Source organism: Zeugodacus cucurbitae, chromosome 3, assembly GCF_028554725.1.
Source record: "Zeugodacus cucurbitae isolate PBARC_wt_2022May chromosome 3, idZeuCucr1.2, whole genome shotgun sequence".
NCBI lineage: Eukaryota > Metazoa > Arthropoda > Insecta > Diptera > Tephritidae > Zeugodacus > Zeugodacus cucurbitae.
Genome location: NC_071668.1, coordinates 20,875,412 through 21,123,584, shown reverse-complemented (window position 1 = coordinate 21,123,584; position 248,173 = coordinate 20,875,412). Strand labels below are relative to the sequence as shown.

At 34.2% G+C, this 248,173-nt stretch overlaps 2 protein-coding genes across 11 annotated transcripts; one reads left to right on the top strand and one right to left on the bottom strand.

Annotated features, from left to right (window-relative positions):
• Nucleotides 1-7,677: 7,677 nt before the first annotated feature.
• Nucleotides 7,678-55,425, top strand: LOC105216544 (uncharacterized abhydrolase domain-containing protein DDB_G0269086). Its single transcript, XM_054226548.1, has 6 exons — nucleotides 7,678-7,836; nucleotides 8,036-8,170; nucleotides 37,020-37,217; nucleotides 41,538-41,635; nucleotides 41,693-41,965; nucleotides 52,236-55,425. Exons 2-6 carry the CDS (start codon nucleotides 8,107-8,109, stop codon nucleotides 53,328-53,330), a joined length of 1,728 nt encoding a protein of 575 aa, XP_054082523.1. The 5' UTR covers nucleotides 7,678-7,836; nucleotides 8,036-8,106; the 3' UTR covers nucleotides 53,331-55,425.
• A 20,440-nt stretch (nucleotides 55,426-75,865) lies between these two features.
• On the bottom strand, nucleotides 75,866-246,341 carry LOC105216538 (CUGBP Elav-like family member 2). 10 transcript variants are annotated; one of them, XM_029043062.2, is made up of 10 exons: nucleotides 246,174-246,341; nucleotides 210,952-212,255; nucleotides 193,396-193,745; nucleotides 190,721-190,803; nucleotides 178,763-178,811; nucleotides 98,266-98,444; nucleotides 90,372-90,879; nucleotides 81,218-81,682; nucleotides 78,184-78,330; nucleotides 76,498-78,096 (listed from the first exon to the last, which is right to left on the bottom strand). In XM_029043062.2, exons 2-10 carry the CDS (start codon nucleotides 211,629-211,631, stop codon nucleotides 77,825-77,827), a joined length of 2,733 nt encoding a protein of 910 aa, XP_028898895.2. In that variant the 5' UTR covers nucleotides 211,632-212,255; nucleotides 246,174-246,341; the 3' UTR covers nucleotides 76,498-77,824. The 10 variants fall into 10 exon arrangements, with proteins under 10 accessions (XP_054084016.1, XP_011189384.3, XP_054084018.1 ...); XM_054228039.1 differs by lacking the exon at nucleotides 246,174-246,341 and adding an exon at nucleotides 227,768-227,877; XM_011191079.3 differs by lacking the exon at nucleotides 246,174-246,341 and adding an exon at nucleotides 227,582-227,853.
• Between the last annotated feature and the right edge of the window lie 1,832 nt (nucleotides 246,342-248,173).

Below are 248,173 nucleotides of genomic sequence, written 5' to 3'. Positions count from 1 at the left end.
CTTTGTTTTTAATATGATTCTTCAATTGATTGCTTGGAAGATCAGTATTCAGTTTTCTAAACTGAGCTATCGTACTACAATAAGGTGAATATTAACAGATGTTTCACTTGTTCAGTCGGTTCACAACTTCGACTATTTTGATGGGTCTGGATCGGGTATGAAAAATAAACGAAGAAGAAAAATCCGAGAGAGTGTGACTTCGGATTCCTAACAGGGGCTATAATAACTTTGGCGTAGCTTAATGCTTCCTTCACTTAAGGGGGTACATTTGACTCAATGCACTTGAATCAGCGATGTTCCAATTTCCTTAACCTGTCTAAACATACGTTTCCTGCGTTGCGGGTATTCAAATTTCTGCTCGGAATTCAAATACGACATAGTCCACCAGGTCTTTTTCCATCATTCAGCTTTCAATCGGGACAATAATTTGGCATAGTAGAGGCTCGTTGACTCCCACGTCACTGTCAATTGAAACCGTAGGTAATTTCGTCTATCATGGAATCAGTATTAACAGCAATAACAAAGTCAGCCCAGAAATCCAATGCCGAATCACTGTTGCCAACAGGTGCTACTTTCGACTGTGTAGGCAATTGAAAAGTAAATTCTTCTCTCGACGAACAAAAACCAAATTCTACAAGTGCCTCATCATTACCGTCCTACTTTAAGGTGCAGAAGCGTGGACGAAGTCAATATCCGAGGAGTTTTCGAGAGAAGGGTTTTGCGGAAGATTTATGGTTCTCAGAACATTAGCAACGGCGAATGTTATACGACGACATCGACATAGTTCAGGGAATAAAAAGACAGTGGCTACGCTGGCTAGGTCATGTTGTTTGAAAGAACGAAAGCTTTTGATTGTGTTCGATGCAATAGCCGCTGGTGGTACCCGAGGAAGAGGAAGAACTCCATTCGTTTGGAAAGACTAGGTGGAGAAGGACCTCACAGCACTTGCGATTTCCAATTGGCGCCAAACTGTCAAAAGTAGGAACGAATTGCGCGCTGTTGTAAACTCGGCTATAACCGCTAAAGCGGTCCTGACGCCAACTAAGAAGAAGAAGAGGCCATTAACCTTTCCGTCAATAGAAAAGCCATAATATTTTATATTTTATATTGGATTTCGAATGCCTACTGTCTTAGCGGTCTCAAGCACCTTTTATCGGTATACGAGATTGTGGACTATTGCCACTTTATTCTTCTTGGTAGCGATTTTGGAACACCTGGGCATGGTTAATATAAAATTGACGCGCGTCATATAAATATAAATAATTAATCATCAAATTTTGATAATCGCCTTAGCAGGAAAAAATTTACCGTCCTTGATTTCAGTGCGGGGTTCCCTATGTCGATTGATTATGGAGTGGTAAATCAAAATGTCGCGAATCCTTTGGAGAGTCCTGAAATGACGATATTATTTGAATAATGTTATTAAGATATATAATTTGAATAGTCCTGATAGATTAACTTCTTAAGTTCATTCACTTTTTCTAAATGGTAGGGGTATTGCTTGTAGTTTTGCTTATTCAGTGTACTTACCTGTTAGGCTACTGTAGATGATTTGACTTTTAAAATATAAAAATAACTTTATTGGTTAGAACACGAGTTTTGAAAACAGCTGCCACGATTTCTAAACGTGTTCTCGTCTGAGCTTCTTGCATTTTTTTTTTTAATTTATTTGTTTTGGTAGCATATTGTACAGATTTCTCTCTAAAAAACTTCAACTGAAGCACCAAACTTGTTTAAGCTTTTCTTTTCTTATTGTCACATTATTGAGAACAAAAGAAATCATCCGATGTTAAAAGTGAGCCTCATTTACATATATTATGTAAACGATTCACGTATTTGAATATATTACAGAAAGTTGACAACCATCACGAAATCAGTGGCAAATAAAAAATACTGCCTAACCCTTTAGTATTTCCCGCATTAGCTGAAGGTGTGATTAAGTGCTAACTTAATTAGTAAGCATTTAGTATTTTGCATTTGCTCGAGCATTTATCACATTGTGCCTAACAATTAAAATGAAGCTTTGATAAGCGCCGCAAACAATCTGAACAAAATCCGGTGATAACTTTCAATATCAATCTGCTTCAGTATAGTAAGCCCGCTATAGTTATAATTCTATCTTTATTTGTATTCTAAAAGTTCTTTTCCTTTCTTTCGTCTATACCTTTCTATATCAAATAAGTTCCATAATGTAGCTTATTCAATTAAACTAACAAAATTATTTCCTTACTATATTATTTTAATGAATCAACTCGTCAATAAATTAATTTTTGCATTTGTATACTTATACCTCTACTAAAGTAGCATCCGCTCTTATGTAATCTGCACCAAGGCAATCAATTACATTAAACTTAGCAAACTTAGCTAACTCATCAAAAGTGCCTTTCAAGTCTCACGATTAGTTACGAACATATAGTATGTTGTATACAAACAAGAATTATTGGTTTCTTTGAATCGCCGTGATGTATAAGTAATTAATTCGTTTTACGTATTAACCGTAAATAATCAAACACTAAACAAGAACAAAAACACAATTTATATTGAAGATGTTTTTCGCAAAAACTTAAGTTCATGCATTTTGACGCAACTGAATCGTGTGAAACGTTACTAGCACTACCCTCAATCCGGCTTTGAGGTAATAATGATGCTCTTCTTACTTTGTTATGTTTATTGTATAAATATGTATATATATATATTTAATGTTTATTAAAATTTATATATTCTTAGTATAGACCTATCAAGGTAGCTGTAGGTGCCTGTAAACAAAGATACATCGCATTATAGAGTTTGTGATATATTTTCATAGTAAGAATAGACAGAGGTCAAAACAATATAATATTGCAAATTAGTCGTAAAATTTTGGCCGCTAAAGGGTTTTTCAATAAGAGCAATACAAATACAATACAAGTTTTTTTATGTTACTATGTATGGAACTCGATTGCTTTTGCAAGGCTACCATGGGCACGCTTGCGGAAGTCCAGTCTCTGAACTCAATTTTCGACGGTTTTCAAGCATAAATCGACCGATACTGCTGTAATTTCACGTTCCATATTCGAATGAACTTCATCAAATGCCGCTGGCTTGTTGGCATAGACCATAGACTTGACGTAGCCTCACAGGAACTAGTATAGAATAGAAATTTTAGAGGAAAGCACTACGACCTGTGGTCTTTTGTACCCTCCCAAAGTCGACAACAATGCCACCAGTCCCAGCACTCTTACAAATTCAAGAATGGAGCTTGAGGTGAGGGACTCGATGCGATCCTCGGTTGGGTTGCTGAGACCCAATAATCGACTCCTACTTCTGTAAAGTGCTACACAATCAAAGAGCAGGAAGATGAGACCATGCCCAGGTTGTGTAGGTGGTACCTAAGCTTACAGTGGCCTGTGTATAGTCCCACCAAGACTCTTAGTTTATTTCTGGGGAGGTTTATTACACATCTAAATCTTTTAGTGTTATACCCTCCAAACGCTTTGCTTAGCGTAGACCCGTAGCCTGCCGCCAGTACCTTTCCCTGTCTTTTCTCAGTTCATTCCGGAACGCCTCCCTAATTGTGTGTGGTCCCACTGCTATAAAGGGTCACTGGCCACTGGGCCAAGCAGCTTAGTTGAGGCTGCCGATCGCGCTAGTTCATCAGCTGCTTCGTGCCCTGCTATCCCTTTGTATCCCGGCACCCAGATTAGGTGAACGCTGTTTTGCAAATATAGAATATTAAGCCTATCAATGCGCTCTTTGATCAAGCGGGACTTTGTCTCATAAGAAGAGATAGCTGTAAGTGCCGCTTGGCTGTCACTCACAAAAGCAATGCGTTCATTCCGATATCTGCGCTCGATGTTGGCCTCGGCGCATCGGTATATAGCATAGACTTCCGCTTGGAATATGCTAGGGAACATGCCCATTGGCATGCGTGTACTAGTGTAGAGAGCAGCCTTTGAGTAACGTTTCAATTGCCAGACTGTCCGAGTTACCTATACTGCCTAATGTGACTTTAAACCTCCTGAAAAAAGTTGTCCTCTGGTGATATCATCCCCAGGTAGGAGAGCTAGAGGAAGCCTCGTACTGATCTCCATCATATTTTTGGTTGAATTCCAAACTAGTATAACGGCGTCAAATCTCACGACCCAAGCGGGCATTTCCTGAGATAACACGTTCACCAAAATTGTTGTTCAATAATTCGATTGTGACATTGACACACATTGTCCAAATCCATATCATCCAATTCGGGCTAAAACAATTCGGTTATCATTGAACAGTAGCGATTCCCATTCACAGTAACGTGCCGGTCTTGATCATCAAGGAAGAAGTACGGCCCAATGGCGCCGCCGGCCCATAAACCGCACCAAACCGTAATTTTTTCGCGATGCAATGGTGACTCATGAAGTGCGTGTGGCTTGGTACCTGACCAATAATATTTTGCTTATTGACGAAGCCATTCAGCCAGAAATGAGCCTCATCGCTGAAGATAGTTTTTCAATGAAAATCCGAATCATTTTCAAATTTTTGCTCAGCCCAATTCACGAACATACGATGATTCTGGTGGTCAAGCGGCGGCAAGGTTGACGGCAGCAATATTCTCGACTCTATGGGCACTTCTTTGTCTCACTATAACGAGAACATTTTGTACAGTGCCGGTGGATTCAAATTTTCCACTGACGCTCAATTGTTGATCTGACAGAACTATTATGACGACCATAAATTGCACGTAGCGCTCTTAAAGTTGAGGCCTCTGTTCCGAAAATCGATAGTAAATTTTAATAATTTCGACTCGTTGTTGGATCGTATATCTTTCCATAATGAAATGGCAAGCCTTACCGAAGAGAAATGTCAAAAGAGAGAGAAAAAATTTGGTTCGTTTGCTGTCCCTATCGGTCTACTTTTGTAGCTACCCTATAGAAAACCCCTTTACATCTTTACTCTATTTGATTATACCAGTACATTTCTTTTAAATTAATGCTCTGTTAGACTCGCTGCTCCACAAGTTGCATCGATTCGAAAGTTTGTCAGTGGATTTCATTTATACCGGTTATTTATTGATTATGACAGTATTTTTTTAATTTATACCAGTTTTTTAACTTATTTGTCATTTGTTGAATTCATCTACTAGATTTAGCAAGTATTTTTAATTTATACCAGTTACAAATGAAGTAATTTGTTGTTTCTTCGAATCTTCTCGCTAAACAAAATATCTGTGATTATGTCAATATTTTTCATTTATACCAGTTATTTATTTTTTATTTATTGTATTTACGTTTCTTTAATTTAGACAAAATCTATTCCATTACGCTAGTAGTTTTCATTTATACCAGTAATCCATTTTATTTTCGATACTTTATTCGATTCGCCTCTCCAGCCAACGTCTTTTTAATTATGGTAGTCTTTATCATTTATACCAGTTTTTAAATTTATTTGTTGCTTGTTCGCCTCCCTAATCAAAATATGTGTGATTTTTCATTTATACCAGTTATTCATTAATACCAGTATTTGATTTGTTATTTGTGTTCAATTCACCATTCTAGACAACAACTATTTGATTATACCAGTTCTTTTTATTTATACCAGTTATTTATTTTATTTGTTTTTTTTACTCGATTCACATCCATAAGCAAAGTATCTATGATTATGCCAGATTTTTTCCTTTATACCAGTTACTAAGTTTTATTTATACCAGTTATTTGTTTTGTAATTATGTCTGTATTTTAATTTATACCAGTTATTTATTATAATTGTTTCGTTCCTAAACTCAAAATTTAATTGATTATGCCAATTTTTTTCATTTATACCAGTTGGTGTTTCGATACATCACTTTCAATTTATTTATCCGATTTCAAATTTGTGCCGTCGGAGGTAGCTAATGAGAATATCCAGTTAATTTGTGTACAAAAAAACTTTGAAATTATTATTAAATATTCAAACAGACCGTATATTTCACAATCCGACCACCGAACATGATGATCTCGGAGACCTTGCTGGCCGTCAATCCCGGCATGGCCACTGTTTGTGACGATTCGCTGACCTTCGACCACGACCGTTTTCGCTTGATATTGTCGAATATGATCAATTTTTCATCGCCAGTCACCATCCGCTTCAAAAATGGGTAGAGATCGTTCCGTTTCAGCAGCATATCACAGGCGTTGATTCGGTCCAGAAGGTTTTTTTGTGTCAAATCATGCGGCACTCAAACATCAAACTTTTTTGTGTATCCAGCCCTCTGCAGATGGTATAAAATGGTTTGCTGACTAAATCCCATTTCCTGGGCGATGTCACGAGCCGGTCTAACTCAATGTTTTCCATGATTTCATCGGTATTCGTCGTCACAGGTTTTCCGACGACTGGCTTATCCATGGTGTCGTTTTCACCCATTCCTCCGCAGTTTGAATTGATAGTGTACCATCCCCCAAAACACCATTAATCTCATGGACCGTTTCTCTAGCGGATTTGCCTTTAGCGAAGGAAAACTTTAAAATAGCGCGAATTTCGGCGTTAGTGAACTCCATGTTTACACGTCTATAACTGTTGAACGCAATATCCAAACTAATCATGCCTACCGTCGTTTTGTAGGTTATGTCAAGACCTTTCAAAGATGCATAGTATTACCAGATACGAGTTCTGTAGCGCTTTATTCAAAAGACAAAAAGGTGGAAGGAAGATATTATTATTAAAAGTAGTTCAAATTTTATTTTTCTAAAATGCTCAATGCTTATTCTTAAAATCAAGTTTGTCTACTTATGCCATTTTAATATTAAGTACGTACTTGTGCAGACATATGTATGTATATATGCTTGTCTAGGTCGCAAAAACTAACTGTAGTTTTGATTTTGATTAGTCTGCGTTTTATCCCTTTGATCAATAGGGGAGTTACAACAAACTAATTTGCCTTGATAAACATATTTAGTTGTAGGGATGTAGTATACTTTCATACGCATATTAGCTGTCTACTTAAATATAATACTCATGTCTATAACCACGCTTAAATGTTTGTATGTATATGTGATAATACAATTGTTATTAATTTGCCGGTGTTCCACACAATGAGTAGCTTTAAGCTACAACAATTGTATGGATGTTTGTATGTCTCACTGTATAGCTATGCATATGTCACTAAATTAGTCAGCGCCAAATGTTTTGTTCCTACATGCATACATACAAACAACCATTTATTTGTGTAGATTTGAGCAAACGACGACTGCATTGAAAGAGAGTGATGAATTAAAATCACTGTTTGTATTGTCATACATTTGTATGTATGTATGACGTCGACGTCTGCGCTGACTGTGACAGTGAATGTGCCGGCGTACAATTCTCTGTTTTTTTTCTTTTTTTTACTAAAAGTTAATTTTTTTTTGTTTATACTTTGTTTATTATTTAGCGTTTCTGTTTGTGTGCTTGTGTGCCATACGTTCTGCTTTATTCAATAAACGCGTAATAATAAAACAGAATTGTGAAAAAGAAAGCCTCAGCAAAGCCAGAAAGGTGGGGAGGAAGTGCACAATAATGAAAAGTGCAAAACGCAGTGCAGTGTGGTGGGTGTAAAGCGATGTAACTAATGTTTATATATAATATAGGAAATATATATACATATATTTACACATACGTACATATATGTATAAGTGTCAGGCAGCCGCGTCGCAGCTAAGCCGCTGTTTATATATACATTTGTATATGTGTGACACCAGCGCCACCAGCGCTTGCCGCTTTAACTACACGCTGCGTTGTCAGGTTCTCGCCATATCGCCATAGACATCAAACGGGTATAGACGAACAAAAAGCTTTCGAGCAGTGCAAACGGTTCAGCTCAATTCTCAAACTAATAACACAAGACTAACTGCATTCAAACAGGTAGTGAATTTGGTTGTAAAAAAATATTCTTGGAAATTTAAATTGTTTAGTAGGCGGTTGCAATAAATATTGTCTGATAAATGCTATGAATATTGTGTTGTTAAATTGAAAATCAGTAAAAAAAATTAAAATTTTATATTTTTCAATTGTGTTTAAATTTTTTTTTTAATAATTTTATTTTCACATTCTTCTACAAAAGTTCATAAAAATTAAACGACAGTTGTGTGGCTGTGCTTTAAAAGTGTTGTCTACAAAAGAAATCACAAAACCATGAAGTTCCTCATCGGATTACTTGTTGCATCTTTGGCTGTGGGCGGTGTGCTTTGCGTACCGGGTGAGTAAGAATTTTACAGTAATTAATATTTATATAAAAAAGAATTTATAAAAAAAATAAAAATAGTTAAACTGTTATTCCCTCTAACCAGTGCTTATATAAGTAACTGCGTAGCAATATTTTCCTGCTGTTTAATTACTGTAATATCACAGTTTTTAATTAAAAGTTGGCTTAAGTTGAGTGTGGAAATACATATACGAGTACATTACATGAGTAGTATATGGCGAATTGCCTTTGGTTTTTGTTATTAGTAATTATTTTCCATATAAAGACTCTAGGGAAGTATATAACTGAGTTCTTCAAAATACATATATTCGGACTATATTTTGTACTATTAAAATAATAATAAATATTAATATTAATTCTATAATAATATTGGATAATCTACGGGGAGCAGTATAGTAATTTTTTTGGAACGGTATGAAGTGATCGTACAATTATTGTATAATATAAATATATGGGTGTAGATAATTAGTGATAATTGGCATAAGTATGATAATAAGGTTATAGGTAAAAAGTTGTAATGAGTGGTGAATAGGCATACAGGTAGCAATGAGTGATTTCTCTTGAATATAACAAATTTATTAGAAAACAAAAAATAGCAAATTTAAAAAAAAATTTTGTTAACCCTTTCATGCCCAATGTTGCCTATTATGTAGACTCATGTGTTGTGCAACCTACAGTTACTTTTTCTGATATGATCTGTGCACGTATTCATTCAGTAGTCGTTCCCCGCAGAGTGGAATTGTCAAAATCGGTTTCGCGAAAAAAGTGGTTATATAAAATATGTTCAAAAACATAAAAAAATTATTTTATTTAAAACAAAAATGAATTATATAAATAAGTAAAGATAAGAGAGTTCTTTAAAAAATAAATTTCAGAATTTCAGAGAAAAGTGTTTAGTTTATTTGTAATAATTTAATTTGTGCCTAAAAGCAACATCCTGTAACTAATGAACCAGGATACATAGGACTTTGAAATTTATATCACTTCATATTTGAGTTAAGACTAATATATATCTGTCCTAAAAAAATGTTAGATCTGCCCATTTTAATTCGGGCATGAGAGGGTTAATAATATTAAATTATAATCATACTTTCCCGAACTTTTCACGTTCTGAACTAATTTTGGTAATTTTTTCGTTTTTTACATTTTACAATAGGTGGCAACACTATGCCAAAAAGCAGTTAAATTCAAAATTTTTATTATATATATGATATTCTACTCCGCTTCCTTAAACGTGATACTTTTTCCATAATTTTTTTTGAATATTTTCACATTTTCGTTTTGCAAAAAGTGGCAACTCTTTTGTGCGAAATGCGTACTTTTAATTCCTCTCAAACAATGTTAAAATCCACAGAAATCGTGTATTTCTCGGAAAACGATCGAGGTCTAGAAATAGATATTAAATATATACCTTCCTCTAAAAGATATTTTTTACCCTTTAAATTTTTTTTTTTGTACAAAGTTTAACCTTGGTCCTGTGGTCCTTGCCTATTTTCTTCGATTGTATGAGATGGCTTGACGATTACTTCGAAGAGATTAAAATCAGGGATTACAAGGTTTCAGAATTACGTATCTTGCAAGCCATTTGGATATTTTATTCGAGGAAAGATTTGTAATGAATAAACTGAAAAACTACTGTGCCAATTTCAAAAATTCTTTCACCATTGGAAAGCTACATTCACCCCTAGTAACATAGGCTATATTGCTAGAATCTCAACTTTCTGGAAATAGTTCCCAGATGAGGGTATCGAAAAGACTCCGTGATGGAGAATCTTAATCTGAAACTGAAAATCGTCTTGCAAGTCATTCTCTTCGCATCGCAATCACATGTCGAGTAACGCGCGCTCGCAGCTGCTTGCTGAACAAAATTTCAAAACCTCCCAAGTACGAGCTTGAGGGTCGAGTATGGAGCGTGTGCAGTGTCTTGAAAAACAAAATATTAGAAATATACAAGCTCGCACTAGAGCGTCGAGCTCTGAGCGTTCCCAATGCCTTCATAATCAGAGAGAAAGACAACTTTCTTTTTTTGAAATGTATGCGTAAACCCGTGCGAAGCCGGAGCGGTCTGCTAGTATGGTATAAAGCTCAGTATATAAATTCTGATAGAGAAGCCAGTTTATCGGATTAACTACATTGCTCAATAAAGGAAATAGTTGATCCTTAGCAGATACATAATTACAATATACACAATCGGGACTCATACCTTTATTAGATCATTGTTGTTGTTGTACCCGAAGAAAAAAAATATTGCTGAAACTACTGAGTTAAGATTCAATGGCCGAATAAAGATCTGGTACCTTTCCGGTTATGTAGACCCGGCTGTTGTGCGTAAGGACCTTTACCAGTTATTGGTCCGAGCTTCATCTGAACTTATGACGACGGTATTGTTGTTATTTGATATTTTAAAAATAGAGCTTTTATCTATTGACATTTTGGGAAAGCTTTGAAAAAAAAAAAATACATTAATTCGTGACGTCATAAGCGGAAAAAGGAGAGTTTTCCTTACAAGTCTTTACATTTACCCTGATTTCACATCATACTTCTCGTTATCCGACAAATTAAGGGCCAACACAAATAATGAATCACCTCTGATCAGCTGACGGATGCTGTGCGAGGCTTTGTCATGTCAGAACCCTCGTGTAACCTCCTCAGAATTTTTTTTATAATTCCGGCGCCGACCTGCTCCTTGCTTGAGCTTTTCGGTTTTTATTCAATACACTCAGCGATCGTCCCTTAATTGTTTCACCTTGTTCAAATTGGTATTTAGTGGATTGAAATTAAAGTGCTTTAAAACAATATTTCGTACCTTATATGTCTTCCTAAAAAGGCATGTAATTTAAAACCGCAACACTGCAACTTCTGACATACTTAAATTACAACAATTTTTTTAAATACCTTTTAAGCAACAAAATATTACACAACTTCACTTGTAATATTAAAATCAGCTTACTATGGAAGTTTATATATTTTTTGCTTACATAAAATTTAATACTTTCTGGCAAATTGCAGAAAATATTAAATAAAAAATGTTAAACCGTAGTTAAAATCAATAAGTTGAAAAAATATTTTCATATTATCGTGTACATCAGCAAAAACATAAACAATAAAATAATGCCACGAGTACCTATGTAATAGCCTGCAAAAATAAATAAAACAAAACAACAATAATACGACAGCAACAACCTCAACAATCCAACAAATTCAACATTGCCATCGATATTCGCATTTCCATTTGCATTCACACGCGCATTCGTATTCATATTCGCGTTTTTCATTTGCATTTACAGCTCATCTTTTCCCCCACCAGCTCATCGTTCCCCTTGGAAAAAGTCGGCGTTGGTGCTTTGATGCGTTGACTGATGCAGCGATTTACGGTGAATAAATGAACGAGAAATCACCGGAAATTTCAAGTGTGCAATTTCGTATTTCATATATACATATATATAGTATATTCCCTTTTTTCGTTGGTTTATTTTTTGCAGTTTTTGCATATAACTGTAGTAGTAGTGGCAGTACTTACCCGGTACTTATCAGTATTTTCGTACTGTATAGCACTTGTAATGAAGTATCTCATTTGCAGTGCTCTACAATATTTGGATTACAATGATGGCAAACTACTCTACTCTGTGCAAATCATTTCCACTAGATAGAATTTTTAAATTCACAATGCAGTTGTTGTTCGTTTTTGTTGTTGGTTTTTTCTATTGCATTCAATCATTGATTTTTTTATTCGTACAATGCTCGCCAGAGATTAAACTTTGATGCACTCGTAGATTTATGTATATATGTAGGGATGTATTGAAGTATAATCGTGTCACTCATGCGTTGCTTCCGTGTTTTATATTCATATTTATTTAAATATTTATATTCATATGCTTTTAATAAACAAATTTTGTTTATTCTTTTTTAATAGAAATAAGATTATTAAGTTCTCGGGTTAGTCTTACATAATTTCTTGGGAAAGATAAGGTTTTCAGTATACTAGCTGGATAAGAAGAGTTTGAGTAGTTTGAAAGAAAACTTTTTTTAAATAAATTTTTACTTTATTTTTCAAGATGATTGTCATCGAGATCGATAAACCGATTATAGCGATCTTCTGGATACCATTTTAGTTATAATTTCGAGAAGACTCTTTCAAAATGTACATCGATCTCGACGATAACCTCTTTATTGTTCCAAAATTTCTTTCCAGCAAGCATTATCTTGCGACTTGAGAGCAAAGAGGAAAGCGTTACACGAGTTCCAGAGAATATGGAGGATGTGGTTTAAAATAGTTTGAATTCGATCGAATGAAGTTTGGAAGTACGTTGGAATAAGTGCCGATTTTCTTTGGAGAGAAAATATGGAATCAATTTCGATTCCTTGTCACGTATCTGATCGGAAAATGGGGTCTCAAGTAAGATTTTGTAGACTTTTGAATGTTCAATTCATCAAATTTAGTAGTCAAATAGCCTATACGGAGTTTAAAAGAAGTTTTGAAGGTTAGGTCTAATATCAAAACGTCTGGATTAGATACTTGTACCGTCTATTAATAGAAACGATGCCTTTCAGACTGCATGGTCAACGCCTAGTCAGGCATTAAAGGTTATACTGCCTATAAACTTATTTTGTAAACAAGAGGGAGCAAATTCGGCACTTAGACCGAGGGAATCCTGCGTACTAGTTACCTATAATTAGGGACATTCTTGTACACTTAGTAAGTTCCCTTTTATAACTGATAATACGGATTTTTGTCATCCATTGGAATTAAATCTCAATTCAGCTCTCAATATTGCCTTGTCCTTCAGAGAAAAGTGGAATAGAGGCGAGGTGGATAAAGATACAGTGATAAGCATCTCTACAGACTGAACCAAGCTGGATAAACGAGTGGGAGGAGATGTCTTTTCAGCAAAGCTAGATACGAGAAGCGCCGTCCGTCTACCAGTTTATTGTAGTGCATTTCAAGCGGGGGTTACTGCAATTAAAGATGGTCCTTTTGTTCTGACAGGGAAGGTGCTTACAACAAGAAACATATTTATATCCACAGTCGGCCAAGCGGCTTTAAAATCACTAAAGTCCCTAAGGGTTTCTTTGAAGTTGGTGCTGGAATGATTTGAGCTGTTAATAGAACTAGCTTCCTAATTTACGATAAATCTACAATGGGTTCGAGGACACACTGATATTCCAGGTAAATGTGAAGCATGAGCTTGCCAGATTAGGCACAACTTCACAATTGGAATCCGATAAAGAGGAAGTTAACATGCCTTTGGCCACATGTAAACACCTATACGACAAATATATCATAGAGTTTTTTAAGTCTGAGTCTCAATGGAAGCAATCGCTGACTTGCTCAACAAGCAGACAAGCAGACAAACGTGACCTGAATGGAATATGATCGGCCGCATTTTAAAATTTAAAAGGGGCGATATATATGAATTCTTGTAGGAGTTCTAACGGGACACTGTTTGATAGGTTGGGGATACCATACAATGAAATAGAAGAAGAAGAAATTGAACTGAAGAATATATAGGAAAAGAATGGCAACTATCGATCACGGTTTCCTCGAGGATATCTCGGAAGTTGCACAGTTACAACTTTTTGAACGAATTAATTTCATCATGACCACTGAGTAGTATAATGTGGGCATGGTTGTGTGAGGGTATTTCAGTCCCGGTGGTATCAGAATGGGCCTCCTATGTCCTGGGTGCGTCGATCGACATCGACTCTTTATTGAGTTTAAATACATGCCACAACTCAAGAAGATTTCGACCTTGATCTGAACTGTTTGGATCTTATAGAGTTTAGTAAATCTTTGATAAATGTTAGTAGATATCTCTCTAGATCGGTAACAGAAATTCTGGTCTATATACCCTGGAACACAGTTTTCAGAATTTCACAGTTGATGTATAGGATATTTTCATAGAGTTAGGGCCTATATATATGTATCGGATTTTAACTGTATATACTATCGCTCAGCATCTCTTTAAGATATGAGAAGAGTTTTTTCTCAGTGAACGATAATCGTTTTGTTGCCTCTTTGACCCTCAATACTCATATGTATATATTGTCCATGTATATATACCACACAACCCTTTACGTACTTATTCATAAATAATCCAAGTGAATATTTATTTGTATGTCTGCACCGCTAACCAATTAATTAAATTAAATTAATTCTTGTATTACACGCAAGCTTATTTACATACAGATGTCTGAGTCTGAGTATTTTGAAGAAGTCTCTTCCGCTGCTGGCGTTGGCATTCATATTTGCCCTTTTTTGTTGGTAATTTATGATGCGTTAATCAGTGCGATAATAAAGTGCACAATTTTCGTGAAATGCTTGTCACAATAAAATCCTATAAGCATAAATATCGTCACAGCAGCATTTCCATGGAAGCCAAAGAACCGTGGTATCGGTGACTTTTCGACTGCGGCGTGCATGAACAATGCATGGCATGTATTTATATATGAATATATATACTATATTTACATGGATTTGTGTGTGGTTATGTGTTGTTGTACTTGTTGGTGACTTTAATTCTTTTGCTGCAGCAGCAGCAATTGCTCTCACTCGCCGTCTGTCCATTGCTGCTGTTGCTGGTTCTTTTTTCAACAAATTGCTGTTGCTGTTGTTGTTGTTGTTCGTCATTGCATTTATTTGCAGATGCCCCGTTTCGGCATAGTTAACTGCGGATTTCGCATAACGAATGTACTCGATCTGTACTTGGTTGTGTGTTTGTATGTGTGTGTGTGTATTCTGATACTTGCGCCTGCAGTTGACAACGAAAGCGACAGGCAAATTAACTTTTTAAAATTTATTTCGCAGTTCTTATTGTAGCTTTTCTTTCTTTTTTTGCTTTGTTTGTGTTATGCACGGTATTTCGTTGCACGTAAGCTATTGTTGTTGGCGGTGGCTTGCTGTTGTTTGTAATCTTTTTTTCACCGCGCTAGCAGTGTCGCATCAGATTTTTGATTTCAAGCTTAAAAATATACACACATGAATTTGTAATTTTTTTTTTATTAAAAAGTGTGATTTCTGTTCTCACTTACATAATTCTTGCTTATTCTTTCGGTGACCGACTAACGGTGCTAATTATAGGCTTGTGCATTTAGCTGTAGTACTGCAGTGGATTATATGGTGTTAAAAGTAATTATAAATTTTGTGTACAGAACTATATATTAGGCGCAAGGCAGTCTTTATGACTTTTAATTTTGTTTGAAAACATGATTAGTAGGTTGTTAAATATCACCCTTCCGCTTTTTTGCTCTTTATCCAATGCTTTATATGTAAAAAGTGTTATAGTGATCGGATTTAGTTAAAGTATGCGACGTTTCGTTCGATAATCTGTTTGCATCTAGACGGCAACTTCATAATACCCCCCTCGTAGAACCCCCCCTTCCTTATTTGCGAAGAACTCGGAGAGCCACTTTTCACAAGCCTCTTTTGAGTTCAACTTTACACCACCAAGGGCGTTCGCCATTGACAGGAACAGGTGGTAATCACTTGGCTCTATATCCGGGCTAAATGGTGGTTGCAATGAAACCTCCCGTCCGAGCTCCCGCAGCTACTGACGAGTCATCAACGAAGTATGTGGTCTGGCGTTGTCCTGGTGGAATACTACACCTTTCCAGTTGGATAATTCTGGACGCTTGTTGTTGATCGCCTGCTTAAAGTGGTCCAGTTGTTCGCAGTATATGGTAGAATTAGGATAAGTGCCATATGGGAGCAGCTCATAATGGATGATTCCCTGCCAATCCCACAAAATACACAGCAAAACCTTCCTGGTCGTCAAACCCGGCTTGGCCACTGTTTGGGACGATTCACCGACCTTCGATCACGACCGTTTTCGCTTGATATTGTCGTATGTGATCCTCGCCAGTCACCATCCGTTTCAAAAATGGGTCGAGTTCGTTCCGTTTCAGCAGCATATCGCAGGCGTTGATTCGGTCCAGAAGGTTTTCTTGCGTCAAATCATGCGGCACTCAAAAATCAAACTTTTTTGTGTATCCAGCCTTCTGCAGATCGTTTGAAATGATTTGGTGACTAACTCCCATCTCCTGGGCGGTGTAACTCGATGTTTTCCATGATTTGATCGGTATTCGTCGTCACAGGTCTTCCGCCGGCTGGCTTATCCATGGTGTCGTTTTCACCCGCACTGAGTCGTCGAAACCTTTCCTCCGCAGTTTGAAGTGATAGTGTACCATCCCCCAAAACACCATTAATCTCACGAATTTGCCTTTAACGAAGGAAAACTTTAAAATAGCGCGATTTTCGGCGTTAGTGAACTCCATGTTTACACGTCTATAAATGTTGAACGCAATATCCCAACTAATCATGCATAGCGTAGTTTTGTGGGTTATGTCAAGACCTTTCAAAGATCTATAGTGTTGCCAGATACGAGTTCTGTAGCGCTTTATATATAACCGCGAAATTCAAAAGACAAAAGGGAAAAGGAAAACCTAATATATAGTCATAGAGCGTGATATTTTATATCTGATCTGAATTTTCTCCAATATATTACAGAGTTTACTAGCAAATAAATCATCGGATAAGATCTACCATATATAGTCTTGTGAAAGTGGCGCCATCTGGCGATAAGCCCAAGTACTTAACGAATCACGCTCGTATATACTATTAAAGGTAGAAGCTATATAGTAGTTATGGATATTAAATTTCCCACAATTTAAAATCACAAAAAATACTGAACTATATAATTAAAGTAATGATGATTGCGTGCTGATTTAACAAAGCCTATTCAGAGAAAATGTCTCGTGATGCTTGATATCTAATTTAGAGGAGTAGAAATACACATGTATATATAGAAAAAGCTAGTTATACAGATAAAAGCGCATTACTGGAAAATGATTGCAGTGACTCAATTAGGAAATATGTAATTAAGAATTATTTTAAATTAACTATAATACTTGAGAGTATGAGTCAATAGTCACACTTTAATATTTTTTTACAGCAAAATTTACATTAACAGCAAAGCTTTAAAGCCACGTAATCCACACTAGTTTTTAACCGTTAAGTAATAATTATTTTTACAAATAATTTTTCAACTAATTTATATGTGTAAGAAAATCACAATTCAGTTGCTAATTTTCGCTGAGCGCACTTGCATATTTTCAACATTAGTAAATTCTAGAAACCAGCTGTCTTCAAATTATCATGCGCCTATTAAAGTCACCGAGTGTTAATTGCTTCGTTAATGTTATCGCAAGTCATGTAATGCAAAAAACAAATGTGGAAAAAATTCAGCGATGAATCACCTCAACACAACTAATTAGTGAATGCATTCATTAAACGATTTGCATACAAATGTATGTGTCTATGTATCTATGAATTGTAAGTGTCTTTGCATGTTCGTTTGAGCGTAACTACCGGTTTAAATTGAATATAATGAGTTATAATTCAGTGCTAATCATAACTAAAATCTACAGAAATTAATTTACAGAATTATTGAAATTGTTTTTTATAATATCTACATATATAGATTTGCATGAAATCAAAGCGTTAGATATAAGATACTACTTTTACATTTTAGATGTTTTTGCGTTTTGCAGTGTCGATTTAAACGTGATTTATTATAGATAAGAGACATAATTTTCCATTTTTTTTAATTTTCCCAAATAAATAATTGTATATAGTGTTTTAAAGAATCTTCTACGTTTCTAACACAAAAAAATATCTGAGTTGAGCGATTGTCTCGATTTACAATTGTTGATTAGCTGTAGTGCCTGACTAGCCCTTAAAAATATTAAATTTTTATTCTAATTAAACTCTCGAATATTCAGTAAAAGTGTAGCTAGGTGACACTCCTTCGCTGGAATTAATGTCGGTTACATAAATTAACTGAGCTATTGATGTAGTTGAGAATAAAATATTGAAAGTATAATATAATAAATAGTGAATAATATATGGATTGTCTAATATCACTTTGAATTTCGCGCCTATATATAAAGCACTACATAGCTCGTATCTGGCAGTACTATACATCTTTGAAAGGTCTTGACATAACCTACAAAACGACGCTATGCATGATTAGTTTGGATATGGAATTCACTAACGCCGTAATTCGCGCTATTTTCAAGTTTTATTTTGCTAGAGAAACGTTCCGTGAGATAAATGGTGTTCTGGGGGATAGTGCCCTATCACTTGGAATGATTTCTACAATTCAGAGCGGTTGAAAACGACACCATGGATAAGCCAGCCGGCGGAAGACCTGTGACGACGAATACCGATCAAATCATGGAAAACATCGAGTTAGACCAGGAGATGGGAGTTAGTCACCAAACCATTTTAAATCATCTGCAGAAGGCTGGATACACAAAAAAAAATCGATGTTTGGGTGCCGCATGAAACCGCAAAAAACTTTCTGGACCGAATCAACGCCTGCGATATGCTGCTGAAACGGTACGAACTCGGCCCATTTTTGAAACGGATGGTGACTGGCGAGGATCACATACGACAATATCAAGCGAAAACGGTCGTGATCGAAGGTCGGTGAATCGTCCCAAACAGTGGCCAAGCCGAGATTGACGGCCAGGAAGGTTTTGCTGTGTGTTTGGTGGAATTTGAAGGAAATCATAAACTATAAACTGCTCCCATATGGCCAGACGCTTAATTTTACCATCTACTGTGAACAACTGGACCGCTTGAAGCAGACGATCAACCAGAAGCGTCCAGAATTGGCCAACAGGAAGAGTGTAGTGTTTCATCAGGACAACGCTAGACCACACACTTCGTTGATGACTCGTCAGAAACTACGCGAGCTCAGATGGGCTAGATGTCGTTTGTTGTTTGTTTTAGAAACATGGGAAGAAGGGAGGTACAAATATGATTCGAAAACTTTTGAAAAAAACTTTTTAAACTTGTCAACTATTATCAGCCCTTAAACTGTAGAACTAGAACTAGAGCTATATCAAACAAACTTGGTAAAAGAGTTTCGTTTCCTCATCCACATTGTAAAAAATAGATAAAATCGGTCAAGAACCACACCAATCTCTTATAAAACCGTTTCTCAGAACTATTTCAAGAGCATTCACATCAAATAACGGAAAACCCGAAATTTAGGGGTATATAATGACAGATTAGAGTTCAAAGTGTGTTATTAAAAATATTTAAGTAAATAAATTTACGGTACCAATATTGGTTCTTTCTTATTGTGGAAACGACAGTTCAAGAAACCAGCTCTTTCGTAGAGGTCTAAGTGCGAACAGAGTTATATTTGATGAAGACGTTTGAATTAGCATTTCAAGAGGTGATTGTTGTCACGTGGGAACTCGCTGCAAGGAGAGTATATTTTGGTATAATTGAGTTAAATCTCGATATATAGAAGTTTGATCTGCTACAATATTCAGGATGTAATCGTGTTCATCTCGACAAGCAATTTGAACTTTTGTTCTAGATGAGATGCTACTTTGGTAACCAGAAAGTTATTCACTGCGGAGGTACTGATAATTTCTCTTTGGATCTCTCTAAATGTCCATCTGAAGGAAATCTCGTCCGTTGCGTGTTATATGAAGTTTCAGGCTGTGTTAGTATTATTGAGAAACTTTCTGTAGATATTGCTGGAAATTGGCTTTGGGTCGAAGTAGTATCTGCTTGAAAGTTTTCGACCAAAACAGAAGGAAGCTATATATGCCGTGTTATGTAGGGGGTGTTTCAAGAATCATGCTGTCACTTTCCGAATAGGATAGACGTATAGTGTTCAGCTCCTGAGCTCTATAATACCATTTATAACTGTTGTCCGCCTTTTACTCCTTCAAAAACTCTGAATTAATTGTTCTACCCATAATAGTTGTGCATACCGTTATTTTTTGCAACCATTTTGACACTTACATACACATTCCAACAACATCATTGACAAACGAACATATCTGGGGCACATATATACAACAGCACTCCAGTATGTGTGTGGTTGAGGATGAGCCCACATGCGTTCCCAGCTGAGCATTCGAATATTTGGTTGAAAACCGCAAATTGCTATTAACGAAAATCTAATCATAACCGGAAATTAATTTGACAGAAATCTCATTAAATTTACAACGACCACAAGCGTAGTAACCTCGGCGGCTATGCTAGTTGACTGACGACGCAAGTGAGCGAGCGTGCGCTGACGACGGTGACAAATGCCTGGAGAGGGTCAACGCAGCGGGTGGTCGCCTACAGCTGGTGCACGGATTGTGCTGGATTGACCAAACCAAGTGCACTAACTCGCAACTAAATATTGCCAACTTTTGCAAGTGTTGCGCAATGCAACGGTGCATTGGATCGATATGCGGATGTGCTGAGGCTTATGTTTGTATGTATGTGTGTTGATGGAATCTAGATTTATTAACACATGTATGTAGATGGAACCAGATGTGTATATATGTATATGAGAACCTACATACATATCTATCTCCGTGTCTAAATGCATAAAGCCTCAATTACAAATCTACAAACGAGCTTTGAAATGCATCTATGACGTACTTACTACATATACATATATGTTTATTGGTTGCACGTTGTGCGTGTTGCACGAGTTATTATCAGTGATAGCGGTCATCAACATCAAATGCGGTTGCACCATTGCCTACCGCACATGGAACTCTCTTCGTCGTTTGTTGGGGATTTTGTTTGTATTATTGTTGCTGACAATGTTGTTAATGGTAGTGGTAATGGTGGTAATCGAACCAGATACGGTGAATGGCTTTGCATTGATAACGTGTCTCCATTAGGCAGCTGAGCCCAGCCGAGCCTTTGTAGGCTTGTTAGACTACCGTGTGTAGTTGCGACTTTAAAAAGGCGCTCAAAAGAAGCTAGCAGCCACTAATTAAGTGATGTAGTTAATTGATTTACATTGATTTAATGTTCCTGGAAACAATTTAAATTAAAACTACAACTTTGCTTCCGCCGTTTTTTTTTGAAATTTAAGGCTTTATTGTATAAAGACGCTTTCAAAAATGTTATTCAAAATTTTGGCCGTCGCTAGCTACTACTTTTGACCATCTTTCTGGCAGCATGCGTATTCCGTGACGAAAGCACTCCACATCTTTCGAGTCGATCCAAGTATCAATCCAATTTTTGACTTCTTCATAAGAACTGAAGTGCTCATTAGCTAGACCGTGTGCCATCGATTGGAATCGATTGGTCAGATGGAGCAACGTCTGGAGAATACGGCGGGTGGTGTAAGATCTCCCATTTCCCTTTTCTCCAAATATTTTTTGACCACCTTTGCGACGTGAGGCCGATCATTGTCATGCTGGAGAATGACTTTATCGTGTCTTTCCTCGTACTGTGGCCGTTTTTCTTTTAGTGCTCGGCTGAAACGCATCAATTGCGTTCGGAATCGATCTCCTGTGATGGTTTCACTTAGCTTTAGCAGCTCATAATATATCACCCCCAGCTGGTCCCACCAAATGCAGAGCACGACCTTGGCTTCATAATCACCATTCCTAAAACCTTGAAACCATTCGCGACATGTTCTTTCACTTAGGACAGCCGTACGTATCCGAAAGCATTCGATAAGCCTCAGCCGTACTTTTTTTGTAATTAAAAAAGAAAATCAAAATTTCCCGCAAATGTCGAGAATTCGGCTCAAAAAGTGACATTTTCAGTTGAGAATAAGTTTGGAATGCAAACAGATCTCTACAAATATTTTGTTGGGTTAATGTTGACACAAATGTCCAAGATCGATATAAAGCGATTTAATCGATTTAATCGACCAGTGCTTGACCGTAGAGACATCTATTTGAAAACGGCGGAAGCAAAGTTGTAGACCTAATACTTTTCTTTGATTTCAAAATACTTTCGTTGAAACTTTACGAATAACTGAAATGAAACTCGGTAACTACTCGACTGATTTCAATGAAAATCGGTACATAATATTTCTTGACACCCCCAGACATTGATGGAAAGTGGGCGAAATCCGTTCACAACCATGTGTACTTCCCATATAACTCAATTTTGAATTCCATCTGATTCCTTCGCTTTATAATATATTCAAAAGAAACCTATGCACAAATACTGTATATCATCTGCGACTTGACTTGGACTTCAGAGGGATTTTTTTCCTTCTAATAGTGTTTCTCTGTACCAAAAATTGTTAAAATTGGGCCATAACTTCCCCTAGCTCCCCTATATTCAGATTATCAAACATCCGGTGACCTTTATTCCGCAAATATCGATTAATATGTGAGATATCTTAATAAATTTAAGTGAGCCTATATTCTTGGATATAGTGTACCTTGGTGGTGAAAATGAGTGAAATCTGTTAAGGAATTACCTCAGCCCTCATATACTATATATGATGATTTTCGTGTTATCTTTATAAAATTATATCAATAAATTGGGAGAATTTAAAATGCTCAATTCCACCCGAACTTAGCTTTTTCTTATTGTCGAAAAATTAAGAAAAAAAAGTAATTAAGAAAATATATTTTCCAGAGAGTTGCCACCTTTAAATTAAAGAAAATTTAAGTGAAATATTTCTTTCTTTACAAATCAGAAACAGTTTTGAAGGGTTTACGTCAGAAAAGTTTTAGAACAGTGTTGCCAACTATTTTAAAAATTAAAATAAGAAAATTATATATAATTCTATAAAACGTATACTACCGTTGGTATTAAAATAATTACTTGAATTCATTAACAATGGCCCAATTTTTGGGCACTCTTAAAAAGTTGCAGCTTTCAATAATGTTTTCCTAATAGAGTTTGTTATGGCTTTACTAATTGAATTTTATTAGTTTATATAATCTTTAATCAATATCGTCTTGTTTGCTCGTCATATACATTTTATACTAATTGAATCTATATGTTTTATACCAGTTGTGTTTCAATTCACTACTATTCAATGTTTTTAGATTTGATTAAAGATACCTTGACCTCATTTGATCGAGCTGAGTTTGACACATTCGAGTTTTTTTTTTAATTTATACCAGTTCGATTCGGTGTTCGATTCGCGTCTCTCTAATGTTTTGGAAATTACAGCTACTATAACCTTGTTTTGCCAAAATAACTCAGACGCATTTTTGTCATTTTGTTATGATTTATACCAGTTGTATGTCCTATTAGACACTCTCATAGGTTTAGGGAGTGCATTACAACTACTATTTCCTTGTTTGGTCGAAATATTTCTGACACATTCTCATTTCATTATGATTTATACCAGTTTTTTTCTCGAACAGACACTCTCAAATGTTTGGAGAAGTGATTTCAGCTAAAATTACTTTGTGTGAGAAAAGACTGGAACATTTTTAATTTGTTATGATTTATACCAGTTGTGTGTTCGATTCACTACTCTCTAATGTTTTGAGAAAGGATTACAATTACTATTTCTTTGTATGGTTGATATATCTGTGACATATTCTCATTTTGTTATGTTTTATACCAGTTGTGTGTTCGATTCGTCACTCTCAAAGGCTTGGGGAATGGATTACAATTACTATAACCTTGTTTGTGCGAGTTAAGAATGGCAATATTTCATTTTGTTTATGATTTCACTCATGTTGATCTAATAGGTATATACGGGAGAAATTCATCCACCGGGGTGAATGCCAGGACTCTGCGACGGAGTCTCTCTCCCACCACAAATCCAACACCAAATTTGCGCTCCTTTATATGGCCGCTGTAGTAGATGTCACAAGGACCCACCTTCTTCCGTCCTTGTCCCGTCCATCGCACTTCTTGGATGGCGGTGATGTCAGCCTTAAGTCGTATGAGGACATCAACCAGCTGGGCAGAGGCACCTTCCCAATTAAGGGTCCGGACATTCCAGGTGCATGCCCTTATATCATTATCCTTAAAACGTTTGCAGGGGTCGTCATCAAAAGGGGGGTGTCTCATCCGAGGCTTTCGTAGATTTTTCATTGGGGGGTGTTTTTATGTGGTGGGTCCCAAACCCTACGCACAACCGCATAAGCGGGCTTCGCCTTCTCACTTTAGCTCGCCTTCAAACGGATGTCTGTTGGCTACCCAGAGGATACTTGGTCTAAAACCGGAAGTCGTGAGCTGCTTGAACCATGTGGAGAAGAATCGTTTCTGGCCACTCCCAAGTGAGTGACAATCAAAAACTTTCCTCACTTGCGTGAACTTCTACACATGATCCCATCCTCCACGGGAGAAATATATGCCTCAGATAAATTTCGACCAATTAGAGTACAAAACTTCATTTTTATTAAATTTCTTTAAAATATCTGGTATATTCCTCGATAGATATAATTTGAAGTCAACTTGCGAGATCTGAGTTCTTTATTCGTCCCATAAACGCTAACAGATTTCCACTTGCTTGCCATAGAGTTGCCACATATATTACATATAAAAACCAAAATAGTGTTTTAACAGCACAGTTAATGCCAGTGAAAGCAAATCATTTCTTCTATGCTAACGGCACGTCAATAATATTGTGCAACAAGCTGTTTGCAACGTTTATTAAAATTTGATTGCAAAACCGAAAATGAAATAAACATTTGAAATATTCGATTGTCAATAACCATAAATACAGACGATTTGAATTTTATTAACTTGTGCAGTCACACATACGATGCGCCAATGGATTAATACATACATACATATGGAATATATGGAAAATATAGAATATATATGTATATACGTACATATGTATGTATGTGTGTGCGTGTGTAATAGTTTTACGTGCCAATAATCGTGTAGATTATGAAAACAATAACCTCTTTGGCGTTTAATATGAATAATAGTTATTGTTGTTGTTGGTCGTGTTGCTTGTTTTTGCATATCATATTGTAGATGATTTGCCGCTGCCATGTCAGCGAAATAAAATCGTGCAAAATTGTTTACTCATGATTGCATTTGATGCGATTATATTGTAAGCCACAGCGGCAACACCACGAAAAACTCCAAACGACCCATCCAATCAACCAAACACCCACCCACCCATTCAACAGCGGGTAAATAAGCCAACGCGTCATCCTTTCTCGCTGCTGCCGTGAGCTGAGCGCTGCAGCTACATATGCTCAATGGCCTATATCTCGCTGAGGATAGCCACAATCGAGTGAAATGTACGCTGCGGCCGCTCAACTAAACTCATAACAGTATCTAAATGGTTATCAATGTGTGCGTCTGTGTGTGTGTGTGTATTTACTCACATATGTTTACTTGTGTCTGTGCGTGTGTGTTTGCAAAGTTCTCTATACAACATTGCTTGTAGCCGCAATATTGTTGCTGCTGTTGTTGTTGTTGTTGTTGTTGTTGTTGTTGCATATTTTGCGGTTCTAATTGCATATCTACAAAGTCAGACTTCCACATCAATGCGTTGCGAACTAATTATTTTGATGGCATATTGAAATACTTTTAAGTACGGGCGTGGCGGTGATGCGGTGGTGTGGTTGTATTGATAGCTGGTTACGTGTGTAAACATATTGCTTACACCATTTACCGCTACTTATTTGCACGGTAGGTGCTTATGTAATCATTGAGCTTGTGTATTTTCGTATAGATGTACATTTATATTTAAACTTATATGTACTGAGAGTATATAATATATCCATGTAAGTACATTCATATAGAAATATATACAATTTGGTGCAGTCAACGAAATATATGTATGTTCATTTAAAATTCCTTAGACATCAAACATTGAATGAAGATATTGAAAAAATAATTTTTCAATTTAAAAGGCTCGAAGAGACCTTAATTTTCCCCGTATAATTGAATATACATTTCTTAGACCCACATAACTTAAACACCCTTAAAATATGTCTCTTGCATCCGCAATGTATCGAATTCTTAAGCGCTGTCTCTCGCTGACGGGAGTACCGAGTCGACTAGAGAGCATAAACGAATAAGACTGAGTATGTAATACAGTACAGTGGGAGTTCCTTGACATTATATACTCTTTCAGAAGAATAAAGAAATATAAATTGCGTCAGTATCGCCTTGTTACCCTTCTTTGTATATGGGATTGACAGATCTATGATTAGAACATTTTTTGTATGGACTTGACAGATCTATTCTTAGAACATTTTTTGTATGGACTTGACAGATCTCTCCTTAAAACATCTTTTGTATTTACTTGACAGATCTATTCTTAGAACACTTTTTGTATGGGCTTGACAGATCTATTCTTAGAACATTTTTTGTATGGACTTGACAGATCTATTCTTAGAACATTTTTTGTATGGACTTGACAGATCTCTCCTTAAAACATTTTTTGTATTTACTTGACAGATCTATTCTTAGAACACTTTTTGTATGGGCTTGACAGATCTATTCTTAGAACATTTTTTGTATGGACTTGACAGATCTATTCTTAGAACATTTTTTGTATGGACTTGACAGATCTCTCCTTAAAACATTTTTTGTATTTACTTGACAGATCTATTCTTAAAACATTTTTTGTATGGGCTTGACAGATCTATGCTTAGAACATTTTTTGTATGGACTTGACAGATCTATTCTTAGAACATTTTTTGTAAGGGTTTAACGGATCTATTCTTAGAACTTGACGTCATAGGAGAACTTTTGTTTTATTATTGACAGTTTTGTTGTCCATGACTATCGTCGTCTTTGACATATTTATGTATATAGTTCTTGGGCCTCTACTCAAAAAAAATTATTTTACGACATCTCGAAAACCCCTATACGTTTATATAAGATAATCATATTTATGTATTCAGTATATAAATCTCTTAAAGAATAACAATTCTACAACGAAAACGTCTGTAGAACCATATAGTAGATCTTACTACACTTCCGTGAGGAAGTTCAGCAATGAGTTCCCAAAGATCTTTGGAAACATAACTGAAAATTTATAACATTTCTTTGATCCCAAATATGTATTTTTATTATTTCGTGCGAGATTTGTTAGTGAAATTAGAATAAAGGATAGATCCAGCAAATATTATAGCGAATGATCAAGAAAGTGATTAGCCTCTCATTTCGAAGAAATCTGTCGAAAAACTATTATATATTTGCATTTTATAGATTTCCTTAGCAAGAAGTATAAAACGGTGTCTTACTCTTTCAATTTAATTAAAATAGAAAGTCAACCGTGAAAATAATGATAATTTCCCATATAACCACCAAAGCGGAACCTTCTAAACGATAACTCTATATAATCGCACTACAGAATATGTACTTCACGTGACATCTTGAATTCCACACATAACGAATGGGTTACCTTAATATGAATAGCGTATGAAGTAGCGTAGAAAAACTGTATATCTGATTTATTAGCACGCAAGTGTCATGCACGGGTATGTATTTCTTTACTTACAAACAGCCTATAAGTATGGTCTTGTTGGTATACAACTGCTTTGCACTCGTACCGTTTTCGCCACTGTTTGCCATATAGAGATAAGAACCCAGTTTGTGCAAAGGTGACATCAATAATATTACAAATAATTTAAATATTTTTGTGTTGAGTTTCAGTTTCAAGTCACCTGTTGGCTAACCTGCAAACCCAGTTAATAAACACTGTGCACTTATTTGTCACTCGCATACTTAATTTAACAAATTGAAAGTAGAACTATTGTTTATGAAATGTGGCACTGGCTCAGTACTCAGTACAGAAAACTTAGAAAAAACGTGTGAGGTTGAGGTAATTCTATAGCCATTGTTGAAATGCTCTCTTATCGCTAAACTTTGTAACCAATTATATTTAGAAGTTAATGCTAATTGCGTTGTTTTTTAAACTTGTATTTATGGATTTTCCAGAACTATTCTAGTTTCTACTCTTACATAGATTAGGAAGGAAAGTATGGTTTTAGTAGAATATTTTTTTGATGATTTACTATATTTTTCAATATTTTTACACTCTCGCAACAAATGTTTCTAAAGAGAGTATTATAGTTTTGTTCACATAACGGTTGTTTGTAACACCCAAAACTAAACGAGTTAGATATAGGGTTATATATACCAAAGTGATCAGGGTGAAGAGTGGAGTTCAAATCCGAATGTCTGTCTGTCCGTCCGTCCGTCTGTGTAAGCTGTAACTTGAGTAAAAATTAAGATATCTTGATGAAACTTGGCACACTTAGGACTTGGCACCATAGGAAGGTTGCTTTCGAAAATGAGCAAAATCGGACCACTGCCACGCCCACAAAATGGCGAAAACCGAAAACAAATAAAGTGCCATAACTAAGCCATAAATAAAGCTATTGAAATAAAATTTGGTATGAAGGATCGCACTATGAAGGGGCCCGCCCCCTACTAAGTTTTTTGTACATATTTCGCAAACCAATAGAGCTATATAAACCAAACTTTCTGCAGTCGTTTTTTTTGCCACTTCCTAATGCAGTCCAAAAATGAAAGAAATCGGATCATAACCACGCCCACCTCCCATACAAAAGTTAGGTTGAAAATTATTAAAAGCGGGTTAACTCACTAACGAAAAACGTCAGAAACACTAAATTTCACATAAGAAATGGCAGGTGGAAACTGCACTCACTTTTTTACAAAATGGAAAATGGGCGTGGCGTCGCCCACTTATGGGTCAAAAACCATACCTCAGGAACTACTCGACCGATTTCAATGAAACTTGGTTTGTAATAGTTTCCTTACATCCCAATGATATGTTGTGAAAATAGGCCAAATAGCTTCACAACCACGCCTACTTCCTATATACCAGAACTTTGAAGACGATCTGAATCGTTTACTTTACAATATATAAAGTAAGTACTAGTGAAGATATCGGTGCAGAATTTTGCACAAATACTATGTTAATAGTGTGGCAGCCCCATTCTAAAAATCGCCGAAATCGGACCATAGGTTTTTAAGGCCCCATATATCGAACACGAGGACCTCGGTGCTTCTAACCTAATATTATGGTTTCCAATTTCAATGGACTTTATACAATATATATGACGAATATGTGGGTCAAATTGTGTATTATATAATATAAATAAAGTTAAATAAATAAATTGCGAGAGTATAAAATGTTCGGTTACACCCGAACTTAGCCCTTCATTACTTGTTTTATATGCTTTTATTTGAAATACTATTCCCAAGTCCGAGTACTCACTCTTAAAGCTAAAATGTTTCCTTGAATTTATTCGTATTCTCATTATTAAACATTCTCAATAGAATCGGTAACTTGTCTTTCATGAAGTTAATATCTATATTTTGAATGACCCTTTTAGAACTGAATTTTTATATCAAGCCATTTCTTGATAACTTTGGTTGGGTATTTCGGGTCCTCTATAAGTTGAAATATGACAATATCCTCACTTTGAGGTCATCTAGATACCAAATCTGAACAAGTTTACTTAAAAAGGGCAAGCCTGAGGATATACCTTAGATTCTTTGTGTTGTTCTATTCGACCTATTCTGAATGGTTACCTCAGGGATATTACCGTTAGTTACTTATGGATACACTGTCTTCATATTATCATAATTTACAAAGAAGATACAAGAGTTCAAACAACAACCGATATAAGTTTGGAACATTGAATCTCCTCTTATTATTAATATAGATTCCCGAAATGAATCAAATGGCAATGTAAATGCAGTTACAGCGGGTTGTATTTTCTTGCAAAAAGAGTATTGTTTACCTCAAAATTTTGCATAAATATTGAAAATACAGTAAATGGGAAAATAAGATCGATTTGACTACAGCGCCACCTAGCGGAAACCGATTTTTTGCAGTCTCAAAAATAAAAATAAATCGAATATATCGCTTATAGTGACATCTACCGAGGAAAATATGAAATTTAAATAGTGGAGGCATATTCTCAATTATGCATTTGTAGTACCAACAAGGTTTTTTCCTAGAATAGTGGAGTCGTTGAGTGAAAACTCTGTGACAAGCAAATATTTTAATATTCTAGATATTTACATTCAAATTGCTTTAATAAATTATTTTTAGCATTCTAGATTTGCCTAAAGCAAAAATTGAAACCACGTTTATACTAAATGTAACGGTGATTATCGTTTATCCCTTTCTTTAGCGTTTTTAGCCAATAAATGCAAATTAGGACACATCAATCAAGGGTGGAGTATGGAATAACTGTTTTCCGATTTTATTCAAAATCATTCTTCACTTAACCTACTTTGAGGCATACATACGTATCTACTTATATTCATACTGTTCTAGATTCTTAAAACAGTAGAAATTCACGCCCAATAAATCCGTATAGACATCTTCCAATCGAACAAGCTTACCAATATACATATATAGAATTATATAGTGTCATATAACTGCACATTCCTTACAATATGAATGCTCATTTCATTTAACAGTTTCTTATGCGGATCAAAAGTGGGGCGCGGCGCCCGCAAACGTGTTGACAGATGACGGTGAGTTGGTGGCTACAGTGGTGTGTGTGTGTCGGCGTGTCGCTGCTGTACGTGAACGTGACACTTGCAGGAGCTTACATTGGCATTTATGTGTCAACTGCACTTTTAAGCCGATTTAACCAAAAAAACAAAAAAAAAAAAAACAAAAAAAAAGACAAGAAAATCTCTTTTGCGATGCCAAGTGTTCGCATTTTAACTGTTCAGTGATAAATTAAAGTAAAGTATGAAAAATGTGGGCCATACGCTGACACACATGAGAACACACATCTATATATATAGATCCACCATTTATTGTGTGTGCTCGTGGTGCACCTTGCACACCGTGTTGACTGCAAATATTTACTACTTATAAATAAAGTGAAAAAATGGCTCGCAATATTTTAACGCTGGTGTATAAAAAGTTTTCGCCCGAATTACCACTTCAGACATTCGTCGGGATAAAGCGCGCTAGAAGAATTACTTAAGGTGTGTCTGTATGTATGTACGAGTATACTATATATTATATTGCCTGGATTTACATACACATGTGCTTGAGTGTGTGCAAATATATGAGCATTTTTATTGAAACGGTGCATCAATATTTTTTGTGCTTGGTTGCACGTGGGTGTGATAAATGTTGCTGTGGTTGGAGAGCTTTCAAATATTTTTTTTTTTATTTGAAATGGGATTATAAAATCAAGTATTTCATTCAATAAATCTGAAAATATTCAATGCATAGTACATTACATTTTTTATTTTTAAATAAAAACTTAAAATTTACTACAAATGTTTTCAATTTCGATTGATATATACCCATCTCTAGTTTTAGCAAATATTTGAGGTTTTCTTAAGTTCCAAAATACCTTCGAAATGCCTCTAACCATATAAAATACTTCGAATACAACATGCCTGTACATATTAGAATTCGGTAATAAAGAAAGAAAATTCGAAATTTTTAAATTTTTTTAACTAAAAAATATTAATTTTTTAATAAAACGGATGGAAATAGTTCAGCAACAACCTGACTTCTAAAACATTATCCATTTAATTGACTCTGAGCCTACTCTAGAATAATTTGCTGGTTAGAAAAAGCATTTTGAGAATAGATCACCTAGTTCTATCTGCTGAAGAATCATAATCCGGATTTAAAAAAAAAAAAAAATTTTTAAATTAAGCTTAGAAACACTAGAGGAGAGTTTCTATATCTTCAAAATGGATCAATATCATATTAAATGATTCGGTTTCGTTCTAAATGCAACACTAATTCGTTTATTAGGTTAGGTTAGGTTAAACTGGTAGGCCAGAAAGCCACACATAGACCAGTTTTGGGTCTTTGTGATACCAGATGGAGTGCTGTCACGTCATTAACTACGGAGTAACCTTCTTTTAGTATGCCTGCGCTTGACGCGAATTTCAAAAGGTTTTATGGCTTCACTATCGAAATCTCTTCCATTATTGATCCATTGTTTCTCTGGTACCTTGCTCTTTACTCTAGTGAGTATGTCGACCATATTCCTACATTTCCTTCTGTCGAGCGTCAGCAGAAATCTCGTGTGCTTATGATTTACCGCTGCGGTTTTGCACCCCGGTAGATTCTTCCAGCGCGCTTTGAAATTTATTCAATATTTTCTGTCTAGATCATCATCTAGTCATGCTTTCAGATGACAGTTTTTTACCTCTTTTGGCAGTTTCGTCTACTACCTCATTACCCTCTATGCCCTTATGGCCAGGCACCCAGTAGGATTGAAGTAGCCTATTTCTGGCGACATCCTCCACTGCTGTCCTTCCGCACGTTGATTAAGTTTATATTCGTTTATTAAGTTCACTAAATATTTTCTCAATTTTGATGAGTTTCCTTGATTTTATATACAAAGTTCCTCAAATTTGAATTGGTGAGAACTTAACTGCCAAAGAAGTTTTTATTACAAATTTTCATAAAGCTATTCTCTTCTTCTGACACCTTAAAATGTTTTTTGATCTCCAACTGGTTCTCTTTGATAAGACATCAAGATAAAGCGGTAAAATAATAGTCGGTTAGAAGACGATTATTATTACCATAGTAGGTGGCCATTTTGTGTTTGAATTTTGCATTTGGTGATTCTTTTTAATGTAGTGGGTCCCAAGCCCTACGCACAATCACGGGGTGGGTGCACCTTCTTATTTTCGCTCGCCTCCAAACGGATGTCTGTTGGCTACCCAGACGATACTTGGTCTAAAACCACAAGTTGCTGGCTACTCCCAAGTAAAAGGCAGTCAAAAACTTTCCTCACTTGCGAGAATTTTTAGACATGACCTCACCCTCCACATATGTATATAAGTGACTGTTTTCAATTCGAACTTTCTAATTCAGTTTATGAGCTGCTGTTAAATATATTGCTTAAAAATAGGATTGGCTTTAATAGCTCTAATAGATCTAATACTCATCTATTATTGTCCATAAATATACTGTTGATACTTTTTCTCGAAATCCAAATGCATTATGATTCTGTGACCATATTTTGATCCACATGATCACATATAAAATAACAATACCATACCTTATTAGTAAAATATGTAAAACATTTTCGCCGAATTGCATTGACTCATTTCGAACGCTGTAAAATGCGTTGACTTTAATGAAAAGTGTCAATATTTATCATACAAACAGAGAGCATTTAAAAATAGATATCTGCATATATAGAAAACATTGATACTCCATAAGGTTGAAATATTATATTTACATGAGTATTTAGTTAGGTAAATATACCGCGAATGTGTGGGTATGCCCAGTAGGGTAACTAATGCTATATAAATATGATTATTAGATTCAACCTTTTAAGAATCTCTACTTGATTTTCCAAAACTTGGAGACTGGTAAAACGAAGAAATAACTGGTATAAATCATATAATATGGTATAAAAAAAGAATCAAAAAAGAAAAGCAATATTTCCCGCAAATGTCGAGAATTCGTCTCAAAAAGTGACATTTTCAGTCGAGAATAAGTTTGGGATGCAAACAGATCTCTACAAAATTTTGTTGGGTTAATGTTGACACAAATGTCCAAGATCGATATAAAACGATTTAATCGATTTAATCGACCAGTGCTTGACCCTAGAGACATCTATTGGAAAACGGCGGAAGCAATGTTGGAGTTGTATAATGAACTCCACTTTAGTATTGCAAAAAATTGGTGTAAATTTTTCCTTACCGGGCCTTTATTTACAATAAACTCATAAATAATCACCTGTTTAACTTCGACATTTTCTATTGTTTGGCGTGGAGGTTTTTGTGCGTTGCGTTGTTTCATGTTTTGATTTTCGTTGTCAGGGCGATTAAATTTGAAACTACTATGTATTATATTTTGGCGTAAACAAAGTCTATTAAACACAACATTTCGTCAACACATTAATACTGCTGCATATGTGTGTGTGTGTGTGGAAACGTGTGACAACTCGCGTATTTAATTAATTTATTATTTGTAGTGTATTGTGTGCGAAATTCATAATTTGTGCAATAATGTTTGTTTTCAGGTTTAAATTGTATGCATAAATACTTAAAAGCTATCTGTGTGGCACAATGCCTTTTTAATTGGGTGCTTAGCTTGATATAATGCACACATTTGTGACAATATTTAACTAACATAATATCTACACATACAATGCAAGCGATGCAGATTTTCGTTTTAATTATATATAAATACATGTGATTTTAGTTAGTTGTAGAGCATATTTTTGATTTTGTATGTGGGTAAATTTGAGATTTTGTTGTTGCTAAAATGTGAAAATACTTTTGTTTTTTGATTTCGTTCAATTAATCTGAACCTTTTAAATAGTATTAAGTGAGAGAATACTTTAAAACAGGTTGCAATTTCATTAAAGCTATGTCCGATTCGGCAAACTGTGGATAGTTGTGTATCAAATTAACTATGCCAGCTGTAGAGAGTAGCATTTACAGATAGCGATCAGATATAATTTATTAGAACTTCTTGAAAGCCCTATCCTCGCATAGTGATATGATACTATAAATGTGGAAATAAATAATCTCTAAAACTGCCTGATTCTTTACTCTAGTGGGTCCCTTAAAAGAGCTCCGATTTTGGTATATGTCACCTCATTTCAAAAATGGAAAGCAAAACTTTTATAGATTTATAACAGACGAAAAAACATTGAAGAGTCGAAAGAACCTTATTTGGAATTTATTTTTTAAAGATTATCTTTTCCAAACGTTTACCGCGGCTAGGTCTCAGATGATCCATCCGTTGAGTACAATTTTCGTTGACTCGTTCGAGCATTTGAAGCGGGATTGTCCGAATAGACTTTAGACTTTAAATATCTCACGATCTTGGTGGCTCAAAACGAGATATTATCTACTCACCGAAGTGTTCTTTTACTAAATCTATTGATTGATACGATGTGTGGGAAATGGCGCCTTCTTGTTGAAACCAAATGTCACCGAGATCACGAGCTTCAATTTCAGGCATCAAATAGTCGGTTATCATGGCGTGATAACAGTCGAATTATCTGCGAACGGTGCCGAGTCGACTCTCTACGGTCTTCCTGAACGCTCTCAGCTACGGCGACTATATTTTCTTCACTCCGTGCGTTCGTCTATTTGGTCGAATAGTATCCAATAACGAATAACGAATGCTCGATTATGTTGACCATAAGTTGAGCGAAGCCCCTAGATACATTCTTTACAGAACGTAAATTTTCATAATAAAGTTAAGCAATTTGTAAAAGTTGTTCAGACGTAAGTCTTTCTATGATGAAATGTCAAACAATACATAACAAAAATGAGAAAAAAGCTCGACACGACTCATCCGTGTTCTGTCACAAAAAATACCTCTACTAGGATCACCCATTATAATACTTGTAATCTGGAGCATTATCATTCTTTATTATCATTTATCAATCCTCTAGTATTATAAATAATATAGACAGTTCTTCTTGAAGTTCATCATTCAAAGTGGTCACATATAAATGTTTTCAGATTTTTTATATTTTTTGAAGGCATACATTCGTATGAACATTACCGAATAGATTTTATAGCACAATTTATAACCCATTTTGTACATAGATATATGGACTCCTAAGATTTTTCTCAATAAATAGGGTTCAGCTTTACATTGCGTATCTTTTCAGTACCTTAAGAACTAATTAGGTTTCAAGAGGAAACTATCTGTAACAAATATAGTTCATACGAACTTATGTACTGAGTTGTCTGATCATTTAAAAGAATCTAGAAGCTCAAATCACAGTTATATATGCCGAACAGATCTGAAAAAAAATCAGTAACTCTTTCTGATTTCAATCGGTTATCTGAGAGTCTTATGGTTCCAAGCTCGTTACGGAGACCCAACTGTCGTGTCGCCCTGATGACACTGGTGGAATATGGGCGAAATCGGTTCACAACTACGCCTACTTCCCATATAACTCAATTTTGAATCCTTCTGATTCGTTCACTTTATAATGTATACATAAGGAACCGATAAAATAGCGAAATAAAACTTTACACAAATAATGTATTAGAGCTGTGACATCTCTTGTGGAAAAATTGTCAAAATCGAACCATGACTTTTCAAGGCCCCTGATATCAAACATGAAGAACTCAGTGCCTAAGGGTAATTTTTCAGCGAAAATATAGGTAAATCTCTAAATAAATTGCGAGAGTATAAAATGTTCGGTTGCACCCGAATTGACCCTTTCCTTACTTGTTTTATATAATTTCTAAAACAATTGTTTCGTTAATTTATGACTTTGATACTTAAATGATTGTATATCTAACGCCTCCATGACGAGAAATGAGATAAAAACACGTCGCGACAATAAAAATCTGAAAGCATGCGTGTACTGGAACTAATCGCATTACATTTCAACATAACTGTTTTTATTAGACGACAGAAGAAGACATAAGATTAATGAATCCGCATTACGACTCGTACAGCAAGTTAGCTGCCGCGAAAGCCTTTCGAATATACTAAAGCATTCACGTAAGAACCGCGGTTTCGTCATGTGTGGCTGTTGAGGGGAGGAATATTATTATTCCAGCAAACGCCTTTGATTCCCATTCGTAATTATGCGCAATTTTTGGTTTTGTTAAATACCCATGCATTATATAAAACAGGCGGTAATGAAGAGCTGAGGTCGCCACAAAATAATTGAGAGAAATGATGATGCGGAAAAGCCAGTGATTAGCGGGCGGTGTGGGTGCGGGTGGCGAAACAAAAATCGCGCACATTTAATAGTAACGGTAAAATATAGCGTATAAACCGCTGACGTAACAATTCGAAAACCGGCGGCTGTTTGCGAAGGTTTGCCTAACTTTTGTGGCGTCAAAATTTTGCCTGAAGCGCGTCGGAGCTACATAATTTGTTAACAGCACATCCCCGGGGGAAATGTAGTGCCTGTTCGGCGGGTGATTTGATAAATTTTGCTAAATAATTTTTAAATACGCTGACATGTGGCAAATTAAATGCGGCGCATTTGTGCTGAATATTAATTTGGTAATAAAGCACAGACAGTAGCACATAGACTCGCTTCATGTATAGTATATACCACTGTTACAGTTAATTAGCCATGTTGTGTTAGACTGATTTGCATTTTCATAGGCGCTAATTGATTTTACTGTTTTTTCCCTCTCTCTTTACAGCCGGCTCTCCACGAGACGATGCCGAGGTGATTGATGTGCCACGTCGCCACAGTTATGCCAATTCGGATGAAAGTTCAGCCGGTGAACCTGACTTCAAAGATTTCAAGGGTGTCATCGATACTGGTGTGGGCTATCCATTCCTGCAGCCGCATCCATTGCCGTTCTCATTCAATTTGGGATTCTTCGATGCCTTTGAAGGTATGTAAGAGTTTCAATTTATAAGTGAGGAAGCTTTCACAGTTTATTTAAAGCTTGGTTTTGATATTTGACATATATTTAGTTTATTTAATTGTCTGGTTAGGAACAAAATATGTGGAGGTTTAGTTTTTAGGGAAATCACTTTCCACTAAGGGAAAGTTCGTTTTATATCGATCTTGGACATTTGTGTCAACATTAACCCAACACAATTTTGTAGCGATCTGTTTGCATCCCAAACTTTTTCTCAACTGAAAATGTCACTTTTTGAGCCGAATTCCCGACATTTGAGGGAAATTTTGCTTTTCTTTTTTAATTCCAAGAAAAGTGCGGCTGAGGCTCATCGAATGCTTTCGGATATATAAAAGCGTTAAATTTACAAAAAACGGCGGAAGCAAAGTTGTAGACTAGAACTTCTAGATCATACTAAGAAATTTATGAGGTTCCAATCTACCTCCATATATTTTTTTTGGAGTATATGATCTGTCGAATTAATAAAAAAGAGATAAGTTGGGATCGATTTTTGAATGATATAGTTATTCCATAAGATTTGTCTTTGTGGTAGTGGCAGTATATAACCTTGGAACGTAATGTTTAGGGATCATTGGTAGGATATAGAACTAGTTCTCGACCCGACTCTCTCCGGTAATTGACATTGCAATTTTAGAGAGACAACTAACAGAACTAAGAGTTGAGTTCTTGCTTTTAACTCGAAAGTAAGCGACTACAAGAGTGAAATCTCGTAGTAGATATACAGAGGTATTATATTTATAAGCAATATGGGACTTGAAATAGTTAATTTTTTTTTGAAGTTAAGTGATGTCTAATACTATTTTCATTACCTCTTTTCGAAATAAATTGGATTTCACACTCTCGCAGTCTTCTTCCAACTGCATGCAGTTGTTATTGTAAATAAATATTCAATATGTTTGCACTAGAGCTCTCGGTATTCGACTAATCGACTAACCGAATTTACCGAATATGGCATTATTCGAATAATAATATTCGGTTTGCACTATTCGTATAATCGTCAGTCATCGACGATTCGATTAACCGCCCATTTTCGACTATTCGGTTAACGGTTCGTTGTCGACTATTCGAATAGTGAAAGTTCATTCAATTTCTATGTTTATTGAAAAATATGAAACTCACGAAAAATACGAATAATTGACATTTTCACAAATAAAAACAAACAAAAATCAAAGGCTGCTTGGATTTCAAACAATTTTCATTTATTCAAATGCTTCCAGCGGAGCAACTATTCGAATAGTCACAGCAGAACAACTATTCGAATAACCGTAGTAGAACGATTATTCGAATAGTCCGTAGTAGAACGATTATTCGAGTTCAGGGTTTACATATTGTTAAATACCTATTACATATACAAGATATACTATAGGTTACAATTACATAATTGTAAAATGAAACGGTTAATTTATTTAAGAACACGTATATAAATCAGACAAATGTATACTCATTATACTCGTACATATATTAACATACCAAACTATAAGTACTCATATACAAGTCACCTAAGTGAAGCCCTGAAACATCTAAATGCCATAGAAAATTAGCCTAAATAGGTTTTTTCATACGGTGTCGTGCACAATCAATTGTGTTTTGTAAGACGTCTACTGAAAGCAAAAAATACATAAAAAACTGCAAAGAATACAAAACCAGAGCCCACGTAACCTTTAAGAATACGGTAGACTATTAGGAACAAGGCTAAGAATAGAAACTTGGAAATAGCGAGACAACAAATAATCACGCAATGGAAATAAAAAATTCAACAAAACAGCTTGTAAATGTGCATGCAAAGTCCATTTCCTAACAAATGCACATAACCTTACTTTTATAAATGTAAAATAATACGCAATATAGGGTGTGCGATTTTTGTGATACAGAATTTTTTACTTGTCAATTGCTGTTGTCTAGCTGCTTCAGGCAAAATAAATAGCGGTATTCAATTTTAAATTTTTTTGGAGTGGTGAATCGAACAGAACGTGTATAAACTGGTATAAAAATATGAATTGAATAGTAAACGATTATACTACTTTACTGAAGTATCATTATAATATTCTGTGTAAGAGAGTAAAGTTTAAAAGTGACAAGAAGAGTACCGAAATGAATTGAAATATCGGCTATTTATTAGTTCAATATGACATTGAAGAAATTCTAGTACGCATATGATCAAGGCAACAAAACAATTTGTAGCTCCGAGTTCACTATTTCATTACAATAAGTACTGAGGCGAGGCGATAAGATACACCGTCGCATTTATTATTTAAATTAAGGTCAAAGAAGCTTCTTCACATTTGCATTTGTATACACCATCTATATAGAATGTGTTTATTTTGCCTCTTGACACATTAAATTCATTCAATTCATGACAATCCCACTGTTCCACATCCGGCAACAATCAAATTGGGGGAATACATTTCAAAGCTAACAAAGAAAGCATTATTCAAGAAGAAAACAAAACTTGACAATAAATGAAAAGAGGGATTATATACGAGAAGTGCAACTCTCTTAACGCTACAAAGTCGAGTTTAGAGAGCATATGTCTGAATAGGAGAATAATACGAGTTTATATGAGCGACATCATGCTTGAGAGGTACGATTGAGAGCAAAGCGAGTTCTTAAAAAAAAAATCATTTCATTAAGATAAATAAAGAAGTTAATAAAAAATGGGTTTTCTGCATATAATAAATATGAATGAAATGGAATTTTGGATTAGTCAACTGTTGTGATTCCAGCTTAAGTATTTGTACTTTTTCGAGAGATTCTTAGATTTTTTGAAAAAAAAAATTGATTTGTTGATTTATCATTTTATTATTCACAAAAGAAATTAAAAATTGATTAATAATTAATTAGTATTCGATAAAAAAATTATACTTAATCTGTTTGTCCAAAAAAACAATCAACCGCTAGGTGGCGTTGATGTCAAGGTATTATTTTCTTTATAAAAAGTGTTACAGGGATCGCATTTAGTTCAAATAGGCGCCTTTTCGTTCGATAATCTGTTTCCATCTAGACGACAACTTCATAATACCCCCTCGTAGAAGTCCGCCTCCTTATTCGCGAAGAACTCGGACAGCCACTTTTCACAAGTCTCTTTTGAGTTTAACTTTACACCACAAAGGGCGTTCGCCATGGCCAGGGACAGATGGTAATCACTTGGCTCTATGTCCGGGCTATATGGAGGATGCGATAAAACCTATCACCCGAGCTCCCGTAGCTTCTGACGAGTCATCAGCGAAGTCCGTGGTCTGGCGTTGTGCTGGGGAACACTACACCCTTCCTGTTGGCCAATTGTGGACGATTCTGTTCGATCGCCTGCTTCAAGCGGTCGAGTTGTTCGTAGTATATGGTAGAATTAAGCGTCTGGCCATATGGGAGCAGCTCATAGTGGATTCCTTTCCAATCCCACGAAACACATAGTAAAACCTTCCTGGCAGTCAATCCCGGCTTGGCCACTGTTTGGGACAATTCACCGGCCTTCGACCACGACCGTTTTCGCTTGATATTGTCGTGTGTGATACATTTTTCGTGGTCAGTCACCATCCGCTTCAAAAAAGGGTCGAGTTCGTTCCATTTCAGCAGCATATTGCAGGCGTTGATTCAGTCCAGAAGGTTTTTTTGCGTCAATTCATGCGACACTCAAATATGTAATGTATCCAGTCTTCGGCAGATGGTTTAAAATGATTTGGTGACTAACTCTCATCTCATGGGCGATGTCAGGAGATGCCACATGTCGGTCTAATACGATGTTTTCTATGATTTGATCAGTATTCGTCGTCACAGGTCTTCCGCCGGTTGGCTTATACATGGTGTCGTTTTCACCCGCTCTGAATCGTCGAAACCGTTTCTCCGCAATGGGAAGTGATAGAGTACCTTCCCCCAAAATACCATTAATCTCACGGAACGTTTCTGTAGCGGATTTGCCTTTAACGAAGGAAAACTTTAAAATAGCGCGAATTTCGGCGTTAGTGAACTCTAACACGTCTATAACTGTTGAACGCAATATCCGAACTAATCATGCATAGAATCGTTTTGTAGGTTATGTCAAGATCTTTTACAGATAAATCATATTTCACAGATAAAAAATAAATGTAATTTTTATTTTATATTGTAAATCGATCTTAATCAGCGTTTTAATCGAGCAGAGGCCGGTTAATTGAGTTTGAGTTTATACAAACTACCCGTTTGCTAAGTTATACTGCATTTTGTGAGGTTATTTTGGAATTTCTTAATATAAGTTGTATATAAAAATTCCGTCGATTTCCAAATAAATAATTTATTCTACCAATTTTTTTCTCGTAGATATTTTCCGTCGCCTACGTAGTCAGCTGTGGTCCTCAACCGAAGACGGTTTGGGCTCTTTCGATAGCTCCAAAGGCAATACAACCTCAACTGTTAAGGTACCATTACTTACAAAACATATTAATTCACCACTAACCACATTACCTCAATTTTAGGTTGTTGATGGTCACAAGATTGAGGTGAACGAGACCGTATACGGTGATGCTGACAATCTCTTCAAGGTGCGTTTGGTCAACATTCGTCCGCTCGAGTCGGGCGAAGAAGTTGACGAAACACCGGATGCCAAGACACCAAATGGAAATCCAGTTACATCAGCACCGAATAAAAATGCTGAAGAGAGCGAATCGGATGAGCGTCGTGAGCCGTTGGAGAAGAATTCCTATGAGAATGAGATCAAGCATAACATCGACGATCCCGAGGTAAAATATTAAGCGCTGGAGCAACGCAATTCACTTTTATCAATAACAACAACAATAACAATAACATTGTAAAGTTTTGTATATTTTCATTACTTTTTTGTATACTATTTTGAAACAATTAATCATTTCGCCAATTGTAGAAATTCTGAAACTAATTTGATTCTCTTCGCTGCTTTGTACTATATAAATTTCAATATTTTTTTTGTGCGATATATATTTGAAACATATCTACATTTACATTACTTCTATTATATTTTTGCTTATGCTTATGTGAAAGAATATGAGTTTATATACATATGTGTACTTATATACTACATATATACATATACATATATCGAATATCGAATATGAGCAAATCTCAAAAAAGGCATTTACGAAAACTACAATATTTTTTTAAATGCATTATTTAGTGGCTTTTATGGTTTTTTTCGATGAAGCAAATAAATAAAATAAACAATTACTAACCTGTATGCTTGTATTGCGTTCTACAAAGTTTTGCTGCAACTAATATTTGTATTATATATTCTAAAATATATATAGCTACTTAATAAACAAAAATATATAACTTTGTATAGTTTCATATAAAAAAACGAAAACGATTTTATTTTCAAATAAATAAAGTTGTTTATTTTCGAAGTAACTTTCGTACTTGTAAATATGCTTTTGTTGGAAAACAGTTAAATTAAGGCATACTCGTGGGTGTATTTCGAATACATATGTACATATTTACATACTTACATACATATATAAGATACATATCTATATGAAAAAAATATATATATATTATTACTAAACTGTACATATATGCGATTGTGCCGTTAATAAATTTAATAAAATTGGTTTGGGCTTAATACGGTAAAGGTAAGCTGTATATATACGCATAACTGTAAATATTTTTGAAATTTAATAAAAATGCATTTTTTAGAAAATAAATAAAATAAAGTGGTGAGTATTGCTTTGAACTAATCAAATATCTACTAATATATTCAATGAATTCCGTGCATTCCTCAATTAAGCTGGTTTAGTCAAAAGTGTAATTTTTATTATTAACTGTAAAAATAGCGTTGTTGTTGTTGTAGGAGCGGCATAAAACATTTCTCAAATAATTTTGAGGAATGCTGCCGATTTGACAGTCCTTGGCCGGATAAAATTCCGGGTCCGTTCCGGTTACATAGAACCGACTGTCGTGAACTAAATATAGCGTCGTTGGCTGCTGCGTGAATACCTTTTTTCATTCCAAACCAGCAATATTTAACTTTAGACGCGTCTTCACACAAACAGTCATGGTGGAGTAAAGGTTTGTTAGTTTTCAAACGATCGTAAGGTTCTAAAAACAGGTGATTTAAATCTGTTTCCATAAATTTCTTTAGTTTTCTTGCAGCCAAGTATCCAACATGTTTGTAAATATATATATATATAGTACAATAGCTTCGCGGGGGAGCAATGCCCACAATGAGATTTCTTCATCTTGTACTAGCCTCTTGATTTTACTGCAATTTTTTTGGATCTTAGATATTTCGATGTCAAAATTCATTATCCAGGTTAGAGCGGGCCTTTTCTCTGGCTACCTTGTGGATTCCTGTCGATAGCATTCCGCGTATTTGTATCTGGATCTCGTCTCAGAACATGTCTGATCCAGCTCCATTTTCTTTCGAGCATTGCGGCTAATAGAGGTGTTTGGCTTGTGCGTTACCATAAGTCCCTGATAGTAACGGTGACAGGTCAGAAAATGTAATGATTTGAAAAAAGTTGTAGCTTTTAGATGATGCCATGTTTCGCAACCATATTGAAGGGTTTAGAATGTTTAAAATAGGAAATTGTTGACTGAAATTCATTTAGTCAAAAAAATATTAGGCTTATACTAATTATAGTACGAATTTCTACGGAGCTAAGCAATTTAAAATTGGTAAGGGGACCATATAGATAAAACCATCTAACTGCCTTTAGCTGATTTAAGTAATGGAAAAATTATAATTGTATCAGAACAGAAAGGGGTAAATAGTATCATTGCATTTTTTCGGATTAAACTATAAATATTTATGAATTTATTTGGTGTTTTTGCCATGTAAAAGACCGCTTAAATTATCCTTTTTTGGTTTGTGTACTCTTGCACTATTTAAACAATTTCCGAAAATGATTGGAAATAGAGAATTTTCCAACATTGGAATTTCCATATGAAAAGTTGTTCTTCTTCTTATGGAGTCCATATCTAATCAGTTTTTATTCTGCAATTAATTTCGAATAATCTTATGAAGATAGACGTTGACCACTGAGATAGTATGAGAAAAAAAATAACTAAATTTTGCCTCTCAATGCAAATAATAATGCAAAATTATCAAATATATAGTTTAAAAAAGTTTCACATGATCATTAAAAAAGGAAATTAGTCCATGTTCACTTTAAGAGTATTTTTATTGAATAAAATCCTCATGTTAGCAACATAGGCTTCAAATTCTGTATAATTTTTTATAAAAAAATGAAAAAAAAGTTAGGCATAGTTTGAAAGTCACTTTGTGCTTTGAATTTTCTTAAATTGTACGTGTCGTATAAGTAACATGGGAGAATTGTACTGGGCCATATGGTGAGGCACGACGTATAAGTAACATTAATAAACTGTATTAGGGTATTTGATATACCATGTCGTATGAGTAGCACTACTACTGATAAAAATGTAAATGAAAGGTTAGGTAAATCTGACGTATATTTTATGGAATATCAAGTTTAAAAATATATATATAAATATCAATCGAATCAGATGTCAGATTTAGAAATAAATTGAATTTTAGAAATACAAAGAATAAAAGGTCGCCTTATAATCAGAGGCTTTATTAGCTTTTGGAAGATGAAAGAAATACCTTCTGGGAGCTTATATATGAAAAATTTTTAAAGTAACATAATAATAGTACTTGAAGACATGAATATTCATTCAGTTGTGTTTTATTAACCTCATCTATAGCAAGATCGAATTCAAAGCTGATATGAGTATGTTAATTTTTTATGAGTTGGGTGAAGCAACATGAAATATTTCCACACATTTTCTTCCGGTACAATTTTTTTTCATCATATACATGTCAGGATATATACATATATATATGTAACTCAATAGATAGTAATGAAAATGATTATTAGACTATCTTATAAAATTTTACATTGGTGAGAGAATTTCTTTTTCAGATTATTTTGTAATTTGACAGATAATAATTGAATCAGTTTTGTTTCCAATTTTATTTTTCCAATAGGAGACCGTATCATAAATCTCACTGAATATGTTGGAGAATTATACGATTTTAGATATAGAAAAATTCCAAACTGTGAAACGTACATATGTATATTACTGTACGACGAACTTGGTATTCATAAAACCACTCGAGCAATGCTGTTTATTGATCTGTAGATATAGTTTGACAGTAAACGAAATTGTACCACACCTACTTTCCAAATATTACGAATTTGAATACTATTAACTTAATGGATCTTGAAATAGGCATTTCTTCCTTTACAGCCCTTATAAAGGGGTTTTCAATAAGAGCGCTAAGTTTAAATAAAACAAAAACGGTTTGGGATATCAATTAAATTCTTTATTCCTGTGAAAGTACATTCGATGTCATTATGTACAGAGCTCGATTTCTTTTGCATGACCACCATGGGCACGCTTGCAGAAGCCCAGACGCTGATCCCAATTTTCGTCAGATAACACGTTCACCAAACTTGGTTTTTGTCCAAGTCCATATCATCCAATTCAGGCGAAAAATATTCAGTTACCATTGAGCGGACAGGCAGGACTATTATAATGACCATAAATTGGACATAGCGCTCTCAAAGTTGAGACCACTGACTCCGAATTTCAATAGTAAATAGTACATCTTTCAATGATGGAAAGGCAAACCTTACTGAAAAGAAATGTCAAAAGAGCGGTGAAATATATGGCGTCGTTTGCTGTCCCTATAGGTCTATTTCTTTAGCGTGCTTTTTTAAAACCTTTTACAGCCACATTTGACTCTGATATATTTTAGATGCATTTATTTTAGTAGGTCTCATTGGAGTGGTTACTAGAGAGACGATACCGGTCCATAACTCCATCATGCGGTTATTTTATTATTTTTAAGCCGATAAAAAAACCTTCCGAGTTCCATCAAATTACTGTTTTAGTATCGCTTCTATGACCGTTTTCTTTTGATAACTTCAGTTTGATTAGGGCACTTGCTATCCAACCTTAGTTAACCACACACAAACGCATTGAATCTAATATCTACTAAAAGCAAATTAAAAATCTGAAGTTGTCCTTTTCACTTTTTTATGACATGCATATGCTACTAAAGTCTGATTGCTTTTGAAGGTGCACATTTGTCAATACTTTTCTTTTTAATTTGTTCGAAATAAATACGTAATAAAACAATGGGTGAATGAGCAAGCGCCATTTGAGCGCTTTATTTCATGTGCCTACTTACGTATTTATATCTGTATGCGCAAATATCGATATTTATGTAGTAAATATATAGATCTAGGTGTATCGTTATTGCTGGAATGCATCGTTTGGCAGCCGTTATAAAAAATCAGATCAAATTTATGAATCCCCTAATGACAGCATATTTGTAACTGAAATTGAAAACATAGCTCTAGGTGTAACGCTAACTGCCACTGCTTGGCTGCCAACGAACAAATACACGTAGGTACGTGGTTTTGAACGCAGCGGATATTCACAAATGCGCACAAATGCAGGCGAGCGCTCCTGAATGCCTATGAGACGTGGCTTCAGTGAGTAAGGGAAGGGTTTGATTGCTATATATATGTATATCGACATACACACCTACCTCGCTATGTATTGGCAATTTATTACCGTTAGCTGCGGCAAAAGAATCAAACAATGTTACAATATGACGGCTGTTGGCGCAAAATATCTTGTTTGTTATTTTCTGTACAGTTAATATTTATGACTATAAATATGAAATGTCCAGTTCGCACAGCGACAAGTACAAACATAAACATAAATTCGCTTGTAGATATATATGTGTGTGTGCATGTGTGTATTGCTCATAACAGCGGCTAGGTAGCAAATCTATGCGCAGATAGCTGTAAAATAAAAATGTATGTAGGTGTTGCATGCCACAGACAGCGTAAAACATAAAAATGATTTGGTGAGCATGCATAAAAATCCTTTAAATGCTGGCAAAAGGTCGGCGAAAATATTTTTTGGAAATTTTAATTTTTTTTATTAAAATTTTTTTTTTTAATATTTTTTTTAAGTTTTTAATATTTTTTTTATTTTTGTAATGTAACCAAAGGGTATGAAATTTCATTTATGCCGTGATTTCAATTGAAGTATTCGTTGCGTTGTGATTTCATATATTAAATTTTGTTAATTTCGACAGTGATTTGTTCATGCAAATGAGCAAATGCACACACAGAAGGGTAGAAAATATAAAAAAATTTAATTTTGAAAAAAAAACTTTTTAAATAAAAAATTTGAAAAAAAATTTAAAAATTTAAAAGGAAATTTAAAAAATTTAATAAAAACTTTGAAAAGAAAATTATAAAAAAAATTAAAAAAATGTAGAAAAAAAATTTAAAATATTTAACAAAATCTTTGAAAAAATTTGAACAAAATTTGAAAAAGTTAACAGAAACTTTGAACAAACAAATTTCACAAAAAATGTAAATAATCAAATCTGTTCAAATCTCAACTGTGAGAGCGCGTGTGTCATTTCATGTCATTAAAACCACCGTTAGTTTGCAAAAAAATATACATTAAAAATAAATTCTATATTATTTTGCTACATTAACGGTTAATATTAAATTAATGTGAAATTTGTATTATGCATGGACAACAACAAAAAGTAGCGTTAGCACATATTTACCTGCTGATTGGATTAAATGCGCTCGCATACCGCTTTGAGCAAATATAATATAAATATATATATATATATATATACACATATATAATATAAATATGAGCCTGTGCTTAAATAAGTTGTCACAAAACCAAATGAAAGAATTCTAAAATATTTGTATAATTAACAATTCTGGCCGCAGTAATTTGTAATATGCGGTGAAAAATTTAGAATTTCATTATAGTATCTACTTTATTTTATTACGGTATTTCTGTTGTTGTTTTTTTCTATTTTTTTTTGCCATCACATTTACATTTGGTTACAAATTAATTTCGTTTTAATGAGTGTCATTCATGCCTCGCGCGTTAATTGCGCATTTACTTAGCATATATACCTACATACATATATATTTTCATTTGTTAATTTAATAATTCATCGAATGGCGTCGAATTTTTACCATTAATTTTTGACCATTTAATTGCCGGCCATATACCACTCATGCCATTATTTGCATAGAAAAAATCGTAATTAATTTTTAATACGTCATTTGTAATTGCATTAATAATTAAAGCGTTTCATTGTAATATTTTTATTATTGTGGCTTTTTGTATGTCACTGCTGTAAATCATTAATCTACGTGGTTGCGAAAAAAATTAATAATATTTTGTTATATACAGGGTTTATCAAAATGGACGCTTAGTAGAGAATAAACGGTGCAGAAATTTTTATTTGAAAGATTTAGTAAATCATTTTCCATGGAAGATATAGTGTCGAACATCTTCCCATCTTAAATCCTCTTAAACTCTCGTATATAAATCAACTTGAACCTGAGACTAACGTGATAGGAAGGTAGGATAGAAAGGTAGAACCATCGTTATTAAATCATTATACCTCATTATCTAAGTTCTATCGACCCGAACTCTTTTTGAAGTATTTTTATTGCAGCATTTAGTCTCAGAAAGTGTACAACTTCCATATGCTGAACGCAGAAATTACTGGTGTTAGATGAGCTAGCTTTGAACTAAGATAACTCGTGTAATCGCGAACATGTTCGATGTTAGATGTCGTTGCAATGGGGTCCCTTGTTTTTTTCGGTATTCATAATGCTCGACAGCAATATAAAATCAAGTCCCTCAAGACGTTATGCACATATCAGCATAAGGTGAAGTAGTGTTCCAGATTTGCTAAGATATCTCACGTATTACCCGATATATACGGTATAAAGTTCACCGGATGTTTTAAACCGTATATGAGGTACATATGACCTAGAGAAAGAATTTACCTTATTTTGCCTATTTCTGGCACAGAGGCACACTATTTTAAGAAACACACTGAGAGATTTATCGATATTTTCAACTAAAAATTAGACACAAGCTCAGAGGTCGCCGAATTCGATATCTGGGGTCTTGAAAAGTTATCGGCAATTTTACGAATTTAGGGGTTATGGCTCACTCGAAATTTAATATGGTGCAAAATCTTATAACGGCACCTTTACTGGTGCTTAATTTAAATACTGTAAAGTGAACGAATAAGATGGACTTCAAAATTGTAGTATAAGAAAAGTAGGCGTGGTTGTGAAACGACTGCTTGGTTGTGCCCATCTGTGAATTAGCTATGAAGTTGACAGTTTCTTCTTCCAAATTCAAACTAGTATGTAAGAATGTCTCAATAAGCTTAGACGCGGGAGAAAGTAAAGATGATAAAAATCACAAAGTTAGGCGATGTGTGGTTCAAAGACCACAAAGTGCAACGACACTGAGATGATTTGACTTCCGTAATGTTACATTAGAAAATTCGGATATCAAATCACTATATGTAGACACCGATGGTGGTCCGATTAACTACAGTATTGATGAGCCTATCTTACAAAGGCATAATTGGAAACAATTCTTGTAGAAGTCCGTTAATTCTAAATAGTTTTAAAATTCCTTTTCAAATTTTCAAAAGACGTGTCTTCATATAGATGCGCTTTCTTCATAATATATTTCTTTTTGTAGCTCCAGCATCAATTCTTTATTTTGGCATAAATTCGCGATAGATTTTGCACATCTTTCACAAAAGCGACAAGTCATCAATATTTGTTTCCCTGCGATGCTTAAGTTCAAAAAATACCGGTGATTAATTAAAAAAAAACGCTATTTTTATAATTCCACGAAAATATAACGAAGAAATGTGTGAACAGGCAGCTAAAATTAAAATTGCTCTCAGCTACGCTTGTAAACATGTTAGTATTACACCTACATCTAGATGATTGTACGTATATATTTACTCAAGAACATTGTTGTTTATATACAATCCCGTATGAATTACGCATACCTACCCAGTAGGAAATTTCTTGTTAGCTTGGTAACCGAATTTTGGGTTCGATATATACATATATTCGAATCGGTTTTTTTCATATTCCTCCACTCTTCATGATCATATGTTTCCATTTCAACTAAAAAGTATACTTCGTTCTATTCAATTTCATATATTAGGTTATCAAATATTCCGCTTTTTTGCTCTTTATTCAATGCTTTTTAAAAACTGTTTCAGTGATCGGATTTAGTTAAAATTTGCGTCGTTTAGTTAGATAATCTGTTTCCATCTAGACGACAACTTCATAATACCCCCTCGTAGAAACCCTGCTCCCTATTTGCGAAGAACTCGGACAGCCACTTTTCACAAGCCTCTTTTGAGTTCAACTTTACACCACCAAGGGCGTTTGTCATGGACAGAAACAGGTGATGCGATAAAACCTCCCATCCGAGCTCCCGTAGCTTCTGACGAGTCATCAACGAAGTATGTGGTCTGGCGTTGTCCTGGTGGAACACTACACACTTCCTGTTGGACAATTCTGGACGTTTCTGGTCAATCGGCTGCTTCAAGCGCTCCAGTTGTTCGCAGTAGATGGTAGAATTATGCGTCTGGCCATATGGGAGCAGCTCATAGTGAATGCATCCCTTCCATTCCCACCAAACAGACAAAAAAACCTTCCTGATCATCAATCCCGGCTTGGCCACTGTTTGAGACGATTCACCGACCTTCGAACAAGACCGTTTTCGATTAATATTGCCGTATGTGATCCATTTTTCGTCGCCAGTAACCATCCATGGGTCGAATTCGTTCCGTTTCAGCAGCATATCGCAAGCGATGAATTGGTCCAGAAGGTTTTTTTTTGCGTCAAATCATGCGGCACCCAAACATCAAGCTTTTCTGTGTATCCAACCGTCTGCAGGTGGTTTAAAATGGTTTGGTGACTAACTGCCATCTCCATGAGATGCCACATGCCGGTCTAACTCGGTGTTTTTCATGATTTGAACGCTATTCGTCGTCACAGGTGTCGTTTTCACCCGCGCTGAATCGTCGAAACCATTCCTCTGCAGTTGGCAGATATTTGCCAACCTAATATAAGCCTTCTGAAAAGCTTTGCCAAATTCATTAAGTATATCTTTCATGCAGAATTTGAATAAAATAAATAACCAACCTCTCACATTTCCTACTGGGTACATAATAATAGCGATAAAGCAGTTGCAAAGTGATCTGTCACATGAAACGTCATACTAAGGTGGCAGCTACCAGTCAGCGGCATAAGTTACTACTCTGCGACGCGACTGTGGTTAGCACTTGACGCGTAGGATTTTTGAAATTCTTGACTGTTCAGGAAATATGGTAATTCGGCGTCGTTGAAGGTGACTCACGGCAACGCAGCGGAATCTTAATGAGTAATGCCAAGAGTATAAAGTGCGCTACAAAAAAAAAAATTGTGTGAAACGCAAAAAATATTTAATAATAGAGAGCGCGTATATTGGCTACAAATGTAGTCTACAACAATAAGAAAACAATGCAGAGTACAACATTGTAGCGTAGTATCATGACTCAAACCTGCTAAGAGCGGTTTTGTGCAGTCGATGCGGGGCTATAATTACACATGTGGTTTGTGAGAGCGACACTGCTGGCGTCTTGAGCTTGAGCGTAAATCAATATTTTTAAAGAGCGTAGGTTTTTTGTTTATCAATAGTAGATTCGCGGTTTTCTTGCCCATATATAAAGCGCGGTCGACTGGTTTTAGCAATCATTTAAGTATTATAGCATAAACAGCAAGTTAACTAGTTTTAGTCTCGATTTCGATTTCGAATTTATTGCGTGAGTATTACTAATAAACCAACTAATTTTCTCAAGCACTACATATACACATTCATTGTTGAAAGAAGAGTGATCCGCACAATAACTTACCACAAACTAATTGAATTTCCTAAATCTTCTCTTATCTTTTCATACACACACACACACATCCACTGCAAACGAAATTCCAACTATAACTCCAACTTTAATCCCACATTTTGGCACATCAACCGTTTTCTTGAATCCGCATTGTCACCACCTATCAACGCGCTGAACACTTGGCTCTACACCCGCACTATCTACCCACAAATACCATCCGCTACACAACACTCACATCCGCACTGCAGCATACTGATCCCCAGCCACTAGCGCATCAACTCATACACGAAGACACAATGTTGCCAATAACAAATGAGGACAATGCCGCCAACTTAAATGCTGCATTTGTTACAGACAATAGTCTTGAAGTGGCAGACGGCAACGGCAAAGGAAACGCTGAACAGAGTTCGGAAGAAGAAATCGCCGAGGTAGTTGAAATAGACGGAAATATCGAAGCGGAAACCAATAAGTCTGTTAACAACAGCGAGATAAAAGCAACCGGAATGGAAAACCTCGAAAATACTACAGCTGAAGTTGAGGAGCTGACAACAGCACAAGCAACAGCACAGGATGATGTTGAGAACAACGAGGATGGCGAGCTTACAATTGAAAATAATGAGGAAACGGTAGCGAATAACAGCCGAAATGAGTCATCAAATAGTGATGCCGTAGCAGCAGCAGAAGCTGGAGATGAGGAAGCTGAGGCCGAAGCAGCGACTGATGATTATGCAACTAACGTTGAAGAGGCCGCCGCCGCCGTCGCCGCTGATGAGGCAACCACTGAGGCTGAAGATGATTTGCGCGCTGAATTGGATGCGGAAAATATTAACGAAACAGCTAGTGATGAAGCAGCAGCAGCCGGAATCGATGAAGTAACTGAGCCAGTGAAATCAACTGTTGATGAAACGGCTGAATGGTTGGGTGAAGATGCAGATGCTGTTCCTGGCATTGACGAGGTTGACAACGACGAACCAAATGAGAAACGTTACGCAAATTATGCAAACAACAAGAATCGTGAAGATCTCTCATCGTCCGATGACGAGGCGGAGGGTGAGGAAGTGGAGATGAATCCTGGTTTCGACTCCGAGTGGGGTGATTTAAAGGAAGATCTGGCGCGTGCCTCCAATGAACAAAATGATTTGAGTAATGACATTGATGCCTTCGAGGCGGTGCCGGTGGATTTGTCCAATGACATTGCCGTCAATGATATAGCAGCGGCAAATCCCGATTTTCCCACAAATCCCGATGCGGAAGTGTTTGATGCGAATGCTTTGAAAAATCCCGGCGCTGTGCCGATGTTCGAAAAGCTGACCATTTCGGAAAACGCTGAGCCTGCCAAATAGGAAGTGTGTGTTGAGTAGCTACCTACCTTTTAGACTTATTCATAACTAGTGCCAAACGCTCTCAGCTGTAGTATTTAAGTTGAGTGTTGCGAAAATTTGCGAGATTTTTAGTTTAAGTTAAAGCTAGTAGTGAACTATTTACGAATTTTGTAAGACTTACAATGCTCTGTGTGGTTCACCGCAGCGCTCGGGTAATATGAGTCATACTCCAAGATTTCTACGCAGCGCTAAGTTTATAGTATTTCATTGATGTTTAATTAAGTAAAATTGAGCGTAAATGCAAGCGAAGCTTTATCAGTATATTTGTAATTATTATTTAGTTTTCCGCGTAATTACCTTTATGCCACTTAATTAAATTTTGTATTTTTGAGTCTAAAAAATCGCTTTAATATAATACTCATCACCCGTTGCATATGCTATATATTTTATTACAGTTACTTATACATATCACAGCGCATTTAAATTTTAATAATTTACACTTGTTTTAACCGAAAAGACTAAAGCGAAATTTCATACACATTGTGTTTTTAGATTTTACACCTATTTATATACATATACTATATGAAATAATAATAAATTATAATAAACTATAACTCTGTATATTTGAATTTGGTATTTGTATATATTTTTTCAGTACTAAACCCATTGGACTCAGTTAACTACAAAAGGTGTATACCCTACATATTATTTAGACTTAAAATTGTTTATTTTCCACAGAGATAGATCTCATATTCGACTAGAACGATTAGGCTGCATATGTTCTGAAACCTTATCATATGATATTCTGTAGCGACAGAAAGTATCCCTAAATAAATGGTAAGGCGGTATTGGGACGATAGTCTACAGTCGACTATAAATTCGGTTCATATCGGTTAGATAGACCCTATTGTGGAATGTAGGGAAAATATAATAATGCATCCGTGTCTGTAATCCTCATTCCTTAGAGCAACTATGTTCCAAGATATCACCTATAAATTTTAATCTCCAATGGCAATGGTTTAATTACACCGGAAAATAAAAGCTCAACAGATTAAAGCTCAATTTTTGCATTCATGGTCAAAATTTGATACCCTTATGCCTAATGTTCAATTAGATAAGTTTATATTATATAATTTTCTTCAAAACTGGTAAACCCTGTGAACCCTAGGTTAAAATAGACTTAAAGTGGTTACACAATTCTAGAATATCGGAAAATCATCTTCCGAACAATACAGAAGAAATGGGAACTCTATTAAAGGGGTTTTATTTACTATATTAATTATACATTTATAAAATCCTGAATCCTTTTTTCCTAGATTCAGTAAATAATTAAGTAAGCTTTTAGTTGATGGTCCAGTAATTTTATAAATCTGAGCACGTAACATGTGACTCTGATCGAGTGCAGACCTTCGTACCTTAGCAAGACTAATTTAATTCACTTATCAATTCTACTAAATCGGTCTGATTGAGAGTTAAACAAATTGAGACGATTTAAGTATAAAAAAAAAATTCAAGTCTCAGAAAAAATTTTAACTTAATAATATTTCTTAATTGAACTCAATTAATAAGTTGTTTATAATAAGTACATTGTACAGGATAAAATCCTTAATTGACTAAGCTACTTCTTATTATTTCGAACCTTATAATCCAAAGACATTTGTTACATAAAGACAATTTCCCAATTGCAATAAAGATTTCTGGTTAAATTATCCAATTAACAAATTGCCTACATTAGGTAATTGTAATTAAGGGGGGGGGGGCAAGGTTTGACAAATTTTGTTTTTTAATTTTTTTTCTGAACCATCAATATCTCAAGAATATTGTGTTAAAATTTTAGGCCATTCGGAGAAAAACTAACGAAGTTACAGGAGGTTGAATAACGATACCTCCAGCTATCTGCGCTGGGTGTACAAAACTTTGAATCGATTTTCCCAAATATGTCATTTTTAAAGTCGGTGACCAGCCTACAGAAAAAACTACTGCATCGATCGTTTTGAAATTTTGAACAAATATTCTACATATATATAGCTCTCGAATGACGTCGAGTTTTTCCAAAAATTTTAATTACTAACAATTTTACAATAACAAATAGGTCGATTTTTTCGTCTAAAATCGTCATTTTGGCTTGAGAATGGTACCAAAAATTGAAAAATTTAAAAATTAAAAAAAACTCGACGTCAATTGAAAGATAAACTAATAAACTAAAGAGAGCATTTTGATTTTTTGGTTTCGGATGATCCAGTGATGCTGTAGGCTGGTCACCGCACAACAACTTTTTTTCGAGGTGCCTGCAGAGATCGCCGATAAATCCGTTATTCCTCGCTATTTTTCGATAAAACTTTTTTTAAGTATCCTTCAAATGTTGCACTTTCATATAATAATAAGTAAAATAAACCTACAACAATAATTTTTTCTAAAAAAATTCATGAAAAATGGTCTTTTTTCGACGAAACAAACCTTACCCCCCCTTAAATTAATTAGCGGTTGCTTGTCTGGAGCTAATTGTATTATACCAGAGGCATTGACTATTTATGCAGCAACAACAACGTACTAAGTGACATCTGCTGCAGCGATACTCTCTGAGCAATTATGATTTGAGAGAATCAAGAGAATTAAACATAATCAGTATCCTCTATCATCAATAGGCGTTTGAATTGAATTCATAATTACAATCATTTCTGGTTAAAAGAACAAAAATACCTTAAATATCTTTTTAAAGAGAGCTACATTAGAAGATGATTGGGCGATGTCTTCTTGCCTTTTACTACTGGTCTCACGTAAACTTACCAAGCTGTGGCTAATTACTTATACTTAAGCAATTGCATGGACAGAGATAAATTGTAAGATGTCTATTGAACTCTTCGTACTCAGTAAGGTATAGCTCTCCCTGGTTGTACAGATTTTAACTGATCGTTGTCCACAAGGTAAGATTAGAAATTGTTGTCGAAGTTGCTTGAAGGAAACAAACCTTACGTGACTGCGAGATTACGATTAAGGGCCACCGATCTTATGTCTTTAGGCTCAACCCACACCGGATTAGTCAAAAACTTCTTCGACTAATAAGACACAGAAACATATTTTGTTCTAACCCACATCAAGCGAACATGCGTTTTTGTCTCAGACAAGAAAATACGTCTTGACTAAACCTGTGTGGGTCGAGCCCTATGTACATTAGAACTCACTATAGGAGCTTATTTTCTTCTGGGTAGGGTTATCCTAACTTTTGGCAGCCAATATCGTCACTTCTATGAGTAAAATTTTATTGTAATGTTCGAGTATCCCAAATATGTAATGCCGAGTTCGCACTTAATTTAATAACTTTTCACCAGGTAGGTACTTGACATTATTAGCACCACTAACGCATCCAAAACCATTTAAATACACTATCTATATACACCATTATATCTGTTTAACTATTTGCAGACCTGTTTTAGAGTACATTTCCATTTCCCTTAGTATTGTGTCTCTCATTTCGGCCAGCTATTTCCGGTGGAGCAAAGTATAATAACGTCATTGTTGCGCCAAACAACGAAAAGTGTCAACTGCAAAGACATTGTAACACTTAATCCGGGTAAGAAATTTAATGCATAAGTCTCCAATTAAATCATTTGCATGTTAAGTAGTTTCGTAATCTCAACAAACGTCGCAAAAATGAAATACAGCGGGTCGGGGAATGGACCAAACGACCGTTGCGACGAGTCAGCACAAAAACCGCTCAACTTAAATATGAAGTCAACTGTGTACAAGCCCCCGCCGCACAGCCGAAGCGCCGACATTCAATGCAGATAAGCAGTTGAAGCTTCTCACCAATGCGTCGGGCCGATGCTTAAGAACGACAACGTCAACAAGAAAAACATGAACTCATCAAAAGTGCAAAAGTAACTTAACAATGGCAATCTGACGACGAAAAATACTGACACGGAGAGGATGCGTTGTCGGCCTGTTATCCTTTATCTCCTGCATCTATGATCCATTCAGGGACTGTGGTGGGAGGGGAACAACTAGAGCTGCTAAGCAGAAGAACAATGTAAATTTTGGGTGCGTGCGGGGGTAGATAAGGCCTGAGCAAGGAGTTTCTATGTATTTGGCAATGTTTTTCTTTGATAAAGTTCATGGCACTATCACCACTATTACGTCTAGTACAAAAGTACATTTGTAGTTGTTTGTGTATAATGTAAGGCACTTTCTTGTGGAAGGCACGAATGTCCATACTGAATTATTCAATCTCTTGCTTATCGTCAACAACATTGGTACATAGCACTTGATTCCAGCAGGATTTTCCTTAGCTAGCGCCATAAGGGCGGGGTTGGTGAAGCTGGTAGTACAGGAATTAATTTTGTCTAGCGCATATTTTACTGTAGGTGTCGGTGTTGTGTAATCAAAATTTTAAGTTTTGTTGCTTAATCCGCTTTTAATGTCTCAGCTACAATTTTGACACAAGAGTTGGGTTCAACGAGTTGCGGAGTAAAGTTTGCCAACCGCCGATAAAAAATCTGTGTAATTTAAGGCTTAATTAGGCACTTTGGTGTTTGTGGATATGAGAGATAATAGTTTATAAGCTGTTTGAATTGAGTTTTATTATAGATTTGCTTGAAAATTTTATACATAAAGTGATATAGAACTATGGAAGCCCATAGAAGATCATTGTTTCTGGATTCTACTAGAAAAATTGTTGTTTTTCATTGATATAGACTGATATTATGAATGAATTATTGTTCAAAATTCATTCATTAAATATAGTTAAAATCTAAAAAAAGTTAATTTTGGCATAATTTAACCCTTTGATATCCACTCAGGATTGCTAGGGTCTCCTTGTTTTCTTAAGAGGGAGATGAATGACAAAAATCATCAATTGATAGATATACTTGCGGAAACTACTGGTATTATTTTTGAAAGATCAATACTTTACGTATAGTATAGTTCCCATCTTATCAACTTTTTTCGGGTTTTAAAGCCTATTTTGAAGTATTTATATAATACGTTTAAAAATGTAATGTAAAAGTATCTGTAGTTATAGAAGTTATCAGTAATATTGACAAAAAAATATTTGGTATATTTTAACCGTCTGAAGTCGATGTACGGGCCATTGTGACTCGTTTATTCCAATGACTCCCAAAAGGGGTTTGTTAAGAGAAATGAATACTTAAAACAATCTGTGAGACTGATCTTGAGACAATCTTACTCAGGATTTTTAAAAATCACGCTCTTGCTTGCTTAAGTCGTAAAGGGCACACTCTAGTTCATATCATATCAAATTTCTCTGACTTTTGAAGGACCATATTGAAAAATAAATGCATTTAAAAATCGATTTTGATTTTTGCTTTGTTGATAGAATACCTTTTCAGAAACACCTTAACCCTTAGATGCCAGGTCATTGTGGTACAACTCTCAAAAGTAATCTTGAAAGAGAGTCTAATGGTTCAAAAATGTGTGAGAATAAATTTCGTAAGAACCTCTCTCTGGGTTTTTTGAAAGTTGATGCCCTTATTTAGAAAGTGGTTTCAAATAAGAGGCTGTAGTTCTTGTTTTCTCAAAATTATTAAATATTACAGAGCCCGCATGGAATAAAATTTGAATCAAGTACGGATTTTCAATAACGGAAAACTTGCTGAGATATTTTAACCCTTTGATGAATATGAAATAAGGTCACTTTGACCTTGACCTCTCTATTCACATAGTAAATCCTAAAAAGCATTCTAGGAGAGATATTAAATGTTGAAACTCAAGAAATTTTCCTTCAGAATTTTCGGACTGATTATAACATAAACCTCAGGTTGTATTCGAAAAGCTGAATGCAGGCCTCCATTTTATGTAACTTCAACTTCTTTAAGAGTCAGTGTAACCCAGTATTAAAATAGTATTAAAGTTGAAGGTTTTTCCTATACAATGACCTAAGATTTTTGAAAAATATCAGAAATTAACAAACTGGTGTAGTTCTGAAAAAGTGTCGTTTTTTTAGATAAAAAAATTCTTGCAAAATGTCGATTCGTGAAAAACGCGTTTAAAGTTTCAGAGGTTCATATCTGCAAGCGGTCGCTCTTTAAAACGCTGCCATTCAACAACTATTCAAGATACCATCTTGCCGATTTCACAGGATATCCTTGGAGGTTAAACTATCGAATAAGTAAAAAATAAAAAAAATCTATTTTTGAAAATGTCACACTGGCATAGCCCCTTAAATTGAGATATTTGAGTACACATCCCTTAAAATAAAACTCTCACAATTTTTAAGAGATTTTTTTTTTTATTTAAAAACCCTTTCTTATTTTTATTTATAAAACAAGCAGACCCGGCCACAGTGGCTAAGGTATACTATACATTAAATTAGTAAATCTTTCAATGCAGAGAAGAAATTCTTACGCATAAAGACGAAAACATTATAGCGTAAATCATCATAATTTGTAAAACTTAAATTTTTTAAATGGTATATTGGAGAAAGTAACAAATGACCAAATTTCATAGTTGGCTTTATCTTGGTTTTGGTGACGATATTATTTACCTTCTTCACAGCCAGTATTGTTTTTTTGCAAAGTTTGATGTTGTCTTTTAATTGCAAGTGAGTGGGGATAGTACAGCAATTTAAAATAGTCTGTGGGATAATTGAATACGTCATCCTGGTTTGTAGCTGTGTCAACTCTCCTTTAACGAAATTCTAAATTGTCGCATTAAGATCAAAGAGATCATTGTTTTTTACCACCAATATAGGTTATTCAATCAGCCATTTATCTTTATTATATTATGGTTTCATGTCTGGAAAAACACGATGAATAAGCTCCTCTTTCGAGGCCATGAAGTGACAGAAACCCGTTAAAAATGTTATTAATCCATCGAGGTGTCGCTACCATTTTCAACTATTTCTACAATCGCAGTATGATATTGTTGGAAAAACACTCGTATGCTATTTGTTAATTGGCGATTCTTTATGTGTCGCCACAAATTAGATGATTTTAGGAATGTGATAGTTCGTCAGCAACAGTTGATCCAGGAATAGTCTGGCGAAAATCACCTGCCAACAGAATCATGGCTTCACCAAAAATATTTTCATTGTCGCGTAAATATTTTAAAGTCCTGTGCAGTACCTCCAGCGACTTGAATATCTGGAAAATCTTCTTTATAGCTCTTTTTTTTGGCGATTTTGCAGACTGGTGTTTCGTTGATTTGCAATTTAGGAGTAATTTCCAGGCCGAATTTCCGTTTGTCTGCCTACTAACAGGTGCTATTCCCATCATAACTGGGCGTTGAAAATGAGTGAAATCGGTTCAGGAATTACCGCAACCCTCATGTACTATATATGCTGATTTTCGTTATTCTATTGGACTTTATTTCAAATTGTGTGTAATAAAATTACATCAATAAATTGCGAGAGTATGAAATGTTCGGTTGCCTTTCCCTACTTGTTACAAATTGTTTTGCTATTGACACAGCCTTATACAATTGAACAATGATAAAAATATTTTAACAAAGCAACAATGACAACTTTCAAAATATTATTATTTTTTGTTTTTTTTTTTTTATAATTTTGTTGTCAATTCAAATAAAATCATATTCTTGTTATATTACTCACAATTTTTCGAAATATACTTACTTTCTAATCCTTCCCTGGCCTTCCATAAATATTTCAAAACTAAAATTAGCCAGATTGGTTTGGCCCTTCTCGACTTTTTTCGAGACTAACGACACAAATTGTTTGTTTGGGTGATTAGAAAATTGTGGATTTAAGACTTTTTCAGGCAATTTTTCTAATTTTTCTCTCCGTAAGAACCATCCCGGTACCTCTAAAAACATTCTAAACAAAGAATTTGCGAAATCGGTTCAGCGGTTCTCGAGTTATGCGCTTAGCAACACATTTTGCGATTCATTTTTATATTATAGAAGATATTGTCTGAGAAAGAAATTTTTTAACTTTGAAAAAATTTGTCATCAACTTCCCAACTTAATCCCCTCACACCATAACACCCACTTACTCGTTATCAGTTAAAATCTCGCTTTACAGTAGCATTTTTCCATAAAACAACAACAACACACATATAACAAAAACAAAAAAGAGTAGTACACAGCTCTTTATGTCTATCATTTTCATTGTAATCTGTCGGGGCATGCAACATATTACACAAAAAAAAAATTGCTGACTTTCGGAAAAAACCTGAAATATTTAAAAATTGTTCTGTCAATTTGATGCGCTTTCAGGTTGACTTTGCAACGTTGATGTTGTTGTGCTTATAGGTGGATGCATGTTCATATGACTATATTCCATTTATGATTTTATTTCATGCCTGCAACATGAAGTTTCAAGTTCTCTACGGAACTATGCTTGTGTATGTGCAACATAAGTGCTTCCACGCCAGTGCTGTGTGTGTGTGTGGCTCGCGAAAAACACGCAACTCCCGCGAGTTTCAAATTGGCATTTTGTGACAAATAAATTGTGTTTTATTAACGAAACTCATGAAAAACTCACTCATATCCGGCTGTACATGGGGGGCTTAGTGGACATTTATTTTATTTGCTGTGTAATAGGTTGACGATGTTTTTGCTTGTTGACTAGTTTCTGAATTTTTTTTGGGATACATACCAGCATGTTGTTGTAATATGCAAACTATGAGAAATGTGTACCCTGTATCAGTATGATATTGTGCTGCAGTGAAATGGACTAGCTACTTTGCGACCAGTTTATACTGTAATTTCAAGTAGTCAGTTATATTAGGTCTGCAATATCTCTCTTCCGCTTTTTTGCTCTTCATCGGATCGGATTTAGTTCGATAATCTGTTTCCATCTAGACGGCCACTTCATAATACCCCTCCTCGCAGAAGCCACCCCTCCTTATTTGCGAAGAACTCGGACAGCCACTTTCCACAAGCCTCTTTTGAGGTCAACTTTACACCACCAAGGGCGTTCGCCATGGCCAGGAACAGGTGGTAATCACTTGGCGCTATGTCTGGGCTATATGGTGGATTCGATAAAATATCCCATCCGAGCTCCTGTAGCTTCTGACGAGTCGTCAACGAAGTGTGTGGTCTGGCGTTATCTTGGTGGAACAGTACACCCTTCCTGTTGGCCAATTCTGAACGCTTCTGGTCGATCGCCTGGTTCAAGCGGTCCAGTTTTCCGCTGTAGATGGTAGAATTAAATTGGATAAGAAAGGCCAGTTCAAATCAGACTATTTCCGATTTGGCTCATCGAAATCTCTCTCATTCTAGTACTAGTTTAGTTTCTTTCGAAGTAGTTCATTTCCGCTCCGAAAAATACTAGTTCTGTACGAAACTATCATCTATAAAGGTTTTCACTGCGTGGCACATATCTACATATACCCCAACAAATGCATAAAATAAAATCGCGCATAGCACTCCCAAAAAATACACATCCACAGAGTTAGCTATTTTCCAAAAGTTTTCATAAACCCATAAACTTATATCCCCACACAATCGCCTTAGCGGGCTCGCGCATCCATCATGTCCGCGGATATATTCGTTTATGTTCTGCAAAGTTTTATGTGTTTTTCTAATAAAATATTTAAATGGTTTTCCATCAATTCACAATCCGAAAAAAGTTGCTTGTGGCATAAAAAAATAATTGCCATTAAAGTGTTGAAAAATTTTTCAGAGTTGATATTTTATTTGGGTGAATATGTAGCTGTCAAATGATAATAATGAATTTTATTAAAAACCACATATAATGCTCGTTTCCGGATAGCACATAATATTTATTAAAATTTTGGTTTAGACCTTGTTTTATGCCTTAATCCGAATCGTCTTCAGTTTCAATTTGTTTTATTGACCTCAATCGTCTTTCGACGGCATCTCCGTATTAAATATTAGGAATAAGGAAACAGAAAAAGGGCTCATGGGACTTAATCTGGACCAATAATTGATTGAACGTTCATTTTTGATTGTTCCGGCTCAATTAGACCAAGTATTTCCCACATACGGCTCAGAATATCCAACCTATGTATATTCTTGACAGACTTTTTTTCAATCTCGATGAATTTTTAATATATCAAGCACTAGATTGCTGTTAATTTTATATAAATATAAACCCAAGTCTTATCACCTGTAATGATACTCAGAGTGTCTTTAGCGATCTCGTCTCTTTGCAACTAATAGGCTTGTCGAAACTTTGAACTGATAACGAAAGGTCTTTCGAGCTTCACATCAGGTCTTTCGAGCTTGTCCAAGTCTTATCACCTGTAATGTTATTCAGAGTGTCTTTAGCGATCTCGTCTCTGTGCTATCTCTGCAAATAATAGGTTTGTCGGAACTTTGAGTGATTTCTATGAACTGGTAAGGGATTCTCTGAAGTGACTGTGTAAGTTTCGGGATAATAGCGTTTTTAGATAGGTTCTAACTGATAAATTAACCGGCCTTTGCTCGATTAAAACGGTTATTAAGATAGATTTTCCTTACAAAATAAAATCTCTATTTATTTATAATTGAATTTTAATCGACTTGAAAATCAAATGCAACTCTGCGACAAAGACGTACGATATACGTTCTTTGTCTGCGATTGGCTGATTTTTTTGATAAGAAAAAGCTACGGTAGATGTCGCTGCTAAAAATATCTATCAGCTGATGAAACTTACAAACTTCCTATGAAAAGCAAAAACAAAAATGTATAATGTATCGATCGAATAGCCTGCAGTGCGAAGGTCAGAGACTGGTTTCTCAATATAAATTTTAATTGATCAATTAATTTGGCTGTCTGGAAACGCTATAATGTTTCTCTACTTTCGTTTTACTGTTAACGAGAGGTCTTTTGAGCTCTAGACTTTCACCTTTTTGATGTTATTACTCGTTTTTTACGAAAATGGATCCATAAAATTTATTGTTTTTAATTATAAAATTTAATGCCTTTATTAATTACTCAATTAGTAAAAATTGTACTCATATTGATCTTATTTTTCATTTCATATTTTTGCTTTGTCTTTAATAAATAATAAATTTGTATGCCTCCCACCATTTGTTTATTATTTTACTTTTAATTATTACTTTAAAAAATGTGAAAATTAAATTCCATGCACACTTTAACTAGCACAATAGGACACCAATATATTAACTAAATGATAATTAGTTATATTACAACTCATTCCGGTCGGTTGAAAATGCGACAAAAACGTATTTATTTATTACTTATTCGGTATTAATTATGGTCAACTTCCTGTCAAGTTAATTATGTACAAAATATTTGAGCTTATGGATATATTAATAAGGGAAAATAATAAACAGGTAAATTTTAAATACAGTTGTGGTGTATTAGTTGATTGGGTTCCATACCTATATATATATTTACTCGAGGGCTGTTTTTCTGAGACCAAAGGTCTATGGTGTTTAATAGAAAAAAAAATGCGAGGGTTCGTCTTATATGAAACTTTTCTCTATAGATATCCAATAGATTTTCGAAGATGTTCCATCATCTATTAGTTGGATAATTTGTATTCAAACTGAAGTTACCATCCTTGTACTGTAAAAAAACTTTATGTAACCCAACTTTATGTTAGGAACTATTTCTTATTCTTCCAACTTATTAAAAATATATTTCCTAATTTAATATCCCAAGGACGATTTTTTTTCTCAACACTGTTTGGCTCTGGTAGGTATTCCCGGAATTCGTTTGCATATTTTTTAATTAAATAAAATTTGTATCTGTTGAAAAAGTATTTGTGTGTCCTCATGCTAAATACACACACATTTTCATTTTAAAGTCAATGATTTATTTAGTTAAAGTGTTATTAAATTTATCGCATAAATTACATATATGTATTTGATTGAAGCCATTGAATTTCATAATTTTAATTGGACACATAATGCCAAATTTAAATGCAGCTGTAAATATTGTATTTAAAGAACAGTTTATGTGCAAACGCTCATAACGCCAATTAAAATTTGTTGAATTAGAATGATATAAAATCAAATAAAGTGTTTAGATATATATAGGGTGTGTCATCTTTTGCTGTATTTCGAGTGAAATAGTTATGATTTCGACACGAATGTTGTGATTAGCTATGGTCCGAAGATTACGGAAATACATTTTATTTTCAATGGATCTTACAAAAAGAAGTCGGGGAAAGTCAAATCTTGAGAACTGAGTTGTCAGTCGGGGTCTCATATTTTTAGGATCCGTCGTTTAGAGTGTTCTTCTTGCAGAAATTGTATAGGTAGATTCGGAGTGTGAAACTGACCACCATTTTGTTGAAGCCTGTAACAATTTAGAACTGGCGGACCAACATCCATTGATCTGGATTCTAGACTAGACTCTTTCAGATAATGTAAGCTCATTAGAAGAATCTTGAATAAATATTTGAATAATAATATACTGTATGACATGTAACAATTTAGATCTGGTAGACCAACATCCGTGGATCTTGATTCTCATCGAATATTTCGTTCCGTCTGTAAGTAGACTCATTTGACGGATCTTTAATGAATATTAGATTGATTAGATATTAAATAGGAATACATTTTATTTTCAATGGATCTTATAAAAAGAATATCCAAGTAGGGGAAAGTCAAATCTTGAGAACTGAGTTGTCAGTCGGGGTCTCATAGTCTCATATTTAAGATTTAAGATCTTTTTAGCAGAAACTGTATAGTGTGATCCGGAATTGAAGACTGCACCGTTTAGTTGAAGCCTATAACAATTTAGAACTGGTGGACCCACATCCCTTGATCTTGATTCTCATCGGATATTTCATTCCGTTTGTAACATGACTCTTTTAGATAATGCAAGTACATTGCGCGGATCTCTAATGAATATTAGATGGATTAGGTATTAAATGGAAATTGGAAAGATATATGGGAATGGGTTCCACCACTTATCAAAATTTGTTTCCAAACTCGATTATTGTATACAATGTGAAGCATGATTGAAGACTTCTGAATCGGTTGGTAAAAGTTATGCCACACCCTGTATTCATATGAGTAGACAATTCTGCTAAAGAATTTCCAAGGTAAATTTCAAATTCGCACTACACCTTTCCATGTAAATAAATACGTTAATTAAAACTTTACTTAGAAAAGCAAGAGGATTTAAGTCAAGAAGTTTACGAAATAAGCTTACCATTTAGATATGAAAATAAAGAAAAAACTAAAATGTTCATGTAAAAAGTACTCGAGTTAACAAGTATGAATCACAAATACGCATTCATAAAATAATAATTTTGAATTGAAATTTTGCTGTATTTAGAAATGTTCAACAAAAATTTGGATATGAACTGACAGACATACATACAAATGTATAGTTAAATATATACATCTGCATAAAAATACATATTTACATTTATGTATTTAACAACTCACACCGTTATGCCTTAGAAATTCAGTTTTTTTTTTGTTTGCCTCTTCTCACATATTCGCTTTTCAATTTCCAAATTCCATTGTGTTTCGACATTATTCAGCCTGTTGCCATTGTTAGTTGGAAAGGAGCTTTCTTTTTTTTTTTTGAAAAATTTACCCTTTCATTATTGAAACTTAAACTTTGTTGTTACTGTAAAATAGTTGGCCAGATTAAAAATCTGTCCGTCGGTGGTATGTAGGGAACACACTCCCACGCCACTAACTTGAAGTGGCAAGGTACGAGTATTCATTGTGTGCAGGATATGAGCGGATATATACACATACATATATGTAGTGAGTGAGTGGTGAGTGGTAGTGAGTTGGTTATTGTATTCGCACATATTCGTTGTTATTAAATTCTACATTCATTCTACAGTAGGTGTGTGCTTTCATTTATATTTAGTTTTCCAGTTCGGTAATTAAGTAAAATGTAATAAGTAAGGATCTGGGAGTGGTAGAATAATCCACATATACATATGCATCTGGCACACATATTATATACATATTCGTGTAGCTGATAATTATTATTTGAAAACTTTTCAGTGGATTTAATAATTTTTCTAGTAATTTTGAAACTCGGCCAAAATTCATTTTGGAATTCATACTGATTAAGAGTTACATAACTTTTTTAAATTTGAAATTTCTGGTTAACATTTGTTCCATTTTTATGATGAACCTTCTTGCAAAAAACATTATGTAATATTTAATAAAGCAAAGCGGGTTGCAAAACCACAAAGTTCATTAGAAATATACAATTTTCTTATTAGCACTCTATAGAAAGGTCTGTAGGACCATGAGTGGCATATGTATTTTTTACTGGTCACAGCCTAGTAGCGGCACATGCCTATAAGATGGGGTTGTCAGATCGGGAGGAATGCAGGAAATGTCAAAAGAAAAGGACAAAGGAAACAGTAGAGCATTTGGAGCGTTTGCTCTCGTTAGCAAGACAACGCTTCAGGAATCTAGGGGCCCCACAGTATGATAAGTTTTAAGAGATATCGTTAGTGAGGCTCGTAGTCTATTAAAATTCGCGTCAAGCGCGGGCATCCTAACCGATAACTACTATTTAGGGAATACTTGACGGGACTCAATCTGGTATCGCTAAAGACCATAACTTTTCTATGCGGGGACTGCTGGACCACCAGACAAACCTATCCTAACCTAATAAAGTAATAACAAAAACTGAGAGATTTAATGCCAGTTCAGAAACCTATTAAAAATTGTTTTGAATAAGGCCTGAAATTTTTCCTGAACGTTGGAAAATAAGTTCGAATGAATCGTACATACATAAAAAGAACTCCATCTAATGGGTGACCCAGGAATATGGTTGTTTCGAAGGGGTCGGACCAAAGAAAAAGGGGTGTTAGATGAGTGCGGTTAAAATTGTTTGTGTCTCGCGGGAATTCTTTGCAAGTTGTGTAAGTCGGGGTCCAGTCTCGATAAGTAGGAGTTTAGACTGCTATAGTTTCCTAATCAGAACTTAGTTCTGCAAAGGTCACATTTTTTTGCGAGAAAACTTGACCTAAAAAACGATTTCTACGACAGCCGGTTCACGGGTACCGGATTTTATTCGGCCAAGAGCTGTCCTTTCGGCGATTAACCCTGTTTGGATTGGTAAGTTTTGGCTAATTTCTAAACTAGTTGATCATATTTCCCTTCAGCTATCTGATTGCCCATATTTCTCCATCTTCCTTACTTACTTTTTTGAGCAGACATTCATTAACTTGTCCATATGAATTGTGCGCAATTCCGGGACGTAATATGATAAGTGCTTATGGTTTGAAAATTGTTTGATAATGCTAAGCCTCTGGGATGTTCACCTTAGCATGAGCGGTAGGCGGTTTCGGCTAAGAACGGTATTTAGTTCGTTGTTGTTGTTGTAGAGGTATAAAACATCCTCCAAATAATTTTGAGGAATGCGGCCGATTTGACAGTCCTTGGCTGGATAAAATTCCGGGTCCGTTCTGGTTACGTAGCATCGACTGTCGATTGAACGGCGTTATCCAATCCCGGGAAATTAAATGAGGTTCGACAAGAGATGACCTCCCCTTTACATACTTAGTCTGAATTCTTAATGATTGGTAACGCAGTAGCCGATAAAAATTCGCTCTCGTAGCTTCTGACGAGTCATCAACGAAGTGTGTGGTCTGGCGTTGTCCTGGTGGAGCACTACACCCTTCCTGTTGGCCAGTTCTGGACGCTTCTGGTCGCCATTTCAAGCGGTCCAGTTGTTCGCAGTATATGGTTGAATAAAGCGTCTGGTCATATGGGAGCAGCTCATCGTGGATGATTCCCTTCCAATCCCATCAAACACACAGCAAGACCTACCTAGCCGTCAATCTCGGCTTGGCCACTGTTGGGATTCATCGACCTTCGATCACGACCGTTTTCGCTTGATATTGTCGTATGTGATCCATTTTTCGTCGCCAGTCACCATCCGCTTCAAAAATGGGAGGAGTTCGTTCAGTTTCAGCAGCATATCGCAGGCGTTGATTCTAACAGACCCAAAACTATGCATATCTAAAATATTTATGAAATTAATATATAAACCGTTGCATTTAAAAAATACCACAACTAAATAAACACACAACTAATATGCACCGTCATAAAAAAGCGTGTGTTTTCCAACGCCGCACATATAAAACACCGTTACTTGATGCTTTCTGTAAATTTGATTTACTAATAATATCAACTGCAACGAAATGTCTGTGCGGCATCCGCGAAATCAGTTTACTCACAGGATACACAGGATATATATATCTATTTTTTATATCTTTTTGTTGCTACAATTTTTCTCCACTGCAGCGTTACGCCTTCGCTTGCTGCTCTGCCACCTGCGACGCATGGCACTTTGCACCGCTCACCGTTTTGAGGAGAGGGCAACTTTCGTTTGCCATGTTCATCCGTTACAATGTTGACGTTACAGCTGTGCAGATCATGAATGCTTGCCGTTATCCTTAAAGTCATAAATCAGGCAACGGTTGTCCGTCTGCTACGGTGCAACAAGAACACCAATAATAACAACAAGTAATGGCGCGCTGCGGCAGTAGGCCGCGTCAATGTTTGCTATCAACACATGAAATATTTAAACAGCAAAGCTTGGCGGTACCTCAATCCCCCCTTCCCCTTGCCCTCGCCTTTTAGTACGTTCGTCCTGTTACCGTTCTCAATCCCCTACCGCCTGCCAATTTCAGCGTTTGCCAGCAATTTTACTGCCTTTTTTCTCGCGCTTCTTTCAGTTTGAGGTGTCAAAGGTGTGTTATTGTTGCCGAAACTGCTGAAATAGTTGCAAATATTGTTGCAGCATTTTGTTGCTGTTGCTGTTGTTGTTGTTTTTATGTTGGATTTTCGGTTTCAATAGCCATGTTGTTGGCTTTGTATGTATGCTCTACGAATATGTATTTCTTATTTTATTTGCTTCGATTTGTTGCAACAGCCGCTGTGCGCCGTGTCTGTAGCTGGCCCAGCCAACGAAGCCAAACGCTGTGGCGCGGCTCGCGTTGTTGCCAGTGCCGCGGGTGACTTCGGTGTTGTCGGTGTGAAAACATAAATTGGCAAGTAATTTCTTTTCACTGCTTCTCTTATTTGTTTTCACTTTTATAGCCTGCAACTGTATTCTTTGGTTTTTTACTGTTTGAAGGCACAGTAGGACAAAACATAACAAAGAAGTGGGGAATATTTGGTGACTTGGAAATCAAGGTTGAGAACATAGAAAATATAATATTTATTTATATAACTCTTGAGCTACTGTTACTGCTACTGATCGATTGGAATGCTCTGTTCCAGTTCTATAAAAATTTTATGGGTTTTTTTTTTCAGGTTTACAAAAATCAAATATGTCGAAAATATATTAAATTTTAATAAAAGATAAAAAAACAAGCAAGGAAAGGCGAACTTCGGGTGCAACCGAACATTTTATACTCTCGCAATTTATTAAAGAAATTTTATTTACATAATCCACAAATTTACCCATAAATTCGACATAAAGTTTAATACAATAACGAAAATCAGCATATATAGATATGAGGGCTGAGGTAATTCCTGAACCGATTTCATTCATTTTCGCCAGCAAGGTACACAATACCCAAATCTATACGCTCACTTAATTTTGCTAAGATATCTCACATATTAACTAATACATATATGCGGAATAAAGCTCACCGTATTTTTAAAAAACTTATAACCTATAAGGAAGCTAGGAGATGATATTTTTGAAAAACCTATAATTAGGTATATGGGAGCTAAGAGATGTTATGACCCGCTTTTAATAATTTTTGGAAAAGAGACACACTATTAGAAGAAAACGATTTCCTCTGAATTACATTAAATTATCTGAGAGATTTACCCATATTTTCGTTTAAAATTTTCCTTTAGGCGCTGAGTTCAACATGTTCGATATCTGGGGCCTTGAAAAGTTATAGTCCGTTTTCGACAATTTTTTCACAAGTGAAGCCAGAGATGATATGAACTATTTGTGTAAAGTTTTATTCCGCTGTCTTCATTGGTTCCTTATGTTTGCATTATAAAGTGAAGGAATAAGATGGAATTAAAAATTGAGTTATAAGGAAAGTAGTCGTGGTTGTGAACTGATTTCGCCCATTTTCTTTCGTGAAAAATATTATACACCGATTTACATTAGTTGTTGCTGAGATATGGTTTTTGACCCATAAGTGCGTAAGAGAACCGACTGCAGGAAGTTTGGTTTATATAGCTTTATTGGTTTGCGAGATATATACAAATAACCAATTTGGGGGCGGGACCACGCCCACTTATCAAAAAAAAAAAAAACAAAAAACCAAATATGCCCCTTCCTAGTGCGATCCTTTATTCTAAATTTTGCTTTGATAACTTTATTAATGGCTTAGTTATGACACTTTATAGGTTTTTGGTTTTCGGCATTTTGTGGGCGTGGCAGTGGGTAGATTTTGCCATCTTCTAAAACAACCTCCTCAGGGTGCCAAGAAATACGTGTTCCAAGTTTCGTTAAGATATCTCATTTTTTACTCAAGTTATCCCTTGCACGGACAGACGGGCAGACAGATATCCGGATATTGACTCGCCTTTGATATATATAACTCTATAGTTTAGTTTTACGACTTACAAACAACCGTTATGTGAACAACACTATAATAATCTCTTAGCAACTTTTGTTGAGAGAGTATAAAAATACTGTGTGTATTACTTTTTCATCATTTATGTCACACAGTGCATCGCTTCCAATTTTGTTTGCATTTAGTGTTTGTTTGTTGCACTAACAAAAATTTAAACAATGTACATCGCGTTACGAACGGTAACTCTTTTGTTACCTTTTGTTAATTTTTCTTTTTTCTTTTAATCTATATGTACGTTTATAGTTAGTTGCAATATTTCATTTTCGTTTAACTATGTTTATTTTTCATTAGCGAAGACTGCTCTAAAGTGTACTATATCATTTTAAAGTTTTTACCGTAATTTCCGGTTTTGTTGCATAGTTTTAGGCTGCATTGCATTTGAACTTTGATCTTAACTGCCGATCGATAGTCATGGAACATGTGTTAAATTCTGATTCTTCGATTTCGCTAAACTTCCTGAATTGCGAATCGAACAAACAACTGGTATAAGTCTAATAGACTGGTATAATGAAAAAGCAAGTGGTAATAACTTTTACTAGATGGGAAAAACCCATTTTTCGGGTGAAATTTGGCTTCAAAATAATCTATATATAGAGTAATGCAACCAATAAAACCGGTCCTCCAACATTTCGAAAGCATTTTAATAGTATGGAACTTCAATGGCTTAAATATAAGTGAGTGCCACTCAAAATGGCTCACCTCTGAAAAGTTTACAAAAAGTGTTTCTAGAGAAATTGCAGAAAAACTAGGACCAGTGGCAATGATAGCTAATAGAATCTACTTGGTCTCCCGAAGCATTTGGATTTCTGTACAAAAATTATGTATTTTCCAAAACTCAAAATTTGTTATTTGGTAGTTGTGAGCTTATTCTAAATGAATTTTCTTGTTTTTCTCACTAAGAAATGGTTTCTCCGGGCAATTTTTCCATGTAAACAAGTTTTGTTAAGAATCCTTCTGATGGTTGTCGCACTGCATTTGGATTAAATTGTTCTGCTAACATATCTCGAAGATTTGGAATATTCAGACTTGGCTGTAACTTTACTTCTTTTTTTAGAACCCTCTGCACTTTCAATTTTGAGTGGCACTCACTGTAGGTATTTGCTTCCAGCTTGATCTCTTCATTTGAGTGAAACATTTTTGAAGGGAGCCACTTTTTGAGTCTAGGAAAGGAGAAAATATTCCCTGAGGCCACAACTGGCGAATCAGGTATTATTTAATTAAAACCTAATCTAATATTTCTTCGTTTCGAATGTGGTCTATGCTAACATCATGGTAAATTATTATATGTTTTTAAATTCATTTATGTATAAGATCTCTTTGACAGTAGTTCGATAATAAGAAATAGACGTTTCAACGAGACTTTCCTTCGGATCATAAATGGAGAACCCGTGCATTTTCCAATCAACTAACCTACGGTAGTTTTTAATCAAATTATTTATAGACCGTGATGCAGCAATCCTGCAATAACTTCGTTTAATATATCGCCCAAAACTATTTTGGGTAACGTGTTGGACGTGGAGCATGTCACCAGGAACACGCGACTTCACCTCTACTGCGTGCCAGTCACAAAAGCTTCGAGGGTAATGAGATAGTAGATGAGATTGTTGAGAGTTGTGTACAGCTGTCATCCGAAGCGTGGCCGACTTGGGAACCTATGCATTGTATATACAACGATTTGGGAATGAGCACGGCAAGTAAGATAAAAGAGCTTTGAAAGGATCTACCAAGGTTAAGGAGTTAGTCAACGAGATTATTAAGAGTCAGGAGTTAAGCAGTCGTCAGGAAGCGTGACCGACTTTGAGAACGCATGTATTGTCAATACGTTCATCTGGTAAGGAGCATGGCGAGGAAGATCAAAGAGCGTTGGAGGATCTACCGGGATGTAAAATCGCAAATAATGCTATGTAAAGTGATAGATCAGAAATACACATAATTCCAAATGGCGGTAAATAGAGGGAAATATAAGAAACTGGAAGAGATATCGTTAGTGAGCCCAGATAAAATTTACAAATTCGCGTCAAGCACTGGTATCGTAAAGGACTCCATCTGGTAGGACCAAGACTGGTCTACATGTAGATTATTGCCTTACAGATTAACCGGTTAGACTAGGTTATAGTCTGTGAATGATTTTATTGGCTGTGGTGTTACAGAAGTTTGAAGACGCTAAAGGTATTGCTATATATGGAATGCGGTACACAATATCAGAAACCTGTGGGTCCTCTGTAAAACTTTTAGTTTTTAGACCTCTGTATTTGGCGACAAGGGAGGTCACTGGTAAACCAACTGAGCTTGGATAAGTGTCGATATGATTTTCGTATATCCTTAAAAATTAATAAAAAAAAAATATACTTACAGTAGGGGCACCTTGTGAATAATATATTATAATTAGAAGAACTGTATGTAAATAAAATAAAAATTTCCACATTTAGTATATTCCCATTAATGCATTTACTAGTTTCTTTATTTCATTAAATAATAATTCAATAATACATTTATTAATATTTAATATTATGCGCTAAAAATAAGTTTTCCGTTTTACAGATTTCCACAGAAAAGAAAAAAAAAATTATACTACAAAATTGTAGCATAGTGTATGTATGTATGTATATATAATTATATATTAATATATGCATTCATATTAAAGGCGCTATGAAGCTGTCTGTAGGTAAACCATTAAATTTACCGCTATTTAAATAGTAAGTACACTTTTGTTAGCAGACACATGTTTATGTATATGTCTGTTTGTATGCCTACAATATAAAATTACTACTTGCAACAAATTGTTGCACATTTACATTTAAATTTAACGGAAATTAATTAAAAACTCTACTAATTTACTACGAATGTTTGGCTTAAGTCTAAGACACATAACTATGTGTAATTTTCATTAAAAATTTGTAAATTTGATTTATGTTTTGTTATGTGTGTTAAAACAAAGCGTGGCATATACGGAGATGTTTTTTATAACATATGTATGTATGTATGTATTTGACTCTTTGTAATTACTATGACTCAATTTGTGACCAACAAATTTTTCTTTGATTTTTTTTGCAAACTTTATTTGGTGCGAAAGTTTCATATGACTAAGTAGTGTTTGCATTAAGAGCTTGACTTAAACTTATTGTGGGTTTAACAAAAACAAAAAAATTATGCAAATGTAACTGTTTAAATTGTGTAGCTATGTGTGTTACAGTTAACATTTGTGATAATGATTACATTGGGTCCACATAGAAATGCACGCTTCATGACGGCATGGCTGCGTAGAAGGTTGGGGTTTAGTGTTGCAGTGTTATAATAAGTACCGTTATCTTTTAAGAGAGTACCAAAAGAACACGCGTTCAAAATATAAGAATGTGCTTAAAAAAGAATAACATCGACTTCACTCCGGTTTCAACGGATTTTTTTGGGGGTGGGTAGGAATTAAACGACTAAAAATACAGTAGTTCAAAAAAATAAAATAAAAAACAAAAAAAAATAATAAAATTTAATAATAAATTAAAATTAATAAGAAATAAAAAATAAAAAACATTAAAAATTAATAAAAGATTAAAATTAATAATAAATAAAAAAATATTAAAAAATAATAAAAATTAATAATAAATTAAAAATAAAAAATTGAAAAATAGCAAAAATTATTAATAAATTAAAATTAATAATAAATAAAAAATTATTAAAAAATAATATAAAATTAAAATTAATAATAAATAAAAAATAATAAAAATTAATAATAAATAAAAAAATAAAACAAATTTAAAATTAATAATAATTGAAATTAATAATAAATAAAAATTAAAAAAAAATAAAAAAATAATAAAAATTAATAATAAATTAAAATAAAAACTAGAACAATATTAAAAAAAAATAAAAATAAATTAATTAATTTAAATTAATAAAAAAAAAAATTAAATAAATAATAAAAATAATAATTTAAAATTAATAATAAATAAAAGATAAAAAAAATTAAAAAATAATAACAAAAATAATAAATTAATAATAAATAAAAAATAAAAAAATAAAAAATTAATAATAAATTTAAATAAAAACTAGAACAATATTAAAAAAAAATAAAAATAAATTAATTAATTTAAATTAATAATAAATAAAAAATTAGGGATCTTCAAAATCACTGTAAATATTTTTAAATATTTTTTTAAATACCAACAAAAATAGAGCACTTGTTTGACTTCTGAAATAATACTAATTTCTTTTGTGGAAATTTTAAGCGAGTTGTTTGTTCTTTTGCTACTCGCTTACGATCAACAGTATGCTTTAGTTTATGCTTTTCTTTATGTAGATTATATATTCTCTATTATAGTACATGTGCAATGACGGCTTAGTAAATTTAAGATCTAATTGTGGTAACTAAGGTCTCGAACTAGAGAGAAATGCTCTCATTATACTTAATCACTTTTTTATGAAGTTTAATTGCAATGTTTGGTATGCTAAAAGTCGAGGTTTTAATAAAATATTTAAGTTTAATAAAAATATTAACAAAGCGGTGACTCTTCAAGCTGCCATGTAGGGTAAATTAAGAGACTACCGTAAGTGTAATAAGGAACTTATTATAGATAATGATTTAGGGTTGAATTAATTGGTGCAACTGACTTCCAAAATAATATTAAAATTTTTCAATTTATTTTTAACTTTTCCTATTTATACCATAACAAAATAATAAGATTTACATTTATACCAGTTTTGTTAAAAGTGAGGTTATGGGTAAAAAAAATATTCTGTATGAGAACTGAGAATGCTAAAGTTAACGAAAATGCTTCTTGATTCTTCTTCTTTTACTAATATGCCATAAATATGAATTACATTTATACCAGTTTTGTTAAAAGTGAGGTTATGAAAAGTTAAAAAATATTCTGTATGGGAACTGACAAGAATCTTTCAAAATTTGACAGTTTAGGCTCAACAAACTGGTATAAAATTACAGTTTAGTGGATTGCTAATTCTTTTTATTCCATAATAGATTTAAAAATCTTAAAAAGTGGTATAAATCATGTATACCATTCTACTATGAATATAACTTTTCTTAGCTGATGTGAATCACTCTCAATTTTTTATTTTATTTCTAAAAAATGTCTGCTGATCCTAAAAAAAAGCTCTCACTATAGCTGCCAGCAATTCGTCAAACTTAAGAGAGTGGCGAATCGAACAAAGAACTGGTATAAATCGCATAAACTGGTTTAAAGACGATTTGTGTTGGAGAAATCATATATGGAAAAGTTTCTAAATTAAATAATATTATATTTTTGATAATGATTAATAACTTTAGTATATTTTGGAAGTCAGTCAACTATAAAAAACTGAAAAAACTTAAAGAAAAGTGTGCTGTGGTAACAGAAGGCGCTTAAACTTCCTTCAAGCCTTACTTTAAATGTGTTATACGTCTTAGATTAGGTGCAGTTAGGAAATGTTTACTTCAAGGCATTGTGAAATTGTAGATCGCTTTATGTGATAGCTCTGATTTATAGATTTTTATATAATAAATTTTTGTAGTATATAACACATCGTACTCAAATGAACTGTAATTGTTGTACCTTTCATTACAAAAACAATTTTGTTTTTTCTTGTAAATATGGACTTTTCAAATTTTTACTATATACTAAGTATAACAATTGTTGCTGAAAATATTTATGTATAGCTACAGTTTACAACATTTTAGTTTGCCTTTTATTTTGCTTTAACATTTATAACTAATCAATTCAGCAAATTTGATTTAATGTAATCATGCTGCAGGAAAGCTCTGTCCCTAAAAATTTTTCTCTTTCTTTTAGTTTAAGCTCTTGCTTTCCTAACAATTATTTTCTTTCTTTGTTTTTCTTTTTTGTTTTTAGTTTAAGCTCTTTCTTTGGTCTTCTATATATATAGATATATATTTGTATATGCAATTAAATATATATATATATGCATGTATGTTTGTGTGCTTGTAAGCACTTTGACTTGAACTTGTATTTTCACTATGAAAATTTGGGTCCTTTGGTTTATTTGTCGCTGCAGGCTATTCTATTTTACTACATTTTCTGCTTCCACTTCATCATCTCATTTATCAGCTGCCTTGCACGTTAGTTAGCTGCTTCAATATGGCTTAGCTGCATCCTTGGAGCGCTTCAGTTGTACCTTCAAACGTTTGGTGCCGATTTGGAAACCATGCATCGCCTGTATGGCGGCGCTCGCCGACAACGGATTATCGTAGGATACAAAACCGAAACATTTGGACAGATTAGTTTGTTTGTCGATGAACACTTTGGCGGACAGCACACTGCCGAATGGTAGAAATGTGGATGCGAGATCAGTGTCGGTGAATTCCTGAGGTAGATGGTAAATGAAAAGATTACTGCCGTCCGGTCCTAAGGAGAGCAAATATTTGTGTGAGTGAAATTATGCTTTAAAATTTCTTTCAAATGAATTTTTAAAATTTATGATACTCCACTTACCTTCGACTTGTTTCCCAGCGACACCAGCTGCGGCGGCTTGTAGTGCTGCGGCGGTGAGCGGTGAAGTTGTGGTTGCAAAGGCGCCACCATTAGTTAAGGGACTTAGTGTCTGTGCATAGGGTGAGGAAAGGCTTTCTCCACCAGGCCCTAAACGGAATGTAATAAAATATTATTTAAATATATTGCATTGCCAAATAGAAATATGCTCATAACACTTTTGGTTGTTCAGTTTGTTGTGGCTCACTTGGTTGCTTCAAAATGTCAGCCACAAATGTCTGTGTAATAAATATCACAATCACACAAATGCACGGGACATACGAACATACATTGATATGGGTAAATACATTGACATTCATTGGCATACATATATGTATGTACATACACGAGTTTACTGCAACAACCTACTCAATAAAAGGACGTTGACATGCATAAAGGAGGGCGCTTATAAACCTTGCTGGTCCACCTGCTTATGCAACTAAATACTAATATTGAAAATAATACTTTTTTTTGGCATTCTTTGTGAAATAATAGGCTGCTGTCTTGTTTGTGTAGGCGTGTCTCTCTATGAGTTGACAGCAACAGGATCAGCCTTTCTGTTGTATGAAATTTTTTTCTTGCTTTGTGTTAGACAAAATATTTGTTAAAATTTTGTAAATTTATTTATTTTTCTTTTTAATAAAAAAATACCGAATTCATATTGCTCTGATTGTTAATATTTTCAACAACCTTCTTCTCAAAGTTTATGACTCTAAAATGCCTTTGTCATGTCAGCTGAATTTTGTATTCATTGAATCACTGAACACTGATGTTTATGTCAAACATAAAAAAATCAAAAAACTTTTCCAGTCCAAGAGAGCTTCAAGCTTATAGAATTTCTATTTTAATAGTAAGCTATGGCTTGAAGTTGGCAGCTGAAGTCAGAAGTGGTAAATAATTTGGGTAAAAATACCTAAATATATATTTAATTTACCATGAAAATACTATATTGAAATTATTTTGAGAAATAAACTCTATATCTAGAGAATATCAGTACATTGAGTTTTTAATGATCTCATTTCATTAATAATGTCTGGGTTATTTCAAAATATTTTTTGAAAGTTTCTACAACAGTCACTCTATATAAACTAAATATCTATTACTGTTCAGTTTAATTTTTCAGTATTACCTAATTTTAACACACGGTATTTTACTAAACTCTCATTCACGTACCAATCCCTACGGTCCAATCCCATCAAAGTAGCTCGCTTTTCGAACCTAACTTTAGATAAACTCGAAGACTACTATCCCCTAATAGAAAACCGTTTTGATAGTAATATTTTCAGATGTTTTCCTAGTTGGTCTATACAATTTTAGGAACTACAATGGTCAAGCGGACACCTACCTATAAGTTTTAGGGCTATAACAGATTTGTTATCCTAGCAATATGATCTCCATATATCTTTCCATATGTTGACGGACTGTTCTTTTCGAATAAAATGTAATCTGTTGGTATGATGGATGGATATTTTCGAAAACTTGAATATTTTCGGGAACTGCTATCAAGTTGACGGTCCTCAGATAGATATTTCTAAATTCCGGTGCTTTTCGATTACGTAGAATTAATCCTATCAGAATTCAATGTAAAATAACTAAATAGATATGGCCAAAATATATAAGACAAGGACTCGGGTCTTATTAAATATGTCCAGGAAAAGTAACTTCAGACATACAGTTACTAAAATGGGGCATAGTCCATTTGGAGAACATGCGATGAAAATGAGCATGTCCTACAATAACATTTGACTTTCTCTGTGAATGACCAGCCATAGCACAGATCCCACACAGGACACTTGGAATTCATCAGACATCAAACCTTGAATTGATGCATACCAAAATTCATAAAATATATTGGACATAAGTAGTTTCATCGAAACCACAAAGTTGTTTGAACGGAAAGATGAAACTTGATAGCAGTAAAATATTAGGTCTACGATTAATGTATCAAAATTTCATATTTAGTTCTAATTGAGCCCATTAAATATATGGATACACTCTTACCTACCTATCAGAACGATGTTTCGAGGATCTAATAAGGGTTTGTTTTGAGGAAGTAAATATTTGAGAAGAGGTTATTGCGAGAGTTGGTAGATCGTCAAGGAGGAACCGACGAATAACAATTATTTTTAAAAAAGAAACTGTATAAGCTTTCTAACACTAGTAATAGAGTTCCATTCGAATCTAAGTGTTATATCAAACAGAGCCTTATTGTCGGAATCAAGGCAGATGAGTAGGATGTTGTCGATTATAAAGGCCAATTAAGGGAAAAATTGCCTAATTTTGTACTCCTTTTTAATGCTGTTCTTTTATAGGTCTGGAACTGTTTAATTTAATTTTCCAAACAACCAGAAGTCTGTATTTTCTCCATTTTTCTTGACTTTTTATGAACATATGAGTCGGGTGCTTGGGAAATGTTTATGGTCTCAGGATTTGCAACCAAAATTATTTAAGTTTATTTATGATCAACTTGTTTTAGTAGAAGTCTCCCAATGAACCTTGTATTATATAATTGGTATGCATATTAGCGGCGTTACTACGTGGAACTGCTTTTCTAAATAAGTATTATTTGTGCCCACATATAATCGACGATTCTTATTACAGTATGACTATTATATTGTTATTACGCAATTAGTTGTATGAACGTTATTACACATTTTATGACATGCAAATGTGCTCAATTAAGGCGCAACAAATAAAAACTAAATTCTCTAAGAGATGCAATGTTAATGAGCAATTAAATATAATAAATTTCAAATTAAATAAGACATGCAGTGCGCTACTAGGGTAACATTAGAAACACGCACAAATATATGAGAGGACAAAAAACAAAAATGTTAAACTCGAGTTAACAATTTATTTTTCAAAATTGCTTAAACACGAGTTTAGCGCTTTATGTTGCTACTATAGACAGTTTATTATATTATAGAAATATTATTATATTTATTAATAAATAAATACAGACCCAAATCCATACTGTGGCAGGTTGGCGCATACTTACAAAGATTGGCCGCAGTGGCTCCCGTCAGCTGTGCGCTCATGGTTAGGGGCGTTTGTAGTAGTTGGGCCATCTGCGCTTGATTGCTGGTGCTCAACGCCTGTGTGGGCGCATATGTTAAACCATGGATTTGACGTTGTTGCTGTTGGTGTTGTTGTTGTTGTTGAGACTGTTGCTGTTGTTGTTGTTGCTGCTGGTGTGCTGAGGTGACGAGATGACTGTGGTGCGTTTGCTGCAGCGTTTGACTGGGTGCATATTGGTGTGCGCCTAATGCGGCCAGCGTTACCAGGTTCTGCATCGGAATGGATCGAGCTGAGAGTAGTCCATTGCCAACAGTGTTGCCGGATTGGCCAGACGCATCAGCTGCATTGGCGGTGGCATGGTTGACGGCTGCGTTGGCGGCGGCGGCGGCGGCAGCGGCCGATAGAGATGCGGTTGTGACACTGTGATCCGGTGGGAAATTTAGTCCTGATATTTCCATTTTATGTGTTTTTTTGTTTTTGTTTTTGGTTTTTATCAAAGGTTTTTGTATTTTTGGTTTTTTGGTTTTTTTGTTTGAATTTGATTGTGGTTTTATGATTTTGATTTTTGGTTTTTGTACATGACCACAGAGTCAATCATAGAGACATACCAAAAAATGTTTCAACGAATATAAAAATAAACATAGAAGAAAACACACACCCAATTGGATTATTTACATTTACAAAAAAATTAATTTTTGCTATTTGCAGTTTTAATTTGTAAAGTAATTCAAGAATAATAAAATGAAAAAACAACAACTAATAATTCATAAAAACAAATACATATACATATAAACAATACATACATATACAATAACAATACAAAAGGTGTACGACGACGGTGTGTCAAAAATCATACACAAAATATCAGCTACTTTTATACATATAGAAAATAAAATAATTAGAATAAACTCAATAATTATAGTTTAATGTAAATATTAGGTCTACAACTTTGCTTCCGTCGTTTTTTTTTGTAAATTTAAGGCTTTTTTGTATAAAAACGGTTACAAATTTCGATGAGCCTCAGCCGCACTTTTCTTGGAAATGTCGAGAATTCGGCTCAAAAAGTGACATTTTCTGTTGAGAATAAGTTTGGGATGCAAACAGATCTCTACAAAATTGTGTTGGGTTAATGTTGACACAAATGTCCAAGATCGATATAAAACGATTTAATCGATTTAATCGACTAGATAGAGATATTTATTTGAAAATTGCGAAAGCAAAGTTGTAGACCTAATAACTAATGAGTAGAGCGTTCAAAATCACTTCAGAAAATATATAATAAAAATATAAATTACAACAAAAATAAGAAAAAAGTTGCGGTTAGCAATAAACAACAACAACAATAACAAATTAAACTAAATTAAAATGAGCAAATTCAATGCAAAAATTATTTAAAAAAAGTGTAAACGCGACTCGATCGCATTTATTAATTTGCGCCGCCAGCGTATTATTTCGCGGCTAGAATGTGTTACGCTAGCCAATTGCACGGCGTTAAAGCTTTGTGTGTGTGTGTGTGTGAATTAATTAATGTCATTATTGTATTAGCGTATATGTAAGTCATCAAATTGCATTGTGTGCGGCGGTTCAGCGTTAATAAATTTATTTCACAAGTATGTATGTATGTATGTATGCGCTTACTAATACAATAGACACAGACGAGAATTCGATTTAATTGCATGCGAGACATTAAGTATACAAAAAAAATGATTTAGAAGTCATGAAATCATAAGAGAAATGTGAGATAGAACGCGAGTAGAGTGGGTGGGCGGTGGTCGTCGTGGTGTGGGTAGAGACAGACAGGCGATGAGCACGAATGTGGTTGCGAAATCTCAGCTCAGTTACTATGACATATGGTATGTATGTATATTTTTGTGAGATTATTATTTTTTTGAGCATACATACTTATAAAATATTTATATCTGTTTAAAAAAATTTACGAGGTTTGTTAAAAATATGAGTTTAACTTTCAAATTCCGCGAGTTAAGTATATTCATATATCAAAATGTTGCTATTCTGTACTCTCTTCGGTCTAGAACACAACCTAAGCTTTGCGTATAGTTTAAGGGGCTATACTAGTGTGATATTTTCAGAAAATCGATTCAGCCATTTTGTCAATTTCTGAAATTTTCCAAAAATCGTAGGTCATTGTATAGGAAATATATTTAACTTGAATAGTCTTTTTGAATTTTTTTGTTTCAGCAACTCATTCGGCAGGAATCATGTCAGCAGTTATGGATTTTTTTTTTTTTGGTACCTCCGAAGACAGCATATAACTCCGTTATTTTTCGATATTTTTATAAACAAAAAATGTTGCAATGTAGCTGAAAATTATTATGTGTAAAAAACTTCGAAACAATCAATCGAGTACTTTCTTTTAAAAAAATTCACGAAAATCGCCTAATTGTTCATGGGTTACACTGGTATAGCCCGTTAATGTTCACTACTGAGGTTATTAATATTTCGAGAGTTCGAAAAATGGAAATAGTTCGAAGGCAGTTATTACTAATGAATGAAAATGTTCTGATCTACTTTTGAACCAGCAACTCAATTATTGCTTGAACACGGGTGGTGTTTTGAGATTTAGACAATACTTTATACAGAGTTGATCTTTTTGAAAGTTGTTACTTGATTTATACTCAGCTTGGCTTGCCATTATGATAATGAACAGAACTTCGGAACAACGTTTAGTACTGACATACGACCCCAATTACCAAAAATGGGCGAAAATTGAGCCTCTCGTCTGGTATTTATTCGAGCTGTGACGTGACGGTAACTTGCCGGCAATCATTCTTAAAACATAACGAAAACCTTATCTTTATTATAAAGCTTAATTCTTGATCATAACTTTATATGAGTTTTATTATTTCTTGAAAACCACGTATCTAAAAAAACACTCTATGATCAGAGTTTAAAATATTTTTTTTTTTATTTTTTTTTTTATTATATATGAAGGTGTTGACTGAAATTTTCTTGAAGTCGTTAAGTATTAACAGTGCCAAATTACTGGAAATTATTATAAGGGCTTTCAACGAGTATGCCATAAGTAAAATCACATTTAGAAGTAATAAATCTCAACAAAAATACCTCCGAGACCGTCGCGAAACTGCAATATTCTTGTTCAGAACAATCCAGCAAGTTCAGATATATTGAAGAACATTAAAGAAGTGAATAAAATAGTTGAATCACTACTAGAAATATGGTGCTTGACTTTGGAATCTCAGTTCATACTTGCCTTGTCTGTTCTGATCATTTTGAGCATGAGAAGTGTTTCAGCAAACATTGTGCTCAAATTGTGTAATATCAAGGAGAAGAACTAACGCATGAACATCATTTGGGAGCCGTTGAATGACTTTAGTAAGGTTCCAGTGGTACTCAAAAAGCTAGAAACAATCATTTTATAGTCTTGACATTTGAATTTCTTTAGTGCTCAATATTTGAAATTCTACCTCATGTTTCGAACAAACCTCGTATATATTTTAGTAAAAACAAAATAGAAAAAAAAACAGAGCAAATAATTATTTTCGTGTGGCTTATGGTTTCATTGCAATCACGACGATTAACAACACACATATACATACACACATATACACAACAGAAAGAGAAAAATGGTGCACTGTTGTTCTTTTTACAATATAGCTGCTTTCAATTATCAAGTGTTTGCCAAAGTACGAGCGTAACAACAGTTGAGGGAGATATATTTGTAATCATATTTAATATCATATTTTTATTTGATGATATCTCTAATTGATCACATTTTGTGATGTACTAAATAATTTCAAATTTTTTAATTATTTTATAGAAAATATTTTCCTCAAATCAATTGCTTCTTATATTTCCTATAAAGCATTATATTACTAGAAACCGCTTTCTTCGGTAATATTACAAGCCTTCCTCAAACTATCCTCATTTTAGCAAGTAGTGGCGAGTATCTAATCGAACAAACTATATCATATTTTAGTGTTTCTGGTAATTTTTTAACAGTTTGATGGAATCATTCTCATATAATACCTTGTCAAAAAGTTAGTAAAAGATCTCCACGTATATAAAAATAAATCTATATTAGAAGGTTTTCGACTTTTTATAAAATTAATAGACGGCGCTCCCATATTTAATAACCGGAACATATTCGAATAATCGTCGAGAGAACGGAATAAGATTAAACTAGATGTCGAAGTTATAATACTTTCTCAGGGTTGAGAGTTTGGTGTGAATTTTGGAACGGGTCTATTTCTAAACCGTTGGTTTTTTGAAAATGCTGATGAAATTCAATTTATATTAATGGTGAGGGCACAGATTCGTTGTAGAAATAATAGGGGATTGGGAATTGGATTTATGTTTTTGGGTGGTCTTTGATGCGAACATTTTGTTAGGGAAGGAAGGGCAATGTTTTTATCAGACATCTCGGCGATGGATCTTGTGAGGTACGGAAGAAGATTGATTTTGAATCATCAACTCCTACTGTTCTAGCGGATATAGGGAAATCCGTTCATGAAAAAGAGATGGAAACCGTCTGTATAACTGGGCTACTGCAAATCCAGCCGCATTTTTTCTTTTTCCAATTTTTTTTTCCAAATTTCTGGGATGGAAAATATTATGTAAATACTTGAATAAGGGGAATGTGGAATGTGGGGAGAAATAAATGTATCTGTAAAGTTGTGAATCGAATCCGACAATATCACAATTTCTTTTGAAATATCTCAATTTTCACTTTAACTAAAGAATAATGACTGCTATGCTTAGACCAAAAGATAAGGGGACGGATGACAGACTGAGAAAATAAAGAGAGAGAGAGAAGAAGGTAGAGAGAGAGAGAAAAAGACAGAGAGAGAGAGAAGAAGAGTAAGAGAAAAAAAGTAGGACTTAATGTGTAAGTCTCGTCATTCTAATAACCACTATCTGAGTGAAAATTCATTAGTTTCAACAATGTAGATTTGCGAAATGTTCTTTTACGATTTTGAGCACCTTTCTACAATTTTATATAAACTCCATTTCTAGTTTAATTCACTTCTATTCAAATATTAAAACTAAATAAGCACTTGACATTCTATTTAGTGCAATAACGAGTATACTGGGAGCCTTCTAATCCGTATAGACAATCGTTATTCTGCTGATATTTACTTAAATTTTTATTTCAACATTCGTAAATACAAACCAATACACAAGTAGCAGTTTGCCATGGGTACACTACTGCTTTATTGTTTCCCATGTGGCACATACTGACTACACTGAAAGCTTTCATTCCACTGTCAGCTTGCAATTTAAATTTTTTTGTTGAAATTTTTAAAGGTCCTGCCGAGGCAGCACTCAACGCTGTTGACATTTTAAATGTTGTATATATACAAATAGTCAGCTACAAAGCACCGCTAAGAGTATGGCGAAAGTTGAGTGCAAAGCACAATGGACGATTCTTTGCAGCATTCGTACTTAGTGTGGACTTGCACTTAAGTTAGTTGCAAAATGCAAAGCATGGCCTACGGTGGTGCATACGTTTGGTGTCATTATAGTTGAAGGACAACACTTTTTGTATATTTAGATATATTCGTATATGCTTTTGTATTTATGAATAGTAAAGCGAAATAATTTTCATCTTTTTTTTTGTATATTAAAGTGCATACTACACATATAAATAAAATGAAATTTATTTTAACACATAAAATAATTGTAAATATGTCCACAGTCATATCAGCAAAACTCAAACACAGTTGTTGCCTTACAGTTTTCGCATTCGCTTAGTGTAAATTTTCATCTCAAACAAAGCTGTGAAAATTGCTTAAAACTGTACAGTTCCGTGTTGTTGCTGTTGTTGTTGTTGTAGGGTGGCAAAATGGAAATATGGTTCTAAATGATTGACGTGACTCTCATGTTGGCGCTCATGCAGCAACACACATACCATACAGACGATCATCATTATGCAGGTCATCTTCTGTCATGCCGACCGTGGGTGTTGCCTTGTCGGCTGACTCACCAAAAATGCTTCTAAGTGAATTTAAACAAAGCAGCTTCAATGTATTATGTATTATGAGCACATATATGCTTATGTAAATGCAGTTTTTTTCTACACAAAATCATATAAATATATTTGCACTCGTTTGTTGTTGTAGTGACAGTTCACAGGCTTGTATTATATGTGTGTGCAGTACATATGTCAGCGCCTGCACATTTAATCCGCTTACAAGTGTGCCGTCCATTATACTTTTTTGTATATGCGCATATGTCCTGCGACAGGTCCTTTAAAACATCTACTTACACTAAGCATATACATTAATAATTGTAGTTTATATGTATGTGTGGACGAGTTAATGCTTTCCGGTTTTTGTTAATCCGTGCAAAGCGCCTCATAGGTTTTGTCGAAAGTCGAGAGATTTTTGTTAACTCTCGCTTTGTGCAAAGTGGCAGAAGTGCAAATATGATTTTAAAAATTATTATTATTTTTTTTATTTGTTTAAACAATTTATTAGTTTTGAATTTTAGCATTAGCGATAATCTTTATATTAAAAAAATACATTTATTTATAATCTAATACGTTGAAGATACTAACTTGAGGGGATCAACGATTCGACACTTATCAACTCTTTATGCCTAAGAAGTTCAATAAAGTGATATAACTCGCTTATATTTCTTCTTTGAATATACCTATCTATTTAATTTATGCCAGATATTTCTTTAAATCATCATTTGAACAAGTATAGCTTTCGAAGAAATCCCATATTCATTTACACTAGTTTATTTTTTTATACCAGTTGTGTTCTATTCAACATTTTACGAAGTATAGCGATCAATGACACCTCATATTGTATTATACCAGTTTATTTATTTTATACCAGTTGGGATCGATTCACTAATTTATCAATGTTGACTATCGAAGATATCTTATACAGTTGAAATTCCCTAACTCTATATAGGGACTCTTTTAAAATTCTCCCTCGATAGTGAAATTTTAAATTCAGTACTATGCTCTGGTCGAAAAGTTCGATTTATGGATGTAAATTTTTATTTATGAAATTTTACTTCTATTGCCAATTTGTTTTAATTATGAATTTGTATGAAATTTGATTTCTAAACCCTATTGCCAATTCAAAATTTCGAGTTAAGGGAGATTTCCGAGTTATGGAAGCTCAACTATATTTCACTATACCAGTTTATTTATGTTATACCAGTTGTTTGTTTGATTTACCACTCTCCAAGAGAGCTTATAAAGCAGTGATGTCCGTTAATTAATATAATATTTGAATCCCAAATATAAAAGTTTAAACATGAAATCGGTAGAAATTAATTTATTTTTATTTAAGTGAGGTCTTAGAGTGAAGAGAACTAACATCACGTTGAAGCCAGTCAGATCACTTTGCTAAAAATTCTGATGATCAAACAAAAATTAATTTGGGTAACCCGGAGAGATGTTGAGTTTCATAAATAATTTTCCAAAAATTTGAAACAGTTCTTAAGTAAGCGAGTGGTAAAAGAATACTCGCTAAAATAACGAAGTGGCTCAAAGCAATAAGAAAATCTACACCATCTCTTTCAAGTTATCCGAGGTTGTTTAAAAAATCATCGACTTCAAATAAAAGCATAGAATATTCTGGAAACCGCGTGTGTAATCTCTTGATACTTCAACAAATTTTGAAAGAGGTCCCATGTTTTAGATCTAAAATTTATTATTTTTTTTATTTAATCCGATCCGACACAAAAACGGATCTCATATTATTTTTTGGAATCTAAAATATTGCGTATATATAAAGATTAAATTAATTGAGATGCTTGACTGATGCTTTGAGAAATAAAGTTTAGAAGTGTTCGAAGTATGTCGGCCTAAAAGGAGGTTATGTCGAAATGATCTTATATAAATAATTTTGTATTTTCTTTAGCAGCTCAATAACTTCTTTGGTGTTCCACGTTCATAAATGTTTATACATATTATATATCAGCTAGAAGTAGATAATTTTGATATGTTGGTCGGATATTGTTTTAGAGGCATGGGATTAAAAATTTGGCAAGTAAGGCAAAGAAAAATTTATTAAATGGTTTAGTATTTAAACAGAGCAGAATTCCGAGACCCCAGTGATCCAGCTTAAAATAATGGATTGATCGAATTTTGCATTTATTTTCCCAGCAGAGTCACCTTTATCGCGTCAGTACCGAACTGAATGTTAGTTAAAGTATAAAATATAATATATTGACTTAACTAACTTAACAAGATGTAGTCTGTCCAGAAGTCTTGTTTCAGCATAAATCGGTGGACTATTTAATGTTATGAATAGGTACTGTAAATTAAACGTAAATGTCAAACACATTTGACTGCTTCTATGACAGCTATTTCTCTAGGAAATTTGTATACTGTAAAAAGAACACCCTTTAATCTGTCTTTTACTCACTTAAATCTAAAAACAAAAGTTTTCTTGTTGACTGTCAAAGTATTACCAGTAAAAAATAGTTTAGTATCAACTAAAACTGTTGTTACACTCGTGTGGCAACTGACTTGTTACTTTTTGGCAGCTACATGGATTGCAGCTGTTTCATATGGCCAATGGCGGTTCGGTTCGGTACACACTAGACACACATACATATAAATATTTATATATATATTGAAAGCTTATAAATCGGCTTGTCTAACTATATATATTTATGCATTTGTAGACTGAGTTATTCACATGTAGAAATATGTATGCTTTAATAGACTCACGATACGAGAAATAACAACAACAACTAAAACAAGTAATCAAGGCACAAAACAAAAAAAATTATAATAATCACAACAAAAACTATACAAGAAGTGTGCAAACAAAATTTAGTTTCTTCTTGACACAGACAGATAACTTGGTGGGGAAAAGATGGGAGTCAACGGTAAAGGGCGTATGTTGTAAATTTTGAGAGAAGACAACGCTTCTTCAAACAACTTCGGCAATCAATGAAGTATGAAAATTAACGAATTTCGAGTAAAAAAAGAATTATGTATGTATATGCGGGGCTGTGACTGAGCTGCCCGCCAAAAACGCCAGCTTCCAAGGCTACAGGATTGCCAGCAGAACTGAAAGCTGGGTTTGGTGGGAAACTCAAACACAACGCCACTGCTTATTATAAGTAAGAGTATACTTGTTGTTTCATCATCATCAAAGGTGCGCTACTCATTTGTCACTCACCTTGTAAATACTGCGCTGGATGTAGACCGAAGGCCTGCAATTGCTGGAATAGATGGAGCTGTGCGGCCGACGCGTTCATTGCGTCCGTGGTGGTCAGGTATGGCGATGCCTGCTGTGGCGCTTGGCCGGCGGCTGTTAGTAGCGATGGCGACACTGAGATCGCTGCCGATGTGGGTACCAACGCAGAGGTGGGGCTGGCGATAGCGGTGGGTTGTGGTGCTGCGGCCACTGCCGCTAATGCTGCCGACATTGAGGAATTTGAGCGCACACTAGCCGCTGTAATGGGACTGGGTACCAGCGTAGCACCGGAGGCCGGACTCAAACCGTTGGCGGGTGTCGCAGCCAGTCCGGCAATGCTGCCGCTGCTGGGGGTCGTCAGTGCGGTGATGCCGACAAGACTCGCTTGCAGCTGCTGCATTTTCTTTTGGTCCTTCTCCTTTTGTGTGTCGGCGAATTTGACAACGAGCGGCGCCGAACAGCCCTCCATGGTGCGGCTTTGATGCAGTGCCTGAAATGGTATGTGAAATTCGCATTGTAGTCGAGTGTTAAAACAGTTGTTGGTGTGTAGTTCTAAACGTTTTACAAGCATACGGTTTAAATGCAAAAGTTTGCGCATTTTATTTCCGACAAGTTGAGAAAATGTGTTTTTAATTTAACGCCACGGCATAAGCTAAGCGATATTGGGTAAGGGGGGTTTATTCCATTTCGAGTATTTAAATACATATTTCCGACGCTGTGTGTCGCTTTGCCCCAGCAGTGTTTGTCTTAAACGTTGCTGCTGTTGGGTTAACGCGCAGGAAATTTTCCTAATTACTCTCTCATGCTATGTAAGACAATACTGCCGCAAAGCCTGTGGTGGCCAGGAATTATGGTGACGGTAATTAAAGACCACTGCCGTTAAACACTGTCTGCATGCAGCGTTTATTGCAGTCTACGCTAGAAATCGGCAACACGCCGCAACAAGCCCCAAATACGTGGAAGCGCTTTTAAGCCAGCAGAGAGATCACATTACAACCGCGTTGTAGCTGGCACTTACAGTTGCTACGAGGACATTGTGTCTAATGGGAAAGAGTATATAGGTAACTACAAGAGTGCTTTTAAACTTTTTTAAGTAATAAAGGAAAGGAAAGTTAGATTTATTCTAACCAGCAGGAAGGAACTGAACTTAAAATGCAATAAAAATAGATTATTCCAACTCGCTCTTAGAAATGTTAAATATGGAAAGAATCGGCTTTGAAGAAATGTCGAAAGCAGGAACATATCACAAAAATGAAACGACAGTTTCGAATTGTTCCCAAGTTCCTAAGATTTTCACTTTTTACCAAAGGAACCAAAGGCTATAGGAAACGGTAGATACCTTTCCCGAATGAAGAAACCTCTTTTTCTGGGACAAACTGTTTCTCAAAATCATATATTTTAAGAACACGGACTTGGCGTTTAACTTTTGGGATTTGTTGGGTTCCAATAAACGTTTAATAAACCGCCAACATATCTCTTTCAATCAGAATATTCTGAATTTGACATTTCACGATCAAGTCTGATCGCCGTACTGATCACGTTCGTATGTATTCGGCTCCCATGAACAAGAAGTCGACCATCAGTATGCTGATCTAACAACTTTCAGTCCAACTAGTGTCATTCTCAGTCAGTCAGTGTCAGTGCTTTAGTTGTCCATTAAATAACCTCAGAATGGTTATTGGTTGCGATTCCATTACCGAACGCTTTACTGATCGTCTTACTGATCACGTTCGTATGATTGCATCCATCACTTTTTCTGTATGGGGTAAACATGAGATCACGGATAGAACACGAAATGTTGAAATCGTCGAAAAGGTGGAAGAAATTCACATCTGGTGGAGAGAAGCATAACTTAAGTCTTATCGATGTCGGAGTTGTAGTGAGATTAAAAAGTACGACTCTTCAAGATTTACGATGGGCCTGAAAACACTTGTACTCTATCTAGTTCGTATATATATAAGACCACCCTATATAAACATAAAATTACTAGAGAAAAACTATCCATTAAAGATCAATTAATCTTCATTGAAAACTAAGTTTTTAAATTGCTTCACTCAGCTAACTAAACTAAAGTCGTTCTTCATATCGCCTACTTTCAATTCTTCAAAGCCAACTTAAAGCAAACTTCAACCAACTTAAATACAAATTGGAAACACTTGAGAATTCTATACCGACTATCATTTCTATTTCTATTTCAATGTATGTATACATTTCTAGGTTATACTTTATCGCACTTTTTGAGAATTTCCGTATCTTTTTGCAATAAGTCGCGGTTATATTTTTGCAGTAACTGTCAAGATGATTAATTGCACCAACACCAACGCTTGTTGCATGCTCGTTCCTATGATATTTGCCATGTTTCTGTGTGAGAGACTACACGAGGTAAGTTGTCAGTATGTATGAGGGTTGCGCCAAGGCGAACGTATGCCCCAGCCTGCATTGAAGACATTCGTAGACACATGTACAGGCACATACATAGGTACATGCATTTACAAGCATAACAGCGGAAGAGGTCAACTATTAGTACATGGGAAATGAAGTAAAATCACAAACTTCCGCTGCAGATGGACATTAAGGGACAATGCATAAATGTATATATGAGTATATATGCATTTAGTTGTACATTTATTCTAATAAGACTGAGAGGCTGAATTTTCAAAAGGGCTGAGGCATAATTTTCTATGGCATTATGCGAAGAAATTATTTATGCAACAATGGGATTGTAATTATAATTGCTTTAAGCTTTAAGCTTTAAACGGAAATAAGGTCTGATGGAGTTTGATTTAAAGAGTGTTAATGCTACAAAAATTTTGAAGGAAGCACTATAGCTGATATATAAACAGATATAGCCTCGAAAGACCCCCTTATATATCGCTAATGACGAAAAGTCTCTTGAAAACTTTTCTATTTAAAATTATGACTTGGTTACCAAACTTAATTACATTTGATCAATCAACGAACATTGAACTCTTCGAGCAGTAAAATTTCAGAAGAAATTGATATCCAACATTTTACATAATGGTGACTTTAAACTGATAAATAAAACTTTAATTATGGTTTTGAGTGACGTCAGAGTTTAAGTTAATAAGAGAACTTTAATTCATCCAAATTCCGTTAGAAGCGAATCGAACAAAGAACTGGTATAAATCAAAAGCCTAACATAATGATATAAAAATATAATAATACGACGTAGAGTTATCTTACCTAGTTATTTTGTACCAAGTGGTCTCCAAAAAACTTTAAACTAATCGAAAAAACCAACTGGTATAAAAAATTATACCAGAAAAATCAAGTTTATCTGACGAAGCCAGCGATTATACCACTTTAATTAACTAACTAATGAATAATTACTATGTTAACAAGTTATTTGTTTGACCAAAACATAGAGATGCTCACCAAAAAAAACTGGTATAACTTAGAAGACTAACATAATGATGTAGTAATATAATGGGAAGACATAGAATCATTTTAGTATGCTTATATAAGGTATTTGATACTAATTGGATTCGACAAACCTTGAAATGGATTGAAAAGTGAACTGGTATAAAAAATTATACCAGAAAAATCATGTTTATATGACAAAGTCAGCGATTATACCACTTTAATTCACTAATTAATGATAATTACCGTTTAAAGAAGTTATTCGCGTCGCTAAACCTTAGAGATATTAAAAAAAAAGAACTGGTATAAGTTAGAAGACTAACATAATGAAGTAGAAATACAATGGAAGGACATACAATCATTTTATTAAGCTTATAAAAGGTATTCGATACTAATTGGATTCGACAAACCTTGTAATGAATCGCAAAATCAACTGGTATAAAAAATTATACCAGAAAAATCAAGTTTTTATGACAAAGTCAGCGATTATACCATTTTAATTTACCAAATAATAAATAATTACTGCTTAAACAAGTTATTTGGTTGACCAAAACTTAGAGATGCTCGCAAAAAAAAACTGGTATAAATGAAAAATCCAGCAAAATCAAGTGAATAAAGCATTATAGTACTTTAAAGAAACTCTGACTCATTTATATTGAACAGAATTGTTGTTCGTTTCTCTTATGAATTTGCTGGGAAGAGAGCAAACTTAATAAGCGAAGAAGTGGCGAATCGAACACGATAAATTTTGTCGCATATTTACTTGGTTATTTACTTTATAACTGTAATAATTTTAGTATGAAACTTATTTCGGATTTACCGTTAGAATTTCGCTTTCGAAAACAGCAGTTTCGAACTCGAATTCGTGTCAAAACCAAATTTTCTGAATATTAGAACTTCTGAAACACTTCTAAGGCACTATTAAAGCTGAAATTTAATACTTGGGTATCTAAGTTTGAGTTTGCTCGAAAATAGAATCTTCCTTAAGTCAAAGCGGCTTTAAAGAAATAAAATTGCATTATCTACAAATGCATACTCATACAAGTTTACGCGATTTATTTCATTTGAAGGCAAGTGTCAAGTAGAATGCGGCCATGGTAGACAAAAAATGTTGCTGGTATAATTTGTTGCCATTGGCGAAGATGCAGCAGACGTGTGTACTCAAGTGCAAATAGAGACAAACACGCCACACACACACACACACAGGCATAGGCGTGTAAAGACACATAAAATCGATATGAGCAAGCGATATTTTTTCAACGGCGGCACGAAACGTGCAACACATTTGCGCTATAAATTTAAAAATTCGCGTGAAAAGTTGTAAGCATAGGAAATAAGTAGCAAAACATGCCACAACTCAGTTGCGCTGCGCCGACTGAAACTTTATTGTAATGCTAAAGGAGGTAGGAAAGGGTGGAGTGGGTTGAGAGTGGGTAAAGACGGCGCAGGATTGTGATAGCGCGTGGTAGTGGAGGCTCAACCTACACACACAACTACAAATACAACTATATGAGCGCCACTTTTAACTGTTTATAGTTTGTCGTGGCCGTAGCGCTTGCATCCTAGTTGCATTCCACTTCACGTTGCATTTAATATTTATGTGTAATGCTTATCCGTTGCAATTTATTTTCTTGTAGCGATGCTGTTGACGACGTCCTCGTCGTCGTTGTTCTTCCGCCTGCCTGCCTGCCGCACAGCTGATCAAAAGGGCTTATGTTTTATTTGCCACATGCATATATAAACTACAATATATATATATTTATATAAGGATATGGTTGCCTGATTAGGGAGTGCATGCAGTGCATATGGCATGCGGTACGTGGCAAGTTTTGTGCCATGCAACAACGTATGATTTTGACATTGCTTGCTCTAGCCATCCACCCATGTTGCAGCTTTTGTTCTTGTCGCAGTGTTGCAACAATGCAATGTTGCCAGATGTAATCAGCGGTATTTATTGATATTTTTTGCACATCTACAGTTATAAATGGCAATGGCTTGTCCTCGGATAATTTCAAAACTTGATGATTATTTGTGAATAAAAGTCTCGAAGTAAGCTATGCAGCTTTGAGGGTATGCTTTCCGAGAAATATTGCTGGGAATCGCTTCAATCTGGCAAGGTTATTCCAATAGTCAAGCATATTTATAGTCTCGCAACATGTTGCACGGAGTATAATCATTTTGTTTGTGTAGCTTGTGAAACATTTAAATTAATCGAGATAGATATAGAATTCGATTTCATAATATGATCATCATCCTGATAAGAGTCGGGGAAGCGTGATGATACATTAGGTTGTCAAATTTATAAAAAGTGTTACAGTGTTCGGATTTATTTTAAATATGCGCCGTTTCGTTCGATAATCGTTCGTTTCCATCTAGACGGCAACTTCATAATACCCTCCTCGTAGAAGTCCACCTCCTTATTTGCGAAGAACTCGGACAGCCACTTTTCACGAGCCTCTTTTGGGTTCTACTTTACACCACCAAGGCCGTGCGCCATGGGCAGGAACAGGTGGTAATCACTTGGCGCTATGTCCGGTCTATATGGTGGATCCCATCCGAGCTCCCGTAGCTTCTGACTGACAGTCACTCTCCACTTCAAAAATAGGTCGAGTTCGTTCCGTTTCATCAGCATATCGCAGTCGTTTATTCGGTCCAGATTGTTTTTTTGGATCAAATCATGCGGCACCCAAACATCAAGCTTTTTTGTGTATGCAGCCTTCTGCAGATGGTTTAAAATGGTTTGGTGACTAACTCCCATCTCCTGGGCTATGTCCATGATTTGATCGGTATTCGTCGCTACAGGTATTCTGCCGACTGGCTTATCCATGGTGTCGTTTTCACCCGCTCTGAAACGTCGAAACCATTCTTCCGTAGTTCGAAGTGATAGAGTACCATCCCTCAAAACACCATTAATCTCACGGAACGTTTCTCTAGCGGATTTGATCTTTGGAATTAGATCATGGGAGTGACAGGGTCCACTTATAGGGGTCATAACTCAGCAACTCGACTTATTTGAACCAAATTTGGTCCATCAAATTATTTTGATATTTCATTTTCCTAAAGCTTGGAAGTAGAGGTGGAAACAGAGAAAGAAGAAGACATCCACTCCGTTGGAAAGATCAGGTGAAGAGCGGTCTGGTTTCACTTGGGATTTCCAACTGGCGCCGAATTTCAAGGAAAAGATAAGAACGGCGCGCTATAATTGATTCTGTTATAATTGAATAACGGTTCCTACGTCAATTACATAAATGCATACCGGCCAAGTGAACCCTTAGTTTTTGACATACTCCGGTTTAATACCGAAAATGAGTGAAATCGATTCATGAATTACTGACATATACCAAGTGTACTTAAAAGTACTTTCGACCTCTCCGATAACCTTATATCGAATATATGGATTGATATGTAAGACACTTTATTTGCATTGAGGACACATATGATTTTCGACATAAAAAGATTTAGATGGGTTGATTAAGATTGCTGCTAACAATCAATCGATCGGAACATATATTATCCGTATATACCTAAAGTGGGGATCTGAGCTTCGGTGGGTATTTAATTCAAAATTTTTTCATTTAAAGTAATGCGAGCAACTTATATTATATGTTTCTGTATTTATCAGATCGCGAGTCCATAAAATGCGGTCGCACCCGAACTTAGCCACACCTTACTGGTTTTATTTAACTTGTTATTTCATGATTTCCCGTTGCAGTTGAGCTGCATTGTGTGTGATTGAAGTAGTTGTTGCCGACGTTATTTTATTGCTGCTGTTGCCACAGTCACTGCATTTCAGCCAAAATGATACCGTCGCCAATTTGTCAAGTGCTACACACTGAGCCACGCGGCTTGGGTTGCAAGCAACTACATGCATTTTATTTAAGCGCTTTTGCTGGGTGCTGCACAGCGTTTAACTTTTATTTTCTTGGGTCATTTACCTCCAACTCGTACATGCATGCTGCGCACTCGGATGTGGGCGCTTAACGCTTGAACCCCCAACAGCCGCACACACACATACACATAGAAGAAATGAAGTGCTGGGTGTGTTGGCGGGAGGCAGTGCGTTGGGTAAGTCGTGCGACAGTCTGCTGCCGTCGGCATTGCGGTCTTTCCATGGGGACTACGAAGTGTAAGTGGGCGCCTTATGAGAAATTGTGCAAAACAAAGCGAGCGCTGTGGATTGAAGAAAAGCGCAAGCACGAAATCTTTAAGACGAGAAAACCAGCAGTTTCCGTTGTTGGCTTGCAGCAAGTAGTGGCAAGGATTACGCATGCGAAAGTTCGCTTGACGCTTGAGTACAAGTACAAGGGTATTTAAAAATTCCGACGCCATAACCAAATCGCGTTCTACTTATGCGCATCGTTGATCGTTGCGGTGCCAACACAAGTGGTTAGTGGTAAGTGGCAAGTGGCAAGTGGCAACTGGGCAACTGAGCAACACTCATTTAGCCAGCCATACGCATACAGAAACACACATTTAAACACACACTCGCACTTACCTTAATCGCTCCAATGGCATTGTGCTTCGTTGCAAACGTCACAAAAGCGCAACCTTTGCTCTGCCCATTTTGGTCGCGCAACACCGTACACTCCTCGATGGTGCCATGGCCCGTGAACAGCTGCCTCACATCGGCCTCATTATACTTTTTATTCAGCATGCCAACGAAAAGTTTACGCTCTGAAATGAGGAAAAAACAGAAACGGAATGTTGTGAAAAGCTTGCTGACTGCAGAAAAAAACAAAACAAAAATAACGGTAAAACTATAGTACCAACGGTGGCTGTAACTCCGTGGAATAACAACAAAAACATGACTTTGCTTGTATATGAACATAAACTATACACTTATGTTGTTGTTGTTGTTGTACTTATGCTTGCATATGGCCGAATATAAGCACATAATGTGCAAATTACAAACTTCAACGCAAACACACACACACATATATACACTCACAAAAACTGAACTTTAAACAAACTACAAAAATTATTTTGCTTCGGGAAGTGGTTGATGGACGCTGCTGTAGGGTAAGTCTGTATGAGGCAGCGGCAAGAAGAAAAAAATAGTAAAATAATAAAAAATAAAAAAGTAAAAAATGGAAAAAACATTATAAAAATTAAAAAAAAAATCCAAAAAAAAAAAATAAATCAAAAAAAAATATTTTTCACCGCCCTCAAAACCACAGAAAAGTTGTGTGTGTGTTTTCACCATAATTGCAACAATAATGAATGCACTTGAAAGCGGCATATTTACGAGTATTTATGAGTAGTTGATGGGCGCGCACCGCAGCCGTAGCAGCTGCGCACCGAAAAACCCAAGTGTTCATTACTAAAATTACCACAAACACACACACACATACACATACATACATATATACACATACAAATAAAATATGAAAGCAGCAACGTTAAATTTGTGGCACTGGTGAGTGTTGCAAGCACACCTACAACACTTTATAGGCAATTATATCACCGACATTAACTGCTAGACGGCTGCTAGTTGCCAGAGCGCCTGCGCATATGCTACGAAAAACAGGCAACGCTGTCGACACGGCATGCTTCAATTGCCACATGAGTAGGCGTTGCGCTTGAGCTTCTGTGGCCGTGCTGACTGCGGGTTATATGCGAGTTTATACGCATTTTGACTTATTAAAGCCGTTGACACTTATAATAGTTACATATGTATTTATATATATAATATTAACCTATAGGTAGTTGTTTTTGTAGGTAAATAAGTACTCTGCGTGCTTAAAGTTGGTTGCAAATTATTTTGAAAATTACGCTAATGAGTACAGTTATTATTTTTAGTAATATTTTCGGATTTTTGCTATAAAAAACATTTTAGTCAGCACTTTGACCGATTACAACCGCTATAGGCATGAGTATCAAGTGAGGGCTCTTTCAATCGTAGGGTAGAGATCTCAAATTACAACAAATTATACTCTAAAATTATTGACATTAAATTTTAATTCCGATTAATCCGCAGCAGACAATATTATCAATTTCCTCTTTACTATAAAGTAGACTTAGAACTCAAAAAGGGGTAGTTCTTGTGTTGTATAAGAACACATTCCAAAAAGAAATTCGCTTAAGCTTTTGGTAGAACGGAAGGACCATAATTGGTCTATGTGGGGCCTGCTGGCCCACCAGAATAACTTAACCTATCCTTTTAGTAGAGCATTAAAAAATGGTTCTTTTAGCCACTTCTGCATATTTTTTGTATAAATCAACTTCTCTGCTCTTATTACATCGAGGGAAGTTTGGGCGGATAGGAGTCGCTGGAGGAGTGGCGCGGTAAGCTACTTCACTGATGGGTGGAAGTGGAAAAAAAGAAAAGTTGGGTGGAGGAGTTTACTGTCGGGAGCTCCGCATTAACCTTAATTTCAGACGTTCCGACTATTGCTGCGTTTTTCAAGCGGAAGTGGCTGCTATTAAGGCAATGGCGTATATATTGTTTCGAAACGCAGCAACCTTTATGGAGGTGACGATCCACTCTACGATAGTAGAGCGGCGATACTAGCCTGACTATGCGCTCAAGGTTGGTAAAGGAATCCTTATTTTCACTATCGGTGACATCGATATAATTTTAGGTTAGATTACTCAGAGTTCCTGGCCACAGCGGAATCGTTGGAAATAGTAAGACTGATGCGCTTGCAAGATCAGGAACGTCAGTCTCACTATTAGTAGCATAAAACATCTAAGCTCACCGTTGTGATGTTGCAGTTTGCTAATGTACAGATGGACATCGTCTGAGCTGGGTAGGCGCTGGTCTAGTGCTAGTGACTGCACTTGCGCAGTCGCCAGATACTTTTGGTCTACGTTAAACCGCAGGAGGTCTATCGAGCTCTTCGCCCTCAGTAAAGTTTACTTCTTCTTAGTCGTGGGGGTTATAACTGGTCATTGTTTTAACGAGATCCGCGCTGTAAGATTGAAAATAAAGCTGTAGAAGTTGCATGGAAGATGTTGAGCTGGAATCATCTCATCACTTTCTTTTGGAATGTCCTGACTTTGCGAGATTAATGAAAATATATCTCGGATCTCACTTTTTCGAACAAGATCGCGTAATAGCGAATATAGAAGTTCGTTTTGGGAAACAGCCTTAGAACTTAACTTAATCTAACCTAACCTCACCTCACCTAACCTAACCTATCCTATCCTAACCTAATATTGAGTGAATAACTTTTATAGATTAGACAGCAGAGTCAAGTTCATTCAGTGAGAGTTGTGCAATCGGAGAATGGTGGTCTCAAATTCTGATAAAATGTGTTCTTATATGAGCGGAAAGGAAATAGAGATAGAAAAAAATTATAGAATTCCTAATACTTTGACGACATATGTTTCTGTCCAAATGTAGGACACATCCCACAACAAAATGCTCTTAAAAAGAGCTGATACAACACACTATGGAAGTAATTAGATAGAAATTAATGATAAGACCAGTATAACAACGAACTAGTCTCAAAATCAAGCGAAATTGTACCCGTTCTTCGGTAAGTTGCTTCAGAAATATATCATAATTATATTAATCAGTAGATAATAATTCAAAAAAAAAAAAAAAGATTCAGAGAAAAGATACATTTTTATTAAAATTTTCTCCTGAGGTCATAGGTGGATTAGGCAGTTATGTATCTGTTAGGGACTAGTAACAAACTGGTTTAGTTCTGAGCAAAATCTGTTATCTGACTACTATAGGACATCAATAAATGAGAACTTGCAGTTACTTGTGTTAAAAAAGGGATTCGGCAACCGACTTAGACTATTTATAAGAGAGATAACCATTTGATTAGATCAGTATTTTGTATTTATACCAGCTTCATGTGCGATTCGCCACTCTTCCATGATTTGGTTGTTATAAAGAATTTTTATTATTTTACTCAATTATATTCTGGTAACACTGCCTTTATAAATTTTATTCCGCATATTTTGCCAATCGAATATAAAATAAAGCCACCGCTAGTATCATCATTTACCCCAAAAACTCTTAGAATCGACATTCATTTCATTATGCAACTTAAAGACTTACTCCAACAACGCTACATTGTGTGTGTGTGCTAGTGAGAAATGGCTTGAATACATGAAACTTTCGCATTATCACGCCGCAAACTTACTTTCGGTAGTCGCACAACAACAACAAACTAAACAACAACAGCAACAAAGCAGTGTTGCAAGTTGCACAACTCTTAAGCTAAAGTGCATTGGCAATAGTATTCGTTAACAAACACTTCAATGCGAAGAAAAATTTACCCAATAATCTGAGAACGTGTACGACTAACGGTTTATGTCCCAAACAAACATATATATGTATGTATGTATATATGTATACATGCGTACGAGCATGCCAAACGACGTGGTCGTAGACGACACTTGCAATGAAAATATATTTTATTTCCACAACAACAACACATTTTTGCATGGCATACGAAAGCGGGGTATACAGGTGGATACAGTACAAGTGACACACGTCCAAAAACTAACCTCAAATAAATTGTGTTCACTAAGAAAGTGGAAGAAGAAGAAGAAGAAGAAGAAGTGGAAAGTAGTTGAAGAAGAAAAAACAAAAAAAAAAATAAAAAAAAAAATAAAGAATGAAAGAAATTTGTATGAGAATAAGCGCCTGACGTATTTTATAAACAAACAAGATGCTGTACAACAACAACAACAAAAATAAAAAATACAATAACAACAAAAATGCAAAAACAACAACAACAGTACCAAAAATACAACAAACCCACTACAACAACAACACTAAAAGTGGTATAAAGAAAATTTTCAAGTTGTTCTAACTATAAGGTAGTACTCAGTAGAGTGATTTATCTATAGTTGAGGCGGTTGTTGCAAGTTGACAAAGTGAAAAAGTAAACTTTTCAGCTGCAAAACGAAACAATTTCCAATCACTTCCGTTGCACACAGATAAAAGAAGCAATGCAGGCAAGTTTATTTACGTACAACTTTGGCCAAGGAAAATGTGCAACAAAAGCATTGCAGCATGCAACATGCAACATGCGTGTATCAATGGATTTCGCTGTGTGATTGTCTATATATCTAACATAATATACATGTGTGTGGCATTAATGTGCGTGTGCCACCGCAGCATAGCGGAATTTGAACAAATTGCAATGGCGAACACAGTTGAGCGCGCTTAGCGCAGTTAGCAATGCGTTTGTGTTGCAAGTTTGTGAGTGCACGTGTGGCAAAGACATGTGTGTGTGCGCTAAGATGGATAGTTGCAGAAATATTTGTGTGTCTTTCTGTATATTTGTCTAGCTGTTGTGCTTGTGGCATGCTGTAAAATGTTGCATAAACTTCGTCGCATATTTAAGACACTGCCACAGCGCGCTTGGGCATGATACTCAAACAAATTTATCGCTATGTGTGAGTGTGTGTGTGCGAAAACTTTTGTGATGATTCGATTTGCTGCAATTGTGATTTACTTTGCATGTGTTTGAGCAGGAGAAGAAGTTTTGTCAACTACATGCAAAGCGCGCAACAAATCCACTTTCAACTGTGTGTGTGTGCCAAGTTGCAAATATATGTATATGTGTGTGTGTGTCGCCATATAAATCTTTATTCATGCGTTTTGTGTGTGCGTGTGTGTGCCGCAAATGCAATAAAATGTGCAATTGCAACTGAAAACTGTTGAGTTAAGTCGACGCTTATGCAATGGCGCTGTGACTCAGCTGTAGCTTTTGTGCGTCTTACCCCCGCTTACTACCAAACTTTTTGCACACAACTATACTGCACTCTAACACTACACTGCTTGGTGACATATGCAACACTTTTGGGTACAATAAGTTGCATTTATTGTGCAAGCTTAAAGTTCTACGAAATATATCACGTATACGCCACGGCTTGCCATTTGACTTTAGGGCACTTAAAAACAGAAAGTGTTAAGCTGTGCAGCACTAGAAGGGAGTAGTGTAGTTGCTTTGCTTTATGTTGGCGATTAATTTTTTAAATATGCAGATATGCGACAAATTTGACGGAGTGGCAGTGGTGGAAGAAGAAGAAGACGCACACAGAGAGATGTGTTTTCTTCCATACAAACATTGGAAGAAAAAATATATGAGAAAAGCTCGTAAAAGTGAGTTGCAACTCAAGTTATGTGCGCAAAAAATGCTTTATGCAGCTATATATGCAACTACAAGAACAAAAAATTACAAAAACAACAAAAAAATTGCAACAACGTCGTCGAAAAGTAACTGCCGTGGCAAAATTACAGTGTGAAGCATGTAAGTAAGTAATTTAAAATGCAATGTCAATTTGCCGTAATTGGTGGTGGAATTGTAATTTCATGAAATGCAAAAAAAAAAAAAATAATAATAATAAAGCGCCAAAAGAAGTTGGAGACATGCGCCTTTCATATACACACATATATATATATACATGTGTGTCTGTGTGCGTGCGAAAATTATAGTGCAAACGTAGCAACAGCGAATGTCTCAGCAACTCATATCAGCGCCTTACCTCACTCACACACACACACACAAATACCCTTGAACATGCATATGCAACTGAATTCCCAGTTGGCATGCGTCTATGATTGCATAGCTGCGCGCTTAACTTGAGACAGAGACGATATATACACATACATATATATAAGCAGAGAAACATACATATGTAGCATGTTGCATGCCACACAGGAAGTGAACTTATGCCAGCGAAATTCAAAGTGCTTCCTTGAATGCATATGAACATATATACATCTCTTACATATGTATATATATATCACATATTTATACATATATACTTTAACTCAGATATACATCTCTCTATACATACACACACATCCACACATTCTCTGCAAGTCTTAATAACTTCAGCAGGTATAACCTTTCGCAGCTGCGTATGCCCGTGTCTCGCGCAATAGACATGAAATCGTAAAAACCAAACTTTTTTGATATGATTCACTTAAATGTCAAAAAGTTATCTCATTAAATTTCGTTATACCGGCATAATGTGTGTGATGTGCGAGGTGTAGCAGCCAAAAACGAAATGAAAAAGAAAAAAATTAAAATCAAAAAAGTGAAATAAATTCACAAGTGCGGCACTCTAATAGTTTTATACGAGTATTTAGAGCCGCCAGTCGCACTTAATACTATATGCAACATGTCTAACGTATACTTTTGCATTTGTTTGACAGCTTGATTGCTGAATGCTGCAAATGGCTTTTGTGTTAGCTTTTCTACTTTCTCTTTGTAGAAATTTTTGAGTGCGTTTCGTGTGATACTTGCTTTGTAGCATGCAGTTGTCGCATTTTCAAAGAGGTGTCGCAGTTTTAAAACGGAGAGAAAGAATCAGAAGTTTTTAATTGCCATTGATTGGGAGTGGCGTCTTATGCTTGAGAGGGTTTTTATTTCTTTTAATGTGATATATTTTAACATAATATAACCTATTTTTATTACACTACTTGTAAAACTTTTAAAATTGAAAAACTGACAAGTGTGTCAAAAATTTTGACAAGTCAAATTCGGTTTTTTTATAATGAAATATTTCTTTGAATCTGGTAAAATCCTATCGTTTTCTGTAATTTAAAACTTCGATTGCGTTTAAGTAAAAAATATTTCAAACTAATATACTTTCATATTAGTCTGACACTCACTGACAATATTGTAAATAGTACTATAAACACCCTTCGAAAGGTACACTTATAACTGATCAATTTCGCAGCTCTTTTGTTATGTAGACTAACTTAAAAGAAAAACTTAGTAAGCAAAACAATAAATCCAATAAGGAATTACAATCAAACAACTTTTTACTTTTTTGACATTTATTTGACAAACACTTCTTGATAAATTACTGCTATGAAGCAATTAGGGAACAAAACTAAGAAAGAAAAAGAGATAATATTACTATTATTGCAGAATTTTTGTTTTATAAAATAGTAGGTTACAGTTTATGCATTCCAGTTATGCCAAAATGTTGTCATAATTGCTGTCAAATTAACCATATACACAAATTTTTCAAGATTTTTAATGGTTTTCGTACACTGAGAGAGAGTATAAAATTAACATCAAAGGGTAACGTCTAAAATATCAAAGTAAATTATATTTCCTTTTAAATTCAGTATTTTCATTTTTGCATATCCAATTAAATCCATGTCAAATTTAATTATGTCAAATTGAATGACAGTCGTCTCAATTAAAAGAAAAACTTAGTTTAAAATTATTACTGTAACAATTCATACATTACTTGTCGAGTCAAATAATTCAATATTTTTATAATGAGCATTTTTCATTATGTCAAATTTAATGACAGTTGTAATTTAATGTAAGTTGACATAAAAATCGCTTTAATTGAACTTTTGTAACAATCTACGCAATATTTTCCGAACAAAATTCATCAATTCATGTGGTTTCTTCATAAGGGAGTGGTTTCCATTATGGCAAATTTAATGACAGCAATAGACAAATTAATTAAAAAGCTTGTCATTTTCTATGAGAATTTAGGAGCACACTAGCTGAGCCATTTTGACAATATTTTTCGAACAAAATAGCTCAATTCGTGAGGATTCTTCTTCAGGTTTGGATTTTGATAGCCAATTTTTATTTTAACAACAAGCATAAACCTACATTTCCTTTTAAATTCAATATTTTAATTTTTGCATATTCAGTTTAATCCATTGATTATGTCAAATTTAATGACAGTCGTGTCAAGTCAAAAAAATTTGTTTCAAATTATATCTGTAACGATTTATACATTAATTTTCGAGTTAAATTGTTCAAATAGTGACTTTTCTTTTTAAATGAGCGTGTTCCATTATGCCAAATTTAATGACAGTTGTAATTCAATAAATAAAAATCACTTCCATTGAACTTTTGTAACAATCTACGCAATATTTTCCGAACAAAATTGATTAATTCATGTGGTTTCTTGATAAGGGAGTGGTTTGCATTGTGTCAAATTTAATGACACTAATAGACAAAATATTTAAAACGTTTATGAAAATTTCAGAACACATTTGCTGCGACATCTTGACAACATTTTTCGAACCAAATTTATCAATTCGTGAGGATTCTTCTTAAGGGGTGGGGGGGTGTAAGGCTTGACAACTTTTTTTCATTTTTTTTATATTTTTTTTCTGAACCATCAACATCTCAAGAATATTGTGTGAAAGTTTTAGGTCATTCGGAGAAAAACTAACGAAGTTACAGCAGGTTGAATAACGGTACCTCCAGCTACCTGCGCTGTGTGTACACAATTTTGAATCGATTTTCCCAAATATGCCATTTTTAAAGTCGGCCAGCCTACAGAAAAAACTACTGCATCGATCGTTTTGAAATTTTGAACAAATATTCTACATATATATAGCTCTCGAATGATGTCGAGTTTTTCCAAAAAATTTTAAGTACTAACAATTTTACAATAACAAATAGGTCGATTTTTTCGTCTAAAATCGTTATTTTGGCTTGAAAATGGTACCATATGGTTTAATTGAAAAATTAAAAAAAAACTCGACGTCAATTGAATGATAAACTAATAAACTAAAGAAAGCATTTTGATTTTTTGGTTTCGGATGATCCAGTGATGCTGTAGGCTGGTCACCGCACAAATATTCTTTTCGAGGTCCCTGCAGAGATCGACGATAAATCCATTATTCCTTGCTATTTTTCGATAAAACTTTTTTTAAGTATCCTTCAAATGTTGTACTTTCATATAATAATAAGTAAAATAAACCTACAGCAATAATTTTTTCTAAAAAAATTCATAAAAAAAGGTCTTTTTTCGACGAAACAAACCTTACCCCGCCTTAAGGTGTGGATTTTGATAGCCAAATCAATTTAAAAATTTTGTAATTTTTTTGACAATTTAGTAACACATTTGCTGAGTCAATTTGACAAACTGGTGAAGAAAATTAATTCGATTTGAAACATTTTATAATTTATTACAGAGAAGACGGACGCCAATTTAGGTCATTAAATTTGACAATCGCAATTACGTCATTTAATTTGACGTAATGACGATAGCAATTAGGTCATTCAATGTGACATAATGACAATCGTATTGATTTGAGAGTGTAACACACAAATGTTGATTTGAAACAAGTAAAATATATATTTTTAAAATATTTAGAAAATATGGTAGATAGAATTTTTGAGACAATTCGTTACCAGCGCCATCTATCGGTTAGATTTATGATATTTTATTTATTTTTAAATTTTTTTTTTAAATACATTTTGTTCCAAATGTGTCTTAGATCGGTTATTAAATATAGTTCTAAGAAATAATGCGACCACAGCGCCTTCTATTGGTTAAAATTCTGTCACTTGTTTTAATTTTTTTTCAGCATAAATGCATGCTTATTGAACTATTGAATATGAAAGTAAAAATTCAAGCAATTTCCAAAGAGTTTAATGCTAATAAAATGCATAGTTATGTAAATACGTTTTTATAAAAAAAAAAAATAGAATATATGTATAGCCACATGAGCTGTAAATATTTTAAAAAATTTGATAAAATAATATTTTTCCACATCTAACACTGAATTGTGATTTAGTGTAAATATATATGCTCTCATATTAATTTTTATAAAATACACACACACACACACAGACGCATACATTTGCAAATATTTGCGCATGTTAGCGCATTGGCAAGCAGCAATTGAATTCAGAGTGTCGCCAGTCACCGCACATTCTGCAGCAATGCAATGCAATGCCAACGACGCGCACTTCAACTATTTGCATGCAGAAAAAAAATGTTCGCATTTGTTGTGAAAACTGTAAACTATGAACCAACACACACACACACACACACACAAAATAAATATGAAAAAAAAATTGAAAAAAGGTGCCGTTATGCATGAAGCGAATTAAAAGTGAAAAAGTAGAAAACAGCACTGAGCGCGCGCTGCAAAGAATAAGTTGGTAAGTTTAAATTTACATTTTATGCAGAAATTCCAGTTTGATGGCCTCCAGGGCGTATGCGTTACAGCAATCAAGCAAGAGTTGCCAAGTTTTGGCAACGTAGATTGAGGGGTTGGCTAGCGCTACGCCAGTAAAGGGAGTTGGATTGTGTGTGTGTGAGAGAAGAGAGAAAAAAGCAGAAAAAAACGAAGAAAATGAAAATTAATTCAATTAAGTTGTAAAATGCAGAAAACTTGCAACACCGTTATACACCCACGTGCCAGCAACAAGCAGCGAGTGAGCAGTGTAAACTACAGCTGCAGGTGTGTGGCACGTTGCCACTGTAGCGAAATGCCACGCAACTCCACTACTCATTTTCACTCCATCAATACACTCACCTACAAATGCTTGCTTGCATGTATGTGTGTGTGTGTCTGTGTAAAGTATGCGTCTGCATATTCTTGGCGCACGTTGACGTTGTCAAACTGACGCTGGCGGAAAGACTATTGAGGCTGTGGGTGAGCTGCTGCTGCTGCTGCTGCATTATTTGCATAATTTTGCAATTATACTAAGAGGCGGAATTCATTGCCGTTGTGCGTACCGAATTTTTCAATTTAACAATATTTATTTATACAGACGACGACTCTCTTTTGCACTCTCTCTCTTCGATTTTCTCTACTTTTCTGTTTTTTTTTTTATTTTTGCTTTTTGAATTGCAACTCTTTTTTATCTGCATTCATGGCAGTGCGTTAATGGAATTGGCGTTCACATTTAACATTTCATTTTAATAAAGCTGTAGCGCGCTAAAGAAGGAGTTGAGGCATTTAGCAGATGCTTATACCATATATACTTGTGTATGTGTATATATGCATATAGTAGAATGTTGAAAAAAGTGGAGATGAAAGGATGACTGACACACAGAAAGTGTACGAAAGTGCTGCCGTGGGGGTTTTGAAACAAATGGAAATTATTCTTCTTATAATTAGGGATGTTGAAACTGCAAGTGATCGGAGGCGAAAGCGAATGCGAATACTTGAAACGAATATTATAATTTTTTTAAAATAAAGCGAATGGGCTAATATTAAATTTGAAGAAAAGCAAAGAAAATTGCGATATATAAAATTTTAAATTTTTCGAAGATTCGAAAAACAAAATTTCGAATTTCGAAGTTAACTTCGAAAACCCAAAAAAAATCGTTGTTTACATACAACCCAATCTCTCAAAAAAAGAAGAAGAAGAAAATTGCGAAATATAAAATTTTAATTTTTTTCGAAGATCCAAATTTTATGCTTTATCTGTTATATATTTGTTATTTCTTTCTTTCTTATTCCTGTAATCAATAATAAAATGTTTTTCAGTAAGTTTATTTTCGAAATTCGAAACAAAAAAATTCGAATTTCGAAGATAACTTCGAAAACCAGAAAGATTAGTTTTTTACTTACGACCCAATCTCTCGAAAAAATTATTTCGAGAATTTGGTGAAGAGTAGTAGTTTTAAGGCAAAATCGAGATAACCATTTGAAGTTCTCGGAGAAGTTAAATTTGTCAAAGGATTGTCAGTACATAAATCTGTTAAAAGTATCCAAAGTTGGCGGTACTTAAGGAGTTAGACAGTCAAGAATTTGGTAAATTATATTATTTTTCCTCTTCCATAATATTCTGTGGCTCTAGGGTCCTGAAAATATCCTACAATTGCTAGAATAGTAAAATAATATCATATAATTGATATTGTTTTTAGACGTGGGGTATTCAATGAGGCGATATCTTTTTCGTAATTAGATTTATACTCAATTTTGTTTTCTATTTGATAATGTAGAGACTTACTCCGTAACAACAGTTGTTACAGATACATATCACGAGTTCTAAGAATCACAATTGTCCATATAAGCCTTGCTGGGGCTCAGAAAAGATTATCATAGTTCTAGACAGACCTAACCTCTTATAAAACCGATAACCCGAAATCTCTTTCATATGATTTATAAAAGCTTACGAAACAGGTAGACATATTTTTTCTAAAATAACGAGGATTTAAAACTCGAAGAGTACCCCACTTTAAGTGATCACCAAGAAATAAAAAAATAGTAAAGAAGAGTTTAGGAAGTAGAAGAGTTTATGGAGTAGAATATCACGCTTCACCATAAGTATTAGGAATGCTGTCTGTGAGAGTTAGTAATCTGAAGTTAAGTCACGTTATTTCTGAAAAAAGTACCGTTTTATCAATATTGATTTTTAAATAGATCATTATTGGATATTGCTGAATAAGCCGACGTTACAGTGACCTCAGATGGTTTGAGGTTACTTTGAATTCTTTTGGCTTGGATTTTTTAACTATATTCTTGGATGACTTTCATCCAAAAAATCCTGAGAACACTTCTCTTTGAGCTTTAAGACATTATATGGGCTATCAAATCAGTGAAATATTCGAAAAATCTTATAAAAAATAAATATCGTAGCATCTCCACAAAATCCGGTATTTTTACACACATACATATATACATTATTCAATACATACTTGCAGCTGGCACAGGACACTACCGTTATATTGGCAGTGAATTGAAAACTCAATTAACTTATTGCTTGTATAATTGAAAGTACATGAAAAGTAACAACGCTGCTTACGGATCAATTTCATTGAATCAGATATTTGCTATAATACCGTATATCCATATAGGAGTATATACACATATAAGTGATTGTAAGCCATGAAAGGTATGAGTATGAACACAGTGAAATATATGTATATGTGAGATGCCACATCTGAGCATACCGACGCTTTGGTAAAAAGCGAATTTTGCTCTACTCGTACAACTTTTTGCATTCATGAAAACAGTTTGATGCATTTTCCGCTTCCGCTGTTTACATTTCCGCTTGCAGCAAATATTTTATGCACAACGAGACAACAGACAACAGACAGCAAACAACAAAACCAGCTATAATCATTCATTTTACCCCAAAATAATATAATGCACACTTGGTATTTGCGTGAATTCATAAACACAAAGCAAACGAACGGCACATCAACACACACACACTCACACTCACATACACTCTCGCAGGCAAACGCATACTAAGCGTATGCGCAGCGTTGCACAGCTACATTTCAGACATAGCTCACATAGCGCTCATCAGGTTGGCGATATGCAGTCATATTTGGTTTGGCAGTGTTGCCAGGTGAGTGGATTTGTGAAAAGTGGTATTGAGACTGGTGAACGGTTCAAAATTTTGTTAAAATTTTTTCAAAGTCTCATAAATAATTAGAAGCAAAATTTTTATTTTGTTGGTGAATGCTATTTCTTCAAATATCACTTACAGGTTTTTTACGAAAAACAATTTAAATGGCAACTCTGTTACCTTACAAATATATAACTTTACAATGCCGCATTGTACAACAACATATGCAACAATATCGTGCATTTCGGTGTTTCAAGAATGGCAAACGCATGCAAATATGCATAGGTAAGCGCTTAAATACAACCGTGTAACTGTTCTTAAATGTGTACACACGTCTGCACTTAAGTAAATACCAAGATTTACTTTACGGTATTCAACGGTTGCGCGGTAGTTGAGTGCTACAAATGACATTGAAGCTGATATGTGTGCTGGAAAGTAAAGAGCTATACGTTCTGAGGTGGTACAAGAGTTTAAAGCACCAAAAGTCTCCCAATTTAATATTTTTTCCCGAAAAACTTCAAAGACAGTTTTTCTGGTTCTGGTATAAAATCAAATCCAATTTAGCTATCGGATAAATCCCGACGATTCCAGGTTAGTGTATATATGACAATCTCACTTCATCAAAGATCTGGCTATATTAGAAAATAATATCTTCAAAAGTCTTACGTTAAAGAGAGAGTCAAGAGCAAGACTTGAAGAAATGTATTGGCATTCTGAGAAATTTATTCTTAATCTGAGTTGTTCTACTGTTCTACTATATTAGGAGTCTTGATGGTGATATTCTGAGAAATTTATTCTTAATCTGAGTTGTTCTACTGTTCTACTATATTAGGAGTCTTGATGGTGCAATAAGTACATGTAAAAGTATTTTTCACATGTCTAAACTAATCTTGGGAGAAATCTCAAGAGAAATTAATATATATCACATGGAAAAATCTGATCTTTCAAAGAATTGGAAGGTACGATCTGTGGAAAAGTTTACGAAAATGAGATCAATCAATGAAAGTTATTCCAAGTTGAAATAATAGTCATTAAGGAAACCTCCCTCAGTCATTCTGATTTCCAGTTGAAATCATTAGTTATTAATGGCATAAGGTCAGAGACATTAGAATACTGAAACGTGATGTAATTACAGCTCAGGATGATAGTATAAAATTACTATTAAAGGGTGATCGAAGCTCCTTACTTTTTTGAATAAAAAAACAGAAAAACCCAAAATTAATGCGGAACGTTTATTATCATCCGAAAGAATATTCTTTAGTATTTATTTTTTAAAGATTCTCTCTTTCAAAGTTTGATCGCGTCGATGGTCTCAGATGGTCCATCCGTTGAGTCCAATTTAAGATGACTCGTTCGAGCATTTCGACTGGTAAATGCCGAATGACACGAATGATGTTTTGCTCCAAGACCTGAATCGAAGCGAGATTGTACGCATAGACTTTAGACTTTACACATCCCCACAAGAAAAAGTCTAACGGTGTGATCTTGCTGGCCAATCGACCGGCCCAAATCGTGAAATTATGTGCACACCAGAGTGTGCTCTCAATAAATCCATTGATGTGTGGGAAATGGCGCTGTCATGTGGAAACCAAATGTCGCCGAGATCTCAAGCTTCAATTTCAGGCAGCAAATAATCCGTTATCAGTCGGATTAGCTGCGAACAGCGCCAAATAGACGCTCCACGGTCTTCGTGAACACTCTCAGCTACGCCTGCTTTATTTTCTTCACTGCGTGCTGGACGTGGTCTATTCGGTCGAATATTAACCAATCATAAATGCTGGGTCTCAAGATGGGTGATAGTGTTGCGAATAGTACGCTTTTTGTTTGTAGGCCGCTTATATTGACCTTAACTTGAGGGAAGCGCGTGAAACATCTTCTTTATAGAACATGAATTCTCGTAATAAGATTGAACAATTTGTAACCGTTGCGCAGGTGTTAGTCTTGCCATAATGAAATGGATTTCGGGATGTATACTTTCTGGTGAACAAATAAAATCTTCGAAGTAAATGTTGGCAATAAATGGTAAGGTTTCTTTAGTAAAACCTTTAAATGTTGCAAATGTTGCTTTTTATCGATTTATGAATGATATTAGAACTCCTTTCAGTCTTAGAAATATTTCTTCGAGAGTATATAGAAGTGCTATCTATTCTGATTCTGATGATTCTAGATAAATGTATAGCTTAAAGGATTAACTTTTCAAACAGTTAGCGCTACTTTAGACCACTATGTGCGTCACATATGTATGTAAGTAATTAAATTCTCCCAGCAACAACATATTTGAACTTCATGCCACACCTGTTTTCTGCTCTTGGCATTAAGCCTAATCTGTTTGCATGCACATATACTTACACTAACAAAGTATACTTTGTATATGTATTAGACTGCGTGCTTGCGTGACTACACGCATTTTCCTTTCGAATGATAACAATTTTCTTAACTCAACTCCACTAATTTACATTGAATTGTTTGTGCAAATTGCAAGCTAGCTGAAGTATGAAGCGCTCATGTGTTTATTGTTGTTACGCTAATTGCCTGAGTATTGAGTGCGTTGCATTGCAGATTGAATTTCATGGCAGCAATGAATTCCAAGCGGACTTAAAGTGTTTTGTATAGAGGATTATATATTTGTATATATGTGAGTATTAATGTGAGCAAATAATTGCGTTAAAATAAATACATAAATATAGATACATATATATATAAATAAATAAATAAATATATTTATTTGCTTCAAGTATGGTGTCTGTTAGCATAGTGCGAGGAATTTGAGTAAGTGTTTATTGTGAGCGAAGAATTTCACAGAAATGTTATATGATTACTACTAAATATCAGTAATGTAGTGAGTATAGAAGGCAAGGAGCATTTGAAAACGATAAAAAATATGCAATAAAAATTGAAAAAAAAAAAAAAAATTAAAAACAAAAAAATTTTAATGAAAATAAAATTGAAAAAAAAATTAAAATAAAAAAATAAATTTCGATAGAATTTCATGCATTTTATAAAAAATATTAAATTCCACTAACAATTAAAAAAAAAATTTTAATTAAAAAATTAAAAAAATAATAAATTACGATAGATTTTCATGCATTATATAAAAAATATTAAATTCCACTAACAATTAAAAAAAAAAAATTAATTAAAAAATAAAAAAAAAAAAAAATTTTGATAGAATTTCATGCATTTTACAAAAAATAGTAAATTCCACTAAAAATTAAAAAAAAAAAATTGAAAAAAAAATTAAAAAAAATAAATTTCGATAGATTTTCATGCATTATATAAAAAATATTAAATTCCACTAAAAATTAAAAAAAAAAAAAAAAAAAAAATTGAAAAAAATAAAAAAATTTAATTTCGATAGAATTTCATGCATTATATAAAAAATATTAAATTCCACTAAAAATTAAAAAAAATAAAAAAAAAAATAAAAAAATTTAATTTCGATAGAATTTCATGCATTCTATAAAAATTTAAAACAATTTAATTAATTTTAAAAAAAATTTAATTTCGATAGAATTTCATGCATTCTATAAAAAATATTAAATTCCACTAAAAATTAAAAAAAAAAATTAAAAAAAAAGTAAATAAATTTTGATAGATTTTCATGCATTATATAAAAAATATTAAATTCCACCAAAAAATTTAATAATTAAGTTTATTTAATTGAATATCCTGTAAACATATTCTTAGCACATGCCGCTTAAAAATTCACGCAGTGATCACGTAAATTTAATTACCTATTCGAAATGCAATTGCCATAAACGCTGCGACCGTGCAACGCCATAACATAAACGACTCTGTCTGTCCACCCAATTAATTTATACCGATTACAATTTTCAATTTTAATTTCAATTTCGCACTCACGAGCCAAACGCCCATTATACACAAACACACAGAGAGACACACATAGACGCAAAAATTACAATGTGCCGTTATGTTAGCGCTCAAGTGACACACAAATTCATTGCTCTATGTGTATAAGTATATATGTGTATGTGCCGCATTCGACCAAATGATAATCGGCAAAACACTCGGCAGCCACAGTCGTTGGCAAATCAGGAGGTGGAACTGCGATAATACCAATATGGCACGATAGTGAATAAAAATCACACATAATGACAATAAAAGATAATGACATTCGCCACATACGCCAGCCACTGTTGGCTCGTTGCGCTAGCGATTGTCGGCGAGCGAAGTGGCGCCAATTTGAGAGCGAAGAGGAGGTGGAAGGAGCAAGAGTGAGTCGCAAGGACATGGTGACCCTTTCGCGGGTGCAAATGCGGCGATTTCTAATCAAAGCGCACAGAAAAGAAAAAAAAAAACAAAAACAAAAATTACAACAAAAAACTACAAAAAAAAATTAAAAAAAAAATTACAAAAACAAAAACAAAACAAAAAAACGAAAAGCAATCGTAGTTCGCTCGTTTATATAGCGAAAATAACAAAAAAAAAACAAAAATTTTCCTACAACAACACTCTGTTGCACGCCTAACAGCAGCAATTTCACTCGCTTTGCTGTTGTTGTTGTCAGTTAGTCGCCCGTATTATTGGCAACATATGCTATGCTGTGCAGCATTGGCACCGCAGTTCCGCAGCTGTTGCAGTCAACACGCGCCATGCAACGCACACAGCGTGGCTGGCCGTCGTCGTCGCCTGCGCTCCCGCCTTTCATTTCATTTGTTAGTCCCACCGCCCATTTCAACTACAATTTCGCTGCTGTCGGTAGCAAGTGTTGATGTTGGTCGGTGCCAAAAGTCATCAGCACAATTCTGTGTGTGTGTGTGTGTGTGTACAAACGACGGCGCAGTGTTGCAATCACATTCCGGTCGCTCAAATGGGTTTCTATGCACTCCACACACGCTCTTTCTGGCTTAGTGTGATAAAAATCATTGATCCAATGGGTCAGGTTAGCACCGGCCATACATTCTTTTGTTTTAATCGTTCGAGTACCGGAGTATATTGGCAGGTGTATTGTATGGTGGAATGCGCTTGCAGAGTGTTTACTTTGCTAAATGAATTAACTCAATACCCATTGGAAGGCGCAGAGATTTGTGAGATTTACGGACGTGGGCGGAGGAGGTGTGTGGGTGTCCAATTAGATTGCTGTGTGGATACGTGTGATTTAAGGTTCACTATGTGTGGTTGAGTTAGAATTGTCTGAAGTTAATGATAATGTGAAAGTGATAAATTAAGTTAAGGCACTTTGATTTTTGGAAGTAAGAAATTGTTTCGAAAACGAGTTATTGCAATATATTTCATCCCGGTTTCATCAATATTTTCAGAATCAGGCGTAATTACTCTCAATCTCAAGCCTATTCTCCACATTATTGAAGTTTGAAAAGAGAAACCGGTACTCCTGATCTTTTTCAACGTATCAAGGACATAAGCAACCGTTTGTAGTGGCTTTACTTTCGAAGCTTAATTATACAGAAATCATGTTCCAGAGAAAATTAAGACGTTTTTTTCTGTGGTAACGGTAGACGAGTACTTGATTCTTGGAACGATAGACGATGGTCAGTTAGAAAATGTTTCAAAAAGGATAGTATCTTTGTAGAATCGTTTCCCCGGACCGTAGTAACTGTAGAGCTTGATTCATCCAACGATTCACCTATTGAATCTTAAAATATAATGATGGACGATGTTCAGTAGATAAATCTTTACAGAAATCTTTCAAAAAGGAGAGAGGTATCTTTGTAGAATCGTGGCCCCAACATATTTCAGCTGATTCACTAGATTAACTTAAAGTTCAAAAAACCAATTGATTGAAAATATGCTAGATAGTCAGACCAATATAAAGAAGGTTAAGGTTATACTTTTCTTTCAATCAAGTTTCGGGAGATCGTATCATCATAACTAAAATCAACTGGGGAAAAATACCATATTTTTCATTTTGAAAGACTAGTTACCACTCTCATTCTCAGATAATGGCTGAAGACGGGTCACATTTTTTATACATATATTATACATATATTTGATTATAGGAACTATTTTTTTCTTTTTTTTTTTTTTTGTTGTCTTAAGAATTCACTAAGTTCTTATAGTGTATTGAAGAGACGCTAATGTTGACATAAAAATACAGAAAACCCAGTTAAAATTGTCAATAAGTATATTGTCCCTTATGAAATTTAAAATTCAATACAGCTCTTGTATCTACTCTGTCCAGAAAATAACAAACAGATATGCGAGTTCACGAAAGACAGTTCCTTTGCAACCATTGCGATTGGGCTAGCCTTAGAGAGTAGCGAATCAAACAACGAACTCGCTTAAATCAAACATACTGGCATAATCAATCAGAGAGAGATAGAGGGTGCGAGAGAGGGAAAGAGAGATAGTAAGCAGAATAGTGACGACTCGGAATATTCTTATTTCTGTAAGATTGGAGCGACATAATTTATGACTGGCACTTGCGTGCCGTGCACTAGAACTAGCTCCTTCAAATAGCTGACAAAAAATCAACAGGCGGATTACAGATGAAATTCAGAAGTTGTCAAGTTTCTTAATTGACGTCAATATAGCTGTCAATTTCGTTAAAAAACAAAAAAGAAAGTAGCAACTGATGGAGGAACCTTTAGAATGCCATTAAATGGGTAATGGTATCCATCAAATAGGTCTCGTAATCTTCCACTGAACTAAATAAAGGCTTTAGTCGTCGTCATACTAGAACTACTTCGTTAAAAAAGGGTGACAAAAAACTGACAGACAGATGACAGGTGCAAATATAGAGCTGTTATGTATTGAAAATGATGGCAGTCAGTCTCTTTTATATGTAATCCAATATAAAACTGTCAAAATTATTTTATCAAAATTCAAATGTTAACTAAAATACTGTGTGCGCTGCTTTTACGCCCCTAAATTGAATCAATAAAGACTAAAGACTACACACATTGAAATCACAACACCAAAATTCTTATTAATTACGCAGCACAAAAAATATCTACTCCGACTAAATCAACGCGCTTAACAAACACAATTTCAACAATCAGTAAAAAAAAAGAATTTCACTCGATATATATATACGACTCTCTATCTTATTGTTTGGCATTATCCGCCCCCCAATTATGCGACCCGGAAATGTTCGATAATGTTCCGCTTGTGTGCCCCATCCAGCGGTGGTTGTGTGCTGCTGACAATGGCGCTGTACGAGGACGTTCGTGGCTGTGCCCTCAGCTCTCTCAGCGGCACTTGAAAAATGCTGCCGCAAGCAATGATAACTACAGCGAATATTACACTAAACAATTGTCGCACATTTTTCGCCCGCAACCGCGTTCAAACGTCAAGCACAATTCTATGCAGCACTCGACCTTCAAGTGGTTGCTGGTTGCTGACTGCTGGCAGCTGCTTGAAGATTTTTGCTTGCAACAATTCTTTTCATTATTCGCGTTTATTCTAGTACAGTCGCTGTTATTGCTGAATAAAAAAACTTGCTTGCTCTTCAATTTTCCCGCTGTAGATAAACTCAATAAACTTCATTTAATTCATTGCTGTTTGTGAAGTACAGTGGTGAGAAGGTATAATGCAATACTGCTGTAGGATAGAGTTTGCAAAATTAGTTCTATAAGTGAGTAGACCAGTTCTATGATTTATGTTTACTTTTTGAGCTGAAAATATAATGTTACAGTCTATTAGTCAATCTAAAATCTTGAACGTGATTAAAGTATTATCAAGCTTCCTCCATTAGCCTTTACGCAACTAGATTTTCAGTGAGTTTGACAACTATTCTGATGTCATTTATGAAGTTTGACAATATATTATTTTCGCCTCTGACTATTTTGCTCATTTAAATATATTCTCAGCGTCATTTTCAATACACAAGAATTTTGTATTTCTACCTGTCGACTTGGTGGAGTTGGAGGGACCAGGTGGAGAGCGACCTGGTTACACTTGGGATCTCCAACTGGCTCAGAACTGCGAGGGAAAGAGAGGAGTGTCGCGCTATCATCAATTCGGCTTTAACCGGCTAAACGGTTTCCACGCCAATCACATACATACATACCTGTCATCTGCTTGTCAATATTTTGTCAGTTCTTTTTAAGAAAATAAGTGCTAGTATGACGTCACTAAAGAAGTGACTGTATTTCGGTGGAATATTATGTGAAATATTCCATGAAATCCTCTACGAATTTAATAGGTAACCTAAAGCTTCCTCAATCAGATCTAAGTTTCTGTCTTATCTTAGTTGAAAATTCCTTACTTCGCGTTGTCATCTGTCTGTCAACTTTCTGTCAGTTCTCAATTGAATTTCGATTCTACGAATTTAGGAAGTAACCCAAGGCTTCCTCCGATGTTAGTTTCTGTCTTATCTTAGTTGAAAATTCATTATTTCCAACTGTCATCTGTCTGTCATCTTTCTGTCAGTTCTCAATTGAAATTCGATTCTAGGAATTTAGGAGGTAACCTAAAGCTTCCTCAATCAGATGTTAGTTTCTGTCTAATCTTAGTTGAAAATTCATTACTTCGCGTTGTCATCTGTCTATCAACTTTCTGTCAGCTCTCAAATGAAACTAAAACTAGTATACCGTTCAGCGAGAGTAAGTCAAAAATTCTTTTGCTGTCGGATGTAAATTTCTGCTTTATATGCGTTGTAAACTGTCTGTCAACTTTCTGTCAGCACTCAACTGAATCTAGTGCTAGTCTGACATCCAGCAAGATTCAGTCAAAAATTCTTTTGCTGTCATATTTCTTGCTGTTTTTTGAAACTTTTTCAGCTCACCACTGTAAAAATCATAGAGTTCAAGAAAATGTATGGAAAATGCATTTCTGCTCCAGTGCAGCACCCAAGTTGATTTAAGTAATAAAACAGCGCCCAATGCCGACAATTCAGACAAAATCAGCATTGCTAGCTACTCGACGTCGCCAACTTGTGACGTTGGAAGACAAAGGGAACTGAACTTAAAGTGCTTGAATACACGACGATGACTGTAGGCCAGCTAGCAGACACTGTCTATGCACAATTGAAATTAGAATACAATGACGTTGATTGCTTAATCCGCTTTGACTACGATTGTTGTTGTAATTATTTGTTGTTGTTGTTGTACTATAAATGTAATATGCAAGTAGTTATGAGGTTGCATATATAATATATATCTATCTTTGGAATATATATTTAGACTTGCTTTCATATATATTTCGATTCACTTGTATGTATGTGTATATATCTATTTCTGTGTCTGTATGTGTGTGTGTGAATACATGTTAGTATTTGTGGCAGCAATTTATTGAAAGGATCATTAAGAGATATCTCGCATTTGCTTTTGTTGTTTTGTTTCAATGAAACGCTGCGTTTAGAAAGAGCAATTTGGAAAATGGCATGCAATTGTTCATTTGAGGTAGTATCTATATGCATTAACACTGACTTAAATGTTAATTTTGTATGTTTGTATGAATGTATGAGCATCTAATTGCCTTATCGAGAAGAAAAGCATTTGATATTTTCATGTTGCAGCTGTGTAAACAGTTAGCTATATATATGTATATGTAAGCCACTTGTTCAGCTTCATTTCGAAATTCTTATTTCATATACATGTATATACATAATATACATATACACTTATTTTAACCACAGAAATGATTATTTATTTCTTACAATAACAATAAATAACACGCATGAGTTATATGCCAGTTGTTATTATGCAATTTCGTATGCTGACCCCAGCGTTTGCCTGTGTTAATGTCTGTTAATTAAATCAATTCTACAATTGTCGCACGTAAAACCTTCAATGACACTTTGTTTATAACCACAAAGTATATTTGAGTGCATATTGAAATGCTATAACGCTAATTTGTTGCACTAAATAATACTGTTGGACAAACACTAGATAACACATATATTGTATATGATATTAATAGGCTTGTAGTAGTGTTAGTTTGCATTGTGAATGCGTACCTTAATTGCATCTGCAACAAATTGGCTACTTGAGTCTGAAAGTACATGTGTTAATTAATGACATTTTCAAGTGGCAACAGTAAGCCTATATAAGCGGGTGTGTGTATGCAATAAATATTTGTAAACAAAAATTTTAATGAATATACAGTAAACCCCCATTAATTACTACATTAATTATTTTAATTTTCAGCTAGTATTGAAATATAAAAATCGGTAAAAGAATAATTTGAATTTGAGATTCCAAAAAGTGCTGACTAATATAGCAAAAATTAGCTTTTTTTGTTGCACATAACATTTGCCATAATAACATTTTCAGCTCGAAATTCGCTGCAAGCAACTGTGCAACCGCCATTATAAACTCAATCACACCATAGATAATTATTTTAAATTATTTTATAGTTGCATTTCCAAATCATAAATGCTGCAATAACCGAATGTGCGTGACTGCCATGCGAATTGCAAGCAATCGGTTTTTCATGGCTGTTGGCAATTGACAAGTAATATCAGGTAGTACAGTGCAAGCTACAAATGCAATTTATTTCAACTAGCAAAGTTGGATTTGTGTAAAATATTGATTTTATGATAATTATTTGAGGATAATTCTGAATTTTTTTTTTAATTTAATTTAATTTAATTTAATTTAATTTAGCTTAATTTAATTTAATGTTATTTAATTTAATTTAATTTAATTTATTTTATTTTATTTTATGTATTTTATTTTATTTTATTTTAATTTAATTTATGTTATTTAATTTTATTTTATGTTATTTGATTTAATTTAATTTAATTTAATTTAATTTAATTTATTTTATTTTATTTTATGTATTTTATTTTAATTTAGGTTATGTTATTTAATTTAATTTTATTTTATGTTATTTGATTTAATTTACTTTAATTTAATTTAATTTATTTTAATTTAATTTAATTTAATTTGATTTTGTTTAATTTAGTTTAATTTAATTTTGTTTAATTTAATTTAATTTTAATTGATTTAATTTAATTTAATTTAATTTAATTTAATTTAATTTAATTTAATTTAATTTAATTTAATTTAATTTATTTTATTTTATTTTATGTATTTTATTTTAATTTAGTTTATGTTATTTAATTTAATTTTATTTTATGTTATTTGATTTAATTTACTTTAATTTAATTTAATTTATTTTAATTTAATTTAATTTAATTTGATTTTGTTTAATTTAGTTTAATTTAATTTTGTTTAATTTAATTTAATTTTAATTGATTTAATTTAATTTAATTTAATTTAATTTAATTTAATTTAATTTAATTTAATTTAATTTAATTTAATTTATTTTATTTTATTTTATTGTGTTTTATTTTATTTTATTTTAATTTAGTTTATGTTATTTAATTTAATTTTATTTTATGTTATTTGATTTAATTTACTTTAATTTAATTTAATTTATTTTAATTTAATTTAATTTAATTTGATTTTGTTTAATTTAGTTTAATTTAATTTTGTTTAATTTAATTTAATTTTAATTGATTTAATTTAATTTAATTTAATTTAATTTAATTTAATTTAATTTAATTTAATTTAATTTAATTTATTTTATTTTATTTTATTGTGTTTTATTTTATTTTATTTTAATTTAGTTTATGTTATTTAATTTAATTTATTTTATTTTAATTTAATTTAATTTAATTTAATTTAATTTAATTTAATTAATTTAATTTAATTTAATTTAATTTAATTTAATTTAATTTAATTTAATTTAATTTAATTTATTTAATTTAATTTATTTTAATTTAGTTTAATTTAATTTAATTTGATTTTGTTTAATTTAGTTTAATTTAATTTTGTTTAATTTAATTTAATTTAATTTTAATTGATTTAATTTAATTTAATTTAATTTAATTTATTTTATTTTATTTTATTGTGTTTTATTTTATTTTATTTTAATTTAGTTTATGTCATTTAATTTAATTTATTTTAATTTAATTTAATTTTATTTAATTTAATTTAATTTATTTAATTTAATTTAATTTAATTTAATTTAATTTAATTTAATTTATTTAATTTAATTTAATTTAATTTAATTTAATTTGATTTAATTTAATTGAATTGTGTTTAAATTTAATTTAATTTAATTTACTTTAATTTGATTTTGTTTAAATTAGTTTAATTTTAATTAATTTAATTTCATTTTATTTTATTTTATTTTATTTACGGTATATTTCTATGAAAATATGGAAAATTAGCAGTTCTCATCATCCGCTTTCATTTAGTTACATAACCGCAAAACATCATTTAATAACAAAAAATTGAGTCAAATTTACTTTCCGACCGCAACAAAATCGAAAAAGTTGAAAAGTTTTTCCGCTAGTCGTCTGTAGCCACACACGCTCACCCACAAGCACACATGCGCGCATCATAATTTCATTATTTCTGCTGCACGACGCTTTTGGCATGACGCAAACAAAGCACCGTATCTAACACAACCTTGAACTAGGAAAAAATAAAAATGAAATTCATAACAACTCCGCACATGAGCTAACACTCACACTAACAACATTAGCACACACATCCACAGCAGCGACGACACTTGATGTAAACAAGTGCCAGATTTGCATGGATAAAAAATCGAGTGTGTGCACTTGTGTGTTAACAAATAAGAAACGCTTCTTCGCAACTTACTTTTCATTTGTGAAATATGACTTCGCTACAAGCTTTGCTTTTTTCATGCATTTATATGCTCACACACACACGCACACACGAGCGCATACTTGCGAGTAATACAACATTATATGAGTTTACTTGTAAACACATGTGTCTGCCTGTGTATCTGTGTGCTGGCACAAAAGTAAACGTATTTTGTAGTTGTAGTGAAAAGTAAGTTTGTTGTAGCAAAGCAGCAAAGTTGAATGAGATTTTATGATGCCAGAATCAGGTCAGAGTTGAAGTACTTTATGCCCAAATAAAAATGAAAAGATTCAAAGCCATATATGTGCGTATGAGTGTAGTGCACATGCATTTTATCATGCGTATATCTTTTGTTTTAAGTCGAATTGAAATCGGAGAAACTTCTAAACAAAACCAAATGCGAATAAGCGTAAACTTTATATGCTGAAAAGTGAAGACAACTTGAGTTAATTGCACTAATTGCAGCGCATACACATACAATGTTGCTACAATTTTGTTTATAAACATTTCGAAATGTTTATTGGCTTTCTGGAAAGCATATAATATATACATACATACATACTCATATCACCAATTAAATGTGAAGTGCTTTATTCTTATTAGTTAAGAAAAAATATTTATTTTAAGTAACAGAAAACTAACAATAAAATTTGATTTCATTTATTTTAATAACAAGCAGCTAATTGGTAGCGTATATGAAAATCTTGAATTTATTGTTGAAAAAATTCATATTCTTTACTTGAAATGAAAATGAAATATCTCTAAACAAAATTGAACAAGTAAGGAAAGGCTAAGTTCGGGTGTAACCGAATATTTTATACTCTCGCAATTTATTGAAGAAATTTTATTAAGATAACGCACAAATTTACCCATAAATTCGGCATAAAGTTTAATAGAATAACGAAAATCGTCATATATAGATATGAGGGCTGAGACAATTCCAGAACCGATTTCATTCAATTTCACCAGCTAGGTACATTATAACCAAGACTATACGCTCAATTGATTTGGCTAAAATATCTCACATATTAACCAATACATATATGCGGAATAAAGCCCACCGTATTTTTGAAAAACCTATAATTAGGTATATGGGAGCTAGGATATGTTATGACCCGATTTTAATAATTTTTGGAACATAGACACACTATTAGAAGAAAACAGTTTCCCCTGAATCACATTAAATTATCTGGGAGATTTACCTATATTTTTGGTTAAAATTTTTCCTTAGGCGCTGAGTTCAACATGTTCGATATCTGGGGCCTTGAAAAGTTATAGTCCGTTTTCGACAATTTTTCACAAGTGAAGCCAGAGATGATATACAGTATTTGTGTAAAGTTTTATTCCGCAATCTTCATAGGTTCCTTATATATACATTATAAATTGAAGAAATCAGATGGAATTCAAAATTGAGTTATAAGGAATGTAGTAGTGGTTGTGAACCGATTTCGCCCATTTTTTGTCCGTGTTATCAGGGTGTCAAGAAAATATTATGTACCGAATTTCATTCGAATCGGTCGAGTAGTTCCTGAGATATGGTTTTTGACCCATAAGTGGGCAATGCAATGGGCATTTTGTAAAAAAATCTGAGCGCAGCTTCCTTCTGCTATTCCTTCTGTAAAATTTAATGTTGACGTTTTTTGTTAGTGAGTTAAACCACTTTTAGTCATTTTCAACCTAACCTTTGTATGGGAGGTGGGCGTGGTTATTATCCGATTTCAACTATTTTCATGGTGTGTGGTTATGTACGTAAGAGAACCGACTGCCATTTTGTGGGCGTGGCAATGGTGCGATTCCGCCCATTTTTGAAAGCAAGCCTCTCTCGGTCCCAAGGAATATTTGTGCCAAGTTTCCAAGACATCCGGATTTCAAATCTATTCGTCAGCCTGATCACTTTGGTATATATAACCCTATATCTAACTAGTTTAGTTTTGGGTGTTACAAACAACCGTTATGTGAACAAAACTATAATACTCTCTTAGCAACTTTTGTTGCGAGAGTATAAAAATTATATATTGAATATAATTTTTTCCACAAAACTATTTCCAATACAAACCAAATTGGGTACGATCTGCTGATCGGGATTTTTCTAGCACAAAATTATTAGGCTTTCATTATTGGCCATTTTTTTGATACTAAATCGTTACTTTAAGTTCGAAACAATTTCTTTCGGTACCAAAAAAAAATATTGAAAATATTAATTATAAATTAAAAATAATTTTTGTTTTAGTTTTAAGCTTACAGTTATTGACGAACCTTTTTGATGCCGCTTCATGTCAAAAAACTGCACAATCATCGTTTTTTTACTTCTAATGTAATCTTTGTTGTTGTAAATATGATGTGAATTGTGATAAAACTGGTTTTCGAAGAGCACGTGCTAAGCCAAGCTCGTTGTAAACAATTATTCTGTAACCCCAAAGTTAAGTTTAAATGCTAGGTACATAGCCAATGATGTACATATGTATCATTGAAGATAAAAAATAAAGTGATTTCAATTATAGAACTTTGAGAATAAAAGGGTATGATATGTGAATATATGTACGTATATCCATAGAGAGACAAAAAATGTGTGCTCAATACTCAACTCATTATGATTTTTTGATTTTTTGAAATTGACTGAGTAACGAAGCTCTCATTGAAATATAGAGTCTTCATATGTCAACAAGATTTTTGAAAAGTTCAATCAATTTTTAATACAATTTCATTCGCAGTCAACAGTAACCCCCTAATTGGGCCAATAAAATCCCGAGGGACAGAAATTTTTCAAAAAATTTTATGCCTACAACATTTTGCTATTCAAATTCCCTTAAGTTTGCATTTTTCGGCATGATTATTCCACACCGAGCACTCGTACAACTGTCATTTATCGTTTGCAAGCAACATCAATGTAATAGGTTCACGTCAATCTGTATTGGTGCTTTATGACAGGCCAATAAAAGCTGTCAGTCGATGGCGGCAGTTGCATTGTATTAACATTATAAAGAGCCGATGTTGCCAACGAAAAATGTGAGTACACACATTCACTCGCCTGCCAGGATAGTGTTGGAGAGTGAGTAGTGCTTGTGTTAAATGCCTAAAAGGCTACAATAGTAAATAGTCCTATGCATTGCGATTACATACATACTTAAATCTAGAGTTGAATAGAAATCGTAGAAATGTAGAAATGTTTGATGGTGCCATGTTGCACGTCGCTGCTGTGTCACCGCAAGAAAATGTCAAACTGCTTGCTGCTTCTGCAACAGCAGTCAAATACTATAACACATGAAAATAGAGGCAGCACTCGACAAAAGCTCAGTGGTACAAGCAAAAAATTTTGTTTGTTGGAAATCAGGCGGTCATAGTCGAACGTTTAGTATCCTACAGTAATAGAAAAAAGGAATTTTCAAATGCTAAGAATCGCGCTCTTTGAAGAAAATAGAGAAGTATATAAGTTCTTTCAAGTGCTTGGATATCATATAGAGCTCATAGTTCGATCCACAACAGACTCTACTTCAAACAAAATACGAAAGGAACTAAGATCTATCTACTCTCTTATGAAGTTCCAAGATATTTAAATAAGAACTTGATTGATTTGGATGAGTTAGATGATTTTCTTAACAAAATTAAAAAAAAATAAACAATAGTTCAAAACCCTAGTCTCTTTACATCTTCTTCTTGACTGCCATAGACAACGCTTACGCGATTATAGCCGAGTCCATATCAGGTCCAGGTCCTTCTCCACCTGGTCCTTCCATCGGAGTGGAGGTCTCCCTCTACCTCGGCTTCCTCCGGCGGGTACTGCCTCGAACACTTTCAGAGCTGGAGGAGCTGGAGCATTTTCGTCCATTCGAACAACCTGACCTCGCCAGCGTAGCCGCTGTCTCTTTATTTGCTGAACTATGTCAATGTCGTCGTATAATTCGTACAGCTCATCGTTCCATCGTCTGCGGTATTCGCCGTTATCAATGTTTAAGGGACCATAAATCTTCCGCAAAACCTTTCTCTCGAAAAGTCCTAGTGTCGCCTCATCGGATGGCGACATCGTCCACGCTTCTGCACCATAAAGTAGGACGGGAATGATGAGGGACTTGTTGAGTTCGGTTTTGGTTCGTCGAGAGAGGATTTAACTACTCAGCCCAAAGTAGCACCTGTTGGCAAGAGTGATTCTGCGTTGGATTTCAAGGCTGATATTGTTGGTATTGTTGATGCTGGTTCCCAGGTATGCGAAATTATCTACAACTCTCTCTTTATATGCTCCAACTAAATAAGCGAGGATCTTATCGATACTACTTCCTCAAGTGTCTTTATAGCGCACAAAAAAGGTCACTATGACTTAAGATAAATGCCTCCATACATACATATATACTTCGAATTAGAAGAGAAAATTTTACTCAGCAATGCATTCACGTGCCACACTTCACACACACATACAGGAATACGTCTCTTCCGGCAGGCATTGAAGGACCTACTACGACACACAGAGACACTCAGCCCAATTCTATAAAAGCAGGCGTTGTTGAACATGTGCTAGACACATTTATGCGCCCTTACAACAGCAGCTCTGTATAATATATATAAGAAATTCATGTAAGTGTGGCAACTACGCGTGCACTGTAGAATCGTTTCCGTTTCTTCAACGACATTCATTTCCTATTTCCTGTGCAGCGCTATGTGGGTAATTTTACAACAAATTTCGGGTTGTTGTTGTTGTTGTAAATTTTGTCTATTTGTTAAAGCGACATTGGTGTGAATAAGAATAAGAATAAAAAAGTTTAAAGCAACAACAATAACAATAATAACGTGAAAGGATTGCCACAGCAGCGCGTTGCCTTAAGAGAGCTAGGCAAAAGACAGCAGCTGGGGGGGTTTAACACAACACCTTGAGGCTGTCGTCTCTGCGACGTGACATTTTCGTTGCTTGGTTGACATCTGATGTGTGGTGACATGACACGTAACGTCACGTAACGCGTAAAGCAACGTGTTTACGTTAACGCTTTCGCTTGCATACACACACACGCAGCCACACAGATGCCATGGCGTTTATTTAGTTTGTCTAGCCGTTCGTGCAGGCAGTCAGCCACCTTCTTGCTTTTGTTATTGTTGGTGGTTGTTGTTGGCAGGTGAAAGAAGTAAAGCGCTCTGCCGTTGACTCGGGAGACATATGCAAACGTTATTTTTAATGTGTTAGTGTTGTTGCTCGTTTCATAAAGGCACTTGTGTTGTAAGTGTTTTTCGCTGTTGTTTGTTGTTGTTGCTAGCGATGGTGCGGCATGAATGTGTCGCAGCTGTGGCAAGCGAGTGATGTCATTCAAGTCAAATGCATTAATGCTGACGCATATCTTATGAGCATATCTTTATATGTGAGCTTTGGTGATACTCATATGTGGCTTGGTTTAAAATACGAGGATTTTAGAGCGTCTACACTGCGGTTGGTGGCTTAAACTTCTCAAGGTGGCACATTATATATTTCAAAAGTGATATGCATACTGATTTAAGCACTACTGAGACCAGGGTCCGATGCAGGACAGTCTATGTAACTCGATTGTTCCCGATTTTTATTCGACTAAGAACGCAGACGATGGAACGATGAGCTCTACGATTTGTACGACGACATTGACATAGTTCAGCGAATAAAAAGACAGCGTCTACGCTGGCTAGGTCATGTTGTTCGAATACACTCCAGCTTTGAAAGTGTTCGATGCAGTACCCGCTGGAGGAAGCCGAGGTAGAGGGAGACCTCCACTCCGATGGAAGGACCAAGTGGAGAAGGACCTGGCTTCACTTGGTGTTACCAATTGGCGCCAAAAGGAGAGATGCGTGGCGCGCTGTTGTGGACTCGGCTATAACCGCGTAAGCGGTGTCTACGCTAGTCAAGAAGAAGAAAAAGAGCTAACAACTCGTAAGCAATCTAAAAAAATAATTTGTGTATGTTTTCTGCAGCTACAACAACTTCAAGAACCAGGGTCCGACCCCATTTCCTGAAACTCGACAGACGAAACTATTGTTGTATATTTGTATAAAAGGCTTCTCTGGTATTCAAATATTCTTTTGGAATCGTTTTCGTACTTGCAGGTCCTTTATTAGTCGAATATCCGGACCTACACCACCTATTGAAGAATATTCATCTATCAGAGTCATGAACCACATTTCTATATAGTTTATCTATAATAAAAAATTTCAATACTGATGGGTTTGAATTCTAATTTTTACGAGACAGCTGTCAACGACTTTTTGCGATCCAGACCAGAGAGTTGAGTTCGAAACTAAGTCACTGGAACGCAACAAATTTTTGACTTTATTTTCACTTTATTTTCAATTTAATATTTCATATTGGTCTACACTATATGAATACCATACAATTTCAAGATAATCATTAAAATTTCGCTATTGATTTCTATAAAACTCTCTTATGCGAACTATATTTTCTAAATCACAGATTATTCACCAACTCCACAATTCACAACCGAATTAATTTCAGAAATTCTAAATTTCCTCCAATTTATCCATATAAAATTTATCCATATATAACATATAAAACATATATTCACACACACACAATACATACAAATATGAGTGGAACTCCATTGACAATATGCATCGGGTATGAAAATCTACAGCTTCGTAAATGCTTCTAATTGAATTATTCCCATTGTCCAAGTAAAATTTCCCAAAAAGTTTGTACCGTTTTGTTTGCTTATCGCCGGATTTTATGAATTTTCATATTCTTATTGTTTCGACAACAATATTAATATTAATGTAACTACCACCATGTTGAACGCTGAACCTAGATATTCTACTAGAAAGTTGATACATTTTCGCTACAAAAGTTTTTAGTATATAAGTATCAAACTTGTATTTTCGTAGATGTGTGTGAGTGTTTTTTTTAATAAATATATTTACAGCTGCTTTAGTAATGGATATAGTGCCGCTAATAACTATTTGGTCATAACTACCCTCTAAGGAAGATAAACGGAAACTAGTGTGGAATGCGGAAAAATGACACAATGGATAAGCCGGCCGGATAAGACCTGTGACGACGAATACCGATCAAATCATGGAAAACATCGAGTTAGACCGGCATGTGGCAACTCGTGACATCGCCCAGGAGATGGGAGTTAATCACCCAACCATTTTAAACCATCAGAAGGCTGGATACACAAAATCAGTGGCACTGATATTTCACAGATCTTTAAATATTAATATTTGATGGACGTGGTCTGGGTTCATAAATTTCAGATAAGTTAACTGTTGTGTAAAAAAACTATTTTGACTCGTGCTTTTTGCATTAAAACCGTGCTACAAAGAGAACATCAAATACTCAAAAACATCAAAACTTTATTTACTTCGTACATAAATTAACCATGGGGAGATTATTGTAGCATATTCCGTCGACTAATTAACAACGAGTTAACTAAGGATACATGTCAGGCAAGTTCTCTATGATCATGTTTAAAAGATCATTGAAAAATCAGGCAGTAACATAGTGGTCAGTGAGATAAGGTCTTCTAATTTCGATGGAACCCAGAGATACATTATACTTGAATACTATGGTATACAAATAATGTAATAAAAAAATGTGTGATCTTATCTTTGCTAGATGTTCGGTCGATCTCTATTTGTTCCTGGCGTACGAGGTACAATAAAATATACAATTTATCTATTATAATTGCCTAGGATTAAGTAAAGGTATTGTTGATCGGAATGGAAGTTTTGTTTGATCAAGTGCTTTCGATACTGACAATCAATACGAAAAAGTCCAGATAATGAGTACGTCGCCGTCATATACTAACTCAAATATGTTGCCTGACACGAGAAAGGAGTTAAAAAAATACATGAAATTAAGACGATCGCGAGGCAAGATAGCTTGGATGGAACGGATAAAAAGTGAAAGAAAATGTTTTACTTCAAATTTATTTTTACTTTTAAAAGAAGAAGTCGGAAAACAAGACACAAAACTCCCATTCTGAATGGGTTCTTGATAACTGCTCGGTAGATATCGTGAATATTTAAGCGACCGCAGTCAACTTCGATTTGACAGTTCTTGACAAGATAAGAATCCGTTTCCATAATCAATAACCTGTTTGCGGCAATCTGCCAGAACAATTTATCTCGACTTTTATTTTATCCTTTATTTGTATCGATTAAAGCTGTAAATGGAATTAATTCTCTGTTAGTTTCAAGCAAATAATCTATTAAAATTTGTTATTTAAAGAACCAGCTACCTCAAAATCGATTTGATATATGTAAAAGGTATTATCTAAATGTTCTGACCGGATAACCTACTAAGGTCATTTAAGTTGTTTAGATTTATAGGGAATGATTCATAATGAAATACGACTTGAGAAATTATATATCAATTAAGTGTTCTTTTCGCACTCGCTTAACAAACGACTCCGCTATTTCATGTTTCATAAAAAGGAGCTAAGTCGAAAGTTTCGAATTCTAAAAAAATAATTCAAAAACCAGTAAATACTAGACTATAGACTAGTGCTCGCACAGTAAGCGCTATTTCTAAGCTGCGCTCGAGTTGTTAAATTTTCTACGAAGGGCACCTCGCTACGTATGTATGTCTGTATTTACTTAACTTCAGTTAGCATACATATATAGTATGTATTTATAGTTACCAGCTAGTTGTGGCTTGTGGAAATTCACATACACGTGTTAATTAAACAACAAAATAGAAAACAGCAAATAAACAGCTGAGAAAAAAGGCATATAGCACAAAAAGTTTTCGGTGTAACTGTTGTGTGATGGTGTGGTGGCGTGTTGATATTATTTTTCGTTTGTTGAGTTTTTACTATAACCTTCGTTGTGACTTTTTAGCAACAACAACACACACACAACAAATAAATAAATAAATATAAATGTAAATGGTAAATGTGTGAGTTTATGAATTTGCTGTGTGCTCTCTCTATCTGACCGAGTATTTGGTTTCGCATGCGTGTAACTCATTTGTTTGCATAGCCCACTTTGGTGATGGAGCCACACCAATATTTGTGCATACATTTAAATGGAAATTCAACAAACAGCAACAACAACAACAAAGTGGTGAAAATATTACACAATGCTTACGAATTATGTTTGTTTGTTGTTGTTGTTGTTGTTGTTGCTATTGCATTTTGCATTGTCTGCAGTTAATGAAACGCAACCGACAACCAGTCTTACTGTTGGCGGCGGCGACGGCGGCATTGCATTGTGCCGATTGTGCCAGTGAAATTTCATGGCATGTATTCCCCAAATATGCCATTGTTTAACAACAACTAGAAGTTCATTTAGTCGAACAAGCCCGTCGACAATGCCCGAAAGAACCGCTGCTGCTGGGCGCATAGTCAGATAGACAACACACTCGACTTCTATTGGCCACACCATCGACAGACACACCGATGTATCGGAGGGTTTAACTTTTGTTCGAATTCTGCTGCAACTTCATAATATTCACAATACTCATATTTGTTATGAATTCATAACGACAAATTTGTTATTTGTTCCTGTTGTTGTTGTTGTTGTTGCATTGGTGTTGCATGAATTGAATTAGGTGTGTCGGTACGCCTAGCTAACTAACACACAAACAGAGTAGAGGTGTACGTACCACACCGGAAAAGTGCACTTGCTGTTTGGTAATGAACACACAGGCATAGCTTATATATACATATATGAGTGAGTGTGTATGTGTGTTCCCATGCATAATGCAGTTAGCAGCAGCAGCTACAAATGAGTGTCCACTTGTTCCGATAGTGTGTAATAGAATTTTGTCGCGATAATATTGTGAATTTTGTATTCAAATCAATTGTGTGTTTGAGTTGCTGTTGTTGTTGTTGCTTCTATTGCATTACTAATTTGGTGGCGTTCGTGTACAGCAATAACAACAAAGCCACCTAAATATATTTGTATGCGAACATTTGATGTTCATATTTACATTTTCCATATGAGTACTGGCAAGGTGCATATAATTTTAAGTAAATTAGGCACACTAGAGATGGATAAGAGTGATGTCTATATGAATATATGCATTTGTTACATTTTCGGAATATATAGGGTGTTACTTTAGGAGGTAATGCCTTTTTTGGGTTTAATGGATCACAATTTCCAAGAATTTTAACTACTTGGCCACCGATACTAATGCCGATATTCTGCTTGCCACGATTGTCTCATGTCTCTAATTGACACAGTTGTGAATTCTTGACTCTGTTAGGACGCTCTCAGGACGTATCAGTTTGGTATTCTCTCAGATACAGTCTCAAAAATATTCAACAAATAGTGTGATGAAAAGAAGGCCAAGCAATCAGCTGATTAGAGATGAGTGCTCGTTTTTTTCAGTATGATATATACTAAGCCAATTGAATCCTCCATTTTGCGCTATTATTTTTATGACCTGGCTTAAAGCAAATCACAAATTACAGACTGATATTGCTCGATTTGAGATGAGACAAACTCATTAGAACACCAAAAAGTCACAGATTTCATTGCAGTTGTGGATCTATTGGAGACTTGAGGCTGCTCACAGAATACGGGTTTTATGTAGACCCAATACTTTCTCTCGGCTTTGTGTCGCCAAAAACAACCCAGATTATTTGTTTCAAATCGATAAATCTTAACTATTTTATCAGTGTCTATCTTGAACTTAATATTTCCGCACAAAAAGTGAACTACCAAAATCAAAACAATTAGTCTATGTAGCCTATCCCTTGGTACGATTCGATCGTCAAATGTTTGTTCGAGACTCATTCAACTCCTTGAGACCCAGTAATGCAAACGAACCAAATTCCACAAGTTAAATAGAAGAATTAAGAATGTAGTGAAACCTCACTTGGACGGACACTCACCGTCAAGTGGTTTTTGTCCGTCCAAGAGAGATGTCCGCCGAAGAGAGAGTCATTTGTTCTAAACACTTAACTTGGTGCATGAAAAAATGTCCGCTCAAGCGAGGTGTCCGTTTAATAGAGATGTCCGTTAGGAGATATTTCTCTGTACATTAATTTTAGATACTTTAGAAGGTTGCCACCTGCTTTAAAAGCCGAATAAATTTTTAGATAAAAAACACGGCCTATGAAACTGAAACTGAAAAAATGTGATAAAACTCATAGTTGAAAATATTTTTTTGGCTAGAGTTGCCACCTGTTTAATATTTTTAATGCTATATAATTGATACAATAAACTAATTATTGGATGATAAATTGAAATTTTTGTAAAGCGCTCAAGTTGTATGTGTATTTCTGAGCACAGCATGATCGAATGGTTTGATACAATTAATTAAAAGGTTGCCACCTACACATTTTAGGTTCAAAATTTAATTTGGTAAAAAAATACAGCAAATCGGTATCAAATTGGAAAATTTCATTGAAAAGATTATAGTTGAAAAAAATATTTGAAAAGGGTTGCCACTTGTTAAATATTTTTATTTCAGTAAAATTGTGCTTTAAACTTATTATGGGTATCAAACTAAAATGGTTAAAGTGTACTCAGAGTTATACATTTAGGAACTAGCTGAGGCTTGGAATTAAATAAAAATTGGAAATAAATAAAAAAAAAAAAGTTTGCCACCTAGATGAAATTATTTTAACAATCAAAAAAACAGTTTGACAAAAAAACACTGATCATCGAAAATATTAAAAAAAATTTAATTTTTTTAATGAGAGTTGCCACCCGTTAAAAAATGTATAATACAATATTACCTAATTACATAAAGAAACAAGTTGACGATATTTTTTCTTCTTCTTCCTTTTGCCGAAAATAATAGAATTTAATTAGACAAATATTTGACTTTCGACATCTGACTTTTGCTTCAAAGCACTATTTACACTCTTCGCTTACACACTTTTTAAATTGTTTGCTTTCTTATATACAAGCATCTATACATATTTACAGTGTACCTGTGTTAAATTGTTGCCCCATTCTAGTCGAATATTTCTACATACATATTTTCATTCTATAAATAGTGACAATAAAATTCTTTGTTTGGCGTGAGTGCGTGCGTGTGTGTATGCATTTCTCTGAAACGAAGCGACAATACATACGTAAATTGTCGCAGTAAAGCAATGTAACCGTAAGTGAGGCGCAACCAAATTGAACATGACTTGCATATTAAACCATCTCAAACGTGCACTACATATACCGATATTGACATTTACATATGCGCACAGCTCGTTGCATTCAAGCATAGACACTCATATATGGTGTGCGTATATATTCTATATATAATATATTTGTATGTATTTATGTAATTCATTAGTGTGTGTGCTCACATCAAAAATGAAAAGAACACTACGTTAAGCTGCTCTCTTCTCTTAAGACCATTAAAGTTTTTTTTTGCTTACTCTGCACATAAATAGCTGTGTAAAAAGAGGTGTATTACGACTATATATGTATATAAACCGATATTTTGGAGTCTATTTTTATTGCCACTTATGTGAAAGTTATTCTCTTATTGGTTTGTTTCTTATCTAAATAGTCTGAGTATTTATGGTATAAACTTTGCTTCGCAGAAACCTAGTTGATTTGAGTTCCACCTCATGTAGCAGAGAGATGCATACATTAGGGCTCATTAGAATACCTCTATAATTAGTTAAAGTTGTAATATAAAATTGTAACTTTTGTGTTAGACCTCTGAACTAATCTTCTCTTCGAAATGATTTTCTATAGGCTAGAAGACCTTTTAACTAAATGAAGAAGTTAATCTCGAAGTTATGCATGATTTTACCGGACACTAGTGGGAGAAGTGAGTACTTAAACTTCATTATTTTTTTAGAGCATAAGGTATCTACTTAACATAGATTATATAACTAATTTTGTATACTTCTGATTTCGAAATGTTACTATTTTCGTAACAATTTCATTTAGAGATCTATATATAAGGTCTGATCAACGTTTACTGACAGTAGTCTTTTGAAATAATCTTCCATTCAATCTCGATGTACTTCAGTATGATAGTCCCTACTCTTTTACTCCTTTGTGATTTGTATAAAGTTTAAAGGAGATAAAACCTAATATGAGTTTGACATCTATTATATTTCGTTGCAGAAAGTTGGTCCATGAAGTTGGAGGCACCAAAAATTCCGGAAGGGTCTTCAGATTATATTGTAGTAGACTTGAGTCAGAGTGTACAGCTAATGGCGTACGCCGCTGATATCGATATCATTGGAAATTACACCCGCGCCGTTAGTTCTGCTTTTTCCCGCCTGGATAAGGAAGCGAAGCGAATGGGACTGGCGGTGAACGAGGACAAGACGAAATATCTCCTGTCATCAAACAAACAGTCAGCGCATTCGCGTCTTGGCTCCCACATCACTGTTGACAGTCATAACTTCGAAGTCGTAGATAATTTCGTTTACTTGGGAACCAGCATCAACACCGATAATAATGTCAGCCTTAAAATCTAACGCAGAATCACTCTCAACTCAACAGGTGCTACTATTAACTGAGTAGGCCATTGAAAAGTAAAGTCCTCTCTCGACGAACAAAAACTAAACTCTACAAGTCCCTCATCATTCCCGTCCTACTTTATGGTGCAGAAGCGTGGACGGTGTCAACATCCAATGAGACGGCACTAGGAGTTTTCGAGAGAAAGGTTTTGCGGAAGATGCGGAAGTCCCTTAAACATTGGCAACGGCGAGTACCGCAGATGATGGAATGATGAGCTGTATGTGTTATTCGACGACATAGACATAGTAAAGAGAATAAAAAGACAGCGTCTACGCTGGCTAGGTCATGTTGTTCGAATGGACGAAACTCTGAAAGCTCTGAAAGTGTTCGATGCAGTACCCGCTGGTGGAAGCCGAGGAAGAGGGAGGTCTCCACTCCGATGGAAGGACCAGGTGGAGAAGGACCTGTCTTCACTTGGTATTACCAATTGGCGCCAAACTGCCAAAAGGAGAGATGCGTGGCGCGTTGTTGTGGACTCGACTATAACCGCGTAAGCGGTGTCTACGCCAGTTAAGAAGAAGAAGAAATAACTTTACAATAGACTAGCCTATGTATAGAACCTAAAAATGAGTATCAAAAACTAAGATTGAATATTATCAAGAGAAGTCTCTTTGAAAGTGAATAATGATCATTTGAACCTTAAACTAACTTAAGCGCAAGGTTAAATTAAATATTCCACTTTAAAGAATCATGAAAAAAATTATTTTTTCTAGCATCAGTGGTAGGAAAGAAATATGCCTTGGGCTAAAAATCATGCATGATTTAGCAAACCTGATTTAGTTCTGAAATTTCAACCATACATTTGCAGATTCTTCTATATATACATTTTTCCCTTTTAGTTGAATCTGCTTCTCCCCACAAAGCATCCACCAAAGCCCTGCAAAGTCACAAAGTGTGTGTGCGTTTGTTCCTTTTAACGTCGGATATCCGAAAAAATAAGGCCAAAATGCGTACATAAGCAAACAAATGACTGAGTCTATTAACTGACCAGCCCCTACTCCGCCAGTACCACGCTTTCAGCGCACACACACACTGAGCTTTGGCAATTTGTTTATTTAACCGTTGCGCGGCTTTGCAATGAACTTTGCTCGGCAGCGGGCTAACAACGATTTTGTACTTTCATTTCCGTTCTGGCACAATACAAAGCAAACTAACTAACTAATCTGAATAAACAACAACAACACCAACAGAAACAACAAAAACAAATTTAATAACGGATCTGGCGATTTGTTTGGTTATAATGTTGTTTTAGTTGCATTTACGGTGTATTGTTAACGTACACCGACCGCCCTCCCCCCACTCATTAAAATAGGCGGCATTGCACACAATAACAGCGAGAGTAACTTTAAATTACGGTATTGTTGTTTGTACCATATACACCTACAAACTGTATATATGTACATATATAAGGACATAGTAGTGTTTGTGTTTATTTTCAATGGTCAAATTTGTTGTTGTTGTTGTTACTGTTTGGCTTATTTGCGAATTGCGCTAATTACCTGGAACTAAATATGGCGCCGGATTTGGTGGCGGCAACCAATATGTGGACGATATCGATGGATAGGACTGATGGCCATTTGTGGTGGTGGTGGTGATTGTATTGTTGTTGTTGTGGTGGTGGTGATTGTTGTTGTAACTGTTAGGCGGTGAATGGTGCATGCTTGATTTGTGGTGTTGTTGTTGTTGCATTGCTGCTGTTGTTGTTAAAATCAAAGTGCCGCCAATGCTGCTCAACATGTTGTTGGCGTTGTTGTTGTTGCTGCTGCAAATGTTGCCAGCGTCGATGTTGGTGCCACTGCTGGCGTCGTTAACATTTCCACTTCCGTTTCCGGTGGTGATGCTGTTATTAATCGCGCCATTTGCTAAGCCATTGCTGCTGCCGTTGTTGCTGGGAATGCTGGCGCTGGCGTTAGTACTACTACTACCGTTACTGTTGGCTAGAAGCAGACTGCTGCTGTTGCTGTTGTTGTTGGCAGTGGTGGTGGGGCTGCCACACGGATTTGCTGGCGTCGGGCTCTCCAGCCTGTTGCGATTTTTCATTACGAGCAATTGCGTGAAGCAATTTCGGTGTGTGTTGTTGTAATATGGTATATTTGTTGTAATTTTTTTTTTATTTACTCGCCGCACTGTGTCTGTTAGATCAAATTTTTTCCGTTTATTTGCACGCACTTATTTATTACTTTTAATTTATTTTATTTCACTCACTCTTGTTGTTGTTGTTGTTGTACTTTTTTATTAATTTTCACACTGCACGTAGCGCTGCGCTCTTTAATGTAGATAAATATTTGCATGAGAATATAAGTATATATCTATGAGTGTGTATGAAAATCTGTTTGTTTGTATGTGTATGTGTGTGTGTGGTGAATTTCAATTTTGCCGCCACGCTATATTTGCACGCAGTTTGGCAATATTCACATTGCGCACGTAATGTTAGTATTTTTGTGTTTGCGCCTGTTGATTAAACCAATTATAATCGTCATTATTTTTCAATTTCGTGCTATTTAATTTCATCTCTGTGTATGAGTCTATTTGACTAAGTAATTTCATTTCAATATGTAGCGCACTTGAATTTGCTCATTCAATTGTCGCATTAAGTGCCTTATTTGCTGTTATATATATTTAAATGGCTGCTGCTGTTGAGAGTACTTTTGCTGTTATATGTTATTGGCTCGAGGTTAAAGCTGTTTCGTTATAGGCGTGACACTAAAAGTGCGTTCAAATATTTGACTAAGAACAGGTTAAATACTTAGCGTATACACCGTAAGATACAGAAATCCAAAAAGTTGAGTAAATGCGGTGGAAAGGTACGGAGTTGAAAACGAAACGCTAAATACTCAAGCAAATATGATAAATATTGTGTATATATATATGAATATATGTATTTTTGGATTAATACATAAAGCTCACTTCAAATAAGACGATTTAATGTGTAAGCTTTTAATATTTTTGGTCGTATTTTGAGAAAGACATATATTTTATAAAAATTCATGACACCTAACCTCAAATTTTGTAAGAAAATATTTGAAAACCATATTTAAAGCTGTTCATAATACATTATTAGTGAAATTTTTTTATATTTTTAAACAGTTGTAATTATTTTAAATACTTTTTGTAATGATTATTGGCATATAATTACTTTTGATTACCAACTGCAATAAAACTCAAGATACCTAACCTCAGTTATTGGAAGGAAAAGTTGAAAAAATATTTTTAAAATTATTCAAAAAACATTAAACTACGAAATTTATATATTTTCAAACAGTTCTAATTGGTTTAAACACTTTTTATAATGATTGTGGCCATACAATTACCATTGATTACAAAAAGTAATCAAATTCAAAACACCTAACCTCAATTATTATAAGCCATTTTTTGAAAAATATATTTAAGTATATTAAACAACCTTCAAACTGTATAATTTATTAATATTCAAAATGTTTTAATTGCTTTAAATACTTTTTGTAATGATTATTGGTATATAATTACTTTTGATTACCAACAGGTATGAAATTCAAAATACCTAACCTCAATATTTGTAAGAAAAAATTTGAAAAATATATTCAAATTTATGGAATAAGCATTATAACTGTAAAATTCATATATTTTTAAAAAATTCTAATTATTTTAAGTACTTTTTGTAATGATTATTGGCAAACAATTACTTTTGATTACCAAGAGTTATGAAATTCAAGCCACCTAACCTCAATATATCTAAAATAAAATTTTAAATTTTGTAGGAATCTATTTAAAGCTTTTCATGAAGCATTATAACTGTAAATGTTCATATATTTTTAAATAGTTGTAATTATTGTAAATACTTTTTGTAATGATTATTAAATTTTTAATTGTCTAGGAAAAATTTATCAAAATCCTCTCTTCAAAAAAATTTGACTTTGCTTTTATCAGAAAATAGACAGAAAATCGCTTATAAACCACCTCTTATCTTATTTTCATAACCCAACCAACAAATCCACCACTGGGTTTGCATATAATTCAGTAGTCTCCCTCCCTATTGTGATTTTTCTCACCAGTATTACATATCGACGCCAAAGTGCTAAAAAGTAAAGCAGTTAAAATAACATCATAAGTATATAAGTAGCGAATTTAGTCGAGGACAATGGCGACCGCGTGCTTATGTGCCTCATTAGCACCTAATGAAGTCGATTAAAGAAGTACAAATAAGAGATTACTAGTGAATTGCGGTTGGCAGCGGTTACAGAGCAATCGTATATACATACGTTTCTTATATATTATGCTATAAATTGAATATTGCGCAATTAAAGTGATGGCACATGAAATAGAATTGCCTGCCGTCATGTGTCAGTTACAGCGGTTAGTTAAATACTTTTAACTTCAATAATGATTTTAGATAGCTAATTTTATGGATATTAATATTTCAAGTAGAAATAATATATAGGAATAATTCCAACTAGAAAGTTTGAAATTTATTTTAGAAGTATTTTTCTAATGTCAGAAATAATTTTATATATGTCATTAAAGCTCTAACATAAATTCCTATCTCAACCATGTCATCTCACTTATATCACCAATGTGAGTTAACATAAATTTTCACCTTTGACAGCTGTGGTGAATTTCCAGCAAATGTCAAAAGGCAAAGTTCTCCTGTCAATTCTATAAATATAGATACTAAGCGGTGATCACTGGAGTTGTATTGAGAACTAAAGAAGTTTTTTTGCTGTTGAATCAAATGAATGAAAGGATTTGTATAAAATATAGTATAGTTCCTATAAATGTTGACAGTGGCATGTGGTGATTTTTTCCCAAAAACGCATAGCTTAGGTAGTGTTACCAATAATTAAAAAAATCAAGGGGATTTAATTATTGAACCTCGCTATTTACGGATCACCACTATAGAAGATGTTTCAGATATGTATCTTGGTTATTCAATTACTTAATTTTGAAAGCGCTGAATGCAACGAACATAGCGCGCTGTCACTTTTTATTGCTTTCTGAGCAGTGAAGATCTAAGAATATGGCAATTTTTATCACTGAGTAGATTGAAATCGAATTGTTTCATGAGCTAAACCAAACAGTGCTTTTAGGATTGAGAAAAGGCAGGAATATTCATGAGAGATTACTTTGAAATTTACATTTCAACCGCTCTTCTTGAGTATATATATAAAATAGAATGAGTTCCACTCATAAATAATCCTTCAATAAATTCAGTGATACTTAAGGGGCCAGTGTGACACTTTCAAAAATCGATATTTTTGTTTTTTTGCTTATTTGACAGTTTATACTTTCAAAAATATCCAGTGAAAGCGGTAAGACCGATTCTGGAATAGTTTTTGAAAGTCAGCGTTGTAAAGAGCGACCGCTCGCAGATACATATAAGCCGCTATAGACGAAAATTTAAAAGACGAAACGAGAAACTCGAAACGACATTTCTCAAAATTGCTGACATTATAACTCAACGATAAATTGACGGATCGACTTCAAATTGAAACTGTGTATTCTTGAATATATTTAATATACAACCTGACCATGATCTAAGATCTTTTTGATTGGTTGAAAATTGTCAATTTGGCATTAAAAAAAATACCATTTTTTTACCTAAAAAACAACATTTGTTTTAGAATTACGTAATTTTATTAATTTTTGATATTTTTCAAATAGGAAATAGGAAATATATTCAACTTTAATAATATTTTTAATTTTTTTGTTTTAGCTACTCATTCCGCCGGAATCATTCCAGCAGTTGGGGAACTTTTTTCTATGACACTTTTGGAGACGGCAAATAACTCCGTTATTTTTCAATATTTTTGTAAAAAAATTCTTAAAATATAGCTGAAAATATACATATCTTATTATGACCAAAAAACTTCGAAACGCTCGATCGAGTACTTTCTTTTAAAAAAATTCACGAAAATCGTCTAATTTTTCATGGGTTTTCATGGATCCTTAATGCTTTCCAATCTGCTCTTTTATAAATATAAAAAAATAAAAATTCAAAGAAGATGTGATCTCTAGACAATATAGCTTTCATATTCCCTTACATTTCTAGGTTAACAGACCATATATAACAAGTAGCATTTCCCATTACTATTTTGTTGGATAAAGAAATTGAATGAGATAAGACTATAATAATAATCGAAGGTTTTTCGTTTTAGAACTTAAATCTTTGACAGCAACGTGCTCTAAATAAATTCCAACACATGATTATCTAATATTTATAAGCACAATAATGCAACAAAGTACAACTCATTGAAAAAACAAACAAATTCAACTTTTATACACTCAATTTGCATGGAATTCTCGCAGTCACTCGGAGCACTTGCTTGTTTACTACTTGAATATACGAAAAATCGAAAAGCTAGAAACAAGACGAAACAGCAAATAGGAAAGAAATGTACTCAAGCGCTGCTAAACTACATAAATCGAATGAACGAACGAAGGCAAAATGTCTTTGTGAAAGTGATGGCGGCAGCATAAATCGTCTACTGCGCTGCGCTTGCCTATCTAGCCGGGCGTGCTGGCTAAAAGCCGGTCAAGCAGCGCAAGTAAATAGCACAAAACTATCCAAAATGTACGCGACTATGCATTGACTAAATGCCTGTCTGTCGCACACAAAAACACACACATACTTCTAAATATATGTACGAGTATATATGTGTGTGTGTATATAGAGTGGTGGCATATCGCCTGCTGCTTGCCAACATTTGTTTTCGGCTATGTCACAATTGATTTAGTAGACACTCGAACTTGTATCGATGCGCGCAGATTTGCAACACGTCGAGAATGGCAGCATATCACCGAGCATGTTAATGTACTCGAAGTGCTGCGATGCTTTATATGCCTGGCTGGGTGTGTGTGTGTGTTTGTGTGTTTATTGGCCATTGCCCGGCGTTTACAGTGGATGTATGCATGTGTGTGGCAGGCAAGCAGGCATTTTAAGTGGCTGTTCGTTTTGGTCAACAATGAACTTTTCAGCAACGCATACACATGACCAAATGTAAACAGCAAGGTTTGTTGATGAATGCGTGAGTGTGTCTGTGTTTATATGCAAGTGGAGCAACTGTCAGCTGGATTTATACGAAAGTACATTATAAATAAGTAGCTATGTGCATATTTATTTTGAAAATGGTCGGTTGGCAGCTTTTGAAGTTGAGAAGAGATCAAAAAATCTCAATTTGCTAGAATACTAAGTTTGATAAATAACGGTAAATATAATTCTTTGGAAAAAAAATTGAAAAAAAAATTTATGGCATATAAAATATTTAAAAAAAATTTTGAATTTCCTGAATTTTCTAGAATACTAATATTGAATTAATAACGAAAAATACTTTTTTTTCTGAAAAAAATTGGAAAAATATGTTTTTAAAGCAGATTAAATATTTAAATTGTTTTTATATTTTTAATTTATATTAAAAAATAAAATAACAAAATGTTTTAAAAAATAAAAAAAATATTTTAAATATTTTTAAAAAATAACAAAAAAAAAACGGTAAATATAATTTTTTGAAAAAAAAAAATAAAAAATAAATGTTTTACGGCACATTAAATATTAAAAAAAATTTCTGAATTTTATAGAATACTAATATTGAGTTAATAACGGAAACAAATTTTTTTCTGAAAAAATTTGGATAAATATGTTTTTAAAGCAGATTAAATATTTAAATTTGTTTTTATATTTTTAATTTATATTAAAATAATTCAAATATTTAAAAAAAATAAAAAAATATTTTAAATAATTAAAAAAAAAAAAAAAATTTTAAATATTTTTAAAAAATAAAAAAAAATAACGGTAAATATAATTTTCTGAAAAAAAATAGAAAAATATATGTTTTACGGCAAATTAAATATAAAAAAAAATTTATGAATTTTCGAGAATACTATTATAATATTGAGTTGATAACGGAAAGTATTTTTTTTTATGAAAAATTTTTTGAAAAGTATGTTTTGAAAGAAGATTATATATTTAAAATTTTTTTTTTATATTTTTAATTTATAAAGGGTGATTTTTTAAGAGCTTGATAACTTTTTTAAAAAAAAAAACGCATAAAATTTGCAAAATCATCGGTTCTTTATTTGAAACGTTAGATTGGTTCATGACATTTACTTTTTGAAGATAATTTCATTTAAATGTTGACCGCGGCTGCGTCTTAGGTGGTCCATTCGGAAAGTCCAATTTTGGGCAACTTTTTCGAGCATTTCGGCCGGAATAGCCCGAATTTCTTCGGAAGCTGGAATAGTTGCTGGCTTATTTCTGTAGACTTTAGACTTGACGTAGCCCCACAAAAAATAGTCTAAAGGCGTTAAATCGCATGATCTTGGTGGCCAACTTACGGGTCCATTTCTTGAGATGAATTGTTCTCCGAAGTTTTCCCTCAAAATGGCCATAGAATCGCGAGCTGTGTGGCATGTAGCGCCATCTTGTTGAAACCACATGTCAACCAAGTTCAGTTCTTCCATTTTTGGCAACAAAAAGTTTGTTAGCATCGAACGATAGCGATCGCCATTCACCGTAACGTTGCGTCCAACAGCATCTTTGAAAAAATACGGTCCAATGATTCCACCAGCGTACAAACCACACCAAACAGTGCATTTTTCGGGATGCATGGGCAGTTCTTGAACGGCTTCTGGTTGCTCTTCACCCCAAATGCGGCAATTTTGCTTATTTACGTAGCCATTCAACCAGAAATGAGCCTCATCGCTGAACAAAATTTGTCGATAAAAAAGCGGATTTCACATTTCGAACCGAACACTGATTTTGGTAATAAAATTCAATGATTTGCAAGCGTTGCTCGTTAGTAAGTCTATTCATGATGAAATGTCAAAGCATACTGAGCATCTTTCTCTTTGACACCATGTCTGAAATCCCACGTGATCTGTCAAATACTAATGCATGAAAATCCTAACCTCAAAAAAATCACCCGTTATTAAAATATTTGAAATATTAAAACATATTTTTTTTTAATCCTCTTCACAATTGCAACGCTGCTTTTGCACCAAAATTTCCACTTGACCACAATGTACACACAGGCTTATAGCGTACATATATATATCAGTATTTATGTTTGCACAAGTGCTCATATATGCTGCTCTATACTATATACATATATACAAACATGCAAGTATATACATATACAACAATACGGAACTGCTGTTTTAGCCCATCCGCTAGCTGCCGGACTGATCGTTCGACTTTTGCGTTCATTCGTTCGTTCATACACTTGTTTGCTCGCTATTATTGACTCAATGGGTAAATTGAAATATGGTTGATGTCAGTAAAATGACATTTGCTATGTGTGCTGTTGTTGTTGTTGTTGTGTGTGTATTACTTTTTTCTTGCGTTTTTTTGGAATTTTTGCTGCTCACTTGATTTTTATTGTTTTTGTTTTTGATTATGGCCAACAATAGCTTGTTGTTGTTGTGGCACTTGCTGTTGTTGTGGCACTTGTAGAAATTATTGTTGTTGTTGTAGCACTTATTTTTGTTGTTGCCATACATTGCCATTGTCATTAAGTTGCATTTTTGCCACACCGCACACAAACACTCACTTAAACCATTTTAGTATTGCTATTTTTGAGTTTTATAAGTGCTTGAAGTGAAATAGTGCCTGCCGGCCAGCTTTGGAATCTTATTGGAATTTAAGTACGTGTAAGTATGCTGTTTTTTTTTTCACTAACTGCAATTTGGCACACTTTCTTGTGTAGTAATGTAGATGAATTTTTTTTTTTCGAAAAAAAGAACAACAAAACTTACAAAATCAAAAAAAAAAGTTAAAACAACAATAAAAACAAAAAAGAAAAATTAAAAAAACAACAACAAAAATCAAAAAATAACAACAAAAATACAAAAACAACAAACAAAAAAAAAATTACAAAAAAAAAACAGGAACAACAATAACAAAAAAATTAAAACAAAAATAATAACAAAAGTAGAAAAAAAAACAAAAAAATATTTATTAGAAATCCGTGTTAGAACAGCTAATGATTTCTAATTGGTTGTTGTAAGAATATTTGCTGTCACTTTTGATGGCTACTCTTCTTATAAATAATTACATGGAATTTGAAGAAAAAATTTTGAAATTTTTTAATGAAGATTTGACCTACTCAATTGGTAACTGACCTCACCTCGTGACAAGCGTTGCCGCTACAAACTTCTCCTCTTGTTCAAACTTTCTTTTCACTGGACTAAATGGTCTAAAGTCACTATTGGACACTTGAGCGGGTCATATCTTCGGACTAGAGACAACAAAATTATTCGAAAACCAAAAATGTCCATCAAAGTAGCCTGATTTCCACATTTAGGATAAGTAAATATATACCCATGTATATAACGCTATATACATTCATCCTCGCCTTCAAGACCCACCAACAATGATTAACACTTTCTTGAATAATATCAGCATGTCAAAAATTTCCATGCGTTAAGCAGCATTGCAATATTTGCTTACTTATTTATATGAATACAGACACACACACACATAGCGCAATTGCATACCTTTGTGCACGGTGTGTGGCGTATACGTCACACGTCACGCGCTTGCACAGTACCAATATCTGTGTTATTGCGTTTTTATGCCCGAAAAGTGCATCTTAAAATGAGGTTTATGTCAATTTCTTTCATTTCACATGTCTACTTTACAAACAACACTACACAGGCACAAACACACACACATGCACTTGGGTAACTGCAAATATGCCGCACGCTGTAAAGCGTATTTATGCATATTTTATGAGTATCTGTTTACTACTCACACACTCACGCGTGAGGTTTTTCGGTTTGTTTTTCGTACTTTTGTACTTGCTATTTACATACATACACACAAATGTAATATTTTTTCGGTTAATAGGGGGTGGTAAAGAATTTTTATGTGCCGCTGACGTGTCGCCTTCTCTGCTGCCACAATGCATACATTCCATATTTAATTGTAGCTGTCAATTTGTTCTGTTGTTGTACTTTTTGTGAGACGTATGCATTGTGCGCTGGCATACGTGTGCAAATACTCACATATAAATATACAGTTGTATGTATGTATTTTTTGTGTTCATGTAGCCTCAGTCTCATTGACAAGTGACAATATACAGTTGTTGTTCACTAATTACTTGAAAAACATTTATTTTACTGGTACGAAATTGAATACAATTTAATATTTGACTTTTTGAAATGTCAGCTGAATAGTGTGATATGTGTATGCTAGGGTGGGTACTACTTATTTGGAGTTTGAATCTTGAAATAATTGTAAGATTTTAAAATTCAAAGGCGGATAATGATTTTATTTTATTTTCTTTATATAAAAACAAATACAATTTTTTAGAATATATTAAGAAATTGCAAATCAAATAAATAAAAAATAATTTTAAAATATTTTTACATTAAAAAATTCATTAAAATTAAACAAAAAAATTATTAAATATATTTTCATTTAAATTTAGAATAATTTAACTGGTCTAAGTAATTTTTACTAGTATTTTTATATATTGAACAAATTTAATTATACATTCTCATCATCTTTATCTCATAAACATTGCTCTAGTTCTTTAACAAGTTCATTGACGTAATGCAAACAAAAGACTTAAGACACAAACCATAAATTTGTTTTGGCTTTCTAATTTGCATGCATGTCTTTATGTAAATGAGGTTAAGTGACGTATTTTGTTTGATGTAAATACTACAAATTAGTGTAGGAATATGCGTGTAAAAGTGGCTGACTAGCACTAACACTATTTTTAAAAATAAAAATATATTTTAATGCGATTTAATTTAAATTAATCATATTATAATTATTTTATTTTAATTTTCTTTGCATAATTTTTTTTAATTTATGAAAATTTTCATTTAATTCTTTTTCTGAAAAAACATTTTTTCGTATAATTTTATTTTTTTTATTTAATTTCAACATTTTTTATGCATATTTTAAATTTATTTATTATTTTATTTATTGCATGTACCATCGCTGCGACGACAGCGTTGATGATGCGGAAGACATTTTCCATCCTGTCTTCCGCATCCCTGTTTAATTTTATTTTTTTTTTTAACTTTTAAAATTTTTTATTTATTTTTTTTCTGAAAAAAAATTTTAATTTTCTATGAAATTGTTTTAATTTAATGATAAATTATTTTAAAATTTAATTTTTTTATTTTATTTCATTTTTCTAAATTCATCGTTCCCCTAGAGGGGGGTTTTTAGTAGCCTGCAAGTGGCACATACCTTCGCTGCGACGACAGCGTTGATGATGCGGTGGCATTTTCCAGCCCCTCTCCCGCCAAAAAAAAAAAAATTATATTTTATTTTATTATATAAATTTAATTTAATTTAATTTAATTTTATTTTATTTTATAAATTTAATTTAATTTAATTTTATTTTATTTCATTTCATTTCATTTCATTTTATTTTATGTTATTTTATTTTATTTTATTTTATTTTATTTTATTTTATTTTATTTTATTTTATTTTATTTTATTTTATTTTATTTTATTTTATTTTATTTTATTTTATTTTATTTTATTTTATTTTATTTTATTTAATTTAATTTAATTTAATTTAATTTAATTTAATTTAATTTAATTTAATTTAATTTATTTTATTTTAATTTAATTTAATTTAATTTAATTTAATTTAAATTAATTTAATTTAATTTAATTTAATTTAATTTAATTTAAATTAATTTAATTTAATTTAATTTAATTTAATTTAATTTAATTTAAATTAATTTAATTTAATTTAATTTTATTTAATTTAATTTAATTTTATTTTATTTTGTTTTATTTATTTATTTTTATTTAATCAAATAATATTTTTTATGACTTTTCTCTAAATTTTAGGCAGTTAGCTATATCAAGAGTTTTTATTAAATAATCGCTCACCCTAGTATACTCATGCTGTGTACATATCTATAAACTGTCACTATGCCAAGTTCAAAGATTTCTCAAATTTCCGGTGGAAATTAAAACAGACATTGGTGCAATTTTCAAATTGAGTGAAAAATATGTTTTTATTTATTTTAGTAAAACATTAGTTTAACTGATTGAAATGTTATACACAAATCCAATATGAGATTTTCAACGAAAAGAAAATGAAAATTAATTGTTTTTGGTGAAAAGGTATTGTTGCTGGCATGTGGTTTAGAGCTCCGAAATATTAATAAATATATATTAAAAATTAGAAAAAAACTTTTAGAGTACTTTTGATTAAATTCAGCGCTTTTTGAAGTATTTTCATGGCATATTTAGAGAAAAGTAGCTCAGTGAGGCTGCGGAGAAATATTAAGAAAAAATATTTAATAAATATTATTGGAAATAAATTCTAATAAATTATTTTCAATAAATATTTTTGTAAATAAATTTTTGTACATTATCTTCATAGTTAAGTGACAATATTTGTAGCTACTAAAATAAATAATAATACTTTAAACTACTCAAAAATCATTTGAATGCAGAATTATGCAGCGTTTGTCATTTATTTTTTACTCCAAGCTATTCTTGGCCTTTAAAATGTACTTGTGACCACAAAAACCAGCTTTTAATTAAACATTATTAATTAAATATCCAATAATTAAATTCTCAATTTATTAATATTAATAAGAACTTTAAGTAATAATTTAATTACAAATCTCCAGACGTAATCATATATCTATGTTTAATATGAGTAATGCAGGTACGAGTAGTACTCATATGTCACGAGAGCTGCGTGTCAGCACGAAAACATCTACTCTGACGCACACAAATCAGCAAATATATGCAAATATTTAGCATTGTGTGTACAAAGCAAACACTCAACTACATGTATTTTCGCTCACAATATGTACTTTTGTATGTATGTATGTAAGCATATACTTGTTGACTGCTTGCAACAGACGACGCTGCCGCGCAAATGAACTTCAAGGTAAGGGAAAACTTAATAAATACAAAAAAAAGTGTAAAAAAAATAAGAAGCAGCAGCAAACAATGGCACTGCATTTTGCAGCACGAGATGAAGTCATTTGGTTACACGCAGGCACATACACACACACATACATATGTATGTATGTATTTATTTAAATATTGTGTTGTTGCATATTCACATGCAGTTTGTGGCACTATCATTTTACTTGGCTCATTTTCCAAAAGTTTTGCGCGCGCGTAACATGAAACAGCGTTTTGATTTCTTCAACAACAAGTTGCCAGACTTTATAAAATCAACACATGCTTTTTTACGCTTTTACTCGACATACATACATATGTACATATAGACACTGTGTATAAATACAATTTTCGCTTTGTTGACAATTTCATTTGAAGCGACATTTAAGTTTGCGTTTTAAGCAAATAAAGCACGCAAACACACATACATATATATCTGTGTACATATATACATGGCTGTGGCTGTAAGCATGCTATTAAGCCAAGCAGCGTCAAACCGCACTGTGTAATTGTTGTTTGTTTTTGTTGTTGTTTGTGTTTTTGTGCACGTGTAGTTGCTGTACGTTTATCACACCACTTTCGTAGTTAGCTGCTATATATATTTTTGTATATTCTATATACATATATATGTGTAGTTTTCCGAGTCGAGCGCGCTGAGAGAAAATCACTTAGTGTCACTAGAATAATGACAAATATTTAATGTGCTCGTTACGTGCGTGCAACAACTAACAAATATGCAAACAGACAACAGCCAGCATATATGTCTATGTAATTTGCATGTTGTTGTTTTTGTTTTTTGTTTTTGTTGTATGCAAACGCAACAAAGCAAGACGTTGTTCAAATACACTCCACAAACGCTTAGCGGCGAACACGCTTGCTTATGCAAATATATATATTGAGGCACTTTAAAGTAATGTTGCATGTATTTATAACGGTTTATATTTTGCATGTATTTATAATGGTTTATACACACACAGGCACGCGCTTTACTTTCTTTATTTTCTTCTAATTTTTTTAAATTTTTTTAATTTTTTTTTTTTTAATTTTTTTTTTTAATTTTTAAAATATTTTTTTATTTAAAATTTTTTTTTACACAGTCACGCGCATAACTCTTTTTATTTTCTTCAAATTTTATTTTTAATTTTAAAATTTTTTTTATTTTAATTTTTTTTAATTTAAAAATTTTTTTTTTTTTTAATTTTTTGTTTTGTAATTACAATTTACTTTTGCTCAAATAATTGTCGTAGAAATGCCAAAAAATATATTTGGAACGAACGAACTTAAAAGCATCACCGTTGACAGCTAGGCGGCGTGTTATAGCGCGACGATTATCAGTGGCGCACTAAAATATGCCACACAAACTTATGGCGCGCCACCGCGCTCAAAAGCGGTGAGCGCTTTGTGTTGCCTATTAGCAGCGTGTTGTAGTGAGCAACAGGTAATGTGCTATGTATTATAATACAGTGGGATAACACAACAAAATAGTACAATACAGCAATAATATAGTACTCTACAACAACCACACAGTTATATACAACAACAACAACCACATAGTAATACACAACAACAACAATGCTTTAAAATACAACAACAACACGTCAAAATACAGCAAAAGCACAGCGCACAACAAAAACAAGAAAATTTAAAATTACAACAACAACAACACCAGTACTCTACAACAACAATTGCGAGAGCGGTACGCGCAAAATTTCATATTGTATCTAATGGATGTGACAAATTTTTTTAGCTCCGCCATAAATACAGCTTCGGTTCCACACAAACGCACAAACAGTTGTATAAATATACATACATATAAATATGTAAAAATCTATCTAGCTATATAAAACCATATAACCGCACGTACTAAGTACTCGCTCGGTATATTTTTTTTCACAAACACAATACAATCCAATTTTTATATACACAAGTGTACATATGTATATGAACGCTGCTGTTGCCGGTGCGCGTTTTCGGTTTTTTTGTTTGTTTGTTGTTGTCTCGTTGCCGTTTGCTGTTACTAGAGTGTCGGTAGCGGTGAAATGCCGGTGTTGTCGTCGAGCGCTTCGCTTTAAACGCTGACGAATGACAAACTGACGTGACGTTTTGCAGGCCTAGCCCATTTTAGCCAAACCCACATAGCCAGAGACATATATACAGGCACAAGCAAGCAAACCAATATACATACAAGTTAACATACACACATACAACTATATACCAACATATCTATATGAAGACATACATACATTGACACACTCAACCAAAAAAAAAAAGCCACATGCACACCAGTATGCGCTTCGATACAACGCGTTTAAGCATAAACATCCGCCGCTCATCCAACCAGCCAGCAAGCCATCCATCCATCCATCCATACGTACATCATTCGAATACGAATTACTCGCGTATTGTTTTGCCAAACGTATCGTTCGCTCGCTTGCTGCCAAATTGTTCACTTTTTTCCAATTTTTTTTCTCATTTCCACAGCAATTTCATACATGCGTGCATGGTTAAGTGCATGTGTGCCGGTAGATTGTGGCTTTTTTATTGTTCTTTTTTTGTGTGTTTTAAGCAGCTTGCATTGGATAAGAAAATAATAAATTTATGAATTGTCAGCGCTACAACAAGAACAATAAACAAATTGGTAATAAAAGTACGTTTGGGTTTTTTGAAACACTTATGGAAATAGCGGCATTCTAGCAAAGTGAGCTTGAGAATTTGTAGAAGAATTGCGGTTGAGTGCTTTAGCTATCAGTGACCTATCTAAGAGTGTTCTTATACAAGTAGTATGTCTCATGTCTCAGAAAGGTCAATGATTTTGAATATTTTTTTTAGAATATTTTTTAAGAATATTATTCACCACGATGCGCTATTTACCTCGCAGTTAAGGTCTTTGAAAGTTTACAGAACTCATCAGTGGTATGATTCTCTGAAGCTTCGTGCTATTATTTAAAATCCGAAAGCATTCGATGAGCCTCAGAAATTTCCCAAAAATGTCAAGAATTCGGCTCAAAAAGTGTCATTTTCGATTGAGAATAAGTTTGGGATGCAAATAGATCTCTACAAATATTTTTTTGGGTTTATGTTGACACAAATGTCCAATATCGATATAAAATGATTTAATCGACCAGTGTTTGACCCTATTGGACATCTATTGGAAAACGGCGGAAGCAAAGTTGTAGACCACTAATTTTGAAAATAATTCTCAAAAAAAGTCCTATACGGTATAACTGTGCATCGTGTAGGTGAATTTGGAACGGAAAAACTCTATCTTAACTTTTTCTATAAAATTTCAATACATTTTTATATAGATATTTCAAGATTTTTTTAAATTTATGCGAGTTATAAGTCCCTAAAGGTAAATTTATAAAAAGAAAATCTATACAGCTGAACAGCAGTTTCAAAAATAAACACTTCAATCCAATTCTGACTTCAAAACTATTTTTATTTGTCCAAACACTTAAGTCATTTAGCTACTAAGAAAAAGTAGAGTCATGCATTAACCCAAAGATATATTTTGAAATTAACCGAATATTCGTTACATGCAGTTAGACGGGTCCATGAACCGGTTTAACTTACTGTTGAAAAGTTTATTCAAATCTAACACCAACCTTAGGGAGTAGAACTTCCCTAACGCGAATCACCATAATCCAAAAAAAAACTTCGAGTGAGAGAGACTTCCGAGTTATAGAAGGTAATTTGTAGAAAATTTGACTTCTAATGCCAATTCAAGAGTTCGAGTTATGGAGAATTTCGAGTTATGGATGTTCAACTGTATTTATAAAGCTTGAACTACCCATAGTGATTTCAAATAGAAAATATGTATGAAAGGTTATTTCCCAACTATAGCAATTTGGGATCTATAAGTATTCGAAGGCATTATCTTAAGAATAGCATATAAGATTTTCTATACCAATAAGAACGATATCAAGAAACCACACCAATATATGTATCAGTATCGAGAGGCCTAATATGCCCTATACTATACAAAATTTCATATTTCTAGCATTGGTGAGGGTGGTTAACCTTTTTCTAATATTAAGTGGGATTCTCACACTGGATTCTTATGTTTTTTCTTTTATTTTAAAGTTCCAAATTAATATAGCTCATGTACTACCATATCATATCAAACATTAGGTCGTTGTCTAACCCTTGCGGAGTAAGACTGAGTCAATTAATCTGGTTACTCGGATTGTTTTGAAGTGTCTATAACCTCAAAACTATTTTGATTATATTCAAATATTGACAAGAACCATTCTAATATACTCATTGCAAAATATTAAAAGGAGGAATTATTTTAAATAGACCTTAGCATCGAAGAGCTTCTAAATTGAAGGCATTCATAATGTGTTAAATTATAAAAAGGTCAAAGGTCAAGAGTCAAAATCAAGAAATTCTTGGTTTTTTGTTAATGATTTATTTATACAATTAAATTCATTATATGAAACTTCTAAAAGCACTAAAAATATCATTTCAATACAAAATAATACCAAATGTGAACTAAATAGGTCAAAAAAATTAAAAATTTAGATTTCAGCCATGAACTGGATTACTGCGAACAAACTACAAAATTTTAACCCAAACTCAAGCAAATTTCACGAATTTTTAAGTAAATGAAAAAAAGAAGCAGTGAAATATGTAGCACAAATTTCCATAATGTCTCGCAAAGTGCCTTCATTTCGGCTGTAAATGCTTACTCGACAAACTCTGTATTTATTTTTATAGTTTTTGTTATTGCTTCATATAAATGTACATACAGTTGTTATTGTTGTTGCATACAGTTTATCGTATTTCAGTAATTTTAATTTTTAGTTTCGTTTAAGTGTCAGTTTTTTACTCAAGGTGCTTGTAAGATTATACACTCGCTGTTGAATACGAATGAGTGTGTACTCATGTGTGTGCGCGAGTTCTTGAATGTATTAATAGAAGATAGATGGGCGCGTGTTTTCTTTGGCAATTGCTTAACTAAAAGGAAAATTGCACACGTTTTCCAATATGAGTTACAAACTATACTCATCTGTTTGGCATGTAAGTAATAACTAAATTTTTTTTTAATGCATATTGAGCAAATGTAGAAAGTATTAGTTCGAAGTATTGTTCGTAATTTCTCAGAAATAATAATTACAAAAATTGAAATGAGAAATATTTTTGTAGAACAAAAATATTGACAATTTACATTCCGGAAAATGTGAATAATTATTTATTTCAACGCTGTTGCTAGGAAATTTCCTTTATTTAGACATTGGTATAAATATTTTTTTGTTTTTATAGTAACAGCTACACTGCTGGAAAGCGAACATAGTAAGCCGTTCACAAGTGATCGTTTCTTAACAAAATTTTTCAGTGAGAGTTCAACTCTTATACAATATAATAATATATCGGTTTAGTCATTTATGTCTTTTTGCAAATGTTTTTTATATGATTATACCAGTTTTTTGTAATTTATGCCAGTTTGTTCGATTCATAACTTTAGTGCGTATCGAAAAAATTATCTGTTTAATTATGCCATCTCATTGTTATACCAATTTATTTTTATACCAGTTTTTATACCAATTAATTTTTATACCAGTTTATTTGACTTTATTCCAGTTTATTTTATACCAGTTTTTATACAAGCTAATTTTTATACCAGTTTATTTTTATATCAGTTTGTGTTTATACCAGTTCATTTTTATACCAGTTCATTTTTATACCAGTTTATTTTATACCAGTTTATTTTTACAACAGTTTATTTTCTATGTCAGTTTTTAATTTGACCAACTAAGGCAAACATTGCTTTTTTCCCTTTTGGGAATTTTGAGATACTTATATTTATAGAGTATACTGCGCGGTCAAGTTGCTATGCCTGTCAACAGTACCTCACAGTTATAAATGAAAACACTTGTTTAAATAAGTGTAGAATTCTATCTATATTTGTATATACAAATGAATATATATGCAGTTTATGTATATATGTATGTATATACAGTAAACACAAAATTTGAGCTGTATATAAGTAGACAATAACAATTTATATAATTCTTCAATTTATACTTTAAATACTGGCTTGTGAAGATTGAATGACTTCAAACTGAAAAGAACATATTATAAGCACACAAGAATTTGAGAAATTCTTATGCAACTTTTCACTGAAAACTATCAGTGATACTAGTGAAGATAGCTGAGGAGGCAATATAGCAGAGTCAAGCTTGAAAAATCAAGTTTTTAGCTTCTAAATCAGAAAGATTCACTCAGCTGTTCAACCTAATTAGCTTATTGTTATGTATCTAATGCTGCTCACTTTTGAAATTAATCTCGAGTTGAACCACGAATCATTGAGACTGAATATCAATATGGAAACTTTATGACTTAAGCCATATACAATATATACATCCATCATCGCATCACATAAAGATAAGGCTGAATCTGAAATTCAAAAATTCATTTACGCCCACAATTATTTATTTTAATTGAAATGCAAAACACGACTTACAACAAATGATATCCAAAAACGATATGACGATGCCCATAAAATGTCAAAAAAAGGGGTTGACAATGCAAATGCAACAAATTCTAGAGAACAACGAGTATTGCCACACCCCAATGTTGATATGTCAAACCGTAAAATCAATTAAAAAATACAGTACTGATTAATAGAGCGCCGATAAAAGCTTAAAAATATTCAGAGCGCATCGGCGGTAAGTCACAATAGCGTTAATTTTGATTTACGAAGTTTTTTTCGGAGATGGAGAAGCTAGAAATGGTATGGGTAAGTCATGCGTAGGACCTGTAGGAAATATTTCCAAAGTGAAATGGATCTGAAATTGGAAAAATATATTTTTAATATTTCTTTCTTCAAATTTTCAGAGAAATCAGGCTCAGGGAAAAGCGAGCAGAGAGAAATTCCACTAAACGAACGCTTTACGATATAGGACCACTAAGAGAGTGACGAAACGAACGAGCGCAGTAGAGCGAAATCGATTAATGTTTTCGCCAATAGGTTCCTGGATGAAAAAAAAATGTTGGATTAAGGAAATAAAGTAGTGAATAATATATAATCTTGCTGAAATTATCATTCTTGGCTATTTTTTTTTAAAATATTTTCCTATCGATTTCTCACAGCGTTTATGGCGATACAATTGAAACCACCACCAGCTCGAGCAAATCAAACAAATTAGTCCATTGCAGACGCATGCGCGAAGCGTTTAACATCACCCGACTATGAATCTACCCAAACATATATACACATATATGTATCCATATGTACCGGGATGCTGAACTGGCAACGACATAGTCACAAGTGCTGCTCAATCAGAATTTTAATTATTATTTTCAATTATCGAAATGTGTGCGCGTCCGCTTTGTGGGGCCAAGTGGCAAAGACGACGCCAGATTCAAGCGGCGCAACTACGTCAGCAAACTCAATGAGCGAGCGTACGCCAGTTCCATGCGCGCGTTGCCAAAGGCACAATCAGTATGGAACTATGTAGCGCGCAGCACTTCACCCGCCCCTCCATATCTCCGCGCGCTGTCGAGTGCGAGTGCTGTTGCTGAAGCCACTGCCAAACTCATATTACACATTTTGCAGGGCTCATTGATTTCGTTTATGACCGGCATTTGGAATGCGATTTTAATCGCATGTACTCGTATACCTCATGGCCGCATACAAGGCATATGGTTTGTTTTAATTAGATTTTTAATGAAAAACACTTTTTCATTCAGTTTTCATTAGAAAATTTGAAATTTGTCCGCAATCAATTGGAAAAATGTGTATTGTCTCGAGTGTGTAGTTGTTGGTAGACGCTGTGCCACTTGACAGCTCATGCAATCGTACACACATTCCACAGAGGTTTCTGTTGTATAGTATACAGAGCAATACTCACTTGCATTTACAATAGCAGTACTATGCAGTGGAAAATGGGCGTTTGACTTCCAGTTTTGCAATATTTAGCTTAGTGAGTGAAGACAGCGATCTGTTTAGAAATGCGAATTGATTGATGAGTTTCATATATGAATCGCACAGTGGTTATATTGTTATGCATAGTTTCGCCTTTATTAAAGGCTAAGAAAGTACTTCAAAGAAGATAATACAAATACTCATTTACTATTTATCTTCTCTCCTCGATAGCATTGAGAGCATCAAAGCTCATATTGTGTGGTGGTTTGAGAACACAACCAGTTCTCCGTAGAGAAAGGGATTCATCTACTGGAACTAGTATCAAATACTTTTTCCTTACAACCATTTTGAGTCCACTGAAAGACCGTAAGGCTCTTGAATTGGCAATAGAAGTCAAATTTCAAACAAATTACCTTCCGTACCTCCTAAGTTTCTCTAACCCGAAGTTTTTTTGTGGATTATGGTTATTCGAGTCAGTGAAGTTCAACTGTATTTATAAATTTCTTTATAAAAGTCTTCGACTCGCGAAACTTGGAAGTGTATTGAATGGTATAAATTGCATTAACTGGCATAATGCAAAATCGATAGAATCGACTCACCAAGTCTTGGAGAGTATCGAATCGTAAAAAGAACTGGTATAAATTACGTGAACTGGCATAATACAGTAGTGTTAAGATCGAATCGCCAAAACTTGGAGAGTATCGAATCGAACAACCAACTGGTATAAAACATATAAACTGGCATAAAATGCAGACTCGCTAACCACAGAAGAGTGGTGAATCGAATATCCAATTGGTATAGCTCGCATAAACTGGTATAATAAAAGAGTGATAAGAGTGGCAAACGGTACTTCATTGGGATATCTATCGACACTCTTCTACGAAATACTACAGAATAACATTGTTGTTGCTTTCAGATATACATTTTTATAAAGAAAAGAGCAACGAAAAAAATATTTTTAGTAAAGAAATTTAGAATCTAAGACAGTTATTAAGGAATTTCGATTCTTGAATTGAACGAAGTTAAATAGACTAAAAATAATATATCTCTCCACATGATTTCAAATCAAAATAGTTCAGGCTTCTTCATTTAAAATATTGGCGACTAACATCGTCGAATTTTTGATGATGCTCCGAAGAGATGGGTTGTTTTAGCTAGATTATTACGATCGCATTGCATTCGTTAAGCCATTTAAATTAAAGCATTCGGTTACTGGTTCTATAACAGATCTATTTTAGTATTAAAATGATAAGAAACTTCGGAGTTTGTTGAGAATGTTTCGAAGAGTTGCCAATGAGGTTTCGAATGAATGTTCTACCAAGGGATCTACTATCAGTGTAGTTATAGAATCAGTAAACAGTTATAGAATCACAACAAAAAATTACATAACAAAAAAATTCAAATTAGACGCTCGTAATCGACCACCACACGACACTCGTACGCCACAAAGCCACTTCGTGTCAATGAGATCGCATGTCATTCGCCATAGCTCAAACATAAACGTACTAATTTGCCGCCAGATGATTGATTTCATTGCATACAGAGCTGTCTCTATATCATCTAACTAGTACTGAGTGAAACTGGAGCCGGGGCATTATAATTGCCGCCGATTGTTTGCCGCAGTGAAATTAACACAACGCAACGGCTCCCCAACTGCAAGCGGCTAGAGTTACAAATTGTTTTTCCAACTTGTCCACTATTATTTTTTTTTCATTTTTATTATTGTTTTTGCTTTTTTTCTGTTGTTGTTTGTTGCAAAATGCACTTTGATTAGGAAGTAGGAGAGCAAATCAACTGCAACGTGGTGGATGAAGCAACAACAGCAGTAGCAGCAATACGCGATAAAATTGGCATTTAGGCGCTATAAATGTGAGTCGCTATACTGGTATGTGTATATATGTGTGTATATGTGTGCTTATATGTTTGCTTGTGTATTTGTATCTCAACTTGCTGCTGCAACTTGTGATGCTGTGCGAATTCCAACGTACATACGTAGACTGTGAATCAAAACAAAAACAGAAACAGCTGATCGAGTTGCAAACAGGTTTTCACGACGCGCTGCTCTCGCTCCGCCGTTGAGTTGAAAAAAAAAGTTGAAATGATCACAAATGAATTTATAGAAAATAACAAAAACATTTGTGGTGAATTTTTTCTTTTTTGCGTTGTTGCGATTTTTACATTTTTAAGCAGCTCACTGTGGTTGTTGTTATTGTACATATTTGTATATATTTGTATGTGTGTATCTTGAGTGCCTGAAATTGATGATGTTTTTGACTTTAGCTTGTTTAAAGTGGCTCTGATACAATTTTGATGTGATTGCTTATTTTGGAATTTTATTTCATTTTTTTGCAGTTAATTTTTTCGTATTTGTTTTTTTTTATTTGTATTATAAAATATTTAAAAAAATGTAAATTAAAAAAAATTTAAATTTTAAAAACTTATTTCATTTAATTTTTTTTTTTTATAAAATATTAACCAATTTTTTTTATATTTTGGATAAAATATTTTTAATTTTGATAATTTGTTTAATTTCATTTTTTTACAAAATATTTTTAACATTTTTATTTATTTTTTTTTGATAATTTTTTTTTAAATATTTTAATTTTTAAAATTAATTTAATTTAATTTTTATAAAATATTTTTAATTTTTTTTTTTATATTTTTTAATTATTTTTTTGATTAATTTTCATAAAATATTTTTAATTTTAAAAACTTATTTTTTTATAAAATAATTTTTATACTTTTTTAAATTTGTTTGATTAATTTTGGTAAAATATTCTTAATTTTAAAAATCCATTTAATTTAATTTTTTTACAAAATAGTTTTTAATTATTATAATAGATTTTTAATTTAAAAAATAAATTTAATTTATTTTTTTTCCAACTATCTTTTATTTTTTTTTTTTAATTTTTATAACACATTTTTAATTTTAAAAATTTATTTTCTTTAATTTTTTTATAAAATATTAAGTTTTTTTTAATATTTTTTTTTATAAAATATATTTAGTATTTTTTGATTAATTTTTATAAAATATTTTTAATTTTTAAAAGTTGTTTATTTAATTTTTTGTGAAATGTTTTTATATAATATATATTTTTTTCCAAAAAGGATTAATTTTTATAACTCATTTATAATTTTAAGAATTAATTTAATTTATTTTTTTACAAAATATTTTTGATTTCCTTTTTAATTTTTATAAAACATTTTTCATTTAAAAAATTTATTTTCTTTAATTATTTTATAAAATATAAAGTTTTTTTTTTTAAATATTTTTTATATAATAAAATATGTTTAATATTTTTTAAAATTTTTTTTTTATTAATTTTTATATCACATTTATAATTTCAAAAATTGATTTAATTTAATTTTTTTATAAAATATTTGTAATTTTAAAAATTTATTTAATTAAATTTTTTTACAAAATATTTATAATTTTCTTTATATTTTTTTATAACATAATTTTAATATATTTTTTTAATTTGTTTGATTAATTTTTGTAAATATTTTTGTATTATATTTTTTTTTTACAAAATATTTTTGAATGTTTTTTAATTTTTAAAACACATTTTTATTTTTATTTACTTATTTTATTTAACTTTTTATAAAATATAAAATTTTTTTTTATAAAATATTTTTAATAGTTTTTTTTTGTAATTAGTTTGATTAATTTTTATATAATATATTTTTAAATTTTTTTTTATTATATTTTTTTTTTTTTAATATCACAATTTTATTTCATTTTTTTTATAAAATATATTTGGTATTCATTTTAAATTAAAATTTTTTTTTTTTAACTTTTTTTAAATTAATTTTATTTTATTTTTTTTCCAGAAAGCAGCGCGTTAGCACTCGAAACGAGTTACATGCATTAGCAAATTGATGAGTCCCGTCCATGCAATTGAACTGTATACACTGTATGGCGGCGGCGGCGGCTTGCGGCGGCACATTAAGTGATTGACTGTTGACTCTCGAGTCGAGGTCGCAAGGTGTGCAAATGAACGTTAAGTAGAATTTGAATTTATTTATTGTTTGTTTGTGTAGAATTTTTTTGTAGCTGAGGCGCATTGTTGAGCACATATACTTTAAAATACACATATACTTATATATACTTGTGCCTATCTTCATATGCATTTAAAATATTTTTTCTTCGAACTTTTTAATTCGCTTTGCATTTGTTCGTGCTTTGCATACATACATATTTATATATAGACACATACATACATATAAACTAAAGATATGCATGTGGAAAAGTTGTAATTTGCATACCAAATCGCTGCTAGAACGCTAACAAATAAAGCTCAAAGGTAACTACGTGTAGTCTGATAGGCAAATGACAGGTATTTTAGCTATACATACACACATACATACATATGTGTATATATATATGTATATAGATGTCTACAATTACTGCCTGAACGCAAAACAATAGATTTGTGTGCCGTGAATACCCAAGTCCCATTGCTTGCTGTCGGTGTGTGCTCATTTCAATGTGCATTTAAAGTGTCATTTAAATTTCCATATTGTCGCTAGTTCGATAAAAGCGACGCACTTGGCGCGCTACATTGTGCTATTTCGAACGAATGAGGGAAAAAAATGCTAATAACACTTTTGTATATAAATATGTAGGCATGTTACTTCGAATATGCGAAATTATCACCGGCGGGTTAATGTATGCACATACAGTGCCGTGCATAAATTAGGCAAAACTAGATTAGTTACAGTGAAAAATATGCGAAAAAAGTAGAAAAATATAAAATTTCAGTTATGAGCGTCATCTTGGTGGCGTCGCGACGACACTGGTTAGTTAAATAGCGCCGGTTTTCACAATAACGTGAATCAGCAGTGACTACAGCTTCAGTCTTCAGTGTTCAGTGTCAGCATTATGAGCAGCGCTGCTATAAAATATATATTTATACAACTACTCTAAGCTATCATCGATGGCCACTTAAACGTGAATATTCGCATTTCGTCAATTCGCATTTTTTCAAGAGTCATCGCTGAGGTATGTGTGCACATACACGTATGCAACAATTTGTTGTTGTTTGTGTATGAGCTTATATGTATTTTATTGCGGCTGATGCTGCTCTTGTTGCTGCTATGCGCGCTTTTGCTTTTGCTTTCGATCGATGAATCGATTCGATATAAAATTGCCTTTAATTGAGTTGCCAATCCGCACAACAAATAAAAGTTCATTAATACTTTATTGTTTGTTGTAGTTGCTTTTTTGTGTTTCGTATCACGGACGAGCTGTGCAGTGAAGCGTTGAAGTTTTACGCTGACAAGCATAGAAATCATCTATGTATATGTACATGTCACTTTGAATGTTTATACAGAGTAAAATGCGCACTAAACTTGAATCAAAAACTAAAAAAACATCGCAGAAAAATTCTGAAAGAAGGTCGTAAAAAATGTTCGAAAACAATTTGAGCAAAATAATCGAAAAAAAATCGAAAATAAAATTCGAAGAAAAAAGTCGAAAATAAAATTCGAAAAAAAAATTATAAATATATATAAACAAAAAAATAGAAAAAAAATTTAAAATAAAAGTTCGTAAATAAGTTCGAAAAAATAATTCGAGAATATTATTCGAAAAAATATATAAATAAAAATTAAAATTTCGAGATAAATATAAAAAATAAAATTTCGTAAAAATTCAAAAATACGAAAATAAATTAGAAAAAAAATTCGAAAATATTATTCGAAAGAAAATATAAATAAAAATTAAAATTTCGAATGAAAAATAGAAAATAAAATTTCGGAAATAAGTTCGAAATTCGAAAATGAATTCGAAAATATTCTTCGAAAAAATATGTAATTAAAAATTTAAATCTCGATAAAAAAATTTAAAAATAGCGTTTCGAAAATAAGTTCGAAAAAAATCTAAATTAAAATTCGAAAATGAAATTCGAAGAAACAATTTTAAATCAAAAAAAAAAATTTAATCAAAAAACACACAACAACAACAACTAAAACACAATAAGTCAGTAAGCGCCAATTATTTAAGGCAGTCACTACGCCTACACCACTGACAAAACTCCGTAGATAATGCTGAAAAATTATATATTGTCGTTAGTTAGCTCATTGCTTGTACTAATTGTTGGTTTTGTTTTACAAAAAAAAAAAAATAATTCAGCACAATTTTCGAAACACACGACTGCGCAAAGTACACGGGTTCAACAACGCCTGCGACAATAACGATATCACGAGAAACACAGGCAGCAACTCTTTAGCAACATTGTTGCAATACTGCTGCACTAACACACTGACACAACAACAACACAATAATTTTATTTAATTAATAAATTTCGAAATTAATTCAAAAACAATTGAAGTGAAAAACCAACGCACTTTACGTGAAGAAAAATTCGAACTTCGCTGCGCGTTTAATTGTATCCAAACGCTGAACGCTGAACGCGAACTAGACGAATAAAACGCGTTAGAACAATAGCAACAACAAAAACAATAATAACATTAATTGGAAAAAAGCACACAGCACATCCGATACGAACTGCGTATTGATTTCAATAACGTAGCGCCGTCAAGTACCGTCACTGTTGGCGCACTTACATCGATTGCGCATCGAAACCGATCGAACGTATAAACCTGCAATATCCCCAAATGCTCCATACAAGCATGCGCCCATAAACACGATACATACATACACACTCACACACACACAAACACGTATGTGTGTTAAACAAATATTCCCCACTGTTTTGTTCACTTATGCCGGTGGTTGTTGGCTTTTGTATTGTGTCGGTCGGCGTTTGTTATTTCGTTTGTTTGGCGCTGTCGTTGCTTGATTGATGTCGCTGGAGCGCAACGTTACTTACTACGTATTATTGCTGCGTTCTGGCAATGCCGCTCGCGGTAATTGATCAATGAATGGCTCACTGGGAGAGAGTGAGAACGAGAGAGCGTGCACAAATATTGTCGCAGGTTGATCACATGAATGGCCGGTTGTGGTTGCCAGATTGCAAAAAAAAAATAATTTTTTGATATTTGATAGCAATAATAACGGTAAATAATTATTATACATATATAAAACGAAAATGTTGGAATGGACTATGTTAGCAGAAAACAGCTATACTCGATACGATCACTTTATTCATATTGCGATTATTTAGAATCATTGATTTGTTTTATGAGAAGTCAAGAAAAATACTGAATTAACTATGGAAATGGCTTTGGAATTTGTTGTTGTGGAAGGAAACAGATCAAAGAGTTTGCTATTGAGATAATCGGATTTTGGTTTAGACGTCATGACCTCATTTGTAACTTATGGCAAATAGACCCTTTAAGACCCTTTTCTGAAAACTACCACCTTTAGTTAAATTATTAAAGAGATTTTGATGGACTACTGATCTCTTTATTGGTAAATGTCTCATGATGTCAAGAGCAACTTGCGTAACGAGAAATCGATTTCACTTGAGGTGCTGTTGCGATTTTTCCTAAATTGTGAGATTTTTATATTTTTTTCGAGATTTTTCATTAAAAATCGCATGATATATTTCTAATAAAATGTAACATTTCTTGATTTTACTGTTACAATCCAATAATTTTTTTTACAAAAAATTCACTTTCAAATCATGTGGCCACATCATCCGCGTACTCTTGAAGCATATAAAGGGCGACTCACATTGTTTCTCTTAAATTTTTGGTAATTTTGTATTGCTGCGTCGATCAGCTGCTTGTTGTGGGAGTGTACAGTGAATAGTTAAAATATACATACCAATACACGTACATAACTAGATATATTCGTCACTGTGCATATTAAAATTTATCATATAGATTGTATGCTTGATGGGATGACCCACGTGCGCTGATGCAACTTATAGGTGTGTATGAAGCTATGTATGTAGTAGGTTCAAGTGAGTATATACATACATACATACATACATGTATGAATAGCAATCAAGAGCTGATATCACTCAATTCACTTTACTTTTGTCTAAGATCATTTGTTTTAAGTTATTAGGGGGGCATGAAATAATTGAGGTATATGAATTTTCATTTTACAATTTTAAATAATACATATATTTTATATAAGTACAATACATAATTACTTTTCGGGAATATAAAAAGAGTATATGTTTTCAGAATTTTTAAAAACTGATGATGACGTACATTTCCGCTGCTTTCAATAAAAGTTATGTCTTGAGAAAATTTGATTCATCGTCTAGTGATTACTTAAAGCAGTTTAGGGGAAAAACTGGAAGAAAAAGTCATAAAAAGCAGTCTCATAAAATAATCGATATATGCCTCAGAACATTGGCAACGGCGAATAGTTCAGCGAATAAAAGGACAGGGGCCACGCTGGCCAGGTCATGGTGTCCGATTGGACGAAAACACTCCAGCTCTGAAAGTGTTCGATGGTTACGACCTGGTTACACTTGGCGCCGAACTGCGAGGGAAAGAGAGGAGTGGCGCGCTATAATCGATTCGGCTATAACCGGCTAAACGGTTTGAAACCCAATCACATACACATATCCTAATGATACTACTCTGTGGCTAGACGTATGATAAATTTCAATTACTTGAAAGCGATGAGACAGTAGAAGGACAGCAGCGAGAAGCTTGATCATTTATACAACATAATGTACAGACCATAAGTTGGACAAGATTTATGCTTCTATAGACCTAATTATTTGAAGTTAATACAGTTCTTTATAAAACAGTATAGTTCAGTACAGTACTGCAGTTAAAGATCAATAATCATCTTTAGTCATATATAAACTGATCAACATTTAGAGTCTATAATGGCTTTGATTCTTCTTACCATAGTAACTACTACACAAATTTGCGCATGTTTCTGATGACCCAGAATCCCACACCTGGTACACCTTAGACCATAATTCGCTCAACGTGCCGATTTCGCCTGCGACCGATTTATTTAATATACCCCATATATGCTCAATAGAGTTTAGGTACGGAGATTGTGGAGGCTAATCTAGCGTACTAATGTTATTGTCGTGGAGCTATTTGCAAGTGTGTGTTTCGGATCATTGTCGTGTTGGAAGATAATGTCTGACGAGTTTTCAACTAAGTTACCTACAGTGCCAATCAGCTCGCCAAACTACCAACACCAATTGTCATCATGCATCCCCACACCATAACGGAGCCTCCCTCAAACTTCAGCAAAGGCTTATGCGTGAATTCGCACCCAGGTCCATTTGCGCCCATCCGATCACAAATGATTTATTTAGGTACATATTGCTAACGGTACTTTAAACCAACAAAAGTAGGATCTGTCTTTCATTGCATATGTGGGATGGAAATAAAGAAGAAATGGCTGTTCAAATGGAGCGCGATCAATTTTGTGAGACACTGTATATATTTCAACAAATGCCATGATGCATTTTAAATAATTGCTAAAAAGAATCATAAATAATTGCTTTAAAGAATCATAAAAAATATAAGTCTTGGATAATATAGTGGATCGATATATATCCTCATTTAAATTTGCAAGGTTGTACTTTCAACAAACGGATTAATTAATTTTGATGCAACGTAATAAAAATTAGGACTTAGGACCACGGGACCTACATACCTTTCGCCTACATAAATTACTTGAAAATTTTTCCACAATAAATATTCGGTCCCAAAATATATGCTCCATAAGGTGCAACGGTCGGAATAATTCTTAAAACTATATTTATCATCGATTTTTTTGTTTCAATTTTAATCTCCCAATCTTTCTTAATGAGATATTCGATTCATGAATTCATATGTCAGATAGATGGTGCTGAGATTGGGCATATTTTGTAGTGTAGCACAAGGGGAACCACTGGTTTTTCCTACAGTCGAGTCTACAAAACCGCATGAAGCTCCGATTTGTAATCGGCATAGGAAGATTGGAAACACGTCCAATCGGAGAATCCCTCGTGTAACGAATTTCAAGCGATTCCGATGAACTTTTAAAAATTGTCCGCCATATTTGGTCCGTCGTTTTGAATTTGGAAAAAATCGAAACAGGATTCGTAATCAGCGACCCGGAAAACTCCCGAGTAACGAGTTTCAAGCGATTCTGATGAATTTTTAAAAAAGCGGTTCGCCATATTGACTTTTTGGAGTTCTGCTCTAATGGGGTACATGGACCTCGGATTCAGATTGAGAGACACCAAAAAACACAAGACACACATAGTAAGTCGTCTATGACTTGACGTATTTTGTTTTTGTGTGGCTGTGATGTTATTTGAAAAGATCTATTTTTTCCTCTATATTTAAAAAAATTTCATATAAATTAATAAATCATAATACAAATTGAAATGGACAATTTCACAGCCAATTTGCTCACTAATAACACATACATAATTATACATAATTTACGTACATAATTTTATTAATTATGATATTAGAGAATTTCTTTTATATAGTAGGTTTCAGGGTGTTAGCAAAAACCGAAGGTTTTATTAATTATCAGCACTTAATTTACTCGAAAATAGCTTTTATATGAATTACAGCGTGCGGACATATCAAAATCACTTATGCTGCACACACATACACACATGGATCTTATATGTATGTGTATATATAGACGAAATTTGTACGAATTTGCTCATACCCATAGATTGGTGTGTGTGTGCACAGCAAAGATTTGTTAGAGCTAGAGCCGGCACGTTCTCCCGTAAGGCGTCTTCAAATGGCACATAATTAATTGCCCCCGAACAGAGAACAAATGTTTGCATGCCTCTAATGATTTGCAAGCACATTTCACATTTCTTCATTCGAGCCATTAGCCGGCGTAAGCGGTGGTGCGCCAGCATAACGGAATTTGGCACGCGAACAACACGAGCGCCACCACGCGAGAACAGTGAGAATAGTTTGGTAGCCCGCGCGGGAGAGCATGCGGCGCTAGTGATAGTGGCGGTCGGAAATTTAAGTGGCGCAACCGTATTTTAGTGATTGATTTAATGCGCCGACAATTGTTGATTTAAAATTTAATAAAGTCATTCATTAAACATGGCGGCAGGAACTAATTAGCGGGAAAAATAAATAAATTTGCTTACGGTGCATACACGTTTATGCTCACGCACACGCAATCAACAATCATATATAGAGGAGAGTGTGTTTGCAATTGTTGTTGTAGGCAAGGCGCAGCGACGTGTGGCTATGATTTTATATGCTTAATTTGCGCTTATCACGCGTTCAGTTGGCGATTAAGCGCAAAATCAACAGCAACTTTGACGACGCTCGCTCGCCTGTTTGCCGCTGCCTGTGTGTGTGAGTGGGCGTGTTTGTGCGCTGCAATTTGAGGGCGTTGCGGTGCAACACAGAGGTGTTATTGCAGACGAACGCGACTGTTGCAATGAACGTACATGCTGCACATTTTCAATTAATTAAACGTGAATACAACAACAACAACAATAAGAACAATAGCAACAGCAATACAACAATGTGAAAACAGCATTTGTGGCATTTAATTTGCCTGATTAAAATTTGCTCAATGTTGAAGGGAAAAAGTTTGCGGCTGAGCCAAAAAAAAGTTAAAAAAAACAACAAAAAAAAAACAAGTAAGGAAGGGCTAAGTTCGGTTGTGACCGAACATTTTACACTCACGCAATTAATTTATTTAATTTTATTAACATAATACACAATTTGACTCATATATTCGTCATCGAATATGGTATAAAGTCCATTGAAAGTTTGAAAACCCTAATATTAAGGGGTTATATACAGTTAGAATTTTCAAAAAATCAATTTTTTTTATTTCATTTCCTTAATGTACATATATTTAAGAATACACACAGAAAATTTCATATCGTTCCGGTGAATATTTTCAAAGTTACAAGCAAATTTGAAAAGGCTTGGAAGTACAAGGTCCGAGCGGAAGCGCCTTTTTCTCAAAATGGTGTTTTCAAAGTCGGTGACCAACATTACTCGAAAACGGCTAGACCGATTAGTCTCAAATTTTAACACGACCTTCTGAAATATATTTTTTAGTACTTAATCGAAGATTTTTTCTCTCCGATAAATATTTTTTTTTATAAACAATTTAAGGCCGAAATTTCGGTGAAGAATCGATTTTTTTTTGAGAAACCTTCATTTTGTCAAAAAATTTTATTTTGCTTATTCCTTCGATTAATTACTTGATTTAACATTATTTTAACGAAATCTGTTTGGTTTTTTAATTTCGGATGATCCAGTTCCGAGATATAGTGGTCACCGCAAAACTTCTTTTTTGAGACGAGCTCCGGGAGATCAGCTGTAGCTCTTTTTCAAATAAATATTTTTGCTAGTACTAAGTCTTAAAATACAGTTAAAAGATACCATAATATGTGTATAAATTTTTGGATCAATAAATTTAAAAAAATTTCTCAGAAAAAATTTTCGAAAATTCACTTTTTTTCGGCCGTCTAACTGTATATAACCCCTTAAGTACATGGGAGATAGGGGTAGTTGTGACCCGATTTCACACAATTTAGGCACGGAGACATATTATTTGAAGAAACATATTCCCTCTGAATTTCTTCAAAATGTCTGATATTTTCGGTAAAAAATTTGTTAGAAGCACCGATGTCCTGATATTCGATATATAGGGCCTTGAAAACTTATGGACCGATTTCGACGACCACACTATAAATGCAGTATTTATGCAAAGTTCTGTTCCGATATCTTCACCTGTGCTAACTTTATATATTGCAAAGTAAACCATTCAGATCGTCTTCAATGTTCTGGTATATAGGAAGTAGGCGTAGTTGTGAACCGATTTCGTCTATTTTCACAACATATCATTCGGAGGCAAGGAAAATATTACAAACCAAGTTTCATTGATATTGGTCGAGTAGTTTCGGAGATATGGTTTTTGACCCACAAGTGGGCGAAATCACGCCCATTTGAAATTTTGTACACCAATTTAAGTGCAGCCCTTCTGTACCGTCTTTATAATGAAATTTAAGGTTTCTGTTGGTTTTCCTTACTGAATTAAAGTATTTTTAGTAGTTTTCCACATAACCTTTGTATGGGAGGTGGGCGTGGTTATTATCCGATTTTCTCCATTTTTGGACTGTATAAGGTAGTACCTAAAAGAAACGACTCTAGAAAGTTTTCTTGATATAGCTTTAGTAGTTTGCGAGATATATACAAAAAACTTAATAGGGGGCTTGGCCACGCCTACTTCCTCAAAAAAAGTACGCCATTTTGTGAGCGTGGATGACAGACAGATATCCGGATTTGAACTTTACTCGTCACCCTGATCACTTTGGTATATATAACCTTATATCTAACTCGTTTAGTTTTAGAACTTACAAACAACCGTTATGTGAACAAAATTATTATACTCTCTCAGCAACTTTGTAGCGAGGGTATAAAAAATAATATATAAGTAAGTACATATGTATATACATATATAGAATATATATAGACTTTTTTTATAAACTTGGCAGTTTGTCAAAGCGCAGTAAAGCACTCAACATCCGCATTTAAGTTGGCTATTTTGAAAAGTTTGGCGCGAAAAACGCTTGTATAGAGCACAAAATATCATTATATTCATACATATGTATATACATAGCTATGCTACAAGGCAAGGCAACTAGTAAATATACTACAATGATCTATTAAGGTGAAAGCTGTTTTTGAAAAGTATAATTCCCAGAATCACATGCATATATATATGTATGTAGGTATGTCTACAAAGTCACTTGCTTCTATTAGTATTTATGTACTCTTCAAAAATATGGTTTCCCTAAAATCCGCTTGACGCTAGTTAAACGTTTCATTTCGTATGCTTTTGGCCGTGAACGAAAGATATACGAGTATGTCGGTGGCATTTGGCTTGGGCGCGCTAATGCGTGCGTTGTCAGTGGTGTGTTTCACTTTTGGCGCAATTTGAAATGATATATTATTATTTAATTTACCAGTTGACAGCGAGATTTCAACGTTGATGTTTTTCGAAATGTTTACACTTGAGATGCTCAGGTATATATTTACTTATACAGAGCATATGAGTTTAGCTGCTCATGTCTAAAATCTTTGGTTTATTTTAATTTGAATGAGATTTTTTGACAATTTTTTTTTAATAAATGATACAGGGTGCTCTAATAAACACGGCACTATTTTTTGCTAAAAAATGCGAAGGTATATGTCGAGTTTTTTTCACAATTTGGAAACCTCATTAGTTTCTTTTCTCATTTAATTGGCTACATTTCGTAAAATTATACAAATTATAATTTTAAGAATAGTTGGTAACTCTGTTCAAATATAAGTTTATGTAAAGGTATCTACAAATGATTTTCCGCAAAGCTTTCTTAACAGCCATTTCTTTATCACCCATGTTTTATAATTTGATTCACATTTCTTATTATGCATAGGTGGCAACTCTACCTAAAAATGTACGCAAATTCTAGATCACCTCTTCTATCTGTTATAGATTTTTCTAAACTATTTAGTTCGAAACACATTTTTGTTAATTTTTCGGTTCTTTATCCTCGAAAGCTGGCAACTCTATTCTAAAATTCATAAATATTTATAATCTCCACAATTTTTCATAATATGTTTTCTTAAACCCTTATTGCATTTTTTACTTATAATTTGAATTTTTTATTTTTAATAATAGGTGGCAACTCTACTACGTAATTTACGCAAAATCGCGATAATTGATTAATTGTTTTTCAGTATAGTTTCCCAAAGGGCTTGCGTTATACACGTTTTGAAATATTTTCAGATGTAATATATTTGCTAATTGGCAACTCTACTTCATATTATTTCAGAATTTAAATTTTGGTGAATGCCTTACATTAGATAACGAATATTTTTTCATTATTTCGTTCAACACTTCTGTTTGATGAGATTTTCTTTGAAGTTTCAGTTTTACTTTGAATGATAAGTGGCAACTCTACTGTGGTATTTATACAAAATCAATATATTTTCCATATCTTGAAGTAGTGTTTTCAAAAGAGCTCTTGTTGTACCCATTTTGGATTATATTCAGTATCGCTATCCTTGCTAGGTGGCAACTCTACTTTATAATATTTCTAAATTCAAGATTTTAATAATTTTTTTCGTTACCTTTTCGATATTTTTCAATATATTTTTTAGATATTATATCATTTGAGATATAAAAATAGCACCTTTCGACACTTGTCTTCGGAAAAATTTCAGTCCATGAGTACTATAAACCACACCAACATTACTCAGTGAATACCAACTATAAATTGAACATGTGAACTTCGTTCTCTTAGCTCTTTACTACTTTTTGTTGTTGTAGTTATATTGTCTGCGGATAAATTTATGGTAGGAGTCCTTTCGGGTCATGTATTTTGGTTATATCTGTTGGTGGATTAGTTTCTATAAGAAATCTCTTCTCTTCTTGTTCCCGTCCACATGGAACCCGAATTTCGTACTTGAACTGTAAGGTTATAAAAACCCGTTCTTCCATCCGACATTATGTAATGTTGTTTTAGAACATCTCCAATGTATTCTTCAACATTCCGGATGATTTGATATTTTTGATATTGACGCCCTTTCGAATCCTCATATATGTACTTATATACAACGTATACGAGTATATCTATATTGATATTACATACAAATTGACCAAACAAAAATATTTTCCCCTCATTTCCCATCAATACCCTTCGAGTTCCCTGCCGACCACTTCAAAGCAGCTACCACAAATCCCACATTGCCACTCAATAAAAGCGTAAACATATTTTCCAAAGCGCTCACGTCTTCTTAAATTGTAATTATAGTACAACCGACTTACACGAGTTCGGGCATGCGAATACACATAAACAAATGTGTAATTACATATCTGGCGAGCAATGCCACATCGGCACGTTTGCCTTGTAAAGGTTATTTTGAAAAACATCGTTAAATAAATATGCAACAACTGCAGCATCAGCAGCAGCAGCAGCAACGATAACTATTACAATAACAATAATAATAAAAGTGTAGTATGCTCATGTTAAAGGAGGAAGAACACACGGAAGAAAGAAGCAGTTCTAGTTGAAGGAAGTGCGAGCGAAAACATTGTTGCTTAATGATTGTTTTAAATGGCTGCGCAAGGAGTAAATACACTTACACTCTTATACATACATTCCCTTCCTTACATAAGACTGGTCATTTACGTGCAAAGTTTTCGTTCGTAACAACAGTTAGTGTGGTTAACTGCAGCAATGTGGCACAAACTGCTGTAGTTGCATTGACTTTAGTGTTGCCGCAACTCCCCCGTGTTTCACTAACGGCGGTTGTTGGCCACTGGGCGTATACGCAACAACTTCGTTATGTACTTGTACTTGTACGAGTATATATTCAGAGTTGTAAAGTTGCTGGTCAATAACAACAAAAATTGGCATTGCAGTTTGCTGAGCTGCGCGATACTTGCAAACACCGGTTGAGTGGTGCTTGAGAAATATACATACATATGTACATATATACATGAGATGATTCTTTAATTCGAAATCAGCATGTGTGTGATGTATACTTCTCACCATAAAAGTCTAAATGCAATACTTTGAAAGATAGGTACTTCTTCCTGCATAGAATTCCATGAACTCTGACCGTTCTTCTTTAACTGGTGTCTATATTCTAATGTATTACCATGTACAAAGAAAAAGTTCATTCGTGATTTGAAGTAACCTTACACCTCATAAATATTTATTAATACCAGTGCCAAAAACTTTTTTTTCAACTTTGGTGGGAGATCATTTATAAAAGTTCTTTTGAGATGGCATTCTATCTTATCTCATTCAGCAAGACTGCCATTCACCTGGGAGTGGCCAGGAACGATTCTTTTGCATGTGGCTCAAGCAGCTCACCACTTCAGGTCTTAGACCAAATATCCTCTGGGTAACCAACAGACATCCGTTTGGAGGCGAGCTAAAGTAAGAAGGCGAGTCCCGCTTATGCGGTTGTGCATAGGGTTTGGGACCCACCAAATAAAAACGAATAACCAATGAACAGCAAGCAACAGCCTCGGATCATCATTGCCGTCCTACTTTATGGTGCAGAAGCGTGGACGATATGTTATTTGACGACATAGACATAGTCCAGCGAATAAAAAGACAACGACTACGCTGGCTAGGTCATGTTTTTCGAATGGATGACAGTGTCCGAGCTCTGAAAGTGTTCGATGCAGTACCCGCTGGTGGAAGCCGAGGAAGAGGAAGGCCTCCACTCCGATGGAAGGACCAGGTGGAGAAGGACCTGTCTTCACTTGGTTGTGGAACCGGCTATAACGGGGTAAGCGGTGAAGAAGAAGAAGAAGATGGGGTTCACCGAGTTCTTTTTAAACTGAAATAGAGCAAAAGTCTTTGCTTTAGTAAACAGTCGATGAAAATCGACAGAGATGGATCTTGGGAGTTGTGTCTTTCATATAAGATATCTAACTAACATATCGCAGCCAGATCAATGTAGCGTCTTCCTAGCGGAGACTATTGCACTCAAAGAAAGCCTACTCGTTCTGACAAAGAGGGTGCTTAAAACAAGCCAAGCGGCTTTGAAATAACTAAAGTGTCTTAGAGTCTCATCGTAGAAAGTGATAATGCATTGAGTTATTATTGGAACACTCACTAAGATTTCACGATAAACATGTAATGAGTTCCAGTACGCAGTGATATTCCAGGAAACTTAGAAATAAGTGAACTAACCAGATTAGACACGATCTTACAATTAGATTCCGTTAAAGAAGGAACACACATGCATATGACTACTTGCAGATATATAATCGATAAATATGTTGTAGATATGGCTTGTGCTCAATGGAAAAAATTCCTATCTTGTTCAAGAAGCAGATATCACGTATCAGTGTTTGGTTGGAAGACACGCCATCAGAATGCGGATACCACACAGTGATTACTGAAGAATCTGTTATGAAGATACTGTAGTACACATTTTAAGCGCAAAATAAGCCCAACTCTTGGTCACGGTTTTCTCGACGATGTCTCGAAAAAATTTAAAAAATATAAAAAAATATTAAAATTTTATAGAACTTTATCAAGACCAAGGGCTGGTTCAAAGAGGACTTGATAGTACGAAAGGAGACCAGTCCCGTTGGTTTTAGAATTTGAGTTGGTGTTCTAAATGCCTTAGTGTGTCAGACATCCACTGTGCCTAACCTAAGCTGACCTAGGTTTATTGAAAAAAAAAGACTACGCTTGATATCCTCGGACTATTGGCGATCTCGAGAGAAGTATTCGTCTAGAATCATTTCTAACCATTCAAAATGCTCAAAATGTGATAATAGGAAGCTTTCAAAATTGTCTAATATTGTGGTGGAGAAAGAAGATAGTCACGGATTGTCTTTCCATTTGGCGGTGGAGATCAAAATCTCAGTATGGGTTCGGAATTAAGCGATAGGTCATTTATAGTGGTGTTTCTGACAAAACGGCGGCCTCATAGAGAATGTTCGAACTTTTACCTTTTAGTTTTTTTTATATATAACAGTGAAAAAAATTTAATTACCGTTAGTTTAAAGCCAACTCTAATTGCGAAATTCCAACGAGAGGCAAAAACTTAATTCCATAATGCACATTTACGTATGTGTACATAGGAAGTAGGTACGTAGTTTGTAAACTGTTCAAAATTATTTTCCAAGTCTCGCTCATACTCCATAACTGCGTCTGTGTGTGCGTTTAAAAGCTCGTTAAAATATGCTGAAATATTTCGCAGTCGCAACACTCAAAACGAGTGAGAATTCAATATCATTTCTTAGCAATAAGCCGGCATTGCCAGTGCCTTTGCCTTTGCGAAATGTTTGGCAATTTCGCAGTTGAAGCCTTGAATTCGTGTTTATCTGCGCAACGATTCCAATAAACATTCCCCAAGTATCACTGATATGCCGAATGCCAAAGACTAACACAAATAACAACAACAACACGACGAACTGCGTACTGTAATCGGCAACGAGAAGCAATAAGTTCGAAAGTATGCACTGCCACCAAATGGGCCACGTACAAGCAGTAACATATTTTGTTAAGGATGCCTATACGAAGGGATACAATGTATGCGGGAGTTTTTGGATACGCTTTCGATATGACGATATATGATGCGTACTTTGTTTGAGTAAGTGAAATGACTTGCGATTGGAAGTAGCCATCATATAAGGATTAAGCTGAAGTCAATTGGAGAAAGTGTGTTTTAGAGAATTTTGGGTTTCTTGCAACGTTGTTATCCAAACATACAAATGAGCATGATAAATTTCAAGAACTTACAATTTCGGTTCATGGAACAACAGAAAATTCCATTCATCGACATTAAAGCGATTTTATATATCTCTATAACACCTCTAATCATCCCAAACTACCATACATCTCTTAATACTTTGATCTCTTTAGTAAAAACAAAAAACACATTCAACCACTTACCATTTCGATTCTCGCTATCAGCCGGCTTCATTTGAATGGGATGATGCATCTGTAAAACACAAAAGAAAAAAGAAGAGAAAAGTTGAAATAAAAAATGATTTAATCAATACGCAAATGTAAATGCAAACTTTACAAAGGTTTAGTATAGAATGGTATGAAGAAAAAACAAAAACACAAAAACACAAAAAACAACACAGACACACATCAATGATATAACAGTAACAACGTCATTCTTTCATTTTCCACATTCATGCAACCATTGACTGGACTGTACGAATGCTGCACAAACCAACAGAAACTCAATAACAACGGCAATTGTATGCTCTAAGCACAGCCTCTTCTCTCCTGCTCCTACTCCTCCTCTTTCTACGCTACTTTGCGCTCACACTCGTAAAAGGTGTAGTGGTGAAGAGCACAATTGGCCAAAGTAGTCGATCAGTTCGGCATTTTGAAAGGCTTTTGATTACTTTTTCATCCACTACTTTTTCTACTTACCAACCGATGAATGCACTGTCTAGCGAAGTTGCATGCTTGTGGATGGACGCTTGATGATAGTGGTGGTATTTGTGGGCTAATAGTAGCTGTTCGAAATAGTGGTGGGTGAGTATGTTATCGAATGAAAATCGATATTTATCAATAATTTTTTTTTATTTTAAATAAGTGGTGGAAGAAGTTGCAGTTTTAAAATAGAATTATGGTTTAATTTTTTAATTTTTAAAAGGAAAATCATATGACTTGAGTGTATGTAAGGATGAAATAAATCAAATTCGTGAAAAGACTCATTAAATTTGAAAATTAACTTCGAAAAATTTAAAGAAGACATTTTTTCACATTACATTTGAAGAACTCCGAATTTTTTTGTTTTTTGGCAATGTGTGTAAGAATATTTTAGTTTCCAAACAAAGTTCGAATTAATTTTCGAGTTCGAATTAATTAAAAAAAAATCTAAAAAAATTCGAATTCGAATAAATTTTTGAGTTCGAAATTTTTTTCCTCCATACAACAGTCTTATAAATTTTATCCTTTTATAATTTTTTACGATTATTTACATATTATACTTCAATCTTTTTAAACAAGTTCAAGTAAAATTTCGATTTCAAATAAACTTACCAATTTTTAATTGTCATTATATGATATTGTAGTTTCTAAGAAAAAAAATAAAACCAAACCAAAAATTTCGAATTAATTTTCGAATTCGAATAAATTTTCGAAATTTTATTTGGTTTTAATTTGGTTCCTAAGAAAAATTTAATAAAGAGAGTTCGAATAATTTTTCGATATTGAATAAATTTTCGAGTTCGAATTTTTTTGATTTCATAAAACAATCTTTTAAATTTTATTATTTTATAATTTTTTATGATTATTTACATATATGTGACCTGGTCTACGGAAAGGGAGCTTAGGTGTCAAAAAATCAATTTTCACTTTTGAGTTGATTCGGATTGAAGATGAGAGTTGTTTATTTTTAACAGCTGTCTCCCAGAAAACTAGTTTTCACACGTTAGCTCCCTTTTCGTAGACCAGGTCACATATATTATTGTACAATCTTTCAAAAGCGGTCGAATTAATTTTCGAATTCAAATAAATTTTCGAATTTTTGATTGGCATTTTATGATTATTTTAGTTTCTAACAAAAATATAATATTAATAAAATTTTAGTTACCAAAAAAAGTTCCTATTAAGTTTCGAATTCGAATAAATTTTCGAAATTTTATTTGGCTTTAATTTAGTTCTTAAGAATAATTTAAAAAAGAAAGTTCGAATAATTTTTCGTATTCGAATAAATTTTCGAGTTCGAATTTTTTTTTAATTCAGTCTTTTAGATTTTATTCTTTTATAATTTTGTATGATTATTTATATATATTTTAGTTCAATGTTTCCAAAAAAGTTCAAATAAAATTTCGAATTCGAAAAAATTTTTTAATTTTTATTTGGCATTATATGAATGTTTTAGTTCCTAAAGAATTCTTTAAAAAGAAAGTTCGAATAATTTTTCGATATCGAATAAATTTCCGAGTTCGCAAATTTTTGTTTACTTCCTAAAACAGCCTTTCAAGGTTTTATTTTAACATTTTTTATAATTATGTATATATTATAGTTCAATCTAGTACTACCACAACCAAATAACTCGAGATCACCAGCAACACCAATAAGAAATGCTCGAAAAAACCTTCCATCTCTAGCCTACAGTACAGCATTAACTACATACATATGTACCAATACATGCATTCGTTTGTGCCCATGCTTCGTAGAGCCTAGTAGTGCCCACTGAAAGAGTCTATATATATGTATGTATGCCTTTGTCTATGCATTTGTACTACCACTTTTGTTTCATAAGAACTGCCTTTATCTATTGGTGTTGCTCTATTTGAAGTAACAAATGGCTGATTACTTTACAATACAAAGCGTTTCATACGAATTCGGTTCGATTCACTCCCCCTATAAACGAGCACAATCAAAGGCAATTAAAAGAAAAATGTGTGCGCCAAATGACAGTAAATGATGGCAAGGAAACGAAAGCTGTATGCAAGCATGCTTGGTAAGAAATGAAATCATGCTTATGACGAAATTTGTTGTAGACAGCTGAAGTGCAAATTCGAGACTGGCAGCGACCATTGGTGAGTGAAGAGAGAAAAATGCAATTTTAGTTTGAATAATGAAACATTTTGGAGCTCTAAAGGAATGAAAATGAAATTTAAAATTAATTTTGATATTCTAAGACCCAAATTTACTGGCATTGATATGAATTTGTTGTTGTTGTTATTTGTTACTTATTTACTAAAATAAATTTTATAAATTTTTAAGGCAAATTTATTCAAGAAATTTATTTAGAACTTATAGATAATAGTAAATTCAACACAGGCTTGCATGCCACGTGAATTCCAACAATATAGGCACACACACACATGCTTATATAAGCGTTGATTTGTGACTACATAAACAACCGTTGATCAGTTGTACTCAAAGCTCGGTTATGTGTTTGCTTAATGACTAGGCAATTAGTTGATTCAATTACTGGGCATAATCCTATTGTAAGTGTACGACACTTGTATGCAAATAAACGCATACAAACTTAGTGCGACTGCCACACATGTTGCACACCTCTACACACACACACCTTCATAGAAGCTAGTGCAAGTGTAGTATGTGTTAAGTAAGCGGCGGTACATGGCGTTTGGCTCTAATGTTTTTGTAAACAGATTTACATATTCAAAATGTTAATGGAAAATCGAAGTAGTATATGGTGTGGAATAGACTTTAGCCATGTGCCATTTGCTGTAAAAACAAAACATTGCGTATACGACACGTAGCACCGGCGCCCATACAAACACTGGCACACACTCGACACGCTGTGTGTGTTGGCATTTACCAAGGTGGATGTGTGTGCCAAATGGAGTGCGTGCAATGCCACGTGTAATTGCGCAAACCGAATGGTCAGCTTCGCATAATACACGACACAGCGCCCCCCCACACACGTACATATGTATGTGCGTCACAAGCCACCATGACCAAGTGGCGTAATTTTCAATCCCTTTTTATGCACTGAAAAGCTCGTAAACCAGCAGCACTCATATGCACTTAAAGGCTCGAGTTTGCATGTGTGTTTGTGTGAGTGTTTGTGTATGCGCTTGTCCTTGCACGCTATGGCTCACCTCTGTAGTATAGTATATTGTATATGTGTGTGTGTGTGTGCAGTGAGTAACCAGCTGCTACTGTTCGTTTGGTACTCACCCGTTAACTACGTTGCAAAATTAAACCCCAACAAATGCAGGCATACATTTAAATAATGGCACACACTCACACATATATGTAAATAAAATATAAAGCGTTGTCTACGTGTACTTGGAGCTACTTAATTTACCTGAAATAATCGAAATAACAAACATGCACTAAAAGCTTGACATTTTCTCGCACGTCAACGGAAAAAATCAATTCCTTCTGTTGCCGCGTAGAAGCTGTTGTATCTTCGCATTTGTTGGGGATCAGCCGCACTCTGCATATGCAGGCTGGTAAGTGAGTGTGTGGAGTAACTAAAATGTTCATTAAAGCAACTGACAGGCGTATACTTGTCGTGCGAGCTTACACTATTTCCGTGCATCTGTTGTCAAACTCTAAATAACGCTGCACTTAACGGAGGTTTATATAGGCATGTGGGAATTTGAGCTGAATGGAAACTGGTGTAGAACTGGTTCAATTAGAGGTGGTACTGATTCTCGAACTCTCTTAGGACAATGTTTTAGAAGTTTTCTAACATACCAGTATCTTAAAAAGGTGCCTCTACCTGTAAACTAGTGTAGAACTAGTTCATTAGAGGACAGTACTGGTTCTCGAACTCTTACTGTACGATTTTTTAAGAATTTTTCAAATATCTGAAGTTAAAAAATGGCTTTAAACTGGAAACTGGTGCAGAACTGTTTCACTGCGAGGTGGTACTGGTTCTCGAACACCTTCAACTTAACATTTTCACATTCTTCTAACTAGCTAGTGTGTTACTCGGGATCTGGTATAGAACTGGTTCATTTAGAGGTAATACTAGTTATCGAGTACAATTTTCTAGTTCATTAGGTTAGAGGTTACTGGTTCTCAAATTCTCTTAGAACATTTTTTTAATAGTCTCCAAACATGGCGGTTAGCTAAAACCTGGGGATTGGTGTAGAACTGGTTCATTAGAAGACGGTACTGGTTCTCAAACATCCACAGTACGATAACTGGCGCAGAACTGCTTCACTGGAAGGTGATACTGGTTTACGAAAACCTTCAACTTAATCTTTTCATTTTCTTTTAACTTGATTGCAGTGTTCTTAAAAGTGGCTACAACTGGGGGACTGCTGTATAAATAGTTCTTTTAGAGGTAGTAGTGGTTATCGAACTTACTCAGTGCAGTTTTCTCGTTCATTAGGCGTTGTTACTGGTACTCGAATACTCTTAGGACAATTTTTTAATAGTCTTCTAACATGGCGGTAAGCTAAAAAGTGACTACAACCTGGGGACTAGTGTTCTCAAACTCTAGCAGTACAATCAAATAATAGTCTCCTTATATAGCAGTCCGACTTGTGTGGGTACCTGGTCACCGCGGAATCGCTGGAAACTGCAAAGCGGTACAGCTTGCAAGAGAGGGCACCCTAGCAACATTGACGCCGGAGTAGAAACATGTGGATAGTCCGGGTTCCACTTGCGCCAGAGCGCTGGACACAGTGTCTTCGAGTGAGCTCGCCCAACGCTGGAGAACAACCAGCAACTGCGCAGTAGCGAGGTCTTTTTGGCCCACAGTGGATCGAAACGGTATTTGCAGCTACTGTCGCTCCGTAAGGCTCATCTCTCCGCGATCATTGGAGTGCTAACTGGTGATTGTTCAATAGGCAAACAAGCGGTGAAGTTAAGGATCAAGTGAGACGCAAGTTGCCGAAGCTGTTTGGAGGATGGCGAAGTGGAATCGTCCAAGCACTTGCCCCTTCAATGTCCAGCATTCGACAGACTTAGGTAAAAACACCTCGGTTGGCATATCTTCGGCGATTCCAGCGAAGTGACTGGAATCTACATTAGTCGACTTAAGAACTTTACTATAGAGTCCAAGCGTTTCGTAGCATCATAAGTGTCTTAGTGATTCGTTAGGACCGTTAGGAGTTTTTCGGGTGTCACAATGGACAGTCGAATCTGCCTAAGTGAGATTCTCTGCATCTGCGGAGATCTACCCCTTAACCTAACCTAACCTATATAGCGGTATGCTAAAATGTGATTCCAGTGGTGTTGAACTAATTCTTTAGAAGCCGGTATTGGTATATGAAGTCTATTAGTGCAATTTGTTGATACTAATTTAATATTTAGGTATTATAAAAATGGCTACAACTAGGAAACTGGAAAAATACTCCCGCTAGAATAATGGTTTGAACCAACTAACCCAAAACTCATATATTTTGGACTAGTTTCGGCCTAGTTACAAAAAGTATACTACTCAATTAGCACTTCAATTGAATCTCTCGCTTTCTCTAGCTTATATATAAACGCTTAATTCATTTGTGCAAATGTATTTACTATTTTCGTGTTCACTTCACACACACACAGATGCCCCGTGGCAGCATGTGTTAAATGTAAATGAATTTCGCTGAGCGCTCCACCTGTGCGCCGGCAAATCTCTGCCGTTGACTGTTTGGCTGTATCTGTCTCTGTGCCTGGATAAAAGTAAGCGTGTGTGAGTGTGTATGCACACTTATAGTATTTGAAAAGGATTTTTCACAGGTTGTTTACTTTGCATTTAAATGCTGTTTTGACAGCTAATTGCATTGGAGTATTTACGCTCAGCAAAAGTCACACTGTGTTTGTCAAATAAAGTGGAGTTTTGTTTTTGCAACAGCATGACAGCTGAAATGACAGTCGTAATGTGTATTGTATGTTAAGCTGCCTGACGCACTCACACACACTCAGTACATACATAGTAGTATACAAAATTTGAACAATAGTGCCATCAAATGCACACACGCGTTGTGTTCATTCTGAATTGTTGAAAAGGAAAAATCGATTTGAAAAAAAAAAACACATTTAATTTAATTACCAAAATATGTTCGAAACTACTTAGCTGATAATGTGCTTGTTGTTGCCAACCAATTAATAATCGAACATAAAGTGGTATTTTTTGTTAATTTGATTGTGCTTTGATATGCATGGGAAAGTAGTTGCTAAATTGGCTTATGGAGATAATAATTATATATTTTTTTCGAATTCGAAATTTATTGTTCGAATTTTATCAAGCTTTCTCACGAATCTACTGAATTTTCGAAATAAATATGACACTGATTGGGTTCTGGATATCCAAATAATTTTCCGCTAGTTCGAACTTTTTTTAATGTTTTCGAACTTCGAAGTCAATGTAAAAAAATCACTGTCAATGAAGAGAAAACAATAAAAACGTTCTATATACTCAGAAAATTTTCAATTAGTACGAATTTGATTATTTATTCGAACTTAGGACATCTTTACATTTTCGAAATAAAAAATTAACTGATATGGTTCTGAATACAAAGGTAATTTTCGACTAGTTCGAATTTTAATATGTTTTCGAGATAAATTTTTTTCGAAATAAAAACGTTACTGAGTGAGTTCTTAATATCGAGATAAATTTTAATTAGTTCGAAAATTATTATTATGTTTTCGATTATAAGCATTTCGAAATTAAATCGCGGAGGTTTAAATATCTGGAATTTCAAGTAGTTCGAATTTGATTATGTTTTCGAACTTACGACATTACTGCATTTTCGGAATAAAAAAGACACTGAGAGGATTCTGAATATAATACAACAATCAACCAGCTTGTATTTTATTGTGTTTTCGAACTTACGGCTTCAAAGCATTTTCGAAGTAATAAGAAGACATTGTAGACTTTCTTGATAACCAAATAATTTTCCACTTGTTCGAATTTTATTAAGCTTTCGAACTCACATATACACTGAATTTTCGTAATAAATATGATACTGAATGGATTCTGGAATCCAGATAATTTTCCACTAGCTCGAAAATTTTTAACGTTTTCGAACTTCGACATCACTGTATTTTAAACAATAAAGACGTTCTGTAAACTCAGAAAATTTTCAACGAGTACGAATTTTATTATATTTTCGAACTTAGGTCATCACTGCATTTCCGAAAGAAAAATAATACACTGAGGGGGTTCTGAATCATCTCCAGATAATTGTCTATTAGTTTGAATGCCGTTATGCTTTCGAGCTAGCGACATACTTTTTTTTCGAAATAAGTGGCTTCTTAATATCCAGACAATTTGTAACTAGTTCGAATTTTATTATTTTTCGAAGACATCACTGTATATTCGAAAAAAAGATACTGAGTGGGTTCTGGGTATCTAGATAATTTTCAACAAGTTCAAATTTCATTGTGTTTTCGATTTACTGCATCTCAGAATTTTCGAAGTTGAGTACTTTCTTGATAGTGATAGTGAATTGTATTATGTTTTCGAACTTAAGGCATCTCCTTATTTTTGAAATAATAAGAAAATATGTAGGGGGTTCTGAATATAGTTAATTTTCAATTAGTTCGAATTTTAAATTATTTTCGAACTTACGACATTAATGTTTTTTTTTCGAAATATGATAATGAGGTGGTTTTGGATACCACACATGGACTGTAAACACCAAGAGATGGCGCTCTGTAGTAAACGCTGGTCAAACACTGGGTTCTATTCCTTATCTGAATACCGTTAACCCATGCGATCCCATTGCACTCGCTTGGATACAGTAAAAAATCTTTTGTTTTTTTTTTATCCAAGCGAGTAGAATGTAATCAAATTGGTTAAGGTCTGTAAGCACTACATTCCATCGGTACCCTTTAATAAATCTATATCTAAATACAATTGCTACTAAGTAATTATTAGACTACTTTTTCGAAACTGACATTATTTTTCTATATTTTCTACTTCATCACAAGACAAAATATTCACAAAATATTCGAAATAAAAAGAAAAATACTCTACTGTGTAATTGACTAACTGTTATACAAATCCACCTATCACCTGAAGATATCAATTTATCAAATATCAGCTCCAACATCTTCTCAATGCTCTCAATGGCAAGTATAAAATTTGTAGCTTGCTTCCTTCCCCACTTTACACTTCAGCGCATTTAATGAAAAAGAATTCGAGTGATTCTTTTGAAATTGTTGCAAACACATTACGGGGAATGTATGTATGTATGTATGTATTTGTGTAAATTCAAGCAGCGTTGCATTGCATGCCACAATGAGATAGAAATTTCAATAAGCTAACTAACATTTTTTCCGAACACCATTGAAATCGCATACACAAATACTTATAAAACAGTCAGAAAGTTAATTAATTAAAATTGGTATGATGCAAACACACATACATATAAAAATAAAATAGCTGGCATTCTTTACAGAGCTACAGTAACTCAAATTGTATTTTATTTTATATTTATTTTAAATGTATTGTATGTAAGTGTTGAGCAAAAATATCGAAGAATTGAATTTTCGAATTTTTCAAAAATGTTTACTTATAAATTCCGCTGAAAATGAATATACATTGCATTTGATGATATAATTAATTTTTAATATTTTTTGTTGTCAGTGTTCTTTCGAATAAATATAAATCTGTGTTTATTGTAAAATGTATTTAAAGTTAAAGTTCGCTTGATCACCTTTTTCTATACAAATAATCTGTATTATATATTTTCATATATTTTTCTCACACTTTTAGTTTTTAAACTGATGTATTTATACAATTTTATATATCTTTATTTGTATTTATTTATTTTCTTTTTAAATTTTTATTTTCTTTTATCTTTTTTACACTTGAGGTACCATAAATAAATACAATTTCCAGTATTAGCACACATTTCAAAATCCTTGCAATAATTGGATTACTCATACGACTCGGTGTACCATGAGCACAGCAGCTGATATGACACAACCTCACACATGCTCGAAGTCTACAAACACCTACATTGATACACCATGCCAAATCCATACATGAAATACAGCAGAAATTTCTGTTGCCTAAAAGTATGCTATATTTTATTGAGGGCATTCAGTATGTTGGCTGAATAGACCCAGATTTTCAGTGTTTTTTAAACTTCGTCTGTTTTTATACCCTGAACAGGGTATATTAAGTTTGTCACGAAGTTTGTAACACCCAGAAGGAAGCGTCGGATGCCCTTTAAAGTATACATATAAATGATCAGTATGTTGAGCTGAGTCGATTTAGCCATGCCCGTCTGTCTGTTCCTTTGTATATATACGAACTAGTCCTACAGTTTTTAAGATATCGTTTTGAAATTTTGCAAATGTTATTTTCTCTTCAAGAAGCTGCTCATTTGTCGGAACTGCCGATATCGGACCACTATATCATATAGCTGCCATACAAAACGAACGATCGGAATCAATGGCTTGTATGGAAAATTTTGGCATTTGACGTGATATCTTCACGAAATTTGACATGGATTACTGCCTAAGGTAATAATATAATCTCCGAGGAAATTGTTCAGATCGGTTAACTATAGAACCTTAGTGTTTCTAGCAAACAACCCGGCTAAAAAGAATTAGTAAAATGTTTTTTTTTCACTTACTTCTAACGTCTTTAGATTTGCTTAAACACTTAGTTACTAAAAGAAATGCACCTCTGAAGGGTATATTAGCTTCGGTAAAGCCGAAGTTAACGTTTTTTCTTGTTTGTAATTATTTTTAATTTTCTGTCCAATATTTATAATTCTTTAATCGTATCTTAAGCCATTAATTAATTCCCCAATCTGAAGTAATTACTTCTAATTCTAGTATAACTAATGAAAGTGGCTTTTGTAGAAATATATATAAAAAAGATGATAATAGAAATGTATTTGTAGAACTAGATAGCTCTACGTAACAACATAATTTGAAGACCACAAAAATGGCTATCCATTTGAAATGATGCTTAAGTAACCTTGGTTTGTGGAAGATTAAAGAAGTACTTAAAAACGGGCTATGTATATGACAGTAATAATGAATTAGGTGCGCTTACAAAATTTTAGTCCTTTTGCTAAAGATGTTGCAATAAATTCTGCTGAAGTTGCAACTACTAAGTTGTGGAACACTATATTTTTTAGTTGATAATATATAATAATATGGAGACTTTGACAAGAGGACAAACTCTGAAAAGTAGCTCTAAACCCAGATTAGCTATCTTTGAAAAGAGTGTTTAGTAAGTAGCTTTAGTAAGTTGGCTTGGTATTCTACTAGTATGTCAGAATATTTCCTCTACTTATTGAGCATAATCCAATTTTCTTATAAACAAGCAACTAAAACACACAGCCAAATTAATTGATCAATTAAAATTGTACTTGAGAAACCAGTTTCTGCGCTTCGTACTGCCAACTACTTGATAATCGATCAGCTGTTATACATTGTTGTCTTTGCTTTTCATAAGAAGTTGATAAGTTTCAACAGCTGAGCGCTATTTTCTCTATAACCACATTCATTATTTCCAGCAGCGACATCTACCGTCGAGTATTATTAATGCTATTTTATCAAAAAAATATAGCTAATCGCAGATAAAGAAAGTATATGCATTTCATTTTCAGCTCGATTAAAATTATTACTATTTTTTATTTACTATTTTTTATAAATCAGCGCTTTAATTCAGGAAAGGCCGTTTAATTGAACAATTAGCTCCAGTGCGAAAAGGCTACAAATTAGCCCAGTTGATGTAAAGATTAGACACATACTCAGATATGCTTCCGTTTGCAACTCGCTTAAATTTTAAACTCTGGTTGTCAATGTCTCTCTACAGCAAATTTAAAGTCGTTAAGGAAAAAGTGTTTATTAAATAATTATTATTTCTTTATGATTAGATGGTAATATTTATAATTTATTTTGATGATATACTAGATATATAGCATAATTAGATGAGAAGCATGCAAAGACAAAAATATTCTAAATGCATTACTGTAATATATTTCGAAATAAGGAAAGCTTAGAATCTATATTGCTATTGTTTAAATAATTTATTTAAATTCCAAAAATTTATTCTTGAATTATTTTGACGAATTATTTTATTATTTTTTAATGAATAAAAATATTTTTTTTTAATATTAATTTTTTATTAAACCGTTTAGCTAATAGAACCACTGTACTTTAGCTGGTATACTCTCTTTTCAGCTCATTTCACGTTCACTTCAAAATCACACAAAAGCACAGTTACATTTACAGTTTCTTACACATTAACACTATTGCAATCTAACCGAATCTCAGTAATCAAAAGCATTCTTAAATCGAATTTTCTAGTATCAAAAAAGAAAAATTCTCAATGTAAACTGAGCACATCACACACAAGACAAAAATTTAAATGAACATAACAGTAAAAAGGGGTGGGAGGCGGCTAGAGGGAGCGTTTCAACAACAATACTAAACAGTAATGATAATGGCAGATACTCATATGTATGTATGTCTATACTAGGTACTTACCCCTTCGAGTGTTTTTATATTATGTAAGGCATCTTGTGCCTTCAAAGCAGCCTTGCGTGTATAATACGTAACAAAACAGCACCCTGCAACACAGAAAAAGCGGAAAAGAAGAACGAAAATACATAGATCAGAAAACAAACGTGGACAGTTCAAGACAATGGATACTCTCTACTTGGTAAAAATGCAATTAGTCAATTTAAATAAATCGAATATATTATTAATATAAGCGCCGCATGCAATTTCGCGTAATGCTTGCTTCAAATTACGTAATATACGTTGGCAGACAATTGGTGTACTATTTTTTTTTTATTTAATATAATTATGTAATATTGGTAATATGCGGCACGGCATGCAACAAACCTGAACATTCAAAAAACTGAACAACATTTACATTACTGTGGCTAAAAGCTAAGTTTAACTCATACGTGGACTTGACACTACATTGAATCGTATCCGAACAAGGATAACATGCACTAGAATTTAATGTGGCTTATTGCATTAAATGATTATTTATTAATATTATTAATTTATTAAATACTTATATATATCAGAATAAATACTAGTTCATATAATTATAAAAAAATATAAATATATTAAAAAATAAATTTGATTTAAATACGATATATTTGTATATTCACAAAAATGATCTTAAAAAGTAAAATTGGTTCTCTGATGACGACTTAAGATTCTAAAGTAGCCATCAAAGAATATTTTTGCCTCCGGGCTAGAGTTTTAGTATTCTACAAATAAGCTGAAACTGTATAACATGGTTTTGAAGCCTTTTGGTATTCAGCACTTATTCAGCTGAGGAGACTAATAGCGGAATAAAGCGCTGAATAACTAAATGTTTAAAGACTTATTATATAGTTGCTTTCTAAAAAAGTAAGCGCTCTGTACTCCTCGAAACTTTCTTAGCTGATAATATTGAAACAAAGTATATGAAATCCTTCATACTAAAAATTATTGAACTGCGAGTATTGAACTTTAATCCTACTGAAATTTCACACTGAGATTTTTTTAGACGCGAGCTTTAAGCGTAGTTCTTCTCTATACGATGTGGTAATGAGAGAGCGAGTAGTGTGCTAATTAAAGAAACCCTCTTCAATTTGGAATATACTATATACTATATACTAGAGACCTCCATTAAAGTGAAACATGAAAATTCTGACTCCTCACAACTGAAATATAATACTATACAGCTCGTCCAAAATTAATCACATATGTAATATTTCACTGCTTCCTTTAAAGTATTATTTAAACTTACGGTTCGGTATTATCATGACGGGTGGAGCATTAAAAAAATATATTTAAAAACTTGAAGATCAGGCTCACCCTACTTTTTCGATGTTTAGCACGAACTCCATAAGAGCTTTGAAAGTTTGTTTTATAAGGACGGGTATATGGTCTTATGGTCTTAGTAATGACGTACTGTCGCAATATTTCCAATGAGTTCAAAACCAAAATCACTTGGATACAATCTGACTTGAATTAAGGTCTCGAACTAGGCTAGATATTTAAACGAGAAGAAATATAACAGAAAACGATCTTATGATGATTGGAGGGATTATTTCACGCTACCCCATAAACAAATCTTACAGAATTATTTTGGACAATTTTAAATGATTGGAACAAAAATGAGAAGGAACTTTGGAAAAAAATGGAAATTCCAGTTGGACTATAGAGATAGTTAAACTTGAAGCTATTCCGGATGGAATATGACATTATTCATCCATCTTATATACACACGATTTTATAAAAACATATTTCGGAGTACTTTCCTAGGTAAATATTGAGTAAGTCTTAAATCTTGAGCATTCTCATACAACATTACTATGCACAACCTTTTTCCTCAACTTCCATTAAAAAATTATTATATTTGAAATACATTTTTTAGTATTATAGCCATATGGGCATATTGAATATTGCTTATCAACGTCACACAATTTGTGTTACTGCGCCAGTCAGACGACGATAATAGCACCTTTACATTATTTAGGGCCGGAAAATTGGCCATAAGTGAGAGGCACTAAAAATTTAATGGCCGGCTCAGCTGTAAAATAATTTTTAGTTTCACAGTTTTGAAGTAATTGAAACGATTTCTATTCGAACCACAGCTGACAATGCCGAGTGAGGTGATTTCACCAAGATAGTGGTGCTATAAAAGGTTCGTGTGCTTATCTTACTTGCACTTATTGTTGTGTAATCAAATATGTACCTTAGAGACTCCGCTGAATATATATTTGAGCCGCACGTACAGTTTTAATAATTGGAAAGTCAGATAAGATACTTTCACTAAAACACTGTTAGCCTAAAAGTATGCTACATATTCGTATATGTGTACTCGGCTTGTTGTCAAATCAACTAGTGTCAAACTACTCCTGCACAAAATGGGACTAGTCCCAGTTGAGTTCACGATTAGTCTGAAAGGGACTTTTGAGTGATTTTATAATTGAGCTTTTTATACGGAACGATCTTATATATCCAAAGGTTTTCGATAGAGGCAATAACCGTCTTCAAGCTTTTGTGTTTTATATAGTCAGCTCTTCATTTATAACAGTTCAAAATTAATAATAATAAGAACCTTTTTGGAACTCAATGTAAAAATAAATAATACTCACATCACTTTCAATTCTATGAAAAATATATTAGTCATTATACCAACTCCTTAAACTCACCTCTGCTCACCGACGTCACCTTGTCGCGCAGCACATTCAAAGTGTGTACGCGTCCATATTGTTCGAACATTTTGCGTAATTGCGTCTCATCCCATGATTTGGGTATTTGTCCGACAAACATCTTAATATTATCCGGATCCGGTTGATCTTTGTTGAATTCAATCTCCTCGGCAGAATCACCGCTTGCATTATCCGCGGCATTGCCATTTGTACAGTTATTGTTCGAAAGTGCTATTAAATTTGTGCAATCATCGGTCAACATGGACTCGGTATAAGCTTCGGTGGCACGATTTGTTTCGTTATTATTTTGTTGAGCGTTGTTGATGTCCTCGTTTTCGGACTTTAGTTCACTGTGGAGAGAGGAGAAAAGTGTTAGAAGAAAGCTATTTTAATTGATGAATACAAAATATGTCTAGAACTATAGATATAGATCTCTATCCGTAATACAACATCAAGACGAGGATCCTATATATGACATAAAAATTTCTATATGCCTAAGTTATAAAAGGTCTTTATCGAGTTCTAGATATCATTAGGTTATCTGTCCAGAGTTCAACCTTTAAAATGGAGTTGTTGTTCTTCAAAAAGTTAGAGGGGAATGAACAAAGAAGCAATCTTTTACAAATCAATCTGTTGAAAGATGAAAAATTCCCATTATTCATGAAATCTGCCATCATTATAACCATGAATTAAATCGCCTAGTAGTATGGAATTCGGTAAACGTCATATTTCAGGACCTTTTCTCAGAACTTGGTCACAGTTTCTGGCATTTCAAAGATATTACTGGAGAAATAACCACGAATAACTTACTTTGGACAACATTGGCGCCTTTTATAAGGTCTTTTTGATGTGGATTCAAGGAATTCCTGCCGATTAAAGACATTTTTCTTGTTAAAATAGTCAAGGAACTGTCCCCAAAAGCATAAATTTATACAAAAATTGTGAAGAACATACCATATTATATTGAAATATGGATCGAAGTTCTCATAAATAAGGAAGTTTCATGAGAATTTACCTATTTTCCTTACACATATTTTTGGATATTAAAATTTTAAATTCTCAACCAATTTACTTCGGTGAATTGAAACAGTACTCTATTATTTAATGATCTAACAAGTAAATTTGTTTTATCTCCCAAAAGTTACGAACGGCGAAATTTTCCAAATCGAAAAAGCATCAACTTCATTTGGAACACACATACGTCGTTGCCCCAGTTTTGACCCCCAACCACCAGCCAGCAGCAGCTAACGAAAGTTTTATATTATTTTATTACACAAGTATTTATTTCCATTTTATTTGTTGCACAACATTTCCAATCATTTGGCACGAGCACAACAACAGCAACAACAATAACAATCACAACAGCAACAACAACACCAGCAAGCAGCAACATCAAAACCAATCGCTAAACTTTTTAACAAACTTTTATTAGATAGACCTGCAGTTCGAGTATATTTGTGCTGCGCCAATTGTTATTCCAACTTCATTTGCTAATGACAATAAAAAACAAATACAAATACAAATACAGTGGCAACTACGACCACACCAACATATGTCTATATGTGTGTGTGTGTGTGTTTGTGTGGCAATAACATGGCAATAAGTCGGTGACAGTGGCGAAATCGCATTGAATACGAATACGAAAGCGCTCTCGCAATGGAAACAAACAAATAAAATGAAATCAAATAAAGAAACAAACAGCCACTGCTACGGCAACAACAACAACAACAACAACAACAACAATGCATTACTATAAAATGTATCTACTAATTGTTATTACCGAACTAATCTAATCTAAAAGTTGTAAACAGTTTTACTTTGCGGGATTAGTTGCTGGGCGATTACAATTGGCGAACGGTGCGTTGGATGTGTGTGGCAAGGAAACCACACTTTGTACATACGACCATGAGCATGTGTATATTTTAGGTGTGATATGGCTGGTGAGTGTGGTGTCGTAGTTCGGGAAAGAATTTAATAGACTTTTTGGGTATACGTATGTATATACATATATAGTACAAAGTACTATGCGAGGATTCTTAGTTCAGGCGATGAGGGTTTTCGCAAAAGGTTTCGCTGAGAGGAAGATTTCTTCTTCAAAAGCTAGTTTTTAAGACTTTAAAATAGTCCAGTTATAGATTTTGAGTTGAGAATTGAAATTCATATTCTTTGAACATTTCATTTAACGAGAGATGGTGCTATACGACAACTCTCATTCCGTAAAGAATCTAATATTTGCCTCGAGATATCCATTCATTCTAAGCCAATATGCGGTATGGTACTAATAACTGAAAACCTGCTCCATATTTTTGACAGACCCTAAAAGTATACATCTAATAAGAAGTATTTCCCGTCTCTTGATGACTGTAGACCGTATATGTCGTTTAATTCATGAGATCTCTTCAGTGTTTTAGGAAATACTATTTTCATGGATAATAATGTCTTAATGTAGATATGAACAAAATCGGTTAAACATTTCTCTGCCTCTCTCGTCCAACCTCTACTTATACTAAATATATGAAGGTCGCAATAATACTATATTGGATAATATTGGACCGAATAGACCATGTCTAGACGCAGCCTTAGGTGAGAGTGCGATTCGGCGCCGTTCGCGGCAACTCGGACTCGGACATATGGAACGACTTGACGCATTTCACTTCGAGATCTTAAATTGAAAGCGTACATAATACGGCTTGAGGAAGAACTGAAGCCGCTCGAACTTCCCAAGCCACATCGCTATGTGCTCTTGAAAAGTTCCAAGAAGATCCGACGTTTGCGAGCAAAATTCTGTTAAACGATGAGGCCATATTCCGTTTCAATGGGTATATGACCAACCAAAATCACCGCATTTGGGACGAAGATCAACCTCAAGAGATTCAAAAGCTGTCATTTTTTGGTGTGGTTTGTGAGCCGGTGAAATTATCGGTCCAGATTTCTTCAAAAATGATGCCGATGAGTACGTAACCGTCAATGGCGACCGTTATCGCGCCATGATAACCGCCTATTTGATGCCTGAAATTGAATGTCGTGCTCTCGGCGACATTTGGTTTCAAAAAGACGGCGCCATTTCCCACATCAATCAATGGATTTATTGAGAGAACACTTCGGTGAGTAGATAATTTCACGATTTGGTCACCAAGATCGTTTGATATCACATTGTTAGACTGTGGGAATATATAATGTCTAAAGCCTATTCGGACAATCCCGATTCGATTCAGCTCTTGGAGCAAAATATCAGGCGTGTTATTCGTCAGTTAACAGTCGAAACGCTCGAACGAGTCATCGAAAATTGGACTCAGCGGATGGACCATCTGAGACGTAGCTGCGACCAACATTTGAAAGAGATAATCTTAAAAAATAAATGCCAAAGAATGTTCTTTCGTATGATAATAAACATTCCCCATTAAATTTGAATTATCTGCGTTTTTCCTTTAAAAAAGTAGAGAACCTCGAAGTGGATCACCCTTTATAAGAAAGTCTGAATTAAAATATGTGAAAATGTTTCAATTAAAGGGAGTATGTAATAAGGTAAGGTATCTAAGTTCTATATAAAGAAAATATTTAGCTCTCTCACATAAAATGGTTTGGCGAGGGAAGATGAGAGAATTGTTTACCTGGAAAACAGAGAGAAAGAAACAGCTTACGTTTGAACCGAAGTTCGATGAATCAAAATATCCAGAGACCACTCTTATCATGCTTGGAGCTATATATGGCGGAAAATCGTGGAAGTTGCCAGTAAAGGAAACAAATTTTTAAATTCGGTAATTGGCGGAATAATAATAATAAAAAAGTTATTTACTCTGTTTTCAAGATGTTTTCACCGACTTTGTTCACAGTTTCTGATTCGTGACACACAGCTTATTTAATATTCTACTAAAGCATGAATTTAAATAACACATGCTCTAAAAAATATACTTTGTGTGGCAATTACGAAGTAGCCAGTTGCGGATATGTAAACTGTGGGAAACTCCAGGTGAGCACATATGCAGAATATAATTCAAGTATACGCTATTAAATTATATTTGGTAAAAATAAATAATTTTTTTTTTTAACATTTATGACATAATTTTAATGTCTAAGCACCATTGTTGGGTTGTCCACCATTAAAAATTACAAAATATGCACATAGACAAATAAATTAAGACATAAAATGCCAAAAAAAAATTTTATTTCTTGTTGCAAACATAAATATAAGACCCACAATTTATCACCAATGCTTTACACTCATTTCTTTACACCAAAAATACTTGTACATCTTCGTCAGCAGCTGCAATGTGAAATAAATAAAAATCAAAAGCAGTAAAATATTTATATGAACAAATTGAATATCCATGTAAAATGCGTGTAAGAGCCCTACACCCCCATACAGCAACTCAAAGTGTCGTTAAAATTGTTTTCGATGCGTCACAGATAGAGCGGAGAGAAATAATATGACAATAAAAATGGTGCGCGTTGAAATAAAACTTCAAGATGATGTGAAGAGTTGTCGAGTGTATGACGTAAGCTACAAGTTGTTGGGTGTGATATATGGCACCTTTGTTGAACGAAGTGGGCTAGGTAAGAAATTGTTTGTTTGAGTTAATGTTTGGCCATAAATGATTAGAAGAAGTCGTATAGTCCATATATGAGAAGTATCTAGTGGTGATTTAATTATGGGTTTAATTACACTATGCGACAAAATCGGCTTTTTCCTAGGTATTGGACCAAATATCATTTTTCGATCAAGCTCAAATGACAGATGGTATAAGCGGTCGAGGTTGGATCTTTGAAAAAAAAATATTAAAAATTTTAAATTTCAAAAAATATTGCAGAATTTTTGAAAATTCGATTTTGAACATTGAACATATTTGGATTTTGGAGGCTAAATTCGAAAATACTCACTCTCCAGGAAAAACCAAGTTTGATGCAATACCAAGCCGAGTGTTGTACAGTGCTATTAAAGTATATCCTCTCTATCTTTATAACATCTAAGATTTCTTTAGTGTTCTTAAATTCCTCGTTGAGATAAAAAATACTGAAGTTTTAGATTCCATTTATCTCGGAACCAACCAAAGAAGTATATTTCAAGACGGATAGACCAAGTTTATGTATTACATAAGTTTATGTATTATCATCCCCGCTCTAATAAATAATGAATACATATATCGGAGAGATGGAACATGAGAACGTTTCAGCGAAAGATTTAAGAACGTTTTCACAATAAAATTTTGGTATATCGAATGAGAGTTTGGAGAACGGTACGTTGGCTATTAGTCAATCAATCACTTGAGAACATTTGGAATATCGGAAAACTTAAATTTCTTGTAATCTGGGGTAGATTCATACCGTACTGATGAAAAAATGGTTGATTAAACAAACTAAGAGGTGTTTACATCTCTATTAACTGCTGAGCGTCTCGACCTGAATTTCAAAGCTAAATTATGAGGACACCCCTCCGAGAATTGCCAATCAGTTTTATTGTAAACTTCATTTGAACGACATTCCCAATGAATTAACTCACATATTTGTGTTTTCGTATCATGAATTTCACATAAGGAAATTCTAACATATTCGAAAAATGTCCCCATTTGTAAATGAAATTTTGCTCATTGCCTGCCAATTAGATCTTCATGATTAGATAAGTTTGGTTGCCTGGACATAGTGGAACCCTGTGAAATTGTAAGACTGATGAGGATGAGGATGATGACTGACAAGGCTAGGCATGTCCGTCTTACCGACAGTAGAATGGGAACAAGTAGGATATCTCTTGTGATTTTCTACTGGACAGCTGGGCTTCAGTTGAGTTGGGCAAACTCTGGTCAGTGCTAAAATTGTTCTGATCCAAGGAAAATTGTAAGATGTTTTCGTTCTCAGTAATACATCCTTAGTTTTAGGGTTCATGGTGCCATTGAAAATTATACCAGGTGCTATACGAGATTAATACTAAAATTCCTTGGATCTCACTTTTTTGAATAGCCTAGTGAATTAGCGAATGCAGATGTGTAGTAGGCGGCGCTTTGTCGAGTCTAAATATCTAATTAGGGTTTTTACTGACTTCACCAAGAACAGCCCTTGTCCTTAGTGTCCTAAGTGGGCCATATAACCTAGTCTAAGGTCTAATAACAAAACACAGTTGAAGGTTTTGATGGAAAATCCTGTTATAGTGAAGAGTTTTCACAAATGAAATAAGGATAATGCATTTTGGAATAGTAGCATGATTCTCTAGATATCATGAAGCCACCATCGATTTCAGAATAGAAAAATATTATCAAGTTGCTACCAATGTGGGTCCGTTCAAGTTGCTTTAAATATTAGTTTTTATTCTCACGAAGTTCATGATACGATTTTTTCTTTCGTGTGGAAATAAAAATTCATGTGAATGCTTACTCTACATCAGTACTCGTACTGATTGCTTCAAAGCTTTACATTTCACTTAAATTTCTGAAATAAATTGAAGTCACACGGCCTGTTTTGATATTATTTGATAAATGATGTTCAGTTATAAAAATAAAATAAAACTGATAACAATTTATAACAAAATCTTATCTGAAGTTATGGCTGATTTCAATAATAATATTATCAAACTAATTACAATTATTATTAAATTATTATCATAATTTATTTTTGTTGTTATTTATCGATGTACTCGATTTGCTTATCAAGTACTATTTACATATACGATAAGTATAATTAAATATAACATATAGTACTACTTAGCAGTATTAGAGCCATATGTACGTTAAAACAATTGTTTTAATCCTCACACTTTAAAAAGCTGCACTCCAACCATCAACACTTCAATCAAATAACCGTTAATATTTCAAGAAAATAGCTGTTAAATTCTTATATTGAAATTTTTATATTCAACGGTACAACAAATTCACAACAAAATCGATCACCTCTTGCATAATGTAGGAACAAGCACATGTACTCAAAAACAAAAAACAAAAACAGAAAAAATAAAATAACAACAATAAGAACTACATACCACCCACTAATCATGCCGACGGTAGGCGGTTTCCAAAGCCACAGTAATGATAATTACGTGCTATTAATATCATTAATTATAAATGCGTGAGCGAAGGTGGTGGTGGTGGTTGATGGTAGTTGGTGGTGGTGGTTGGTGATTACAAGCAGTTGGCGGTAGCTGTTCGATCGACACAATGCTGACGACAATATTTATAATCATAAAGTTGCCTTCGAAAGGCACTTAACACCCAGTACAAGGCACACGGCAACCTGCCTTGTAGGAGGACAACACAAAATAATTTCTCTTCGTTTTACAACAACAATGGCTACATATTGAAGTCAAGGCTATCGGAATTGTGATTGTAGTTGTTGCGCCCTATTATTTAGTTTCCTTTCAGTGTCTAATTGGCTTTTCCTTCATACTGAGCGCACTATCTCACACTCTCTCTCTCTCTCTCTATATGAAAGAGTGTGTCTGTTTGTGAGACAATTAGACGTAGTGACAATGGAAATCAACACGAATGATAGAACGACCAATAAGTATATATATTAGATATGCAAATATCCAAACAGACCTACATATTTTCATATTTCACTTGCATTCAAAGCGTGAGAGCGTAGCGCGTTCTAGAGTGGAGGGCGCTATGTGGGTCGTCGACGGGTCGCTACGTCGCTCTGTCAGACGCGGCAGCAACAGCCGACATCGTATCAAAATTATATAAGTGAGAAATGATTTAGCCCAGTGTCCGTGGAACTATGATGGATTAAAAATGGAAGTAGATGAAAATATGAAAAGACAAGAAAAAACCAGAGAATATAAGAAGACAAGGCATAAAGACAAAGCCATATTCTACTTATGCCAGATACGCGCAGATTTATAGCCGAGCGCGCTCGGCGTGAACAGAGCGGGATATTAAATAAAATAGTAGACTAAAAAAAAGAGAGTTCTACAAACATCCGCGAGTCCGCGTCGAAGATGAGGTGAGTTGGGACGCGGTGTGGTGTAAATAAAATGTTTTGCTGCCATTAAGTAATAAAGCAAGAATATTAAATTTATGATAGGTCATTTTTATGTAGACTGTTGTGACAGAAACACCGTAACAAACTGCTGTAATAAATTAAACGCGGGCCGCTGTGCTGCTGCGCGACATATGTATAAGGGGAGGGTTGCATAGCACAGTATATCACTTACTGGCTGGCGTGCAGGAAGCAAGTAGCAAGGGAAACTCCTTACGAATTTGAAAAGACAATTACATGCCGCACTCACACTCCAACCCTCCACTGTCCTCTTTGACACTCAACCGTAGCTTTCGAGGGCGCACACACACAATGGCTTTATATATTTATTTATGGCATATTTGTTAAGAATTTAACTTGGTGAGGGATTATTGGTTTGCTGCTGCGTTGGAATCTACATGGACTATAAAAGCCATTCAAGGTCGAGAAGCAGATAATGGAATTTTTAAATAAAGACCATTCCATGATGTAACTAATATCTTAATTTATGCATGGTATGCGGAGATTAAAGTGGAAAAATTTATATATATATGTGTAAATATATGTTAGACGACTCTCTCTTATCCTACTTCTAGAACAAATCGCGCCATTTGCAATGATTTCAGACAAATGTTATTAATTTATATATGCTTTCAAGCGTAGCCGAAATTTTTGGTATAAAATAGGCTAATAAATTGCATTTGGAATTTTGATTTTCGATTTTTTTAATTTAATTTAAAAGAAGAAGAAGGCGCTTAAGTCATTCTCAATTATCTGAAAACAGTTCAATAATAGTATTGGTTCAATACGTTTCATTAGATCTTTCAGCGTGGCGAATCGAACACATAACTAGTATACGTCTAAGAGACTGGCATAAATACAAATATAAGTCAAGTAGCAAGCGTTAATAACCTTTTCGCACAGAAGTTAATTGATCAATTAACCGGCATTTGCTCTATTATCGCGCTAATTTAGATCGATTTATCATACAAAATTAAATATTATCACATTAATTTTAAACGTATAGAAATCGACTTTAATTCAACTCTACGGGTTGTTATCCACGCTGTCAATTTGGTTGTGGTTATTGATAAAAGAGCAAACAGCTGATGGAACTTCTTATGAACAGCAAACTAAAAATGTATAACAGCTGATTGTTAATCAAGTAGTCGGCTATTGGAAAGGCAAAAACTGGTTACTCAATTATAATCTTAAAGTATTTAATTAATTTGACTGTGCGAAATGTCTGTAATATGACATTCTAGATATGTAGTAAAAACAGAACCATATTTTTATCTTGCCAAAGACTTTCAACTCAGCAGCATTCCTCAAATGTTTGTGAGAAAGTGTTTCCTAACACTACAACAAGAACTACTACTGATTAAGGTACGGTAATTTTATTGTTATATTAAAATGAGAGCAGCACTCAAGCAGAATAGAGAGGATAGTAATCAAAAGAGTAGCTAATACTACCACCGCTACCTAGTTGGATCAGTTTTCAAGACCTTGCAAATTCTAATTGCTTCTATCAAAGGTTTGTCCAAGGCATTTCTATCTTAAGACCATGTAAGGTTGAGGATTGTCTGATTAATATCCACTTTCTAAGCGGACCCACAAAAAAAATCAACAATATGACGAATATGGCATCTACGGCTAACAACACGATTACCGCACTTGTTTCGGTTTAGGTGGCGAATTTTTAAGCTACAAGACACAAGTAAGACATTTGAATTGCTCGTCTTCCATTTAGTCTTAATCATTAATCTGCAGAATTAGTTATTATTTGAAATGAAATTTCTGGAATAGTACTTCACAAGATTTTGTACCAAATAATCACTCTCCTCGGTTGCAATATATGTGGGTCTTTCCGATCTTCAGACACGCTTCTTTTGACACTCGAGGATTTCGAAGAAACATGGTTTTTCGTCTTCATAACTTTCACGCTTAAAGGTTAATTAAAGTTAAAGTCAATGCTGTTTGAAAGCAGTTTTTTTCTTCTCGCCGAGTCTGGTGAATTTTGTGAAAGTCAGTAGTTTACTTCTACTTTAAAAACGAGAATAGTTGAGGTATGGAAGTTAGAAGAAATATCAATAGCTGGATGAGATAAATAGCTACAAAAGACGGCCTATTAAGAGATTAAGAAATATTCTATCTTCATTTATTATGTTTAACTAATATCTTCCGATGATAAATTTAATATCTCGACATTACTTTTTTAAATGTGGGGTTCTATATAAAAATTTAGTCTTCAAAAGATTGTTGATAAATCTGTTAATTCAACCACATTCACATTTCGAATCTCAGCGTCGCGTTGTCTCATAAATTTCGCTGATATATTTCAGCTCCCACGTGTTGTCAAAAAATTCACTTATTTTCCAAATTACTTGCTTACTTTTGTTCCACCTTTCTTCCTCCCATAGCTAATAGCAACCCTGATAGCTTTAACCACCTTTTCATTTAAGATTTTCGTTTTCTACCTTATTATTTATGTGTTTAAGGCGTACGCCAGAGATTTCGGAATATCTAAACGGCTTTAGCAATTCACTACGCAACTGCGCCACTTTGGAATAAATCTTTTTATATCGAAATAATTCACTAAAAAACGAGTATATTTAAATTATCGCTATTAAATTACAACAACAACAACAAAAGCAAAATAAGTAGAACTGTCATGTGGCTTGCTACAGCCTGCGGGGATTTCGTATCCGCGTGAAATATTTCGCATAACCACTCCACTCCACACACTCGCTAAAGGAAGATAATCACATGCCGCGCGCCAGCAGCAGGTGAGGGTCGGCAGGCGTGCGAGAGACGCGTCTCCCAACAAAGCCGCCTCAGCGCCACCACAGGCGATTTTCTCATTAAGCGACTGATATGCCGGTGCGTTGGTATGTACGCGTATGTATGCGGCGACACGACAGGGAGTGAGCAGCTCATCCAGCTTGCCACACAGCGTTTCGGCTGGCTCTACGTTTGGCTTTTGTTTTGCCCCGGTGAAGCAGTTATGCGTTTCTCATGACGGCGATGGCTGCTGACATCTTCATTGCCATTGCAGTGCGCGCATTTGAATATCCTGAATTATTAATATGCCAGCAAGCAGGAGAGGTAAAGCGCTGGAGTGTGGGTGGCGTGTTGGCAACACTGGCATTGGCATCTTCCGAAACGCGTGCCGCTCGCTTGTCGAGTTGACTCCGCTGCGGGCGTTGTGTGATGTTGATTTAGAGTTTGATACGCAACAACCGGTCTCGGCGTTGGCGGCGCGTTCAAGCGTAGCGCAGGAAGCGGATGAGGAAACTTGGAGCGCACACACTTGCAATGCCAATGCAATTTCCAGCACGTTTATTGCCTAACGGCAAACTGACAGGTGGGTGGCGGTGTGGCTTCCATACATATATATTTTATTTTTAAACGCGTAGCCACTTCGTGTAGTGTCTTTCATAGCAGTGAAAGAAACGCAAGCAACAAAACAACTTAGCGACTAAAAGCTAACTGTGGTGCTGGCTTCGCTATTAGCGCACAAGTAAAAGTGTTGTTGCGGTTCACAAGGCATTTTGGACGGTCGAGCTGCCTTGGTAGGTAGGTATGTATGTATAAGTGGCGCTTCGATTGAGAATTTAAATTTTGGATAATAAATTTTTGTAGCAAAAGAAATTTTTTATGGCGGAATTATGCAAATGATACCATATATACCGACAGCATTGCCAATTATACCAATTCTTATACCAATACACATACTAACTTATACTATATACCAACAACTCGCCAAAGTCGCAGCTTAAATCAATAAGACCCCTCGGTTAACGTCGCAATCATATTCCTTTGCTACAACTGCTGTTGCTTCAATGCTCTCATACAACTGTTATTTTTGTATTATTTGCATTTTAACCAAAAATTATACCATTTCGGCAGACACGTAGTGAATGTGTGCGTAATGTATTAGTCTTGCAGCCGCTTCCCAACTCAGTACCCTCAGTCACTGTGCGCAAATTGTGGCAATTAAATGAGTTTATCACAGCGCATAAGCGCAAACGTGCCTCTAAAGCGATAACTTAGCTGCCTGCAGGGCACAGCACCGCACAGCACAGTACAACACTGTGTTCCAGCACAGCCACAATCGTCACCTGACAGTTGGCGCTGTGCTGACTGCATGTTGTAAAGTATGAAAAATGATGATGAGATACGAAATTAAATTAAATTGTCAAATTTTCATTTATTAATTATGCATTGCACAAGCGCTGACAACCGCAGGTGGCAGTTGGCTGATGTACATACATAATGCTGGAGTGGTTGATTATAGTGGAGTTATAATAACACAATTTTAGTTCGAACAATGGCTGCAATAGATTGTGAAATCACAACAAAAGGAGATCTAATTATGTATTGGGCGTTAAGCATATTCAAATTTATTAAATTATTCTTGAAGGTATTGGTTTAAAAAATTATGACTGAATGGAGCACAAATTTGAACCTCAAGAAAAATAGTTTAGTTCTTGAGTAAATATTTCGGCAGCGATTTCGTATCACTGGTTGACTAACTAATAAATATTTATTGTGATTATTCCGAACTAATTTCATTGATATTTTCTTCCCTTTCAACCTAATAGCTAAGTTAGACCGAACTACAGTATACTCTCGAAAAGTTAATCGATTGGTATATTGGGTAATTTACTTTTTCGAATAATTTACTTTTCCAAATATATACATAAATTATCTATTTTTATAATATTAAATGCATTTTTAAACTTAAAAAATTCATTGATTTATTTCCTTCAATAAAACATATGGATTTACATGAAAAACATATTTACATTTACATACATACATATATATTTACTATGAAGAGAAAAAATCTTGAATATTCTTTTTTTTTTTTTTTTTTTTGACTGTCTGACACCTGATTTGCATTGTTTTCATTTTTAAACCAGTGGATCAATGAGAGTTTATTTACTAAAAAGACGCGATAAAAAAGAGAGTAAGTGTTTTTGCAACATCGTAAAAAACGCTGCTTGCTTCGTTTCGAATTTTTTATCACACCCTCTGAAAAGTAAATTAAAAAATTTACTTTTTCGAGGTGCATGTGTAATCTTAAAGGTGATTAACTTTTCCGCGATTATTTACTTTCTCAGAATTTACTTTTCGAGAGTATACTGTATATTATTTTCGAAATTGGAATACCAACAACTTTCGAGCCCAAAGTTTGAAAGAAATCGCTAACAAAGTTATCATTCACTTCGAATATGTTTTACAAGACCTCTCAAATGTATTGTAATTCTCGAAAATAGGTTGATCATCATAGGTTGACCATCTATAAATTACGTCACACCTTGAAGGGGAGGATGGTATCATTCAGAAGTGACATTGTGTGACAAGGGGCAGGGGGGGTCAAAAGCTTTGTGACATCACATTTCAAAATTTAGGGCAATATCGTTTCCCGCTCTGCTGCGCTCCTGGGTACTAGACGACTGGCTGCTCTGTACCACGGCGATCACGCGCGGCTACTTCTGCCGGCGGTGGCGTGGTTTCACCGCTGCGTATGCATGCTTGTTGTTGTTTGCAAGACTGACTGTCGCACATGCTTCGCGCCGGCGCAGTGACTTCGTTCCCATTGTTTACTTGACAATTGTCTTCTGCCGTGTAACAGTCATAAATTTCTAAGTCGTAGTATTCTAAAGTACATATTTTTAATTAGCATAATTAAGTATCTATTATTTCTTGACTAGTCATAAATATAAGAATAAATAGAATAACCTGTTTTTTTATTTTATGATAAATCCATAAAATTGGAAAATGGAATGGAACGTCAGGGGGGGAGTGAATTCAAAATGTGACAACTTGTGACAAGGAGGGGGGAGGGGTTTAAAAATCCCTTAATTCGTGTGACGTAATTTATGGATGGCCCCATATATTTAGAAAAAGAAGGAAGTGGTGGCGTATACGTAACTTATTTTCCAGTGAAATTAAAAGCTTTAAAAGCTTTAAAAATCGTTAAAAATTCGGCCAATACTTAAGAGCCATCATTTCCAACACTAATTTTGCACTTATCTAGTAAAGACTTGATTGGTGGTTCCCAACATGACTGTTCATAAACTAAAGAAAGAATACTATACGAATACGAGTGTATAAAGGGTGTTTAATTTCTATAATGAAGAGTTACACTGTTACCCAGAAGTTTAACACTTCCAAAAGGAAGACGAAGTCTAGAAGGATAATTCTATACCATATCAAATGAGTTCTCAAAAAAATTCTCATTTTAGCCTCTCCCTATAAACTATGAAACATTCAGTTGATTTTGAAACATCAGAAATCAACCTCCTTACCAGTAAAGTAACTCGTAGTCTCTGCTTGTAACTTAGACTGAAAATTACACATATATTCGTGCAAAAATTGTTTAAAATTAAAAAAAAATTATAATTTTAAAAATAAGTAAGGAAAGGCTATGTTCGGGTGCAACCGAAAATTTTATACTCTTGCAATTTATTGCTATATTTTTATTAAGATAACACACAATTTGACCCATATATTAGGTATAAAGTCCAATACAAAAACGAAAATCATCATATGTTTATGGTGTATTGGCTGACGTAATTCCTGAACCGAGTTTACCCAGGGTACACTATATCCGAGACTAAACGATTATTTAATTTTACTAAGATATTTTACATGTTAACCGATATATGCGGAATAAAGCCCACCGTGTTTTTGAGAAACCTATAATTAGGTATATGGGAGCTAGAGGAAGTTATGGCCGGATTTTAATAATTTTTGGTACAGAAACAGATTATTAGAAAAAAATCATCTGAATTACATTAAAATATCTGAGAGATTTCATCATATTTTCGGTGAAAAATTACCCTTAGGCACTGAGTTCTTCACGTTCGATATCCGGGCCTTGAGACGTTATAGCTCGATTTCGTACATTTTCCAGAAATCAAGCCACAGATGATATACAGTATTTGTGTTAAGTTTTATTCCGCTATTTTCATCGGTTCCTTATGTATATATTATGAAGTCAGCGAATCTGATGGACTTCAAAATTGAATTTTATATTAAGTGGGCGTGGATTTGAACCGATTTCCCTGATTTTTCATCCGTGTCATTGGGATGTTAAGAAAATATTATGTATATAATTTCATTGAAATCGGTCTAGTAGATACTGAGATATGGTTTTTGATTAATATAGAAGTAACTGAATTCTTCTTCTTCTTGACTGGTGTAGACACCGCTTACGCGGTTATAGCCGAGTCCACAACAGCGCGCCACGCATCTCTCCTTTTGGCAGTTCGGCGCCAATTGGTTATACCAAGTGAAGACATGTCCCTCTCCACCTGGTCCTCCATCGGAGTGGAGGTCTCCCTCTATCTCGGCTTACACCAGCGGGTACTGCATCGAAAACTATCAGAGCTGGGGCACTTTCGTCCATTCGAACAACATGACTTAGCCAGCGTAGCCACTGTCTTTTTATTCGCTGGACTATGTCTATGTCGTCGTATAACTCGTACAGCTCATCATTCCATCTTCTGCGGTATTCACCGTTGCCAATGTTTAAGGGACCATAAATCTTCCGCAAAACCTTTCTCTCGAAAACTCCTAGTGCCGTCTCATCGGATATTGACACCGTCCAGGCTTCTGCACCATAAAGTAGGGCGGGAATGATGAGGGTGACTGAATTACTTTCTGATATTGGTAAGTTCTATGCCACTATAACCACAGCTAGAATAGTGCTCTCAAATTTTCTATCCTTTCCATCTAAAGAAGTGTGTAGCAATGAATGTTTATGATCACAAATAAAAATTAAATCTCATAAAAATGTTGAAAATGTCAAACGTACTATTTCTCTCTCTCTATCTCTCTCTCTTTTCTAGAACATAATAATATATTTTTTTTGGAAAGTGGTTTCATGTGTGTTTGTGTATCATATTTATTAGCTTCAATCATATTTACCACTCACAACTTGCCCTCTGGGAATTTATATATGTGTAGAGCTTATATACACCATTAAAGCATGCTTTCTGTGTATTTGTAGAGAAGACTGTAAAATACTTTGCCCTACTTTAAAGCACTACTTCACCCCATTTATTCCCACAATTACATTTCTATTAATTAATCATAAGCCTGGCAATTGTAATTGTACTATTTTGAGCTAAAATCGATTTCAATTTAAAAGGCAGGTGCACATTTTTCCATATTTTCCTTGTTTAACCCATAAGTGGTCAAGCGGGTATATTTTGAACTTGAGAAAAGATGTTAAAATAAGCAGGAGTGTGAGTTCATAAGACTATTATTGATACAGGACTTGCTTAAGTTGATTTTGAATATGAGAAATATAGTTCTCAATTGTTTGAATATATAAAATATAATTTTTGACTTCAGGAAACATGGTTTTGATAAGAAGAAGCAGCAGAAAGGCTTGATTGAATGTTTCATAACATATTTTTAACTTCTTAAGACGCTAAAAAATTTTTAGAAATCTTCATATGTAAATTACATTAAGGCATATAGCAGACAATTTTTCCAGAATCTCTAGCAAATCGTGGAATGTGTGCCTCAACAAGGGTTAAAGGATGTTCCATTGTGGTATTAAAAAGCAAAATAGGTCATCCATAATATAAAATTAAAAGGTTTCATGATACAGAAAGCCATCAGTGAGCTTTGAATATAAGAATTGGAAGCTTTTTATGATTTATATATGTAAATATATATAAAAACGGTTACAAAAATGTTATTCAAAATATTGGCCTCGCTAGCTACTATTTTTAACCATCTTTCCGACAGCATGCTTATTTCGTGACGAAAGATTTCCTCATCTTTCGAGTCGATCCAAGTATCAATCCAATTTTTGACTTCTTCATAAGAATTGAAGTGCTCGTTAGCTATACCGTATGCCATCGATCGGTACAAGTGGTAGTCAGATGGAGCAACGTCTGGAGAATACGGCGGGTGGTGTAAGATCTCCCATTTCAGCGTATCCAAATATTTTTTGACCACCTTTGCGACGTGAGGTCGAGCATTGTCATGCTGGAGAATGACTTTATCGTGTCTTTTCTCGTACTGTGGCCGTTTTTCTTTTAGTGCTCGGCTTAAGCAGCTCATAATATATCACCCCCGCTGGTACCACTAAATGCAGAGCACGACCTTGGCTTCATAATCACCATTCTTAAAACGTTGAAACCATTCGCGACATGTTCTTTCACTTAGGACAGCCGTACGTATCCGAAAGCATTCGATGAGCCTCAGCCGCACTTTTCTTGGAATTAAAAAAGAAAAGCAAAATTTCCCGCAAATGTCGAGAATACGGCTCAAAAAGTGACATTTTCAGTTGAGAATAAGTTTGGGATGCAAACAGATCTCTACAAATATTTTGTTGGGTTAATGTTGACACAAATGTCGAAGATCGATATAAAACGATTTAATCGATTTAATCGACCAGTACTTGACCCTAGAGACATCTATTGGAAAACGACGGAAGCAAAGACCTAATATATGTAATTAAGTCATGCTGAAAATCACAGCTTGCGCCTGTAACATTCATATTCTCTCATATTCATATTTTTTCAAATTCACCTGGCCTAAGCAATAAAAATCGTTATCTTAGCTACCTGGGCGCTCTCTACTTACCTCTTGAAGTGTGCCGTTGTGTAGTTGTTGACGCTGGCGTTGCCATTGCCAAAGTTAGAATCGGAATTAATGAATGCTGCTGCTGCTGTCGCGCTGTTGTTGTTGTTTGCAGCAATGTTGGCAACGACTGTCAGCGGTGTTGTTGGTAAAGTTAGTAAACCACTTGCTGCTGCTGTTGTTGCATTAACAGCATTACCAACAACACCAACACTTGTGGTTGCAGTTGTTTTGTTGTTGGCGGCCAAGTTGGAATTTACCGTACTTGGAAATGCGGGAAACAGTGTTGGCGCCGACGCCGCAAATGCACTTGATCCGGCCACAGTTGGCGTGGAGCTGCTGCTGTTGCATGGATTCTCATTGGCCAACACGTTGGCTGTCGGACGCAAATATGGATGGAATTTCGTGGCAAGCGGCGCATCCAAATATTTGCCTTGATACTGATGAAGTTGCCGTTGTAATAAACCGTTGTTGTTGTTGTTGCTGACGTTGTTGTTGTTGATGGTAGGGCTGCTACTATTTAAATTATTATGATCAGAAATAGCGCCATTGGCATTTGCATTCACAATGGCAACAGGTGTTGGCAACACCGCCGACGGATTAACAACGTCCGTAGTTGGCGCTGCTGCTGCTGTTATGCCATTCAGTTGGTCGGCGCACAATTTCATGGAGTGCAACATCATTTATGCGGTTTGTTTTGAAATTTTATTGGCGTTTGTGGTTTGGTGGTGGCGTTTATCTTCACTTTACTGCACACACACACACACTCACTGCACTGCCGTTATTACAACTACGCGCCTATTAAATATAAACCGTTATTACCACTAGTTTTAACACAACGCGTGTTGCTGTGTTGCTTTTGTTTTGCTTAACAAAAATGAACTGCCGAGATTTGCTTATAATATACCGTTAGTAGTTGTCGACTACCTTTCTTCTTGGCGTATGGCACTCGTTTATTATCACAATAGTTGCACAAATTCCGTCAATATTTACACACTTTATCAGTTTAATAATATGAAATTTGTATTTTTATCAGTTTTGTGTTTTTGCTTTTCCAGATAAGATGCGGCCGTAATTAAAGCCCGCTGCCTGCTAGTCCACCACTCGCGTTGCAGTTAAAGTTCAATGATGTTGACACAGATTTTCCGGCACTGCTGTAACTGCCATTATATGTTTGTACACCGGCTTTAGTTGTCTACACGCATGTACTTTGTATTTATTATATACATATGTATATGGTGTATATTCAGCAGATAAGTTATGCAAATGACGCAGTGTGGCGATAAAAAGGCGATAGAAGTAATTAGCTGTAGGTAACAAAAAAAGACAAGTTAATTTAGTAAATATACTTGTTAATTACAATATTTATAGTACATAGTATAGTGTATAGTGTATACATATACATATATAACATAAAACAAGTAAGGAAGGGCTAAGTTCGGTGGCGATCGAATATTTTATACTCTCGTTATTTATTTATTTAATTTTATTATACAATTTGACACACATATTCGTCATATATATGGTATAAAGTCCATTGAAAGTTGTAAACCCTAAAATTAGGTATATGGAAGCTAGGTAAAGTTATAGCCCGATTTCACACATTTTAGGCATGGAGACATATTATTATAAGAAAAATATTCCCTCTGAATTTCTTTAAAATATCTGAGAGATTTACCTACATTTTCGATAAAAAAGGATTACAAGCTCTGAGGACCTCATGTTTGATACATGGGGCCTTGTATACTTATGGTCTGATTGCGGCGATTTTTAGAAGTACGATGCCATACTACATATGCAGTATTTACGCAAAGTTCTGTTCCGATATCTTCACTAGTGCTTATTTTATATATTGTAGAGATCGACTTCATCCTTCTGGTATATGGGAAGTAGGCGTGGTTGTGAACCGATTTTCGCAACATATCATTGAGATGCAAGCAAAATATTACAAACCGAATTTCATTGAAATTGGTCGAGTAATTTCGGAGAAATGATTTTTGACCCATAGGTGGGCGGAGCTACGCCCATTTAAAATTTTGTATACCAATTTGAATGCAGCCCTTTTGTACCTTCTTTATGATGAAATTTAAGATTTCTATTTTTTTTTTCTTTGCTGAATTAAAGAATTATTAATGGTTTTAATCATTTTTGGACTGTATAACTCCACTCGTCATGCTGATCATTTATATATATAATCCCATATCTAACTCTTTTATTTCTGTGTGACACAAACAACCGTTATGTGAACAAAACTGTAATACTCTCTTTAGCAACTTTGTTGCGAGAGTATAAAAAGTTATACCAGATACAGTTTTTGCAAGATAAACCTTATCGGAGAGGCAGTTAACATGAGCACGAGGTTTGATCGAATTTCTCAAGATCTCAGTTGCTGCTACAAAAAAGTTAATCAGATCTTTATATTAGGGGTGAAGGGGTTAGACAAAGATTTAGACCGATTTCACTACTATATTAGTTATATTGGGTCTAGAGAAAGTTCAATACTCAAGGACATATTTCCGTATAATTTTTTTAATATAACACATTATCTGATCCATATATTTGGCATAAAGTCCGTAGGATTACCAAAAACCTGTTATGTAGTATATAGATAAGGGTATAGTATATAGATAGGGTACCTGTACCGATTTCACTCTTTCCGTCATCAAATTACACAATACTCATGATTCACTTAATTATATTCAAAAATTGAATTTCTCTAAATTTAGAATTGTGTTATATAGAAAGTAGGCGTGGTAGTGAGCCGATTTCGCCCACTTTCTGTTCTTAACATCAGCGTGTGAAGTTAATAATATGTACCAAATTTAGTTCAAATTCATCTAGTAGTTCCTGAGATATAGTTTTTGGGCGGCGACACGCCCTTTTAAATTTTTTACACCAATTTGAGTGCAGCCACTCTGTACACTATTTTCTATAAAAACTTCTGGTGTTTTTATACTCTCGCAACAACAAAGTTGCTAGAGAGTATTATAGTTTTGTTCTCATAACGGTTGTTTGTAACACCCAAAACTAAACGAGTTAGATATAGAGTCATATATACCAAAGTGATCAGGGTGACGAGTAGATTTGAAATCCGGATGTCTGTCCGTCCGTCCGTCTGTCCGTCTGTGCAAGCTGTAACTTGAGTAAAAATTAAGATATCTTGACGAAACTTGGCACATATATTCTTTGGCACCATAAGAAGATCAAGTTCGAAAATGGGCAGAATCGGACCATTGCCACGCCCACAAAATGGCGAAAACCAAAAACACATAAAGGGTCATAACTAAGCCATAAATGAAGTTATAAAAGTAAAATTTGGAATAAAGGATCACACTAGGAGGGGGCATATTTGGATGTAATTTTTTTGGGTAAGTGGGCGTGGCCCCGCCCACAAATCGGTTATTTGTATTTAACTCGCAAACCAATGAAGCTATATGAACCACACTTTCTGCGGTCAATTCTCTTACGTACCCCACCGCACACCATGAAAATAGTTGAAATCGGATAATAACCACGCCCACCTCCCATACAAAGGTTAGGTAGAAAATTACTAAAAGTGGGTTAACTAACTAACGAAAAACGTCAGAAACACTAAATTTTGCAGAAGAAATAGCAGAAGGGAGCTGTACTCAGATTTTTTTACAAAATGGAAAATGGGCATGGCATCGCCCACTTATGGGTCAAAAACCATATCTCAGGAACTACTCGACCGATTCGAATGAAATTCGGTATATAATATTTTCTTGACACCCTGATAACACGGACAAAAAATGGGAGAAATCGGCTCACAACTACGCCTACTTCCCATATAATTAAATTTTGAATCCTTCTGATTCCTTCACTTTATAATGTAAACATAAGGAACCAATGAAGATAGCGGAATAAAACTTTACACAAATAGTGCATATCATCTCTGGCTTCACTTGCGAAAAAATTGTCGAAAACGGATCATAACTTTTCAATGCCCCAGATATCGAACAGGTTGAATTCAGCGCCTAAGGATAAATTTTAACCGAAAATATGGTATCTCAATTTAATTCAGAGGAAATTGTTTTCTTCTAATAGTGTGTCTCTTTTCCAAAAATTATTAAAATCGGGTCATGACATCTCCATATACCTCATTGTAGGTTTTTCAAAAGTATCTTCTCCTAGCTCCTATATACCTACTTATAAGTTTTTCAAAAATACGGTGAGCTTTATTCCGCATATATGTATTGGTTAATATGTGAGCTATCTTAACAAAATTAAGTGAGCGTATCGTCTTGGATATAGTGTACCTTGCTGATGAAAATTAATGAAATCGGTTCAGGAATTATCTCAGCCCTCATATACTATATATGACGATTTATGGGTTAATTTGTATGTTATCTTAATAAAATTTCTTCAATAAATTGCGAGAGTATAAAATGTTCGGTTGCACCCGAACTTAGCCTTTCCTTACTTGTTTATTAACGATTTAAACAGTTTTAGTAGTTTTCAAAACCTTTATATGGAGGATGGGCGTGGTTATAAACCGATATCTCCCATTTCCATGTTTATGAATAAATATGTAAGTATGAATATAAATATTCGATTTTATGAATTTTAGTTATTAAATTCCGTACCGCTGATTAATGAATTCCAATTATCAATATCAGCTGTACAGAATTTTTGAAAATTAAAAATAAATCCTTTTCTTTAATTTTTGAGCAGTTTTTAAAAAATATTTCCATATTTTTTTCCTTTTTCATTCACTCATTAAGCAATGAAACCTTTTTATAGTCCTTCAAAAGTCACTTCCTGAGTTATACACAAATATATTTATGTGTTCCCTGCTTCCTATATTCATATGTATATACATACATATGTAGGTATGTAAGTCCCATGTGCAGCATACGTTTGGCTAATTTGTTTAATTGAAATCGAATTATTTGCTGTCGCACTTGAAATACCGCAGGCGCAGCTTAATTATCGGTCAATTGGTGAAATGTAAACTTTACACGCTTCATTGTACACGAGCACCATTAAGAGTGCATTCATGGAGGATATTGGAGTATATTGAACGTATTGGAGTATTGAAAGTGGCAGTGTTGCCACATTGAATGAGAATTTTATAGAATTAATGATAATAATAAAAATATATAAAAAATGGAAATGATAAGAATAAAATAATTGAATAATAGTTAACAGAATTAAGAATAATAATAAAATAATTAACACAAAAATATTAATATTAAGAGCAATAGCAATAAATGTTAATAATAATTAAACCTGATTTTGAACAAAGACAACGCTTCCAACAAAATTGGTTTTTTACTAAGAACATTAGTATAAAATATTTATAATACCCATACCCAATATGAATTTACAGGATGCTTTTTTAGAGCTGTAAACATATAATTTTTGAATAAATTGAATGAAATTGCCAATACTTTGGCTTTATCACTTCACAAATCTTATTACGATGTTTTTTACGAATTGTTTTTTTTTTTTTGTAAATTGATAAATAATTTACTTCATATGAACTAAGCCTGATCCACTTTAACCAATATAGCTGATATTTTTTAGAAAATAACACACCGAATATTTGGTTTCCAACTAATCGCTGGTACATAGTTAGCTTATCAGCTTAAAGCCAAGAGATTGAAATCACAAGATTTAAGAGGTTATTTTTCAGACCCATATATTGACCTAATTCAGTCTCCAAAAAAAGCATTCTAATAATGTGATTTCAAGTGTTGATTGGTACTGTTGGAACCATTTAGCATTTAGATGATTGATATAAAGATGAGGAACCGCAAAGATCGAATATATTATAAATTCTTTGTTGAACTTAATATATACAAACACTCGCTCTCATCTTGACTTTTAAAAAGTTGTTCGTCAGAAGGTATTTTTTCTGGATTATGTTGACTTAGATGGTCTCATAAGTATTCTTCGCAGACCAAATAAGACAATTTCATTTATTTAAGCACCCGTTAAATCAAAGATGTGCCTGTTCGATAGGTATGGTTCACCGGCAATTCGAAACGTCCGCACCCTATATATGAGAAGAATCAAAACTCGATTTAAGAAGACGAACAAAAATCGACAAAAATCATGATTGAATTTTCACAGTATTATAAGATCATACCTATAAAATTAATCATATTAGGCTACCAAAAATTGATTATATTACTTCGAAAATATTTCAATAAATATTTGTCAATATTTAAATTTTTTTATTCTTAGCGAGTTCCCGTTCCTACCAAACGTCACTGATTTCTGTAATCCGTTTGAAATAAATTTAAATTCGTCCCACAATATTGCCTTTCCCACTAAAGAGGAGCGGGATATGGGCAAGGTTGATAATAACACAGGGATTAGTATATATACAGATGATTCCAACCAACAGTAACGAGTGGTAGGTGGTGTCTTTTCAGAAAAATTAGACATCAAAGACGCCTTCCGACTTCCAGATCATTGCAATGTTTTTCATGCAGAAATTACAACAAATTAAAGAGGAGCTACTCTTTCTAACAAAGATAGTGCTGACAACAAGAAATCTTTTTATTTTTACAGACAGCCAGGCGGCCTTGAAGTCACTAAAGTCTCTTAGAGTATCATCACAGATTGTAAAAGAATGCTTTGAACTTTTATTGGGAGTGTCTGACTATTTCATGATAAACCTGCAATGGGTTCCAGAACACAGCGACATTCCAGGGAAACTGTCATAGACTTTGCTGCGTCTCGCTGGAAACAAATACTCACTTGTCCAACAAGCCGATAAATGTGGTCTGAATGGAATAAAGGTCGCACATGCCGCTTACTGAAATTAAAAAAAACGACTTATGGACTCTCATTGACTAATAGGTAGGCATGCCAGTAGACTGGGGACATCCTTTTGTAGAAGCTGCCAAGAAGTAGAAGCTGCCAAGAAGTAGAAGAGGAGGAGTAAAAGAAAAAAGGAAAACAAAGATCGGATATGATTTTCTTGATGTTCTTTCCGATGTTGTAGTTATAAAACTTGTTGAATTGAGCATGTTTATCAAGACCCCTGGATGGTTCAGAGAGGACATGTAGTGTGAGGTGATTATAGTCCCGGTGGATTCACTATGGGCCTGCAAAACGCCAAGAGCGTGGTGAGACATCCACTTAACCTACCTACCTACCTAGGGTGTTTTTTAGACAAGATTTTCATAGTCAAGAAATTAACTATATTATAAAGAATATTCTGTTTTTTAACTTATTTCGCACAAGTTACTTCCTCTTCTTGACTGGCGTAGACAACGCTTACGCGGTTATAGCCGAGTCCAGAACAGCGCGCCACGAATAAATTCCTGCCGAAAGGACCAATCTTCGACCACATTTTTCAGGAATTTGGAGGTATGTCAGTAACAATAATTATTCTAGAAAAAGTTCAAAAAACACCCTATATGACACAAAATAGTATGATATCAATTTTGTTCAAAGTGGCAACGCCATTTCAGCACATACACTTGCTACTAACTATTAACACAAACACAGATCCGTGAACTCGCGTTATGACGAACATTAACTAAAGAGTTGCACATAATAATGCTGCCATTAAAGAGAGTTATCGCTCGTGTCCACGAGTACTTTGCATTAGCGTTATTGCTTAACTTACACACAATTCAGGCTAATGTGCTACTATATGGCTTAGTAGCGCACGCTTTGTCAGCTGAAGATAGCGAACTTTATATAAATATTAAAAAATTATTTATTTTTATAATCACCAACTATCAGAAACACACAATACTATTGCCATTAATCACCTTTTATAACTAATAATTCTCTAGCAACAACACTTAGTACAAATGCAGCAACACTTATCAGCTGATAACAAGCTAATTTAATTATTTCAGTTTTGCACCTTTACACCGGTGAAGCGTTGTGCTTACGATTTTGTTGTCACCTTGCGCTGCCATGTGCGATACTGTTGTACTTTCAATCAAATTGAACACTTTTTGTTGCACCTTGCCAACTAACTGGCTGGCGGCGAGTTTTTTCTCTGCTTCTTGCTGCTTTCCGCTTTGTTTTAGTTGTTATTGTTGTTATTGCTATTTTTGTTGTTTTTAGTATTATTGTTGTTCTTGTTGCTATTTTGCCTCGAAGGATGCGCACCAACATCCAACATCGTATTACAGTGTCTACAGTTACTCAATATAAGCTTAACAATGTGTAACCGTATTTGCTGTGTGTTTGTTGTAAATTGATAATTTATTCAGCACACAATAAAGAACAGCAGCATCTCTTCTCTAATGCCGCCTGCCGGCTGCTCAAGCTGTGCATGTGTGTGTGTGTGTGTGTTTGTGTGTTTGCACGCAAGTATGTCAATGTGCAGATAACCATTTTATCTGCAGCCGGCAGTGAGCAATACATCCCCTCCACCTACTCTCCCCCTCTCTTTTCTGCTTGCTCAGCTTCACTTTAAATATTCGCTGCTGGCTTGTTTGTTTTCTTGAGTATTCTATAAATAGTTTTATATTTATTGTTGTTGTTGTTGTTGTATTGTTTGTCCTGTTGCTGCTGTTGCTTCTGCTGCTGGCAACTTGTAAATCTATTTATCTACCAGATATTGGTTATTGGTTTTATCTTTTTCTATTTATCTAGCTATTGTACATTTTTGTATGAATATTCCTTTTTGTCACAGCCACACGCTCGTCTTGGCTAACACACAAGCACGCATACTCATACACATACATATATTTGTATATATATCATTTCATTTTCTTTTATGCTTCCAATTTTGCAGCCCTCGGGGTTTCCAGTGTTTCCACACTGTACCTGTTTGTGCGCATCGCTTTGCTTGCGTTTTGTCGCAAGGAGCGCATTCAGTGGCCCGTAGGGTGGCTCCTTTCTTACACAGCTTGAGATCGTTTGCATGTCCACGACATGCTTTTTAATTCGTTTCTGCTGTTATCCTGATTGCTGTATTTATGAATACTCGATTGTATTAACAGCTAAATTAAAAAAAAAAATATATATATATTAATAGCTTCCATCCTATATTTGTGCCTTCGGTAGTACTATGATTCAGAAATCTATAAGATATGACGTTTTTCATAGCATACTAGCCTTATAAACTTCAAATGATTTCTTAAAAAAATTTATATGAAAATACCCCAAGGAAAGATATTTTTTGTCAGACCATCTCTCCGAAACAAGTGTCCTATATCAGTCCAAATATCCAGTAAGAGATATAACAATGAATTACGTCGAGTTATTTGCCATATTTTTCTGTAATTTATAGAAGAGAGAGTGGTTCAAAATATGCTGATTGAGTTAATTAATAGATGAAGTCACTGTTTGAAAATTGAATAACCGAAACTGTGTTCCCCTTTGATAATGTGGCCAAAGGTCAATGAAACACTTCAATTTAATAAATTTTCGACCGGTTTTAAGAAGTAAGCTATATAATCTCGAACCTCGGAAAAAAATCGACAGATGTCGCAGATTACGATAGATATGTTAAGGCCATCCGGGTCATATGATATTTTTTCATATTTTCAGTAATCATAATATAAAACCAGAGGTTTGCGGTTGAGTGACACTGACTCGATATATACTAACAGATTCCGTTGAACTGTGGTAACGATGGGGAAGTAAACTCTAAGATATTCAATGTCTTATCGTTTTTGGTTCATCAAACACAATAAAGATCCTCCAAACAGAAGTACTACGGATTGTAAAATGACGGGGAGCGCTAATTAACAACCATGAAGGTATAAAATATATACCCTTCGAACAGAACAGTTTAAATCGAGGTTTCAAGTTCACTAAAAACAGAAATATTTTTTTGATGATATCGAAGCGGATATTACTGATTGTCAAGTTAAAACAGACTCCAACAAATTTCGCTTGCAATTTCAAAGTCAAGGACATCCATATTCGTTTGCAAAATAACTAAGCTCATTTGATTCAGAGAGAATAAGAAGAGAGAAAGGTAATAAAGAACCAGTTCAAAGAATGGTAAATATGAACATCTATTCAGAGTAATGGTAAATTTGTTATTTCAGAAAGCATGCATTACAAATGAGTCTTCCCTAGAACAGACACTACTATGCCTGAGAACACGAAACTAATCAAGACGATGTAGACTATTTACAATATCTTCAAAAAGTATTTTCGATTAAATAGTTACTTAGTAAAGCCAAACGGGAGCGTAAAATAAAAGCTAAAATCCGAGCGCGGCAATCAAACCAAACAATAAACCATGAATGTACTATTTAAACAACATTTGATTTATAATTTTAAAATAACATCCTCTAAGCTAAAACAGTTGATTTATGGAGAGAGTCGCTTGGTGCAGCAAAATTTGTATATCACACTTTACATATTTTTAATTTTTTGAAGAAATGAACGTATTTTTCATTTGATTATTTTTTCACAACCATTCGCAATCGATTTAATACGTCAACACTCATTTTGATTGACAGCACTTTCAAAGGAAATAATTACTGGTGGTTGGGAAAGGTATAATGAAAGTATGTTTTACAGAACAGAATTATATATTTCAGAAAACAGAAACAGAAACAGAAACAGAAACTTTACTCAATATTCGATATTATAGTTAATAATTTACATTTTACTTTTTTTTATTAGAATACAGAAAAAAATATGTTATATCCATAATCAATATTATAGGTTGCTTGGGAAACAGGTTTATAAAACTCTAAAATTGTAGTGGCAACTCTAGTAAATATTCTAAAAAAGTTGAATTTAAATATAAAATTGTTTTTAGAGTTCAGGAATTCTTAACGAATTTTTATTTAGTCTTGTTAAACTAAAATAATTTCTTATGATTTTAGAAAAGACATCGATCTATAATAGTGTTCAATAAATAAATCGAATAATTGCCAACAGTTTAAAGCAAATCTTTTAATGAATGATAATAATGTGTCAAATCACGTTTCTCTAATTTCGAAGTCAAATATTTCGATTTTGGCGGTTAACTTCGAAAAACTGGGTTTGCCATGAGTCTATTTCGAAATTCGTTGGCAAATTTTTCGATTTTCGCGGCTAACTTCGAAAAAGGAAAATTTACTTTTTTTCTTATGACTCAAACTCTCAAAATAAATTGGTTTGTTCCAATAACCAGTCGCGATATAGTGCTTGTATAGTGTAATGATAGAAATATAGCTCTCGACTGTGTCTTCCTTTATTTTTTTTCTGAAGTGTGTTTGACAGCTTATTTGTGACGTCACAAGCTAAAGGTGTTTGACAGTTTGACATTTCATTTCATATTTGACGTTTCATAATCCAAACTTGTCGTTGTCATTTTTGCTACAGCTATATGTGGCATTAAAACAAAATATCAGCAAAACAAATTCAGATTTTTTGGCTCAACGAGCAATACCACTTCTACAGCTCTCACTCCCCCTTATCACTCACTCTCTCCGCCTAAAAGTTCATAAATTTGATTTTATATTCATTAGTTTTCCTATTTTTTTTGTTGCTTTATTTTGCGCCCCCATCCATTATTGCATTTTTATTAAACTCATGAAATGAACTATTTTCGCAGTCGAAAAAAAACAATAATTTCACTTTATTGCCGTCACACACAAAGTATTCTATGACTATTGGAGTGTGGCCTCTCGCTGGCCGATTGCCGTGGAACCGCTACCGTGTAAGTATTGTAGTATTTTCCAAATGCATACCAGGTGATGCTCATAAAAATATCAACAGCGGCGGGCGAGCCAAATATGTCGTCCGCAGTTGTCGCGTCTGCCAATGCATGGCCAATGCTGGCATTCAAGAGCGTACACACACACACATACGCACACACACTCGCACTGGTTTAGACATGTGTAGAACGAGGCAATCGTGGCTGTGTCTCGCGCTGGTGCATGTATGGCTGACTGCAGTCGAGCTGACACACAGAGCACGTGAGTGCCTCGGTAGAACACATGTGTTTGGTGGTCTTTTCACATATATGTATATGTATATTTTTTGTATAATAGTAATAAGAACAACATCAGCACTAACAACAACAACAAAAACACACATATACAAACAGAGGGAGAGCGACAAGAAACAAAAGCAAACTTAAATGCATTTTTAATCTGGTCTTTATTTTTGGTTTATTTTATCTGAATGCACTTGAATAAGTTTGCTATGCAACAACAACAAAAAGTGTGGCATGTTGCCTGCTCACTACCGACACCCATTATATTTCTATGAACTTTATATATATTTTTTTATTTTTTTTTATTTTCATATTTATTTTTATTATTTTTTTGTCCTTTTTTATTTCTTAAATTGCACTTTTGTTTTTGTTGTCGCTATCTGGCTGGCGCTATCATTTTTTGTCTTCTAACTATCTGCTGCTGTTGAAAGGTGTTACAGTTAGCAAAGGACATTACGCTCTCTGCATGTGTGTGTGTGTGTTTAGTTCATTTATTTTATGAACATATGAACTCATGCCACACATATAAATACACATGAATGAATGTGTGTGTAAATACATTTGTATTTGTTATATTGTCGTGCTTTTTTATACATTTATATCTTCCATACAGATTTACATATGTATGTGCGAACAGCTTTGTGCGCCATTTATTTCATTGTTTTTATATGCACTTACAGTTATGTGCAAATTAATAGACTACAAGCGATAAAGTTCATTTGTGTGATTTGAAATGTGGATTGCACAGATTGAACGCTGTTTTTTACTGAAGTTTTATGCAAATTTGATGGAATTAGGTAGTATGTTGACTGGTAGTTAACATATTTTTCTTTGCAGTCTCATATTATATCGATCTAAAAGGATTTAATCGATTTAATCGACCAGTGCTTGACCCTAGAGACATCTATTGGAAAATGGCGTAAGCAAAGTTGTAGTTGAGAACAAGTCAGTTATGGAATTAATACTAATAATTCTGTGGAAAATAGAACAGTGGAAGGTTCCATAAACCCTAGACTTAGACGTCTTTCAAGGATAATGGATTATTTAAAATGCTTTTGATGCTAGAAATATGTCCAGTTTGACAATTAATTGTTAGAAGACTATCTTGCTAATTTTATAAAAAAAAAACCTAAGAACCCTAAGACCATTATTTTATTTTTAGTTTCAACGCACTTAAAGTCCCTTGACTGGTGATTTTTTACATTTGAAAATAATTATTATATTCACTGATTAAGCATGGGATTTAATTAAGTGAGGTTATGTTGTATATTCTTTTCGACAAATGCTAATATAGGTTTTTACTCCATCTCTATACTAAAATTTATTTTAAAACTTTTTCAATATAGAAACGTCGTAGAAATATACACTCAGGATTAGTCCTCACAAACAAATAATGCTAATAAACTAATAGCGTTTTCACAGCCAAATTAATTGATCAATTAATATTTTGCCTTTCACACTGCCGGCTACTCCATAACCGATCAGCTGTTATACATTTTTTTTCATTTCATTACAAGTTGGCAAGTTTCATCAGCTGATTAATATTTTTAAGCAGCGACATCTACCGCAGCTTTATTTTATCGAACAATGCAGGCAATCGCAGACAAAGAACGTATATCTAATTACAAATACGATCTTTTTCGCAGAGTTGCATTTCATTTTCAAGTCGATTAAAATTCATTAAAAAATAAATGTAGATTTAAATTTTGTATGGTAAATCGAGCTTAATCAGCGTTTTAATCGAGCAGAGTCCGTTTAATTGATCAATTAGCTGCTGTGTGAAAAGGCTATAAGGCGCTTAAATAATTAATTATTTTTGATTATTTTGATTCACTTCAAAAAAGTAGAACATAAAATTATTACTTTCAATTTTGAAAAACATATATTTGCGAATTTCTTTAATTTTATATGTCTAAGCGAACATGAAGTCGTCATCGATTCGTCAATTCTCAGCTCGCTAAATTTGGTTGTTGTTCACTGACAAAAAAAATGTATAAGAAAAGCAGCAAAGAAGTTAATTAGTAGAATTCGAAACTAGAGAGTATGTGGATAACTCTTTAAAGTGCTTTCTTCATTTATTTAACACATTTTATACCAGTTTCACCATTGTGAATGACTCAAATGACAAATCGCTGTCAAAAATCTATTAAATTATTATATTAAAAAATTTTCATGTGTAATGTGAAATAAATTATAATTGTTTATGAAAATCAAAAGAGATGGACAATGCTCGAAACTAATGATAAAGTATTCGCTACCGCAAGTACTGTCAGTTTGTATGAAGAGATAAGTATCTATACAGACGGTTCAAAACTGGACAAACGAGTAGGAGGCGGGGTATTTTCAGAGAAACTGGATACCAGAATCGCTTTCCGATTACCGGATCACTGCAGTGTTTTCCAAGCAGAGATCTCTGCAATTAAAGAAAGCCTTCTCGTTTTGTCAAAAAGAGTGCTAACGACTAAGCACATATTCATATTTTCGGATAGTCAAGCGGCTTTAAAATCACTAAAGACGCATAGAATATCATCGAAGATAGTGAAAGAGTGTTTGGATTTACTAATTTTACTAATAGCAATGACATCATATTTCACGATACACCTGCAATGGGTCCTGGGACATAGTGACATTCCTGGAAACTGTGTAGCAGATGAATTAGCCAGATTGGGCACAACATTGCAGTTAGATGCTAATAAAGAGGGAATTTATATGCCTCTGGCAACGTGCAGTTACCTAATAGATAAACATGCTGTTGATATGGCTGAATCACAATGGAAACAATTAATGACTTGTTCCGTAAGTAGACAAACATGGCCTGAATGGAGTAAGAGCCGCGCTTGTCGTTTACTGAAATTTAGTAGGAATGACACAAGAACCCTTGTAGGGGTGTTAACGGGACACTGTCTGATTGGTAGACATGCCAGCAGGCTGGGGTTACTTAGTAACGATTATTGCAGAAGCTGCCAGGAAAAAGAAGAGGAAGAAACGATTACACACCTTCTATGTGGATGTAAGGCTCTGTATAGGAAAAGAATTGCGACTATTGGACGCGGTTTTCTCGAGGATGTGGGTGAAGTTGCTCATATCAAATTATGTGAACTTTTTCACTTTATTAAGACCACAGGGTGGTTCAAAGATGACCCTATAGTGTGAGGGATCTTAGTCCCAGTGGTGTCACAATGGGCCTCCAAAAGGCCTAGCGTCGTTTCGACAACCACATAACCTAACCTTGTATGAAGAGATCTTCAACAGATGGTATAGTTCGTTCGATACGCTACTTTCCAAATGGCGGTCTTGGTGAATCCAATACTTTTGGAATATATGTATATCTAAATATCTTAATAGAGTGATAAAAACTCTTTTTTAATGTCACCAATTTTGGTATAAAATTTTACTATTACAAATTACTATTCTGAATGAGATAAAAGACAAATTATTGCCATAATGCCTTAACACTTTTTTATTATACAAACATTTTCCTTATGAAAAAGCAAACATTTATTTTTTCTTGGGCATAAATTCTCGAATTTAAATATAACAATCTAGTTTCTCAGTGCTACTAAGCAATTGACTTAGTGTTGCCAATCTATTCGAACAACTGGTATAATTTGTTCGATTCACTAGTAACTAATGATGGACAACTCAAAGGTTATATTTGTCTTTTAATTAAATTTACATTAGTAAGTAATGTATAATATAACACTGAGGCTAAGCATTCCCGTAACAGAAATATCGCAGTAAAATAGCTTTCTCAGTAAAAAAAAATATATTTTATTTCAAAATTAAATATTCTTCGACAGAATAACTGACAACCCATTGAGATTACTTTGAATTTTTAAAAAATTAAGTATTTTATCAGGGCATTTATGATGTTGCAGTGTTGAAAATATTAATTTTTTAATTTTTAATATTTTTTTTAATCTTTAATATAATTTTATTTTTTTATTTAATATTTTTATTATTTTTTAAAATTTTTTTTTTTTGATAAAATTATTTTTTTAATAAAATATCTCAACATTTTTCTTTTCGAATTCATAAACTTTCCAGCGTTTAATAGTTATAATTGCTTGGCAAACCGCTTTAGTTATCCACCCACACCTCATTTTTCGCACAACACTGTGCCAGCCATGGACACATTTACCTGGGAACGCACATATGCAAGCGCTACCTTCGCAACATTTTATTGGCACACAAATTACAAAAAGAAAATAGTAGTACGTGCGCAAAACTACAACAATAAAAAAACAAAAAAAAAGAAGAGAAAACAACAACAAAAAAGGCAATATATGTAAGTAAGAGATTGGCATACAAAAGCCAGGAAAAATCGATGCAACGTAACCATTATTTTTGTAGATCAGTGACACAAAAACGAGTTCATCCACAGAGTCACAGTGACTGGGCGACTTAGAATGAAATGCATGCATGTGGGCGAGTGTTAGTGGTGCATATAAATGTATGTGATATACCTATAACACACATATATACGCGTGTGTGTGTGTGCGCGTGTATTATTGGCATTGTGTGCGACCGTCTGTTGTTATGCACTTTGGCTTTGCCGAATGGCTTTTCATATGCAATCAGTGGAACACTGGTCAGGCTGTAGTTAATCCTGCCGGGCAACAATAACAAAACAAAAAACTTTTATGCTCGCTATTATTAGAAATTTTTTTACCAACAAATATATATATATATATATATATATATATATAGAGCTAGATATTTTTCCATTATTTGCTATTCACTCACATTGGTTTTTGCACTTCAATGCTTCTATATTTGCATTATAATTCGATTACTTTGAGCGCGGCTTTCCTATTGTATTTCAGCTGAAACTCACTTTTAAATTTTGGTTTAGAAAACTTTATGGTTTTTTATCTATATACATGGATATTTTTAATATACACAGTTATATTTATTAATTGCAAATCGAACCTTTGCCTTAGCACACACGAAATTCAACTAACTCGTGGAATATTATTCTCTTCATTGAACTCACGCTGACTGTTGCTCCAGTTTCGCTTATTGCTAGAGTAGAGTAGAGTATGGTGTATGGCATTGCTTTATCTGTGTCCATTTAGATAAGCGTAATCTTATCATTTCGTCGATAAGCATACTATATAGTGCTGCTCTTATCTTAAAGCAAATTGTTGATCGTTGCCGCTGGCGAGCCATAAAGCAACACTAAAAGTGTTTATTTAGTGAACGAGCGCATGTGTGCGAGTTTCTGTATGTGTGTGAGTAGTTTGAGTGTGTTTGCGTTAATGCCAAGGCGCACATGAGCATATTGAAGCCAATGAGTATGCATTTTAATATGCACACAAACACATACATAAAAACACTCATATATACATACAGTGCACAGGTAATTCAAGTGACATTTATCGCATTTTTTACTCGCTTCTCGCATCCACGCATTGTTTGCTTTAAAAGTATATACATTTTTTAATATTATTTTTTAGTATTTTTCTTCATCCGGAAACTCTTACGGTGCCATACAAAAATCCATTAGTGTGCGTGCGTGTGTTAGTTTGTTTAAGGCGCATATCTCTATCTACTTGTTTCCCTCATTTGTGGGTGTAAACATTTACAAGTGTGTGATAAAACACAAAAACGTGAGTTTATGACAGTTTGTGCGGCCTCTCCTCTCCTCCAATCCCCAACAAATGTTGACTAATTTCATAAATTTTACATATCAAATGTTATTTAGATAAGATTAAATTTCCTAAATGCAATACTTTAGTTTCGCAGCAGTAAGTGGAGCACCAGTTGATGTGCCTATATTTGAGTGACTTTTTTATCCGCCGCACTATTGCGAAAGATAAAAATTCCATTCAAATAAGTTGGTTCTTTGTTAGATAGGGTTCACTCATCACCTCAAGTTGAATAAAAATAAAGACGAACAATTTTTTTTTTTCGCTTTTATATCTGTCTACTTCTCTAAACAATATCTCAGTTGGGTTAACCTTAGCAACGAAATTATGCAATAGATTAATAGATTAGCAACGTAAAACCTGTCAATATTTCATTTAAAAGTTCAAAATGTTTCAAAGAAAACCACATTTTTTTACTAAGATTGGATAACATTTTACAGTATAGTTGCTTTCTTGTTCTTACTTTTCGATGCCATTTTTGTAGTAAAATACATATTTGTTTACAAAATAGATCTGAGCCTAGAAGATTACCTCGTCATTGCCGGTCAATATCTTTCGAAGAAGCATTTACTTGAGATCGGATAACAAACTCCAAAGTCTCATCATGATATATACTTTTATTTAGATATATATATATATACATACTTTTCGGATATCTAACCAACGGATTGGAAAATGTATCCCAAATTATATCACGTTCTCTTTATTTGAAAAACCAAATGATAAATGTGTAGATATAAACCAAGTTTTGTTATATTGTGTTCTTGGAGACCCACTCAGAACACCCCGAAATCGTAGAACTACAGCTCTAATGTTACCCACATACAGACATACCTCATAACATAAACCAATAATTTGTTATACGAAGCTAAATCTAGGGATGACCTTAATTTTGTTTACAGTTTTAAACATGGGTTTATTTATAGAGTTTCACTAAGCCATACTTGCGAACACACACTATTTACATATAAAGGGTGATTTTTTAAGAGCTTGATAACTTTTTAAAAAAAAAAAACGCATAAAATTTGCAAAATCTCATCGGTTCTTTATTTGAAACGTTAGATTGGTTCATGACATTTACTTTTTGAAGATAATTTCATTTAAATGTTGACCGCGGCTGCGTCTTAGGTGGTCCATTCGGAAAGTCCAATTTTGGGCAACTTTTTCGAGCATTTCGGCCGGAATAGCCCGAATTTCTTCGGAAATGTTGTCTTCCAAAGCTGGAATAGTTGCTGGCTTATTTCTGTAGACTTTAGACTTGACGTAGCCCCACAAAAAATAGTCTAAAGGCGTTAAATCGCATGATCTTGGTGGCCAACTTACGGGTCCATTTCTTGAGATGAATTGTTCTCCGAAGTTTTCCCTCAAAATGGCCATAGAATCGCGAGCTGTGTGGCATGTAGCGCCATCTTGTTGAAACCACATGTCAACCAAGTTCAGTTCTTCCATTTTTGGCAACAAAAAGTTTGTTAGCATCGAACGATAGCGATCGCCATTCACCGTAACGTTGCGTCCAACAGCATCTTTGAAAAAATACGGTCCAATGATTCCACCAGCGTACAAACCACACCAAACAGTGCATTTTTCGGGATGCATGGGCAGTTCTTGAACGGCTTCTGGTTGCTCTTCACCCCAAATGCGGCAATTTTGCTTATTTACGTAGCCATTCAACCAGAAATGAGCCTCATCGCTGAACAAAATTTGTCGATAAAAAAGCGGATTTCACATTTCGAACCGAACACTGATTTTGGTAATAAAATTCAATGATTTGCAAGCGTTGCTCGTTAGTAAGTCTATTCATGATGAAATGTCAAAGCATACTGAGCATCTTTCTCTTTGACACCATGTCTGAAATCCCACGTGATCTGTCAAATACTAATGCATGAAAATCCTAACCTCAAAAAAATCACCCGTTATGTAGTTAAGTATGGTAAACACTTCGTAATGTTTATTAAATTCATCCAATTATCGACTGTTTTTCAACAAATCATATCCGACTGACAGTTATATTTCTCTGTCTTACTCCAAAATGATATCTGGTCACACAAAGTATGTCAAAATTTTTGTATACAAACAGTCCACTGCTATACTCATCGAAGTTGGTGATCACCCACCTCAAAGTATGAAACGAAAATATGATAAATCTACTATCAACCACGCCCACATTCGATTTAGAGATCATGTTCGAGTCATGTGATAATTGCTTAATGATTAATAATATAAATGTGAAATTTAATTATAAAACGGGCTTTCAAGTGGTTAAACAAATAATTAATGATCTTCCACTCTTCGGTAACATTTCTTATAGAGCAAACCGATCGACTAACTGTAATCAAATTTCGTATAAGATATTATACTACCACAGTTCAAAAATGGACTAAATCGGACTAAAACTACGCACACTTTCCATGGAATAGGTTAAGGGGTAGATCTCCGCAGATGCAGAGAATCTCACTGAGACAGATTCGACTTTCCATTGTGACACCCGGATAAACTCCTAACGGATCACTAAGACACTTATGTTACGACGAAGCGCTTGGACTCTATAATAAAGTTGGGCTAATGTTAATTTCAGTCACTTCACTGGGTTCGCCGAAGATATGTCAACCGAGGTGCTTTAACCTAAGTCTGGCGAATGCTGGACATTGAAAGAGAAAGTGTTTGAACGATTCCTCTTCGCCTTCCTCCAAATAGCTTTGGCAACTAGCGACTGACATGATCCCGGTGACACGTTGAGCACTCCAATGATCGCGGAGAGATGAGCCTTACTGAGCGACAGTAGCTGCTAAAACCGTTTTTGATCCAGATCGTTTCCAGCGATTCTGCGGTGACCGGGTACCCACATAGCTTACAGCGTAATGTCATCGAATCCAAGGACAGTATTGCCGCTCTGCTATCGGAGTGAATAGACACTTCTCTGAAGGATACCGCACTTCAAAGCAGTATATCTACTGCTACTTTGAAGGCAGCTACCTCTGCCTGAAAGACGCTGCAAAGGTCTTGCAGCCGAAAACTAGAGTTAATTGAGAGAGCTACATATAGATAAAATATCCAAATTGTTACTAGAAATGAAAATATGTTTATCTATCACAGTACTTCTTTGGTCTAACTACTGTTGTAAAACTGATCTTTTTATCAAGAATACGTCAGCAAGCCAATATCTATCGAATATAAATTCGATCAGGTGGATAGCTGTCATAAAACCATACGTATACCATATACTAGATTGACTATAATACTAGTGTGAACCATGGTGAGACTCGCATACTTGTATGATTAGACATGCGCATTATCATCTTGTATATTGTCTACATACGTTCTTAGATTTATATGCTATTGGTTTTCGCCGACCGACACTCCTAATACCTACTTTACTTTTGAGGTTCCAGTCTTATCGAGAGTCATATTGATTTTTAAACATTTTCTGGTTTTAGCATTTAATGAAGAATAGCTGACAAAACCTCAATTGTTGTGAAGTGAGTCCTGGAAGAGCAAATTGTGATCATTACAACCCACTGTATTTATTGAATAACTCTCGATCTCTAAATTATCTTTTTTCTAAGATAAGAGTAATCCCAATTTCACCTAATCTCTGAAGTAAGTACTAAACCTCTTTGTACTGCATACATACTATATCTACTATATGTATGTTCTTACTTATTTATGTATTAGGCACCTTATTATTAATAAATTATTAAAAATATTTTAACTTACATTATTTCCACCAATAATTGTAACTTCGAATACTAAACTTTCAAAAACATTCAAAAGCATCGTCCGCTAAACCATTAGAAACACACTCCGATTAAAGCTTTTCTGTAGTTCACAATATTTTTATTATTTTAATAATATAATAATAATAATCTAAAACGCATTCGATTTTTAGTTGTTATTTATGTAGGCCGGTTACGCGCGCGATATCCGCTCGATAATGGTAATAAATATAAACTAAACTCAGGCGTTCAATAAAAACAAAAAAATACCAATACCAAAGTCAACAGCGGCAAGCGACGTTCAACGAAATTATACGATTACATTGGAAATGGATTGAAGTAGTGCCGGCCATTGGCAGGACATACACGTAGCTCCCATACGTATGCTTGATTGTTGGTATGTGTGTATATGGTCAGGTGTGTGTGTGTGTGTGTCTATGGTAAGTGCGGCGTAAGGGTTGTGTGCTTAAGGCATGGGTGTGTGGTGGCGCCGTATGCGCGTTCACATTAATCGTGGAAATAATCGAATTGTGATGGACAGGAAAACAACTTATACAGATACATATAGACGTATGAAGAGTGTTTGTGTGTTTATGTGGGCATATTAATCGACATATATGGGGTATGTGTGCTAGCTTTCGCATACATATTACATACATAACTGCACTTACATTATTTGTTTGTAAGTATGTTTATAGTAAAGTGTATTTCATATATGTATATGTATGTTAAAGTGGGGAGGAAGTGAGTGAAAGTTGCATTAAATTGTTTCCCTACATTGTTGTGGACAGAGACGATACACTTGAAATGACCATCGCATAGACACATATCCTATATATGCCTGTTCATTTATGTATTTACATCCATAAAAATATAAATAATAATTATTTCAAATATGTCCATCCATGAGTGCATATACATACTTACACTGACTAATGCCTCTGAAAACATACTTAAATGTATTCGAAAAATTATTTACTACGTTCATTTGGAACACGTGGGTGAGTGAAATTTTTGTAAATTTTTTATATGACTTTAATAACGGTATATATGTACAATTACATATTTCGTTTTAATCGTTTTTCTCAAGAAATAATTACACTTACATATATACCTATATGTACATTTACTTATTCAACTGTAAGTAAACAATAACTCACCCATATTCAAATATTTTATACTTACATATATGTAAATATGTATTACATTATTGCAGGTATTTCATATTGCCACTTAAAATTTTAACAGTGAGGGGAGATATATGTACCTATATATGTATATATAAGTCTGACAATATCAAGCGAAAACGGACGTGGCCGAGAGCTGCTGAATCGTCCCAAACAGAGGCCAAGCCGAGTTGACGGCCAGGAAGGTTTTGCTGTGTGTTTGGTGGGATTGGAAGGGAATCATCCACTATGAGCTGGTCTCATATGGCCAGACGTTTAAGGGGTTATATACAGTTAGAATTTTCAAAAAATCGATTTTTTTTATTTCATTTTCTTAATGTACATATATTTAAGAATATACACACACAGAAAATTTCATATCGTTCCGGTGAATATTTTCAAAGTTACAAGCAAATGAAAAATTTGAAAAGGCGTTTCAGAGTGCTTTTAAGTACAAGGTCCAAACTTTAAACGCATTTTTCTCAAAATGGTGTTTTCAAAGTCGGTGGCCAACATTACTCGAAAACGGTTAGACCGATTAGTCTCAAATTTTAACACGACCTTCTTAAATATATTTTTTAGTAATTAATCGAAGATTTTTTCTCTCCGATAAATATTTTTTTTTTATAAACAATTCAAGGCCGAAATTTCGGTGAAGAATCGATTTTTGTTTTTTAGAAACCGCCATTTTGTCAAAAAATTTTATTTTGCTTATTCCTTCGATTAATTACTAGATTTAACATTATTTTAACGAAATCTGTTTGGTTTTTTAATTTCGGATGATCCAGTTCCGAGATATAGTGGTCACCGCAAAACGTCTTTTTTGAGAGGAGCTCCTGGAGATCAGCTGTAGCTCTTTTTCAAAGAAATATTTTTACTAGTACTAAGTCTTAAAATACAGTTAAAAGATACCATAATATGTGTTTAAATTTTTGGATCAATAAATTAAAAAGTTTTCTCAGAAAAAATTCTGGAAAATTCACTTTTTTTCGGCCGTCTAACTGTATATAACCCCTTAATTCTACCATCTACTGCGAACAACTGGACCGCTTGAAGCAGGCTATCGACTAGAAGCGTTCAGAATTTTTCAACAGGAAGGGTGTAGTGCTCCACCAGGCCAATGCCAGACCACACACTTCGTTGATGACTCGTCAGAAGCTACGGGAGCTCGGATTGGAGGTTTTATTGCATCCACCATATAGCCCGGACATAGCGCCAAGATTACTACCTGTTCCTGTCCATGGCGAACGACCTTGATAGTGTAAAGTTAAACTCAACAGAGGCTTGTGAAAAGTGGCTGTCCGTGGACTGGATTTAGTGGGATGAAGATATTTGAGCTGGAGATATCTGCTTATATTATGATATATTTTTCTACGAGAAATTATTCTTGAACAAATAAATATATTTAACCTCCTTTCCATTTAGATTGGCTACTAAATCGACTGCTCTAAATCCCCACATGTGCTGTCTGTCAGTGGAAAAATCTAAAACGCATTTATGCCTTTTAATGTCGATTAACTCAGCGTGACTATTGAAAGTATTTGAAATTATTTCTCTTTCCGTTTTTCATATGCACCCACTGAGAAAAGCCAACAACAACATGCCTTGCATGCAATGTCTCCTTCAAACCCCAGCAAGGTACTGACGGAAAATGTCACTTGTGCCAGTTATTGTTCGATTATTCATTAAAAATTTATACAAGGAAATGCTAAGTAGTGGAAACAAGGAAAAACCGACAGTTAACCGCAGGCAAACCGAAGTACATGTGTACTGTAGGTAAGAGAGTGTATGTGTGTGTAGACATGAGCTTAAGAATTGCCGCATTCAAAATGTCACCCGCAAATCAAAGGCGTATGCCAAACCAACTAACCAATAAGGATACGATGGTGGACTGAGTGTCGTTTCAAAGTCAAAACACAATTTCGTGGCTTGTTGACCACAACTAATAACATACAATGAGCCGATACGAATTTGGTTCGGACTCAAAATAAATGCATATTGGTTTGTACAGTGGGTGCCATATATGTGCCCTACGGCAGCTTCTTCTCTTGGTTGGGGGTACACCCCACCACACATGTGTCTTTCAATTCGATTATTGAATCAGGTGCGGATTTGTTCTGAAGATTTTGCTATACAATTCTCTGGTTGAATTAGTTTAACAGTTATTTATTTATTCAAGTAGTTATCTGGCTCAAGAACCACTATGACAGCCCTGATACAGACTTCGGTATCGCACAGTAATTTATTTTTGGTCCCTCACAGCTAGAATATTTCCATGATAAGAAACGGTTGATCTATTCCAAAAATTTTACGGAGTTATCACTTTCGGATCAGACTAGGATCTTCGAAAATTGGATTCGAACTTCAGAAAATATTTATATTAAATTACTCTCTCTTTCTGCATAAATATCTGTTTGTGTCTCGAACAAAATCTTATATAAAGTCGTTAGACCTATACTTTTCGAACATATTAAGGATAAGATTAATATTTTCTGTCGGAATTTCGGCCATAACCTTAAATTATATGAAATGCGCTCCCGTTGGAATGCTTTCCTGCTTCTGCGGTTAATAGTAAACAAATAGCCATAGAACAATAAGACAATTGTTACTATAGGCATAGCAATTTGTCAGACAGGTACTGAAGACGATGGAGTTGGGGTAATGCGGCTAAAGGCATACGCAAGGACAAATGTGTATAGTGCCGTCAATAGTAGGTAAATGTATGATATTTATTGATTTATATGTATACTTATGTAATTATATCCCATGTAACAAAATTTGAACTTTGATTGTTTTAATATAGGAAATCTTGATTTTGGCCACAATGAGCTACTACGAGTTTCGTTTTGACATATTGGTCATATATGAAGAAGCAGATGTCCTGAAAGCTACTGGGATGTAGGATAAAGCAACTAGGTCTACAATCTTGTTTTGAAAGACCGCTGGTCGAAACTTTGCGACATATCTGAGAAAATAGCCATAGGAAACCCGTTTTTTCAATCCGGAACACAATCGACACGTGGGACCATTTCATAGCAATGTAGGAAACAGTTAAAGCACAACCTGAAGGAGTTTCGGGAAAAAAGTGGATCCGACGACACACATCAGAGACCAAAGAATAGTCGAAATAATAGACTTCATACAGCGAACCCGATCCGAGATAAGACAGGCCTATCGGCGGGAAGGTGATATAACAGCCGGTGTCGGTGGTCCATAAAATCGACTATTTCAGGAAAGGCAGAACTATGCTGAGTTACTGTATTGATTCCTCGATGTATTGCAGCAAAAATTACACATTAAATGTCAAACAGATGTACTTACTTTGACAGCTGGTTTGACAGCTATCCCTCTAGGAAATTTAATGTCCCTGAAAACACTATATATAAAACTAGCTTGGGAATAAATGATTTTCGCTTGCGATTGGTTTACTGGGTTTACTCCAATTTGAGCACCATTTAACCGCCATTCGTTGCAGGCACAATAATTATTTTCGACAACCAAAGGATTTTACCGCAGGATTTTTCTCCTTGTTAGATTGACTTGACTTGGGTTATTTTTGTAACTGATTGCATGCCATATGACCACGAGAATATGTTTTATGGTGCATACAAATCTACATTTCTTCTCTTGCCTACATACATACATAGTATAGAGAATGTGGAATGGCTGTTAACCACAAAACCGGTAACGAAAGGGAAGTGTTCATTTAGCTGGTCAATAATTTTGTGACAAGTTTGCCGTAATTACCGCATACAAGTGAAGCATACACGCTATTAACCATACAAATCGTTTGTGTTGTATGCATATTAGGGTGCATAATATATCATTATTTTCGAAGTATGAAATACGTATACCAATTTTGAGTGGAATCATTTATTGGACTGTGGCCAAAGTCGCGTGGGTTTCATATATGCCACTGACGTGCGATGGGCTGTGACTTAGAAAGTCGTGCGCGATAAACTTTAAAATTGAAAAGTCGCTTATTTGTGGGGTTTTAATCAAGCTTCGCTAAGTGATTTGGAAGCTAATTGGAATATTTTAGTTGGAAGAAACACTTGTGAAAGCAATTTGATGTTATATGTTAGCGATGGCACCATTTGCAGAAGGTAATGAAGTTCCCAAGGCATATTTTGGAATAAATACCATTTGCTGGGTTGAGAAATCCCTCTAAAAAGTCATTATTGTCACATGCAAAATTTCATGCGGAATATGTTAGAGTGTCAATAGTGAGCCGTCTCAAGGTTTTAGGCAATTGGAATCAGACCCTGCATCTCTATGAATACGACGTTATACCAGAAGTCCTTTATATATATATATATATTCATTTGGCGTGGAAACCGCTTAATCGATTATAGCCGAATCCACTAGAGCGCGCCACTCGTTCCTCCTTTTTGCTTTTTAGCGCCAACTGGAAACACCAAGTGAAGCCAGGTTACTTTGCACTTGGTCTTTCCACCGGAATGGAGGTCGTCCTCTTCCGCGGCTTCCTCCAGCGGGTACTGCATCGAACACTTTCAGAGCTGGAGTGTTTTCATCCATTCGTACAACATGACCTAGCCAGCGTAGCCGCTGTCTTTTTATTCGCTGAACTATGTCAATGTCGTCGTATAACTCGTACAGCTCATCGTTCCATCGTCTGTGGTATCCGCCGTTGCCAATGTTCTGAGGACCATAAATCTTGCGCAAAATTTTCCTCTCGAAAACCCCAAGAGTCGTCTCATCGGATGTTGTCATCGTCCACGCTTCAGCGCCATACATCAGGACGAGAATAATGAGCGACTTGTAGAGTTTGATTTTTGTTTGTCGAGAGAGGACTTTACTTTGCAATTGCCTTCTCAGTCCAAAGTAACACCTGTTGGCAAGAGTGATTCTGCGTTGGATTTCAAGGCTGACATTGTTGGTGTTGTTAACGCTGGTTCCCAAGTAGACGAAGCTATCTACTACTTCAAAGGTATGACTGTCAACAGTGACGTGGGAGCCAAGACGCGAGTGCGCTGACTGTTTGTTTGATGAAAGGAGATATTTCGTCTTGTCCTCATTCACCACCAGACCCATACGCTTCGCTTCTTTATCTAGTCTGGAAAAGGCAGAACAAACGGCGCGGTTGTCACTACCGATGATATCAATGTCATCGGCATACGCCAGCAGCTGTACACTCTTGTAGAAGTCCTTTACGAAGATAAAATTGCGACTGCGTTGGTCTTTCAGGCTGAGAACGTGGTTGACAGAAAGCCTCCAAGGACTCTTCATCCGCGGAGTTCAATATCATATTCGTATATACCCAAGCGGTAAGTAAGACGCGAATTCCCACGACACTCATGTCTACGTAACCGGGACGGATCCAGATTTTTCTGGATGATTTTTTTTTGGATACTTTAAGTATAGATGAAAATATGGATGTGTTGTCCCGCTCAGGCACTGTAGTCGACGGTATCTGCGTTAAATGACCTAGACCATCCCCGTTCAGTCCTTGTAAAGGCTGCTCAAAGCGGTGGATGTTAGAGAGCCACATCCGAACATGAAATATGTACACAATATTATTTTATGGTGGTGTGTATTGTGGATAGATCAAGAAAGGGCACTCAACTTTTGAATCAATATGATATGATCACTTCTTGTTAGATCTCTGAGTCCTCACTTTCAAAAACTAGATGAAAACTCTGCGTGAATGTGAAACAGATTGAGGAGAGTAAATTAACCTTAAATGATTATCTCTTCGAGTCTCCAGTTTCCATCCGTTTGAGACGATATATCTTCGGTAGTATCTTATGTTTTGATCTAAAAGAAACTGGGCAGCTAGAGTAGAAGAAACTTTAAACAACAGTTAAATCGAGTGTGTTTTGAAACGGTGTTTTCTTGGGCCTCTTTAGAGAACTCATTAACACATAGAGTGATGGAACGGTGTTTCTTGGGCCTCTTTAGAGAACTCATTAGCAAATAGAGAGTATTAATGTTGTTGTTGTTGAAAGGCAAGCATAAGTCTAGTTGTCGCCATGGTCATCCAACGGGAGGCCCAAGAAACATGCTGTTTCGGACTAAAGGGAAAGGGTGGGGCTCGTTGGGCATAATAATTAGTGCTATGCGGGGGCTCGTTACATGCCGGACATGTATTTTGTATGTCGGGGTTTAGTCTGGATAAGTTGGAACTTAACCTGCTACAATATTCAGAACGAAGTTGCGCAAGGCTCACTCTGATTTCATGTGGCAGACAAGTTCTATAGGTGGTGGTTTGGTTCCAAGGACGCGTCCGCATTCTGGTCGGTGTATCTTAATAAGTCGGTTTCGGTCAGACGTTGCTAAATTCTTTCCCTTTAATTAACCAATCAAATTGGTTTCTTTGGCGATCATTAAATTTAAATAAAATATTTTTTACTCAAACTTAATATTAATTAAAATTTATTTTTGTCAGCTTTTCGAAAATAGTTTGATGTTCTTGGGTTCCGATCATAAAAAGCCTATTAAACAACAAATTTTCCACACAAAAAATTTTCAATTAAGTAGTCTCCAAGCAGAAATACACAAAAGAAATTAAGTTCCTCATCTGTTGTAGAGGCGATTCGCAAGGCACAGATGCTAAAAAACTAATGTGTGTAATAAAATGGTTAGTGGTCAAGCAAATGACATAATTTTTAATATTTTTGAAAAATTATGACTTGTTTTATGATAACTCGCCACTACTATGCACAATACATGGCAAGTTGGGAGACTTTATAAACTTTTTTTTATTTTTTTTATGAATTTTATAGCAGAGGTTGGCAATTAAAATCTAAGAATTGTGAAACATGCCATCTTGTTTCATTACATTATAAAAAATTCCACAATTTTAAATATACAAATGCATTTGCTTAAGTTTGGCAGTGGAAACGTAAGTCAATATTGACACATTTAGCATATAAGTATATAGAACTATATATACTCGTACATCGACTACAGAGTACATACTCATATATCTGTCAATTCGTACCAATTATTGGCAACGGCAATGCAAAATAAAAATTATCATTAAAAATCATTTTTTTTTGCGCCTGCCTTTTGCACACTCACCTACTACTAGCAGTGGCAGCCTTGTGGCTATAAGTGCCCGAGTTCGATGCGAATTAATTACTTATGAAAATAGGAAGAAAACGTCATAAATTTCAGAAATTTATGCCATGCATTTGTTGTAGTAGCTGTGCGAATGGCAAATCGAATTGAGGCGAAATTTTTAAAAATATAGCGCACATCTGCAACGACAAAGCCGGCATATAGACATGCATATATACAATAATATAAATGCGAAAACAAATTTTTTACTTAATTGCTTTCCTTGATTTTCTTTTTTTTCGATTTTGCTTTTTATTTTCGTTTTTCTAATTTGTTTGAATTATGTCGCATTTTTTCGCTTTCTACAACAGTTTGTGAGCCGGTTTGTATTTATTTTCGCTTGTATTTATAATTGTGTGTTTATTATAATTTCTTGATTATTTGTCAATTTGTGCCGCCAACGCATTCCCGACGACCTGTCGCTCAAACGCGACGACAAAAAGCCAAAATGCTAAACGATTTGGTTGTCTTTTGTTGTCCCATATAAAGGGTGATTTTTTAAGAGCTTGATAACTTTTTAGAAAAAAAAACGCATAAAATTTGCAAAATCTCATCGGTTCTTTATTTGAAACGTTAGATTGGTTCATGACATTTACTTTTTGAAGATAATTTCATTTAAATGTTGACCGCGGCTGCGTCTTAGGTGGTCCATTCGGAAAGTCCAATTTTGGGCAACTTTTTCGAGCATTTCGGCCGGAATAGCCCGAATTTCTTCGGAAATGTTGTCTTCCAAAGCTGGAATAGTTGCTGGCTTATTTCTGTAGACTTTAGACTTGACGTAGCCCCACAAAAAATAGTCTAAAGGCGTTAAATCGCATGATCTTGGTGGCCAACTTACGGGTCCATTTCTTGAGATGAATTGTTCTCCGAAGTTTTCCCTCAAAATGGCCATAGAATCGCGAGCTGCGTGGCATGTAGCGCCATCTTGTTGAAACCACATGTCAACCAAGTTCAGTTCTTCCATTTTTGGCAACAAAAAGTTTGTTAGCATCGAACGATAGCGATCGCCATTCACCGTAACGTTGCGTCCAACAGCATCTTTGAAAAAATACGGTCCAATGATTCCACCAGCGTACAAACCACACCAAACAGTGCATTTTTCGGGATGCATGGGTAGTTCTTGAACGGCTTCTGGTTGCTCTTCACCCCAAATGCGGCAATTTTGCTTATTTACGTAGCCATTCAACCAGAAATGAGCCTCATCGCTGAACAAAATTTGTCGATAAAAAAGCGGATTTTCTGCCAACTTTTCTAGGGCCCATTCACTGAAAATTCGACGTTGTGGCAGATCGTTCGGCTTCAGTTCTTGCACGAGCTGTATTTTATACGGTTTTACACCAAGATCTTTGCGTAAAATCTTCCATGTGGTCGAATAACACAAACCCAATTGCTGCGAACGGCGACGAATCGACATTTCACGGTCTTCAGCCACACTCTCAGAAACAGACGCAATATTCTCTTCTGTACGCACTGTACGCATTCGTGTGGTTGGTTTAATGTCCAATAAAGTAAACTGAGTGCGAAACTTGGTCACAATCGCATTAATTGTTTGCTCACTTGGTCGATTATGTAGACCATAAATCGGACGTAAAGCGCGAAACACATTTCGAACCGAACACTGATTTTGGTAATAAAATTCAATGATTTGCAAGCGTTGCTCGTTAGTAAGTCTATTCATGATGAAATGTCAAAGCATACTGAGCATCTTTCTCTTTGACACCATGTCTGAAATCCCACGTGATCTGTCAAATACTAATGCATGAAAATCCTAACCTCAAAAAAATCACCCGTTACATATGGACATACATATTGAATTCTGTACCGTAAATATTTGAATGTTTTTGTCAAAATAATATAAGGAGAACATGGAGGTTTGTATATTACTGTGAATAGTTTTGGAGGGGACTTTGAGACTAAAATCACTAATTATTTTTTAAATTTTTTTTGTTAATATTTTTATTATTTATTCTATATATATATTTATAGAAAATATATTTTATTTATTTTTCTGGTTCTTCATTTTTTTAGTGTACTGAAAAAATTGTTCGAAATCAGCTGTTTACAGCCCTATTCTGTGCACTTTACAAATTCAACAAATTTCTAATTTGTAAAAATTGAAATTTATCAAGCATTTCGTATTCTGTGTCTAAAATAAAAAGCTCTTTTCTTTTTTAAGTTGTTAAGAAGTAAAATGCTCTTGACAAATAAAATATCTCGCTGTGGATAGTTGTGAAAGTGAATTTGTTGCAATGGAGATATTTTACTTTTGTCGTTAGTTTTATACAAAAATGAAAAATATGATCATGTGGATGGCTCGCGATATTGAGCCGCTTTTATAATATATTAAGAAGTTTATTTTTCCGTTTTTTGTATAAAAAAATGAGGATAATGAGGGTAACATTGACGAAATTGTTTTCTATATATTGCATGCGATTACAGCTTAGCAAATTTTTGCCAACAAAGAACAAAGTTTAGATTTCGTAGTCCCCAAGGAACTTTCCTAAAGCTAAACATAACAACCAACTAAATAAAAATTGCATTCCAAACAGTTTTAAATATATTAGGAAGGACATATGTATGTATATGTATTATATTCTGAAGCATTCTACGGCTTTGTGGGGGAGCCTATGGAGGATATGGGATGGAAAAGTGAAGAAAGCTCTGCCACAATCAACTTTATTTACGAGCGACACTCCCTGTTTGGTTAGGTATAACCCTGTCATCTATATAGAGTTAATGGAGTTGTGAAACCAAACCAAATACTTTGCATCAGGCCTGAAAGGCTTCAGTCGATATCTCGACATCAGAATCGGATAGATAGGCTGATAACTCTTTGGTCAATCATAAACCAAACTTATCAACGAACCCACACTGAAGAAAGCTCGGTTTAAACAAACACTCATCCAAATAACGTCCTTTGTATGAAAAATAGTGCCAGCTTCGGAGCATGGAATATTTGCGCACCCTAAGAAAAGTCTAGAGCAAAAGCAATGGATTTATTGTGAAATTGAAGTTAAATTATTAATTATTTTGCAACAAATATTGAAATGTATTTGAAAACTTACGTTAGAAAATAATTCAAATCAATTTTTCAATTCAATTCGAATATAATTGGACAGAATCAGCTGTTTCTGTTTACATTATTTTGTTTCCCACACGTGTGGGGAAAAGCTATGCGTACTGAAGCTTTTTATTTTATCAAAATTGTTACAGAATACCAAAAAAATTCTTACTTGATAAAAATCTGAAAAAATTTTAAACTTTTTTGTTATTTTGTCAAGTGCACAGAATAGGGCTGTTAGTCTCAATAAAATTCCTTTTAAACTCGATCAATAATTTTTTGAAATTTTTTAAAATAATTCTCTAAATGAATTAAAGTTGGCAACCCTCCTAAATATTTGTTAAAAATATTTTCAACTCTTATTCCTTGAATATATATCCCAAAACCCTCTTAATTTATTTGCCGCCGCCACTGTTTCTGTTTCTGTTTCTGTTTCTTTTATGTTTAGTTGGGGAAAACATGACATATGCGCTTCCTCTACCATCCACAAATAGTGTTTCTATTAATAATCCGAATGTTATTAAAATTAGAAATATTGACTTTCTGTTTGTCTACAATGTTTTTATATGTATATGTGTTTCGAAATTTTGTTTTTGTTTTTGAAAAATAAATATCAAATTGTGTACGTGACGCTGCTAAACTCGAAAATGGCTTGTAAGTTTTTGAGTTGAATAAACCGATAAAAATAAAAAAAATTGTAATTTGTTCCTCGCCTACTGAAAACACAACGCTGTTCAAATAGTATAAAATGCTGTTTTTGTAGTTCTTTAAAATACCGCAAGGAACTAAAGACTTCAGATCGTAAAATGCTTAGAAGTGCTTAGAACAATACTGAAGATACCATGGAGATGAGCCAATTTATGATAAATTATCCAGGAAAGATTTGGACTTCCGACTTACATACTTATCTTAGCTTTTGGAAACACCTATGACACATAGTGTTAACATAGAAGACTACGGAAATACTTATCTATGCTCTTGGAAACACCTATAACAAATAGTATACATAGAAGACTACCGAAATAACAATATTTGTTGCTTTTACTTATGCCATGCCATGTGGTATAGCACTACTCTAGAGGAATACTCTAAACGCCCACAGTTTATCAAGTAATACAAACTGACATTATTATTATAACATACATAAATTTAATAATGGAAAATGTAAAAAAAACAATAGAAGCAAAAACAAAAACGTAAGATAGGCTTTAAGTAAGCAAAACCAACAAAAAACCAACTGTCAATTAATTCTTTACAAAATGCAAATACAAGCCGTAGAGAGATTCATAAGTAATGAACGGAACATTATCTTCAAAAAAAAAACACCAACCGTGATCTTCGGTGAATATTCTGGTATATATTAATACGACTTTTTGTTTCGAATTGTTCAGATTTAACAGGAAATACTGTTTGGCAAATGATTAAAAATGTATATCCAAAGAAAAAGAAAGAAAAATAAAGAAAATATCAAAAAATATTAATTAAAAATATTTGGTATAATTTTGCAAACAATTACTTGACAAGCTGTATTTTATTTTTCGAGTATAAAGTTGAAATAATACGGTTTACTTATTTGAAGCTATAAAAGGGAATTGACTGTAATCAACATTTTTCGCTTTAGCAGATTTGAGCTGAGCTCCGAGATATTTGTCGATACCTGAAAATTTGGATTCTTCTAATAGCTCTTTTGGTTTTTCCGCATCTCTGTGATGATTTATAACAGTCAAAGTATGATCTCTCTGTAGATCTGCCTTCATACATAATCTATAACTATTTCTAAAGCTAAATAGATATCTCTTTATCTTCCTTATACCACACCAGACACAAATTCGGAAAAACTACGATGAAATGTTTTTCATTTTTGTCTCTATAAGAAGAATGTCAAACACACTATATTGATAAAACAAAACACGAATAAATAAAAAAATCAAAACAAAGCATATTTACTGTTCACCTTCTGTTCAATGACCCTAAGTACTGTATCAAGTATACAAAGAGGCGCCGAAACATCTAAAACAGAACTAATGTGAGTAATGAATTCATGCTAAGAGTGTAATATGAGTTGAAATATTGAGCGGCCAACTTGACATTATTTTCAATTACTCATTCGTAAACAAAACAAAGGCAAGATAAGACGAGGAGAGTATAATCTAGTACTCAATGCGTTTCATCACTATCACTACCTTAGTGGCTTAATGTAATTTTTCGAAATAATGCATTTATTAACAAAGAAGGCGTGGAAGCAAAAATAAAAAAAATACAAATATATAACAATATGAATAAAAATTTTAACAAGACTATTTAAAAAAAATTAAAAAAAGCACTTAGGCATTGAGGTACAAATAATGGTGAAGCAACAATGCCTGTACTCAATATTTTTTAATATTTTTCTGCCGATTAATTTTCAAGATTTTTCAAAATTTTTTTCATACCTGCAACGGAAATAAATCACTTAGAATAAATCACATGGATTTCACGCACTGACTCACTTAAATAATTAGCAATGGGATTAGCATAAAGAGATTAAAACTAGAAAAATACCGCATGAAAACACTGAGAAAGTGAAATTTCTACACAACGTCCATACGCAAACACACACAAACAAAGCGTGATAGCAAATAAACAACAACAACAAAAGAATATGATTAGTTTTTGTCTATTTACCACTTGACTGTTGAAGTGCGAGGTCACATCGTCGGTACAAGCACTTATGCTTCACACTGGCTGTACATTATTGACTACAAAGAGTACACGAAAACACAACATGAGTAAACACAATGACAATATATACACGCCAGATGTCGGTGCACATACATACATACATACACCGATCACAACAAACACACTAAATAGCAACAAAACTACAATATCAAATCACTTCGATGCGGTTATTTTTGGATTTTTATGGCGAAACACTTTTCCATTTATACAACTATTTAAATTTTTCAATTTTCTGATTTTTTTGTTATTATTATTTTTGTAAAAATTTTACACTTTTCCCCAAGTACCAGCTACTTGAGAACGCAACACCAACGTTATGTTTGCACTAGACGCGCTGCGATTTCGGAATGAATTAAATTGATTGGGTGTGATTTTGCTTGCGCGCCAACACTTCCCGAACGCGAGTGGTCACAGAAGAATAGCGGCATAGCGCCGAGAGTTGCGGCTCTTTGGAGATCTGTATATATATTTGTTTGTGTCAGAGACGATGGCGAAGACAACGCGCACACCGTATGTGACTGCGGTTGCGACTGCGATGCGATCAGGATCGTTGAGTGACACTCGTCGCGGGTGCGTGACACATACGAGCGCCACCGAACTTTTTGATCGACATGGGGCGCGCAGCAAAGGTAGCACTATTGGATAACGCGCCACGGTGCGTTGCACTGCTGACGATTGACAGAGATTAGAACAGGAGCAGTTAAATATCTTAGAGATGGAACACCACCCGGCGCGCGCAGAAGCGTGGTACTAATCAAGCGGCGCGGTCAGTACACCTTAAATCGCCTAATTTCATTTGTGTATCCACCAAAATAATGAACATAAATTAATAAATAGAGTGGACGCTTTCGTTTTCTCTCGCAAATACTAGAAGAAAGCACAAACAACTTATGCGCTGAAGGTAAGAAGACAAGCGTCAGCGCGAATTCACTATAATAGACAGCGACTTTTTGATAGCGCTCAACGCCTCCGCGCCGCGCCGCGCAAAACATTGTCTATATAGTATTTGTAGTATCTGTATAATGTAGAGTGGGCGAATCAAACGCAAGTGGCGCGCCCCCAGCGCTCATGATTGTCGACGCAGTTGCTTTATAAATACTATTTGAAATTGTTTCTGTATCTACTATGCTTAGTCTTTTTTCAAGATTGTTTTTTGAGTTGTTTTGCAGAACATCAACGTCGTCAACGATTGCGCGAACTGCCGCTACCGCCCAATCGTTCCATAGATTCGTTAAATTTTTCAGGTTGCTTACCGGCAGCTATGCGATCGTCGTCGCCGTCGAAAATGTCTTGCAATCTTTCATGATCATAATAACAACATTGTATGTTCATATATATTTTTTATTGCCGCTAGGTGACATCGCGCGTTCACGATCGCGATCGCGCTCGCCTGCTCTCATTTTCTTTATATACGCGGTGGAGAATATATCACTGCGGCATTGGACTCTGCGCTCAGGAACTGTTGCTGCTGCTGTAACAGAAAAACGTTTTATGGTCGCGGTGACGCTGCAATATGTATGGTCGCGCGGTGACAGATATCAAACAGTAGAATTTAATTAAATTATGTTTAATTCGGGCGACAGCAACAAAGTTGAGGCGAAAATAAATCGTTTTGAATAGGTGGTGTTGTTGTACGAAGCGCAATAAATCAGCGCAAGACAATTTCGGAATTAACACAGCGATTGTAGCGGTATTAAGGTATTTTTGGATTAAGGTTTGGTAATAAAAGAAGAATTATTATAATGTATTAAGTAATATATTTATAATATAAAGAAATAAATAAAATGTTAAATCCCTTGGTTCCATATGCTTGATATGTTGAGTATAGAAAATAAAATTTTGTTTCATTTTGTGGCTTCCTTTAAGAGATGTTTTGCCAAAAATGTATGTTTTCTCTTTATACTTTTCTTACTGATTGCCAGTCGCTATATACTCAATCGTAG

Bases quoted from the DNA above. Each gene is read 5' to 3' on its own strand.
- LOC105216538 (XM_029043062.2), bottom strand. From the start codon at position 211,631: ATGATGTTGCACTCCATGAAATTGTGCGCCGACCAACTGAATGGCATA. The intron at 178,812-190,720 runs GTAAGTACCTAG...TGTGTTTTACAG, and splicing joins ATATAAAAACACTCGAAGGG to ATGCATCATCCCATTCAAAT. The intron at 78,097-78,183 runs GTAAGTGGAGTA...TGCTCTCCTTAG, and splicing joins CGCTGGGAAACAAGTCGAAG to GACCGGACGGCAGTAATCTT.
- LOC105216544 (XM_054226548.1), top strand. From the start codon at position 8,107: ATGAAGTTCCTCATCGGATTACTTGTTGCATCTTTGGCTGTGGGCGGT. The intron at 8,171-37,019 runs GTGAGTAAGAAT...CTCTCTTTACAG, and splicing joins CGGTGTGCTTTGCGTACCGG to CCGGCTCTCCACGAGACGAT. The intron at 41,966-52,235 runs TAAGCGCTGGAG...TCCGCACTGCAG, and splicing joins ACGATCCCGAGGTAAAATAT to CATACTGATCCCCAGCCACT.